Source organism: Anser anser, assembly GCF_964211835.1.
Source record: "Anser anser genome assembly, chromosome: Z".
In the NCBI taxonomy this organism is placed as follows: Eukaryota; Metazoa; Chordata; class Aves; order Anseriformes; family Anatidae; genus Anser; species Anser anser.
This window is the reverse complement of record NC_139723.1, coordinates 82,996,704-83,285,061: the sequence shown is the minus strand read 5'-3', so window position 1 is coordinate 83,285,061 and position 288,358 is coordinate 82,996,704. Positions and strand designations below refer to the sequence as shown.

General features: G+C 37.7%; 2 protein-coding genes and 3 long non-coding RNA genes across 9 annotated transcripts; 4 read left to right on the top strand and 1 right to left on the bottom strand.

Annotated features, from left to right (window-relative positions):
• The first annotated feature begins 7,684 nt into the window (after positions 1-7,684).
• SYT4 (synaptotagmin 4) lies at positions 7,685-16,342 on the top strand. 2 transcript variants are annotated; one of them, XM_083817867.1, is made up of 4 exons: positions 7,685-8,186; positions 10,985-11,799; positions 13,308-13,428; positions 15,631-16,342. In XM_083817867.1, the coding sequence occupies exons 1-4, from the start codon at positions 8,153-8,155 to the stop codon at positions 15,936-15,938; spliced, it is 1,278 nt and encodes a 425-aa protein (XP_083673993.1). In that variant the 5' UTR covers positions 7,685-8,152; the 3' UTR covers positions 15,939-16,342. The 2 variants fall into 2 exon arrangements, with proteins under 2 accessions (XP_083673993.1, XP_083673992.1); XM_083817866.1 differs by having other exon boundaries at positions 7,736-8,186; positions 10,985-11,793.
• A 4,885-nt stretch (positions 16,343-21,227) lies between these two features.
• Positions 21,228-26,268, top strand: LOC310889126. Its single transcript, XR_014576390.1, has 3 exons — positions 21,228-21,377; positions 21,599-21,711; positions 24,913-26,268. It is a non-coding gene; the product is annotated as an uncharacterized lncRNA (long non-coding RNA).
• A 35,319-nt stretch (positions 26,269-61,587) lies between these two features.
• LOC310889127 lies at positions 61,588-72,707 on the top strand. 4 transcript variants are annotated; one of them, XR_014576391.1, is made up of 5 exons: positions 61,588-61,796; positions 61,903-61,997; positions 62,334-62,448; positions 69,904-70,043; positions 72,593-72,707. It is a non-coding gene; the product is annotated as an uncharacterized lncRNA (long non-coding RNA). The 4 variants fall into 4 exon arrangements; XR_014576393.1 differs by adding an exon at positions 65,214-65,320 and having other exon boundaries at positions 61,588-61,997; XR_014576392.1 differs by having other exon boundaries at positions 61,588-61,997.
• Positions 72,708-75,531: 2,824 nt separating this feature from the next.
• RIT2 (Ras like without CAAX 2) lies at positions 75,532-269,561 on the top strand. Its single transcript, XM_083816185.1, has 5 exons — positions 75,532-75,931; positions 135,731-135,787; positions 158,968-159,041; positions 178,937-179,128; positions 268,256-269,561. Exons 1-5 carry the CDS (start codon positions 75,829-75,831, stop codon positions 268,481-268,483), a joined length of 654 nt encoding a protein of 217 aa, XP_083672311.1. The 5' UTR covers positions 75,532-75,828; the 3' UTR covers positions 268,484-269,561.
• LOC310889128 lies at positions 153,720-164,829 on the bottom strand. The gene is made up of 3 exons (XR_014576395.1): positions 160,598-164,829; positions 156,041-156,153; positions 153,720-154,700 (listed from the first exon to the last, which is right to left on the bottom strand). It is a non-coding gene; the product is annotated as an uncharacterized lncRNA (long non-coding RNA).
• Positions 269,562-288,358: the final 18,797 nt, after the last annotated feature.

Genomic DNA, 288,358 nt, shown 5'->3' with positions numbered 1-288,358 from the left:
TGCCTAACAACCCTTTCAGTAAAGAAGTTCTTCCTAATATCCAACCTAAACCTCCCCTGGCACAACTTTAGCCCATTCCCCCTCGTCCTGTCACCAGGCATGTGGGAGAATAGACCAACCCCCACCTCTCTACAGCCTCCTTTAAGGTACCTGTAGAGTGCGATAAGGTCACCCCTGAGCCTCCTCTTCTCCAAGCTGAACAATCCCAGCTCCCTCAGCCGCTCCTCACTTGTTCTCCAGACCCCTCACCAGCTTTGTTGCCCTTCTCTGGACTCACTCAAGCACCTCGATGTCCTTAGACGGCATACTGAATTACTGGACATTCTTTGAAAATATAATAGTGGACAATATTTTCTGTCTGCTGCTTATGAAAGTGGAAAAAGAAACAAACAAACTTATTTTCTGCTATTTCTTACTGAATTATATAAAAGGTACTTTTTTCTAAAAGTGTCTTTTTTTTTCCTTTTCAGCCATTCTTATGTTGTCTTGACTTCAATATAAAATGTTTCAGAAAACTTCTTTCCCTTCCCTTCCCTTCCCTTCCCTTCCCTTCCCTTCCCTTCCCTTCCCTTCCCTTCCCTTCCCTTCCCTTCCCTTCCCTTCCCTTCCCTTCCCTTCCCTTCCCTTCCCTTCCCTTCCCTTCCCTTCCCTTCCCTTCCCTTCCCTTCCCTTCCCTTCCCTTCCCTTCCCTTCCCTTCCCTTCCCTTCCCTTCCCTTCCCTTCCCTTCCCTTCCCTTCCCTTCCCTTCCCTTCCCTTCCCTTCCCTTCCCTTCCCTTCCCTTCCCTTCCCTTCCCTTCCCTTCCCTTCCCTTCCCTTCCCTTCCCTTCCCTTCCCTTCCCTTCCCTTCCCTTCCCTTCCCTTCCCTTCCCTTCCCTTCCCTTCCCTTCCCTTCCCTTCCCTTCCCTTCCCTTCCCTTCCCTTCCCTTCCCCCCCCCAACTTATCTGCATGAAATTAAAACTCAGTCTAGAGTTCTTCATGTGCTTAAGAATTAGAATCTCTAACAAGACCAGAGCCTGAGAAGTGATGCATATCATATTAAGCATAAATTCAGTGGAGCAGAATTGTAGTTGTAGATTCCCCTTTTGGCTTGTCAGCCACTGCTTGCATCACTTCATTATTAATTTTTTCATCCTTGTTTTTCCTACAGTGCAGAGCAACATCTTTTCCTCCCTTCTTTCATTCTCTCTCCTTTTCCTCTGCTTCTGAATTAGGTTACAATAGACTTTTGTCCAAATTCAGGCTTTGCATTACATCCAAACTACATTTCAAAAAAATTTACCAATTTAATGAGAGTAAATCTTCATTTCCACATATTGCTGGTACATATGTGAATCATTTGGATGCATAAATATACAGGAAGTTCATTAACTGATTATAGTGGGAGGAAATAGTCATAGAAGCATTGGAGAAAAATTACTGCATTTCTGACAGCACTGAAGAATGGAACTCTTCTCTCTCCATTTGGCAGACTCATACAGAATAAAAAACCAAAGATCTCCAGACTGGTCTCTTAAAGGCATCTACTTTACTCTTAATAGTACTGATATAGAAATAATTTAGTTTAAAATTCCTGATGTTATATTTAGTTAAATGAAAACATGTCTCATAAATGCTTTTAACTGCTTGTTTTTCATCTATAGTTTCCATTTACTTCTCTGGTTGTGCTAGAAGCTCCACCCTACCTTAAAAAAATAAAATAAAAAATAAATTAGAATTTACTGACACTGTATTTCAGCTTTTTACTTCATGTGTTTCTCTTCCCCTTGTGTTGAGGATATATCACTCAGAATGGAGCACAAGATATAAGGCTACAATATCAGACTTTCAACAAATTTTGGGAGTAGTTGATTTCTGAAAACTAAGCTCCTCATGTTGTAATATTAATTTACATACTTAAAACACGTTAGCATTAAAGGTCTGACTTCCACCAGAACTTTCATATGTGATGAAGACACCCAGTAATTACAGAATATGTAGGGTCACGCAGTTACTTCCAGATCCAGACTTTTGTTTTGTTTTGTTTTGTTTTGTTCGTTTTTGTGTTTGTTTTTTTTTTTTAAAGAATAATAATAATAATAATATTAACAATAATAAAATCCTCTTCAGAATCTCTCTTCTTCCCTCTCTTTTATTTACTGTTCACTTCACTTTCCTGAGTTTTATCTATTTCTCATTGCAAATGGATTCAAATTTTAACAATAAGTGACAAGTAACAATAATGATTTTTACATTTAAACTACAAATGTTAATAGTAATATATTTTCTTAATTGAACCATGCAATCCCTGAAGTCCAGACAAAAACTAGTTTTAAGATAGAATGTGGTATACAATGTATTAGTTGTCCTTGATAAATCCCTCTGTTGTGCAGAGGCTTTAGTCAAAGCTTCAGAGAATTTCTCCAGTGTTTGGACCTCAAAATAGTGAACCTCCCCTGGAGTGAAGTGCTTGTACATGTAATGTTAAGTTGCCAGAGATACAATATGAAAACATTGCTTCGGAGGAAAATGAGAAAGAAGGCTTCCATTCTTTGTGGATTATTACAGTTATGTTGCATATTTATTTCATGACTTAGTACATCATCACATTGGACAAAAGTCAGTGGATAAAAGTCCATTTCTTCCTTTAAAGTACTGTAAATAATGTAACTTAGGATATTTCTGCAAGAGCACAGGAAATACTTGAACCTGAGTTACGAGTTTTTTTGATGGAGCTCTCCTACCTCTGTTTTTCTGGAAGGCAGTAACTCTTTCTAGATGCCCTGGTCTGGCACCTGCTCCATGAGGCACGTCTGGAGACTGGGTCCAAAGCAGGTGAGCAAGGTGAAGAAATGAATTAGGTGCTTGACTTCAGGCAAGTGTTCTTGCGTATGGTGAGAAAAGTAAACATTTTACAGGAAGTCCTTTCTATTGTTCTACGATTTCTTAAGGTGTTCTTGGTCTTAAATATAAGTTAAGCAGTGATTTCAAGGTTTGAATTTTAGATTAAAGCTCATAAAAATGAGGCTAGGTGTGGTTTAAGCAATTAAATCCCTGTTCTAGTATAGTCCTTATGTTTATTAATTAGGTAATAATAACAATAAACACACACACACACAAAACACTACAGCAACAACAACAACAAAAACAAAAACACAAAAATATAAAAGGTCTGTCTGTTAATTAAGACGGAGATTTCCAAGGAAGTCTGAATGAATTAGGTATGAAATTCAGAGTAATTCAAGCCTTTTAATACCATAACTGCTCTATATTCTCAGCCTAATTCCCTAGTGATACCTTTTTCTTTATTTCATTTATACTTTAACAACTAAAGCTAAGTAAAATGCAAAAGAGATTCCTTATATAAATAAGGTTCTGATTCTGTTTCCAATTTTCAGCACTGTTGGTATCAAATTTTATTATTTTATTTTATTTTATTTTATTTTATTTTATTTTATTTTATTTTATTTTATTTTATTTTATTTTATTTTATTTTATTTTATTTTTATTTTTATTTTTTTTTTGCAAAGGCTCCAGAATAGTTTCAATCCAAGCATACTGGCATTCATGGACATCCAAAGTGTCTGAAATCAGCTGGCTGGTGTATCAGCTAGAGGGTGATTCAGTTCCCTAAATCTTTATATCTATTACCATTTCAGGAATTCTGTGGTATCTGCTGTTTTCACATGGGACTGGCAAGTATGTTCCAGAAAACCTACAGCATTCTTCAACAGAAACTGGGGGGTCATGCTAAAGTATCTCATGTAGCACTGGACATTACTGTGAGTGCAGATGAATTTAGTCTCAGTCCAGGGAGGATCGATGAGTCTGTAAGGCCTAGTAGGCAGCAGGATGAGTCTTTGAGTTATAAATCCTGGTTTATGGGTGTACGTAGCACACAGAGATGTTCCTTTATGCAGCTAAGGAGTGTCAAAGGCTGAGAGATGAGACATGGAGGGCTGCTAACCCCTTTCTACTGTCTTATTGCAAATGGAGGTAGAGCAACTGAAGTGGAAATTAAGCAGAGTGTAACTGCCTAAATCCCTTTGTAGATTGCTCTGAAGTTGTTTCACTTTTAAAGGTGTTGGATGCTCTGCACTTCCCCCAAATCAGGGACCTTCACCTGGATTCTCACTGAGGTTTTATTCTGTAAGTGTAGCTGGAGGGCTTGATTTTCACTGGTGCCGAATAGCATTAATTAATGTCTGTAGTTTGGCACCTGGCAACTACAGAACTCAATCCTAGACACTATTTTTGAAAACGTGTAACTGTCTTTAAGCTCCAGGGAAACATTTCACAGAGATGGAAAAGAGCTGTTTCACCAGCTTCACCTCATACATATAAATCACAGAGTTTTATTTTTAATTTTGTTGGTTGACTCTTTATTGGATATAGTTTAGTATAACTTTTTTTTTTTTTTTTTTTTTTTGAGGGGAGGGTTAGGATTTCCTCACACCCAGTGCAGGGGATATGAGGAAAGATGACAGTTCATTTGCAGGTGGGGGACCCCCTTTTCCAGCCCCATATGCCTGTTTGAGGCCTGTCTGCTTCGGGAAGCGTACAGGCCGCGTCGCTTAGCAACCACCCTCCCTTCCCTCTGCATGGCAGGAGGGTGCGCTGCGCATGCATGAGCACTGGCAATCTGCTTTGCAGGCCACAGAAGGCCCTGTTGTGATACAGCTAGATTATACATAGAGATATTTTGCTGGTGATCAATCCACTGCGACTCAGTGCAGGCAAAATGTCAGGCAGCTCCTTTTAGTGTTCTGTCTCTGAGCTGGAAGCGTGCGGGATCATTGTATTTCATCTGCTGCAAAACTTAAGGGAGTATTACTAGGGCAGTGAGTCCTTAGTGCAATTTTTTACTGAAAAGCTATTTGCAAACTCTATAAAGTTTTGCTGAAGTGTCCATGATGTTTCTCAGAACAGAAAGAAATGTGAAGAATGTACAGTCACAAAAAGGGAGAGTCATTATTGTGTGGGACTGAATTGAAATATAGTCACTTAACTGGTTAAAAAAAAAACACTCAAAGGCTTCACATGATGATTTTTTATCCCTCTGGCCACTTGTCAGAAAAGTACACGATGAAGCAGTGAGGTGGTTGCATACATTTATGTTTGTGGTACCTACATGTGTGTATGCTAGTCATCTGGTGATGGGTCTAAGACGTACACTAGATGGTGCTTGCTCAACACAGGGAGCAAAAAGTGCGTCTGTCTCAGGATGTGTCAGCAACTCAGTGCTCCACCTCCTCCTCAAGTATTTTCTGGGATGTTCATTCTGTTCCATTAAGTGGAGTTGTGAATTAAATATAGAAAGTTCATGAGTGATGTAAAAAGATGGTTATTCGTTATTTCACTGACCAATGCAATGAAGAAATAATTGGCGTATTTGCATATATGTTTATATATGCTTATGTACACACACAGTCTTGGCAGCTCCAAGTTTCTAAAGACAGAAAAGTGGTACTGTGAAACCTTTTCTATAGTGCTTTGTAGAGCTACACGTGCACAGAAATGAGATGAAAGGAAGGGCTCTTTACAATATGTTTGTACAGCACCCAACACTGAAGGGGTTTTAACAAATGTCTAAAACCTAAGAAGTATATATTTTTTTTTGGGGGGGGGGGGGAGGGAGGAGACGTGGGGGAGAGGGTGGAAGGGAGAACATTTATCTTTCCCATGTCAGCAGTTTATTCACAGAGAATAAAAATAAAATAAAATAAAAATCTGAATTCTGACGGAAATGATCTTTGCATGTTTTATAAAGACATATAAATTATATAAAAGCTTTTATATACCTTTAGGACATCTAAGAAACTAAAAGGAAGAAAACCTGAACCAATAATTGTTATACTTTCATGTGGTCCATACATTTGCCTATATCATCAAACGATGTCTCAGATTTCATTCAAAATTATAATAATAACAATCATCATCATCATCTTCACAAGCTATTGACAGTAATTCAATGTCAACATATATGCTCACAATATCCTAGCTCATCTAGGATTAATAACCTAACAAGGTATACCGTATATTTATTATTGGTCTATTGTTCTTAAATTCAAGACACTGGAACAGCTTATAATAGTTTAACAACCCAGTTAAACACATTTAACTCTAAATTCATTTAAGGATCTTGTTTATTTGAGTCATGTCTGGAGGCTTGTATACCTGGAAAGTGGTTTTAAATCAAATATAATTACTTTCAATGGATGCACATTTTGAGCATGGATGAATTTTGGACAGAGAAAGAGAAGTGGATAGCAGGGCTGAAGGGAGGGAGGACTGGCAGGAAAAAGAGAGAAGTTGAGCCAGATGTACTTGGATTGGCGCCAACATCTGAACCCAAACATCCCAGATCAAATTGTGCTGCCAAAACATAACAAAAGCTGAAAAAATAGTTCATTGGACTCCAGGTGTTTGTAAAAAGATCAGTGGTGGGAAACTATTTTCTGTGTTTTATTAAATGGGATTGGATATAAAGAAGGTTGGAGAAGTGGATTTGATTGCTTGTGGAAGTCTTGTGCAGGTGCATACCAAGGCCAAGTTGCTAAAGGTGTAACAGAAGCAAATAAGCATAAACAATATTAGTCCGTGTGTTTCCAGTTCTCAGGACTAGACAGGCATATTCATTCAGCTGTGTTTGGACAATAGCTTGCAATGATTCCTTGGCCTTCCCATTTTTATGTTTCTGAACTTCAAGGAGCTTCACTGGCTTCAGTATGAAGGAAGTATTTGCTTTAAAGGGGGGCAAGACATCCAAGCAGCCCATTGTGGGGCAGGGTCATGCCAGACTATGCTTGCATCTGGATTTTGTTGTTTAGAAAAGCAACTACACCTGTTTCCCATTTATGCAGCAGTTGGTCTCCAAAGTTGTCTGCTACCGTTCTGAATCCAGGAGGAGTCAGATGCCAGGTGCTGGCTTTTGCAGCTCTGTTGCACCAGGATTTAGCTTGGTTTATTTTATGCTGTAGTGGTTCTAGTTACAGGCAGCTCTGCTTTCTCATTCTGTTTCCCTTCAGTCCTCCTGCCTGCCTGCCCCTTCCCTCCCCTCTACATGTTCTTAGTCCAGATTGGTAGACAGACATGTAAATTGGGTAAAATCCAGAAGTATCTCAGTAGAGTCAGCTCTTTCCCAGACAAGCAGGAAGGTCAAGAGGAGAAGAGAAATATATGTGCAAAGTGAGGGCTTAGGGTTTTGTATGGGGGTGGCTAGTGGGGAGAATCAGGGAGGAGGGACAGGGAGAAGGCACGTCAGGAGTTTTCGTGATTCAAATCCAGTAAGTGTATCACGTTAGTCATAGGAGAAAACTGCCTTGCAGTTGGAGCCAAGGTGTCTGGACCATCTGAGCTGGCATCTCCTTCACATTATTATAGCCTGTCCAGCTGATAGATAAATAAGCAGATAAATAGATCTTACCCCAGAAAAACAGACACACCCGTGTATTACACAAGATGCATTGAATCACAGACATTAGCATTCCCCTGTCTGTGTCCGACAGAGGGTGGGAGCTCATATCCTGCAGCAGGGCAGTTAAAATAATCGATGCGTGCATGTTCAATCCGAAGAAAGATGGAAGGGTGGGGGGGGGGGATAGGGGGAGAGAAGGGAGGAAGAGAGGGAGGGTGTGGTGGTTGGGAGGGGGGGATGGGAAGTGGGAAAGGTGCTGATTTCAGCCCTGTAGCGTCAGGATTGCGTCAATTTGGGTTTCAACCACGTCTTCAGTCTCGGAGCGGAGCTACTCAGAAGAGCCAAAACAGGAAGGGGGTTGCAAATCAGTGTGCAAAGGGGAGGACCGAAGCTTCCCCTCCCCCCGCTCCTCCAGCCCCCTCTCATCCTCCTCCTCCACCTTCCCCACCGCTCGTGTCTCCAGGTTTTGTTTTCCGTTTTTTTTTTTATTATTATTATTATTATTATTTATTTATTTTCTTTTTTTAAACCACGTTGGAAAAGCCCGCTGCCCGGGTGGTTTGAGAGACAGGGGGACAGCTTCGGAGCTCTGGGCAGGTCTCTGGACACCGGAGGGGAGGCTCGGGCTCCTCGGCAGAAAGCTCCAGCACCGCGGGCGGAGGCTCCAGCACCGTGGACAGCATCCCCAGAACCGGGGACAGCATCTCCAGCACCGCGGGCAGCATCCCCAGCACCGCGGGCAGCGCACGCCGCCAACATGGCTCCGATCGCGGCCAGCCGCCAGCACTTCGGTAAGCGCATCCCCGTCCCGGCAGAGGGGTTGGGGGTACTGGGGGCTGCTCCCTTCCCCAGGAGTAGAGCATGCAGGCAGGCTCTGCTGAGCCGCCCCAGCGCCTCACCGCACGCGGCGTGTTGGGAGGAACCTGATTTCCCCTAGTTCTGTTCGATTCCAGAAGTTGGGGGAATTTGCTTTCTTGCCCTTCTATCCCTCTCTCTTCTTTGCCCCTGCCCGTTCCCCACAGTAAATCACTGGGGGAGATGGAGAGGTTTGACTGGTTGCATTTTTGGATGATGAAGGTTTGAGGTTGTTTTCTCTGTCTCGGTTAAAGTAGCATGGCTTTGGAGTTAAATGATGTAAATGCATCTTGTGCCACAGAGAAAATCTGTCATTCTTGAAATAATTGTCATTCCTTTTTTCTTGTCATAGAGGAAGACTTGTCAACCTTTAGTTAAAGTGAAATGTAGTCCTGTAAAGAACATTGCTAGGAGGATGAAAGTACAGGATCCCAGTGTTTTTGGCTAAACAGCTCTGTCTTGATTAATCTGTGTTCACTGAGAATAGCAATAATAACAATGAACTTTTCAGTTGTGTCATTTTTACATGTTGAATAACTATGATACTGGAAGTTTCAGAAAAAGTCATAACGTGCACTTATGAAACAGGTAACTAAATAGCTTTACTCAGAAAAGCTGTGAGTAGGAATGTTTCTGAACTCTGCTTTACAAATATTGACTCTAGTCTGGATGTTATTTGCTTTAGCAGTGGTTTAATTGAAGGATCATTCTACCGACTTAAGTGAAGTGACTCCAGATTTGCATCAGATAACTGAAACAATAATTTCTCCCAGGATCAATAAGTGATATTTCCTATTAACACACTGCCTTGAATGCTAACTAACTGATTTAAATTATGAAAACAGCAAGAAATTCATGTTGTAATATAATTAGCTATAAATGTAAAAACAGTTTATTTACCATTCCATCTTCTTTCCTGCCTACCCTACCCACTTGATGTCTCTAACTATGCTTGTGACATCATCCTCATCTAATTACTTATTTAAGTGAGCTAATTAATATTTTAAATACTAAATTGATTCTACCACTGCTTTCAGTAGTTGTAGAATAAAAATATAGCATAATTTTCATTACTATAAAAATTTTAAGTGTCATCTCATGAAAAAGTATTGAAAATGTGAAAATCTTTCTTAAAAGTGATTTAAAGTATTCTAATTAATTTTCAATTACTCCTTGCTTTCTACCTTTATACCATGTACATTTAAATTTCTGCAGCCCAGGGAATTCTTGTAACTCAGAGCCACGTGTTTAACTTGGAAAAAAATAGTTCTTGATTATGTATATATTTTTCAGTTATTTCATTAAATCCTTATGATTAAGTACATAGATTGATACAGCTTGTAGGTAAAGGTGAAGTGGCATGAGCATTGTCAGAAGCAATTAATAGCCAGGCCTGATTCCTTCTGTGCTGGAACATTATGTCCTACTTTGTTGTGTTACTATTGTGTGTTTTTTTTTTTTTGTCTCATTGCACTGAAAAGCGAAGTTACGGTGGTAGCACATCTACTTGTCCAGCTTTTACCTAGATGAACCTGATTTAGTAATTCATACAGGGGGATAGTTTTGCTTTTCTCATTCAGGAGGATCTGCTAATTATTTGTTAGAGGAACCAGAACTGTTACACAATTGCATTTATGCATAAACAATGTCATTCCATTAATATTCTACCAGTTTCCATTGTTGCAGAGAATAAAGATTAAGCTCTTATTGTTATATTGTGGGAGTTTTAAACTCACTTAGTAGGGTTACTTATGGGCAAAATTGGATTTCCAATTAGTTGTGCTCATTTGCCCTTTCGATGCATGCTTGTGAAGGGCTAATGATACTCTATATGTAACTAATGTAGCCACATGACAATTGAGCTTGTAATGCTTGCTCAGTTTTCTCTTCATTCAGTATTTTAGTATAGGATTCATACTAAGCTACAGGAGAATTCTGTTTTTATGTTTTTCTTATATACTCCTTAAAAGTAGTAACCCTTCCTGTAAACTCCCCATGGCTTTGATTCATAATGTTTTAAATTCAAAGGTATCAGTGATACACTTAAGCAATTTTTCAGCTTTGGACTCACATATGAATGCCCAGTGTCACATCCATCTCGATAATACACTTGGAATATAATTATCCTAAATTTTCTTAGTAGTCTTGTTCCAGCAAAATATTGAAAATCCCATTGAAACTGTTGAATATTATAACCTCCTAATATATATATATATATTTTTTTTAAAGAGGTACCTCCAGGCAGTTATGGGATCAGACCATAAGAATGAGTTAATTGAGTGTTCTAGGAAGTGGTGTGAAAAGCAGATGCTGTATCTATAAGTAATACATATTTCAGAATCTGTATTATCTAACCAACAAAGCTACATAAATTCAAAGATGAAAGCTGAACTAGTTTTACTCACTGACATATAAACACAGAAACTACACCTACAGGGATGAGATAGTCGAGCTATTACTTATGATTATTGCTGTTAGGATGAGAACAGTATTTTCCTTCCAGACACCCAATATATGGAAAAATACTAACATAGCAATTGTCTTTGTATGGGACTGCACATTCATGCCTGCAGGTGGCGAGCGATATGTACAATGCAAAGAACTTTCAGTCCATTGACTCCTGCTATTACCATCTCGTATCAGTTTATTTTGCTAAATTCTTACTTTATTAAATATCACACAGAGGCCAAGGCATTGCTGTTTATGTGCTTGTTGTTGTTTATTTAATTTGCAGATGAAATTCCTACAGTGGTTGGGATCTTTAGTGCATTTGGCCTTGTCTTCTCTGTCTCCCTTTTTGCTTGGATCTGCTGCCAGCGCAAATCTTCCAAATCCAATAAGACCCCTCCATATAAGTTTGTCCATGTTCTGAAGGGAGTTGATATTTATCCTGAGAATCTCAACAGTAAGAAGAAGTTTGGAGCAGATGATAAAAGTGAAGCAAAGAACAAATCGGCAATGCCTAAGAATTCTCTCCATCTAGACCTGGAGAAGAGAGATCTAAATGGCAATTTCCCCAAAACAACCTCTAAAACGCAGAGCTCTCCAGACCTTGAAAATGTGTCTCCAAAACACTTTTCAGAAAGGAAGAAAGATTCAGTATCCCCTGATAGTTTAAAGTCCATCACATCCTTGTCATCTGAAGAAAAACAAGACAAGCTAGGAACAATCTTTTTCTCTTTAGAGTACAACTTTGAGAAAAAGGCATTTGTAGTGAACATCAAAGAAGCACGTGGGCTGCCAGCAATGGATGAACAGTCAATGACTTCTGATCCTTACATCAAAATGACAATCCTGCCTGAGAAAAAGCACAAGGTGAAAACCAGAGTGCTGAGAAAAACCTTAGATCCAGCTTTTGATGAGACTTTCACATTCTATGGGATCCCCTACAGCCAAATTCAAGATTTAACACTTCACTTTATGATCTTGAGCTTTGACAGGTTTTCCAGAGATGATGTCATTGGAGAAGTCCTCATCCCCCTTGCAGGAATTGAATTGTCAGAAGGAAGGATGCTAATGGACAGAGAGATCATCAAAAGAAATGTTAGGGTAACATATTTCTTATTTAAAATTTAGAAGTGTTGTACTAGTTTTAGCTATGATTCTTGTGCTGGTAGCATATTGGAAAGAGAAGGGTACAAGTTTACTATGTGAGCTCTTGAGATGTTTCCATAGTGGCAGCATAAGGAAGTAGCTATACAAAGGAAATAAAAGAACATTATAGGAAAGAATGCAAAGATTTATACATGATTATAATAATAATAATAATAATAATAATAATAATTATTATTATTATTATATTCCTCTTTTCTGTTTGAAATCATGTTTTCTCGAGGTTTTATTGAAATCAATGCAAATCTTTCACTTCATCTCTAGGGGCTGATAAGCAAGTTCTTAAAGAATACTGGTAGTCTTTATTGAGGGAACTGGAACCTCTTTGAGACTCTACTAGTGGTGCAGTAGCATGTTCTTTCACTTCAGTGCTGTTACTACCTTTTCTCTCAGAACAAACATGGCAGAGGCTGTAGCACTTCTAAGGACTATAAGATATGAGGGAGATGCCAAAGCCTCACTGAAGTCAATGCCAAAGCATATTAGCTTCGCTAGGCTAAAAATATGTAATAAAATTTTTTCTCATTTCAGAATGTAAAGACCACAATCATAGCTGAACCACAGAAATGCACATGCCTCACACACACGTCTTTTAACCTTTGCTAAGGAAGTGGACTGTATATTGACTTTCAATCTGATTGTTTTCAAAGAGCAAGCATGCTGACAAATTAAGTAAATGTCTCCCAGACAACATACCTTTAACTAATATTATTTTGCAATTCTATCACTATATTACAACTGTAACTATGCCACTGGTATTTTGTTGATAACTTACTAGGTTTTCTGGAATATAAGGTAATCTTTTTTTTGTTTCCCTTGACTTTTGGTGAACTAAATTACTCCTGCAAATTCAAATCTAATAATAATAGAGAAAGTATTTGATCTCATCTTTATTCCATTTATATTATTTTAGAAAGTGTCAGGGATTTCACTATTTGTTGTTTTCACTAATTGTTTTTGAATAGCTAATGGCTAAAAAGATCTACTGACGATTTTCTTGTGAATTACCTTTATTCATTTTTTATCAACACAGCTTTCACAGAAGTTTGTTGTTCTTAAGGTGTTTTTCTTTCACTGAGACTTCCCCTGCACGTCCCCCCCCCTCTCCCCCCATGTAGGATTCCATTTATTATCTGTGAATATAATGATGCCACGTCAACCCATATTTTCATTTAGTTATTTATTTACTTATTTACTTTGTTCAGTGTAATAGTCAATGATGAGAAGAGTTATGTAACTGTAGTACAGGGAAATTATATTTGCTAGGCAAAGCAGCATAGCTCCATAAATTATATACTTTTACACCAGTCTGAGATGCACAGTAATTTGACATTTGAGGAATCTTATTAGCTCTACTTTCAAGTGTTGTCAATATAATTGCTCCTAAATAATCTTTTTTTTTTTCTCTTTCTTTTTTTTTTTTTTTTCCCCTTTCATTTCCTCAGAAATCATCTGGGCGTGGAGAATTACTGATCTCTCTCTGTTATCAGTCTACAACAAACACGCTAACTGTTGTTGTTTTAAAAGCCAGGCATCTACCTAAGTCTGATGTGTCAGGATTATCAGGTAATGGTTTTACTAATGAATAAGCCCAAAGTATGTACAATAAACAGAAGACAGTTGAAATGTGACATTTCAAAGATTAAAAATAGCCCAGAAAAGCAGAAGTGCTGTAAGCATTATTTGTAGTCTATTAATTTCATTCATATCTAGGTGAATGCTTTATTTTGCAGAGTATATATTTTAAAATTTTGTTCTTCAAACACACTAGAAAAAAAGATGACATCTGTTAGCACTGGAAGCCATTGAGTGTTGTCATTGTCTTGAACAGAATCCTTCTGCCATAAGTATGGGATGTTGTTTGCAGATACTAAAAGCTTTTATTTATGACAAAAGATCAGTTTACTTACGATGATCAATATTGAGTGAGATCCTCATAGGGTATATTATGGTATATTTCAGCTTAGCATCCAAAAAGGCAACCAGTTACATCAGTCCTGAATTTGGCCTACTGAGCATTAACATTTATTTGACAAGGTGAAAAGGTGAACTATCCCACTGCTTGGGGTACACTAAAGCTTTTGCAGTCCCTTTTCATGGTCTTGTGCCATTTTGCACTCAGTGAAACTTTTTTTGAAGTCAATACTAGAATTGCATTTAGATGCATGTTAATGCTAGATAACAATATAATAAAATTTAAAATGCAATATACTAACCACCTGAGAATAAGACAAATACACAAGAAGAAGAGTACACAGCAGAGGACTACACAAAGTGTAGCACATCTGCTATTGATTTTCTGTAAGACTTAACTATTTCAACACACAGGATTTTCTCAAAGGAAGAAAAAAGTAGTTTTTGCAACCACTGAATCATAGTTACTACAGCCAATAATACAGTCTTTCTACTTCTCACACCAAGAAATATTGGTGCTGAGGTCTCCTAGTAGTCTTAATAAAATCAAGAGGAACATTCCAGCCTTATCTATTAGCCAGAAATAACAGCCAGAAATGGTCATTTAAAAAGAAATGAACAATGGCATGAATGCTCTGATGGATACCGATTTTGATATTTTTAGTGTTTGTGTCGCATATTCTCATTCCAAAGCTAATGAACATTTTAATTATATAAAGCCAATTTTTAAAATGTTTATTATGATGATAGACTATGAAAGTGAAGATGTATTCTATCATACCTTACTCCTGTCAAACCATTGTCAATCCAAGGAACCAAAAAATTTTTCATTATCTGACCATTTCAGTCTGATAGCTTTGGCATAAAATTTCTAAATATGAGTCATAAACTACTTCGCTTGATAGAAGGGGATTAGCATTGCATCTCTGCACCATGAGAATTTGGAAACAGGTACATATTTGCACTGAAGTACGTGTAAATATAAATGCAAAATAAATGTACTTGAAAGGGATGATTTCTAAAGTGTTCCTTAGAATTTCTCTGAAGAAGAATTATAGCCACTGTTGAAGACAACAGTGAAGGAATCTTGCAGTAGTTGAAAATTTCCAAGGAATGTGCACTCAAAGTTGTTTAACAGAGCTAAAATATGGATATTTTCTCTTCCCTTTTTCAATAGTACAGTACAGACATAAAGTCAAGTACATATCCTATCAAGAAATGTAGCCATACATTTAAAGATTAATGTTAAATTTGTTCAATAAAAGTTGGTGGAGAAATTTAATCAAGCTAATTGACTTTAAAAAAACATGCAACTGAAATGAATCGCATCCATTCTCTCAGCATGGGATTATTCTCTTGGTTTTGAGGCTTTGCTTTCCATGAGTCATATTAACACTAATGATTATCCCCTACTTGTAAAATGTGTGAAAAGCAGATTTCTGTTACATGTAAATATATAGTGACATATATTTGTCAGAATTCATTACAATTTTATGTTCTTTCAGACCAGTTTTAGATGCAGTACAGATGTAAACATGAGGGTTAACAGACTACAGGGCAGGATTTATCTCATGGAGGAGACACCAGCATTTGGTTAGATGAATCATGCCCTAAACTACTGACTGTCTTGATTACATATTTGGTGACCATAAAAGGAGTTTAAAGAGACTAATTCAGAAGCAAACACACACACACAAAAATGAATGAGACAAATCATCTTCAGTAATTTGAAACTAGCCCTTACTGGGACGTAATTCTGTTGGTATATTACAAAGTTTACCATCCATCAACTAGATCAAGGAATTTCTAAATGACAGTCCAATAACTTACCTGTGTTCTTTGTTTTCATTGCAGATCCTTATGTCAAAGTGAACCTGTACCATGCTAAGAAAAGAATTTCTAAAAAGAAAACCCATGTGAAGAAGTGTACCCCCAATGCAGTGTTCAACGAATTGTTTGTCTTTGACATTCCTTGTGAGGGCCTTGATGATATCAGCATTGAATTTTTGGTTTTAGATTCAGATAGAGGGTCAAGAAATGAGGTCATTGGCCGGTTAACCTTGGGATCTTCAGCAGAAGGTACAGGTGGAGAGCACTGGAAGGAAATTTGTGAATATCCTAGGAGACAAATTGCCAAATGGCATATGTTGTGTGATGGTTAGCAGCTCAAAGAGGGGTTGGAACTTGAAAAACTATATATATTTCCATAGGTAAGGAGCAGTTTTCTTTCTTTGCTATGTATAATTACAGGCTTGTAACTACAAGACTATTTTTTTTTTTTTTTTTTTTTTTTTTTGGTGAGGGTAGGGGAGTAAAAACTGGATTGAATTATCAAAATAGAAGGTAACTAATTTTTCACAGTAAATAAAGGAATTTCTATTTCATTAGGCTTTAACTTAATTTGATTAAATTTATATTCTTCTGTAGTTTACATAGCCTAAAACTTCTGAAGCAGTATAAACTTCAATAAGGACTATGTTTTACCAAAAAAAAAAAAAAAAGTCACTGGAAACATTATTAGTACTGTTATACAGAAGAAGATAACCTCATTAAAATATATTGCTAGTTCCAAGAACACCAAAAAGATGGTGGCTTATTGTGGGAAGGGATTGAGTCTATAAAAGCAATGGGGAATGAGGGTGAGTAGGAGGGGCATTCCTTCTGCCCCTCTATCATAAACCTTCTTTTATGAAAATTCAATCATTATTTGTAAGTTTTGGTTACTTATACTTTGATCATCCCAAAGACTGAAGAAATTTTCAGCAATTTGCTTTACATATCACATCATGTGCAACTAGTTGTTTTATGTGTGGAAATACTCTATAATTATTTACACTTGGATTTTTTAAAATGTATATATATAACCTGTTTTGTTACAGTGACCGAAACAGATACATTCTACAAATTGTTGAGTAAGTTAACGTACATTGTCTTGTCAAAAGGGCTCCTTTACGGGTGACTGTACGTGTTACAGTAAAGTTAAAATTTGGGATTAAGCACGGCTTGCATACTTTCTCCTCTAGTAAGGATTACACCTTTAGTATTTCATGCCAAGAGAAAGCACTGAAAATGAGATGTGGAAACACAGAGGACACTACCGTCACTGACCTTTCACAATTTATATTTCAAGCCGTTCCGTAATCTTAAAAAAAAAAAAAAAATCATTTTGATTGTTTCATTAAATTAAAAACAAAGAAAATTGTGAGACAGAGTACAAAACCTTTTTCAGCTGTTTAGCTTCCTGAGCTGTGAGTTATATCACTACAGTCAATAAGAATACTCACAAAATACAAAGTTCAATGCGTTTTTGAACTTTTGCAGGACAGGAAAAAAAACTGTCATTATAATTTATACAATATTATGTTAGACATACTACTTGAAAAGTGCATTTCAGTTAGCTGATATGCATTAATGTCCATTACTGATTGTACTGAAAATTGGTGGTGGTAAGAAAAGTTTTATAATTTCATGCTAGTGTGACGTGTGTATGCTTAAACTTAAGTTGTGCCAGCCTAGGGGGATATAAAGTGTCAAAACCCAAGTATATAAACAGAGCATTTAGGCCTGTGATATTTACTCTTGGTCACACTTCATGCATTTTTAGGCTGTCAGAACTATAGCACAACTATAAGATTACTTCCTAAAGTTTGTACACTGATTTCTGATACAGAAGTTTGCAAATACTACTCCTATGTCATTTTTAATTACAATAATATATAAAGAAGAATATGGTGATGTTAGTTGTTAACTGAAGAATGGTTTAAAAAGTGGAAAATGGTTTTCAGTATTTTTGCATATGTCATTTTGTCACATGTAATTCCACTAAAGTCAATGAAACTATTTGGGAATCAAGGTATTGCTCAATGTGAGTAAAGATAACAGAATGGGCATGCCAGGAAAAAAAAAAAATCTTCTAGATGTTCAGTTACTCTCATTAAACAATGGATGCAGGTCTTATTCAAAACTGTTGGGGATTTGTTGATTTTTCCCTGTTCCCATATGGCCAATTTATGTTTGCAGTAAAGGACACTGAAATATGAAATATGCAAGTAGAGAAATAGTACTGGAAGAATTCTATTGAGGCTCTTTCAGGTTTTGTGTCAGTAATTTCTCCAGTTTTTGAGAATGTGTTTGATATAACAGTGTTTATAAAGTTCTGTAAAAATTCATTTTCAAAATAACATAAACATGCTTTTTATGATAACGCTCAATGTAAAAAAATGCGTATTGTATGTATAAAGGACAGGAATCTTTTTTGCTTATTTCTTTAGAAAGCTGATTAACTGCTCAAGGGCTAGAGTTTTCCAACGCAATTATATCAAGTAGATACGATTCAAATACACTAGGTCAAGGAAAAGATGCCCACAGGCTTCGGTGGTGTTTGAAGTGGAATCACGGAGGAAAACTCTTCTTGTGAGACAACCCAGCACAATGGGACCATAGGCAGGGGAGACACTCTTTGATTTAATATTGTCTGGGAGAGTTTAATGCAGTACCATGCGGCCAGAATTGTTACTATTTCTAGTAAGGACAGAATTTCATAATGAAAGTGATTGCACCAACTAGAGTGGGATCTCCTGCAATTAAAAAAAAAAAAAAAAAAAAAGGAGGTTTTGTACATTGGCCCAGAAAGAAAACATTATCTCTAAAAATCAGATGACAGGTATCATCTGTCTCCAATGGACACAAATTCTGACATCAGGATTAAAAAAGTCCACCCTTTAATGATGGGCTATGACCATTGTTCACTTTGCATCTAACACGTTGTCATCAAAATTGTTTAAAAGCTAATATAGCAGCCTGAGGGTTAATATTTGTACCAGCTAAATGGCAGTTATTGATGGGGGTAGAGGGTAGGAATGGGAAAGGGAAGCAAATAAATTTTTATTAAATTGAAAAAAATGTAAATAGTGGTGGTTTTGTTTTGTTTTGCTTTTTTTTTTTTTTTTTCATTTAAAGCAATGTTTAGCTTGGAAAGTTGAGTAAAGAAGACTTGTAACACATCTGTAAACCAGACAAGGCAGGAGCAAATGTAGACCTGTCTCTAGATGAGAAATTCTGCTGTTTTATAAAGTATTCAATTCTCATTGTGAATATCTTGAACACTGTTAACGATACTGTATTGTATTAAACATGTAAAAAATGATGTTTGTCTAAGTAGTTTACAAAAACAATAACTCCTTGAATGGGAGGCTATCCATGTCTGAAATCTGTCGTAACTAAATACCTGATTTGTTATGGTGTTGTAACTTAATAGAAGCTGTTCGAGAGGAAGCATGGTGTATGAGATTTTGTAAGTTATTTGTGCTGGTTCTGTATGTTGTGCCATGTGTGTAAGACAAGAATAAACTACTGCTTTTGTTCATCCCATCCCAAAACAATTATCCCACGAATGTATCTTTTCCAGAGACTTCTGCTATTGTTTGTGCTCACAATCTACTCTATCATGCTTCTGTCAAAAAAAAAAAAAAAAAGACCTAAAAAATCTTCCTCTTCTCATAGAGGTGGATCAGAGTTACTTTGCCAAATATTACCCAGGCTTATCACATGTTCTTTATTCCTAGATTCTTGGTGTATGCTTACGTTTGTCTTGAATTTTACTATATACTCAGGCTAGAACTTGAGATATTGCCCATGTTGGAAAATCTGAGTCCTACAAAATGAGGATGAATTCTAGAATATCAGGTGAAAGAAGTAAAATGCAAGTCATTGACTGTTGGAGTCCTGATGACATTCCATTTTGTCTTCCAGAAGCAAAAATGATTCCTTGGACAATCATGCTGTAACACCCTTACTTCCTTTGTAGTTATGTCAGGCACTTTCTCATCAGATGAGATGGATAGAGAACACATTCCTTCAAATGTTATGTACAAATGCAAATTCGTTGCTGTCACCTCTAAGGTTATTAGGGTATTTTACCAACACAAGCCTAAATCAAAGAAAGGGAAGGGAAGGTGGTTGCACATGGGATACACGTTGCCATTTAGTGACTTCTAGTGTAAACCTACAACCGTTTGCCTGGAATGGATCCCTGATCCTTGTCACATAAATTGATGTGTGAAAAATATGACAGGATCCACTGTCAAACAAATGACACAGAACATCTTCTATGGATATAAGCTGCCAAAATCTCCCTGCCAAATCTCGTGTCCCCAAGGGAAAGGTATCAAGTCTGAAAGACTGCTCTCTTCTTTTCTGTGCAGCACTTTTTTTTTTCTTTCTTTTTTTTTTTTTTTCTTCTCTGTATTGTGCAGTTCTCCTCAAACAATGGTGATTCATGAGTCATACTTCAGACCTTTTCTTCAGGACACATGGAGAACATCTATAGCTTTCTTTGACTACAACACTGTTGAGCCTCAGGGAGAGTCTCAAGGCTACTGTCCTGATTGCTATTTGTTTCTCAACTTGTTGCAACGGACAAGTCCTATGAGGCCTCAAGAGGGACCTTACAGATGCCCTCCCCTTTGCAGTAGGTCTGATTCCTAAAGTATAACACTATTCCATAAGCCCCTTGTATTTACACAGCATCATGGATAGCAACATGCTGCACACACAGTAGCAATGCATAACAGCATGAACAATACTTCTTTTCCTCAAAAAAAGACTCATATATGTTCCGTTTAAGCTGCTACCTTTCAACCTCTGCCCTTTGCGTCGTAAGGTCTGAAGCTGCTGAACAGGCCAAGGTGCTCTTACAACTGCTATGACTAGTTTTGCTCTGTCGGTAACTCCTGAGCAACAATCTTTATTCAAGAAGTTCTTCTCAATTCTCATAGGCATTTCCTTAGTATCTTTTACCTTCTATCACTAATTAGCAGCTGCAACATGACTTCGGGCCCAGAGGCTTTGAAGCACTAATTATAGGTACAGCATTGCAGCACCTTTTAGTTCAGAAGTAAGAATGGAAGACAAGAAGTCGGAGGAGTTAGTCTCTTTGCTATACTATTGTTATGTTTATCTTACACTACTTTGGCTATTGTGTATTTAAAGTACTTCATACTTAACCAGGGAATGGCTGGTCATAGAAGCAAAAGCTGTGCTTATACCACCAGTGACACAATCAGGCGTTGCCCTATCTGAGTCCACTTCTGCTTGAGCCTTCACCGTGCAGCAGCAGGCCTGAGGAGACACCATGTAGACCGCTTACCTTACCCCTACCCCCCCACACTCTGCAGTCACCCTGATAAACTCTGGGTTACAGCAGCACATGTGGAAGAGCTGTAATAGTTCAAGACCTGGACAAGCCCTAGCACCATCCTGGAGCCCGGCCTTAAAGCAAGCACCAAACCTCCCAGGGAATAAGGGCAGGGGAGCAGATTAGGCCCCCATCCCCAGAAGAAACTCATCTTCAATAATTATCACAGTCTTCCTCGATGCAGACACAAGGTTTAAGCACAGCTGGCTCCAATAATCCAGTGGCTGTCAGTGACAAGAGCACTATATTTGCTCTGAAGTCAAAGGTGGGAGTGTGTTTGCTTCCCCCTGTTGCCAAGTTATGCAGCTTTTTCTTTCTGAGAGCTGCCCTCCTCCAACTGCCAGATGGGCAGTAGCAGTCCCAGACCCCACAGCTAGAGCTCTGTCTGGGTCTCCAACATGCCAAGGTAAGTAACACAGATCAGTGTTGCAAAGTCTTTGGCACACTGACACCACTGCTATGCGATCTCTGTCCCTGGGGTGCACTGCTGCCTGCCCTTGCTGTGCTGTGCTGCTGTGGCAGTTGCAGTAGTGGAGATCCCAGGTACTGCCAGGTGGTTTGAGTTCATAAACCACCTCTTGTAGAGAGCAGAGAGCTGCCTTGCTGAGCTGTGGGGTCTTTCTATAGGAGTCCTAGAGTGAGATGCCACTGAAGAACAGGCTGGGCCTGCCTGGAAATCCTGTTTCCTTTTGTCCTCAGGAAGGAAGCTTCATCCATAATTCAGTGCTGTTCCTCTTTAGGTAATCTCTCAAGTGAGCGCTTTTAAGTGACTGAGCAGTTAGAGGGTGTTGTCTTCTAGTGGACAATGCAGCACAGAGTTTGGTTTGAAGTGAGATGTGCAGGAATGTAAGGTCCCCCTGGGTGACCGGTAAGGACATTGATACTGCAGGCAGCTTCCAGGGGTCTGTGGCTGTGCACAGGGCTAAGGGTGCTCTCCATAGCAGCTCTGAGGCATGGCAGTCTGGATTTTCATTTAATTTGCAGGAATACGTTAGAATAGTGTTTCTCATATAAATGAATGTTGCAGAAAGATCCATTTTTTTTTTCTCCACATAAGAAATACTGCCTTATGAAAGTCTGATTCTAATGAAAACATTGAATATAGGAGAAAAAAAAAAGGCATGAAGTCCATGTTGCAGAAGGTCAAAATGCACAAGAGGCATGTAAGACCACTGTCTCTTGAATCTTTTGAAATTTCTAGAGAAGCAGCATGATATTTAAAATTTATTAATACTATGGCTGTTAGTGGTTTTTTTATTTATTTTTTCCTAACCAACCAAGGGTACTCTATGATGACAGCAAGATTTAATTTAGTCTTGAAGACAGCCACAGAGATAACTATATATTTTCTCTGACAGTTGCTGTAAATATTTTACATGGCTCTGAAAACATATCTGGTTTTAAGGAAACAAGTGTGAAGTGTTTCAGAGAATCAGCAGCAATATTGATTACGTTTCAGTAATACCCTCCAAATGAGATTGCCTTTAGGATGGTATGAATGAAAGTTTCTAGTTGGTTACTAACAGATGGATGGGGAAACCTCCCTCTGTATCTGAGGTGCGTGTTTATGTAGAATTGTAGGACAAATAAACAGTATTCTAGCCTCAATTTTCCTTTCAGTAGCATAAGATAAAGCTTAACAACATCAATAGTAGCTACTAACTTCTGTTATGAGTTATTATTTTCCCCTGTTCTCCAGGGTAGTAATGCTGCTCTGGGGACTGTATTTTCTTTAGATAAATCCCTCAAAGCTGTATGCTGCGATGGATATATATGGAGAAGAAAATGGATGTGAATCACAAATAGGCATATAACAATAGAGAATTATCCCAGGCTAAAATCAGAAGTGATATTTAGCAGCAGTAAAAGTTAGAGATAAGTAAATGAGTGTGAAGAAAGTGCACATGAGTAAAATGTTGTCAGCAGAGGTAGAAGTGTGGTATGACTTCAGATTAAGAAAAAAAATATATATATATATAAAAATATATATATATATAGCCTGCATTTGCAGATTTCTTTTGGTTGTTTTTCCCCTTGGTGCAAACAATACACCTTATTTTAGAATGCTTTGAGTCACATTGGTCAATGGACATTTATTCCAACACTAATGAAGTTTTACTTTGTGTAATGGGTTCTAAATTTGCTTTGAACAAAGGCCGTGAGGGTTAAGTGTGCTCTCTTATGTCCCTGAAGGACTGTTGAGGCTTCACTGTTAGCAAGTGACTGGGACAAGGCTGATGCTGTAAGGTCTGGCCTGATTTGAGGACCCTGGCATGCTCTGTTCATTCATCTCAAGTGCTCCCCTGCTATCCAGGGAAAGCAGCTTTTGCTCCTGGGCAGGAGGACCGGGAAAGGAAAGCTTAACCTTGGGTATGATCAGAATGACTGTTTTGTTTTTTTGCTGTGCTCCAGGCTTTGTGAGTAAGTACAGAGCTACCAGGCAACCTGTGTAATGTAACTCACATACTTTTTTTCCTGCTTGTCAGCCCTCATTTTTTGCTGCCGTGGTACCTCCTTGTCTTTGCCTTGAGCTTTGCCCAGCCAGCCAACCTACCTCTATTATTCTCCTTGCCTCCATCCTCACTTAGAGTCAGTTTTGCTATATCCATACCCAAATTTGAAATTTCTGGTGCCGTTACCTAGGTAACCTCATCCTCACATACTTTTACTGATACCTGTTCTCAGAAACTCTGGCTCTGCGAAGCTTGGCTCCCACAAAGGTCCCCAGTGCTTCCCTCCAATTGTATGTGAAATTTAGCCATTTCTGACTCCCTCTTGACCACTTGAGAGATCCCTCCCTCCCTCCCTATCTGCAGCTTTTTCTTCACTCCTTACAATGTTGGTCATGTTCAGCAATTTCTTATGTCATGTCCAGTAGCATTTCTGTTCAGTTAGCTAAACCTCAGGCTGAGGTTCAACCAACCTCTGGCTATTTTCTTTTCTAACAAAAGCAGAGGAGGCTTCACAGCCTCTCTGGGCAAAGAGTAGTAGTAGGTGCCTTATGAAGCTGAAAGGTAAATGGAGAGGCATTTACATAAAGCTATGGTATCTATTAACACCACATTTAAATGGCTATAACTTTCTCTGTTGAATCTTTCAAAGATAGCCCTTGTTGAATGCTGTTTATTATGTTATTCCTAATTTGGAGGAACTGTTACCATACAGTTAATGCATAAAATATACAATGAACAAATACAGTACTTTAACATACTCGGCAGCAAACTTGTGCTTTATCCCTGTCTCCCTAAAGCCAACATTACAAAGCCAGAGATCGATATACAAATGATCCTTCAATACTCAGTGGAAAATCCTGGTCCATGTGCAACTCTGAAATTTCACAGTAAAAGTTCATCCATCTCTGATTAAAACTATAAAAATGCAATTAAGTTAAAAGCAAGCTTATGCCAAATTTCAGGGTAAGGTAACTTGAAGTGGCCAAATGACTGTCTCTTGGATAATGATATCAAAATATTCCTTATGGAGAAGTAATATATTACCTATCAGCTTCATTGTGAGTGGAGAATTTTAATCTATATTTCTTAATATTCACCTTTATTCAGGATAGAAAAATCTTGTTACTAAGCATGTCTGATCACTGGACCTGCCTATCTGTCCCAAGGGGGTGTGTTCACAGCCCATGGAGGCAAGCTTGACATGGCATTCTAACAAAGGCAGTCTTCTGAGTGGGAAAAGGTGGCTACCAAAATTATGTGGAGCTCAGAAAATGTGTTATAGGGATGGAAACTCTACTGTGATTTTTTTTTCTTGTTTAGAAGTCTAAGATAGTTTCAAAAGGAAACAGTTTTCATAGACTTTTTAGATGGAGTTATTTAGATCTAAATTAAATAAGGGAAGTCTGTTTTTTAGTCTATATTATATTAATTGAATGGCATTTGAGATGAATCGTGCTGGCATAAGTTGTTACTCTGACTCTGTTTCAGGTAAATATCCTGTCTTTGAGATCACTGGGTACTTAGAGATGCATCACCTTTCTACTTGTGCTTTGCTTGATAACCAGCTCTGGACCTATGCAAAACTTTCCCAACAATTCCCCGAGGAGGAACACAAAAGCCCATATCTCACCTTCAAGCAGAGAGTTGGACTGAGGCCATCTCCAGCTCAGAAAAGTGCTTTTTTCTTACCCTCTTTAAACCTTATAAGAAGTAGAATAGGCATGAATTGTTGCAGAAAAGGAATAGTCTGAAGATTTGGGCTATGAAAACAGTTCAATTCACACCAAAGTGTAAGAAGTTCTTAAAGTACTTAGTTTAGAATGGAGTATAAAAAGAAGATTATATTGATGTTTGTCACTCTGTTCTTTAGCAACCAGAATAACAAAAGCATCAATATGATCTTGAGTTTCTACGGTACATAACTGAGTATGTTATCTTCTGAAGTTAATGGTGGCATAAAGAGGTTGGTATAAATGTCGAAGTGTAAATTAACAGGAGGTGTGTTTCCTGGCTCAAGAGCAATATTGATCACAAGTATCCTTTTCTGTTTACATCTGTGTGTGTGCAGAACCTCAGGGCAAAGAGCACAAACCTGCTGGTGACTGAATCCCTGTGTTCACGTGTGTGTAGTATGCATGCTTCTGATCAGTTTATTCTGACAACAACTGACTGCTTTCATAAAGGATGATGCGTCAGTCTGCTCTCAGTTGGAAGGTGTCAGTGCTATGTATTTCTGAGTGATCATAAAGCTTAACTGAAAAAAACACGAACCCATATGTACATGAGTGTTTTTAAGAATTACTATGAAAGTGATCAGGCTTGAACTCATGCTTGCCTGGTGGTTTTTGCCTTCTCATTGGTAAGATTGTGATGTAGAAAAACAAGAGTTACGGTATCCAGAGCTAAGAAATATTTGTGAAAAGATTATACTGTCAGCCATCATCAATTATTAGGATTAAAACTTGATGCAAAAAATAATGCCTGTCCTAGAATCCCCTTGCTGATATCTTTGTTATATATAAATGGTGCTGCAAAAATGTCATTCATCCACGGGCACTTAACTGAATTTGCTCTTTGTCTAAATCTACAATATATAGTATATATAAACCTTTATAAACCAGACAATGCTCAAGAGAATCCTCTCTGAAATATAGTCCATAAAATTGATATGAAACAGGAATAAAAGCAATGCAACTAAAATATTTACCGTAAGTCATTAGGCCTATAATACCATTTTTTTTTATTGTGAAATGCTGAAACTGGCTTATAGTAATGAATGAAAGAATTATGGTAAGGTATATAATGTTCATGTCACTTTTATTCAATGCAATAAATTTAAATGAAATATACACTATCTGAATTGGTGTTTGCTATCTGAGCTTAAAAGAAACATGGTTTCCTATAATCCTCATGCTATATTGCTCCATTGTGCTTCCTTCTCATCACTTTTTCTACCCTTTTGATCAAAAGTATCTTGCACAGATTCTGGAGCCCTGCTGGTCAGCCTAAATTCCTAATTCCTTTCTGGATCAGGATGCAGGAATTGCTCTAAACCCCAGAAATCTTGATGAAAGAAAGTTCCCTCAAGTAGCTGTGTAGATGTCAGACTGCACATGGAGTTATTAACCTCTGCCCATTGCTCCTGCAGTATCTGATGCAATGTCTTGCCTGGCTGTGCTGAGGTGCTGCTGTCTGGATTCATCTTCTGTGCATGCATAGGAAGTCATGCTCTATCAGATGTGTTCACCTAGTTTAGTAACTGGTGCAAAGAGCTGGGTGTTGAGGGGAGAAAGCTGTGGATTTTGAGAGCAGACCGTTCCAGCTGAATGAAAATACAGGTGCTACTGTGGAGTGGATGTATTTGCCTCTACCAGATCTTTGAGAACTTATTGTCTGATAACTAGGTTATCAGACAATTACATAACTCTGATATAAACTAAACTTAAACTGCTTAAAACAGCAAATTATGATGATTATCTTCTCAGATAAATGGGAGTGTAGTAATAGCAAGTAACAGGGAGCATGCCCAGCACACGCCCAAGGCAGTGCTATGATGCTCAGGTCATAACTTCTGCAGTGCTTTGGAGAGCTGTGTTCAGAGACTTGCTCTGCCTAATGAATGGGGCCAGCAAGGGAAAGAGGTCTCTGCTTAGCTTTGTGAGACAGTGGGAGTAGGACCCTGCTGAAAAGCTTTTTCTTGAAAAGCAGAATTCTACAAGAATCTGTATTTGAAGCTAATCAAAATACAAAGTTATCTCAGGAAAAACAGCTTTGGAGAAACATAATTCTGATCACACTTTCAGAATTTGAAATAACTATTTTTTTAAGTAATGTTGAAACTATTTGATTTGTCAAGGTGAGAAATTGAAGATGTTGTTATTTGATTCCAGCTTCATTGTTTGTGTTCTTCAAGGTTTTACATAATTTTCAATATCTTGTTTGTGCACCACAGTAAGTAGGAAATATACTTTATATCATTTTGACAATATGTAAACAAATAGTTTTCATATTTCTGAATAGAACTACATTTCTAATTATTCGTCCCAACAGTGATGCTGATGTAAAGATTTGAAACTACAATACAGTCCAAATTCTCAAATGGTAAGTTTTGGAATGATGTTCAGAATATAATTTCTGTTTTACAAGAAAAAGTAGCTTTGTTTTAGGAATTAGATTGTGCAAATTTAATGTGCTTAAAGTAACACAGATTAATCCCAGGCTATAGATGTAAATGAGCCTAGGGGAACTTAGCTTCCAGGGCTTTTCTGAGAGTGTTTTTCCATATTAATGCACTGTGATCTAGAAAGGAAGAGAACGGCAACCAAACTAAATGCCTTCTGTTCTATCATCTTGTAGGTAATAAAAACAGGATTAGAGAATTTGTGGGTAAAGTCAGGTTTTTAATAGTGATTACAGTTCATTCCTCTATAGGCTTCTCTTTTGATGGGTGTTTCCTAGGGGTGATAGAGATCCCTTGAAGAGGTCAGGGCTGGAACACTGCTGTTTGTGTCTCTGAACACAAACTTGTTTTGCTGTCAGGGTTAAGAAACATAACTATTCTTAGTTTGCCTTATGGGCAGAGGGGTCTGAGACATAAAGTTACTCTGCAAAATTCACAGGGACTCCTGAATGTAGGCTCTTGACAACTTGCAGCCCAGTGATCTAACAAGATGTCAGTTGTCCCTCTGTTCAGGCCCACAACATGGGGATGAAATAAGACTCAGAGTCCAGAGTTGACATGAAATTGTTGAGCAGCTTTCCTCCCCATAATATGGCAGTAATACACATCTACTTCATTATATATGGCTGTAAATATGTGAATAGAAGCTGCCAGAGCTATACTAGCTGAATACCTGACAACATAACCACAAACCTTTGAGGTGGTGCTCTCAGGTTGTCGTGTGTGCTCTGCATCAATTTAAAGTCCAAAATGCAGGACTAGTCTTTTGTTTCACAGGCATTGCACTTTCACTATACAGTGCATATGATCCACACATTACCAAAACCAAGCATTACTTACGGAAGACTATGCTCCTGCTTCTGATAGTACCCCCAGAGTCTCAATTTGCTGCATCAACGCTTTTGATACAATATACAAAACTTTACACAAGGAGCAAAATGCATACACTCCTGATTGCCATACCTACAGATTTCATAACGTGAGCTGAATAGAAGAAAGACCACTGCAGAGCAAAAGAGTATGGCTTGTGTTGGTCTTTGGCAAATCTAAAACTTTAACTCTCAATTATTGAAGGACAGCATTGTTGAAGTTCACTGTGGACACTGATTTCCCATAATCATTGGAATGGATCCTTAGAAAGAATAATGCATTAGGCAATTGTAAGCCTGAAAGTTGGGAATTAGAAACAAAGGGCGTAGGAAACCTTCTAGTTTAGAGCTTCAGAAGAGAAAGCATTTATGATCCTAATATTTTCTTTGCATCTTATTATCACTTAAACACAAGTACAATATTAAAATGAACTTAGAAACTCCTCAACTTCCTCTGCTGGCATTCTGCCTGAATTTATTGGAGTCTCTGTACATTTGAAGTGTTCCCAGTAATCACAGGGGACTAACCAATGCCAATTTGGAAATGAAGTTCTCTTTACAAGCTCATTCATTCTTTACCCCCTGCTCAGAGAAAAAATTCTGCAATAACCCAGCCACCAACATCAGACAGAATAGTTAGGGTAGTCTGCATAAAGCATCAAAAATAAGACGAAATCTTTTCATTGCAAGTGAAAGATGAATCTTGCTCATATGCTGGGCAGGTATCAGATGCACTGAGTGCCATTCAGTATGAGAAATAACACTTTCTATTCTAATTAGAAGACCTCATTTTTATGAATTTACAAAGTTGCTATTTGAAAAAAAAATAAAAAAAATCCAGAATGACTTATTTGAAAGGAGATTTGGAGGAATTAACAAGATGCTTAGGAAAGCAATAAAAGATGATATTGCAAGGTATCATTGTTTTTAAGAACAGTTCAATTTTTTTCAATGCCAGAAATGAATAGCCTCGTAGCTTCTTTTAGCATTGTGTTCTGACAGAAAAGGTGGCTGAAAAGATTGAAAAAAAAAAAAAAAATTGCCGCTAAGGCTACTTGAATCCTTCATAAAGACAACAAACCATGTAACAGTTTAATTAAGTGAAAAGATTGTAATCATAGCATTTTTGTTTCAAAATATATAACTACAAGATAGTAATGTTATAGAATAGTTATAGAGTTTGTATCTTAAAATGAATAGACTGGATTAACAATTTTAAATGCATTAAGTATTTTGTTGCAACAGCTATATCCAGATGGTAATATATTTTGATGAGGCCTGTTGCAGAATAATGTTAAGGACCTGATCTAGAAGTTCTTCCTTTATTGAGTGTACAATTGGGGCTGCCTTTATCTAGAGCCCCTTTATAGGCATGACATTCATGCTTAACCGTCTTCCTCAGAGTAAGTGACAACAGTGTAATAATAACCTTGAGCTTTCTCTTTCAATGGGATTGTGGAAAGAATGAATGTATAATACTAGAAAACAAATGAAACCCACGCAGGATTACCTAATAAGTTTTTTATTGGTATGGTACTTAACAATCTTATAGTGAAAAAGGCACAAATCTTCCTGCTTTCATGATTTTGAAGTAGCCAAGATGCTACTTTTGCAGGTCAGACATCTCCAACATTTATTCCAGTGCTGGGAATAAACTGGGAGACCATGGTGCCTCCTTTTGCACCCAGCCATACCTGCAGGGAAACAGAAGGCTGCAGCAGGGACAGCTGAGATGTCTGAAGCTGCCTGCCTTTGAACTAAAAAGGAAATTGTTATGAAATAGCATACACTGTCCTAAGGACGAGTAGATCCTCTTTATGTGAGTGCAATTGGGATCACAAAGGGCAAGACATTCTTCAGACCTTCCTATGATGTGTTATGTTCTCTACCGGACATGCTAGGTTTCTTTTCCTAGCCCTGTGTTGTTCCCCTCCCACACTGAAGATTTTCAAGATTTTAAGGAGAGGTATTTAGGAATGACAAAGTCTTCTAAAGTGTTCTCCCAGTGTCTGACAGGCAGTTGGGATTCAAAGTAAACTGTGTAAATTTCCTAACCTGGTATAGGACTCTTCTGCTGTGAACAGTCATTGAGCTTCTAGTTTGTAGTCAGTACTTAATTATGATCAACAAAATAAAGGCACCGGACTAAAGAAGCAGGAGAAGCTGTATCCAGTATGATTGCCTGTGATGGGGATTGGCATTCAGTGACCCTGGAAGGGCCATCCAAAGAAGATCAAAGGAGGTATAATTAAAATATGATTTGGCTGGAGAAATTAGTCTCTACAATGACACAGAAAAGTTATTGGTGCTTGAAATTTCTGTTAATTCTACCAATGTGTTGGCACTAAAAGACATGTTGGTGATAAATTCATGGCATTCGAATTTGCTGAGCTTACATAAGTTCATTAAAAATGATAGGTTCATAGTGGTTTTATGGTAGTAGCAATTTGATATGCAGGAAACTTATTAAAGGAGATGACAGCCAAGACGGATTTCTGTAACAAAATCAGAATTAAGTCTTGACTTTATTTACATGCCTATCTTAAATAGAAATGCTTCTATCATCCCTTTGCTAGCAATCATAAGACTAAAAAAAGATGCAGGAGTAATCTGGAAAAAAAAAACACCACACTGCAACAGCATTGTCTCTGGAGAGAAACAAAACTGGTACTGGAATGACCTTTGGAGGAAAATCTGTAAGGCTGTGGAATCAGATTGTCAGATTTTACCGCGAGATCAGAGGCTTGTATTTATGTGCTCGGGTAGGGGTTCATGTAATGATTTGGTTTATTAGTCTATGACAATACTGAAAATTGTTCATGAAAATGAAGTTGTACATACAGAACAAAAAATAGTTGTAAAAGTCTGTTGTTCAAAAACCCATTATAACTTGTGAAGAGAACTTGTTTATAACTATTGCTTCTAATTTTTTAATGATTAAATGTCCTAATAAGAAAAAAAAAAAACAAACCCACCAATATCCTGGCTTGCTACCCGAAACAAAATAATTTTATGTATTCTAAAGGACAGAGGTGATTATCAAAGTTGTGAAGGGTGTAAAGAGATGTTCTTTCAATGAACTATATTAAAATGACCATTTTTACCTCATGAAACCATAACATTCCTCAGCATACAAGTGAAACAAGTCATTGGAAGAGTGAAGAGCAGCTATGCTTGTCTTAAATTCAAATGGAACCAAACTAAAGTGACATAATTGTGCCTGGCATTAAACTAACACATTATGGATAATGTCTGTGGCCTAATGTCATTCTCTTTACTTAATGAGCAACCACAAAGTTTTAGCAGAAGATTTTTTTTTTAATTGTTTACATGCTTGTAAATAACTCTTCAGAAAACTACAGTCCTATATAACTGATTGGAAAAGGGACATGCATTCTCTTCTTGTTCTCAGCTAGACTGCATACTGACTCAACAGAGACCTTAGGAAAGTCAGGTAGAAGTTTAGTGTATTGGCTAAAGTAGTGTTATGTTCCTGCTTTAGTGCAGCTTCATTAAAGCTTGTGATGTGTCTAATAGTGTGTTGCATTGCACGGTATAAAGATCTTTGGAGGACACAGTGAATTGATGCTTCCAGTTTCTAGTTTCCTAGTCAGATCCTTATCTTCACTATGGAATTGATCGAAAGTCCAAGTTCATTCAGTTCAGTCATACTCAGCTAGTCATCCACTAGAAAAAAAAGTATCCGGTTGTTTGTTAGTGGCCCTCTATTTCCTTTAATTCTCCATTCCTCTTAGTGCAGTCTGACATTTTTTGGTTGAGATGCTGAAAGAAGGTTGTGCCTTCGTTGTGTAGTTCTCTTAACTGGACTCCCACTGCAGCCTTGCCTACCTCTTTGCAATACGTTGCTTGCCCTAGAGAAAACATGCCTATTTTTTCTCCTGTGCACAGGAATCATCCTCCCTGTTTTAAGTTCTCTTGTCCTTTGTTATTCCCTATCACGCTAAAAACAAATCAAATGACAACAATAAAAAACAGCTCACTGAATTCAAGTCTCTTCTTTACGGACAAGAACTTGTTGAAATTCTTTCTCTCTGAATATCTTCTGGGCTTTTTGTTTTTTGAAGTGTTTTTCTTAAATCTTAGGAAGACCATCCTAAACAGAGCCAAGGAAATGCTATGTGTACCATAAATAAATGTCTAATGATTTGGAAACCACCTAATTCATTTGATATCTAATGTTCCCTACAGAACTGTTAGTTGGAAAACAAATTGCTTCATTTGCAAAGCAATACTTCGCAGTTCGGTGGTTTTCAACATGTGACCTATAAGTGTTTTGGGGAAATGGGTAATAATAAACTATGAAAGAAAGGTAAATAAAGCAAATCAGTTTCCTAGAATATCAAATTTGATGTACCTCTCCTGGAAAGGTGCTGAAGTCTGGAATTCAAAAAAGTGGCTATTTTGATTATAGTCTTTCATTTTAAACCCTTTCAACAGAATTTTAAGCTGGTTAGACCTACTTGGATAGATTCTTTCAGTGCTGATTTTCCGTACTGAAAACATGGTCATCCCCAGAGTCCATTTCAGTCACTTTTAAATGACTAAACTCCCATGAAATCTACTCAGTGTAGTTGGTTGAGCCTGTGGAGCTAGAAGGCTTCCTGGGTGTAGTTGTGGCTTCAGAATGAGCTGGATAGCTTTGGAAGACTCTGGAACAGCAGTATGGACCCAAGCCAAGTTACATTGTTTGTACTGATATTTGAAGTACAACTCTCAATTTCATTTTCTTTGGGTTCACTCGATGTTTTTGTATCTTCATCTTTACTGTGATTGCATCTCTCAATGCAACTATCATTTAGATTTGACTTGTCTAACTTTTCTCCAGTTGAAACTACTTACCCAGTCTTCCTTTTTAAGCAATGGAGAAATGTAGCAAGTTTTCTTAGAAATGTACTTTACTATAGAAACATTTGTCATCTATTCTTTTGACTAAAGGAAGTATAAGTCTATCATACATAGTGCATTGAGGATTAGGTGAGATAAATCCCAATCACAACCAATTATTTTTTTCCTGAGAAAGGTATATGGGAAGAAAATCCTACTGAACACTATAGCATTGCTCTTGATTATCCAGTGAGGTTTTCAGCATAAACTTTGAGGTGGCAGGGAGGAAATCCCACACCCACCCTTCTAGCTCTTTTTGAGTAAGAAGTAATTCAATAGAATCCTGACATAAAATTAACTTGCTATTAACATTGTTATATAGAAATACTAATTACAAATATATCATTATTAATTATGTAACTTTTGCTATAATTCAAATCATTCTTGCATTCATCACTTAAGTTGGAAAAAACCTCTAAGACCAAGTCCAATCATTAACCTAGCACTGTCACATTTTATTTTTGAACTGTTCTTTTCTTTAGTGTATTATTAAATTTGTTCTTATCTGTGGTAGCTCTTTAAGAGGAAGAAATACAAATCATTTTTTTTTCATTTAAACATTGCAGCTGGAGAGATATCAAGATCTACAGTTACAGTCTGTGAAGGTTTGTTGCACCTCTTCTCTCCACTTCATAACTTTCTGAAACTTGAAGGCTTCAGGCTACAATTTTATAGTCTAGGCTCTGACCCTGATGTGTTTTTGTTTTACAGAATCTGAAAATAGCAGACAAGTCTTTTCTCACTTTGAGAACTTCAACATTAAGCAGAACCCCAGCACACTGTAAACACTGTCATTGCCAGAAGGAGAATTGTTAATAGATCTCATAAGTGATCTGCATCATGCCTCATCCTCCAGTGAGAGGTATCTGTTGCTGCACCTGTACATACATGCCACATAGCTACAGACAGTAACTGTGTGCAACAGGATTAAATTCTTTTGTTCTGCAAACAATGGATTTTATCAACTGAATTAAACGTTTTCTTCCATCTGACATCTTTCTTGGAGAACTTAGTGCACCTGTATGTTTTAGTAACCATTGTTCACAAGGAAATACCAATACACAGAACTTGATAGAGTGGAAATGGGGACAAAAGAAACCCCATGAGTAGAACACTTTCTCACAAACATATAACGCTTGTTGTGTACTCCTTGATGGTTTGTTTCCAAATCTGAATTTATGAATCTGAAATTAAATATTCAAATCAGGGGAAATGCTGTGCTATCAGGAACTGTCTAGGATATTATTAATATACACATTCCTGTTTTTATCTAGCTGCTCTGGGATGAGGTGAAAGTGGAAAGGCAAGTATAGAAGGAGATGTACTGTGTACTGACAGTGTACTTACACTGAGACATAAATTCTTTACTGCAGGAACTATAACCTGAAGTCTGTTTCTCAGTCTTATAGCCTGTTAAGATATAAAGATATATTAGGGTCTGCATATACAATGGTTAAAATACCTCTTTAAATTTTGTTCGTAGGTCATTAGTGGTCATGTTAAGACCAGAATGTTTACAAGGCTAATGAAATACAGGAAGGATAATCCAAGCCAAGAAAGTATAAGTACAGAATGGAAGACCTACTAAATATTGTCCAGTCATGCTAAATGGAATGAGACTGGGCTTTCACCAAAATAAGTTGATAGATCTGTCCCACTCTTTCCAAAGATTCTGATCCCCCAATGAAGTCTTCATTTCAATATCCCTACAATGATATCCCTACAAAACTTTCTGTTCACTTAAATATGGTTAAAAAAAGTTTTTTTTTTTAATTTAAGCTGAACTCCCACTCCCCTTCTGTAGAAAATTAGCTCAGCAGGCTCACAGTTACCAAAATGCCATGATCTAGAGTAAGAAATGGATCTGTGATTCCTCTCTAATGATAGAGCTTAAGGAAGTGGAATACCTAGTGACAGCTGCTATATGAAAATAATCAGCCTTCAATCAGTGGGAATGATCTCACAGCAGGCTTCTATTATTCAATAGCAAATGTTTAGAATAAAAATTTTATTGGTGCAGAAAGGAAAAAGAATTAAGCAATAAATAGCTTGTCAGAAACCCCATAGCAAGTTTGATTAGGGTTGCACTATTACATACTCTAGAGACGGAGAATAATAGTTGCGATTTTTTCATCCGAGACTGGAGCACGTTGCCATCCCTGTTGATTTCTTTTTTTCATAAATGCTCAATAATAGGAAATGAATTATTTATGAAAATACAAACTTGTTATGCTGACCTGCAACTTCAATACACCATTAAAAACTCAGCAATTTTAGCACAAAAAAATTAACAATCTCCTGTGCTTTTACTGAAAGTTGCAGATTTGCTGCTGAGAGTTGTTGATGCCTCTATATCAACCCATAGTTATTGCAATGGGTTTATCAGAGGCAATAATAAATACAACAAAACAGATGATGGTATAGAACTGGACATTTACAATGCATGTTTTTGCAATAGCATTACAGATAGTCTTTCTAAAGTAAACTCATATTAATGCACCTTAAATGCCTGAAAAAAAAAAAAAAAAAAAAAACCAAAAAAACCAATGCAAAGCAAATTAGATTCTGTGTTATTGCTCATCATCTTGCAACATCATTTTAGGTGAATTTACAACAAGAAGGGATGAATTAAGACCTGATCTAAAAGATAATTATCTTGTACAGGATATAGAGTATCCTTTATTGCCTGTTTGACCAAGTAGCTAATACAGAAAGAGTGTGTGGGAAAAAATTGATTGCATTCTTTAACTCTCTTATGTTTTGAAAAAGTAGTAAAGGTAATGGCAAATGAGTGAATGGAAAAATAAGATTTTCCCACCTTTTTTTCAATTCTTTTTCAGTAACCCTTAGACACAGCTCCCTAATCATTATGGTCCCAGATCACAGAGTCCTCCTTCGTGCATGCTGGAGAGACTTACTACTCGTAAACACTAAGATACAGTTTGGAAAAACAGGTTGTTGGTTAAAATGCCATGTCTGCTGAACCTCACTGAACTCTTTGGTAGAATGAAGACTAGATGTTATCCCAAAAATTATTATAGAACGTACATCATGACACTTATGAATGCATGTTCAGATATTACTGGGCTAAAGATATGGTGGCTTCAATTGCTTTTTTCAGAAAGCACATCCTTCACAAAGAAACATTTACTGCAGTAAAGTATACACTATTTAAGAGTTGGTTCTTTGTCTTATTAACTTTGTCTTGTTTCAGCAAAACAATTGTGCTTTAAAAAACTGCATGAAATATTTTCTTATGATTCTGTCTAATCACTTGATTCTAGACAAGAACAACTGTAGTCAGGCTGACTCCCAGTGAGTGCTTTTGAAGAAAGATTTTATTTACTGAATAGCCCTGTTGTGGCTCTGGAATTAAAAGAGGAGGGTGGAAAGGGAGAGCTGGTTCCCTTACAACCTCCATAATGCTCCTTCCATAAAACCTATCTAAACCTGACTTTTTCGTGTGAGAAGACAAATGTTCTCATTCTATAGTACTGTTCAAACTGTTTCACTGATCACAACCAAACAACAAAAATTAAACTCTGCTAATTTTTTTGGCTACAGCAATTGTATTCAAGTTGAGGGTGTTTGGATGCCACTCAGGGAAGACATGTCCCAGAGCATTTTATAACAAAATACATTATTACATTCTGTTTCTTATTTCAGATGATGAGTTGCCTGAAGGAGGATAAATGGCTCATAAAGTTCTCAATGGTCTAAAAGCAGGACCATCTGTTGAAGTCATCAGTGACTTTGTGGCTAAGCTTAGCAGCTGGGAAACCTTCAACTCGTCAGCTCTTCTTTAATCAGGTAGGCATCTCTGAAGTCAGTAGGAATTATCATAATAGATTCTCAGAGAGCTGAAACAATAAGAGTCTTCCCCATTTGAAAATGATATCCATATTTCAGCTCATTTCCATACACAGAGTTTTGTTTTTGAAAACCTGGCAGTCATGCTAAAACTGCAACACATCTGCTCGTATTGTTCAGAGATGTCAGAATACTATAAAGTGATAAAGATCCACTGTACCCTTAGTTATGATACAGCTGATAAATTTGAGTACTCAGATTTGTATATGTGCTTGTGATTATTGTTACTTTTGAATTTTATCATGCTTAGGAAGACATGAAGGTCCAGGGACAAAGGTAGGAGCTAAGGTTCTGCTGGAGCAAAAGGAGAGAGTGTTTTTCATGAGAACAACTAAGATCACAAAGTTCTGGTTTCTGTTTCTGCTTGGCATGTAGAAATACTATCATGTGTGATTAAATTTATATATTTTTAGGTTGAATTATGGCCTTGAAGTCACATGTAAGCTCTTTAGGCACTATGTGGGGAAAGTTCTGTGAATCAGAGTGGAACATACTGTAATAGATGCTGAGTGTAGGTTGTTTTAGCTATTTACTAAGGAAATGATGAGGATTGGAGTGTCTTAAATCTACCTTCCTGGAGAGGTGGATTGCATACAACTGTAATGATGTATATTTCTGACCCAGAACTCTCCTCAAAATGTAGTAACCTGATCCATTACTTTTGAAATATATTTCAGGAAATTGGGGAAAAAAGGGAAGCAGTCATTCCTGCAAAAGATCTCAGCTATTCTTTTCAGTAGCTTCAGAGAATAAATTATTCATTTAAATAGTTATTAAAAATAAATAAAATCCCCTGCTTTACCTGACTAGATTTAAACATAGAACTCTTATTTTTTAAACCTCAGTGTTGGATAAAAATGTAAGTGACAACAGTTGTTGAATAATACATTTTATCTCTTCATGCATTTGTCACTATTTTTTATGACTTGCTCAAATACATAGCAAATCAGAGTTTGTACTTTACCACTGTGTAACTTGTATATTGTGTACCTGGTAGCTATACAACACAGATCCCCATCAAAATGTTGGCAATGGAGTTTCAAAGGAGTGTCCTTAAGATGCAAAATTATAACACCTTGATGCTTTGAAAACATAAATCTCTTCATATAACTGAAAGATTTTGATGTTGGTGAACAAAAAGTGTGTGATCCGTTAAGCAACAGCAATTATGTTAGAAACTACTGTAGGCTGCAAACCCATCTTGTGGGATTTCTTGGTTTGAAAATAGCCATCCCTCCCAGAGTGAGACGAGGAAGCCACAAGACAACATACAGATAGTTAAGAGATCTCGACTGCCCAACAGATAGGAATATCCTGGGAAATAAAATGAGATACAGAGGCCCTGATAGACCAGTTCTATGCTTTTTTCACCTTTCTCAGAAGGAAAAAAAAATAAAAATCTTAGACATTATTGCTCACGTCTATTGCTGAAGTTTTAAGATTGTTTGGAAACAGGCCTTAGGGCAAAAAAACCCTTAAAGATTTGGAAGCCCATGCTCTTTTCTTGCTGCAGTCAGCTGTTTTCTCAAAAGCTTTATTCGGAGGGTTAACTGGCTACTATACGCTGTATCTGTCAGGGATGAGTGTATCACATAAAGGGGTGAGTCACTGATTATTTTAGCTTTCTTTCTCTTCTCACTCAGCAAAAGGCAGGAATGGTGAAATACTAATTCAAAACGTTGCTCAGTATCTTCTTTCCACATAGAAGTATTTTCTTTCAATGTGGAGCAGTTCCTACGAAAGACTTGATTAGCATTTACGTTAGCCTCCTGGTGCAAAGTGCAGGGCAGTTGAGGAAAGATTCTGGTTCCTTAATCATCCAGGCAGTCATGTGTTAAGGACTTGCCATGCTGGCTTATGAACAAGAAAAATGACAGAAGTGGGGAAAAAAGGTTTGGGATAGTCATAGTTCACATTGATACAGCGGTGCACACCCAGTCCTTGGAAAAGGGAAGCACTCCGCAGTATACTGCTGAAGAAGTCACCAGCTTATATTAAAATCACAGCTCACTGTACCTTTGTAAGGTACCAGCTCCTGCCTGATGCAGCTTTTTTAGATGCCTAAGTGGTGGCATGATGCAGAGATATCCCTTAGAGATAAGTCAATGTGCTACAACCAACACAGCAAAGCAGCTGATCAGTAGTGACTTATTTATCTGACATGCATCAATACCGTAACTGTTGTAGGGCCAAGTAATGGTTACTCTTGTTTTATAAGTTACATGGAAGCATGTTACAAATTGGTCAAAATAATCTAATTACCATCATCACTTTTAAAGTGTTCTTGATATCAATACTTCCGTGCCTTCTTCCTGTTTATTCAATGGTCTCCACACTATCTGTCAGACTTCCAAATCCCCCTTTCTCTTTCATTATACAGTATCCCTGCTTCCCCAAGGCACGTTTCCTCTTTTGACTGCACTAACCAAGCTTTGTCCTTTCCACTTGCAGCTATTAAATAATTCCCAGGAATTGCTCTATATAGTTTTCCTGTCACGTGTAGAGTCAAGAAGTCAGACTCCTTTCAGCGTTGTGTGGTCCTATCCCCTGCTAAATGCCAGCACAGCTGCTAGCCCTTGGAGCTGTGAGTGACCTTTGGCTGCTAAATGTTTGACAGAGATGAGGAAGTGAGGGTACAGTTGGGAGCTGCTTAGTCTGGCAGGGCATAGATGTTACTTGATGGAAGTTAGGCTGCATTGTTGAACTGGCCTGTAAAAATCATCCTCCATATGGAGGGCATTGAATCATCAGAGTGATCTCAGTGCCTAGGAGGCTAGCTAGCATATCAGGGATCAAGAGAATATTATGACCTTAGGAAAGAAAACTGATCCAGGCTCATTCTTCAAAAATCTCAGAAATGACTAGTTTATTTCTGTTGCAATTGAGAAAGACAGTTCTACAGATAAGAAAACGTTGCAAATCTTTCTGAAGCAATCTGTGTGCATGAGGCAAGGTCATGAGGCATGGCCATCTAGTTTTGGAAAATGCTTTCTCTAGGAACTGAATTTTTTTTATTAGGTCTGTGTGTAAATGCTGTGAGTGCTCCTGGGGGAACAAAAAATAATCCCGTGGAGCTTTTTTGAAGTTACATCTCTAAATATAGGAAACTTGTTCTACAGGAGGGAGGAGAAAAACAAGTAAGTATGAGGGCAGTCAGAAGCTCCTGGGTGCGAGCTGGTGCATGAAGATTTTGAGAAACTCTCTTAAAAATGAAGAAAAAGATAATGCTCCCAGTGGCACATTTGGAGTATAGCCTAGGAGCTGTACAGATTGTAACACAAATAATTTTTCAGGGATTTGTTTTGTGTGACTCTCTCTCTCTCTCTCTCTCTTTCTTTCCTCAAGTTGTTCTAGAACTGCGTGTTGGTTTAGGTGAATAAACTGGATTTGTTTCATGTGATTTGGATCTATTCCAAATGATTAAGCTCTGTAGCTGTTTGAGATGAGTGATATTCTATGTTGTTACATTTCTGAAGAGCCAACTCCCCATAAAAAAGGGAAAAATCAATATTATTACATGGAGTGAAAATGGTACTGTTTTTTTTCTTTTTTTTTTTTTATTTTGTCTTTGTTGTAGAAGAGGATGTCAGTAATTTCATGAAGTGGAATTAAGTCTTGAGTTACCAGGCTGGATGCTTGCTTGCTGGGTTATAATAGCTTCTTTCCTCTCTTCCTAGCAACCAAGGAACACAGTAGTTTCAAGCTAAGTGAAATAGTCCCTACTCAATAAGAATTAATCACCCTTTGAAATACAGAGACATGTTTTCTGGAATGTCTGTGCCTCTTAGGTCCACTTGTACCCATAGAGCCACCTACCAGTCTTGTGCACAAGCAGGCATGGATGAAGCTGTTTTGAGTATTCCACTTTAAAATCAAGCTCCTGGTTATAATTCTCATGTATATTATTGTAAAATGACAGTAAATCCAGAATAAAGCTGGTGCAAAATGGGAACATGCCCTCATCTCCTCATCACTTTTTGGAATTCTATGCTTTTTATTTAACCAAGCTCTATGCCTTTTTTCCCCATTTATTATTATTATTATTATTATTATTATTATTATTATTATTATTATTATTTGTTCCCTGATTTCCTGCCTTCAGCATTGTTTTTTTTCTTGAAGTTTAGGCACTTAAGGGAATACTAGCTTGCTGCATGGTACTCCAGAAGACTGTGACAGGAAATGCTGTCTCTACATAACACTCACTTAAATATATGCAATACTCAGTATTACTACCCATTTAAGGAACCCCTGAAAATAATAACTCATGTTCTCAGATACTGCACTAGGATTGAGCTGTCTTAGTTGCATTCTGGAACTAGGGATTTATACCAGATAAAATTCAATTTATAGGAAAGATAATGAAGCTATCAATTTAGAGATGGAAATTGTGTCCATTGTGCATTAATATCAAAGGTTCAGTTTACTCTTGAATGTGCATATACATGGTGTCATGCCAGGCACTGGTGGTTGTTCTTGATGACTTTTATATATGTTACTCTTGACAAGAAATTGTTAATCATTCCACAGAGTGCAATTCTCTTCTGGGCTGTGGTATGTTGTCAAGTTGTGTGTTGTATTCCTATCGGTCCAACAAAGAGGGATTCATAAGACAATTGTTAACTAGATGCTTTCCATTCTGAATTTTCTTTGACGGTATCAAGATTTTTTGACAGATCTTAATGCCTATTCTCATTGGACTGTAGAGTTCAGTTGTCCTTTTTGAAAATAAATAAATAAACAAATCACTTTTGATAGAGGAGCAGTTATCAGCATTCAGTTGTGTGGGAGTGTGGCTATGGGGGTCGACAGGCCCCGTGGTTGGTGATAACATCAGACTCTTAACGATGAGGCCATCAGGCGTGTAAAGAGTTTAGAGGGAACAAATAAGGGTGATTCAGGAGACGCCTTAAGGCATGGAAGTTGCTGGGGGTTTGCTGGTTGCCGGGCAAAGTTGTTGACCAATGAATAGTTAGTGGAAAAGTACTGCTGTGGGGCGAATGGTATAAGAAGGGAGCCTGTCCTCAATATGGGGATGCAACATGGATAATGAAGTTATGTCATCAATAAAGTAGCAGCAGTTACTGATCCTAGAAGAACCTTGGTGTCGGTGTGGTCTTTACGCCACAAGTTGTGCTTAAAGTTCTTTCATTCAAAAGCTAAAACATACAGCTGTCATACAAAACAGGAAAACAAAAGCCATTTTCTGTCTTCCATGTTGCCATTAATGCAGTGAATTTTTTCTTTCTACTTTCTGCTCAGTTCTTGGTAGCTTTGAAGACATTTGGGGAATTATTTTTCACTTAAGAAGGGAATTTCAGAGGGAGAAGTATTTCGAAAAATGGATTTTCCTTACAATGAAAAGGAAGAACCAGTACTTCTGAGATCAGAAAGTACCTATAGTCTTATTTTAAAGATAATATATTACTTTGGACATGTTACATTCTGTTGTGTCAAACATGTTTCTCCAAGTGAGAAGTGATGATGTGAGTAATGCTAAAAGATAGTTAATATCATAATGTGATGTGTCAAAAGAAAATTTCCCAAATACCTCCCCCCAAAATGTTTTATTTAACATAACTCTTGCCTTGCAGCACTTTACAGCACAAGCTATCTTAGTTCTTTTTTTTTTTGAGATGGGAAAATTCCAAACAATTATGTGTATATTATCAAAGGCTAATAAGCTCTTCCTGTCAAGAATATATGGCATAGTTTTCTGTCTTGATATCTGACTTTTAGTGAAACAATGCTACTGACGGTATTCATATCTGTCTTCTGCCATTAAGTAACAGATTCAGGGTAGGAAAGATAAGAGTTAGCCATATTAAGTAAAGCATTCAGAGTGATGAGAGCAAAGAAGTGGATCTTTTGTTTATCTGACCCAACAAGGTTAGAATTTCAGAAATGCTTCTGTTCAGAGAGTTTAGCATAATTACAGCCAAACAACAAACCGTACTAAAAGATTTTAAAATTGAGTTTGTGCAGATAAGTCACTGGTGCAGTTCAAACAATAGCAAAGGGCATCATAATGAAACAGATAAAAAAAATAGTCATTATGGGAACTGAAGTACCTGAATAGAATCACAGCACAGAGCAAAATTGATGATTTGTAGGGTGGAACAAACAAACAAAAAAAAAACAAACACAAAAACCATAGAACAAACCAAAAGCTTGAAGGAGATTGTGAATTTTGAAGCAGCTTGCTGAAGATTGATGATGGAAAATAACAAGAGCTAGGCTATCTAAGTTGTTGATAGTGGCAGTATATGTAAGGGAACTGTTGTCTTAGTGCTTTATAAAACTGAAGGTAACAATTTATATAAAAGTGAGTATGCACAAGAGGATTTGTAGTAATTTTAAGCTGCAGGCTAAAACTACCTGGATTACTTTTTGGATGGGTTTATGCGAGGTAGAAGTCTGAGTAGGGGTGGGGGATAGTACAGGAATTGTGTGATAACAATGAGAGCATCAACCTGTAAACATGAAGAGAAGACTGAGTACTGAAAGTAGTACTGAATACAATGTGCAAGCAATTTTAATCAAGGTGTAATTTGCGAATTCCTTGCCTTTTCTCAAGGCTACAAAAGTCCAGTGAATCATGTCATTTCTAGACTGTTCATAAGTATGTCACACATCTGAAAGAGCTTAAAGATGACCAGTAGAAAGTTTTCCTCAACCTGAGGTTCTAGTGCGTGACAGGTGGAATTCAGCTCGTTTAAATGTAGCTGTCTAAACAGTGACCATCTTGCTCCCCCAAGAACAAACCAACTTTATTTGCAGCCAAACAGGCATGACGAGAAGCCAGCTTGTCTGAACGGGGAATTCCAGACTGATGTCAAACACAAAAATGGAAGAATGCATGAAACTGGAAGCAGGGAAAGGCAACCACAGGAAGCAAAGGGGAATGAGTGCATGCTAGATGTGTCAGGATGAATTTAAGGAAAGTCAAAGCTATCGGCAGGAGTTGGCATGGGAGAAGGTTATGGAGGACAGAAATTAAAGGGCTTCTACATGTGAATGACATGGCTGCAGTACTCACTGCCATCTTTGCCTCAGTCTTTGTTAACAAGTTCTGCTACTGGGCCTACCTGGTCTCTGTATAGAGTAGCAAATTTAGAGGAGAAAGATACTACCTGCAGCAGGGAGAATGAATGACTTAGTTAAACTGGATATACACAAGTCCTTGAGACCACACAGAAAGAAGGCATTGCCCCCTGCCAGTGAGGGGTTGAAGAAACTGTCTTATGTCATTGTGAAGTTGTTTTTTGTGTCATTAGAAGAGTTAAGGTATCTCAGGGAGAACCCTGGTGACAACAAAAAGCTAAGTTTCAGCCATATCCCTAACAGGCGAAGAATGATTATGGGAACTAGAGTTTGGTCACTCATCTCTGTCCCTGGAAACAAATTTCCAGGCCCATGGACAGGAAAATGACTGGGAACATATTTGCAAGGGTTAAATTTTGGTAGACCAACCTAATTGCATTTTTATTTTGAGGTGATTAGTTCTGTGGAAAACAGGAAGGCAGTTAAAGTTAAAACCTTGCAACCTAGCAAGGCTTCTGATGCAGTCTCATACAGTATCTTTCTGGTCAAGGTGAGGAGATATGGACTGTTTAGGGGAACTCTGAGGTGGGTGAAAAACTGGCTGGACTGTCAGCCTGAAAGGGCTGTTGTCAATGATTAAAAGTCTTACTGGCTGTCACGTGTGAATTACATTCCTCAAGGCCGCTGGTCAGAGGGACTAAACAGGCAGAAGGAGTGGGCTGAGAGCAAACTTTGGAATTTCTACAGTCAAATGTGAAGTCCTGTGCCAGGGACAGAACAGCTGCATACATGGTGGCAGGCTCGATTAGAAAGTCGCCTTTTGTCTCCTTATATCTTGCTTCAGGTTTTAATAAGAGGTTCTTGATAAAAAAGGGGAGAGGGGGAGAAGAAGCAGCTAATATTTCTGTAATAAAAAGGGTGGGGAAAAAAAAAGGGGGGGGCAAAATAGAGAATCAGTATTTGTGACTTTTTCTTGGTGAAAAAGGCTGGCTTGTCTTACAGCCATTGGTGTTTGTAAGACTGCAGATATCAGATAGGCAGGGACTTCTAAAATCCATGACTCTCAGCTATTGCTATTCTAAGCAAAAACACTAGTCATTTCCAAATTATTCACAGATTCACAGATTCACAGATTTCTCTAGGTTGGAAGAGACCTCAAGATCATCGAGTCCAACCTCCGACCTAACACTAAGTACTCCACTAAACCATATCCCTAAGCTCTACATCTAAACGTCTTTTAAAGACCTCCAGGGATGGTGACTCCACCACCTCCCTGGGCAGCCCGTTCCAATGCTTAATAACCCTTTCGGTAAAGAAGTACTTCCTAACATCCAACCTAAAACTCCCCTGTCGCAACTTTAGCCCATTCCCCCTCGTCCTGTCACTAGGCACGTGGGAGAACAGACCAACCCCCACCTCTCTACAGCCTCCTTTCAGGTAACTGTAGAGAGCGATGAGGTCGCCCCTGAGCCTCCTCTTCTCCAGGCTGAACAAGCCCAGCTCCCTCAGCCGCTCCTCGTAAGACTTGTTCTCCAGACCCCTCACAAGCTTGGTCGCCCTTCTCTGGACTCGCTCGAGCACGTCCATGTCCTTCCTGTAGCGAGGGGCCCAAAACTGAACACAGTACTCGAGGTGCGGCCTCACCAGAGCCGAGTACAGGGGCACAATCACTTCCCTCGACCTGCTGGCCACACTGCTTCTTATACAGGCCAGGATGCTGTTGGCCTTCTTGGCCACCTGAGCACACTGCTGGCTCATATTCAGCCGACTATCCACCAATACTCCCAGGTCCTTCTCGGCCAGGCAGCTTTCCAGCCACTCATCTCCCAGCCTGTAGCTCTGCTTGGGGTTGTTGCAGCCCAGGTGCAGGACCCGGCACTTGGCCTTGTTGAACTTCATGCAGTTGACCTCAGCCCATCGCTCCAGCCTATCCAGATCCTCCTGCAGAGCCTTCCTGCCCTCGAGCAGATCGACACACGCACTTAGCTTGGTGTCATCTGCAAACTTACTGAGGGTGCACTGGACGCCCTCATCCAGATCATCAATAAAGATATTAAAGAGGACCGGCCCCAGTACCGAGCCCTGGGGGACTCCACTAGTGACCAGCCTCCAACCAGATTTGACTCCATTCACCACAACTCTCTGGGCCCGGCCATCCAGCCAGTTTCTAACCCAGCGAAGCGTACGCCAGTCCAAGCCAGGAGCAGCCAGTTTCTTGAGGAGAATGTTGTGGGGAACGGTGTCAAAAGCCTTACTGAGGTCAAGGTAGACCACGTCCACAGCCTTTCCCTCATCCACCAAGCGCGTCATTTGGTCATAGAAGGAGATCAGGTTCGTCAAGCAGGACCTGCCTTTCATAAACCCATGCTGACTGGGCCTGATCGCCTGCTTGCCCTGCAAGTGCCGCGTGATGACCCTCAAGATAATCTGCTCCATGAGCTTCCCCGGCACTGAGGTCAAACTGACAGGCCTATAGTTCCCCGGGTCTGCCCTCCGGCCCTTCTTATAGATGGGCGTCACATTGGCTACCCGCCAGTCAACTGGGACCTCCCCCGATAGCCAGGACTGCCGATAAATGATGGAAAGCGGCTCGGCCAGCTCCTCCGCCAGTTCTCTCAGTACCCTTGGGTGGATCCCATCCGGCCCCATCGACTTGCGCACATCCAAGCTCCGTAGCAGGTCGCCAACCATTTCCTCATGGATAGTGAAGGCCACATCCTGCTCCCCATCCCCTTCCACCAGCTCAGGGCACTGGGTGTCCGGAGAACAACCGGTATTGCCGCTAAAGACTGAGGCAAAGGCGGCATTAAGCACCTCAGCCTTTTCCTCATCCTTAGTAACTAGGTTTCCCCTCGCATCCAGTAAAGGATGGAGATTCTCCCTAGTCCTCCGTTTCGCGTTGATGTATTTGTAAAAGGATTTTTTGTTGTCTTTAACGGCAGTAGCCAGATTGAGCTCCAGATGAGCTTTGGCCTTTCTAATTTTCTCCCTGCACAGCCTCGCTACATCCTTGTAGTCCTCCTCAGTGGCCCGCCCTTTTTTCCAAAGATTATAAACCCTCTTTTTTCTGCTAAGCTCCAGCCGCAACTCTCTGTTGAGCCAGGCCGGTCTTCTTCCACGCCGGCTCATCTTTGGGCACGTGGGGACGGACCGCTCCTGTGCCATCACGATTTCCTTCTTGAGGAGCGCCCAGCCTTCCTGGACTCCTCTGCCCTTCAGAACCGCCTCCCAAGGGACTCGGCCAACCAGCGTCCTGAGCAGCTCAAAGTCAGCCCTCCGGAAGTCCAAGACAGCAGTTTTACTGGTCCCCTTCCTGGCCTCGCCAAGAATAGAGAACTCTACCATTTCGTGGTCACTCTGCCCCAGACAGCTTCCGACCACCACATCTCCCACCAGTCCTTCTCTGTTTGTGAAGAGAAGGTCTAGCGGGGCACCACCCCTGGTAGGTTCACTGACCAGCTGCGTCAGGAAGCTATCTCCCACGCTCTCCAGAAACCTGCTAGACTGCTTTCTCTGTGCCGTGTTGTGCTTCCAGGATATGTCCGGGAAGTTGAAGTCCCCCACGAGGACAAGCGCCGACGATTTTGCAACTTCTGTCAGTTGCCTATAAAACTCCTCATCCGTCTCCTCATCCTGGTTCGGCGGTCTATAACAGACCCCCACCAGGATGCTAGCCTTGCCGGCCTTCCCGCGGATCCTAACCCACAGGGATTCAACCTTATCATTCCCAGCCTGGAGTTCCACAACATCAAATTATTTGTCTTCCACAAGCATATAGGTGACAAAGTTATTCATGAAAAAGTTTGCAGATCTAGAGAGTTTGGCAAATTTGAGGTTATTTGCTGCTCCAGTGGCTGATGTCAGAAGTGCTTTAGTACTGCACTCAGAATGTTGTGATTCTTGGCTAACCCGTTATACATGCGAGCAAAGAGTAGTCCATTCATGAACTTTGGTAATAAAGCCTAGAAAATGATAGTTTCTAGGGGGTAAATTGCTGGCAAGAACCTTTGGCTGTTAGAGCTCTATTGCTAATTCAGTGTGAAGTATATTTTTCTTCAGATTATAAATAAAACAAAATAGTTCTAACCCATTTTAAGTGTGAGAAACTAAGTTGTGTTTTTGCAGTAGAGAATTACTTTTCTGTATTCCAAGGTAGTTGTGTAGTCATAATAAGGAGAAATGCTAAGTAGATAAGTGGACAGCAGAAGGCCCCACTGTTCCAAAATAAGGTAGAAGCTTGAGAAAAACAGGATGAGCAGTGTGAGAACAGTAAAACAAATATCACAAGTTCTCAAAACATAAAGGAGAAATTAAAGGGTTTAAAAAAAGAAAAATTGTACATATATGGTGTAGAGGAGCGTTGAGCAGCTTGTGAACCTGTAGTACTCAGCCAATGAGGAAACGGGAGGTGATCAGGTGTCGGGTAATAGGGAATAAAAGGTTATGATTTGTTTACTAAGATGCACTCCTAATTGACAGGATGCCCGCCATTGCAATCGCGAATAAAATGGCTTCACAGAAGATCCTGTCTGAAGAAAATTATTTGAGATTTTTCTCACATAAGAAAGAATTACAAATCTCCATAAGTAAAACACTGGTCCATTAAATCTGCTGTTGTATTAACAGTTACAGTATGGATCTTGCCTCTATCACTAAGGCAGCAAAGTTATATAAATATTTTAACAGGTATTTCTGTTGTGGTGCTTCGAGAAATTGCTCGTTGAAATGCTTAAAACGAACATGCTAGGAGCCCATCAAACTGAATGTAATACTTAGTGGTTTGAATCACAAGAAAAGGAAACAAAAGTTTGCTAGAGCTTTGCTGAGAAGTGATCATACAGCTTTAAACAGTTTTTCACTTTGGCTTGCTATAAGGCTACTCAGCAAAGAAATGCTTATCAGATTTTTATGCATAAGAGTATAATGTGAAAGGCATTATAAGGCTCTAAGGGCCTTATGGGACCTATATGGAACTCAGCATCACATAACTGAACGTGCCCTAACACGGTAAATGGACATGTAAGATTATTTTCAAGCAGAATATTTTTGTTGATTTTTCCTTTTCTAAGTAAATTTTTAGTTTTAATTTTCAGTTGTTAAATAAAAATAACACATTCTCCTCTCCTCATGGTATTTTCTCATTTGCCATTTTCAACATTTGCCAGGAAAAAAAAATATCTTTTTGGCTTCCTGTAGACAGAAGCAATCCTGAGAGCACTGATGCTTAGAATTCTTTAAAGTGTTTTTCTAACATATGGTTTTAAAATCTACAAACTATTCATTGTATGATTAATAGAAAGGTAACCATTATCGTCAGAGTGGGTAATCATTATCAGTTTTCTATCATTCCACCTCTTTACCTGCTTCTCCCTAGTTGTCTTCAACAAACCTAGTGTTTTTCTGGCCCTTTTGTCCAAATTAACTGTGCTGTAATAATAGAATTTTACATAAATGTTTTTCAGGTCCTCATTTTAATAATTCAACAACATTAAATGACTTAAATGAGCATAGTTATACTCTCATGTCAATATATAAGCATAATTCTGAGGCTTAATGCCTCAGGTAGTTATATAACAAGCACAAAATGGTTCCGGGCTTGAATAAGTCAAATATTTGAAAAAGGCCATTTTTTTTTTCTTCTTTGAATGTGATATCTAATAGTGCTAAATTTACTGTTGAAGAGAAGAAACAGTGAGATTAAAATGCTATGCAGGAAATCTATGACAGAAACGCATAGTCTGAGCGTCAAATGAGTAATTTAAATGTTCTTCATCAAGTACAATAAATGAATTTCAGTTGTGCTGATACTGAAACTTCACAAATCTCTCAACTTTGGACATACCTGGTTTTAAATAATCACAAGGACTGTTAAAGGACCAAACACTTTATTTCCTTTAAAATGTAATTTAATTGTCTAATGCTTAAATTATACAGTAGTATCGTTATCATATTGGTTGACATCCTTAAGGGATGACAGAAAATGAAACAAGTAAAATTATGAATTCCACACCATTCATTATCAGGCATGGGTTAACTCTGCAAAGGGAAGATGGTCTTTCTCAGAAATGTTTAAAGCATACAAAGGTAGAAAATAAGAGCAATGACACAAGAATTTTTTTTTTAACAAAAGGAACGGAAAAATACTTCAGTATATTGACTGACAAATTGGGGAACCAGTATAGAATGTTGATTTTTTTCCAGTAACTTTAGAATTTATCCCTCCATTTTTATTTATTTTTTGATGGATTTGTCACTTTAGACTTAAAATTGTTTTGTTCTATAGCTGCTTTCTTTAAACTACATATTAATGTTATTTGGGGGTGAGATCTTCCCTTTAAAAAGAAAATCACTTGGTTAATTAAAAAAAAAAAAGTTTTGAAGGTCTTAATTTGGACTGTGTTCCTATATATGGACTCTCAGTTGCAATAAATCTCATTGTTTTCAAATATGTATAAGGTATTAAAATAGTGCTTGTATTACTTAGATGCAAATCATGTTTAGGATGCAGACAGGTCAGTGTTGCGTCAGCTAGATACATAAAACTTCCTTAATACATAGGGAACATTCTCAGGATTAAGATTGCAAACATCATTGCTTCTATCAAAATTCAGTAAGACCATGGCTTTCTTAATATAATCTACTTAAAATAAAGAGAAAAAAAATCCAACCATGTCCTATTTGGTGATTTTTTAAATTTAATTTTATTTTTTGGTACAAAATGCAATAGAATAAAAATAGGAATAGTTATTAGTTCAGCAAAGATAGAATGAGTTTACCACAATAGAAAGAAATAGATTAATCTGTTTGCGAGAAAAAAGCTGACAAGTAAAGTAAGTAGCATTTCTAGTGTAAAGAAAGGTAGACATTCCATGATTTGCTATGAACCACTGAACAGCAGATTACTCTATGTTTATCTGTCAGGAAGACTGATGGTTCTCTGCTGCTTGTTAATACCACATCTTTTTTCGTCCAGAGTCATCTTTGTGATGTGCATATTATAGCTCTACAACTTTCCAAGGTTACTCTATTTATGATAGATAATAGTTCACCAATTCTGCCTCTGTTACTTAGAGTAATGATCATTCTACCCCAAAATTACAAATTAATAGCTATCAGTATCTACTAGATATATTTCTAACTGATAGAAACAGGTTGGGAATAGGGGTTTCTTCCAAAGGTAATCTTAACCTGCTAATTTGCTAGGATGGACTCATTCAGCTACCAAATAAGAATGTGGGAAAAATGTATAACAGATTACTTCTAATGACTAAAAAAAATAAATAGAAAAATGAAAACAAACAAAAAATCAAACCTTGCTGCTTTTGGTAATTTTATTCAACCTGTAACAATACGGTCTGTGTTCTTGTCATTGACCACCTATATATATATATATGTTGTAGCTAAACCTATTTTTGACAGCTACCTGATTATGAACCATTGAAGTTAGTAAAAGATTCCTCATTAACCTCATCTATTTTCCCAAGTAGAAAGATCAGGTCATCTGAATGAAATGTCTTAATAGTCACGTTGGTCAAAGTTTATGGTTGTCTTTGTTTCTGGAATCGATTTTTACGTAATCTGTGGAAGATCAAGGGCTTTGGAAGACAGATATTTTCACCAGTCATCAAACTCCATGTTTCTGCTCTATAGCAAGTTGAAGCTCATTTTCCCCAGAAGTCTTTTATCTGTTGATTTATTTTCCATGATGCTATGCATACCCATCACATGGTCTTATAACAGTAGTGTAAAATACTGTAATTAATTTAGCATTCAAATTATTCGTTATTCTATAGAAGTTTCAATTCTCAAAATACTATCTTTTAGCATAAGTCTTATGAACACATTGCTAATGCTAGCTGGTTTTTGAATCAGAATCTTTTTTGAAGAAGGGGAGAGGAGTTTGGTTGTATTCAATCAATATAATTTATTTTTTAATTGTTAAGTATAGCACAAAAGTACTAGGTGCTCAGATCAATGTTATACAGTTATTTATCCATGGTTCACTAAAGGAAGTAGGGCCCTTTACCCCAAAATTTATATTCGTAGTATTTTTCAAGTTTTGATATCCAGTTCATTTTTAATAGATTTTGATGCCCTTTTTTGCAGGTCTCAGCCGAATTTAATAAATAAATAAATAAATAAATAAAATAACAATATAGTAAAAGTTTGGAGTGAACGTATACATGCTAAAAGTATACTTTATTCATAGTGGTTTCATGAAAAATGAATAAATACAATGAAAATAGAATGCCAAATTCACTATTTTTTGGTATTTTAGATAACTTGCCTTTTTTTGATTTCTATATGCATTTTTAATAAATTGAAAACACTGCGTGACCTGCCACTTGTCCACACTGTTATGCTTAGACTATCATTATACATCAGTCATGTTTGTCAGTGTTATCAATGAGGTATACTTCAGCATTTTGTAAGGCTTTTATTTTCATCTCAAGCAGTCCATACTTCTACTTTGCCAAATGTGTATTTTAAGGTAAATGTTTCATTTATTTTAAAAAGACTAAGTTTCAGCCAATGTGAAGGTACTTACAGTTTTAAAGAAAATGCAACCATTTTTACGTGCTTTTTTTTGGTCAGTGTCACCTTTCATCTGATTTGCAGATTTAGCTGTGGAACTAAAAAGTCATTTATTCATGCAGACCCAAATAAATTTTTTAGTAATTTCTGGGATGTAGATGTGGTAACGTAATGAAGCACTGAAATCCTGTATAGTCTTTTCTAAATTTGTTTTTCCACTTACTGGTAGCTATATATTTAATTTGTCTGTGATTGAACACAGTATTCCCTCAGTATTACAATTTGTAGTGTAATGTTTGGGATGGATGGACTACATTCCCTAAGCATTCACTGCTAATGGAGTAAGTTGCTTTGTTATTCATGTATGTATTACTCTCCTATCAGTTTACAATGTTATTAGCATCTCTGTGGAGAAGCTACCTGTGCAATAAGGATGCTTCCCCAAAACATCAGTCTTAAATATGGCAATATTTCTTAAATCAAAATCTACCAGTTTTCAGAGGTTTTTATGAACTGAATGTTGGTGAAGTTGGACTTCTTTTTGTTGTCCTGTAAGCAGTTATCCAGAGAAACTCAAAAAAAAAAAAATAATTTCAAGTTATAATAATTCTTATACAACTGAGAGGAAATGTAATGTTTTCTGTCTGCTGTCTAGAACAAACTATAAACACTTGGGCTTTCCTAAATGCAGTTCACAGATGATTTGGGATTGACATTCAGCAAATACAGGTGCTTTGTTTATGCAAAGGCTATCTTGCCTAAGCTCATCTCTTCAGAGTAAAGGAGGTTTTTCAACATTCTAAAGAAAATCTATAGCAAGCTGAAGTCCATGAGGGAATCATCACTTTAATTTGAAGTAGCTGGATAGCCTAAAAAATCCATTTGGTTTAACAAAGGACAGAAAAATATGTTAATGTTAAGGCATAAGTCTTGACATGGGTTGGTGAAACCCTACAGCAGTTTATAAACCAAGCCTGCAAAAAATCAATGACTTAGCCCTAAATGTTCAAATCAGTGTGTATGGGTCTTAGTCATATGAATCCTAACAGTCAATAGGATTTCCATACATCCCCAAACTGTGCTTTGAAAATACACTTCTTATCCAGAGCTGTATGAAGCTGATGGAAAAAATAAATAAAATTACCTTTGATTTCACTGTACAGTGAATGAGCCCCTTATGAAGAGCATATTTTTTCCAGACAACATCCCTACAAAATCCATTACAGGATGACAGCCACATGGATATTTTAGTAGGGAAAGAATGATTAGAGGGTTTAAAAGCAAAAGTGACAATTGCTTTTTGTTTGACATACAAGGAAAGGTTTTGTTAATGAAAGGTGTTTCCTTGGCCAATAAAAAAACTAACTAACAGGTAATTAAGTGTATCAGTAATGGTACATAAGGCAACTAAATTGTATAGATTACACAGTAGGTTATAAGAAACTTTTTATTTTTTTACTTTTTTCCATTAAACAAAAAGAAACAGAACTAATGATTTGGTTCCCCTTATATTCATAAGCATATTTATAAGTATTTGGAATTCCTATATAAATTAGAGAAATTCTCTTCTGAGAATTTATATCCTGTCAGTTTTTTTTTAATTGGTGCTGTCATAGAGGGAAAAAAATAATTGTTTTGATTTTGTTTTTCTGTATCAAAATCTTGCATGTAAATGCTATGCTCTTGAAGATGTTTAATTGGTTTTGATTCTTATTATAGTATGCCATTTTTTTCCACAGTTCATGGGAGAATTCCTTGGAAGAGTTAATAGTAAGATAGTGAGAAAGACATCTGTGAGCACTGTTCAGAGCAGTTCACATGACAAAAATCTTGCCACACTTCTGTGCTTCTACTATATGTAGTGGTTGCATCCAATACCATTCCTGTAGCTTTATAAGGCAGTTAGAAAAAAAATTCTGTCCTACTACTAAACCCATAGATACTGATTTTGCACATTTGGGTGATACATTTTTCATTGATCAATTATTGCCCTGCTAAACAACATCAGGTGTGTTTGACAAATTGAATGTAACATAATATATGAATATATTTTATGTTTTTCTCCCCCAGCGTTTGTAACCCTTGTAAATTTACTCCTTCTGACTAAAACAGCTATAGGCTCAACTGCAATAGTAAAAACAAATTAAAATTTAGGGACATTCCCAGTGAGTGCCTGGGGTCAACATTGAATGAATTCTCAAATAAGATTAAGAATTAACCACTGCAGGCGTTTTGGGCTCTAACTGCAAAAGCTACTTTCAGAGTCATTGGGGAAAAAGCCATACATGACTGAGAATCTTAAAATCAGACATAGGGACATGTTTTATTTTAGTAACTATAAATATCTGCATGTGAGTTAGTCTCCTGATCTCCTTTATAATCTAAAATTAGGTAAGAGGAATCCTGCCTTGTTGCTGTTTCTAAAGTCGTGTTTGAGAACGCCACCATCCATGTGGCCACCACAATTTAGAAAACTAGACACTACCTTAAAACCAGATCTGGGGCTGGAACAGAGCATAGCCTGCTTTCTTTGATGTGTGATGTGATGTGTGTTAACCACTAGTAAACTGCTCTGTTTCTCTCCATCCATCATGTATATTGCACTTCTATATTGTGGAGGTGGCTACTTCATCCAAACTCTTTTCTACTAGCCTGCTGAAAGGAAAGACCATTAAACTGCCTCACCTACAAATGTAATTAGGCATCTAAATCTGTGCATTTATTGTTTATAATGGAACATGCTGTAAAGAAAATGAGCTTGTTTGACAGCGATTGTAAGATGTTGCCATGATGGTTTACAAGTGCAATTCAAGATTTGGCTAGGATATTAATTTGTTTGATTCAAGAATTTGCTAGGATATTAGAGATATGGTTTCACAGGAGAAAGTAAAGATTCTTTCCCACTAACTTTTAGTATCAGTTGTCTGACTTGTTTTGTACATGCTATTCAGCTTTAACATTTTTCCTGATTTCTACCTGTTGAATCCGAGTAACTCTACTACAATTCTCATAGTAAACTCTCAGCTTTCCACCTGTACAAGGAACACTATTTTATTCTTACCTTTTAAGTGGTTGTATTCTTTATACATTGAACTTTTCTTGTAGATGTACTGCAAGGAAATTAGCCGACTCTGTATTAGGAGCAATAACAGTGAGCTCCCTCTTATAGATCTTGCAAAATATTTTGCCTTCCTTTTGTTATTTGTATTTTTGGGAGGATAATCTGAAGAAACTGGAATATTTTGCAAAGTACTAACCTGAATATTTTGTAGTGTAGTTATTTCCATATGTGCATTCTTTACCATTTGCAATTCCTTAAAAATGATACAGCTAAAATAGGTTTTACACTTTGAAAGATGGGGAGAAATATATATATACCTGCAAGTTTAATAGAATTTTCTAGTCTGGTTGCATCTTAGTGTAAGACATGAGGTAATAAACATGCATGAAGGAGACATAAATGGGAATACTAAGAGTGTGCAAATGGAACTGGGAAAAGAAAGATGGAAGTTATGCCTCCTGTAAGTATTTCTGCATATTCTAGTTTAGATTGTGTAGTATGAATGCCCAGGCAAGACTCTGATATACTAATTAACTAGCAGAGTGGATTTGGATCTGAGTAGGAAATCTGACGGAGAAGTGCACATTGTGTTACTGTTTCGATTGTTTGCTCAGAGCTGTAGTAAGAATTTACTGCCTAAACGTCTGCTGAACTGCATATTGTCTTTTTGTTGTTCTTGCTTGATGCTACTAAAAATGATTCAAAGAGAGAACTGGAAGGCCCATGGGTGAGTGCTGACCCAGACACTCAATGGCAACTAATAATTTGGGATGTCATAATTTTTTGTGTCTTTAGCCTGAGCTGAGACCTGAATTTCTGAAAAGTTTTCTGTACCAACACCACAGTTAGAAGAGGAACAGTTATATGCATGTCTGTTGTTTTCCTTAATGAAGGAAGGAATACAACTTTCTGGGAACTCACTTTCTTATGAGATTCAAGAGTCAGGTGATGCCTATTTCATTTGTGATGGAAGGGAATGCTTGCTTTCCACAGGTTAAGTACAATCCATTTATTCTGCTTGAATGCCAATCGCCAAAAGATATTTGTTATAAGTGTACATCACATTTTACACAGTATATCGTGTTATTTAATGCACGTTCTCTACAGAAGGAAATAAAAATACTGGAAGAGATGTCCAGCTTATCACATCAGTATCATTCATATCTATGTCACCAGTGATAATAAAAATCCAAACTTCCTGACAGTTCTGTGCTATCTCTGGGAAGGGGAGGAGCGAGGAGGGAGATTCTGATGCTCAGGGCATTTAAGTGCAATATCATTATGATTGTCTGAAGTGGGTTTATAGCAAGTGTAAATGTGTTTTTTGATGTAATGCTGGTGGGACAAGCATGAGTCTGTAGCTAGAACTATGTAAACCCAGCAGAAGAGTGTGTCAGGAGCAATGATTATTCTTATGAAAGTTAAGTAAATGAAGTATTCAACTTCAACTGCATGAAGTTCAACAAGGCCAAGTGCCAGGCCCTGCATCTGGGGCGTAACAACCCCAAGCAGCGCTACAGGCTGGGAGAAGAGTGGTTGGATAGCTGCCTGGCGGAGAAGGACCTGGGAGTACTGGTTGATAGTCGGCTGAATATGAGCCAGCAGTGTGCTCAGGTGGCCAAGAAGGCCAACAGCACCCTGGCTTGCATAAGAAGCAGTGTGGCCAGCAGGTCTAGGGAGGTGATTGTCCCCCTGTACTCGGCTCTGGTGAGGCCGCACCTCGAGTACTGTGTTCAGTTTTGGGCCCCTCGCTACAAGAAGGACATGGAGGTGCTCGAGAGAGTCCAGAGAAGGGCAACAAAGCTGGTGAGGGGTCTGGAGAACAAGTCTTACGAAGAGCGGCTGAGGGAGCTGGGATTGTTTAGCCTCGAGAAGAGGAGGCTCAGGGGAGACCTCATCGCTCTCTATTAGGTACCTTAAAGGAGGCTGTAGCGAGGTGGGGGTTGGTCTGTTCTCCCACGTGCCTGGTGACAGGACGAGGGGGAATGGGCTAAAGTTGCGCCAGGGGAGGTTTAGGTTGAATGTTAGGAAGAACTTCTTTACTGAAAGGGTTGTTAGGCATTGGAATGGACTGCCCAGGGAGGTGGTTGAGTCGCCATCCCTGGAGGTCTTTAAAAGACGTTTAGATGTAGCCCTTAGTGATATGGCTTAGTGTAGGACTTGTTAGTGTTAGGGCTGAGGTTGGACTAGATGATCTTGGAGGTCTCTTCCAACCTAGACGATTCTGTGATTCTGTGAAGTGTAATTGCTGGGTGAAGTTTTGGAGATTGGATGAAATGAGTATGAATTCTGTGAGATTTACATGCTGCCAAGGTTAGGTGGCAGCTGGCTGAAGTATTACCCCATTCTGAAAATTGACACATTCTCTTCCTGAGTGTGTCAGTTTGTGGTAAGATAGTGCTACTTCTAACATTTCTAACAATGCATGAACTCTTCAGAAACCGTAGGCTGGAGTCCAGGGCTCATCTTTAGTTGAGTGACCCAACTAGGTTGAAGCTGTGTTTTTATAATACATCCCCATCAATCCTATTTGTGACAAAGCTGAGGTAGAGCAAAAAAAATCTGTCCTAACTCATAGCAGCCAATATTCAGTGGGTCAGGTCAGTATGTTCCTCTGCAAGATGTGAGTTGTATGATTAAGTTTCTGAACTCCTAAAGAGAGCTGTGGAGTTGGAACCACAGTTCTGTTTTTTTTTTTTCTTGTATTTTTTGATGATGCAGAGTGATGGTACATTAAGTGGAATTGCCCCATGCCTTTCTTTTCTCTGAGTTGCTTATGGACTAGAAGTAAAGGGCTTCTACTCTGATATGGGAAATGTCATTTCAGAGGTTCAGAACTGTAATGGAAAAAATGCTGTTTTTTTTTTTTTTCTGAACAAAATGAGCTGTAGCTATAATGACCTTTTTTAAATAAATCACTGTTTCTGATATGTCAAAGGACCACTTTAAGCATGCTGATTGGATGGAGAAACTAGAGAAATACTTGGAGTGAAACAAATGTGGAGTTTCCAGATTGCCTTGTTATCGAGATCAGTATTTCTGGGTATGATAAGCCCCTCAGAAAACTTCCGAACAGGTCAGAGAAGCAATTACTTTTCAGTGGCCCTGGGAATAGGTAGTGTTGGGTACTGAGCTTCTGGCATATATTCAACAATGGCATTTTAGACAATCTGTAATTTTAGCAGGGAAGGATCTAAATACCACACCTCCTTCCCATTCACTTTCTCGTGATGTATTTTTCCTGTTTTTGTCATGCTTTTCTTTGTCTGTTTCTTTGTCTTTGTCTTATTCCCTTTCTACTCTTCTCCTTTGCTCCCCCTTTCTTTTCGTTTCCTCCGTCTCCATCTTTTTTTTTTTTTTTCTTCATGAACAGAACTGGTTCTTTTGGCTGAAGTTGGAACAGTGGTGATTCTGAAATTTGGAGGGATTGTTGCCATTCATACTGCTGCAAGCTAAGAAACAGTGGTAACTGTAATATTACTTCACCATAGTGCTTCTTCTGCAGATAGCTCCCCAAATCCTTTGCAAATTCTAGTTAGTATTACTGCTACTGTTCTGTTGATTAATAGGCATAAACATAAGCTTGTATGCCCAACCACAGTGGCAGTGAAACATTATAGGAGTGTTGCTATAGGACACTCTTTTCAGCCCTCAGGGGATGTTGTTTAAAATCAGGGCTTGTCATACATTATGTTAGGCCATATGCTCTGACTGCTGTGTGGATACTGTTCATCACTGGTGCATAGCCCCCAGTGTCAGATGTAAAATGAAACTCCAGTTTGAAATCTATACTTGTCACGTTCTCATGTTTTTGGGTCCCTGAGCACTTCAGGTAATTCCAGAGACACCTGTTTGCTAGAATTTTTTAAAACAGTTTCAGACATTGAAAGCATTATATAGGCTTATGATTTATGGATGTGCCTGACTCTTGTCCTTATTAGTAATTTTGGAGTACTTGAAGTAAACATTCTGTACATTTTCTATATATTTTATTAAGGACAGCATGGTTAGGAAGTCTTAATATTTGAATGTCTTAATATTTTCATCTTGTAGTAATCAGTGGCTTATATTGGTTTGGCTGGTTTTATCCCCGAACAAGGTTAAAGAAAAATGAGGGTAAAAGTGGTTTCATGCTAGCTTAAAACTGTCCAGGTTTCTCAGAGCTTTTCTGACTGGCTTCCTGAGGTCTGAGGGTTTTGCTAAATTATATTACTTCTTAAGGACTCCTGACACACTGTCAAGAAACCATGAATCAGAGTTAAGAGAAATCCATGTGGTTCTCCCTGTCCTAGAGACTAAAATACTTCAGGAATTGCCACAGGACATGCTGCCAATTTCTTTCCATTGGTAAAAGATTTTCCACTGGGTAGGTTTGCTGGAGTTTGGGAAGCTTTTGGTGAGCTATCCAGATCTAAAAAACTCTGGAACAACTTTAGTCTCAAAGCACATCATAAATGCAGTGATGTTGCAACAAGAAGCCTGCAGTCTATCAAAAGAGATTTCAGGATAGTTATGGTAGGGCCCCTGATACCATCTCTTACAACATCCTTCTTGATAAACCATCCAAGTGCAAGTTGAGTGGGTGCATGCTGCACTGAGTGATGGACTGGCTGAATAGTAGAGCTCAAAGGGTTGTCGTGCAAGGGCGCTACATATGACTCATGGCCAGTCACTAGTGATCTTCCTTGGGGCTCAATTCTAGGGCCACTTCCGTTCAGTATTTTTATTGGTGATTTAGGTGCAGGTGTTGAATGCATCCTTAATGAGTTTGATTATACTAAACTGGGAGGTGCTGTTGACTCTCCCAAGCTTTGCAAAGGGATCTAGATTGATTGGAGCATTGGACAATCATCAGTGGTATGGAATTCAAGGGTAAATGCTGGGTTCTACACCTGGGGCTCGGTAATGCTGGACACAAATATAGGCTGGGAGATGAGCAGCTGGAGAGCAGCACATCTGAGAGGGATCTGGGGGTACTGATTGACAGCAGCCTCAACATGAGGCAGCAGTTTACTGTGGCAGCCAAGATGGCTAATCACACTTTTGGGTGCATTAAACCCATAGCCAGACAGTCAAAAGAAGTGACTCTCCTGCTATATTTAGTGGGTGCAGCCTCACCTTAAATATTGTCTACATTTTTCGGCTCAACAATATAAAAGGATGTCTGTCAGTGTTCAAGACATTTGGACAATATCCTCAGCAACATGCTTTCACTTTTGATTAGACTGAAGTGGTCAGGCAGTGGGACTTGATCTTTGTAGGTCCCTTCCAACTGAACTATTCTACTGCATATACCAGAAAATGTAAACAAAATTGTTTTTATTTTTGCATTTGATGGCATCAGATACCTTGCAGCTTTCTGCTCCTCTTATTTTTCTTAAAACTGTGTTTTAAGCTGGTGTTAAAACACAACAAAACAAAACAAAGCAAAACAAAACAAAAAACTGCAGATACTGTATTTTTCCTGTTTCTGAAGTATATTAACTTCCCCCCCACCTTTTTTTTTTTTTTTCTGGAGACGGAATTATGCCCTTAACAACACTTCACAAAACACCTGTGAAGGTGTTGTACCCAAAGCTGCCATCACTACACATAGATTCTGTTTTATCTTATCACTTTCTCCACCTTTGTTGAATATTTACATCTGCTGGTTCTTTGAAATTTATGAACTAATTGGCTGATCCATAGGTTGCGGTGAAGAGAAGTCTGTCTGCTGTGTTCTAGGATGGTAAATAGGGCAGAAAGAATTAAAATGGGTGACAAACAGAGCAAGAGTAGAAGATAAAGTAATCATAAAATAAAGAAGTAAATACAAGGGAAGCATAAAAGCACTAGATGAACACTACACAATGACAAAAAGAGGACACCAAAACAGAAATGAAATGCTTGTGGTCTGTGATAAATTCAGGTAGGTGTTATGTCCATTTTCTGACCATTAATGCGAGTGGGAAAGTTGTTAACTTCATGAGGCTCTTGCATATGCTTTTTAAAACTGGATGTCTTAATGTTTATAGGAGACTCGTTGTTGTCTTGGGTTGCTTGTTCTCCAGTCGTTAAGGCATGGAAGTTGCTGGGGGTTTGCTGTTGCTGTTTTGTTGTCGACCAATGAGTAAGTACTGCTGTGGGATGAATGTTATAAGAGGGGAGCCTGTCCTCAATATGGGGATGCAACAAGAATAATGAAGTTATGTCCTCAATACGAGAGATGAAGTTAGGCCCTCAGTAAGAGAGAGCTGAAGTTATGTCATCAATAAAGAAGTATCAGTTACTGATCCTAAAAGAGCCCTGGTGTCCGTGTGGTTGTTACACCACATTCCATGACTCAGGATGACTTATGAAATGGGTACCTATTAATACAGAATTTTGTTAGGCATTTTGCAAAAGCAGTAAGAATTTTTGTAATCCTGCAAACATCTACTTCAATAATTAACTTTAATTCTCACAGTTAATAAATATATTGTGCTAATGAAGCTATGCATACCAGCTGGAGGCCTGGCACTTCATTTCTGTAAATGTTTAAACTCAACAAGGAAAACAGCTCCTCCTGTAAAGTTCTCTTGGTAAGCAGTCTTTTTTTTTTTTTTTTTTTTTTGAATATGAGATCAGGAAATGCTTTTGCCTTGGTTTAATGAAGCCTTGAATGTTGATCTGAAATACATTATGTTTCAGGTGATTGCCAAGTCTGGGATTTTGGAAGTCCAGGGGTGTAGAGATATACTGTACCTGCAGGGAGTGGCATGAGATTTACAGGATGATGTGAATCTTAATGGGAACAAAGTTTGTGCCCCTTTTAGCAGCAAAATGAGAAAAAGAGTGGATTCTCAGGTGGAAGAAATTTCTAGGCTAACAAATTACTTTTGGTAGTTTGAGAAGAGTTTTCTGGGTTGAGCCTTTGAGCCCTTTCACCTTTCTCTCCATTTCTATAAAAGTGACAAACAGAAAAATAAGAGAAACATCCATAGCAACCTGATGCTCATAACATGGCCTCATTCTGTTCGTTGTAGCCACAGACTTCAGTTTGAATGAAAATACAAATCTGTGAAATGATAGCTGTCAGATATGTGGTGGCTTCTCAGAAAACTAGCTTCAGAGGACACATACACCTCACAATAATTCTCCTGAAGAGTACACCGAAAAAAAAATCGGTGATTATGGATCATTTTGAGGACAGCAATGTGAAGTCAGTGATTGTTCTTTAGGAATTAATTCATCAAAGATCACCATTACTGTCCATCTGCTTGAAGAAGAGGTGGTAGATGGGAGAAACCCAGATGGTTGGAACAGCTGCACAAGTCACACTCCACTTCCAGTTTCCCAGTTTATGATTCTTCTTACCTCACAAACCAAAGCCCAGGAAAAAAGATAGAAAATGTGGATTTTTATCACTGAAATCTAGTTAACTAATTCTGCCCAAAGACTGGGAAAAGTAACCAGCAACAGGCAAATTAGATATCCTTCTAATGCAGGTTTCATTGGATACTGTGCAAATAAAAAATGAGGTAGTAGATTAAATAAAGATATAACTTCAGTCATGAACTGGAAAACAGCCTATGATTAGCACACTAGAAAGGTTTGCAAAATAAATTTTATAATGATTATATATGATATCCACATAAAAGTGTATTAAACAAGAAAATGTTAATAGCTGAAGATTTGCAAATGAATGAAATCAGCAAGTCATAAGTCAAACTCATGTTGCTAGTGGTTTAAGAAAGAAAATGGAAGCCCATTTTTAAAAATACAGTGCAGGAAGAGAATGTCTATTTGACATTATTGTCTTAAGTACAACAGGATGCTAGGCAATCACTCAGTTGTAAAGTGCATTGGTAAACAAATTGTGATTAATTGGAGAGTCTTTGACAGTATCAGTCTTAATTGTCTGCCTTTAATTTGAGGTTTCCGAAGATTCAGAACTCTAGAAAATCAAATCTCCTTAAGTTTCAGTGGGCTGTCAATTAAATTTGACTGATTACACTCACCATTATCCTATAAAGATAATCCACAATTAATTGCTATACTGTGCAAATAGCTGCAAGACAAGAATAGTTTACAGACTTAGGGAAACGTATGGTAATGTGCACCCATGCTCTCCACACACCTGAATCTCAATTTTAATATTCCCAATGTCCTTCCAATGTCAGAATTAGTGATTTTTTATGAGACTCATTATAGTGCATTTCTGCTGCAATTGGAAGATTCTTTAACATGGTTCATGGCCCATACCTGCCAGATGAATTACTATTGCATATACATGAGAAGAAAAAGAAATGCAGGCTGGCAAATTCAGTATTCCAGATTTGCATTGGGATTTGAATCTTTAGGATTTTGAGGACCCAGGGAAAGATCTTTCTCCAGAGGGCTTTCTGTACTCTTTATTTATGCAAGTTTGGCAGTTAAAGCTTCCTTTATTTAAAATACAGTTGTGTAGCCCCTGATTGTATGGATGAGATTTGTAGGAACTTTTAAATTAGATAATCCTGTTATTTGTTCACTGAAACACTAACATTGAGCATAAATAGAAAGAATTAAAAAAAAGGTAATAAAAAAAAACACAAAAGAAAACTCAGAATTTGAACATTAAGCTTTATGTAAGTTTAAGTGATGTGATGCAGTTGTATTTATGGAAGGATCACTGGAGCTAGCTACGGATTCTAGAGAACAGAATCATAGAGTTCTTAAGTTTTATTTTTTTGGGTAGTAGTGGGGTAGAAATCATAGTGAAACATGAAAAAGGTGGGAGAGAGAAGGGGAAGATCGCTACAATATAAGACATTGCAGTGATTCTGTTGCAAAAATACAACAAATTTAGTGAGAAAATGTTAGTGAATTTTCTGCAGTACTGAGTGGAGATGGATACAATAAAAAATCCTAATCAAACTTATTTTGACTCATTAGTGGGTTTATGTAATACATTTGTTGCCAGTGACACTTTCTGTTTGATCAAGGAAATTTACATTACTAATGGCCAAATGAAGAAATGAAGATGTCAAAGAAAGAAAAAAAAAAAAGGAAATAAAAAAGAAAAAGTTAAGCCATTCATTTTAAAGTTGCAGCACAATTTTACAGATTCTCCCATTGAAGACAATGTGTAGTCGTAGCTCATAATCTTCCTGGAGAATGAAGGGTTTAAATACTCTAGAGAAAATTAATGGTAGGCAGGCAACAGTTATATCAAAGGCACTGTCTGCTTCTTATCCAGTGGTTAAGATGCTGAAAGAAATTTCTTGGCAATACTGTTTTAAGACTAGGTCAGCATGAATTATTGTACTGTTATTGAGAAGTATATGCTTTACTAAAACCTTAAGCAATGTGTTTATAAAAATAGTTGCTGCTCAAGAAGAAAGAAAATATCAGTATTCTTTTGAGGAATTTACTGAAAAATGGAAGGAACATTAGAACACAGAAAAAGGGAAGGGAGCAGAGAAAATGCAGGTAATTCTACTACCATTTTAATGTATGAGTCATTAAGTGTGGATGAAAGTACAAAGTTGAGCTGAAAGATTTGCATGGGGGGGAAAAAAATGTTTGGATTGATGTGAGATAAACTTAAATGCTACTTAAAATCATGTGGAAGTAAAAGACACCTGGAAAAATAACCTAAGAATTAGTGTTTGACTTTTTAAATTAAATTTTATCAGCTGTTGGCCCAAAGATTGGAGGATATGCATAGGAAATAAAACAGCAACACAGATTAGTAAACAGATATTTGCAAAATGAAAATATTATAGGAACTGTTCTGCGACGGTACTCAGCTAATAAAGAATACCTGAAATCCACTCAAGGTCTTTCATCTGAAGTGTATCAAGGACTTGTCTGGGTTCCAGTATTCAAGAATACTTTATTGTCTCTAGTTAATAGAAAGAATATAAATTCCTCTGATCTTTGTTGGCCACTGTCTCACATGGTATTTGTGTATTCCAACCCATTAAAGATCCACTGTTGGTTCAGCCTTTTCCTTTTGTTATATTGTCAAGGAACGTCCACAACAAACAGCTGCAGCAAAACTAAAGAGAATATATATATATGTATATATATATTTTTTAGTCTAGCCCTTTTCATTAATAACTGTGGATGTGTCTTCTAGGCACATTAATAGCAAAAAAAAAAAAAAAAAAAAAAAGAAAAGGCAAAAAAAATAAAAAAAATGCCGCAGTCTGTCTCATGGGTACACGCAAAAGTCTCTCTTTCTTTCCAAACTTGAGTCTAGCACAGGTGGTGTGATCCTCAGGGCTTTTGTGTCTGAACTCTGGATTTGATCTTATGAAATGAAGAAGTATTTGGGACTTGAGAACTAATCAAATACAGTTTAGTTTTACTGCTACGTTCTCAGAAGCAACAAGTAAATGGCTTTTCAATAATACCATTTTTACCTCTTTGAGTCCTGGGCCAATGTAACCAGTAAAAAAAATATTCAAATTTTATATCATTAAATAAATACTTATAAATATTATTTTAAGATAGATCTTGTTAAAAATATTTGGTTATATCATGTATGTTTGTTATTTGTGTTTGTACATATTTGTATGTATACATTTGATCCTAAACTTTAAAAACTTAAGGAAAATATCCTTGTAGAGATTTGTGGACATAATGCTCTGGAATTTGAGAAGTAGATGTTATGGTTAGCTTTTGAATACTACTTGTCATCCAGGTAAATTTAATGGATGTTTATTTTATATGGTGATATATGATTCTTCATCTCAGTCTCTGAGCTCAGTTATTTAAAGGAATTTAGACGTGGGCCTAGCCACGAGACACTTCTCCATCAAAGAATAAGGGTGAATCAGGAAAAGCAGAACTGCCAGGATGATGATGATGATGATTATTTCTAAAAGGGATTGTATTTCCAGATAGCTATAGCTGAAAGTACAAACAGCTTCTCTGAAATACTAAACTGTTTAGAGTCAGACGGTACTTCTGGAAAAGGAACCTAACCTAACATTGGTAAGCACAGAGAAGCAGTGGGCCTGAATTTTAATGTAGAAGTAGCTTGTGTCAGCAGTGTGCCTACCTGAAGACTTCTTGATTATACGCTTTCAGCAACAATCTTAGGTAATCTGTTGAACTTTGCAGGGCTTGGCCTGTTTATGAGCTCTCAAAGGTAGCCAGACTTTTAAGTAATTCTGCTTTCTTTAAGCTATCTACATTTGGTCTACAGGCTTTACTAACTGTGGCCGTTTGAGAACACCCATCCTAAGTATGGAATTTGGAAAAATATATTTTCTTTGTGAAGAGAAATCTGTCCTCCCCCTCCCACCCCCCCCCAAAAAAAAAAAAAAAAAGATTTGATTATGTTGTCTTTGTTAAAAAAAAAAAAAAAAAAACACTTATGGAAATATGAAAGACTTTTCATCTTTTTTTTTTTGTTTCCAAAGCTCTAGTAAATGACATTGATGATGTGTCACAGAAGCAGTGCTAATTTGGGCTTTCTTTTCCTCCCTTCAGGCAATATATTTTTGCTAGTTTTACAGTAATATCACTTAATTTAAATATTGTCTTTGCTGAGCAGAAAGAATGCTCTTACTTGGTATATGAAGAGTACTTTTGGTGTTATCAATATGCTGCTGATAGCTCCAGGAAAGTCATCACTTGGTGAATTTAACCCTACAATTAGTTCAGTATTCTGAATTTGCAGACCTGTCTTAAGTTTTTATCCTTCTCCTTGCAGATTGTAAAGAGTTTTCTTTTCTTTATAGAGCAATGAAAATCACATCTGACAGGAAAACTGACATTAAAGCTTGGAAAAACAAGTTCAATAGATCACCTAGTACACAATCTTGTCTCGGACAATTCTTTACTAATTTGAGACCAGTAAGGAATGTTAAGCAAGTGGGAAGAACTAGAGTTCTGTGTCAGTCTTCTGAATGATTTTTTTTTTTTGCTAAAGTTGAGCTTTTTAAAGTTAAGCAGGTAGTGATATAACAAAGTTTACAGTATTTTTTTTTTCCACTCATGGTTAATTAATAACATTATAAAATTACTTAACTGCTTTGCTTTTCATGACATATACAGGTTAGATTAGGTCTTCTCCAAACATGGAAACCTATTGATTTTACCGTATTTTATAACAATACCATCTTTAAACTGATTAATGGACTAACTAGTGACAGACTGTCTAGTGTCTTTGGTAGAAGCATGTCTTGAACTGCAGTGGAAGTCAGAAGTGGAATATTTGTCATCTTTTACAATACAGGTCTGTAAGAATTTTCCAAATAAATTAGTGTTTATCTATCTCATAATTCACTTGGTAGAGCTTAATGTCAGAGCTGATCTCAGATTTAGAAAACGTAGTAATATCCTTCATACAGGATTCCTCCTGTTTTCAATGCTGTTTTTGCATAAGCACCCGGGAAGCTATCAAAATAGGTATGATCATCAGAACACAAGCACAGATATGGAAAAAAAAAAAGTCAGTAGAAACTTGCAGTCAAAGAGACTGCACTACTGCTACTGAAAACAACAGTGTGTATATATATATATATATATATACATTTTTCTATCATTTTTGGTAGCCCATAATTCACCCCCCATTAGACAGCTGAATCCAAGCCTCAGTTATGCTGTACTCACTAAACATTCTGCTCTGCTCTTCAACATAAGAAAGAATATGCTCAGGGAGAGATTTAGCTATACAAAAGTCTGAATTAACTTGAAGGATCCTTTCACTGATGATTTTAAAGGAACTGTGGCTCTTTTGTTGTCAATACAGTTATTCAGCTTTATTATGTACTCAAAAGATAATTTGAGATAAAAGATAATAATTGCAACTGATATAAGAACTACAAAAGTACTTGACCAACAGAATGATGATAAACAATTTGATATTTAGATTACAACTATTACAGTATGTAAACCAGTAAGTGATACCTACAGAAAGGTAGGTCAGAAAAAATCAGATTCATCCTGTTTGGTGTTTCTGTGATGAAACTGAAACTCGTCTCTTACGGACAGCAAAGTGAATAAAATAAAATAAAAAATCTGGATGAGTAGTAGCAGATCAAATTCAAGAATCTGTCTGTTGCTGTCATTTGTTTTTGGTTTGTTTTACTGTTACATTTTGGCAAGGCTCTGTGGTGAAATCACACACTTGGTTATACCTGTTCCTAAATAAAAAGATTAATAAAATAATTTTTCTTTTTTATAAAGGGCCAAATGCCTTTATATCTGATGTCCGGGAAGACTCCTAAACTCAATTCTTCAGTTCTAAACAGGGAAAATATGGCAGCATCATATGAAAACAGCTGCCTATGCATCTGGCAGTTGAACAGCATTGTCAGTAGCTGCAGTAGAGTATCAGTACTATCTTACCAGATACTATAACATAAGAATGGCATAACTTCAGAATTCCAATTATTTTTAAAAGTGTATGCTCAATGAAAAACACCCTTATCCAAACTAAACAAATAAAAATGGCCTTTAAAGATGCTGTTCTGCTAGTATCAACTGTGCGTACATAATGTGTATCTCAAAATACTATTTTGTGTCTTTTGAATTAGTTATTGGTCCAGTGTCCAAATGAAAATTGCCATAGAGTCTTAAGAGGGTATGCTTTTTGACAGTGTCGTGATACAACTTGTATATGGAAACATGAACAAATTTGTTGGCAATATTACATTCAGATGGATAGAGAGCACACTTGAGAACTGTTCTAAACAGTGAACAAGTCTAGAGAAGGAACACAGGGAAGGTTGTGAAGATGTGTGATTAAATCTGAAAATACATCAGACAATAAAAAGCAGTATGGAATGCGTCAGGGCTGAGAAAGGCAATTGTGAGCTACCTGTAATCTGCAGAGGTGATGCATATGTAGGAAGAAAAAAGTCCAACATCTCTGTGACTGTTCTTGCCTGCATGTACATATAAGTTCTATCTATCTCTGTATCTATTCTAACTACAGAAGTTTTAAGGTTTAACAGTGTGTCTCTGGTATGAAGAAACAGCGATGGCCAACTAAAAGTCTGCGTGGAGTATAAAGCATGTGACCTAGATTAAAGAAACTTCTTTTTTCTTTTCAGGTGCATGGAATTGAGGGATGCAGTCATTACCATTATCTAGAAACCCTTTCAAGGTGACAATCATAATGGAAGAATCTTCTTTTTCCAGAAACCAATGTAACAAGGATGATTTGAAAAAGAATAGCAGCAAAAAATTAAAGGTAGGAAACTGGCACATTCTCAGTAGATTGTGGTACGTCACTGAGAGCATTCAGGAACAGGTCAGAAAGTATCAAAAATTTGATATCTGTTTATGTTGGTTGCCTATGTTTATTCTAACTATTCTAATCTTGAAATGCACCAGTAATAGGTGTAAATCCATGTTGTATGAAGGCTTGAAACAATGTCTTTAGATTTGGGAAACACATCTGAAAACAAGTAGGGGAGAGACTTTAGAAACACAAATAGCATAGAAGGTTAGAAGGTTAATAAATGACCTGTGAAGGAGGATTGATAGAGTTGCCTTTCTGGTGAAAAGGAAGAGGCATGAATGAAGAGAAGAGGCAGGAAGGCTTGGGAGAACAACATTCTCTGTATTTATCACGTTCATATACATTCATTAGCTTGCTATTTAAATACGTGTTCAGTACATTCACTATGTCTTTTCATATTAGCTGTAGCAGGTAGAATGAGAAGTATAGACTTACTCTGTAATAAAGGACATTTGAGTTTTAAAGAAGCTTCTCATAGGATAGTGAGGCAATTTATTTCAGTGCTTAAAAAAATAATAAAATGATTTATTTCTCTGGAAGACAATAAAGTTAAACAAGTATTGTTTGAATTAAATGGATTTGTGTATCTTCACAGGGATGAAAAAGATGACCTTTGCAGAGCTCATCTAACCCTGTTTTTGTAGTATTTCATATTGTAGTCATGCTTATTGTTTTCCTTCCTAGCAAAAGCACTGGAAGATGAATGGATTTAGAATAATCATATATTTGTGCTCATGGGGAGCATGTTTACATGTAGTTAAGGTTTTGAGGTCTTTAAAATTCACACATTCTGATTATCAGTGTTCCATTTGAAAGTATAAAAGTGCTGTCTATGAATGTAATTAAAACTCAACATATATCTACAAATGACCTGCAGTTATTAGTACTTCTTCACAGTAAGATCATAAATCAGTTGTGAAACCTTATTGGAAACCCAGAGGAAATAGCTTTTTCCCTTTGACATGCTCTAGGACATGACCTTCAGTGTTTTTGTTCTAGAAGTTAGAGCCATCACTTGCAAGATCTTCTAAAAATTATATTCTTGAATGTTCTCAAGAATGTGATAAAATGTTCCTATTTCTTAAAACTCTGTACAACAGCTACACAGTGTTGGTTGCATTGTATGACCTGGGATAAAGAGCAAGATATTGCTCTGAACTCATGCCAAACCTCCCTTCTGTTATGACAAGGCCAGAAACACAATTCTCCATTACTCTGTGGGCTTTTAAGTTGTTTCACATTTTCTGTTAATAGTTGGTCTCACAACTTTTCTCCTGTTATTTGCTGTTACCGCTCGACATACTAATAAGGCTTAGATTAAAATGCATTGCAGCGGAGACATGGGACAATATGTTGTCTGACACTTGGGACAGAAATAAGAACTTCAGAACAAAAGGCATATGTCTTAACAGCTTGAGCTAAAGAGCTGGCTTCAAGGTGGGAGGTTGTCAAGTGTCCCATCAAGTATGGTGAGGGATGTTTGACACAATGAGTCATCATACAGATGAGTAATTTGGAGAACAGAAAAAAAAGGATGGGGATTGCCTGAGCAAGTCAGGGTGTCTGTGGCAGATGGGTGATTGAACCACTGGGTATTTCTAGTAGGAATATGAATTACAAAAATGCAGAGTTAAGCTAGTGTGCCAAATGTAGCTTTTCTCAGGAGTAGGTTTGATCAGTGCTCCAGAGTTGTGCAGTGATTTCTGCATTAGTGCTTTCTTGTCACAGCAACGTTTCAGCAAGGTGGGCTTATAAGCCTTTTCTGAAGGATACTTTTTACGTATCCCCTCTCTGCTGTGCCTAGCATGTAAGAACAAGGGAAAAAAAAAGTGGTCATTTTTTCCATAATGGAATGGCCCCCACTGGGCTCATGCATAGTTGCTTATAGTTAAATGGTTAACATGTCTTTAAACCCACCACTTACTGGAGCACAAATCAGTCAAGATTTGCATTTTGCTTGCTAATCAAGTTTTTAAACTCATGAACTCCCTGCCTAATGACAAGAATATTTATCCAGGTTAATTGACAAAATCTCTTCAACATAAAGTGCTCTAGGAAACAATTTCAGAACATTTAAATGTTGTATTAACATCTCATTATTTTATTCAATACCCCCAGAGCAAGTGCAGATGTAGGATGAATAGAATGTATTTTATAATGGCATTTTCTCCAGAAAAAGCTCATCTTATACTTCTCTTGTCTTTTGCTTAAGACTAAAGCATGCTTAGAGATCTAAGCATATAGCTGTTTCAACGTTAACAGTCAAAACAGATATTCAAACAATGCAATTGCTATATTTTGAATACTGAATGCTCTTAGAAAATAGCTGTTTCTTAAAAAGTGATTTTGAATAACAAATTAAAAGAAATAGGAAAAAAAAACACAGCAGATTGACTGTATGGTCATAAGTAATATGTAAACAGCAATAGTGTCTGAATTTATTAAAGAAATGATTTATTACAGGTTAGTACCCCAAGCTTTTTTTCTCACCTTTGCAGCTGCTCTTGTTTGCCTGAGGACAGTTTTCTATGAATTTGCATCATGGTAAATGTATCCTTAAAGCAGAGAAACAATGAAATCAAACAGAGGATTAGAATTTGTTGTGGAATGAGCCATTCATTAAAATAAAATAAAATAACTCTAATATCTTAGGTTTAATTGTTGTATTTTGTACTGTGTCTTCCTGTTGTCCATGAAGCATTTCCACCAGTGATTTTTTTTTTTGTAACTGTAGTTTTAGGTGTTTTGAGATGAGTCATTTCAAATCTTTTTTTTTTTTTTAGTAGCAGACTGAAGGCAGAACCTTGTACTTTTCTGCTCAAATGGGAGATGGAAGACTAATTTATATTCTCATAACAGAGAATGAAGCTAAAATATTTGTCTTCCACTACAGAAATGAATAAAACTGGGGCAGATGAGGCTGTCAATAGGAAGTTAAGACAACAAACAATTAGAACAAATACTGCATTGTAAATAGGAATACAGTATTACCTTTTTAGGATCTGGACAAGGGCCTATGGAAGTGAAATAGTTAGGTGGATATGTTTGTCCAACTGTTTATATAATGTAATAATGCTTATTAAGCTCTTGTTGGTTTAATAAACATGAATCTTGGTCCTTAAAACAGGGACTTAAAATGGTTCATCTTAAAAAAAAAAAAAAAGCACTCTTCTAGACCTAAAAATTCTGCCTTAATTTTTCTAGATTATGTTCAAAAATGAGCAAATGGCTTTCCGTTTACTTCAGTCTTATTTTGCTCCTCGCTCTAACATAACTCTCTGTATTTCCTATAAACCTTCCTACTTTCCAGTGTAAACAAAGGAAAAAAAAGAAAGCCTTGCTACTTACTTTTCTCTGGCAAACATTAACAGGAGGAAAAAAAAAAATTCTTATCTATTACATATATATCATTTTCATTAATATTTTTTGAAATATTTTGCTTAGCTTGTCTTTCGAGTCACCCCCACAGCCACCCACTTCTCAGATGTTTTTAATGTCAGCCAAAGTTACTGCCAGCTATGGGGATACAAACTCCTGAGAAGGAGGTGGCTGTGTTGATGGGAGATTACCAGGAAAACCCAGCTGTTCTAATGAGTGGTTTTGGTGTCATTACTAGTTTTGTCTAGAATGTCAATACTGAGCATTTGAGGATGATTTTAATGAAAATTGAGTTCTAATCACAACAGGGATATACTGATCTTCCAGTCTCATACTGCTGAAGTTCGATATGTAGACATCACGTTATTACATTCAAAATTTCCTGTTTAAGTCATATTTTATGCTCTGAAGAACAAACCCTTCTGAATTCTGAGGTTTGTATCCAGGCCTGACAATACAGAACTGCTCAGAGCATGGTTATTACAGAAATCCTGTAGGACAACAGTTGAAGATCCTGATTCCAGAGGAGTACTCAGAGAATAGGGGCTCTCTCTCTCCTCTCTTTTTCTGTGTAGCTGTGAACAGACCACGATACTTTTTTTCCAGTGTTTTCCTTGGTCTGTTGGTGTGAGTCTTTAGTACTTCTTGAGCAAGAGATAATATTTAGTAGTCCTCAATGGATTTTTATTATTATTATTATTATTTTTCCATTATAAGTTCATTTTTACTGCCAAAAACTTTAAATAGAGTTCCTTAAGTCAGCCATGACTCCTATAAGTGCTTTGGTTTTGAATCCAGACACTGCTGTTTCATCTGATGTTTCCTAATCTTTGTATTAGGAGATAAAATGTTCTGCTCACCTTCTCTATTCCAATTATAATTTTATTAACATTACTGCGTATCTCTCCTCTTCAATCGTATATTTTCATAGTCTGTTAAACTATCTCTCGTGTGCCCTTTATACTTTTTCCCTCCTTCTTCATTTTCTTTAAAACATATCCTTAATCAGGCTATGACTTTTTTATTCTGTTGCAACTTCTAATTCTGTATTCCTGACTAATGCTGTGTTTACTCTCTGAAATACTTGGAGGAGTGGATAGATGGAGGTGTCTGACTTCCAAGACTGATTATTTTACCAGGTACCTCTCCTGCTTCCATTTCCTTATCTCCTTCACAGTTGCACATATGGAAACCCATCGCAAAGGAGAGCAAGTTTTTGCTTTCCACCTATTTTGCAGTAGTTTCTCTTTGGTCCTTGAAAATACTGTGTAACAGTTAAAACTGAGAAAGGATCTTATTACTTATCACATTCTTTGAATGTTCTACATCTGTTAAGGACATCTTCAGAAATCAATGAAGAGTTGCTGTCCTTAGTTGTAAGTTTGCACTGGATAATTCTAATTGGAGAATGTGTTACACTGTGCTATTCACGAACTTTTACTTTTTTTTTTCTTCTTTATTTATTTGTTAGGGCTGACCAGGTTGGTTAGATACGCCACTTTACATTAGTATGAAATATTTATAACAGTTTGTACTTCTATTTTATTTGCATGGATATTTTATAGATGAATAGGTCCTTCCCTCTAGTCCCAAGCCCCTTCTAAAGTTCTGTGTGGGGAAAAAAAAACAAACAACAGCAACAACAAAAGCAAAAACCACTTCACAGCCATTTTCCAAAATGTGTGGCTTATTTCTGCAAATAAAGGATGCAAACTGAAATAAAAGAAAATGATTTGGGGACAAGCTGAACCTTAGAAAACTTTGCAGGTAGCTTCATGAAGAACAAAGACTTTTAAAAGTTGTTGCTCATTTTGCTTCTGATTTTGTTAAATGTAAGTCTAGCAAACTTGCTGAACATAGGATGAATATTTAACTCCGAGGTGGCAAGGAGGTTGTCTGGTAGTCTTTTATTGTTTAAAATTCAAGCAAGTGATATGTGCAATAATAAGCATCATAATTAGGAAATGTGATCCATTTCTTTGTTCCAGAGGCTCTGCTGAATTTGATTCCAATGACACAGCAACACCCAGAGGTATCAGAGCTCTTGAGCCTCACAAAACTGCTTCTGTCCAGGAAGAGAAACACAGAGAATGATACAGAGCTGGGAGGGGGCAGAGGGAGATTTTTATTGGAAGCTGTTAAAGTGGTTGCTATGAGACCTTCTCCAGCTAACATAGGCACAGAGCGAGTGCAAGGCTGATAAATCGTATCTCTTGTATTATACCTTTCCTTTCTGCCTTTTTTTTTCTTTTTTCTTTTTTTTTTAAACGGACCTTTTGTAGTTCTTTAAGACCAGAGAAAGCACCTGCCAGTTGCTTTTTCTTCCCTTTTGCTCCCTTCTTCTGCCTCGTGCAAGATGGAGTTAGAAAATGAAATGATCAGCTCCTCCAGCAATTCTTCATCAGGCTCCAGAGAGTACAAGGTGGTGATGCTAGGAGCAGGGGGAGTTGGCAAAAGCGGTAAGTTTCAGCAGCAGCATTTTGGGGGAAAAGGGGTAAACTGGGAGTGTAAAGTTCACAAAACAAGAATGATTTATTAAGGGGTTTATTTCCTCTTTTTGTTGCACATGGTTTGGATAAAAGTCTATAATTGATGACTGAGGCAGTGAGTCAGCTTAATTTGTTACAGAGTGAAATATTATAAGCCTTTTTTATTAGATATTTTTGCAAAAGCAGCCTTGGCTCTATTGCATAAAGGAGAGAGCAGTCAGCTTGCTGCTGTTAGTGTTACAGCAGGTGCTCGTGGCACTGCAACACTTGGTGAGGGGTGATGGATAGTGCGGATGTAACTTGTTGGCCTCCTTGAGCCTAGGCAGAAATGTTACTAACTACAAGTCAGTTGTATGTGCAAAGTGTGGAGGATGCCTACAGTGACAGTGTTTTCTTCCCCACATCTTCCTTTGACTTTTTTGCTGAGTATCACTATGGCTCAGCCGGTGTTACTCTCCTCTCCCGTCCCATCAGTTACAGAATGCATGTCTGAGTCTCATGCCAGGCGATAAGGTAGATTTGCAGCATATTTTAATATCACTGTCCAGTGCTGGCAAGATATGCTACTGTCTGACAATGGTATCTCTTAAGAGGAGTCATTATTTTCTCCAGACAATGTTTTCTTTTTCCTAGATATTATCATCTCTTATTTATTCTCACTGACACTAGCATTCCCTGTTCTTAAAAAGACTTTGCTGAACATGCAGTGTTTGTCTCAGAAGCCAGTATACTGAGCTGGCCACGCAACAAGCATTTATTACATCTCCAGGAAATTCAAAAATAAAGAAGAGGAAAATAACCAACCAAACAAAAGGTAATATAATATATAAAGGCTAGATTCCAAACAAATTTCAGGATAAACAGTCTGAAGCACTAAACTGTAACAGTAGTGTTGATTAAAAAAGTTTTATTTCCTATCCAAACAACAAGACTAGGTATAGATATATATAAAAAACATATATAATAAAATTAAATACTGGGAATTGATATAATTTCCTGTGTATATCCATAATCTCTGTTTTCTTGTTATATTTGGCTTCAACTTCAGTGCCATATCTTTCAATGAGAGCTAATTCCCACCAGTATTGCTTAACCAGGCAAACAATTCTTGCACGGATGTTACGCTGTGATCACTATGCAAAATGGGAAAGAAGAAAATATTGGTTATCTCAGAGTAACTTTCTGCAGTTTCAAATTATCTTATCCATGTTAAAGCAGATGTACAGGTTGTGTCAGCTGGAACTTTCAGCAAAATGTCACTTTTTTTTTTTCTGAGTGCACCCAAAAGATGGCAGCAATTTTTTCCAAACATTCCTGTAAGACTCATGTAATTTTGAAAACTCATTCACCAAAACAAAAAAAAAAAATATTGCAAGCTGTACCATATTTATATTGTGATTGAGTCATAACAGCCAAATACTATATACATATTGAGGAAACTTTAGAGTTTCCACTTACTGTTAGATAAGAGTTTTAGAACACAAATTTTAAAATAAACAAACAAAAATTTATTCAAATCTCACAGTCATTGTTCAGAAAAACTTAGCTGATGATTTCGTGACACTAAAGCCTTCAAAGCTGTGGATTACAGAAGGTAATGACATCTCTATGAAGAAAGACCAGATAATTATTTAAGAAGAATTGTGTGTCTGTGTGGTCTAGAGAAATAAAAATGGGATGAAATGTCTAGTTATGACATTCAGTGGAATTATTGAAAACCTTCTGAGATAAACTGGGGAACAAAACAGCAACCGAGAGACTTAAGACTAGAAGAAAGGAGGCAGACTCCTTTCTCATCATTTATTTGCTATGAGCTTCCCCTATGGAATGGGCATGAAATATTTCAGTGAAATACTGAGCTGGCCCAACTGATGGCATGCTGATAGAGATAAGGAAGAACTGGTGTTACTCCATAAGCCATGTATTCATTCTGACTGATGCTTAGGCAGGATTAATTTACACTGGATTAAAAGCAGAAAAAGGCCTGAAGGACTCCTTCCATTCTACAATATGAGCTCTTCTTTCTCTTAGTGACCTAGATTCACTCTGTCCAGGAAATTACAAGTCTAACTACAAAAACAGGGTCAGGGTAGCATAGGGATGAGAGAGAGAGAGAGAAAGTCTCTTTTCATCCTAGACTTTGATAGGTAAGTGATATATAGGATGATATATAGGTAATATCTTGATTTCTTTCTTCCACTCCCTCCTCCTTCCCTTCTTAAGCCGTGTTAAATGAAGTAATAGCTGGGGTTAAGTTGCTGAGTTGGAAACAAACATCTTTTATATCTCTTTTATACTTTCAGTTCTTCATTTTGTTCAGTTTTAAATAAATCAGTTTTGGAAAGAGTTTTCTTTAAGAGACAAATTGCAGAAATGTTAGAAGATATCATTTTACTCTGAACACAGTTCACTTCTATGGATCCTCTGGGTATTTTGATCTTCTGTTTCCCACCCTCTTCTGCTCTTCTGTGCCACTTCATACTATGTGTGTGGAGGTCTTTCCATTGACAATTGCACACTCATTTTAAGGGGCTGTGGGTGGCCATTTCATGTGGGCAGGAAGGAGTAAGGAATGGGACAACAACAATGGATGTGCTTTTGGTGTTGGTAGTTACAGAGTGTTTGCTATCAGTTGTCAGTGTTGACCCTTCAGTTCTGTTTTCCAAGATAGCAGATAATCCATGAGGACAGCCAATTTCTTGTTATATGGGCTATTCACTCTAGTAAAAATTTCACAAGAATTGGTTATAAAAGGTAAACTCAGCACATTCAAGTCTGATACTAACTACATAAGGGTAATAACATATAAACTGCAAGTGGTTTAAGAACTGTCACTTCCCATTTGTAAATTAGTTTTAGAAAAAAAAATAAATCTCAGTCACTATTTTATAAAAGGGAAAAACAAAAACAAACCAAAAAATGACTACTGATAATAGCTAGTAGATAATACTGGCATTTAGTTAAAATGTACTAAGCTATTCACCTGGGAAGAGATTTCTGTATCGTAATTACAGATTATACATTCCCTACAATGAGTTGTCTCTTCAAAGTGTTCTGAAAACGGTACTGTTTAGGTTTTCAGAGCAATATGCTTATTTGTTACTTTGTGTGGGTTGTGTCTGATATCAAGCACAGCTATACACTTTGCCATAGCTCTGTTGCATGTTCAGACCAAAATAAGGCTAGAACAAGGAATAAAAATGAAAAAAAAAAAAAAAGGCAAAAAAAAAAGTAATGTTGAAGAACACTTGAAAAAAGGTAAATTTTCTACTTACTTTCACTTGACTATAATCCATACTGAAATTACACATTTCTAATGCCTAATGTATATGCTTTTCCAGTTTAAAAAAGGTTTTGACGCTCAGTCTTCTCTGGTTTGATGACAAATCTCAGGTCAGCTCAGAACCATTCAAAACTACTTCAAGTTGACTTACAAGTTTTAAACCCTAATAATCTTAATGGATTTGAAACAGGTTTTGATTACAAATACCTTCGTAGACCCACATCTGCTTGGTGAGCCCAGTACTCTCATGGTCCCTAGCATGATGCAGCTCAAACCTCTGGTTTAAATCTGTTTTGGAGTGTTACAAAGCATACATAAAAGAGCTTCTAAATCCTGAGGCCAAGCATTACTTGCTTATATTTAGCAAACTAATTACACTAATAACAATAATTAATTGCAGCACACTCTGCAAAACATTAACAATAATTAACTGAGGGGATGTACAGTGACTTCCAAAGAGAACAAACAAATTGGGGTACCTGGGCAAGCAAATAAAATAGAAAATTTCTGTTTCCTAAAACAACAACAACAAAAAAAAACTGTTATTACTTAGGCAGCCTTTAAATGCTGATGATTTCTCCATGATCTACCTGTACATGCATCTTCTGGGCTGAATGAAATGTTATTCTTTTTTCTTTTTTTTTCTTTTTTTTTTTTCTTAATAGAAGTTAAAGTTCATTTATTAAGAAGATAAATGATGAAGATAATCATCATGAAGATAATCATCATAATCATCATAATTATCAGAAGATAAATGGTGAAGATAATCTATTGTTTTTTTTCTGGTAATTAGTAACTGGAATTATACTTTTATCCAGAGAATAGGTGTATGCAAAGGGAGTTTCGTTATTCCTGTCCTGAGAAAGTGGCATTTAAGATAAGAAGATTTTTAAATAATAATAATAATAAAAAATAAAAAACGTATATCATGATTTTTTTTGCTAATAAGCTGTTTTTTACATTACAGAAAACATTTTTTTTCCAGATTTTATTTCTCAGACTGGTTTCCAGTTAATTTGCTGCCACCTTTAAAAATAAATAAATAAATAAAAATTGTCAATTACCCAAAGAGTTTTGTTAAACTAAAATATTTTTAGTTTTAATATATAAGTTTGGAAAATATTTGGATATATTTCTCCATGCTTGAATCTTAAAATAAGCAAAAACAAAATTCAGAACAAGCCAGCTGTCCAGAGGGAAAGAGAAGGAATTAAAGAAGAGGTTTTCTGTTTGTTTGTTTCTTTGAGCAAAAATGTGAAAAAATGTATTTCTTGGCCTGAACTGATTAGAGTAGGTTTGCCTTCTCTGTTGATTTCCTCTTTGCCAAACACCTTATATCTACAAATACAGGTGACTTGTCTGATTAGTTTCAGGATCTTGTGTACAAAATAAGTTCCATACGGTGGGAAAACAGTAATTTTTTTTATGATGTGGGAACTTATGTCATAGAAATTTAAGTGCCTAGTTTTCTTCTTTTATTGAGGTTCAGACTGCCTACTTTTTAGATTAGCTTGCCTGTTACTCAGTCTCAATAAAGCAAATTCAGTGTCTATTCATTTTAAGAAAGTCCTAATTGCAAGACTCCCCAGTAAACAGAAGTAGCTCTCACACCATGGAATGCATCCTGGAGAACTGGTTCACTTCAGCTATTTGTTAACCCCTTGGAAATAAATCAGTGCATGATCCAGGCTGCACTGGAAAAGGCTGAAGAGCAGAGCTAGAAGTTTTGCAGTTTTGTTGGCATCAGTAGATCCAAGGTTGGAAAGTAACATTTGGGTTTGCTGATACTGGTCTTACACCATCGCAAGGCTCACTATCCCAGAACATACTCTTCCTTAAGTTGCAGGGAGGACTGTGCTAGAATTTCACTACCTCAGTGAAATGTTCCCTTGTCCAATTTCTATCCCATATGTCTATAGATAATATATTGTGCTTCAATGAGCTTTATCCTTTCACATAAGCATGCGTTATTCTGAAGATCTGGTTGCATGATTCATAACTCGTGGAATATAGCACAGTAGCTTCCTTTTAAAATTAATTATCTGTTTTTCAAGTGTGCTGTATAAAAATGATCTTTGGTGTAAGTCGGGAACCTTTAAACTGATGCCATTCAGAGTATATATGATATACAGTGTATTCAAAATAATATTACAGTTGTGATAAATTCTTCACTGGGAAAAATATGAGACAGCTCTGTCCTCTGCAGGCAACATGCAAGGTCACTTATGCTTTTTAGCAGGTTTTACATTAGAGTATATCACCTTTGGCAGGGAATGACTTCTCAGTGGAAGGCAACTAGCTGCCTGTGAGTGTTTCTGTTGAAAACACACAAGTTCTTGCTGACCACAAAATTCCTCTATTTTTTTCCTATAAGGTGTAACATTCTGTTATACCTTAACTGCTGGGAGAACTGGCATTGGCATCGTGAAATGTCAAATCAGTTAAGCTTAGGCTGCAACTGAACTGCAGCTCTGCCAGCTTTGGATTTAATCCATTCCTTCAAGCTTTATAATAAAGTTGGAGAAGTCTATTTATCATGATCACAAATGGAGAGGTTTTGCTAATGGTCAGGTCTCTCAATTGTCAGTGGCATCCTCCGTGAGCTATCTCAGCTCACCATCCCGTGAGAAAATTCCTTCCTCTCCCCTAAGAAACAAGACAGAAGAAAGTTTTCTTCTGAGTTCTGCCCAGAGGGCATGAAACATATCAGAACCAGAGTATGCTAGGGGATGACTGGCAACAAAATGAGAAGGAAGTTCAAGGAAGACTTCCATCATTTGTTAGCCAAGACATTTCGGGGCTTGCTCACCTGTTTCTGTCTGTTATGACTGTGCAGTTGTCCTAGTGAGGAACTGGGGACAGACAATTTGTTAGAGGCTATTTTTCAGCTTTCTGTATAAATATTTCACATCTGGGCAAGGTCTTAACATTGATCCCCAGTGTTGGAGAGACTTTGGGGGACCGTCAGATATATGGCTCACAAAGGTTTTGCCAGGGAGCTAGAAAAATACTACCATATTATGGTAGTATTATGGCCCCAGTATGCTCTCTGTTAGCTACAGCTCTGCTTCCCCAGATGCCTGGTAAATGAATCAAGGGTAAGAGACTGGCCTTATGTTGTCGCCTGCGCCAAACCAACATCCATAAGGAGGATTAAGTTACTACTCAGTATGAGTCAAGCTGAAAAAAAGTAGCCTTTGAGTGTCTAGGCTTGCTGTGGATTGTATTTAAGGCAAACCAATTTTTATTTTTATTTTATTTTTTCCCTCCAAAGTCAATATAAGTATAGCTTTTGGTGTCTAATTTTGTTCTGCTTCTCCTGTGACTGCAAAAAATCCCATCTTTTCTAACTGGAGTAGAAGTTGAGACACCCAAGTAATGAAGACACACATCTATATCCTCTGAAAAGAAATGTGCTTTTCCTGTCTTCATCTTCTGTCCCAAAAAAAAAAAAAAAAGTAATGGGGATTTTTAAGGCTTTATATTAGAGTGTTGGAATTTCAGAAAAACAAATGTAATTAAGCAAAATATACTCACTCAAATGAAGAAATAAATAAATAAATTGAAAGAAAAAATGTAAAGAAAGGGAATAACTACTTTTTGGCCAGAGAAAATCTCACTTATTTGGTAACTGTCCTGAAAGCATAAGTGTATCTATCAAAATGACATATAAATTCCCTTGGGCAGTTCATAGCACTGAGTGTAACCTGTGATCAGTTGTGACCTGATGTGGAAGTGTCAGTGCAAGGCTGGGAAAAGAAGGAAGGAGAGAGCAGAATACTAGCAGGGGTAGAGCAGAAAAGGCACAGTATTCTTAACAGTTACGTATCCATTGGGAAAAAATAAATAAATTCCTAACTGGCCACTGTAAGCCACCAGCTAAGTTCACTATGGCTCAGGTGATGTAAACTGAATTGCAGTCATTCTAATGAAGAATTGTATATGCAGTTTATATGCAGATCAGTGTTGTAGGTTGTATTGTCTGTGAAAAACAAAAAGGTTGTACATAAAGTACAACAATGCTAGGCAACCACATCCCTGGGTATGAGCAGCTTTCAGTTCTTCTTATAAACTAGATTAAGCATTGAAGACTTTATACATGCAGAATTCTGATATATTCTTTATTTTTTTTAATAACAAACTGTTCTGATGTTTCAATTCTCTTTGCAAATAGGATATTGAATTCATTTCAAGCTCAATTTTGTGTAATTTCAACTTCTAGCCATTTTATCTTATTTCTTTTTTAACAACTTTGAAAAGCTCCTTATTCTCTTACTTTCCTTTTTGATAATGCTTATAGACAGTAATCAGTTCACACCTTGATCATCTTTTCAATTTTTTTAGCATCTGAAACTTCAGTTGCAGAGGCCTTTTTACCTGCTCAGAGCATTTTGTATCCTTAAAATGAGTGCCTTACTGTTTCCACATGATTTTCTGAATGTGAATTTGAAAAATTGACAAGCTATTCTATTAGTGATCTTACTGGAAATAAGATTGCTTTCTGGTTTCTTCTTGACAGTTCTTTTCGTTCCTCTGAGTATAACATGTTCTTTTTGTTCAGGTGTACTTCACAGAGATCACATACAGGGAAGCATCTCTGCAGTAAGCCTGAAGTCACTTACTCTTCTCAATGCAGTTACCTGTGCTGTACATGTCTAGTGATAACCTGAATTCTGCATTTCCATATGCATTATCCTGTTTTGGAAGTATTTTGCTGGACTGTTACAATTGAAGTAGGTGATTCTAGTGGTTCTGGCCTGGTTTCTGTTGTTCTTCATTTGTACCCAGTGTGTTTATCTACTTGAAAGTATGAAATATGTTGCTTTTTTTTTTTTTTTTTTATGGGCAGACCTTGTGGTCAAAATTATTTACCTTGGAGAAATAAGTTAAAGAAGTTTCCCTAATTTTGTCAGTTCACATAATTCAGTACCTGGAGGAGGGGTTCAGTTATGGCTCCTCCTTTTAACAGGATGGTTTCCACATGTAATATACCAATTGGTTACTGAGAAGGCTGTCTGCAGTTCTGGCTTCTTCATTATCAGAAACCATCTGATAAACAGGAGAGAGTTCACAGAAGACCAAATGAGATGATGAAAGGGTTGATGCTACCTGATTTATGACAAGTGACTATGACTACATTCAAATAGCTCTGTCAAATAGTAGTCCTTGATTCTTCACTGTGTAACTTGCATATGTATACAGTGATTTAATGTAAATGGGACTGGATTCAGCTGTAATGTGAATGTATTGGTCTGTGCATCTTTTCTCATCAAACCATCCAGATGATGAATACCTACTTGGATAAAGTAGCAAAGTGGGCTAGTCACTGGCTGGCTGCTTTAGCACAGGCGACAGGGAAATTAGGATATATAAAGGTTATGAATATCAAGAAAATTGGACATGTTTTCTGAAAGTAAGAAGGAAAGAGACTAGTATTTCTTAATGGGGAGGTAAGCAGTTAAGTAAAAAAAAATAAAAAAAATTGGAATTAAAACATGTAATTAAAGATGTATGAGATCTTCAGGCAGTCACTTTCTTTGGACAGTAAGAGCATGTTGCATGTCCTTAGCTGTTTGTTAAAAGTAAGATGGAACAGACTGTGGAATAGTCTTTGAAGAAAACAGGTTGGTGAAAGTTGTATTAGTCTAATTGTCTTATGCTAATTTAACATAGAGAATGAACATTAATAGGCAAATACACCTGAACAGCAGCATTTACAGTCTTCAAACTCTTTTATAGAGGAGAAGGAATACTATGATCCACCAAACTATGAAATTAATTGAAAATCTTCAGAACTTGTGGCTGGTGTATACTAATGTATACAACCAACATCTTTCTTTATGTTCAGACAGCTTAAGAGACTGGTCTCAAGACTAGACTTATGTACAAAACCAGCAGTTAGTGTTTCCTCACACACAGCTGAAGTGCATCCTTTTAGGGTGTGAGGGCTCCTGTCTAATTGGAAACATGCAGAGGTGACACCCTAACAGCAGTGGTCACATGAAGCATCTGTTGGGTAGTAGTACAGATAGAAGGTTGGTAGCTCTGTTAGCTAATGACTTGCAAAAACCTACTATCTGTTCTGTTAATGAAAATGGAATTCACTGATTGAGGACTTCCATCTAAACCTCTTCCATATGAACTATGATGTGAAGTGATTATAAGTCATGGAAGGTTATATTAATGAATCTGCTTTTCATGGTGTGATTTTTTGAAGGAAGCCTTCATTATACTTTGAATATTTAACTGAGATAATCCTGCTCTGCTTTTTCCACTCAACACTGCTTGCTGTTAAGAGACAGGAAACCTTTGGGGCTGTTCCTCAGCAGCAGAAATTGAACTATCAAGGCCCCCCCTGATTTCAATCACACACAAATCAGCCATTTGAAGTGCCCAGACTGAAGCCTCAAATAAGGGAACAAGCACTGTTTCATGACAATGACTGGGCACTGTCGTTATCTTTGTTGTAAACAATCTGTTGAGGCAGCCACAGGAACTGTTTCCCTTCCAAGCCATCCTTGCTGCTGAGCTGAGCCATCTGCAGCATTTTCGGCACATGCTATCTGCTAGAATTTGGATGACATGAAATCCATTAGGGACAGTCTTGAAAGCACAATTAGGAAATACGTTTTTTTCTTTTTTTTTCCTTCTCTTACTTCTTTCATCTTTCTCTTTCCATACTTTTCATTATATTTCTTTCCATTCCTCTGCTAATCCTTTTCCACTTTTACTTTGTTTATCGACTTTAATTAATCTCCCCTTCTGCTTTTAAGACTTTCTGATTTTTTTTTTTCCCCTTTCCAGTCTGAGGAGAAACTACAGAAGAACTATACCTATAGAAGTAGAAGTATCTCACACAGCTCCTCTGACAGGTACTGAATAGAATTAAAGCACAGTGCAGCATCTCATCCTTACAGATCTTGGGAATTCACTTTGCTGGAAGCTATGGCTGTTTGCTAATGCATTACCCACCCACTAAACAGAGCCCAGTGGAGACACTGGCTGAAACCACTTTGCCTCTAGTTGTGTGGAGAAAATAAAATAAAATAAAATAAAAATACTAAAATAAAAAAATGGAGAAAAAAATGCAAAGTTGTATAAAAGATTATCTCAGGAACTGCTAGGTAGGGCTATTGTGATTCTGCCCTCCAAAATAAGTATCTGTTCAACTCTGTTACCTGCCATAAAAGCAGTACTTTATCTTTTCAGGTAAAAATAAATAAACAAATAAATAAACAAACAAACTATTTATGGAAGGGGAACCAGAAAGTGAACTCAGAAATGTTTTTAATTTTTTAAAAATGAGTTTCATAATGTTTTGCAAAATAAGAGCTGTAAGCAGTCAGCTGAGAGACTGTTACACATAGTTCTTTAGCTGACACTGAGTGCAGTTCCTTTGTGCCTTGCAACCTTGTGGAAGTTTATGCAGTTTTGTAATTTTGTAATTCTTGTCCATTCCACATGTGCAAAATAAAGGAATCCTGGCTGTAATTCATATTCTCTGCCAGATCATGTGATTGCTTTACTGACTGTTTTTTTTACTAACCTGCCACCAGCATAGTAGCTTGCATTATACTGAAATGTTGCTTGTTGAACAAGATACACAGTGTTTATAGAGATACTTCTCTTTAGCAGCCTGCAAGATACCTTCCAGTGTTTTTCTCAGAATGTTCAGAACCAAGCATTGTCAGATCATTGATGGTTTCAGATCCACAGAACTTTTTCTTCTTCAATCACAGAATGTGAGACAGAATCTAAAGTTTCCCCTTCCCTTAAGTTTTGTCTGGAACTTAAATAAAAATGATGTTCCTTTCTCTCTCAGTTGAAACAAAAAGTAACCAGTAGGCATTTTCTACACATTGAATAATCTGATTTGGGTCGCCTGGTGACATGCTCATCTGTTCACTCATCACACACAGTCAGTCTACCAGGGTTCTGCTTCGTATGAAATCTGATGGCATAGACTGCCACCACGATGCAGGAATGCATTTACTGGGCCTTATGGTGCCTACTTATGTTTGCAAATATGCTCTAGAGACACTTTACTTCCCTGCTGGGAATAGAGGAGAAGAAAGAACTGTGTATCACAGTAATCAAGGAGTCCCCTGTGAGCTGCAGAAGTCTGCTTTTCTATACCTTTCTTTCACTTACAGCAGTTACAGTGGATTTTCTAGTGCAAATAATAGCTGCAAATTTGCATCATAATCTCTCTTTCTCACTAGGTACTTTGTTTACAAATCTGTTTTTATAAAAGTTAAAGTCAAAAGACCATTTTTGAAATTTCTCCTCTATGAAATTTGACCAAGATTCTCAAAAGTTATTAAATGTCTGATGTAACAACAAACAGTAAATCATACAAGCTTCTCCTTTTTTAGAGAATGCTCTCAAAATGTCAATTGGCTGTGATATTTGAGGGTGAGGAACTGATTAGAAATAATGCAGAACAGCAGATAGAAAATAACAACGGGAAGGAGGAACACAGCACAGGTCATCAACTAAGAATAAAGAATAAGAAATCAGGGAAAAATAAAAAAATCCACCAAATGTGTTGAAAGAAGATGGAGGAAACAGAACAATGGACAAAGTTGTGTAAAAGTAATGGTAAGGGAATAATAGGATAGAAAGAAAGGGCAGTAACTCATATGCCAGACTATTTGTTTCAGACTTTGTCTTTTCCTTGTGCTTCTCCTACTAGATGCTGCTGGCCCGTGATTATACCCCAACATCGTCTGGGGGTAATGGAGTCCAGAGAGTACACATGGTCACGTTAGTGCATTCTTCTCCTGCCTCTGTGACTTCTTGTCTTGTGTTTCTCATGCACTGGCTTTCCAACTTAGGAAATCTGCCATAGCTTTCCAGAATAGAAAATGCACAAATCTTCCAGGCACAGCCTTGTTTTCCTTTTTTTTTTTTTTAATTTATTTTTATTTTATTTTATTTATTTATTTATTTATTTTCTCTGTGTTGTAGAACCTTGCCTCAGACACTGACAAGGCTTTATAAATCTAAGATTGAATTCAATTTATGGGGTGTTAAGCAAAGCAATACTTCCGCTATGTGTTGTTCTTATGATGGTCCAGAACTGAGAAGAGTTTGTGGCCCCCCAGCCCTAGAAATACCCAAATCCTAGTGAAATCAGTGGGAAGCCCAGCATTTGTAAGACTCTTCCCTGTTCTTGAAGGAATTGTGACCATCCACACTCCAAACCAGCAGTGGTGTACAGACATATTTCACTCAATATTGGGAAATAAAATTAAATTCTGTTTCCTCCAATCTGGGAAAAATGTCAAGATGCAAAGCAAAAATGCATGTATTCCTGTGTGTTTTCTCTAGTTCTTGGTGACCCAGCTGTTACATTCACTCTCATTCTATAACATTTATTTCTTTTCACACTTAGCTATAAACAAACAGCTACCTCCCTCTATTCAAATGTGGACAAATGGTAGTAGGAGAAAGAATCAAAACAAAATGCCAATGACTATAAACAGTTTTAAATACACATATCCTTGAAACATATTCAAATAGCGTTTATTTAAGTGTAAAGTAACACACACTCTTTAATGGAAAATAGTCATTAGCTCCAACATCTTCTTTAAATAATTATAGAAGGCTGTGCAAATCTAGTGAGATAAATACTTTCTACTGATTGACAGTTATGGTATATTTCAAGAATAGAATTATTTGGTGGCTGAAAACCTTTCATTCTTCAGTGTTATCTACTTAAAAAGAATGATGCATCAACCTAGTTTGTGAAGCTGCATCATTTGTTTCCAAAGTATCACTACCTGCTGAATGAGTATTAATATCACATATTAATTTCAAATATTAGTTTCAAATATGAAGACAGGGAGTTTAGGTTGTTCAGCCTGGAGAAGAGAAGGCTCCAGGGAGACCTTGTAGCAGCCTTCCAGTACCTAAAGGTGGGTACTGGAAAGCTGGGGAGGGACTCTGTCAGGGGGTGTAGGGGTAGGACAAGCAGTAATGGTTTTAAACTAAAAAAGAAAAAAATCTGTTTAGATTAGATATTTGGAAGAAACTCTTTACTGTGAGCATGGTGAGGCACTGGAACAGGTTGTCCAGAGAAGCTGCGTGTGCTCCATCCCCAGCAGTTGGGCGAGGCCCTAGACAACGTGGTCTAGTGGGTGGCATCCCTGCCTATGGCAGGGGATTGGAACTGGGTGATCTTTCAGGTCCCTCCCAACACGAGCCATTCTATGGTTCTATATTAATTAAACCAGTTTCAGGTGTTTGCATGCTTTAGGGTGTCATAATTAAAAGAAGTTAGTAAGTTCATGAACAAAGTGTATTTCTCCTTGACATATAAGCAGGAAAAATGCAGAAATTAAAGTTTCTGTTCTGAGAAACTTTTAACAGTTCCCTTCTTCATTCCAAGTTTCACAAATGATGTTGATAAAATGAGTACTTTACAGGGTAGGAACTCATGGGAAAGAAAATCTTCACCACTGATGTTAATTTAATCAAAGCAAATAGCAGGCTGTGGACAGGGAACAAATTAGACGGGCTATAGCATACATTGTTGCTCAGAAAATGATCTAGGTAAACAGAATACTAGCTTGCACTGTGAAAATTCCTGAGGGAATCAAAGTTTCCCTGGCTCACAGTTCAAGTTTAGAGCTGTAGACAAGTAGCATGAATGTTTCTTTTCCGGTATAGTGCATAACCTGTTGCTAAAAATAAGAAAAATGAATAAATAAAGTAAATAATAATAATAATAAAATGATTAAGTGGTTTGTGGTAAAATTACTTGCTTCTGAGTTCCTATTTCCTTCCTCCTCCTCCTTTTATTTTTTTTTTTATTTTTATTTTTTTTCCCCTTTTTTACTTGCAGGCTCTCCTTCAAGCGTATGGAAGAATTTATGAGGGATGTGGGAAATGTAAAATACCACCTGTTTATGTTAGTACAGTGTGTGGAGCCCATGTTATCTTTGAAAATTATTTATATCATTCTCATAAACTTACTTTAAGTGTATTCCTTGTTAATAAAATATTTTACCAGGAGTATGTCATAGATAAACTATTGAAAAATCATTTTTTTTGAAATTCCCAGTTTAATTTTTATATTTTTTTTATTTCTATATTTGTTTTAATTACAGGATGTTTAACATATGATGAGTTTCTCGCAATGGCACAGTGTTAAAAATTTACCTGTCAGCTGAGCCTTCTGTCTTTCAGAACCATCTCTAGTCAAACTGATAATCAAATACATATTTGTTTATGTTAGCACTGGAAAACCAAGAAAGGATGGGCCTTATTTGTTCCATCGGTGTCTTCTGTGTCATATCTGTTCAGCTCAGTGATTACTGTCAGTACTGTGGCATTTAAAAGAAGAGCTGAACTGAAGAGTGAGTAGAAATGCAATTTGTGTTTTGTGCCGCCTCATGTATCACAAAGAAAACTGGCAGCTTAACACAGTTTCTTTGCTTGACCTTAGCAGCGGAGCAGAAAGAATACAGCTCTTTTTTCTTACACTGAGACTTCCATCCAAATGAATGCATCTTAATGGAGGAGCCACTCGTACAGGAGTATGTGGGGAGGGGAGAGAAACTGGCAAAAATCACATGCAGTTGAAGAAAGAAAATTGCATTTGTTCCTGACTGTCTCTTTGAAATGACCACAGACTGCCTTGAACCCCCCTTTTTTTTTTTTTTTTCCTACTATACCCACTCAAGCATCTGTGTTAAAAGAGTTAAAGAAGTGAATAGTTAAATGGGATGGAGCAGAGTGAGGGGAAGGCATAAATATTACTCTAGTATTTTCTGTAGATTTTAGAAATGTCAAATAGTCTTCTGTCCCATAGATTTTATAACAGGATTTGTAACAGAATTTGAAAGACAAAGAATCTCAAGAATGTTTGGAGTTTGATACGTTATGGAAAGGAATACTTAACAGAGTAAATGTTCCTGGGTTACAAAAAGGTTTCCAAAGTTTATGGCATAAGTCTCTGGGGTAACAAGTTATGGTGGATTGACTCCAGCTAACAGCCAGATGCTCAGCCACTCACTCTCTTCCTCTCCTGCAGGGCAGGGAGAAAATGAAAGGTGGGAAGACTAGTGGATCAAGATAGAACAGTTCAATAGATGAAGCAAAAGTTGTGCAAAAGCAAAGAAAAAAATAAGGAATTTATTCACTACTTCCTATTGTCAGTTAGATGTTTAGCCATTTCCTGGAAGGTGGAGCCTCAGCATGGATAATGGTTACTTCGGAAGACAAATGTCATTTCTTCCTTCTCCTTTCCTTGAGCAGTTATTTCTGAGCACAGTGTTGGGTGATGCGGAGTATTCCTTTAGACAATTTGTATCAGCTGTCTCAGCTGTGTCATCTAGTTTCTTGCCTTCCTCTAGCTTATTTGCTGGGGTGGTAGGTAGGGTGGACAAAAGAAGAAGCACTGACACTGTGCAAGTGCTGTTCAGCAATAACCAAAACATTGGTGTTATCAACACTGTTCTAGTCACAGATCCAAAACAGATGTCAGTCTCACATCAGTGCCTCGTGAAATTATGGTACAGATTAAGCTCAATGACAATGCAGTCATTGGTCCCAACCAACATGCGTTCACGAGGGGTAGGTCCTGTTTGACTAACTTGGTTTCTTTTTATGATAAGATCACACATCTAGTTGATCAAGGGAAACCAGCTGTTCTTTTTGGATTTCAGTAAAGCTTTTGACACAGTTTCCCATAGGATCCTACTGGACAAAATGTCCAGCATACAGCTAAATAAAAACATCACACAATGGGTGAGCAATTGGCTGAGGGGCAGGGCTCAAAGGGTTGTGGTAAATGGCGCTGCATCAGGCTGGCGAACAGTCACTAATGGGGTCCCCCAAGGCTCCATTTTAGGGCCAGCCCTCTTCAATGTTTTTATAAATGTTTTGGATGTAGGACTAGAAGGTGTTTTGAGCAAATTTGCTGATGACACTAAACTTGGAGGAGTTGTTGACTCTATTGAGGGTGGAAAGGCCTTGCAGAGAGATCTGGACAGACTGGAGAGCTGGGCAGTCACCAACTGCATGAAGTTTAACAAGAGCAAGTGCCGGGTCCTGCACCTGGGACGGGGCAACCCTGGCTACACGTACAGACTGGGCGACGAGACGCTGGAGAGCACCCTGCAGAGAGGGATCTGGAGGTTGTGGTTGATAGCAAGCTGAACATGAGCCAACAGTGTGCCCTGGCAACCAGGAGGGCCAACCATACCTTGGACTGCATCAAACACAGCATCGCTACTCAGTTGAGGGAAGTGATCGTCCCGCTCTACTGTGTGCTGGTGCGGCCTTACCTCAAATACTGTTCTGGGCACCACAGTACAAAAAGGGTGTAAAACTGTTGGACAGTGTCCAGAGGAGGGCTACGAAGATGGTGAAGGGCCTAGAGGGGAAGACATATGAGGAGCGGCTGAGGTCACTTGGCCTGTTCAGCCTGGAGAAGAGGAGTCTGAGGGGAGACCTCATTGCAACCTACAGCTTCCTCGTGAGGGGGAGTGGAGGGACAGGTGCCGATCTATTCTCTTTAGTGACCAGAGACAGGACCTGAGGGAATGGTATCAAGCTGTGACAGGGGACTTTCAGGCTAGTCATCAGGAAGAGGTTCTTCACTGAGAGGGTTGTCACACACTGGAACAGGCTCCCCAGGGACATAGTCATAGCACCAAGCCTGTCAGAGTTTAAGAAGCATTTGGACTGTGCTCTTAGTCATATGGTCTGAATTTTTGGGTAGACCTGCGTGGTTCCAGGAGTGGGACACCATGATCCTTATGGGTCCCTTCCAACTCGGGATATTCTGTGATTCTATGATTCTACCATACAGGCTGCTAGGAGGAAAATCAGCTCCATTCCAGCCAGACCCAGTGCATCAATTTATAGTCTGAAAAAGAGTGAAACAAGATTTAATTGCTCTTTGTGTTTTGAGTCTGTGTCTTCATATTTCCGTCATATTAACCACATGCTGGTACTGCTTTGTTCTAGTGTTTTGTTGGCTTGGTATTGGAGGCTACAGAGCCAGCACTGGCCATTGTTATTTTCCTTCTCTTTTCTTCTTGTTTAAATTTGGCTGTTCAAAAACTAGCCACTGCTTCTTTGTTTCCTCCCTTTTCTTAGAAATATCTTAGTTGGCTGGGTGGCTTTTCTAGAGCCCAGTAGCTTCTAGGCCTTGTCAGGATTCTTGGCAAATCTCTGGAGCTGTTGTGGGACAGATAATGGCAGTGGGACAGATAATGTTGTGGGACAGATAATAGTGACTTCCGAAGACTGTTCATAAGTTCTTACCAATCTCAGTAGTCAGCATCGAAGTATGCAGTGGACAAAACTGACTGAAATGTCAGGTATTTCAGGCAGATGAGGTTTTGTTTCTCTTTCTTTCAGTTAAATTAATGATCTAGACATACAAATTTTGTTTATCCACTGTTTCATCTGATCTGTTGTGCTTTTGGCTGTAGCTTGAGGCTCCATATTTCTGTGGTGTTCCCCTGTAAACATCTCAGTTTACACATATTTTTGAAAGCAAAGTATTTATTTGTTAGTTTTTGGGGTTGAAAGGGCACCAATAGTTTGAGTGAATTAGTGGTTCCCAGCAAACCATAAGGCTGAGGCTGTATTTTAATTTTCAGTTTTCAAATGTACATATCTGTATGATTAATGATCTCGTTATCTACTTCCACATAATAATAAAAATAATAAAGAAAACATCAGACTGAATGATGTGTAGCAGTCGGATCACTGGTATTATGGCAGTTGATGCATATGCTGGCAGAAATCAAAAAGACATTGGAAATGTATTACATGAATAAAAGTAAATATCTGTAAAGGCCTTTCTGGCCTAACCATCCTAATCCCTGACAATGGAACATAGGGCCATGTTTTTTCTCATTATCTATTGGCAAAGACTTGCATCAGAACAGAGTCTTGGCCTTTTATCTGATTTCCTTATATTATAATATGTTTTGTGGTCTAGTGTAGAAGGGAAATGAGAATCCAGAATCAGACTGTTGATCCTTTCTCACATATCTGTGAGGAAATTACCCTTTCTCTCTGTTTTCACTTCCCATCCTACAAAGAGAACAGATATTTGCATTCCTTTGTATGTAATGAGCTTTCTGACCTTCAAGTGCAGAATATTCTTTTAAATCTATTAAATGATACATTTTTCTAGATAGCTAAGGCACAAGGGGCCATCATGTACAGCACAGTTCTTTGAACTTTATCCAGCAATTTCTTCTGCATCCATGTTATCTCAGAAAGAAAATAAATGTAATAAATAGGAAGGTAACTTTAACAATGTCACAACTAGACATAATGATTCAAAAATAGTCCATAATATATACTGCTAAACTAAGCAATCAGTGAAGTTAGTGTACTTCTCCTCAAACAGAAGAGGGACTATTACGTGCTACAACTACTGAATTATTAAACAGATGGGGGGGGTGGGGCACTGTCAGCTTTTTCATGGCCATGTTTTGGGCAGGGTCCAGATTCTTCCTTTTATCTGAGAAATCCTCCCAAGTTGAAACTCTGAAAGACAAATCACAGTTTATTTTATACCTTGATAAACTTCAATGTGGAAGACTTAATTAGGTGTTCAAGATTTAGGCAGCTCTGATATTTCCCAGAAAGATGCATACAGGAAACTCTGTGGGGAGAAATGTAGGTGCCAGTGCTAAGAATTATATTGCCTAATTTCAGTTTTTGAAAATATTCTTGGAGTCTATATATTTAGTCTCACTTTATAGTCAAAGGAGCAAGGTGCACAATCCTAGAGATCCTTATGGCTTTCCATTATTTGAGAGAAGCCTGCATGTCTACATTACATGTTAGATCCTTGAAGTTAATTGTCAAATGGTAGATGGGAATAGCCAAAGTTTAGATGTTGAGAAGGTAGGCTGTAATTGAAGTGGACAGTTCTAGAATATAATAAAATGTGGCCTTCAACATCAGTTCCTATTATTGCAGGATTTATCAATGTTTGCACTTTTTATATAAGATGTACATGATTACTTAAATTTGTTTTGAAGATATTTTACTTCTGTTAAAACCATATATAATTTCACTGATAATAAAACAGGTAACATTTCACATTTACTTTGGAAGAAGGTAAGATAAAATTGTATTTTGCACTTTTTATCTTCAGGAAAACCGAATACAGACTATGTAATCCAGCTTCTTATCTAAGAAGACAGGGAAGCATAAAAATTATGCAGTGTTTCATTCCCCTTGCTTGGGAGTCTGTTATCACTGGGAGTATGGACCTAAATGAATCTTACATGCCCCTGCTGAGAAGTAGCAGCAGTTTCATTTCAGAGTCCATCACCCATAATAAGTCACATGCTTAAATGTTTAATGTTCCTTTTTTAATTTAAAAAGTATAGGCTGGTAATGAGCATCTTCCTCAGTCCTTAGTCCACTGGGTGGCAGAGACTATTTCAGTCCACAGTCTAAAGGGCTTCTTTCTTTTAGTTCATGCAGACCGATGCATGTAGATTGGGAGTTCCTTGATCCTTGGTCTTCCTTGATGGGTGCTGGCCAATACAATAGCCTTCAACATGCCCAAGAGCTGAAGCTGCCTCTTACACTCCTTTTATGTTTCATTTTCATTACTGAAAGTTAGATTTATGACCTTTTTCTTCACATTGAGGAAAACACTAAGCAATTGATGTCCTTCTGCAATCTTCTTTACATCCATTTTCCAACTGGGTCAATTTAGCTTTTACACATGACAATACTCTGAATCAATTATTATTTAAAGTGTTAACATAGTCTGCAGTAAGTACCTTAGATTTTCGTAGAATACTTTACGAAGTGAATGCTACTGCAGATTTCTTTAAGGATCTCATAAGGGAGAAGCATCATCATCATAGACTGCATCTTTGGAAGTAATATTTTTTTGTCACGCAGTAGATAAGTTTTCCAGAAATGTAGAGTTGAAGATAACTGACAGGATGCAGGGCTTTGCTTTGTTTTGCTTTGTTTGCATTCAGGCAGAATTCTTACCAGAATATTCTTACCAGATAGGTAACTTGATATTCAGAGTTTCTCTGAAACAAGTCAACAGTTTCAAAATGGCTTCACCATATTTAGAGAGTTTGGTGAAAGATGAGTCAGTGCTTCATGGAGCAGACATATCTTCTGACATCAACATCACTCTGTCTGCTGTGCTTCTCACTTTTGCTGGCACTTGCTCTTGATTGATCTCATCTTCTGTGGCACTTGATTCATCACGGTCAGTGATCCAGGGGCATGAAAAATTCATCCCATGACAACAAATTCTTTGTAGTTTATGATAGTTCTTTCCCTTTGGATTCAAGCAAATTAATTCCTCCAGAGAGCAGAAAACTCACAAAGTATAACAATTTTGGCATTTCTGCAGATAAAGCAAGTACGATTCTGTGTCTCCATTCTCCCATGCGAGAGAATAGATACTGTGTTACAGAGCTGAATTATCTAAATAATGACAAAAAGTAATTTGTCTAGGGGAATGGGTTGTGCAAAGGAATTTAATTCTGCCCTGACAGTAACTACCACTTAATACCATGTACTAAATTTCCAGAAAAATGTATTGACCTATATCAACAACAGTTTTCTTTTTAAGGAAAAGTCCTGTTTTAAACTACTTATCTTACTTAGACAAATAAATTCCTGCCTTTCTTGGTGGTGCTGCACCTTTATTTATTATGAAGCTTATTCATCTATATTAAAGTGTGATTTTCTGCAAGCAGATTGGTTCTGTAAAGAGCAATTCTCCTTAAACTTGTGGTTGAGACCTTTTTTTTTTTTTTCCTACCAGAATTTTCAACTAAAAGAACTAGAATGGCTGCAGATACTTTGGAGAATCTCAAATGAGAACTATACAAACAGCCATTATTAGGTCAGATAAATGAATATATAGCTGCCAAGTCTCAGGACAGTGTCTTACCCCCAAGATCACCTTTCTTCTCTCAGAATGGGAGTCCAATTTGCACATCATCAGGCCTAGAAATTGTGATATTTGATAAATGCTGTCTGATGCCTTTAATGTTATCTTGTATAAGACAAAGTGAAACAATCAAAGAGACAAATGAAGTGAGAACTTTGCATAAGAGACAGATGATAAGTAATTTAAACTATCTAGTGACTGACTACAGTAATTGAGTTGAACAAATTACTTTCCTGAAAACAAGTGGCGGAGTCATCTGGTGCAATATGAATAAATACCTAGTGCACACATGTCAAAGCTGAACATGTGGTACATAAGGTAAGGGAGCCCAAATCATGCACCTGTTTGTGCCTAGACTTTCATTAATTCACGTTTTTGTCCAGGTTTCTCTCTGCCTCAATATATGCAGGTAAAACAGATAAATCTTGTCAGATTTTCTTTTTTTTTAAATTATTTTTTTCAATTGTCAATGGAGCATTTTTTTTGCATTTAAAAAGCTGTGTCATATTACAGTGCTTTGTCACTATGGAATATAGGACAGTTCTTGTCATCTTCTTTTGTCTTATACTTCTTTCCCTCATACTGAATCTGTTTGTGCAGAACTGCTCATGTTTTTCATTCACAAACACAAAGTTTCTGCAAGCCGTACAAGAGTAATTCATTTGAAAATAATTAATCTTTGCGTATGCTTTACATGTTTTCAGGGAGGAGTGAGCAATGTTCTTAATGTGAGAGCTCAGAACTGGCATGATTTTATGCAGTACCACTAGTGGCACTACATATCAAGTCCAGACCCCCTGACCAATGCTGTGATTAGCACAAGCAGTATCTCACTATAATTTCAGACTTAACCAGACTTTGTAGGAAGCTATATGTGATTAATCTAGAATTAAATAGGTACTTCACCAGGTGGCTAGATTTTTAAAAACAGAATGATTTATTTCACTTGTCACTTTCTTATACATGATAACCTCTAAAAAGAAATATCCTTAACTATGCCAGCAAAATGGGTCATATAGGAAGAAACCATCATATTCCTATAAAATGCCCTTTGTTTGAAGGTGTGCCCAAACAGATATGTTTCCTCTGTTTGAGTTCTCAAAGAAGAATCAGTATTGTCGCTATTTTAAGGAGCCCCTCAGAAACAATTACTTTAAAATTGACATTCCAAACAATTCAAGGTCTTCTTGTAGCGTTAAGAATTCAGTCTCTATTCCCGTTGTAAACTTAAAAACAAATAATTAAAAATAATTGGTTATAAGTAGTATTTTGCTCAATTTCTTGGTCTACAGCAGTTATTGGACAAATCATAAGTATTACCCAGGCTTACTTTCTACATCTTTATTTGTCCAAACATATCAGACCCCTGACATTCAATGTGTAGCTAGAGCTCAGCAAGAAACATGAAAAAAATGAGGCCCTTTGAATTGAGGGTCATATTAAGGAAGGGTATCTGCATTTCTTCTTGACCCTTGCCACCAGATAAAGCTACTTAGCAAAAAGGTGGCTTAAATGAGTTCAGGTGTGTGCTGTTAAGCAGCGAGACTACATGGGCTTCCAGAAGGCTCCAGAGAAGAGAAATGCAAGTTGTCTAACCTTTGCAAGTCTCTGGAATTAAAGTAGATGAACCCTGTTCTAAATCATACATGAAAGCATATTTCTACAGCTACAAAATATGTACAGTATATTAGGGTCAAGAAGGTCCCTTTATAGGATAGAGATTACTACTGTCAAGTCTCTTGAAATGTATAAAAATAAACAAAAGCCCATTCTCTGATATATATTGTGTATTTCAAAACTGATGCACAGTTGCTCCAAAATCAGCTCTTTACAAAAATCAATTCAATAATTGCAAAATGCATAAAAATATGTTGTGTACCTGTCTTATTGTCCATTTGAGAATATTGGTCTTTCAAAGGCAAGAAGAAGGAAAAAAAATCTGAAGGTAATTGTTGTAAAGAAATACTCTAGAGAATCAATAATATGACACTGTATTAAAAAATAAAATAAAATATAAAATAAAATAAAATAAAATTAAAATTAAATGGAAACTGTACTAGTCTAAATATTCTGTGAATAGCTCAGTCTGTCTGAGTGTTTGAGAAGTTGTTTGGTTGATTTTCCTTTCTATTAAATAAAGCTGTGGTTAACATATTGGTCTTCCCAAGCCAGTTGAAGTTAGTGATAAGGTTTATGTTGACTTCCCTGGGCTTTGAACAAAGTCATAATGCTCACCTTCTCCACATTTAATTGCACCAGAAGTTTTACTAATCTGTATGTGTGCATAATGATCCTTAATCAGTTTTCAATTCTCATGTGCTTTTCCTATGTAGTGATAAATGTACAGCAGAAATATTACTGGATTATTATTATTATTATTATTTTTTACTGTCCTTTGTACAATGATGCCAGTTAGGAAATGAGTTTCAGGCTTTTGTGAAACTCAATGATCTTCAAAAGGCTCATTTCACTTTCCTGTCTTTATAAATTGTACAGAAGTGTAGAGGAATATCAGCATGGTGTATCTGGAAATGTGAAGTTAAAAGAATAAAATTTCTGCAGCTTGAGAATACAATACAGCAAAAGTCAATTCAGTCACTGAGATTTTTCTTGAAGAAAAGTGTAAGAAACTGTAAAGTGCACTTAATACTTTTTAAATGTCTTAGGCTCAGATTCAGAAGTCTTTTCCTATTTAGGAAAGGACTGACATATGAACTCAACTTAGACATATTTTATGGTGGCTAGATTTGAGGTTTGGGGATTTCTTTAAGTGGGATGGTGTGTCCTTGCTCAAAATCTCTCGATTCAGTGGAAAAATCCCAACAGATTTAAACAGGCTTTGGATAAAGTCTTACCATGAAATATTATCTTTCACTCCCATAATGGACATCACATAGGAATGCTTACCTTTCAATCATGAAATGCAAATCTTTTAATTCAACTGTCTACACTTTGATATGTAATTTCTACATCCCTAAGAATCTACAATCCATTTTTCTGCAGTTTGGACAGGTGGTCAAACTGTGGTTTTTGGCTTTCTGAGAAGTTGAAGCACTTTCTTTTCCTTTTCCAAAGCTTGGCATGGACATATCATGGTGAGAGGAAAGGGAGTGGTAAATAGAGGTATCAGGATGGGATTGTGGTTTGAAGAAATGAAGAGTAGCCCAAAGTTATACATAATATTAGATTAAAAATATGAGAGCTAATATTAGCATTTACACAGCAAACAAATCTCTCCACTAAATACTCACAGGTAAGGATCTATTCCTGCTATTTGTCCATTAGGAACAGAAGATACTGTTTTCAGATTTAGGCACAACGATGTACAGTCCACTTGAATTAAGCACTTAAGAGACTTCTGTGCAGGCAGTGTCTTGAGAGAAAGAGATGACCCATTTCCGATACTTAAATCAGTGGCTATCCTCATATCTGGATGAAGCCCTGGGGAGTCAGTTCTACTATTAACATAAAGAAAAGCCAGTAATTACATGGAGGAAAATAAAATTAAAATAAAATAAAATAAAATAAAATAAAATAAAATAAAATAAATAAAATAAAATAAAATAAAATAAAATAAAATAAAATAAAATAAAATAAAATAAACAAGGACTTGAATAAGATTTCAGTGGACAAATTGAATTAAATTCTAATATTTGTTCTTTTTAATGATTTTTTAAAGACTAGCTAGCCCCATGTGTTCATAACACCATTTAAACTGTTCAGCTACAGAATAGTTTGATGAGTTATTACATTGCCCCTAAAAGATTATTTACTACTCAGTATTTTTATTTTCTTTAATCATTTGTCTTTATATACAGATTTATTTAATGAAGAATATAGATACCTACCAAAGTTTAGGTAAAATATGCCATAGTACAGAATGTAAATATAACACATCACATGTGATATCATCAATGTTAATTCTGATTTTAGCATTCTGGTAATTATGATAAAGTATAATAATGAAAAGTAAAATCGGTAAATATTAAAAAGAAAAAACAAACAAACAAACAAACAAAACAACAACAACAACAACAAATGAATTGCATAAATTCCTTAAAAGAAACAAATAAAACAGTCCATTTTCATGAAAGCTCTGCTATTCTTTCATATGAACATACAATTTTAATTACTTGCGTTAAAAAAAGAAAGAAGAACAGGCAGAGGAGAGACTGACAACAAAACTGGCAGTGATATGGAATATTTCAAAGAGAATGCCTTCATTCCCTTTTCTATTTAAGATAGATTTATTCTCATTTATTTATTACCTTTAATAATTGATCCCTCTCTTCACAGAATTATAGAATCATAGAATATTCCAAGTTGGAAGGGACCCGCAAGGATTATCGAGTCCAACTCCAATTTTTCATATGTAGGAAAGAATTCTCTTCCTTTGATTATTCTCTAAGGATTGTGCTGGAAGGAACTCAAGAACTTAATATAGATCTCCTAAGGGGTGATCCTTTCACTCTATTCATCATTGATGAGGCTGTATCTGGAGTACAATGTCCAGTCCTGGGCTTCCCAGTACTAGAGAGACATGGACATACTGGAAAGAGTGCCATGTAGGGCCACAAATATGATCAAGGGTCTGGAGCACCTCTCCAATAAGGAAAGGCTGAGAGAGCTGGGACGTTTTAGCCTGGAGAAGAGGAGGGTTGTGAGAATCTCATAAACATCTACAAATATCTGGAGGAAAATGCGAAGAGGGTGAAGCCAGGTTCTTTTCAGTGGTGCCCAGTGCAAGGACAAGAGGTAATGGGCACAAACAGGAGGTTCTGTCAAAACGTCAGGAAACACTTAGCCAGAGAGGTTGTGGGTCTCCCTCCTTGGAGATCTTCACAAGATCTTTTCTGAGATCTTCAAATGCTGTCTGGACCTGGTCCTGGGCAACCAGCTCTGGGTGTCCCTGCTTGAGCAGAGGGGGGGTGACCAGAAGACCCCCAGAAGTCCCTTCCAACCTCAACCTTTTTTTCTTCTGTCATTCTGTAAATCCAATCTTCCCTCTCTACTTGAACCTTCTTCTTTAGGAGATAGTTTCAGATAATTAAGTTCTAACATATAAAATGTATGAAACCAAAATGCAAATACTTGAAAAATTTGTTTGCTGATGTACAGCGATTATCAGGGGAATATCAAGGCAGTCCCAGCAGAACAAAACCAGGTTGACCAGATTTTAAACATTTCAGTCCCCCTCTCAAACATTGCTTGAATGGTTCTTGAGTAGTCTTGAGTTTATGAAACACCAAAGATTTCAGATGTGAACACATTTTAGATTCATTTACCTCTAAGAAGTTCCAGAAACAGATATGGTTGAATTGGTATGTTGAAAGGGAAAATTAATGAAAAAAATAATAATAATAATCAGATACCTGGAATGCATTTTTCTCCAGATCTCCAGACAATTGAGATAGGGTTTTGAAAACTGAAATTTTGGACACAGCTACTTAAAGCGGCATTCGGATGTAAATCTCAAAAATCAAGGTGGTAGCTCCTACCTATGTTTATGGTAAAGTTCAATGAAAGCTTTACGGGAATAAACATCTGAGCCTTCGTGATCTTCTAGATGCATGTTGCCTGCTCTGCATGTGAATACCTGTTCATACACAGCTTGTACATCCAACCAAACATTGGACTCAAGAACCGATAAAAATCAAAAACTAAATCAAGAAATAAATTATAGTAGTTTTGATCCCCTACCAATTAAATAAATAGAGTTTTCATAGACTTCATTTAATTTACAGAAGATCCTAAATTAGGAAAGGGCTTGAGTGAAGGGATCAGGCAGTGAGTTGAAATAATGAGATGGTTGAAATCTTCACTGTAAAATCATCTCAGTATCTAAGCCGAGTAATAATTCAGTTTGGTTTTTAAAGACAGTGACAGTTGTCCAGTTACATTGGCAGAAGGCAAAAAGGTACTTACAGGAAGGTACTCAAAACAAAAAAAAATAAGATAAACTTTTGTTTTGCTAGCTGATTATCTCTGTTTATCAGAATATTTTATGAAGAAGCATTTGACAGCTGATTTTAGCATGAGTGCTTTATCCTGTGTGTTGCAGTAATGTACGCACTAGTTAGCAGGCAAACATTTAAGAAGTAATCATTAAAAAAATATAATCATGTTACATATAAATAAAATGGTCACTGATAGCAATTACTTTGCTCTCAGTACCAGCTCATCCTTGTTAAAAATAAATCTGCTCTGTGTGAGCCAGGAGCAATCATTATTTTCAGCTGATTTCAACCCTCTGTTGGAGCAAAAGTGTCTCCACCACTCCATAGGGAGTTAGCAGAAAAGAGAGCTTCTATTACAAGCAAACTTAGAGCTAAACTGAAACTGCATTAATTGACAGTGACCAACCCTTGAAACCAAAGAAAAACAATAATTTCCTTTCTTAGGACTTACACATGCCTTTATTTAGTTATTTATTTTTTTTGCTAGTGTCGCATTCTCTTCCTTTGATTCAAGTTTATCACAGATCAAAATGACTTCTGTAAAAATCAAGGATTTGCTAATTGCTTTTGCACAAAGCATTTATCTTTTTGACAAACAGTTTAGTATTGTGGCAGGAGCTTTAGACCATTTTTTGATCCGACTCCCTTTAAAACTTACATTTTTCATTAGGGAAGCAAAAACTTTTTTTCTGATTTTTTTTTTTTTTCCTTAGGAGGCGAGAGGGTGATACTGCACTTTCCACTTGTTATTTTATCTTCTCATTGACAATTTAGTTTGCTGACAGATATGTATTAGCTTCTGGCATGGATAACTGGCACAAAGCTCCTTAACCCTGTGACTAGTATTTTGGACCTTTTGGCCCAGAGCGTAACCATGGACAGCTGTAAGCTACTTGTGTGTGAAAGAAGCTTTATAGGCTGTATAGTTTGGTGCTCAAGGCTTCAGGGATGTGTTTTTTCATGTATGGATCTATTGAAATGGTGTCTGTGCAGCTTCTGGTGTCTTCAGGCACCAAAATTATTCATATGTCTTTTTAATTTTTCTCTTCTTCTGAAACATCCTAATTTTGAATTTTTGGGGTGAAGGTATACAGCAGGGACTATCTCTAACTGGCAAAACTAAGTGGTGATTTTTTCTTTTCCAGAGTCATTACTTCTCTAAAGTTGTTTTCAAGTAAGCTCTGTGTAACAACAAATTAATTATCAGAGGAATTATCATAATAATTGTTTAAGGGACACATCTATAAGATTCAAGAAAAGCATTTGAGAATTAAATTAAATGATTTGTAATCAGCCATCTATAACATGAGTATAATTATATAGCACTGTTGTTTTGAGCAGGATGTTGGACCAGATTTCTTCCTATGGTATCTTCCAAACAGAATGATTTTATTATTTATTTATTTATTTATTTATTTATTTTTTAAATTCTAAATAGAGCTTGAGTAGGGAAAGCAGGACCATATATGTAATATATCCTGTCTGAAGAGTGATCATGAAACTTCAGGAATCTAGTTATTCCTAGCTAGCACATTTTGTTACTAGATGACTATCTACCTTTTCACTTTGGATATACAATACAGATTCTTTATATAAATTTATATAAATTGATATATATATACATAATTTATATAATAATAAATATATAATAATAAACACATAATATATAATATATAAGTATATATTATGTATAATAAATATATTTATATTTATATAAATTTATATAAATTTTTATATATAAATCTTTATATAAATTATATATATATATATATATATATATAATTTAGTTACCTTGTGAGAGAGAAAGTAAAATAGATGTGTGAAAATATGCCTATGGATTTTACAGCTCTGGACAGAAATGTTCTGCATATCTGCATAGCAGACTTTTAGGAAGGAACTAGGGAATATCTTACAATTGTCTTTAAATGGTCCTTAAAACTCAAAGATGCACTAAACATTAATTATGTTAATTTTTTAAAGATAAAATGTAGTTTTCAAAAATTGACTTTGCTGACTCATTTCTGGAAGAAGTTAATATTTCCTAATATTGCAGATGTTTCAAAATATCTGTTTTCAATCTTTTAACCTGTCACCCTCATAATCAATGATTTCTTTTTCTTCCAAAACCTGGTCTTGGGTATCTTATGATGATTTTTAGGTACCTTATGATGTGTACCCTAAAATGGAGGTATCCATTTCTCTAACATTTTAAAGTCCTTGCTATCCAAAACTATGTAATTATGTTCAGCTTTTATAGGTCAGTAGACTCGAATATCTTTGATGTTGCATGGCTCGTCTTGTAAAGAAAAGGGTCACAGAGTTATAAATATCTAGATCAAATCCAAGAAGGATCAGACAGGAAAAATAACTTTGCAAAATTATTGTTGTTTTATAGGTCCATGAATCTTTCACATTGTTTTGTTCTTTGTAGAATCATAGAATCATTATGGTTGGAAAAGACCTTCAATATCATGTGGTCCAACCATTGCTCTACTGCCAATGTCACCCACTAAACAGTGTCCCTAAGCACTAGGTCCAATCTTTCCTTAAACTTCACCAGGGATGGTGACCCCCATTTCCCTGGGCAACCCATTCCAATGCCTGAGACATTCTGAGGGAGCATTGCCAAACCAGACTAGTAATGTGCTAAAACAGGGACAAGCTATAATTACACAATGAGGCATACTTGAGCAGAAAATATAAAATAGTTCAATTTACAGATAGTATGGTCCCACATGTCATTCCGGTCTTCAAACTGGAGAGATACGGATTTGATGGGTGGACCATTCAGTGGATAAGGAGTTGGCCTGAAGTTCGCATACAGAGAATGGTGGTCAAAAGCTCTAAGTCCAAGAGGAGTCTGGTGATGAGTAGTGTCCCTTAGAGGTCTGTCCTGGGACTGGTACTGTTTAATAGACAGTGGGATCAAGTGCACCCTCAGCAAGTTTGCAGATGACACCAAGTTGAGTGGTGCAGTTGATACAATAGAAGGAAGGGATGCCATCCAAAATGACTTGTAAAAAGCTTGAGAATTGGGTCCACGCGAACATACTGAGGTTCAACAAGTCCAGGTGCAAGGTGCTGCACCTGGGCTGGGGCAATCCTGGACATGAACATGAAGAGAGAGAAGAACTCACTGAGAGCAGCCCTGTGGGGAGATACTTGGGGGTTCTGGGGGATGAAAGGCTTGATGTGAGCCAGCAGTGCGCGCTTGCAGCCCTGAAGGCCAACTGTGTCCTGGGCTGTATCAGCAGAGGAGTGGCGAGCAGGGGAGGGAGGTGACTGTCCCCCTCTGCTCTGCCCTTGTGAGGCCCCACTTGGAGTACTGCATCTAGGTCTGGGGTCCCCAGCACAAGAAGGATTTTGATCTGTCAGAGCAGGTCCAGAGGATGGCCACAAAGATAATCAGAGGCTGGAGCTCCTCTCCTATGAAGAAAGGCTGAGAGAGCTGGGGATGTTAAGCCTAAAGAAGAGAAGTCTCCAGGGTGACCTCATTGCAACATTTCAGTACTTAAATGGGACTTATTAAAATGAGGGAGAGAGACTCTTTGCTCAATCAGATAATCACAGGACAAGGGGGAGTGGTTTTAAACTAAAAGAGGGCAGATTTAGATTAAAAGTTAGGAGGTAATTCTTCACCCAGAGGGTGGTGATGCACTGGAACAAGTTGCCCAGAGAGGTTGTGGATGCCTCATCCCTGGAGGTGTTCAAGACCAGGTTGGATGAGGCCCTGAGCAACCTGATCTGGTCAGTGGCATCCCTGCCTATGGCAGGGGTGTTGGAGTTAGCTATCTTTAAGGTCCCTTCCAACCCAAGCCATTCTATGACTGTATGATGATTCTCCAAGCAGAGAAGGAATGTGTTTGTTTTCTTCACTCAGCATGGGGAAATTCATCCATTCTTTGGGGAGAGGAAAGGCAGAAATTGCAGCTATGTGATTTCAGCTCAACTATTCATAAGCACAGTGCAGATACTGTAGGTGACGTGTTCTAACTTGGACACTCATCTAAGACACTTGCCATCTATCTTTGCATATGCTAAGCTGTTACTAGGAATACGCTGGGAAAAACTTTTATTATTTTGTCTTTTCATTACTTTGTTTTCAATTTTGTCTGCTCTTCAAAGTAGAGCACACTGTGTTCACTATAATTCAGAAAGCCCTGTGATTCAATCACATCGACTGCATCCACAGTAAAACTGACAGTCAGACAAATGCTCACCCATCAGACTTAACTTGGTCAAAGATTCTGTATATGCCAATCAATTGGATCAATCTGATCACCTGTAAAATGTTCGTATATATCTTTTTTTCCATTGACTGATGTACTGCATCATGACAGAGTAATGATGGAGGGTCAAATGAATCAGCATAGGCATATGTCATCTTGTATCGCTATTTTAAATATTGAGGATATTCATCAAAAGACTTGCCATGTTGTCATATATTTTGTCACTTATTTATCATTGGTGTTCTTAAAGACAAGGTTGAGATTGGAATGTAATTACCACAATGAGTTTTATGGTCACAAGATATCGTATGAACTCTGATATATAAAACTGAGGTATACCCAGTTTCTGATATATTATATAATGTTGTTGACATTAAAAATTATTTCCCTCTTATTTCCACTTGAAAACCACTTTACTTCTTGCTATGAATGTCTTCTGTGTCATCCTATTCTCAGGTTGTAGGCTTCTTGAAGAAGAAGAAAGGATTTTTTTTCTTTGTCTTTGAAACTAATGAAAAAGAGTCATCTTTCATGTTAGGAGTCACCTTATTTATTTCCTAGAAAGAAAATGTTATTAATAAATGTAGAAAAAGATTGTATGAAGAGCACTTATGCATTACCCTATACACACGCGCTTGTGAAAGTAACAGGCAGACAAAACCATGTCTCACTTCAGTGTTCATGGAGTCCATTGGAAAGCTGTCACTGGTAGTATATGAGCACAACCACATGTATGTCTGCTCTGCATGTGCCCTGACCTGTCTGCCTTACAACATTAGAGGATCCTCATACGTTGATTGAATTGTCAGCAAGCATCAGTGCAGCTTTGTCGATTGTGCTAAGCTGCTGGATGATATTGAATAGCTAAGCCATCAGATTTGCAGAAATCTGTGTACTCTAGAAGGTATTTCCTACTAATCTTGGGCTAAACATCCAGGTTCACTGTCTGCTCAAGTGGTCAATAAGCCAAAGACATGTCTGGACTTACTTTACCTTTGAGTTTGTAAATGTCTGTACTATTTCTGGGGATGTTTTAGTATGAAAAATTACTATATACAGTAAAACATTAATCTTAAAAACACCTATGGTATGATTATGCTAAAGATAAAAACACCTTAAAATAACATGGAGAAATATAATTCTCTGAACTCAGTGGCTTCTTTACTTAGAACTGTGCTTCAGCATTGAAGTGAGGGTAAATGAACTGAAGTAGGAAAAGCAATCACACTGAGGATTATGTATCTATCTTCTGTGAATGCTTCAAGAGGAATAGTGCTATCTCATCTGATGATGCCAAGTATTCTGTCAGAAATTGTATCTTGTTATTTAATTCATATGTTACGCTGAGTAAAATGGCATCATTTAGTAATGGGAGGTAAGAAAAGATTTGTTATCTACAAAATAAGTTCACATTAGCTTGAAATGATGCAGTGATGGAAAAAAAGAATAATGTTTACCAGAAAGAGAAGATCTTTTTGAATATCCAATTCTCCTTGAAAAGGCTGGATTCAAGTTTTCTGTATATAAATCCTCAAGTGTGGTATTTAATGCTTCAAAACAATGACCTTGGAATGAATAATCTGGACTGATTCTATTTGCAGTGGTTCAAAACTGTCTTACAGACTTTATAGGATGAAATTCTCCATACTAGAGAACAGAATCTCTAAAACACTTAAACGTACAGCGGTTTGTAAGTGTGTGTCTAAATCCTAGTGAAGACAGTTTCTTAAATATGTGCTTTAATACTTCCATAATTAAATTGTTTAGAAGTTTTGCTGAATAATCTCTATACCAAAGACTCTTTGCAGTATTGGGCCTTGCTGAGATCCAGGTCTGTAATTTAGCTAAGTTTAAATATGTACCACAGGTTTCTGCCACTGTTTCTTAGGGCTGACAACTTGAGGACAAACAATTGAATTCTTTGAATGAGAATGTGATAGAACATCACCTAAAATGTGTATTTTTTAAAGATTTGGCAGCTTGTTACTCATTTGCTCCACCACTGTTCTTTGCAGTTTTAATTGGCTTTGTCCTTCCCAGCTTAAACAACTCCACCAATACTGGTAATAGTTGTAAATGGTTTGCAGCAAATAATGTGACAAAAATAGAAATAGCTATCTGTCTCCTTACTTAAACTCCTATTAACACTCCAGACTCTGTCATAGTAGGAACTTGAAAACTCTTCTAAATCCATATCAGTGGTTGCTTATATGTATGGATTTTGTTTCTCCTTTTCCAATTTCCTCTGACAAAAAAAAAAAAAATCTCTAAAGCTAAATATCTAGATTTCGTTTATAAGAAATTATAACCAAGACAGGGCTTCTGTAATCACCCTACGGTGTGGAAATCAGTCCTTTTAGTTCTTACAGGTTCATCTGAACTTTTAGTCCCAGGCAATTCATCTGCATTTTCCTCCACTTATTGTCACTGCTTTTATTATGGCTGTTGCTGATAAATTTTGCTTTGGAGTACTTCCTAGGAAGGATTAGGGCTGTGTTGTGTAAGGAACTCTGCCTGCAAAAAGATATGTCAAAAAAGTAATTTCTAAAGAGCAGGCAAGGCAAAACAAGCAGATGGAGAGAAAAAAAGTAAACGAGACTTTAATGCTAATCATAATAAGCAGTGGTGATACTCCAGAAGCTGCTGAGTTGTTGTTCTCAGGTAGTTTCTCAGCCTGATGTTATGGGGACATTTAAAATGCTGAGAATTCGAAGAAACAGGATATGGCTCTTTGCACAGTATTTTATCCATGTGGAAATCACATATCTTTAAACGTGTAAAATGTAGCTGTTTACAATTAATCTAATAGCCTTTACATTCAATGGAAAGAATAGGAATTCCAGGATATAATCCAGCAGATCTATTTTGTCACCTGTTCAGTGAAAATGAATGGTATTACACATCTGAACTGCTTGTTTCTCTTGACTGTCTGTGGAGTCCATGTGGCAAGCCTTGGGTGCTGCCAAGGATTAGTCAAATGAACCTTCCTCACGGGGCTGGAGAAGCCCAGAAAGCAGTGGTCATGAATGCAACATCTCCTTATGCAGCACAACTTTTACTGTCAGATACATTGCCTCAATAACCACGTTTGACTTAAGTGTCCTCAGAACTCAGCCCAAGGAGTTGGTACTGAATTCAAACAGAAGTCTCTCGTGAAACTAAAACTTGAAGGTAAAGGAAAGGTACTAAATCTTCACCAGCTTTGCAGTAGAACCCAACAACTACAAGAAAAATGTCTAATTAAAACATAACTGATGATACATTTTTCAAAATGTATTAAAGGGACAATTACAGCTCCTGTGCAGTAAATTCCCATACATTCTTTATTAATAAGTTCCCTTTACAATGCTGTTACTTTTTTCTTAAGATGGGAAAGCTGTCTGATGTCTATAACCTGCTGCTCCTTTAAAAAGGAAGGTGGCACTTTTAGTTTGTTCTGTTTTGTTTTAGATTGGCAGCCTCCTATTATTGAAGTATGACTTCAGGTTTGCTTTAACTATAATGTCTTTAATTTTGCAATGTATACAAACGGTATCATTAGCTATTTTTTTCTATATATGTCACTGCAGCAGTATTTCATAGTTATTCACATTCATTCTGGATTCATTAAAAGCAGAAAATAAGTATACCTAGTAATGATCAGTTCATAGCTTTCAACTTTGGATTAATATTGGCTTGCCAATTGAGCAGTGTGAGAAAATGGTCAGGAAGAAAACTGAATATTATATCCTGAAAAACACACAACAAAGGTTTGCAGTTTGCATATCCTCTTCCAGGTAATGTTCTGTTAAGCTGCTGTATATGGCAAATCAGAGAGTTTTCATCTCTTAAGTTTGAGAAAATATTTTCTTCCCATCAGTCTTGTGTTATAACCTCACCAGACATTGCCAGAATGCTTCCTACAAAATAAAGTTGTTGATGAATAAACTTAATGGTACACAAACTATGAAATCACTGCACATCTGTCATTGTTTATAGCAGTTATTACCTTGACACAGCACTCCAAGAAAATAAATCATGTCGAATTGGAAGACCTTTATTATAAGCAAGTAACAATCTACTGTGGCAAGTAGTGTAATTTCAAACTGCAGAAATGGTCCTTGTTCTTTAGTTGCTGATGTATATAGCTATGTTGATATGACTGTGGTGACCGTTAAAACCAGACACAATTACAGACAACCTACTTGCACCCTGGCTTGAACTGAATTGTAAGTGGTACACCATTATTTCAATGCTAGCAAAATGCTAAAATACGTTTATCTGTAATACAAAATGTATGTTTTTTGTTGTTGTTGTTGTTTGTTTTTGTTTTTAATTTATGAAACACTCATGAAATAGGACTTCAAAGTACTTGATAAATGAACTAATGGCAGCCTGCGGACTGTTCAGAGGGTGCTTCATGTCAGTAGATGTTATTTTTTTTTCCAGATTTGCTTTCTTGTATATTCACTGAATCTCAGAATCACAGAATTGTAGAGATTGGAAGGGACATCAAGAGATCATCGAGTCCAAACCTCCTGCCAAAGTAGGTTCCTTACAGCAGGTTGCCCAAGTAGGCGTCCAGACAGGCCTTGAATATCTTCAGAGAAGGAGACTCAACAACCTCCCTGGGTAGCCTGTTCAAGTGGTCCTTCACCCTCACCATGAAGAAGTTCTTTCGCATGTTGGTGCGGAACTTCCTGTGATCCATTTTGTGGCCATTGACCCTTGTCCTGTCTCCACAAACCACTGAAAAGGGTGTGGCCAAATCCCTCTGTCTCCCACACTTAAGGTATTTGTAAACATTGATAAGATCCCCTCTCAGTCTTCTCTTCTCAAGGCTGAACAGAGCCAGGTCTCTCAGTCTTTCCTCATAGGGAAGATGCTCCATGCCCTGTATCATCTTTGTGGCCCTCCACTGGACTCTTTCCAGGAGATCCCTGTCTTTTTTGTATCAGGGAGCCCAGAACTGGACACAGTACTCCAGGTGAGGCCTGACCAGGGCAGAGTAGAGGGGGAGGATCACCTTCTTTGACCTGCTGGCCACGCTCCTTTTAATGCACGCCAGGATCCCATTGGCCTTCTTGGCCATGAGGGCACACTGCTGGCTCATGGTCAACCTGTCGTCCACCAGGACCCCCAGGTCCTTCTCTGCAGAGCTTCTCTCCAGCAGGTTGTCCCTCAGCCTGTACTGATACATGCAGTTGTTCCTTCCCAGGTGCAGGACTCTACACCTGCACTTGTTAAACTTCATTTGGTTTCTTCCTGCCCAGCTCTCCAGCCTGACTAGGTCTTGCTGAATGTTAGCACATCCTTCTGGTGTGTCGGCCACTCCTCCCAGCTTTGTATCATCAGCATACTTTCTGAGGTTGGACATTATTCCCTCATCAAGGTCGTCGATGAAGATGTTGAACAAGATCAGCCCCAGCACTGACCCCTGGGGAACACCGCTAGTCACAGGTCTCCAGCCAGACTCTGAGCCACCAATCACCACCCTCTAAGTTCAGACAGTCAGCCAGTTCTCAACCCACCTTACTGTCCACTTGTCTGTCCCACACTTTCTCAGCTTTGCTATCAGGATGTCATGGGAGACAGTATCGAAAGCCTTGCTAAAGTCAAGGTAGATGACATCCAGTGCTCTGCCCCCATCTACCTAGCTGGTGATGCCATCATAGAAGGCAATGAGGTTCGCTGAGAATGATTTTCCCTTCATGAATCCATGCTGACTACTCCTCATAACCTTCTTCTCTTCCAATTGCTTGGAGACGGCATCCAGAACAAGCTCTTCCAACACCTTTCCAGGGACAGAGGTCAGACTGACTGGCCTGTAGTTTCCCAGATCCTCCTTCTTGCCCTTCTTGAGGACTGGAGTGACATTGGCTATCCTCCAATCTTCAGGTACCTCTCCTGTTCTCCAAGACCTTTCAAAGATGATAGAGAGTGGTTCAGCTATCACCTCCATTAACTCCCTCAGCACACGTGGATATATCCCATCAGGGCCCATGGATTTGTGTGTGTTGATCCCACTCAGACGCTCCTGAACCACTCTCTTGTCAACCAGGGGGGAGCTCTCCATTTCCCAGACTCTTTCTCCTCCCTCCAGGGTCCAGGAGTCCTGGGGGGGGAGTCTTTGAAACAAAGATGGAAGCAAAGAAGGCATTCAGTATCTCTGCCTTCTCAGCATCCCCCGTTACCAGGACACCCCCCTCATTCAGCAGGGGACCCACATTATCTCTAGTCTTCCTTTTACCGTTTACATACTTAAAAAACCCTTCTTATTATCCTTTATCTCTTTTGCAAGCTTCATCTCCAGGTGGGCTTTCGCCTTCCTCGTCAAGTCCCTACAGGCCCTGACAACACTTCTGTACTCCTCCCAAGATGACAGGCCCTTTTTCCACATTTCATAGACTTCCTTTTGATCTTGTCGATGAGCTCCTTGCTCATCCAGGCAGGTCTCCTGCCTCCCTTTCCCGATTTCCTACTCTTAGGGATGCACCGATCCTGAGCTTGGAAGAAGTGCTGTTTAAATGTTGACCAGCTCTTCCATATCTTCTCCATATTGCATGAAATTCTGTTTTTATTCCATGCATTCTACCAAGAATTACAGACTTCTCTGAAAGATGTGCAAATATTGTGAGTACAGGAAGCTTGATGTTGATCTAGTTCACCTAAGATTCTAGTTATTTTCATTATCCTGCAAAATATATATTCTACTTCACAGCAATCAACATATTCCCATATAAATTCTGCCATAAGCTAAAATGTAAATTTTATACTTTCACAGATAATCAGGTGAAGTAAAATATTTCGATTTCATTTATAATAAAGTGCAACTTCATAATTTTTCCTTTTTCCTAATATTTTTCATAAAATCATGTCTTCTCTTACCAGGAAATAGAATAAGTAGATTAAACTGATTGCATATGAGATGGATTTTGCATTTTTAAGGAAAGGAATGATGGTTCCTATAGACTGAGTTTTGTTATACAAATTATGGTGGACTTACTGTGGTTGCTTTGAGTGTATAATTTGTGTACGTTCTACATAATCCTAAAGGAAGACATGTCTGTATGTGGTGCTTCATAAAGCCTATTTTAATTTAATTCATCTTCATTCCCTTTGGGCAGATAATATGGATTTCTGTAAGAGCAGTGGATTTGAAGAAAGACAAGTTTTTCTTTTCTTAGTTGCATGCTAATGGACTCTAATTCTATCCTCCCTTGCTACCCTGAGTATCACAGTTTACACCTCTTTGTAAAAGCTAGTGGGGCATTATGGCAATACAGAAATAAACTGGCTGTTCTTCTGGAATATATATGTACACTACATCTGTGTGTGTGTGTATGTGTGTCTATATGTATATGTGTCCATAAGTATGTCTGTGTGCAGGCATATACATAAAAATGCAAACAAATGAAAGGTTGAAAATAAAAAGAATTAAAAGATAATACAAGAGATAACACTAAATATGATAAATCCACCGTGCAGTTCGTATGCCAAGGTTGATGTGCCTGAGTGATGTCAACTTCAGAGCAAAAAGAAATATGTGTGTGTATATGTATATGTACCTGTATTTTTGTGTACAAGTAGAACTGTATACGTGCACACATAAATAAATATACATTTATGTGTATATATGACCATTTGGACCATATGCACTCTTCAGAGCAACTTTTACAGAGTGGTCAGAACATAGAATTAAATTGTCATTTATGATAAGAATCGTTTTTTTACTCTGTGGCTAACATTTCTTTATGCAGTGCAAAATTGGGCAGGTAGAAAAAGTATGATTTATTGTTGCATGATGCTACTAGCTAATTACTCAGTATTCATCATTTTAGATTTTTATAGCATCCATTACAAATTCAACCAAATGATTAATGCTAAAGAAGAACTTCAGATAACAAACAGAATGCTTATTTTTGTCTACATTTCTGGAATATGTAAAAAGGCTAGACCCAAGATAAATGGTATTTCTGCTCTTTGAGTTACTAGTATGCAATGTCCCATGAACTGTTATTTTAACCATAGTAAAAATAAGTGACAGTTCCATTTTGGTGCCATAAGGCTGAAACTCAGCCTCTTGTCGCCATAAAGTTCTGTGACAACTTTAACAAGTTTGGTATCATGGGAAGAGGTAAGAAATCGGAGCAGTCTTCTGCTAGCAGTTGTCCCTTTGTGTCCGGACATTTATTTCATGTTTCTTCAGCATTGCGGTGGTAAAGGTAAAATAAAAAGTACTCTCTTGAAGAACTGGGAGATAGTGTTTATTCCTAAGTCAGTGGTTGAAATTTAGCTCCGTGCAGGTGGCCAGGACAAAGTTCATTCTCAACTTTTTTGAAGCATTAAAGAATACTTAAGTAATGCTTACAGAAGGGAATGTTGTTGAACTGAAAGGAAATTTTGCTGAGATGATTCAGTAAAAGGAGTAACAAAGTGTTGAAGTAATTTAGTTCAGTTAGAGGAAACTTCAACAGAATTTTGGTTGATTAGTTTGGGTTAAGGTAAGTATTAGTGTAGGATACACAAAAGGCATTTCTTCATTGTTTTTAAAACCTGTGAGTCAATGTGTTTTACAAGGCTCCTTATAGTGCATCTTCAGCATAGGTCTCTCACAATGAGAGACATGAAGGTTATTGGTTGATTTTGGTCTGTAAATTGGACCAAATTGTGGTTCTCAGTTATTGGCAGTGCTCTGAGCATCAGGAGGTTGCTGTAATGTTTGGTCTGGTCATAAGGATCATGCAACTAAATTTTCAATACTGCAATAGGTTGCATCTAATTTGAGTGTGATCTCAAAAAAAAAAAAATCTTTTTTAAGTTCTCCAGTCAAAACCTGGTAGTCGCAGACAGCTGTGACCTTTAGGACACTCTTTCAGTTTAAATAAGAAATGAATGTGTGCCTTCTCAAGCACATGCACCCAAGGTTCAATGTTCACATTAGGGCTTTGGATATAACCCAATGATCACTTCAAAGTGTGATATGTTGATTTCAGTGAACCGCAGATAGAGACCACAAGATAGAAACCTAGGTAGAAAGTGTTTCATATCCAAGGTTGAACGTAGAAGGTTGAACGTAGATGTCTATCTAAAAGTAAAGGATAGTATAGCAGAGTCACTCCTTAATATAAACATGAATTTCAAAATGACCATAACTTAAAATAAATAAATAAATAAATAAAATAAAAAAGAAGAAAAAAGAGAAAGAACCCTGAAGATGTCATGGTGCTGAACCAACTCATCCACTGAAATAAGGCCTGAATGTTTGTATTTGGATGTAATTTTTTTATGCCACATTTCATCATGTTGTCTGTGAACTTTTGATCATTTTATGCAAACAGATTTCAAAGATCATCTGGGATTTCCTGGTTACTAAATCAAATGTCAGCTTCAAACTGCTGGGCTGTGCATGCTAGACTGTACTGCGTACATGGCTTGGTTAATTTTGCTATTGTTTAATAGCTGGTAAATTTGACTCAAGTGGTAATGTAAAAAGCAGGTACAGTGTCATCAGAAAGACACCCGTCCAGATAAATCCCCTGTTTTAGCTTTGAATACAATTGGTTCTGTGTCACAGTGACCCAAGAGTACTTAGTGAACGTGTTAGTCAGATCATCTCCAGCTGAATTCATGAGTTTTGCCATTACTGCCAAAGAGTGCAGAATCAGACTCTCTGGCAGAAATAACTCCAAAATTCCCAACTGCTATTGTCTACCCTGCTGTTCATTAAGGAAACATGCCTTTGCTTGCTGTCCCTAAATGATTTTGTATCTAACTAATAGCAGCTTCAGTGTTTAAAAAGAATAAAAATTACTGTGGATGATAACAAGAAAGTGTGTAGGTCTATTAGGAAGGAAAATCCAGGAGGTAAAGGTGACAGCTTTACGGCACTAGCCCTTGCCTTATTTGCAGTAACTCATTTTGTATATATTGGTGAAGCCAAGGGCTAGAGCTGTTTGTGATTTACGTTGACTCACAAGGGGGGTGGTAGTATCCAAGAGGGCAGAAAATAGGTCTGTTGATTAGAACAGTAAATTAGGGAAAGGCAGAGAAGAATAACTGCATTTCACAGACATGCATAAACATTTCATGTTGTTTGCTACTTGTTACTTGGCTTCACTATAAACTGTGCTCCAGAAGTCTTTAAACTAATAATAAAGCTTTCTTCCTCATCCCACTCACCGGGTTATTTATCTCTCTTTGGTTAGTTAGACCTGTTTTTGTGACCTCTGTTACAGAAACAAAAGAAAAGTTATTCAGTGCTCAAAATGCCAAGAAGGCAAAACCATGCTCCATTCAGCTGTACAGGAGTTTTGACATAGGTGAAGAGGAACACTGTATATGGGAAATATACTTGGCTTATCCTTATAGCATAGTGGATCTGGCTCCTCAAAGAAATGCCCTGAAGGACTGTTGGACTCCATACACCAATTCAGAGACAATCATATATCGGTCTTCCTGAGGTTTAACTTCTAGTTTTGATTGGGGGTTTTAAGAAATTGTGTTCTGATATATTTTATCCAGTTTGTTCTGATATATTTTATCCTGTCTGTTCAAGCAAAAAGCCGACAGCTTTACTTGTGCTACCATACTAACCATTTATCAAGATATATAGGGCTGGTAGTATATTTCAATATTTAGTTTCTGTGAATGTTTACTTTCTCTATACAAAAATACTTCAAAGATTTTACTCTAGTGTTTAAATATATAGTTTTTTGTTTGTTTGTTTTTTCCCCTCACAGTTTCTTTAAGTATGTTACTTTATGAAGAACAGTTTCTGGTTTAATTTGATTTGATTTTCAACAGTGTACATTTTTGCTAATTCAAAAAGATGATAATAGAACTCACTGAGGATTGCTGAATTTTGCAAATTAGCAGACTATGTCCATATTTGACAATTCACATGAGCATAATTTTATCTTTAAACACACAAGTAGCCTAAATGTCGTAAAGTAACGAAAGTGCTCCAGTTTTGACTTCAAAAGCAAAAGTGATCAGAGGTAGCCATGAATAAGTATTCTAAAATATATACATTTTGATATGCATATATGACTGCTAACTAGAATTTTGTTTAATTCACTTATACTACATACTATTTTTACCTCATGACTTTCTTGAACACCTGTCTACTTACCAGACATCAACTGTAAATGTATTAAGATTTTGAATTACTATATTGTTCAAATGCTGCATCAGAATGAGAATAATGTTACCAAATGCTTCTGAAATATTGTCACTTACAAAATGCAATAAATTCACATCCACATCGACTGGCCTTATTGCAGTCAGGATTTCACTCATAATTTTCTCTGAGAAGTAAAAAAATGTACACCAACACAAGTGTAGACTTCATATAGGTATATGAAGTAAAAAATGTAATATATATATTTTTTTGTAACACTTAGTTTTCATGTAATTCTTTGCATAGTACAACACAAAACTTGGGTTACAAAAAAGACCAGTATCATTGCAACCATTTTACACTTGACAAAAATGCAGCCCACAGAGAAGTGATAAGCCACTGGTTAGTCATAAGACCAGTATCCTCCTCAGCTCTTACTGATGAACCCTCTAGTGGATCAGATCATTCTGATGACAAATTGCGAGGTAAAGTCATTTTGTATGTATCTTTTCTTTTTTATTGTCTTAATAAATATTCACCTTTATATCAACATATTATCATGCTATGATTATGCTTTCTCTTATTTTGTCATTAGAGTCAAATCAGAGTATTTCCAGTTGCCAGAAAATAATTTATCATGGCATATGTACCCTATATTTGTTTGAGTTTAACCTATGCATATATTTGAGGATCCTCTATAATTCTCACTCTTTATTTATTTATTTATTTATTTATTTATTTATTTATATAGTCTTAGCTGAATGCAGCTGTGGTTGCATAATTCAGAATTATCCTCCTGGAAGATAGACTGTTGGGAGAAAGGAACTTCCAGATGCAACTCCATAGCTCAAATATAAAATCTGGGTGGAGCACATTGGTTTATATGTGCTAGCTAGTTTTAAGTGCTTAATCCACTGAATTCTAGCAGTAGAAAAGCATGTATTGAGAAAGATCATTGTATACCTGCTGGGTTTCATATAGTCTCCTGACTACCTACTACTGGAGATAAAGTGCTGAACTAGACAGACCTTTGAACTGAACTCACAGAGAAGCTTTGTGAACTTATCAGAGGTGTAGGTGGATGGCAAAGTTCAAAAAGATAAAAACTATAATAAAAGATGTTATTATATTTAGACTTTGCACTTTCTTCAGCCAAGAAAGTATATGTATTTTTGTATAATGTTATGTATATGTATTTTTCAATAAAAGATAGCCGTGTTCTACACTTGGGTGTTTATAACCTTTCTTTATTTGAAAGAAAAGACATTTCTCAGTTTAAAATAATAACAAAGAACACTAGTCAGTTCATTTTAGTACTAAAAACTACAAAAAGTAAAGTTATGTTTCGTGTATAGATATTTCTTCTATTTTTTTTTTTCCTGTTCAGAAAATCATTGGAATTCTGAGGTGTGAAAGTATATTTACACCAAACCAAAATTATAGGCAGTGAATGTATTCATTTATACACTGTTAAGGCAAATAACCATGAAGTCTTTCCAACCCCACTGAAGTCAAGGTTTACCACTCACTTCTGTCACACTTTCAGCCATTATAATTTCTTTTGAAAGATATTTAATTATTTCTACTGAATAAAATTGTGAAAAGAACATTGTGACAATAAGAATCAAATGAAACACCCTTTAATGTCTATGGGAAAGCCCCCACTGATTTAAGTGAATCTCGGTCCATTTCCTGTAAGGTCTTTATGGAAGGATCTGTCAAAGGAAAAGGTCCCAAGCACCTTCATGCATGCCATTTAAAACAAAAGTTAAAACAGAAGTTAAAGTTATACTGAAGGATATGCACATGTGGGAAAAAAAAAAAAAAAAATAAAAATAAAAAAGCTTTCACGTGGAAATGGGCAGAGATTTTTAATCACTGTGTGCTTAGGTAAGTGCCTTGGCAAATTTGTACCCTCTCTGAGTCAGGAATAGCAGAAATCAATAAAGCACATTGTACAGTAGGTTGGATTTGGATGGACACTAGCATTAAAATGGTGTTTAGCATTGCAGAAGTGATGACCTCATGCGTAGGTCGTATATAGCTGGCTTAACATCCTTTTTTATTTTATTTTTTTTTTATATATATATTTTTCTGCTTACTTCATTTTGATTGCCTTCTTTTATTTTCTAGTTATAAATATTTGCCATTGAGCCAAAGACTTTGCTGACTAAAACACTGGTGACAGATGAGTCATTCTGTCACATCTATATCACTGAAAGTACCTTCAAAAAAGACCCAGTTTTCCTCTTTTATGGTAACACTGTTGACTCATTTCTGAATTAGCATAGCACAGTGTCATCACAGTTGGGATATGCAACACTTCAATGCCCTCTCCTTCACTGAGCACCTAAAAGTCTCCCAAATCCTCATTGACATGCGTAAGGATACAATTTGAGTTGTTATAATCAAAAGCTGCATGTTGCTTTGTGTCTTCAGTAGTCATAAATATATCAAGGTTTTGAATAGGTTCCTTTGCTGTTTCCCAGCCAGCTCCAAATCCCTGTCTTCAGGGAATGAGTTGTGATGGCACTGTACCATGAAGAAAAAATTTCAGTGCAATTACTGCAGGGGCTGGGACAGCATAAATCCCAGTCTCATGTTGGAGCAAATGAACAGTGCCTTACCCTCAGGCAAAATTATTATTGCTAAGGAAATCTGAATATGGAAAAACCTTCTAGAATAATCAGGAAAATCCAGAAATGACTAAATATATCCATGTCTTTTATGGCCTGAATACAAGATCTTCTTGGTTTTAAGGATTTTTTTTCATAGTTCAAGCAAATGTTTTTACTCAACAATACTATCCTAATATACCCTGTTATTAATTAACCTTCTGAAAATCTTAGCAGAATTGTGCCTCCTTTAAGTCCAATCTGTGCTGATTGCTTGCTTGGTTTTGATTTTTGTTATTTTAACTGCTGCTGTTTTTGCATGGAAAGAGCTAGAGCCACCAAATATGGCTTCTGTGTACCCATCCAGCTAAGGTGATGCATAACCCCCTAAGACAGCTAGGTTCACACTTGAATAAATGACAGGAGTATCAAGGAAGAAAGTGAATTGCAAAATACATGAAAGCAAGTTTAGCCCAAAAGAATTAAAGTGTAAGACTCAGACTTTTCTAGGGGCCCTAAATATTCTCAAACTTATCTCTTTTCCTGTTTCTTTGTGAAAATACAAGTCAGGCCTCCAGACCTTGTGTCTGTTTTGCAGCTTTCTGACCTTTTCAGTGTCACACTAATGCTATAATAAATGACCTCTTTTAATGCCTGAAGTGCTACCTTTCACCCCCACACGTCCTGCATCAGTCCCTGTTGTCAATATATCATCATAATGCCATATATACATGTGTCAGCCAATACGAGTGCATTTTTGGCAGATGTTATCTTCTTGTCAGGTTTAGAGGTAAGAGAGAGAGAGGATATGTAACTATTTATTTCATCATCCTTATATATTTTAGTTTCTTCATCTCTACAGTACTAGTAACTCATAATTGTTTTGTAAGTTGTTTGAGCTTATGTCTCTGCTTTCTTGTGGATAACTCCATGTTGAAGGAATTGGTTTTTTGTTCTTAAAAATGTGATGGCTTTACTAACCTGATTTTAGATGAGCAGTTAAAGAATGCATTCATAGCCAAACCTCATGCAGCGGTCCTGTAAATCTCAGTGATCGCCTTCCACATTGTTGTTGCTTGCTGTTTTTATTTGTCTTGTTTTTGCAGGTGTGGAAAGTGAGGCAAAAGAGATGTTTATGACAGTCAAAGGATAAAGAGCTGTTACCAGAGCCAAAAACTAGAAACACCTCTCTCCAGATTCACATGACCACATAAGCCTTCTTCAGTAGTTTTACAGTGGTTATTAACCCTTCTTTAATGTAAAAGTAACAGAAAGCCTAGGGCCAGTACTGTCCTCAGAGATAACTCATAGTTTTTTTTTCATTTTATTTCCACTGTTTTGTTTTCCATTGTTTTGTTGATACTGCAGCTGAATTGTATATTTTAACGTTGCAAGAGTATTGAAAAAGAGTCATAAATCTAGGAGTTGACTTACAATGGAAAATGATTGCCCCAGAATTTGAGTCTTGTTCTTTCAACAATTTCTTTTCAATATTGTTACCTTTGTGATTTTCACATTCTCTGCATGACCATGTTCTAAGTGGTGCCGGTAGCAAACCAGAGCTACTTGTTGCCCATCCACAGGAGCTTATATCCCCAGTTTCAGACTTTCTCAACTGTTTGATTTGCTTTTTGGGTAACTTCACAATTATAGGGCTTTTTAATTTGTGTGTAGGCACGTGCGTGTGTGTGTGTGGAGGGTAGTAAACAGCTGAAGAGCCTATTCCTTCCTTAATCTTATGGGAATTCTTCTAATACAATAGAAAAGACATTCGGATCTCATGTTGGTGTAAGTGATAATGTGTCAGATTTGACTTCATTGTGATGTGTTGCCTAATTAGCTGAGAGAAAAACATTGCTGATATCTGACAAGGAAAATATGTTCAGTTCAAAGTCGTGTCTGTAGTGAAGAACATTGTTCAACTCATATAATTTGTATTGTGTGATATTTATCTCCACTGAGATAAATATAAATTTAAAAATATGAGTAGGGAAGGAAATTGCTGGGGACGGAATCCTGGGAATAATCAAAAATTTGTGATGAATTCAAATTTTTACTGAGATTCTAGGATTGTCATGGGGTTAGTTTTCTGCCTTTCGATATGTCTTTGGAAATACATCCTGTCTTAGCATATTTTCTTTAAATATGATTTAAACAACATTGTTGTCACTGGAAAAATGTGTCTGAATTTAAAAGAATAGATGAAACAATTTCTGAGCAAAACAACAGTATCTTGAAATTTGTCTACATTTTGCACTGAAAGAGAAGGCCAGCATTTCAAGCTACACTAGTAAATTTTTTTTTAAAGATCAGAAGGATGAGAAATTATCTATAAATCATATAATTTATAGTAGATGACTAAATGCAGATGTTTCTCATACCTTTTTTTTTTTTTAACAACAAAAATGATAAATTGTTTTGGTATTTTCAATAATTTTGATCCTATCAAACAAAAGCAGTAAATTTACTATTACTTTATTTAATTTCCTCTCCTGAATTTCATCCAAATTGGTTTTCTTTCCAGGAGGTATTTTCATTTCACTTAATATTCATTCAGAAGCAGGAAACAAGTTTATCATTTTAATGATAAACCAGTGCCTTTAAAAAACAAATCTGAATTTTTGAGACAGATACAAATGGTCATTGTGCAGATCAGCAAGGACAGCAAGGACGCCTCAACCCTGTTATATTGAAGGGAATTGAATATTGACAGTGTCTGAGAATCTGGATGTTATCCTCTACAAGATATAACAGTAGCTGATGCTTTCAGAAACCCTAGGGTTGGTAAGAAAATAAAAATAAATAAATAAAAATTTAAAAAAAAAAAAAAGTGAACTGCATTTTAACCCAGAATATGACTTCTGTGAGGAGTTAAATGAAAGAGTTGTGTCTTTCCCTTTGACGTGTCATCAATTTTCCAGACCATGGGTTTGAAGTACACAAGAGTTGGTACAGTGTTACAGAACAGAAACTGTTCTCCCACTCACAAGAAAATACAGATGCTGTCACTGCCAATTCATCACTACTTGATGTATGGGGTATAATCTCCTATAGAAGGTATCACAGGAGCTAACCACTGGTTTATGTTAGGAAACCTGCATACAATGCCAATTTACCACTCCCTGAAACAGCAGTAAACCAAGCCAGAGCATCTCAACTTATCATTACGTGGCACATATCAGCAGTTAAAAAAAGGGAGAGAAATATGTGTGGTTGCTGAGAGGTTTCTTTCCGTGGAATGAAATGGCTTTATCTTTTCTTGAAAGTCTTTTTCACAGCGAGCTAATAATGCTTGAGATTGGTACCTGCAAGCCAGGGCACGTTTGTATAAAGAACTAGCCTTTCTATTTCTCTTGTTTGCTGTACTTCCTTTATAAAATCAGGAGATTTATCCATTGACTTTAATCAAAATATGTCCATTTGTAAGAATTCAGGATTTTCTTTATTGTTCTCTGAAATAACATCAGAAAATTGAGTCTATCTAGCTTTATTCAATGTATTCTGTTTTAAAAATCACATTATAGTAGAGTCTGCTTTAAAACCTTTTTTATGTCATTACATTTTGGATTGCTCACTAATGGCAGGCTTAAGGTACTATAGAATTTTCCAGCCAAAGTACAGTAGAAGACACATTAAGTTTTCTTGCTGTTTTAACTTGATGGAAGAAACAGGGTGGGAAAATGCTCTAAGAGCATTTGCCAGAAGTAATTTCTGTTTATTAATGCATCTTGTTAAATCTTGTAGCCTAAACTAGGTAGGGAATGCTTGATGTATTTGTGGGAGACCTTTCTGGTGGGGGTCAGGCAGATACTATGGATGAAATGGTGTGTAAGTGGCAGCAACCTACCTTGTCATTATTGTTAATTTGTACTGCATTATGGTGATGTCTCTTACATGGGGAATAAATACAAGTCTCTGCTCCCCTGTTCCCTTAAACACTGAAAAGTATTTTTACCACGATTTTTAGAATGCAGTGCATTCTGCCTTCCTAGATTGCACCAGGAACTGGGTCTTGATATAGATATTAATGTAAGTCAGAAGTTTTTAGTACAACCGGTTTTCACTAGAATTTGCTGATTCAGAGGACAGCGAACTTTTCTGCAGTGAGAGCACTTCTGCTGAAGGTTTTCTGAAAGTTTCTCAAGTCCAGAATGAATTTTTGCTCAATTTCTCTTTTTGTCCTTCCGTCCCTGCTAGACAGCTGTAACCAGTAAGTGAAGCATACATCTTTTTTTCAGTGGTCACACTCTGAATACAAGTAGTAAAAACTCATGTCTTTACGCCTAATGCATGTGAGAAAGATCAATTTGAGACACGCTCTAAAATTAATTATTTTATTCATTTGAAGTGGGTACCAGAACAGCATAAAGATTTTTTTTTCCTGTCTTTTTTTGTCTGTCTTTCTCAGGCAGAAAGAGATGCCTAATTCTTTGCTTTTACCCTGGTGGTAGATATTGCCACAACATAGAAAATTCTGAATCAAGTCCTTTGTTTCCTTCTGATACAAAAGAGAAAAAAATACAAAACTGTGTACATTCTCCAAAGGAAGCCATTTGCCGCTTCACTTTGTCACCACCAACTCCATTTCCATATATTTTGCACTTACTTCCATATAGTCTGCTCTTACTTTACAGTGGTAAAGGGTACAAAACAAGAGAAAGTCTTTTTCTTGTTCTGCAGCTCAAACAAAATTTAGGTCTCCCAATTCCATTGTTATAAATGCTCTTTTTTTTTTTTCTTTTTTTTTTTAAATTTTATTTTATTTTTATTTTTGATCTCTTGAGGCTTAATTTTAAGGTGTTTCCCTAGTAGTTTTGTTTGTTTGTTATACTTTCTTTCTTACAGTAAGGGAGCGAGGGATCAGCTGGAGCTGGACTCTCTGAAGAAAGATCACAACATTCCTGGCAAGAAAGTGTGGATTCCCAGAGGGCAAAAAGGATAAAAGACAGTGAAAGTCAGAACTGACAGCCACAGTTTAAGGAGAGGTTACTGTGAGAAGCAGACAGGAGATAAGACAGGCTTTGGAGGTGATGGAAATAATTTTCCAGGGGACAACAGAAGCCTTTCCAGTGCTTTCTGTGACTTGGTCTTTAACCAAGACCAAGTCAAACATAAAAGTCTTCATCTTTAGTAATTCAATGGACATGGGAGAGTTCTCTGTTTCTGTTCTGGCTGTCCTAGAAGCTTGAATTATCTCTATTTAAAATGTAAGTGTCTGGGTATTTGTTTGTTTGTTTATTCTAATAATACCAGGCAGATTTAATTTAAAAGACTTTTGTCTTTAAGAGTCTGCCCTTTGGCTACTTATTATTTGCTGTGGACGTCAGGTTCAGTAATTGAACCTATCACTTTAGCAACAGTGTAAAAAGCCATGCTACGTCAACAGCCATGTATATTTTTTTCCAGTACTCGAGAATGAATTTAGCACAGAGAAATAAAATTTAGCTTGCTGTCATTTCACAGCTAACACATAATAAATAATACATTGTAATTCCTAAAAAATTAATAATTGCAGCTCACAGACTTTGCAGCATTCCTTCCTGAAAGTGTGTAGCATAGCTCTCATTCTATTTCTTGCAGAGCATAACAATGTAAAAATTGTTTTACCAAGTCAGAACAGCAGTGCCTCTAGGCCTGTATCCTATCAGTGAATCTAGCCTGTACTGGTTGTTTTGGGAAGAATATATGAACAAAATAAACTATAGTAAATTTCTTGAATATCTTCACATCCTCCAGCAGTTTGAAGGCAAGAGTATTTTAACCTCGGGGCTAAGATCTTTGAGTTTATTTGAACCTTTTCTTTTTTTAAATCTTTTTTTTTTTTTTTTTATTCAGCAATACACCTTGCCTTTTACCTATGTCATGGGACAATCATGCAATTAGCCATACTCAGTGTGAAAAAATATTTTATTAATAGATATTTAATTGATACTTTAATGCTTTCTATTCCTTATATGGTGAGAGGATAAATAATCATTCTCTATTTACCTTCCCAGTACAGGTAAAATTTCATAAACTTCTGTAATACACATTTCTTCTCATTCGTCTTTTAAACACAAATAGATATGCCTTAAATGCTACTCATATTTGTTCTGGTAAACATAACATTCAACCACATTCAGTGTCCATCTAACACAACACATTCCACAGCAGTGGGAAATGGGTATTTCCATTGATTTCAGTGGGAGGCAGGTAATACACATACTCCCATATAATAAGGGTTTTGGTATCCGTATAACCTACATTAGCTACATGGCATCGTGGAATGCTGGTGGTTTGCACGATCTGTCTACCAGTGTCAAATAACCTCTCTAACTTTTAACTTTTTTTTTTTTTTTGGCAATTTTATTTCACAGAGGTGTGAAATACTTGATGGTAACAACATTATTTCATCATTCTGACTCCTGTTGGTTCAGGTGACTTCTGCTGTCAGTTTATTCTAAAATGTTCTGTGATTTAAATGCAGCAACCACAGATGAAAAATAAATAAATGAAAATAATAATAATAATAATAAAATAATCTGGGGAAGTATACTCTTTACTTAAATCATATATTTCATCAGACTTCTTAGTAAAGGGTAGAAAAAAGTACTATGCAATACCTGAGTGCAATGCATTTTGGACAAAGCACCAAAGAGTGCAGATAAGTTGTCTTTGACTGCATGAATTGTGTATGAAGCTCTCTCAAATTCTTTTTATTTTGTTTTCCTTTTTTTTTTTTTTTCCCCTGCACAAGTATATTGTAAACGTATGGTCATTTAAATTGTCTTGATTACAAAGCAATATTTTCCAAATGGAAACTTCCCCCCGAGAAGCAAGAGGCTTTGGCTTTTTATAAAATGTTTGAGATGAAAACCAGGTAGTATCTTAGGAAAGCAACCATCCATTTCCATTACTGACATTAGTTAAAGACCTGGTAACAGGTGTTATCAATATTAAAATATCTTGTGTTAAATTAATGTCTTCACTACTTAATTTGAGACTATAGGACAAAATTCTCCAAAAGAACCAATATCACTAATTCCAGGCCGTCCTTTAGCTTACAAAACACCTTAAAATGAAACAGGTTTCTTCCCTCTTCCATCCATGTTTGAAGTCAGTTTCAGTAAATCCCTCATCTGGTGGCTAGAAATATTTTCAAATTTGCAACAGAAGTTTTTTCATAACTAGTATCATACCTTTACATTCAGAGAAATGTATCCCTTTAACAAATAATTTTTCTTTGCTTCGTTTTCTTTTAACTTGATTTATTAAACTTGCAGAAACTGAATATGAAGTATGTGAAACCTTCCTGAGACTTATTTAGAGTATTTAGATTTTTTTTTCTAACTTCTTCTATTCTATTACTTCTATTTTTTCTTCCTGTATATTTTCTAGCATTATTGGTGTCTCCAGCCATTCAAGGATCCTCTAAGTGTTAATGTAATTCAGAGATCAGATAAGATTCTGGAAAAAAACTGCTGTCTTTCCTCTTTGCCTCTACTGTTCATCATGTGTATGTTTGGGCATTGTTATTACAAAGTCTATTCAATAAAATTCAATGGGCAAAAGAATGGTTGCAAATGACTCAACACCTGACAAGTCAATCTAAAAAATCAGGAATGAGCTCTGAAGAGTTACTTACAAGGATGTTTATCATTTTTCCAAACCAGTGAAAGAGAAGGTTCCAGTTTTCAACCAAGAACATTTTAGAAGAGCATACATTTTAAAATACCTGGGATCTTGTGGGTTGAATCCATCAGAAAGATTGTTCAAACTATCCAGTACTTCAGGGATAAAATAGTGCTAATAAAACTCTTCTCTCGTTTGCTGAAGTAATGTAACTTTTATATAGTAACATTTTTACATCTTTAGTTATACACAAACATCTTACCACAAGAGTAAAGTAGGTATGTTAAACATGTCCTGGCCATGTTTCTACAGAGTTATTTAATATTACAGATAGGTAGAGACAAGAATGTCTCTTAATTTTTTAGCATATGTATCACTTTTTCATTTCTATGATCGACTGGTGCATACTTTGTTACTATATTCTGCTTTTCTGTTTTTAGACCCTGAGGCTTTTTTACCACCTTCTCTATGCTAATAATATCTACATGCTTTCTTCTTTTCTCATGATCTTCGTGAACTAATCTAGAAGTCCACTTACTTTACCATATTATATTATTTTTCAGCCCCTTATCTTTTCTGGTATCTATGTCACCTTACTGGTTTATGAAAATCAAACTAAAGATGTACTGGAACAGTGTATCTGCATAAGAAACTAAAGTGAATTAACCATGTGGTATCACAGATATCTCAGTTGCAATTGCTGTGGTTATTTTATTAATCCAGATTGAAGGATTTTGTAAAGAAGGTAAAGATTATTTAGAAAATGTATTAATATATGATCATACACAGCACCCAGAGTGTGAATATGTGGAAGTTCTTGGGTGAACAGAGAGGGCTAGGAAGCTCAGGATGAGCTATTGACATCATGGATACTATTGTCATAAAGAATATTTTGTAAGCTCACAATCTGCTATCCTGTCTGGAAAAACAGGTATAGGACTACATTCAAAGCTGTTGGTACAAGTCAAATTTAGACCAATGCCGTGTGTTCTCATGGCAGTGGGTATTGTTCTTCTCTATTAGCCTATGTACCCATAAAAACACATACATTTTTAAAAGCTGACACCTTTCTTTACATGAACTTTGATATAGCTGCACTCATCAAAAGGATGCTTTAGAATAAATAATAAAACTTTAGCATAGTATTTCCTACTGGGAGGTAAATAAAATATTAGGAAAAGCACAGGAATTTTATAGAAAGTAGCAGAGAGGAATAAGTTTATTATTCATTAAAACCATATATTTCAGTGTTAACATAGGTATAGTGTACCTTTATAGATAGTTAATGAATGTTGGATAAACATAATTAGAAACAACTAAAAATGAAATTCAGGATCTTAACCCCTCTTTTTATTTTGAAAACACAAGAGAACTTTGAAGTTATATAGTTACCAATGCATATCGGGCATATTTATTCATCTGAGGCAATCTGCATTTGCTTAGCCACAGATGGATATAAAGAAGATACTACTAATCTGAAACAATGATCCTTTTACTTATCATAGCTGCCAGGTGATGTACATGCCCCATTTAAATGGAATGATCTTCACAGTGTTATAAAATATTCATTATTATTATTATTATTATTTTTTTCAGGAAATTTGCAATTCTAAACATTTCACAATATCTGCTATGGATTTAAAGGCTCCTTTTTCTTTTTTCTTTTTTTTTCTTTTTTCTTTACCATATACATTTTTTTTTTAACTGACTCCAGTTGTACATGCATATGTATTTATTCAAATATCAGTCTTATCCATTTATTCTGTTTTAATATCCTGCTTTAAAGCCACATTTTGATACAGTGTTTTGTGTGTGGATTAAATTAGAGTTAAAGTTATCTAAATTATAGATCTGTAAAATCATGCAGCAGTATTATTTGGATTTCGAAAGGAAAATAGTCACAACAATATCTCATGATGGTTTGGATTCATTAAGTGTGAGCGTTAATTTGAAAGAAAAAAGGATCATGGGTAAGGAAAAAAAGGAAGTTCAAGAATATTATTTTTATAAAACACCATGGAGTGCCTATATCATTTTCCTGTTAATTTTCAGAATTAATTCTCTCTGAAAAAATGACTTTGGCTCTGCTGTTGGTAACAGTGAAGAAGCCAGCATATCCCAGCTGAGGCAGCTGACCTGCTGGGAAGCCCAGACAGATTTGGCTATAAGCCAGTTTAATTCCCTGGGCTCCATCTGGATTTGCATGGTTTCATGCCAGTGATGACTGAGCTCCCTTTTTGGTTTGGGAAGCATTTTTACAACTTCTGACAGTCATTTAGAACTAACTTCTATGGCCAGTAGCCAAGATTGTGGAATATCTGGTAAATCTGAACACAGCTGTACATCAGACCTGATACTCTGAGACTTGTTTGTGCACCATCCTCACAGAGTGAGGGCTTTGCAATTAGCAGCCAAAAGCTAGGCATTCCCTTTCCTCAGAGGGTACACTTGGTACACCTGCTCTTAAAAAAATGCTTGCTGCACCAAGGTTCAGTAGGGTTTAACAGAAAGTGCTGTTTCTTATATCAGAGAACATACAGGGGAAGATGTGTTCCAACTCCCACATTTTATACCCCGATTTCCTTATTTTGCATTGTAATCCAGTGCTGAAAAAAAAGTCAAAGAATATCTCAATTCCTTCTGTCTGAGAAAAAAAAAAAAAAAGTAACCTGCTTCTTGCAGAGGGTACTAATCCCCTTGCAGTAGGTGACAAGCAGTAAAGGCATCATAGGTTCCTTACCCTGGTGATCAGGAGGGGGCCTGGGCGCCAAACCCTTGACAAAGAGCTGTCATTGAAGTATTTTTAGGCCAAGATTCACATGTAAGTGAGTTTTACTCACTCTTTCCCCCACCAGCTGACATAATACATTTCATTGAATGGAGTGATTCAGTGAACATCTTTCTAAAATTTTGTACCTCTCCAGGTTCATTTTATATGTAACGAAATCAGCTTATGTACAGCTCTGTGCTGAGAAAAGGATCAGGCACATAAAAGTCAGTATTGTTGCACATGGCATTAAACAACTGAAATTCCTTTCCAGATTTGCCTGCAGAGCACTGTGTGCAACCTGTTCCTCTCCAAGGCTTGATAATGTATGTGCATGCCCAGTGTTCTCAGAGGCAGAAATTGTCTAAGTCCCAGTGGCTGACATTTTACATGTTATGGTAGAAAGTCAGCATAATGCTTCCAAATGGTTTCATTCTTTTTAGATCCTGTGGATTTAATGAGGATGTAGCTGATGTATTGATTTAGGGTTGTCCCAGGAGAGAGGCAAAATATTTACCATGAGTTCTGGGTATCCTCCGAGAATTCCAGTTTCGGTTTTAACAACAGATTTTGTGAAAAAGGTATGGCTCAAAAAGGAAGCAGACCAAGATCAGATAAAAAGTGGTTTGCTTAAAAAAAAAAAAAAAAAAAAAGTCTTGGAAAGGAAAAGCAGCAGGTAGTGAAACAAATTGAATTCATTTGTGGTTCAGGCCCTCAGAAGGCTCAAAATGTGTAGGCATAAACCATATGAACAGCATCTCTGCTAGCTGCTTCTCTCTGAGCAAACTAGGCAGATCACATTAGGCATGAATTTATTCTGTATAAAGCACTATCAGTTATCAGATGGAGGTGCCTAAAAATCTGTCACAATTAAAAAAAAAAAAAAAACGGGTGTCCTGGAAATCAAAGTGTCCAAACACACAGAGTACTTAGAAATAATACATCTGACAACAGATAATATAGAAAATATCAATGTCACCGCACACAGATTTGTTTCCCTATAATATGTATAGGCTGAACAAGCTTTTTTTTTACACAGTTACCCTCTCTGAATTACTATGAATTTATAATGATGCTTCTTAACATTTATATTTGTCTATACTAAATATACAATAATTTATTAATATGGTAATAAATGTTTAATACACCTTGTCTGTAACATTTTGTAAAACTATCTCCTTAACCCCACGATTTTTTTTTAAATTTTATTATTATTATTTTTTTTAATATAAGGACAAACATTAAACTAAACCAATGCTGTTTTAAAAATGGGTGTATTTATACACAGAATTTTCAAAATGTGGATTTTTTTGTACATAACCTCTGCTATTCAAGGTATCTGAGATGTACAGGACAGAATCACAGAACTTCATCTTTGCTTTAATATGTTGTGACTGACAGTTATAATTCAGATGGGGTACTTTTTTTTTTTTTTTTTGTAATAAATGGCCCCATAGATGCTATACTCAAATTTTAATGCATTAATTAAAAAAAAAAAAAATAAAATAAAAATAAAAATTGTGAAGTTGACTTAAAAACCAAGGAACATTTTTGTATGTTTCCTTCTATACTCCCCACCCACCCCCAGTTTCTGAGCAACGGGAATTCATGTATTCCACTGCTGAAGGTCTTTTCCTCACAGCTCTCACTGTTAGGCACATTCATTTACTTTTCAGCTGATGCTGTTCTGATAAATGAGGGTATTACCATGACCATTGAATACTCACGACAACTTTTGTGCTTATTCAGTACCTGAACTTTAGATAGCAAGTTGGAAACTTAGGGCTGGACAGGATATGAGTGTTTCTGGCTTGCTACATAAACTGGAATTTTGCTTCCAGAGAGCCACCTGTTCCAAATGATGCAAAGCAATTTTCCTGAAGGCTCATATAATTTTCCTAAAATATCTGAATGTAGGTGATACTCAACCATAAAGAAATCTGTTCAGAAGAAACCAAGCTGTATGTGGTTAACAGGATCATTTGTCTGCTGCATCAATTTTAATGAGTTAGGTATTCCTTAAATGCATCAGAAAGCAAATCAGGTATGGCAATTGGTGACAATTTGTAAAATACTATGAAAACTTTTAAGATTCAGACTTCTAAATTATATTTTGAAGTTCTGGAACAAATGACAGCTGGTTGTTTTTCTGTCAGTTGTCTCTCAGTGGTTGGCTGTAGGGTTTGAAACATATTTTTTTCCTTATTCCAAATGGAAAGTAGCAATAGATTTCATTAAACTGGTCCTTCAAATAGAACAATGGCAGGTTTTAGTTATTAAAAAAAATTGTTAGATGTGAAGGTAGACATTTTCTATCTCTTTAAAAATTTGTTGAAATTGCAGTCCATGTTGTTTCAGAAACCATTATATAATTCAGCTGGAGTTAACTGGACTGTTGGATCTGTTCCACTTTATATAACATAATTGAAGATTTACTTGAGAAAGGAAGGATTTGTTATAAGATGGTTGGAGTCCTTAGCTAAGTTGTGAGATACTCAAGTTCACTCATTTCTCTCAAATTACTGTCATTTCTCAATCATTTAAATGTTGTATAGCAATTAAAACAGCTTTAATTAGGTATCCTATGATCATTCACCTCTACCTAATCCCCGTGTATTTTTTTTTTTTTTTTTAGAACATGTTTGTAACATTTTCATGGATTCCAGTCAACTCAAATTTGCTGGGTGAATAAAGCTACATTTCTTCCATCCTGGGTCTATGACTACATGCTACTTAGTAAATTTTGATATGGCTAAGCAAATATATATATATATATATATATTATTCTAACACTTAATTTCCAGTAGTATATTTATTACAATTTATGGGAATTTTAGGATTTTCTGTTTATTAGGAATTTCTATTTGTTAGGAAAATAAAACCTTTTATTTTTAATTCAGATCAGAATTGTGATTTGTTCCTTTATTATGTTTTTATACATTGGTTTGACAGCCATGGTGAAAACTTTAGTAGTTATTTAGTAGTTACTTTTGGTAGTTATCCTCCAAGAAGTCTCTTCCATAGTCACCATGAAGACAGTTGACTAACGCTATAAAATTTTTAAAAACTAAAAGATCAAAACCTTGATAGTTTTTTTTTTTTTTTAAATAATAGTGTGTTACTCATTAAAGATGATCCACAATTACAATTGATTTGTGTAAGTACTATCCAGAATATCTAGTTAAGTTGGACTATGATGCAACTGGGGAAGTATTACAAAAATTATTACCAAGGTGATTTTCCTCTAGAGACAATATTGGGGTTAATAGCATTTACCAAGTGTTAAAAAGATGTAACTTTGTAATGGGTCAGGCTGGGATGGAGCTAACTTTCCCCACAGTTTTCCCCACAGTGCCACAGACAGTGCTGTGCCCTGCACTAGTAGCTAGAACAGCACTGGTATCACACCATGTTTTGTCTCTTGTTGAGCAGTACTGGTACATCATCAAGACTCCCTCTAAACCCAGCACGAGGCAGTACACTGAGAGCAGGCAAGGTAGAAGAGGGTGGATGGGGGGAAGCTGCTTTTAGTTTTTCTTTGTTTCTCACTTCTCTAGTTTGTTAGTAATAGGTAGGCAATAAATTTTGTTAATCTCCCTATGCTGAGTCTGTTCTGCCCATGACGATAATTGTTGAGTGATCTCCCTGTCCTTATCTCAAACCCTGAGCCATTTGCATCGTATTTTCTACCCCTTTGCCTTTGAGGAGATTTATTATTTTTTTCCCAGAAGTTGTGGTGGGGCTCAGCTGCCCACCTGAGTAAAACCACCACAGTGGCTTTGATGCTCATTGATGGGAAGCAGAGAATAATTGTTTTCTCTCTTTCTGTGTTTCTGTGTTTCCGCATGGCGCTTGCTTGTTTTTTTTCCTCTTTCTTTCCTTTTAATTAAGTTACCTTATCAACATGTGAGCTTTTTTCTTTCTCTCTTTTCTCTTTTTTCTTTCTTCCCCTCATCTTCCTTTGAGAGGGGGGTGTGAGAGAGTGATTTTGGCGGAGTTTGGCTGTCCATCAGGGTGAAACCACCACATACATCTACATAGACCAACTGATAAATGAAATTTAAAAAGGAAGAAGTTAAGACATATTATATACATATTGGCTGTTTATTAGTGCTTAGTTATCACTATAATACAAATGCATTCTTGTCTCTGTAGACATGAGGCAGATTTTTGATTCACTTTCTAAGCTGATACTTGAATGAGTGAATTCTCTGTTGTTTTCCCTGTTGTCATTTGAAGATAGTAATATCACTCCTTTTCCTTCCCTTTGTCTTTCTGCTCTCCAGCAATGACAATGCAGTTTATAAGCCATCGGTTCCCTGATTATCATGATCCAACAATAGGTAAGTAAAGATTATTGTCTTCTTCATTCCTTTCAATCTCTCCACCTACTTGAGATTTCCATACCACAAAAAGCTGTTCCTAAGTAACACTTATATAGAATCAAGATTTATAAATTTTATGTTAGATTTATTTTTGTGATGACAATGAAATTGTGTTGTGGTCATACTATAATCATTTCTTCCTGAAATATTTTATACAAGATCTCTTCAACAATATCTTTGTGGCTATATAATTATTGTATGTGGCTATATAATTATTCCTGTCTGTATAATTGCAGAATACAAAACAAAAATAGAAAAAAAAAAAAACAACAGTAAACAATCTTTCAACATACTATAACAAAATAAGGTATAAACTCCAGTCTGAAGTGTGGTTCTTTTTATTATTTTTTTATCTTTTTATTATTATTATATATTTTTGTACTGTTCTCCACTTTTAAACTCTTAGTTGACATTCTCTATAAAAATAGAGCACCTGTTGAATTTATTAAACTTGAGTTGTTGTATGGGATCCCCACTCTGCTAACTCCATTTGTTTTACTTGCATAACAACCAGAAATAATAATAAACATGTATTTGCAATACCCCAAAATCATCATTTTTAGATGCTAACCAGTACTTAATGGTTGAAGTACAAGGGGATAGTCGGAGCTGGAAACAAGATCTGGGATGAAGATCAACCATTCTGTGACTCTGTGATGTCAAGGGTGGTTGTCAAGACTAATTTTCATTCATGCTGTTGATCATCTTTTGGTCACTACTATAATTATTAGTATAAATAAATGTAGCAAAAAGTGTGTGTGCAATCAAGACAGAAATCAGCAGAACAGGATGTTTTTTTCACTTAAGGGTGGCTTCATTATTTAGCTTTATTGATATTAAAAAAGCCTTTGAATTTGAAGGGCTACCCATCTTATAAGTGGGAGGCATTAAAAACATTAATACTTATAAAGGTTGTTTTGAAAAAAAAAAAAACAAAAAAAACAGCTTAGACCAAAACATCTTTTTCTGTTAGCTTTGAAATTTTCAGATGTTTCAAGCAGAGGTCTGACCTCTATAATGATACTGTGTGACTAAGTAGAGCAGCTAATGATAGGATTTATCTTAATTTCTCACTACCATAGTATTCCACATTCCCTGAATATTAACTCCTGATAAGTGGTGATATTTCAATTAAAAAAAAAAAAATGTATAAACTCTTCACACCACTAGTATTTTTATAGGCATTAATATATATATATATATATATATAACAAACAGGAGGAACTGGAAGCCATCGTGCAGCAGGCAGGCTACGACTTGGTTGCCATCACGGAGACGTGGTGGGACCGCTCCCACGACTGGAGTGCTGCAGTGCCTGGCTATCGGCTCTTCAGGAGGGACAGGCAGCACAGAGGGGGTGGTGGCGTGGCTCTCTACATTAGAGAATCTTTTGATGTTGTGGAACTCCAGGCTGGGAATGATAAGGTTGAATCCCTGTGGGTTAGGATCCGCGGGAAGGCCGGCAAGGCTAGCTTCCTGGTCAGGGTCTGTTATAGACCGCCGAACCAGGATGAGGAGACGGATGAGGAGTTTTATAGGCAACTGACAGAAGTTGCAAAATCGTCGGCGCTTGTCCTCGTGGGGGACTTCAACTTCCCGGACATATCCTGGAAACACAACACGGCACAGAGAAAGCAGTCTAGGAGGTTTCTGGAGAGCGTGGGAGATAGCTTCCTGACGCAGCTGGTCAGCGAACCTACCAGGGGTGGTGCCCCGTTAGACCTTCTCTTCACAAACAGAGAAGGACTGGTGGGAGATGTGGTGGTCGGAAACTGTCTTGGGCAGAGTGACCACGAAATGGTAGAGTTCTCTATTCTTGGCGAGGCCAGGAAGGGGACCAGTAAAACTGCTGTATTGGACTTCCGGAGGGCTGACTTTGAGCTGCTCAGGACGCTGGTTGGCAGAGTCCCTTGGGAGGCGGTTCTGAAGGGCAGAGGAGTCCAGGAAGGCTGGGCGCTCCTCAAGAAGGAAATCGTGATGGCACAGGAGTGGTCCGTCCCCACGTGTCCAAAGACGAGCCGGCGTGGAAGAAGACCGGCCTGGCTCAACAGAGAGGTGCGGCTTGTGCTTAGCAGAAAAAAGAGGGTTTATAATCTTTGGAAAAAAGGGCAGGCCACTGAGGAGGACTACAAGGATGTAGCAAGGCTGTGCAGGGAGAAAATTAGAAAGGCCAAAGCTCATCTGGAGCTCAACCTGGCTACTGCCGTTAAAGACAACAAAAAATCCTTTTACAAATATATCAACGCGAAACGGAGGACTAAGGAGAATCTCCATCCTTTACTGGATGCGAGGGGAAACCTAGTTACTAAGGATGAGGAAAAGGCTGAGGTGCTTAATGCCGCCTTTGCCTCAGTCTTTAGCGGCAATACCGGTTGTTCTCTGGATACCCAGTGCCTTGAGCTGGTGGAAGGGGATGGGGAGCAGGATGTGGCCTTCGCTATCCATGAGGAAATGGTTGGCGACCTGCTACGGAGCTTGGATGTGCGCAAGTCGATGGGGCCGGATGGAATGCACCCGAGGGTACTGAAAGAACTGGCGGAGGAGCTGGCCGAGCCGCTTTCCATCATTTATCGGCAGTCCTGGCTATCGGGGGAGGTCCCAGTTGACTGGCGGCTAGCCAATGTGACGCCCATCTATAAGAAGGGCCGCAGGGCAGACCCGGGGAACTATAGGCCTGTCAGTTTGACCTCAGTGCCGGGAAAGCTCATGGAGCAGATTATCTTGAGGGTCATCACGCGGCACTTGCAGGGCAAGCAGGCGATCAGGCCCAGTCAGCATGGGTTTATGAAAGGCAGGTCCTGCTTGACGAACCTGATCTCCTTCTATGACCAAGTGACGCGCTTGGTGGATGAGGGAAAGGCTGTGGATGTGGTTTACCTTGACCTCAGTAAGGCTTTTGACACCGTTCCCCACAACATTCTCCTCAAGAAACTGGCTGCTCCTGGCTTGGACTGGCGTACGCTTCGCTGGGTTAAAAACTGGCTGGATAGCCGGGCCCAGAGAGTTGTGGTGAATGGATTCAAATCTGGTTGGAGGCCGGTCACTAGTGGTGTCCCCCAGGGCTCGGTACTGGGGCCGGTCCTCTTTAATATCTTTATTGATGATCTGGATGAGGGCGTCCAGTGCACCCTCAGTAAGTTTGCAGATGACACCAAGCTAAGTGCGTGTGTCGATCTGCTCGAGGGCAGGAAGGCTCTGCAGGAGGATCTGGATAGGCTGGAGCGATGGGCTGAGGTCAACTGTATGAAGTTCAACAAGGCCAAGTGCCGGGTCCTGCACCTGGGGCGCAACAACCCCAAGCAGAGCTACAGGCTGGGAGAAGAGTGGCTGGAAAGCTGCCTGGCCGAGAGGGACCTGGGAGTATTGGTTGATAGTCAGCTGAATATGAGCCAGCAGTGTGCCCAGGTGGCCAAGAAGGCCAACAGCATCCTGGCCTGTATAAGAAGCAGTGTGGCCAGCAGGTCTAGGGAAGTGATTGTGCCCCTGTACTCGGCTCTGGTGAGGCCGCACCTCGAGTACTGTGTTCAGTTTTGGGCCCCTCGCTACAGGAAGGACATGGACGTGCTCGAGCGAGTCCAGAGAAGGGCGACCAAGCTGGTGAGGGTTCTGGAGCACAAGTCTTACGAGGAGCGGCTGAGGGAGCTGGGATTGTTCAGCCTGGAGAAGAGGAGGCTCAGGGGCGACCTTATTGCTCTCTACAGTTACCTTAAAGGAGGCTGTAGCGAGGTGGGGGTTGGTCTGTTCTCCCACGTGCCTGGTGACAGGACGAGGGGGAATGGGCGAAAGTTGCGAGTTAGGGGAGTTTTAGGTTGGATGTTAGGAAGTACTTCTTTACCGAAAGGGTTATTAAGCATTGGAATGGGCTGCCCAGGGAGGTGGTGGAGTCGCCATCCCTGGAGGTCTTTAAAAGACGTTTAGATGTAGAGCTTAGCGATATGGTTTAGTGGAGTACTTAGTGTTAGGTCGGAGGTTGGACTCGATGATCTTGAGGTCTCTTCCAACCTAGAAATCTGTGATACTGTGATACTGTGATATATAGTTGTATCAACTCTAAAGAAGGCAAAACTAATAGGGAATAGCTACAAAATCAGTTGTTGCAATCAGGAAAAAAAAAACACATCGGATTTAATTGGAAAGAGGAAAATTATTAGTTATGGACACCATTAAGTTATATGCATACACCCATTTTTATTACTATCTACCTGCCATCTATATTTATCTATATATTGCATCTTGTCATAATCTTATTTTTCTCTAGACACTACCACAGTATGAATAATAAATAATCATAAAAAGAAGGAAATCTCATGACGCATTGTAAGTACATTCTGCAGGAATGCCTAGAGGACCTAATCAGGATGAAGGTCTCCTTGAATAAAAGACAGCTCCTATTGAATAAAACCAACACTTCAAATAGAAGAAGCGAGAGGGAGATAGAAAACAGAGAAAGTAGTGAGAAGTATGACTCAAGTTTTATCTGTTCAGCATTTCTGTCTCAGAACATGCTAAGGACATCCTGAGAAAGGCTCGTTTTCTATTCATGCTCTAAAATGTGCTAAACAGCGGAGAATAATCTTGGGCTAAGTATATCTTTTCTGCTGGATACATTTATGGCATTGTGCTGGTTTTACCATGCTAGGCAGCTGAACACCACAACTGCCCTCTCACCCCCCTCCTTAGAAGAGGAGGGGAAGAAGTAAAGGAAAGAAACAACTCATGGGTTGAGATAAGGATAATTTAATTAAAGGAAAAAAAATAATTATTAAGGAAAGATTATTATTAATTAAACAATTTAACTAAAGGGGAAAAAAAGGAAGGGAAAAGGGAGGGGGAAAGGGAAAAACAAAACAAAACAAAATAAAACAAGTAAAGGCTATGTGTAGGTGCAGAGGAAAGAAATTACTCTCTACTTCCCACAAATGAGCGATGCTCGATCACTTCCTTGAAGCAGGGCCTCAACGCACGTAGTCAGTGTTCGGGAGGACAGATGTTTTCACAACGAGAGCCCACCCCTCCCCTCTTCTTCCTTTTTCCACCTTTTATGGCTGAGTGTGACATCATATGGTATGGAATATCCCTTCGGTTGGTTTAGGTCAGCTGCCCTGGTGATGTTCCTTTCTCACTTTTTTTGCCCACCCCCTAGGAGGGTTAGAGAGAGTCGTGATGCTGTGCCAGCACTGTTCAGCAGCAGACACAACACTGGTGTGATACCACTGCTGTTCTAGCTACAAGTGCAGAGCACAGCACTGTATGGGCTGCTGCAGGGAAAGTTAACATCCCAGCCAGACCCAGTAGAGGCATGATCCCTCAAAATTTGACATTAACAAATAAACAACCAAACAAAAACACAAATAGACAGAATCATTTGTTAACTTACCTGTAATAACAAATAAATGCATTTAAAAATCTCTGTACACCAAAAATGTTTGTATCGTTGAGAATTTTATTATAACTTTTGAGGTCCAGGTCTCAAGTCACAGAATTCATCTCCAGTGTTTTTTGTACATGTGCTGGTAGGCATAGTTGAACTGTTTTCCACCAGTCTACTAACATTTTATAATTCCAGAGAATTTTCTGGGATGTCAGAAAGAAAGGTGATCCAAAATAAGCATATCCAGGGCCAAGGCTGTGCTGATAACAGGAGTTGCCTGAGTGGAAGTGATTCCCTGAAGGTTTCAAGGAGATGCTTACCATAAACCAAAATCTCATGTACCTTCAGGGAAGGTAGCATGTTGAGGCAGAACAGTGGTCTCTCCAGTCAGAGTTCTGCTTCTCATAGCAACCAGAAGTCCAAGAAAGTAAAAACAGGCCAGGTATGAAATATACCTTCAGTCCAGCAGAACAGCAAAACAGAAAACTGAACATAGCTTTCAGCTCTGTCTGCAATTAAGGATGTCTCTGGAAATCAAAATATTGCCTTTCTTTTCTGTCATACATTTTAGGCCATTTTTATTCCTCAGAATTTTGTATCCTATTTAGGGAACTCCTGAGCTCTCCCGAACAACTTCTAAATGTACTGACCTTAGATTTTAGTGTGTTTCTTTGAAAATAACATATTTTGCCTACTTGTGGTTTTATTTGTCTTTGGGCATTTAAAGGAATAACAGTTTCTGTGAGTGCCACTGAGAGGGTGATAATCTATGGAAATAACAACAACAACAAAATAAAAATAAAATTAAAAGGATCTATAATGTGTTTAAATGGTAATCTAGATGAAAAACAAAACCACACCAGGTTCAGTCCATTCTAAGAGCCACAAAAATAATCTCATATGATCAATTTGCAGTTATTAGGAACGCATTAAAAACCTGAAATGGAGAAACTACAATAGTTTTTGCTTTGACTTAAATGTCTGTCATCTGATCTTCATGTTTTATGCCATAAAAGTTCATATTTTTCCATCATAAGAAATATGTTGAAGTTAAATTCTTTGGGTATAGAGAATAAATTTTATGTCTTGACCTGCTGCTTGGCTCCACTCAAGCACACCTGTGGGCAATCGACTTGTATCGGAAGGTTTTTGGAAGATTTTCTTTTTGTCCTTTTTATTTTATATCCCATCTGTAAATTGATAAGACAGTGAGCTTTAAGGAGACTCTAGAGATGAGAATGTATTTCTGCTTTGTTTAGTTCTACATGAGGCTATTGTGAGAATTGCTTACTGTTACTGACTAGAGAGAGAATATGGACTCCTTTCATTTTAATATAGTGCTAAACATTCTTCTTTTTCCCACTTCTACTTCCATCCAAACACACACTGAGTAACTTGTCCTAAACATTCTGCAGTACTAATCAAATAGCTTTAAAAAAAACAGAAGCATAATTTTTCCCCTTTGTTGTGACAGTCCCTGGAAACACGGATTTTCCATATCATTTCTTTTCATTGTGGTTCAAGATTATGTTAGTAATGCATTAGAGTTCTCTTTTTCTACAGTGACTCATACCCCTTGTAGAAATACACAATTGGAATATAATGGTGCTTTGTGCTTACAACTTTTCTTCTGTTATCCACTGACATTTTTGAAATATTATTGGGGATCAACAGGAATTGATCACAGAATGTTGCTGCTACTGTAAGGTGATGCAGAATTTTTGATAAAATGATATTTTAGTTGCTGCATTATACACCATTATACGTATGTGTTCATAGATGTGTGTCAAATACATACATATATTTCAAATATGTTATTTTTGATCCTGAAAGAGCTACGCAAATAGAAGTAGAATCATTCCATGTTTTTCTTTCACCTGTGTTTATCATTTATAGATGTAGTTGTACTTTTGAAGAATTTACTGGATGGTGTGATGGACAGTCCAATCTTTTTTTAAAGACTAGTATGGTTTTAGTTGAGAGACAAAGCTACATTTTATTCTTTTTTTTCTTTCTTTCTTTTTCTTTTTTTTTTTTTTTTCTTATATGAGCGGTTCATTTTTGTTCCAATACGAATTTATTCAGAGAAGTCCCCTGGTCAATGTCTGTCAAAGATGTGGTGTCAGAAGAAATGATCATAATAAATAGTCCCTTCTAATATATAAAACTGTCTTTTGTTTTATAAGCTGGTAGTCTTAGTTTGGAAAAGCTGATGAGATGGTAAGAAACTATAAATGTAGACATATACAGGCATAAATAATTTTGCATACACATAAATATCCAAAATGGCGCATCAATATTTGTTTAAAATACAGAATGAACATTGATTAAAAAGTTAAATGATATCTGAAGTGCTAGTTTTAATGCCGTAACTTTGAGTTTATTTCCACTACAAGATAAAGCAGGAATAATAATTATATTTTAGGCTTGGCACAAACATTCCAGTTCTGAATTATGAGACAGAAACATTGTTTTTGTAAGTAAAAGGAGACAAAAAGGAGGAAATTCTGTCAGTATTAGGCAACCGTATGTGGGCAAAATTTCAGACGTTAGCACTTCATGGAAATGAAATGATTTCAGTGCACATTTAATATTTAATTGTAGACAACAATGAGAACAATTTCCAAATGGCAGTGGATGTGATCATTTTCTGGAACAAATGGATAAGAGCAATTTACACTCTGTACGGTCTTTGGCAATAACACAGAGAGTTAATGCAAGTAGAGTGACAGGAAAGGAAGCATGACATTGTGTGGCAAACTGGACAGCCTCCAAGATGCACATTAGCCATGTGACTAATCTTAAAATGAATACATAATGCAAAAGAGTTGCGAAAGCAGCTTCCTGTTTTGGTGAGATATCACCACATGAGATTGTGTCAAATGAGCAGATGAGGGCATTAAGGCTGTATCAATGTCACACTTTAATTGAAATGGGTGTGGGATGGGAGGCACTTTAGTATTAAGCACATGAATTTCCATGAGGTTTCCTGATGAAGTAATGCATTCACCAAAGCATTAAATAAAACACATTTAAACTCATCTTTAATAAGATGATGGAAATGTGTGGTAAATGTGTGGGTGAATTTGGGAAAAAAGATACGATGTGATTGAAAAGCATTATATATAATGCATAGCAAAAAATGTGTAATGAAGAACATATCTGTTTTCAAGGTATAGTAATGTAAAAGTACAAAGCGAGGGAAATACAACCTCATTAGTAATGACAGAGTAAAAGAAGACAAAGATGGGGCACTGTCATTGTACTAGGGGAGTACATCTTGCTACAAAAGTACTATTCAAATTCACTTTTAGGGTACATACACAGTGCTAAAAACACATTTCTAAAACAAGTATTTGTTTATACTCCATCCCTAATTTCTTTCTCATTCTCATTTTTGAATGAAAGGAGAAATGTCTAGATTGGACAGAGCAAGCTGCAATTGGATTTGAGCTCTGAAATTATTATTTCTTTTGGAAAATTCATATGATTTATAGCTAAATAGTCATCATAGTCTTTCATCATTTTCCGTAGATTTATTAGCCATATCGGAGACTGGATAAACAACTCATTTAAAATGATCTGGAATTAGTACAATTGGTCTCCAAAGATGTCTCCAAGGGTATTCGGACTGAATGTGTAGACCCATCTAAATTACCTATATTTGCGTTCCATATTCATCATCATCATATAAAATGACAAATGGAGAATATATAAGAATACTGCTGCATGCATTTGAACCATATTCCTAAACTTGTGTTTTATTACTAGTTTTTAGTTTTCTTTCTGTTGGTATTATCTGCATAATATGTCACAGTAAGGTTTTAACACTCCGTATAAAGCATTTTTAGTTACATGCATGAAGATGGGCAAACAGAAATTATACCTACTATGCTGGGACTGAGCTCCAGATTCAGGAACCTAAAGTGTCTACATGTGATCTATGTATCTTGGTTCTGGATATGTGGGATTAAGGATGATTTAGGTCTTTGCTTAATTCCCTTTTTACAGGATTCTGGAACCATTTGGCATGTCTTGCAATATCCTGCTTCGTTTCAAATTCCTGATCCAGAAGGCTGTGGGTTTCCTACAGATTTTGTGTCATTGTCATCTGTCCCCCTGGATGTAACACGGGACCTGTGGGGGACTATGAAACCTTCTAGTCCAGGAGTTAAGTGCCAGGCAAGATACCTCAAAGCACATCAAATAACAAGGGTCATCTACATGTGGACAACTGTATAGCTTCTATAGTACTATTAAGTGTAAGGGGACTTTAGGTACCTTGAATGTTGATGCATATTTTGAAGCTAAAAGTAGGTGCCTGAGTCTGAATCACAGTACCTTCCATGACAGCCTGTAAGAGCAGGGGTCTTCAGAGATCCTTATGATATCTCTGGGTGGATGGATAGCTGTCCTGCAGTGAAGGGAGGGAAATTCACAGTGGGATTTGTTAAGCAGAATCCTTGTTATAATGGGAAAGAAAGGAGAAGGTACATGCCAGGCAGCACAGGTGTTCCCACTGGAATACTGAAAAAGAGTCATGAATAGAAACGAAAGGAGTAGTTTTAAAGAAATGAAGAATGAAAGAAATGTTCATTTAGTTTAGATTTCAATAAAGCAATGAAATACCTTCTGCTTGCTGCTGTTATTATATCCTGCCATGAAGGGAAATAGAAATTCTTTGAAGCCACAGAGGATAGAGACTGGAAAATCATAGCAGATCTTTCTCACTGTGATGGAAATAATTTGATTCAAAAAAAAAATAAAAAATCCCCGCCCCCCCCCCCCCCCCCCAAAGCCCACCCAATACTTCCATTTCTCTCAGAAAGTAATATTTGAAAAGATGCATGCTACCCCTTTAAAGAACAGATTAATAACAGTTTGATCACCTCTCAACGTTTCAGTCTCAGCTCTGTCCTCTATCTGGGATCCATTTTAAGCTCAAGTTTTGATTCTCTTCTTTGACCCTTCCTCTGTGGGGAACTGCAGTATTTTCTTCACTGATGAAACAGGCTAACCCCATCTAAATATGCTCTCTTGCTCAGATACATGATCTCTAGGTCTGCTGATAAATTTTCTTTCTTGGGACGTTGCTTTGATAAGCCAATTATTCAGTACTAAACAGTTTGCACATAAGAAAGAACCAAAACAACCAGTTAAATTCTCTGTATATATTTGAGATGAATTGCATCTAAAAATCTTGGACACACACTTAATGTCTACTGCCTCTTTGTCACATCTGTATTTTCTTAGAAATACAACTCATCATGCAATTATTTGAGGTGTGTACACCAGGTGACAACTCACTGTCACTTAGCTTTTTCAGAGACTTGTGAAATAGTACTTAATCTTGTAATTTTCTTTGGCTAATATCTCTGATATAAACACTAGCAGACAGGCAAATTCAGTCTGTCTTTCTAGGGAGTCAGTGGCCCAGAGAGCTGTTCCTGCTGCATGTGTCATTTCCCCCCTATCATTTCACCAAACACCTGCTTGGAGGTTGAAGGTTAATCAGAATACCTTCAATAGCATTTAGGTCTGCAGTGCAGTCTTGGAAGTGCAGTTATCTGTCTGCGTCCATCACTCATGCTCTGCCCTGCTCCCAGTCTTACTGGCTCTTTGGCATTCATCGGACAGCTTTGCAAGCTGATACAAGAGTAGTCCAGGACAAAACCAAGCTACACCAGTACCGGATAGTTGTTTGCCAGGTTAGTGAGTTGAATCATTTTAGTAAACAATTCAACAAGCTCCAGAAGTGGCACAAAGGATGGTGTAGAACCATGTGTGGGGAAATGGCAAAGCTAAGTGGGGATGAAAGAGGAGAAAATAAATCTTTTCCTTCTGGGATAAGAATGCTGCAACAACTGAGTCAGCCCTCTCATGCAGAGTTACTCGGACAGCAGCCTGTGAGCCTATATTCCTTCTCAAGTTGATCTCTGTTTGCAAGGACAATAGGGGTAATTACTTATGCCAAAAGGGTGGGTGGATTCAAAAACCATTTATAAGGAAAACTATTGGAGGGAAAAAATCTGTCAAAGGCTATTAAAAACAAAGAATTGCTTCCAGTTTAAAAAGACTCTTGACATGCAAATAACTGTAAGCTAAGAGAGGATACCAAACAAAAATAAAAAAAATCACTGTGTGAGATTCCTTGGGCTATCTGTCAATCTCCAAAAGATGCAAATGGACTGTTGATCTTCTATGGTTCTACTGTTTGTATTCTCATTTAGAGTTTTTACCTGATGTTAATGACCTTAATTGATGGTCTGGCCCATGATCTGGCTTCCCTTTCTCCTGTCTCATAAAGCAAGCAAATGGATGAACAACTCTATTTATTTCCCAGACATCTCTGCCTGACATCTGCCTACCATGGCTGGAACGGGAGAGAGAAGTGTTTCTCCTGTGTGGTGCCATGCTGCTTGGTCACATGCAAAAAAATAACATCACTACCCCTTAACAGTTAATTGTTCATACTCATCGTCTATCCTCCATTAACTCTCTTTGTGTTAGAATTAAGATATATTCCTGCCTTGACCATCTGTTCTCCTCCACTGAGAAAAGTGTCAATGGAGGATCAAAGCACAGTTTATAACCCTTCTATTCCTCCTAGACATCTGCTAGTGTAATTGTGTACCTGCTAAACACAGAAGAAAAGTAATCAAAAACTGTATATAGATGGGCCCTTGTAATTGCTATTTGTGAGCACTGGTTAGCTAGATTTAAATTTAGGAAGGGGGAGGGAGGAAGCCTTTTCTTATAACTGTGACAATATCAAAACATTTCTGAGGTATAATGTATAATAATAAGTAGTAATAATAATGACATGATTTGATTAGAATTCTTTGATAATATCTACCTTATCTAGAGTCTAGAAAGGGTCAGCCAAGGACAGAAATGATTATAAAATATTTTTGTCTGTTCTACACAAAATTGGCTTTTTTGTTTGTTTGTTTGTTTTGCATAGCTTCATATAGGCTAAAGACCTGTATCTCAGCAGCTGGTGTGTTTGATTTGACTCAGTTGAACAAACCTTACATTACCCTGCTTTGATTCACTGAGTTTCTCATTGATTCATTTAAGAAACTGAGGTGGCAAAAGGAGTTGAAGAGTCCTTTCTTCTTATCATAGAAGAGCATTTTCTCAGAGGTGAGGTCTTTGGGCCTTAAGGCTTACAGTGATACTCCAAACACTGGCCTATCATAGAAAATTGGGACAACAGTTCCTCTTTGGGTTCTAAGCAAATGTAGGGCTCTCAGTAGAGTTTCATATTCACACTTTCATTGGATTAAGCCACTCACGTAATCAGGAGAATTCAGCTCCTAGCCTGTAGATCCAGCCTGGCCTTAAGTGTGAGTAAAGTGTCCATCTGGTTGGTGACATGAAGGTGGGTGAGTTTGTATCCAGAGCTATAATCCACAGTGAAGTCACAGGCAGGTTTTGGTTTCTAATTTACAACATAAATGTACAGGAGTACGTGAGAACATGATTCATCTCACCCTAACATCTACATTTCATGTTAGTCAGATGAATAGTATTCTCAAATGTCAAATACTATAATGAGAGACTAGGTTCTTAGGGCTAAAGCAGGGCAGAATGCCTCCCATCCTAGTCAACATTAGGTGGCAATTGAGGAGAAGATTCAACAGTCCTGGAAGTGACATGACTAAAGCTGTGAACACCTGAGTCATTCTGAGGCTTTATGCCAGTGGTTCTGTGATAGGTATCACACCTCATATGATAACTGTGATTAGGACCACGAAGAGGCTGAACTGAAACTTGCTTTGCCTCAGATAGGATCATCATGTACAAAACTTGCTTTCCTGTTTTCTGTATATCATGATTTGTAAAAAATAATCTTTAAATAACTTTTTGAAATTGGAAAAGACTCTTATGCTATGGTTTGCTAAAGGTGGATGATTCATCTCACTCAATTCAAAATTCTTCAACGCAGGACAAATGTCTCCATTAACCTTTGTTTCATGGAAGCCAGCAGCCATCTACACCTTACTAAATCCAAGGCACCATCCATGCTAATAACCATGCAGATGTAGTCAACTTGTTAATTACTCCCCCTGAAATGACAAGAAGTGAATTCGTAGCTGTCAGATCCTCCCACTCAGTAACACAATCACGGACTTGAAAGAGTAGTGAAATTGCTACCTGCTATTCTTGTTCCCCAAGATAAGGGTACTTGGACTCCTGTTAATTATCATGTTTTGATTAAACGGGAGTACTTTGTTCACTTTGTTCATGTACATCTTTGAAATAAATGACATTTTTTCTGGAAGCAGAGAAAGTAATGATATTCTTTTATTAAATATTAGTAGCATTATCTGTATTGCAAGTGGTTTCTAACAGTAAAGCAAGTGCTACAGCAAAGCTTTGCCTGAGGTATCTTTAACCCTGATTTGCAAAAATACCAACATTTGCAAGAAATCATATTTTCTCTTCTAGAGCTGGTTCTGAGAGAAATATTTGTCACTCAGGAGAATAAAATTATTTACACAGATGAGAAAACACATAAGCAAAATATCCTTTATAATTATTTATACAAATCTAGTCAATTCTGTGCATGTTTGTTTGCATATTAAAATCATAAATGGTGGCCTTATTGATAACAGCATTTGCATCTTGACTGATAGTTACTGCACTGAGACAAATTGTTCAGTTGGACTTCAGTCTTTTATCCAGTTCTCTGCTGTATCCTAGCCTCTCTGCAGAAAAGCATTATCATTTATAGAGGGTGACATATTCTATATCCAGGAGAATCCTCCATTTAACAGGATGTTGTCATGAAAGAATGCAATCAGCTTCTCTATCAATATGTCTATGAGAAAGGACACATTGTTTTCTAGTCTTCATCTTGGTTATATGCAGTGTAATTAGAAGTTGATCATACTTATGATTCTATTTTTCATGGGCTCTTGTGAACATGTATTTTGCTTTTATTAATAATTTCATTTTAAGGGGAGAAATGCATACCTGCAACTAGAAAATAAAATAAAAATAGCCTATGCTTCTGTAGCAGAAGACACTTGTATAGGACTCTTAAAAAGAAAATCAGTTTGCTCCTGGTTCTGAATTTGTTCAGGATTAGATCATTAACTTTACCCATTACAGATAGTCAACAGAGGGATTAATTGATGATACTCTCTTCTTGCACATCTGGGTACTCTGTCTTACATGTCTCTCCATGTTTGTATATGTAGGTACCTGTGTACTATGCACACGCCTGTGAAAAGACATGGATATTTTGTTTATGTGTGTATGTCTAATCTTCCTATAATGGCACAACATGGAAAAAGATAAATATCAGTAGTTAGTGTAGAAGGATCTGTTGACTTCAGAATCCATTGTATCAGAATATTGAGTCAGAACTGATGTAAAAGACCTGTAATATATCCAACTCAGCAACGTGAAGATGTTCACCGTATGGAGGCCGAGTAGTAGTGGAGAACTTACAGATCTATTCCTTGTTGTTCTATTTGTATCTTTACTCCGTGAAATCATGAAATAGTAGTGGAGGCCAAGGGGGTTCTTTTATTGTATTATTGCATTATTGTATTATTATTGCATTATTGTAAATGTTAGGTGACTCTAGCTGATTTCTATGGTGCATCTACTACCACAAAAGCAGACTGAAGCTGCTATCAACATTTAAGCTGTTAACAACAACATTTATGTTGTTGTTATATAATGTATGTGCACTGCATAAAATCTTTGAGCCCTCATTGAAGAGAGATCTGATGTTGTCTAAGGTATTGTATGAGCAGAGATTGTAGCAATCAGTTTGCCTTGCTGGCTATTTAGGTCTCACATTCTTGACCTTCTTTGCTGGAAAGTGAATATCTTGCCTTGAACTTGCTGTGTTTTATCTCCTTCTTGCTGAGTACGTGCAGATGAAAGCCTCTATCATGCCCCATTTTGTGCAATAAAATCATTCTTGATTTTCATGCTTCTTGAAAGTGACCCAGGTCATTGTTTCTTGTTCCAACTGGTTTGTTAGGAAACAGCATGATAATGAGGACCCGATGGGAGAAAACAAAACAAATGTAACTGACTCAGAGTTCAATTCACTCAGATTTCTGTTCACACAAAATCTTTTAGAGTACAGATAATGCATCTTTTTGTGCCTACCACAGACTAAGTGAGATTAAGCTGCTTCTGCTTCCCCTGCTTTTCAGCAGAGAAGGAAAGGGTATTACAGTAATGAAACTGCAAGCTGACGTTGAAGAAGAGGTACTTGTACGTATCTATAGGCACAACTGGGGGAAAAAAAAATAGTGGAAAAGAGAAGAAGAAGACAGAAAGTGTAATTAGATAAGCCACTTCACAATTTGGAAGGCACTGAGTGCATTTCAGGTCACTGAGAAAGCTGTAGTGTAAGTACACAATGCTGGAAATCAATCAAGCTCCTTCAGCAGCTGTGTGTTATCATTCTTGCCCTGCAGAACACAGATCTGAAACATTAGGCAGCCCAGCAAGAGGGGAAAACTTAATTTGAGAGCAGCTGTTTTAAGACTGATACATAATGGCATTAAAATAAGAGCACTGCAGTGAGGTGAGTACCAAACACAATGCCTATTAGACTGAGGATGTTTTTAGTTTTGTTATAGCAACCAGACACAGAGTACCATCAATGGCAGCCATGGCAGCAGAGCCTAGGTTAGGAAAGAATTGACACCACGTATGAGAATGAAGAGAGTTCAGTTAAAAACTACTCATAATGAATAGTCAAACTGCATGGGACTGACTGGAGCTAAACTTAGGTCTTTATTGTGATGCAGTGATTCTGAGTGCTTAACAGGTAAGTTAGGCCTGTCCCTGAAGCTATTTAAGCACCACTTTTCACTGATGGTACCAGGATTAAGTGCAGAGGTTTATTTGAGGAAGTGGGCATAGTCTAACTATGCTTCTGCTTTCCATTGAAGATAATAGCACAACTTATTTCAGGAGGACAAAATGAACTAAAAGTTAAGAGGGGTTCTATTCTTTTGTTTTTCAACATATGGAATCTATTCCCTGTTGTTCTATTTGAATTCTTACTCTTTGAAATCACGAAACATGTTATGAGCATTCACAATTTTATTTTTTTACACGCCACTGGAAATACAGGAACCTCTAAAACAACATGGTAGTTAAGAACATGTCATAATGCTGAACAAAAGCTAAATAAAGGAAACAGAGAATTGCATCTTCAAATTAAATTAATAAGGAGAGTTGTAGTGTATAACAGTAATATGCATTTGAATTTAGAAAGGCCATTTGAAAGCAATGTTACAGAATATTTTCTGAAAACGTATGTAGCCAAGACCTTGGTTTAATATCTTATTTGAAAATATATGTATGGTAATTTGAATGCTAAAATGAAAACTGAAAGATAGAAAATGCTGTGTTTCTCATCATGCAACTGAATATAATGAATAAATATATGAATTTCTTTTATAATAAGCACTTGACTAATGTTTTGCTTCTTCTCAGATTATTTTAATTTTCTCAAAGCCTACACTACAGTCTTTTTATAAGAATAAGGCTATCACAAAGGTACTAACTATATTAAATGTTGCATTACTTACTTGCTTCTCTTTCACAGAAATGTAGACAACAGAGATGCTTCAAGTGTGTAGTTACTGAAGAAAGAGTTTCCATCTGTGGGTTTGGAAAAGCAGTAGCCATCCTTTTTGTGTGCTACAAACTTTCAGCAAGATTTTACTGCCTGAAATGATGATGCTTGTTGCAATCACTTGCATAGGAGGAAGCGGGCAACTAGTGTGGTTACTACAAACCTAAGCAAAATCTAAAAGTTCTGACAAAGCTAAAACAAATAACAGCGTAGTGTCACATGCAGGTCAATGCTAAGAAATAAAAAAGCAGCAATACTGGAAAGGATCATCTGAGGTATTTTTAATTGCTGTTATAACAGAATTGTGTACCACCAGGTGAAACTGATAATAGGATATTTAAATGTCGTAGCTACTAGTCTGATGTTGTATGTACATGACCAATTTTCCTACTTGCCTCATTTTAAAGGATACTGCTATCTACATGAGTATTTTCAGAATACAAGGCAATCAAATCTGTCAGTTCTACTCTTCTAAACCATTCATTGCTTATCAGTCATGTGTTGCTCATAGGAAGACAACCTATGTGACTTGGTGTCCTTGTCTGCAAAATGCTGATAACAATGCTCACCCAAGTTATAGAACACTCATACTCCAGAAAAATAATTATATGCTAACAGAAACCATAAGACCAATGTATTTTGATGGACAATTCCTATGAGATGTGTGTGTTTGTCTCAGACAGGGAGATACATGACTGATACAGTGGTTTAGATCCCTGTTCATCCACTCTCTCCTCTTATTTAAAAATTCCTTATTCTTAACAAAAACAACAGTCAAACAGCCTGTTATAAATTAGTTTTGGTAGAAATCATTCTCGACACATCGTGGGTAAGGTAGATCGAATTTCTATTTATTTGAGCAATTCAGCAAGCAGTGATAAGTAAAACAGCGCTGGGTGGCTGGGGAGTCTCCTGCTTCGCCAACGGCGCACACCTAAGTCCGCCAGAGTCTTGATTTATAGCCTAGTAGTTCCGGGTTTAGTAGCACCTCCTGGTGTCTTCTACGACTGCGCGGCCTGTTGCTAGGGGGTCTCCATCAGTCCTCTGGTGGTCGTGGGGATGAAGATTGTCGTCTTCCTCTGCATTGGTGTCGTGACTTTGCTGCGGTATCTGTGTTCCCATGCAAGGAGGAATGCCATTTTGCCCTTATTTGGAGCTGGTTTCTATTGCAATTTTTAACTTAACAGGAAGTTCCCATACTTGTTTTTTTCCTTCAACAGGATATTGGGGGTATAAGCAGTCAACCGTTGAAACCCCCCTATTAGCAACATTTAATGAACAAACAAGGCTTTACCCATTACAAGCCAAAGACTCATAATCATTCTATATTCAGGAGCATCTCTGAATTAAAATGCATATGTAGCAGATAATCTAAGCACACCAAGAGCTGCATATCCTGCTGTCTCTTTGGCACACACGGAGAACAACAAGAGGCAGAACTCCAGGTGTGACTGACTGAGCTTGGACTCCCTTCTGCTGGTTTGGCACCTCCTTAGCCAAAGCAAATACACTTTGGCTCATATATATATGAGAGAATCTGCAGTTGATAGTGTAGAAGACAGAGAATAGGAGAGAATATTTATTTGGAAGTAACATAAGCAGAATTAACAAATGGAAGAAAGGGGCAACTGACCTATATTTCAGTGACTGGAACACGTCTGTGATGCAGATGAAAATTCCATTCCAACACCACTTTAAATTGTACAGCATCCAGATCTATTTGTCACAAAGCAGTTACCTGCTCATAGCTGAAAAAGGGCTTTGATATATTTTTTATGAATGTAGCTTCTCCAGTTCTAAGATAACTGATAGCAACACAAGCCTGCATTAATTATTGTTCTTCTGTCTCCAAAATGATGTCCTTTAAGAAATAAAAGCTGAAAAAAGAGAATGTATTAATTTTACAAAATAATAATATTAATAACAAAAGACTTAAGGAAGCTTTTATTTTTCCTTAATAATACTGCAAAGGACAATCAATTATGAAAACAGGTTAAACATGTCATATGAGAAAACATTTTTTCTTGATTTAAATGAGATTTTTTCCTCCTTTAATAAATATTAATAATAAAATAATAGGTGTCAGTCAGATAACAGGTGGAGCTCTGTTTGTTTCCTGATCCTTCTCTTCCCCCCACAAAATAGTAAAGTCAATAACAGATCAAGCCACACAGTATAATGTTTAAGCCATTTTTCTTTTCTTTTTTTTTTTTTTAAATCTATTTTCATTTTTAGTTTTAATGTTTCCAGGGAATATTATTCTTAAAGAAGCCTGCATTATATATGAGAGAAAAAAAAAAAAAAACCACAGCATAATTTTCTTTAAAAATTATTATCTTTATTTTTTTGCCAGATATTTAATTATCCAGTTCATAAATCAGCTACCTATTACACAGATTACCCATTGATGGAGAAGTTTTGTTTTCATTTTTTCTTTGATACCTATAAAATATTAATTCTTACAGTCTGTATTTGGATCATTGTTAAATCTCACAGCAAGAGCAATAAGTTCCATCCTCAATTGTTTCTTATAATATCCTATCTTTCTGCTGCATTTTACCTAAACCAAAAGACAAGACCTTACAGCTGGCTTCACAGAAAGAGACGCATTGAACTTAATATAAGAAATACAATTATTGTCTGATTGTGTGAATTGTCTGATATCTGATTATTATTCTCCTCTATTTTTTTTTGTACCTCATACTAGTGTTACTTTGGAACTCCAGCCACAGTTTGACCTTTTAATAAATTTTAGAAAGATCACTCCTTAAAGCTGTAGGATGTAAAATCCAGATACTTGTGGCTTAACAGCTCCCAACTAACTTTAAAGAGAGTATTATATAAATTAATTAGGTGAAAGAAAATGTAATGTACTCAAACATTATAAATAGTGTAAATATGCCAGACAACATTTTTAATAATATGAGTAATTTCTGAAGTGATAAGATTAGACAGCAAGTTTACTAGTGCACCTGGCGAACAGTTTTCTGCTTTGTTTTCTGTACACGTTGTTTCCTATGTTTGTGAAACATCTTCCCTTCTGTTATTCTTTGTCCACATTTAAACACCATGTTAAGTCTGTTTAACATGCTTAACTCTGAATCTGCTTCTGCCCTATAGTTCAACTGAGTAAAATAAGGGTGTTTATCTGCCTAATCCCTTGCTCAGCTCTATTTCCATTACTACCTCAGATTAAATCCCAGTTAAAAAGAATTACCTTAGTAGACCAGAACTAAGTGGTACAGCTCTTCCACTACCTCTTCTTCTAGGTCTGTACAACATGAGATGGGAAGCATGATTTTTGAGGTATGCATCTTCCTTTTACCTCCTCTGCTGGGAAAAAAAATAAAAATAACAATAATGTTGTCCTAAAAGCCCAGAAGGTCAGCAAATACACAGGGTAAATGGAAAGGCAGTGTCTCTCAAAAGGCTGGCTCTGTTTGAGCCTTACAAAGCTGATACGTCATGAGTGAGTGCTATGATCTGATATCTGATGTGAGGGTGTGGGTTCAAGATAACATTTGCCTTTAGGAAGTCCTTTAGGACTTCCTCTCAAGTGAGTGCCATAAGAAAAGTAGGTGCTAAATCTCCCTTCTCGTTCTCATTCAAATACAGGTTGAGAATACCCCTTCTTAGCAGACCCCAGCTGAGAATATTTTTAAATTTTTAAAAATTATCTGTATCCTTCTTATACAGAGAAAGAATATTACAAATGAAAGTCATATGTCTTTCCTGTTTCATCTCAGCATTTCTTGGGGCAAAGGCAAATTCTACAAGTAAGGTACATGTTCCAAACAGAATTGCCTAGAAAACTAGATTTGTGTGCTTGGTCAGTGTTCAGTAGGATATGTTTCACCAACACCAGCAGAAGTTAGCATATATTAAAAATGAAAATGGGACAGTGATCTGGCATATCTTTGTAAGGTTATTTTTAAGGTCAGTAGTTTGAGAAAACAGAATAAATGAAAATAGGACACTGGGTTTGTATGCTCAGTGTTCTCTTTGCAAAGTAAAAGGGTTATAAACACATTCTTACCTTTCTTCCAAGGCCTTGCTCTAGCTTTTCACAGTTATAACATTATGGATTACAGTGGCATGATATTCAGAGTACACCTGGAGTAGCTCAACAGGGTATTAGACATGTAGATACCTGTCCATTTACTTACTGAAAACTCTGATATAATGAGAGGTTAGTCATTTAGTTATAACTAGCTCTGAACCCCCTATTCCTTTCCTTAGCAAATAAGACATGGGTTCTCTAGATTCCAGATTCTAGATTTTTGTCCAGGCTGCATTTAAGTAGGCAAATTTCTATCTGCAGCATCTACTTTGAAGCTACTGCATCAAACTCGTGTTGGTCTAAGTGAAGAGAGAAATAGGACCACAACATTTTGACTTTAACTATCCAGCTGAGGAGCAAAAAGTGCAAGCAAAATTTATGCGAGTCATATGTTAATTACATATACAAGAATGTAATGCAAATGGACACCCACCTGCATAGCAATATATTAATTATACTTTATATTATTCATATTATTTTTATGAAGGAAATATTATTTCTGATACTACATATTTTCATTTATTTTTATTTTCATTTTTGGTTAAAAGATACAAATAATACTGTGTGCATCATTGTTGGGCCATAATAGATTACAGATCATATAAACAGCTTACTTCAATCTATAAAGTTTGGCATGCAGATTCTTATTCAGCAATACCTAGAAAGAGATCTATTGACTGAAGCATATGCTGGTTGGAGTGCTTTGGCTTTCTCAGCTAGGCAATGTATCATATATTTAATTAAGCCTCTGGGTCATCCTAATATCAGTGGGATGATCAGTGGTATTTGTTTAAAGCAAGGCACATTCCTAAGCAATTTGCTGAACTGAGACCTAAAAGAAGCAGGATTCATGGAAATTACTGTATGTGATTATGTCGTTAAAGATAGCCTGCCACTGACTATGCAGGGGTGAACCAAGTTAATACCATCCTGAATACTTCATATTTTAAAGCTTTATTATTATTATTATTATTTTTCCTTTGTGAAAGTAAGGCAGAAACCAGGTTTTTAGATGCTTCTATAGTGTCATATAATGCAAGATATATAGGGCACAAATCTGAATGTCTTGAGAAGTCCTGCTACCTACAAGATAATCCCATTGAGAGCTTAAGTCCTCCAGGGGTCTCTTGCAGCCAGGGCTCACAGGACTGAGCCATGGGACACGGTCAGCCATATGTTCATGCTGATTAATGGCACTTCTCAGATGCATTAAATGCACTTGTCTTGTCTTCATGCCTCAGTGCACAGGCAAAGCATAAAATCAGTCACCAAAGCCACTCAGATTCCTATGCATTATTGTTTAATTAAACAACACAGATAATTTCTAGGACTAGTTCAAGTACAAACATGGCCTGATATCTGAGATCTGTTTAACCTTAGGAAGGAAATACAAATATTGAGAGGGGAATGTAATTGAAATGTGAGGAAAATAGGTTCTGAAAATAGAAGTTCACCTTTTTTAGTTTTCTCTTTCCAAATTTAGCATGAAAAAGCATGAGCTAAGGAAACAGTCCACCAAGAACCGTTTTTCCCTCCTCTACCCAAGCCATGATGAGTATGAGGGCACTGATTACAGAATTTATTTTTAAAAATTTCATTGGCATCCTGTCCAGAGATACAGAGAAGTAGAGGCCTAATTAATTGCTCTGACAAATCTGATCTAGAAGGCCTCTTCAGCCACAGGGAGACTCTCAGTAATTTATACAATGTTTACCTTGAATTTTTTTAATGGAAAAGCTTTGTGGAAGTGTGGTTGTGGTAAGTAAAAAACAGCCTGGTGCCTAGCACCAGCACAAAGCCTCTGAAGCTTTGTGACTTAAGCGACACCTATGGCCTATCCTTTTCAACACAGGCAAATTTACTGGTACAGTATCTTGAGGTAGTGCAGTAGAAAAGACTAGATTGCTCCCTAATACTTTTCAGTAATGGTAGGATTTCAGAAGGGCTCTTTGTGACTCAAAAGAAAGCAAAGTTAGGTCAGACTGGAGAGCTTTGGGAAATCCTACTCCAAGCTAGCAATGCTATTATGTTTTCCTTTCACTGAGCCACTCCTATGCTTAGTTGTACTGCACTGTGTTTTTCAGAGGATGCCTACAAAACTCAAGTCCGAATTGATGATGAACCAGCCTATTTGGATATTCTAGACACTGCTGGACAGGTAAGTAGTTTCCCAATGTAAACCATTCTATCAGAGATAAAACCAAAGATTTTAACCTCAGATATGTGGGTCATGGAGCTAGAAACAAGCCTCCCTATTCAAACATAAAGGGATCAGTGGTAGAATAACACTGAGGAATTAACAAAGGAGATTAAACAAGTGCTTCAGTGGTACAGTATAACTTCAAAAGCTGACCATAAGAGACAGACAAATTTAATAAAATAAAAGCTAAAAAGCTGTTTGTTTCTTTTTCTCTTGGATGCAGACACATCTATCACAATCATGGAATGAATATATATATATGTATATTTTTTTTTCTGTGCTTTTAATCCCTGCTTTTCTACATACTATAAGAAACTTCTGATGTACTTGTAGATCAAGTGTTTTGTTACCATTCTTCTCCTCCCCATATTATGTTTAAATGTCAAATACTTACCCGCGACAAAAAATTTCCCATTAGAGTAAGTCACAGTGTACGTAAAACTTGTATGTATGTGTATGAGTATCAGCAAAGGAATTACATTTTTCACATACACTAAGGCCAAAGGAGGGGTTAAATGAAAGATATTTTTCAACCTGACTCACTTCATCTCCTTTCCATCTCAAAACTTTTTTATTGTTTAATCAAAATGTTGCAGCAGTTTGATCTTTTACTGAGGTATGTGACAGGTTTTGTCTGAAGGCTTTGATAGTTTCATGAGTTTTCGTAGTATATGTGCACCTTGTACAGGAATGAGTCAGTCAACAAGGACAATAAATCCTTAAAAAATGATTTAGGAAGTACAAGACTTGAAACCTTGATCTCCGTGTCCCAAAATTCTGAGTGCACCTTAGCTCTGCACTGCAAACAGTGGGAAATGCAGTCTGCTGTCAGGAATTAGAATTAGAGTTATATAAAGCTGAAAGTAGTTCAGAGGGATTGTGGTCAGAGTTTTACATGTGAATGAAATATAGGCCAATTTCAAAGTGAACTCAACCCAGTTTCAGGAATCAAAAGATGCCCTGAATTATTCTTCCTTGGCCCAAAATTTTACAGTCCCAGCAGTTAACCAGTGACTGGCTTGCTGCTGATTCTCCTGTGAAAGTGTTTGATTTCTGAGAAAAGTTAAGCTAGATTTCAAGGCAAGTCTCCAAAGCTACGAATTTAATTGACCTACAATCCATTATTAAAACAAGGTCAAGAAGTTTCCCATGCATAATAACCCTAGCATAGTTTCAGCAATGATTTGGCTGGGGGTAGGGTGGGAACATCATAGTTGTTACTCAATAATACGTGTGAAAATATCTGTTGTTTTGATGGATAAGTGGAAGCAACATTTTCTTTACTCACTCAGAAGGTGTGAGCTTAGTAACTTCAGCCCTATATTGCCATTAGTATGCCATTACTAGAGGAATTACACCTCCAGCTGCTTAATCTTGTAAAACTTCATGTGTTAGGGATGTCCTGTGCTAGCCTTTTAAATAGTTCACTGTTTACATCTACTACATTCTACTCTTAAATTCATCTTAGTCCTATTTTGTATAGTTAAAATGATAAAAATAAAATACTTTCTTACCCACAGGTGAAGAGGATTGATGAATAAGAGTTTATGCACACAGCCTTTTTTCTAATGGAAGGAGGATCAAAACACCATACAGAATTTCCTCTTTATAGTGTGTTCCCAATTTGCTCTTTTTCTGTTTGTTTGTTTGCTTTGTTTTTGCCTGTGGACACTCAGAGAAAGTGCAGTATTTAAGCTCTACAAACCACAGAAGAGGGTGCAGTAGGCACAGAACTCATTGCATTGCGCTCCCAAACATAGACCTGTGCAGGGGTGAGCTACCTAATCCCAAATTTGCATCTGTCATGCAAATATCATTTATATATAGGAAACCACCTTACATTCAAAGCAAAATATGGATAATGAATGAACAAAAAATGGATAATGTTCTTTTATTGGGAGTATATTTTAAATGTAGTAAAAATACATTGTAAAAAACAAAACAACTAATTACTTTGACTTTTTTTTTCAGTTTGTTTTTGTTATAAGAACCATAAAAGTTGCACTCTACATGAAAAAATACAATCAGATATTCAAAATTTTGTTCTCTTTCTGTATTACTGAAACCAAGGTCACTGTTTTTTGTTTGTTTGTTTGTCTGTTTTTCATTAGAACAAGTATTTTTAATCATTATTTTATTTTTTGTTTTCTGTCTCTTCTAAAATGAAAAAAAAAATATAAAATTGGAGCAACATTTTCAAACCTTCTGAAAGATTGTTTTAGATTCAAGCAAAAGGAAAAATGTCCCTATACACTTTACCTTTAAGTAGCTGAAAATGCTGTTTTCCAGCTTAAACCAAGTTCAACTTTTGTTAGTCACATTCATTTTTTTTAGGAAAAATTCTCCAGAATATTACACAATTTTTGTTTCTAACTTTAGATCATATAAAAAGCCTGCACCAAGGCCTCATTTATAATTAGGTTAAGGGGGAGATTTATTGCAAATATTATGAAGATTATCAGAAATGACAGTTGTAAGGTAAAAAAAAAATAAAAAAAAAAGTCAGAATAACATACGTAGCCAGTGAAAGCTGATGAAAACAACAGTAGAGAAAGACTGTAGAGTTTTATTTAACGTTTGTTTCAAAAAGAGACCCAAATATCCATATTAGAGTCCTAGAGCATGTAATGACCACCTAATGAAGAAAGCAGAGATTTTGGAGCAAGCAGAGACCTGTGGTGGTAGCAGCAGGCTCTGCAGATATACCAGCCCAGGACACCACGCACAGCCTGACATAGCTTTCTATTTCAAGATCTATGTTGAAATGATAACAGAAAATCTCTGCTTTAAATTTCCCTGTTCTTCCAGTTCAGACTGTCAGCACTGAAGCATGTCTCGTATCCATGCTAGGAAGCTCTCACTTTCCTAGGCCCCTATTTTTCAGAAGCTGTCTGCTCTATGTGTCCTGGATTTAGCTGCTTGTCATTGCAGGTGTCTTTGAATTTGTTGCCTCTCTATCTTCACGGCACAACTCCAGAATAAATCAAGGCTTAATCCAAATCTCATTGAAGTCAACAGCTAAAATATCCTCTCTCCTCACAGGGGGCTTAATGTCACTCTCGCTGAAGTTCAGACTGAAATGCACCTGTGATTTCACTGACTCGGGGTAGAGTCAAAGCACCCAGCTATGCTGCTGGTGGTGTGCTCTGGTAGTGCCATGAGGTGCTTCATGGGGGTCCTCACAGTCATAGATACCTCATTATCAACTTTGAACCATGGTTTTAATCACTTCAGAAGATCAAGGAGCTAAAATTGTAATTCTTCTCGGTTTGGGAAACACAAGAAATCAAGATGGAAACAGACCAAAATCAATGTATGTTGTTGTTCTAGAGAATGTATGTATGCACTAACTGAACACTTCATCACTGACCAAATAGTGCAATTAGTTAGCAATTAATCTTTTATTGCCAAGTCCACAGTTAAAAACACATATCTGATTTTATATCTGAAACCAGACAGAAATTTTAATTGAAAGATACAGGTCAGGACACTGAAAACATATGTGATGCTTCAGAAATATATTTCTGGTTCTCAGCTTTCTGAATTTAAAAAAGATTCAAAAAATGTTAAAAACGCAAACTATTAATGTTGCTTATCTAGTTACTGATCTTCCTCTTTTCATAAATGCAGGTGGACACTGTTAAATATGACAGATTTATCCTCACAGGAAGCAGACTGATGTTCCATGAATTCTGGATATGTCATCACTGATTGTCCTCTAATGCTTTTCTGAAATCTCTTTTCCACAGAAGATATAGTAAAAGGCACGTTCTGAATGTATGTAGGGCTAGTGTAAGTAGATATGCTTCACTGAACTCCCTACCCCTGCTTTTCACCACCAACCATTACGCCTGCCAGCAGGATTGCTTGTCTTTGCTTGCAGCAATCAAGTTCAGACAGAATAAGGTTAAGTTTACCCCAGAGAGTTCCAAGATCAGGTATTGCTAATGTACCTGCATGTAGCCAAATTGTCATAAACAGCAATTACTTATAAAGTTCCCACCATCAGGTTTGAAAAAGTGATGTGTAGCAAGAAGGAAAGTAACAAAAAAATTATGTTGGTTTTCTTTTTCAGTGGCACAATTAACTCTAAAAGAGTTGTATCCTTAACCTCATCTTTAATGTTCAAAGAAGCCACCAGTGATGCATTTGGCTCCTCTTTAACTAGAAGTTCTCTTCTCAAACTAAATGTTTTATTTTCGCATCTACGTTTCAATTAAAGCAAAACCAGAAAACAAATAAACAAAAAACAAGGAGTGTAAATTTAAGATTGAGCTGTAGAATTATAGAATCATATAGGTTGGAAAAGACCTCTTTAAGAGGACTTATTTAGTTACCTTTTAACCCTCTGGGCTAGCTACAATTTGACAAGTGGAGTAAATACTAAGACTATTGAAAATCTGCAAATGAAAGCTATTATCTACAAAGACATCGTGAACTATCTTGTCCAGCCTTGTTCATGGGTCAGTTCTTGAGGTTTCCCTTTCTTATCCAATGTATCATAAACCTCATCTACTTTTACACAGATTTAAACTGGTGGGAACGCTTTGACTTCAAGGAAACCTGTAGGTATGAAGGGAAGGACATTCAGACATCAAGTACTTTGTTCATTTTCCTTCATAGTTCCTATTAGACACTGACAACCCCTGACAGCTCCGATCCTCCACAAAAAGCCTCCACATGGTTAGGGAAACCCTCTCTTCAAAATATGTTGCTACTTGTGGAGCCCAGTTTGAATTCCTCCTCTTGGAATATAAACAGCAGTTATCTCTTCTGCTGTATTAATACACTGGTGACTGACACAGGAGCCTTCTTTCTTGCCACAGCTTTCCTTATGGTGGCACATTACCCAGACTCCATGTTCAGAACTCCCGCCGAACTTTAAAAGAGACCAAATTCCCTTCACTGAAAAATAATCTGAGATGATCCTGTGTAATAAACGCAAACTCGTTTTCAAACACAAAGCAGACACATATTCAGAAAAATGGATTTCTGTACCTGTCAGTGAGACAGTATATTTGAAGATTATTGCACCATTTTTTTCTTGTTAAAATGTGAGCTTTTTATGATAAACTTGGTGCACCAGTATATTTCCCAAGTGTGAGTCAGAGACTTGAAAAATTGTCCTCAAAATGTGATGGCATGCCATTTCAGGCAGATTTTCCTTTGTCTGGAGCTGTGTGCACATGAATTCATTTTCAGGCAGACACTTTTCAACCTGACAACAGCAGCATGCTCTGTAGTGAAATCCATCTCTTGAATTGCTAGCAAATCACAGGACATGTTTATCCTGCCAACCTCCAGGACTATGATTTTTGCCCCCTGCTTCAAGCTTTGAAGAGGAACCGTATTAGTCCCAAGAGCCCTTCAGATAAACACACTTTCTCAGACTAAACACTATAGTCCGATGACTCACTCAAGCTGTTATCTGAGATCCTTCTGCTTATTATCTAAACATGTTGCTCTGTAATCCTGAATCAATGGAAGTCGAATTTCAAGCTACACTACTGCAGCTTATCTCAAGGAAATGCAAAATGCCTTTTTGGCAGTAATTATATTTTAATGGTCCTTTACAGCATGTTCTTTTAAGGGGAAAATAATTTTAGTGCACTTTCTACTAGGAATGGAGTAAGTAAATGAAATCTATTTTATTTTTAAAGCACAGTTGTAGTGAACTAAGTAGCAACCATTAACACAGTGTATTAGGTGAAGAACATTAATTTTATTTTCTTCATTTGTTTTTGTTTCACAGGCTGATGATGACATACTCGGAAAGTCAAACCATAGCAACTGAAAAATTGGTGAATTCCTTCTAAGACAAGCTGTTCTGTATTTTCTAGGGAGAACTAAATTCTCTCCCATGACCAAGTCATTTGACATGGGAATGGACAGATTTTGGAGGAATATTATTTTGGCACAGATAGTGAGTGAAAAATAAAGGTTCCAGTAAATCATAGATGAAATTGTAGATCTGACTCCAATTTCCTTCAAATTCTTTGAATTCAGTCAGAAAAGATCTAGTCATCTGCTATAAAAAAAAAAAAAAGGTATATAAGTTTAGCAAGAGCAGACAATTAGAAACTAAGATTCCCAATTTTCTTTCCCGTTCCTAAATGAATCATGGTGTAATAAAGGATGAATCAGTTTGTATTTACAGGTCTGTATTTATCTTTCTTGTAAACAGGTGTAACAACATTTTGTAGCATTTAAGGTGAGCATCAGGGTTAAATGAGTCTAGTAAGATTTCTGATCCTCACTACCATTCCATTTTCTGTGAAGTTAATGCACCTGGTTCCATATTACAGGTGGAGGAGTACTTTCTATGCCTGTCTTTCATTTTTCAATAAACGCTTCTCTCCCTCCCTCTTCTTTTTCTTCCTTTAAATACTAACTTATTTCCAAGATACATAAATAGCAATACTGCCTCATGTTTGATTTGTAGCTTTTCATACATATATATATAAAGAAGAAAACGTGCTGTTACGTATTCTGATAAAGGTAGCATGATCATTTTTTTTCTTCTTTCCAGATCTTTCCTTGTAGTATTTTTATTTTTATTTTTTTTTTTTTTTTTGTATTCTGGTGTATACTACATGGAAAACACCAGCATAAGCACATCCTGTGTGACTGAACTTCATCCAGGTCCTCCACAAGACTGATTATGTAAATTTGCCTTTCTTCTAGCACTGCATACTGTTTTTCATACCTTTTATTTCCACTGTTTAATGGCATTGGAGCTCCTGGAAGTTACTTCTGGCAGACATTGGACATGCATGTCCTGATTTCTTTATATATATGCAGCTGTCCTAGATAATCTCATTAGGAATTCCATTTTTCAGAGGTTTGCCTATCAAAATCCATTTGTTCCAAAGTAGCTTTACACAGACCCAATGATTAGAGCGGACAGAAAACTCTTTTCTGTCTGTACCAGTTTTCACAAAATTCACATTAAAAAGGTATTCCCATGACTAAAAACTTGGCTTGCACACTAAGAAAACAAGCCTGTGTAACATCATGACGTGGTGCCATTTGACCCGAAAATAATAAATGATCAAGACAGGGGTCTCTTGCAGAGCAGGGTGTCCAGGCTTCTCAGGAAAAGTGGATTGTTCCAAAGAACCATAACTTGACGAGATTTGTTTATTATGCTCTTCTGTAGCTGCTGGATATGCCACCAGTACACTGAATGGTGGCATCTCCAGAAAAGAAATAAAAATAAAAAAAATGAGAGAGCAAAATTTACACAGTTCTTATATGAATCATCCAAACCTTTGAATTGCAAACTGCATGAGATATCTGACAAAAAGAGGCTTTCTGAACAAATGATTTTCATTTCAATCTATCAGGAGGGGGCTGGACAAGCCTAAAAATGAAAGCAACCACCTACAGCTCTAGTACCAGTAGCTTTGCCATAGAACCTGGAAGGGGTATCTCCCCTCCACCAATAATAATAATAATAACAACAACAACAACAACAACAACAACAACAACAACAACAATAATAATAATAAACAGTGATAATAATAATAATAAAGGAAAAAAAAAGAGGAAGAGAAAAAGTAAACCTTAGTAAATTTTCAGTTCTAATTCAATTGTATATCACTTCTCCTTTACATTCTAAGGAATGCTGTTCAGTTTCTTAAAATAAGATGTTAAGAACAACATAGAAATTCAAGAAAATAATTGCTGAAAATATGGAACATTTTATGTTTTCTTTTTTAAACTGGATATACATTTCTGTTTATCTTTTCTTGCTTGTGGAGCAAGCTTGATTGATTGATTGATTGATTGATTGATTTGTGCTTGCTTTTATTTTGTGCCTAATGGCTGAGGATGGTTCTGTAGATGCCACTGGAGTTCCATGTCACTATCAGAGCAGCAGAGCAAGCTTTCCTTTTAAGAAGACAAAAACCAAAGCTTATCAGTAGCTATATCAGCTGTGCCTGCATAAGGAATCAGATCTTCTCTCTTAGCTACAGTGAGGTAGCTAAACACTGAAGCAAACCAAAGTAGTCAGACTCCACTAACTTTCAGAACTGTAGATGTGTTGTGTCCTTTTGTTGGGCAGTTGGGGCATCTCTCAGGAGCTACTCAGCATCTTTCAGGACCTATTGGTCTAACCAGGATGCCTGGTGGCTACAGCTTTGGAGTTCTGCCTTTATCCTTACAGCTTTTTTTCTAAAGAAATGAAAAATACTGTCCCATTTTATAATCAGACCCAGATATTGCAGATCCGAAAATGGAACTTGGTATCATTTACCCCACTAGAAGTGACTTAGTCTCAGTTAAACTATTCCCTACTTACTTTGAAACCTAGATATCGTAGTAATGGATCTGGATGAAATCTTGAATGTATGAAGTACAAAGTCCATAAAATGTTAGACATTAGCCTGAATTGTTATAAAATAATTGGAAGAATTGGTCCTCCTGAATGTTCTTACACATTCATTAAAAATGTCTATGTTGTGAAAAGAAGCTTCCCTCCAAAGTCTTTTTTTTTCCTATCAAATGTACAAGAGGTAGAGTTCTTAGGCATCCAAGGATCTAGCTATTCTCCTCTTGTGTCCTTTCTGAAAATAGTGTTTTGCACATCACACAGCTAACCTTTTCTATATTCTCTTGGAGAATATTGAAGAGTATTACCCTATGGCATTGCGCCTGGTGGAAAGTACTTGTATACATCTTTGCAGTATCTGTTGGGAACACTGTCAGTGCCTTCCATGCATCATCCAAAGAGCTTTTTATATTAGGAAGGAGAGTATAAGAAGCATGATTCTAAGTTTCCATTCATTACAACTACACTGGAGGGTTGTTTGAAGACAGGCTTGCATGCAATACACAGCAATTTCACTTTACTGAAGCCAAGGTACATTGCATTCTGCCCAGTGGTTTATGCTGGTCTAATGTCTTCCCAGATAGGATGCTGCCTAACATACAGTACAACCCGTACCTGCTCTATGGTCATGTGCTGTTACCTTGCATTCTCTTCCTTCATTAGCATCCTTGCATACATCTTTTTTACCCCTCCCATTTTCTCTCTAGTGGGAGCTTAAGCCCTGTCCCAGGGATGGAACAGCATCTGTGGGCATAGAAGCCTACAGGCCAGCCTCCTTCTTAGAGCTCTGCCTCTTCAGGGACAGGATTATAGGGGGAAACTGGGCTTACTATAAGTTATATCCCTGCAGAAAATATCTCAAAACATGTAATTTCTACTATTTCTCTCTGCTAGCATTTGGTTATTGTTATTTCACCTTTAACTGGCTTAGTTTCCATATTCCACTCACTTTTCTGCAGGACTGTCCCATAATGTATTTCAAGGATTTATGTCTTCAAGATGACACTTCTCTTCAGGCCGTATTTCTGTAGCAGGTGCTAACCATTGCAACTGAGAGGCTGTGTGAGGTGCAGCTGCCATGGCATTTTCAAAGTGCCATGCAGGAAAGGTGATGGTGTGGGTACCTCATAGCTGTTGCAGTATGTTCTTCTAGTCCCAAAGATGGACTATTCTTATCTAACTTAAATTATTCACAATATGGACTTGTATGTCTGAACTAACCATCTAGATTGTTCTTACAGTTGCTGAGAAGAAATAATTGTTTGATAGCATAGTTCCCTCTTAACCTCAAATGTTTAAAATAATTCAAGCACCTTTCTGAGTTTACTTTTTTCGTTGACTATGAACAGAGTCGAGGCAACTGAGCAAGGTACAGACATCTATATAGTAAACGTGGAGTATGATGAAATGTTTCTTGTATCCTGTTATTAAGGTTGGAGCATCTCTGTGTGGGATAGCTAGCCTGCATGTGAAGGTACCTTAGAGGCACTTTGTGAGCTGCTCACAGTCGAGGTGACACACATTCCTCCTGTTCCAGATAAGTCTATGTTCCCACAAGTCCCCAGAAGGTCACTGAATGCGGTTCTTCAGGACTGTGTGGACGCCTGTCCAGTGACTGTCCCTGTGTACTTAATGTTACCTGGTCATTTTACCTGCATCAGAAACAGTAGTGCAAATGCAAAGAAAAAAGAATGATGGGATCTCCTTCTTGCTGGAAGAAATCTGTAAGTTCCAGGAACATGACAATTTAGACCTTTTGTAATAGAATCATACTAAATTTAACGCTGTAAGCAATATAAAATCAATACATCTTTAACATAACTATCTTACATTCATATTGGCGATGATTTATGTAGTCTCTGGGGAGCACATTCCTCAGATAAACACTGAGCTAGATTTCAGTGGCACAGCTGATTAAATATGAAAGTCTTTAAAAAAGCTACCTGGCAGCTTGTTTGCTTCTTTTCTTCTCCCCCTCTTCAGAGTCTTAGTTCAGGTTGTATCTCTGGTGATGAGTAGGGCACAAGGGAAGAGAGAGAAATATCTATGTCGTGGAATTTTTAAGGTAAGCAAACTTGTTATGGAAGTCATTGTGAGAGAATATATATGCAAGCCAGAATATCATTTACAGTCATTTATCAGAGCAATGGGGTGTCTGATTCTGTAGCCTCCTGCTTCACTTCTGCAAGGCTGCACAAGCCTCACTGGGGAAGAAGACAACTCTGCAATCCATGTGTAAGGTTACAAGAGCTTGTTTGAATCCCTGGCGAGTCCTTGCTTGCAGCTGCAGTCATTACCTCTTTGCTAGTGGGTTGCTGTCTTTTTTTTTTTCTTTTTTCCTGTTGTTTACTAAAATGTAATTACCGGGCAATTAATTCTTTCCCTTTACCATTTATGATGCATTTGTGTTAAAAGGTGAAAATAGGTTTTATTCTTTCTTGCATATCAATGAGGAAGGGGGGAGAAGTGTTATATGGTGCATGATAAACCAAATGTAGTTGGAGGTTTTCAAGATAGTTAACAATGGAAATTGCTTCAATGTATGCATATAACAGAAAATTACTAAGGTGTTTATCCCTAAGAGAGAAACTATTAGCATTAATGTGAATGTAAAAGACAGTTCTCTGAGTTAGGGACTGTAGCACCGAGGCATTTTTACTGGCATTGTGGAGAATTGATACAGTGATTTTCTCCATATTTTGGGGTAAATGAAAAGTAGATATTATCTCCCAGGTGATGGATTGCATATTTTCATTACTGGATATGACAAACCATCTTTGGAATAGCAGGATTAATAAAGTTAACAAAAGAGCTGTTGCAGAAACCTGGCAAATATATCATCACCTGAGGGCAGGAGGGCAATTAGAGTGTGAACATTGGGAACATCAGTGCAGAGAAGCTACTTCTGGAAGGAGGACCTGACTGCCAGCACAGGTTATTTAGTAGTTCCTTAGTAAGAAAGAAATTCACAGTGTGGTGGTATTTTTTATTTTTATCTTTTTTTTTTTTTTTTAAGTCATGAGTTATTTTATCAGAATATTGTTCTCAGTTATGTTTTATTTATTTATTTATTTATTTATTTATCTTTACTTATTTTTTCTACCTGTCTGATATGGTTCAATCTTACTTTATAAGCCAGCCATGATACAGAGCAGTATTTGAACACAGAACAGTAAGTGAATACAAAATGTTCTCCCACTAGACAATGAGGCAGTGCAGTAGTGGTCCATCAGTGTGAAAGATGTGAAGGAACATCTCTACCTGCCTTTCATCCTGCAGTCCTGTCTGCGACTATGAGCAATGCCAGATACTATGGGAAGTATCATAACTGGAAAGAGAACGGAAACCTAAATGTTTAAGCCCATGTGTTGTAAAGGACATGAATTCAGAAGTGATGAAATCAGATTGTGTTCCACAATGATTTAAAGAAGTCAGTAATCAAACGAACCAGTCAAACCGGCTATTCTTAAAAAGGGTGAAAATTTAGACATACCAACATGAATTCTCAGACTCATTTGGATGAAGATGAGACTATTGTCTGCATAATCAAACCTGGTATAGCAACTCATATTAAGAAATTAAAATTTAGATTTTTTTTTTTTTTAGAAAAAAATCTGCAGAGATTGGGGATGCAAGATTCTGTGTTGCATGTTCAGTGTGCCTAGTTGTGTTCCTTAACTTGCCAACCATCCACTCAGCTGACTCACTCAGTTCAGACTGTCTTCTTGCCCATAGACAAAGTCTTGAGGTGTTCCCTGCCATTCAGTCTACCTGGATGAGTACACAGAGTGCACATTGACCCCTGGAAAATAGCAAATAATGTATTTGTTACAAAATCTGAAAATCATGCCTATATCTTCCAGCAAAGATTAATATTATTCTTCCTGTTTCCCTCTCCAGGTAAATTAATTAGCTTAAACAGAGGGAAGAGTGGCCAGATAAATAAGCACCAATTTCAGTAGGGTTGCTGTTGGTTTTCTTCCTTATTACGGATTGATTTCAGTATCTATCTTAAGATTTTACTTGGCCATTCTCCAAGTTAAGAAAAGGTTACTGATTTTGTACAATGTGGAGTTCATGATATTGCCTTGGAAGGCTGTCAGCTTAAGTTCAGAAAGACATTAGTCTGCTAGGAACATGGGCTGCATCTTTTATGTTATCTTTATACTGTTCCCATCATCTCTGATGTGCATTTTGTCCCTAGTACAAATTCACAGAAGGAAAGGGATATCGCTGTTTTATAAGAGAAGCAAGGATTCCTTCCTGTAATTATAAGAAGTGAGACTCTGACTGATCATTAATCAGGGGACTGATTATAATAATAATCCACTTCCACTACAGGCTTATGGGCTAATTCTCATTTATACTAATCCCATTTTGAACTGCTCCTGGATCATTACTATAGCAGGGGAAAAAGGTCATGAGAGAGGGTTTGGTACACAACCAGTACAGTGTAGAGAGTTGATGCAGAGAAGAATCAGTTCCTGTCCTCCAGTCCAGCCAGAGCCCCTCCATTTTCTTTGGTCTGGGTCTGAGCTGTTATTCAACTCCCTTCCTTCCTCCCAGTGATGTGGCAGATAGTTTGGGCTGGCACAGGTGGCCGAGTACCACCTGCTGCAGACTTCTTTCTGTTTTTTGTTTGTTTGTTTGTTTGTTTGTTTTTCTGTGCAACTCCTTTTGTTGTTGCTGTTTGCAAAGGATGACTGGAAAAAAGAGGGAAGAGAGGAAGTGATGGGATGTGATATCAATCAGTGCTTTCTTGTTTTCTGGTGTGTCATCACTGGTAACCTATAGCCACTGCATGCTGGAATCCTGCAAGCAAAGGCAGCAGGTTTGAAACTTTGACTTCTCTGATAATAAAGTATATCTGCTTGTTGTCTCCTAATGCATCTTAAGTATATCTTATCCCATCCTGAGGGTCAGTATTTCTTACTGCTGAGTGTCACAAGGGGAAAAACCATCCACTGGAGAAAGGTGCCAGATGTTACTCCTTGCCAGCCTCTCAAACTGCACTGGAAATACCACAGTCTTGCAGAAACTAGATAAAAACTATAAAAGGAACTAGAAGACAAACCTTATCATCCAAATGCACAAAGGGTAGTGACTGGGTGAGGACTGTGGCTGTTATTGTGGATATCTCAGAGTTTGGCATAGGTATTTAGTCTCTGTTAACAATCTACAGCTGAGGTAGTTAGGGAGGTCAGAGGGAAAGTCATCCCTGATCTCTTGAATACTTCTCTGAAGGTGGAGTGAATTACTCACTGGAGTTGATCATCTCTCTCCTGACTGTAGAGAGAAAGTTGAAGATCGCTGTGGAATAGGTGCTTACATTTTCAGTAGCAGAAATCAGATGAAACAAGTCCCATCTCTTGTATCTAGTTCAGTAACAATATTATGGTGGTTATAAGATATAATATTTGACCCCAGCTTCCTATTTGGAAGCTTTGTCAATGAAAGTATAATGGTTGCAGGTTTCTTACAGTTTGCTTTTACAAACAAGATTTCACATGAAAGAAAAAAAAAAGACTAAAAATAGCTAAAAAAATAAAATAAAATCATTACAACACTTCTCACCAGTGTGTTTTCCTTAGATGTATCTGTTTCAGGAGGTAAAAGAAAAGAAATTCATACTATATTAGAAGCAGTGCCAGATGAAGGATATGTAATCCCAGGGAAGTCAGCTGTGATGTTTATGTGTTCGAGAGAATTTGTTAACAGAGAGATATGGGCGGGTTGCACTTTGGCAATGAGAAATCATTTGCTGCTAAAATTTAATCTTTGACCATATTCAAAAAGAACTTTTCTGAGATAGAAGAAACTCTCAACTCAAACTCTCAAAAAAAGAAAAAACAGAAAGAAAGAGAGAACAATATATTTTCACATAGTTCTTTTATGGTTTATGGTCTTTATGTTTGATTCTTTCACTCACAATTTGAAGGATTTATTTTCCCTACTGAGTTTCCTGTGTCCTTTCTGTTCATTTTATCCTTGTTTTTTCATTGTTGTAGATGAACAGTATTCTGTCTGTTTCGAAGAATACCCCCCACCCCCCAGCGCTCACTAGAAATGTAAAAAAAAACACTTCATAACAAGAATGACCCCTGTGGTAATCAGGGAGACAGCTTTGATTAAGAACATCTGTTAGCAGATTCCTGGTTCTAAAGTCAAGCAGAACACGAGACAAGAAGATAGAGAAAGTGGCATTTCTCAAACTGTGAGGATGGCCTCCCTGGGGAGACTCTGACCTCTTCCAGAGATACAAGCCAAGATCATAAAAACAGAACAGGCATCAAAATGTGTGGAGCGTGTGTGTAGTTTGAAAAACAAGACACCCTTGTTTCTGAGGTTCTGAATCTTTAAATTTCTAAGTGCCGTACTTCTGAGGAGTGTGGAGGAGGACTGCGCTTTCAAGCACTGCACTGTCCTCCTCAAACACATGCCACACAATGAAATGGGACACCTTAAGTGACCTCCTGCTCACAGCCTCTGTCTTTTTTTTTTTTTTTTTGTTATTTCTTTCCCTCACCCTTTTTTTCCTATTTCCTTGGTGCTGGCAAGGCTTGCTTGTAGCAATGCGTAACACTGGAGTCCCAGAGACTTCAGTTTTGAGTTCTGCTGATGTAAAACAGTGATGTGGTTCTTCGTAATGATTCTGAGTTGGGTGAAAGCTTTTCTGACCCACCACTCTTTCTCCAGTGCTGTTCAGGGGGAAATGCTTAGGAGACAGTGAAGAAGCAGACATACCTACAGTGAACTTTTGTGACATCCTTTCCTAGATTACTTAAATCAAAAAGGTGAGGTTGTCCTGAGCTGAGCATTGGTTAGGTTTGGTAGCCAACAATAAGCTAGTCCCTCAGAAGGACATATGTATCTAAGAGTAGTCTACTTTGCTACCCAATGCTGTTGTTTTCTCTTCTGAAGACAATACAAAATTGATCTCACTTGGAAAGGATTTCAAACTAATAAATAAATAAATAAATACATAAATGAAAATTAAATAAAAAATAAATAATCATATGTGTCCTATTTATATTAAAAAGGATGAAATTAAAAACTAATTAAAAATATTGCTCTTTATGAAAAAGCCTTCTTCCTTGTTACGAAAAGCAGAGTAAAAGAAGATAAATCAGGATAACAGAGAGAAACCACAGGATAAGTATTTTCTTCTACACTAAGTTGTTCTCCTAAAGGCTAATATAAAAAGAAAGTGTTTGCTCACTCAGCTTGACTGAAAAGTATAAAAAATGTGGAAACAGGGACAGCCACCCAAAGATGGATATGGAAGTATTTCTTGGGCATGTTAGGAAGGAGAAAGTGTTGCTGGAGTTGAAACTTTTGAGAGATGTGAAAGACAAAGAGCTGGGCTTCTACAGGTACACTGCCAATTTAAGGAAATCCGAGATAAATGTGTGGCTGCTGCTGAAAAGAGCTAGTAGCCTACTGATGAAGAGCACAGCAAACTAAAATATATAGGACTTTCTCTATCCCAGCCTTTGCTGACTCATCTGGCTCATAGGAAAGTTTGATGAAGATATATATAAACATATACCCTTAGCAAAGAGGATCATTAAAGGCCAAATTAATTCACCTGGGTGTATGTCATTTAACACAACAGAATGGGATGCGACTGGGCATGTGGAGGGAACTGCTCTATGTCATTGTGAGTCCAATCTATCAACGTTGCAAAATCGCGTGAGATGCCCTATAACTGATAGGGGCAACTGGAACAGACATTAGGGACATTTAGGAGTGACATGCTCAAATTTTCTTGCTAACTTTCTTCTACAGATAGGCTTCATATGAGGCTTAGTACCTTTTTTTTTTTTCTTTTTTTTTTCCCTTACTTCAATTTTCATGGAAAAATGGAAAAGTTATACTGCTTTCTTTCAACTTTAAGAAAGTTTTTATTTTGTTTCTATCCAAACTTGATTCTTGTTCTCAAGTACAGCATCTCTCCAAAGGAGGAAGGTGATTTGGTTTCAAAAGATTTCTTATCACACTTTTCAGTTAAGCCTTAGTCATAATACACATGAGAATACTATAGACTGATGTCAAGCTGCAAAGTGCTATAAGCATGACAAATCTTCACTTTAATTCTTAGAATTGATTTCCTTTTGAAGAGGTGTGATTTCCTTCTTTCTCTTCCCCTTGATATTTACTGACTTGGGAATGTTTCATATTTTTCCCCTATTCAGTAAAAAAAATGTATCAAGTACTATTCCTGAATATTTTTTTTGAAAAAGCCACTTTTATAGCAGAAAACAAAGAAGACATTTGTGTGCCAAGTGCACAGATATAATGCCACTTATTTTATAAGAGAACCAAACAAAAAATAAAAACACTGAAAAATATGTAAAACCTTTGGGTCCATCTTCATCTATCGTTAAACATACATAAAACTCAGGTGAACTTGGATTTTAATAAGTGTAAACTGTGAAATCTGTCTTGAACTAAAAATTGAACAGCTTTAATTGCTTCTTATTCCTTTGTCTTGTATGTATAATGGGCACAGTTGTTGAAAGGGCTACAGCAGGTTTATTGAAAATTGTATTTATTGTGTTTCCTAATATATATTACTATGTTGGGGTTTTCAGAATGTAAAATAAATAAATAAATAAATAAATAAATAATGCTTATTTATGTTTGACCTTGGAGTCCTTGAGTCTGTAATGAGCAGTCCTGCCAAGGGGAACAGCTAAGAGGTGAAAATCAACATCAAAACTAAGAAAAGAAATTGCTAATTGAGTTAACAGGAAACTAAGTGGATGTCCCAAATCCAGTTTGTATAGAATAATCAATGCATCTGAAAATGAATCACTGCAAGCATGACACTAAGGTATTCTGGCTGTTTAGTCTAACACATCAACTGCAATAACATGTCACAATGAAAAAATGGAAAAGCAAATTCATTCATATATTTAAAGTCATAATTATGCCCAGGCATGAAGCAGAATGTGTAGGTAAATGTCTCCAGCTCGAGAATGGTGTTGTCTATAAGCTGAGCATTTTGTCCTTTTGGAATGATTCACTGTGTGTGAATCCAGATTCTCCTTGTACTTAAAGAAAGCCACTGAGCATTCCTGGTGAGTGATCCAGGCAGTCTTCATGTTGCAGCAGGTCACTTGCAGTGTTTAACTTAAACAGGGATATGTGTCCTTATGCGTTCTTTGTTCACTGCAAGCAGCTATAAATGAGTGTAAAAAGTTCAGAGCACTTCCTGGAGGTGGATCACCTCACTGAGCAGGGCTCATTCCTTGTAAAAGGCTGTGCAGAATAATCATCTAGTGTTATAATAGTAGATTTATGAATGTTCTAACCCAGGAATATGGAACATCTGGGCTGTGTTATAGAACAAAACATCTACTTCATGTGTCCACATGGGACCTAGAGGTTCTGTTTAGTTATCTAAATATTCAGCTCCCTCTAAACCCAAAAAGAGATAAAACAGAAAAACAGACAGCTTTTTTTTTTTTTTTTTTGTCAGTGGAAGCAATCTGTAGTCCATTAACTATATTGACCAGTTTTCCATTATCTGTATGGGAGCTTAGGTTGTGGCCTACAACTGCAGTAGATGGCTAAATTCAAGAGCCTTAATCCACACGTTCAACTCCACATAAGGTTTTCACTGTATGTTCAGTCTGAAGGAAGGCATCATGGCCTTGTTTAGCTCCTACTGCAAAGGAGACAATCCCACTAATCATGGAATGGAATAGGTCTAGGTGATGATGTAAAGAGAAGAAGCTCAGGAGGGTTGGTGGAGAGACCCTGTCTTGGCAGGAAAGTCATTGGGTGAGTAAGCGAGCGGGGGTGTGTTTCTGTGCTTAGTAATTAACACTACCCATCTGTAACTTGGAGACTTGGAGTGTGGTCTCCAGTTTGTTATTGTTTTGGTTATTGATCCAGGGGCTATCTAATGTGGTTGAGAGGCAACAACCTGGAAAGAGAGACCAGATCTCCATTCATTGTCTTGCCCAAACCAACAAAGCGTAGATCCCCTTTGCCTAGATGTCTTCTGTGTTTCTACCCACCACTGCCCCACATCCAATTTCAAGAGGATGGAACAGAACATGGCCTAATCCACTCTAAGCTATAGCTTGGCAGATTATAAACTCTCCTGGGATGACAGTGGTGAGAGTTCAGACATTTTGAAATTCAAAGTAAGCTCAAAGCAGAATCTTACCCTTAAATTGCCTATTAGCTTGATATTTTGGAGCTTAGTCTATAAACTTCTTCCTGTAGCAGGTGAAATATTTTGAATGATATATAAGAAAGCCCCTGGGTAAAAGATACATCATGAATAAATGATAATGGTCAACACAAATGTCTATTCACAGGAAGTATTATCAATCAACATGAGTGACTATTGAGAAAGATTTAAGGCTGGGACTTTTAAAAGAGCATAAGCAATCCATTTCCCTTCAATTTTCAGCAAGAATTGAGGAGATATATATAACCTAAACTCTTTTTAAAATCCCCGCCTAAATTCTCAACAGAGTAAAAAATACAGGACTTGATATTGCATCCTGCTGCTCATAGAAATGGTCCAGCATTGATATGTGTATGCCTTCCTTTATCAGACCTTCCTGCATCTTAATATCTCTGGAGAGCTGATTCTGTCAGGAGGATTCTGATCCCGACTGACTGTTGCCATGGCATTGGGTTATTCTGGGTTGTGATCAAGAAGAACAAACAAACTTTAAAAAGAAACTGTCTTTAAAACATATTCTCGAGCTATAGTGTTTGAGACTAGTTTTTGAAAAGTAAACCTTGATTTTTCTAGAATGTAGTATTTGTTAAATAAATCTGAAAACTATACTCCTAACTCAAAATGTAGCTGTGACAACAAATACATACAAAAATGTGGGAAAATGAAGGAGGAGAAAATTGGGCCAATTATCCCTCCATTCAAAATTGTTCATTTTGATTTAATGGTATTATCCCGCACTGAACTAAATACCCCGGCTCCTTTGTGAGCATTTGAAAAAACAGAACTTTTTGTAGATTATATTCCTGTTTTACTAGGTGTTTTTCCAAAGCTGTTGGGAGTCAATGAAAATGGTTTTGATATTACTGAGCTTCTGAACTAAGTGCATAATAAACAGCTTGTAACTATCTCCCATCCCTAGATAATAATATAGCTCTTCTTTCACACCTATTAGCATCCATTGAGTTGTTAGTCATCTGTGTGTACCAGAAGGGCTACAGAAGGTTCTAGAACTACATAAAACAGTGTTTTCTATATGCAGGCACTGGCATAAGTTGATCTTCTTAGAAGACAGAGTTCTCCTGATAGGAAAAGATTAAAAAAAAAAAAAAGTCCTAAGAGAAATCCTGCTGGTGTATTATCTAGGATAATGACCCAGAAGGATGCACGAGTTTCAGCAAGAACTATTTAAAACAGTAAAACAAGCAGTGTGAAATTATTTGGGAGATGGAGGAAGTTTTCAGCAAGTCTGTTATTTACAGATGGATAATTTTTTTCTGCCAAATTACTGACCACATTCTTCTTATTTCACAGGCAGAATTCACAGCCATGAGGGACCAATACATGCGAGGCGGAGAAGGCTTCATTATCTGCTATTCCATCACAGACCGTCAATCCTTTCAAGAAGCTGCTGAGTTTAAGGAACTCATTTATCGTGTCCGGCACACCTATGACATCCCCTTGGTGCTGGTGGGAAACAAAATAGATCTTGAAGAGTTCAGACAGGTAAGACACTTCTCTGCTGGTTTTGGCTTGGTTTTTCTTGGCTACCTCAGGGACTTCTGTAGCATACGTTGTACAGCACTACTGAGAATTATTAGCACAAAATGAGGTTTATTCAAAGAGCTACACACTGGGATAGGTAATAAATTAAGGATTTAGCATTACATTTCATTTATATGTTATAGATCTGAAAGTAGTCTTGGCCAATCATATTGAAATGTTTCTTTTACTTGGAAAGGAATCCCATGATTTTCTTCTGAAGCTATATATATGTCCAATACGGAAATAGATTCTGTCAGGATTCAGACAAAAAAATATGTTTCCTTTGGAAGTTACCAACCATTAAATCCAGATCATTTTCATAAATATACTAAGTTTAATTAAAGGTTTCTCAAACAGACTGGAAAAAAAAATCTAGTTAAATAGATGAATAGTTATGAGATTGTATTTGCTTGAGAATCAGTGGCTATGTTATCAGAGTTCTTGGATAAGATTGGGACACACAAGACTTGAATTCACTTTTATTTGTATTCAGCCACAACCACCATAAAGCATTTGATTTCTGTGTCTATTAGGGCATTGACTGTGGTGCTCTCAGAGTCTAGAATAACCTTGGCTCACTCTTTTCCCTTTGCTTCCTCTCTCCTTCCTCCTGTTTGTAATGACGTGTGTATGTGCAAGATGGAGTTGGAGGGAGACCATTTTAGAAATGGCTTTGGTGTAACCAGGTACAGAATAATAAATAACCTTAATCTTAAGCAGAAACTTTGAAAGGGGAAAGAAAAGACTTCCTGTATGGGAATCTTAAGAGGCTCTTTATATATGCTATGGTTGGTTTCAAATGATTGACTTCTGTGCAGACACACGTTACAGTTTAATAAAATGGTGTTTTTCAGTTCATTAGCATCTGTGCTCACATGATCCTGTCTTCTCTTTTCCACTTATCCTGTCACTCTTCTCCCCATTTCATCGTCTTCTCTCTTCTACCAGAAGAAAATCCAAAGCAGTATTAAGCCTGAAATTAGTTCTGAAGATCTGATGATATATGTTTAAAGCTTCACATCTGTTTCCAGATCATTGACTTTCTTCCTAAATCAGACTGTGACAAAAATTTAATGATGACGATCCAGTTTCAGCTTATCACTCAGCTTGAGACCTTAAACAACAATGCCATGTACAACATGCAGCACAATACGTGCAGCTCCTGGGGTACTTTATATACCAGGTAGGGAAGGGACATGGATTCAGTTTTTCAACTGAGAGAACACGTGATCCCAAGAAAAATGGTATGCGATTGATTTTCTTAGGGTTATCTGTAGATAAGGTTTACAGGAATGCTGAATTCCCTAAGTGATACAAAGACTCTCTTCCAGTTTGTTTGGCACTTCCTCTTTCTGATCTCATATTTTAATGAGTGTTTATATTTAATCATTGTCAATGCATATAGAAATATATGCCATATTTAAATGTTTTACATGCTTCTTGTTGATCTTGTCTGATCTTTCAAATGTGAAAATTAATGTGTATGAATGTCTGAATTGGATATCACAAATGGCCCTCAAAATGAAGGGGCCTGGGGAGGCTGTTGGGAATGATACCAGACACGATGTCTTTGAGATGTGACAGATGCACAAAAAGTTGTTATATAGGACTGGCACTGGAAATCCTGCCTGAATGTGTATCAAGGCAATTCAGAATCATGTTTCTGATTGTTTTAATAGCTCTCTGTGAGCTAGGATTTAGGTCTCAGACTCTTTCCCTCCCTATCTTTTTTCTTCTGCCACTGTTAACAAATGTGAAAAAATCAGAATGATTTTCTCAAATATTCTGCAATCTGTACTTTGAGTTGTGGAAAACCCATGCTTTAAAGACTAGTAAAATAATACAGTTCAGATCTTCCAATTTGAATAAAGCATCTGAATATTACTATGTCTACGTAAGCAAGTACTATGAACCAGCTGAAGCAGAGCTATAGTACAAGTCAGTTTATTCTGAAGTCCACATTTCAGGAATTTAACTCTGGACTAGCTGTATTCCAGGGCCATTGTTTGAATGCTTTGCAGGTGCTGAAGTGTATGAGGTGTGCTCCTGGAGCATATCTTCACTTAACTCTCATCCAAAGTTTGGTTCATGTTCTTAGACCACTGCACAATTGAAAGCAAAGCAGAGTAAGTGGAGATGCTTAGGAAATACTGTTCAAAGTGCCTCTCTGGTTGAAACTCAAACAATCATCTCTGTGCTCAGCTTTAAACATGTGTTAATGGACTTCAGCAGCTCATTATTTCAGAAGCGGGACTTGAGGTTGTGCTGTACATTTAACAAACACTGAAATAAATTGATCTATGCTTACCTGCTAGGTTAAACACTACCTAAGAAACTTGATGAAATGTGGGAAGGTAGAGTGAAAGGAATCTTTTCAAGGTCATGTACTGTAGTCAGGACTTTATTAATAGAGCTTGAATGTTCAAGCACGGTAGCCAGCAAATTCTGGGGTGGCATACAGCAATGAGCTGACAATGTACAGCATTAACATATCAATGATCAAACACCGAGGAACACAAACGTACCCAGTTCGAACTACTGAGAAATGGTAGGTATCAGAATGCAATTAGCCAGACTGGAATTCAGCCAGGGCACCAGGGCTAATATTGTTGCTTTGCTTAATGACATTTTTCTCCTATGGAAATCATTAAAGGCACTGTAATATTATTCATGGTATTTGGAAACATAACATTAAGTTCAACATTTGCTGGCATCATTTCCATTTAATGACAATTCTGCAACAATCAGACAGGCTGTAGGAGCTCGGTCAGACAAAGCTCTTGTTTGAAATGCAATCCAATACACAATACGATTAATGATGTATGTCGCTCGCATCAAATCTATCAACAGGACTAAGAGAATAAAACTAGTCTGCAATTAAAATTTTGTGTTAGGAGTAACACTACTGAAAACAAAACAGCAAAAGCTTATTTTTAAATAATGTTTTTATTTTCTGATGTCTTCAGTGAAATTACTGCTGTCTTTAAGTATACCTGTCATTTCTAATGTCTTAAGAAATGGGTTTGTCTGTATACCTTCCTAAAACAAGTTTTAATTATATCAGCCTAAAGAATAAACATTTTTTTTTCTGAAAAAATGTGGGGGAAGAACTGTGAAACAGTTGTGGGAAAAATAAATAATAAAGAAATCTTAATGCATGTTCACAGAATCACCAAATGGCAGAATGGTTAATGTTGGCAGGGACCTCTGAAGGTCATTTGGTCCGACCCTGATGCTCAAGCAGGGCCAACCAGAGCAGGGTGCCCAGGACCACATCCAGGTGACTTTTGAAGATCTCCAAGAAGGAGACTCCACAGCCTCTCTGGGCAGCCTGTGCCAGTGCTCCATCACCTGCACAGCACAGACGGGCTTCCTGATGTTTAAACAGAACTTCTTGTGCTCCAGTTTGTGCCCATTGCCTCTTGTCCTGGCACAGGGCACCATTGAGCAGAGGTCAGTTCCAACCTCTTTGCACCCTCCCTTCAGGTATTTACAGACATTGATAAGATCCCCCAAAGCCTCCTCTTCTCCAGGCTGAACAGTCCCAGCTCAGTCAGGGTCTCCTCATAGGAGAGCTGCCTCAGTCCGAGCATATTGTCATAAATCATAACCAGTCTGGTAGTGAGTCTTCCTCCATCCTCCATTCCCTTTCACCTATTCATCCTGTAGCTGCATCTAGCCCTTTCAGACCTTGTTCTGTCCTGAATTTAGAGATTCACTAGGAAAGTAAATGGGCATGAGTGGTTACGGTGTTCATCTGTGTTCATCTTTTGATTTTTAGCCATTGCTCCAAGAAGTATTTAAGTATTGTATGTATTTTATCCCATAGCTCTTTGATGTAAAATAGACCACTAAGTGCCTGATTAGATGCCGTTTGAATTTCAGTGCCTTCTGACATAAAATATTTAGATTGATAAATATAGGCTGTATATCTGTTTTAATGTCTTTAGAGTTTTAGAAACATTTAGGACCAGCTGATGTAAAGTACAATAGATACTTTCACTTCAGCTCTGTTTTGTAACTTTACCCCAGATAGCACTTACTGAGGTTTAAAAGCTGTATAATGGTTAAATATTTTCTAATTAAAACATGTTAATCTTTAAAAATACAATAATAATCTGATCATATTTGAACTCGCACCATGCTAAATCTAAATTTCAGTTTTTAATTAAAATATTTTATAACAAAGACATGTAGCACTGCTGAGAGACTGTTTGAAAAAATTATCTAGAAGGCTCTGCCTACTGACCATTGCAATATATTACGTTCAGTAATTCAATGGGGAACTAAATAAATGAGCTCCTTTGAACAACGTGCTGTAGCTCTGAGCTGAAAAGAACAGATACTTTCTAGCTGCTTTTTCAAACTATATGTGGATGTGAGAACCCCTGTGGAAATTCTACCTACATAAAAATTGCATAGCCTTCATTGAACACTTTTTCCTATACGCTATATGTGATCCCAGAGAGATAAACTATGGGCTCATTCAAATCCATGGATAGCATGTTGATGACCATTGAGGCTAAGGTTACGAGGACAGCTGACGTTTCATTCAGCTCTTGGCCTCTCTGGGAAGCCTGTCATCACAGTTGTTAGTTTTGCCAGTACGGTCTTGGTCCTGAAAAGAATTATGCACTTGTTTACTCTTCCACAGATTGTCTTATTGGCTTCAAGCACAAATCCAAGCAGGAACAGGGCTTTTGAAAGCATTTCCTTCTTTCTCCCTCCCCCTACAGCTTCTCTTCTTCAGTATGAAATATAAAATCAATATGAAATTTGTCTTTAACATGGAACAGTATCTATTTGGAGCACTTATTAATCACAGGTGCTTACTGCATACTTACAATTTATTATATTTTCTTTCAAAGTTTTTACTAAGCCATAAGGTAATTCTTGAATCAGGATTACAATCAGGATTACATTCTCATGACCTGAAGCAACTGCCTGCAGAATATTCTCACTTAGATGAGGTTTTACTCTGGAATTCGTTTGAGATGAGATGACCAGTTATCAGATACTGTGCGCATCAATTTCTAGATTTCTCATTTTGACAGTGGCTCTAGTGTCATGTTGGCTACTACTAGTTCTAGTTTTGTACTGGCTAAAACCTTGAAATGTCTGCATCTGAGACTGCTGACGTGCTAATGTTTTTTTGTTTATTTGTTTGTTTTGTTTTGTCTTTTTTGTATGAATAACTCTTCAGTATATTTCAGACATTGCCAGTCTATACCTTCTGTTGCCTGGCTGAGACACTGAAAATAGTTACAGAATATGACATTATATTTTGTCTTCATTTTCCAGTGCATAACAATGAAACACTATTTACTAGATGTTCTGTTATTCATATTAGTCATGTAACGGCAGTATACTGAACTTCTTACCCTAGTACCAGGATGAATTCCTTTGTTTTGGGGATTAAAACTGCTCTGAAATTTATAAATATCCTTTAGTGCAATCAGTTCCATTTTTACTTAAGGACATTGGGGTGGAAGAATCTGTATGCTGAAGCCTCGCTTCCCACTTATTAGGCCAGTGCAGTACACAGAAAAGTTCTGTTGTTTCTTCTCAACTTGCAAACTGTAAGTCAAAAGACATACATTTTCTGTTATTTACTGACAAAAAAATAATATTAATCTGAGTTAACTTTAGACATGTTAAAGTGATTAGACTAAATGAGTCCTCTGTAAATCTGTGGAGAGCTACAGGAAATATCCTGAGTCTTAGACATATTATAAAATGAGATTAATCTTCCCCTGAAGATGTCTGTCTTTATGTCGACTCTAGAAGGAGGCATGGGCAAAAATCTTCCTTGCCTTTATAAAGCAACATTTGGGTGAGCAGAAGAAAATTGCTTTTAATTGTCCTTTCAAATGAGATTCTAACCTGATTCTTTCTGTTGTGATTGTTGCTGCAAAGTACAGACTAGAATCTTAAAGCAAACTCAACTTGCCTTTGGTTTCTAATGAATAAAATCTAATAAATAGTCATTCTGACATTTCTTGCCGAGGTGACCGGCTCCGGGGCAGACGCGTGCTGCAGCGGAGCGCGGGATCGGGACAGGCAGGGCTATTTTTCGGGCATCGAGCCTACGTGAGGGAGCCGCCAGGCACCGGCAGCCCTCGTGAGGGAGGCTGACGAGGCGTAGGCGGAGCCAGCAGCGTCAGCGACAGCTCCTCCCCCCGGCCGTTCAAAGGCAGCCCTTAGGGAGCGCGAGCGACCAGGAGCGCAGCGAACAGGGCCGGCAAAGAGGGAGTGACACGGAGGGAGTGACACGGCAGTTAGCGAGGCAGTGAGCGCGGGCAGGAAGGGCGGAGCGCTCGCACCCGCCCATAGGGACAACTCCTCCAACAGCACTCTCCCGTCAGCTAGGCGGCAATGGTCTCCACCAGGCACAGTGCTTTCTCTAGGAAGGCAGTACACACCCAGACCGACTGCCCGCCCAAACATGCGGCAGTTCAGGTCTCCGGATGCGGGGAGTGTCTGAGCCTCTTGCTGCCATCGGCAGGAGGCAGAGGGACTGCTTGCATGAGGTGCGAGCAGGTGGACGACCTGGTCCGCATGGTGGCGGAACTCAAGGAGGAGGTGCAGAGGTTGAGGGATATCAGGGAGTGTGAGTGGGAGATAGACTGGTGGAGCAACTCCCTGCAGGACCGGAGGGAGAGGGACCAGGGTGAGACGCTCCAAAGGGGGGTGGACCCCCTGCCCTGTCGCCATCGGGCAGAGGGAGGGGACCTGCGAGTTGAGGAGGAATGGAGACAGGTCCCTGCTCGACCTCGCAGGAAATGCCCTCCCCTTCCGGCGCCGCCTTCCCAGGTGCCCTTGAACAATAGGTTTGAGGCCCTGGAGCTGGAGAGACCGGTGGGTGAGGATGAGGTAGGAAGCCTACCCAGGAGGATGCCTGAGGTGAGGAAGTTGACTCCACGCCTCAGGACTGCCTCCACCAAGAAAGAAAGAAGGGTGATTGTTGTGGGCGACTCCCTCCTCAGGGGAACGGAGGGCCCTATTTGTCGGCCTGACCCCACACATAGGGAAGTCTGCTGCCTCCCTGGGGCCAGGGTCAGAGACGTTACCAGGAAGCTTCCAAACCTGGTTCGCCCCTCTGACTACTACCCTCTTTTGATAGTCCAGGCTGGCAGTGACGATGTTGAAAAGAGAAGCCTCAAGGCTATCAAACAGGACTATAGGGGGCTGGGACGATTGGTGGAGGGAGCGGGAGTGCAGGTGGTGTTTTCGTCTATCCCTACGGGGGAAGGGAGAGGCATGGAGAGAACAAGGAAAGCTCGCGTGGTTAATAGGTGGCTCAGAGGCTGGTGCCAGCACAGAAATTTTGTTTTTTTTCACCATGGGGAGCTTTACTCGGCACCTGGCCTGATGGCCCCAGGCGGGTCCCTATCTCCAAGGGGAAAATGGATACTAGGCTAGGAGCTGGCGGGGCTCATAGAGAGCGCTTTAAACTAGGTAAGAAGGGGGATGGGGCTCAAACAAGGCTTGTTGGAGCTGTGCCGGGGGAAACAATGGCTAGGCCGGGGAAGAAGGCGATGGCCCAGCTGAAGTGCATCTACACTAATGCACGCAGCATGGGTAACAAACAGGAGGAGCTGGAAGCCATCGTGCAGCAGGCAGGCTACGACTTGGTTGCCATCACGGAGACGTGGTGGGACCGCTCCCACGACTGGAGTGCTGCAGTGCCTGGCTATCGGCTCTTCAGGAGGGACAGGCAGCACAGAGGGGGTGGTGGCGTGGCTCTCTACATTAGAGAATCTTTTGATGTTGATGTTGTGCAACTCCAGGCTGGGAATGATAAGGTTGAATCCCTGTGGGTTAGGATCCGCGGGAAGGCCGGCAAGGCTAGCTTCCTGGTCGGGGTCTGTTATAGACCGCCGAACCAGGATGAGGAGACGGATGAGGAGTTTTATAGGCAACTGACAGAAGTTGCAAAATCGTCGGCGCTTGACCTCGTGGGGGACTTCAACTTCCCGGACATATCCTGGAAGCACAACACGGCACAGAGAAAGCAGTCTAGGAGGTTTCTGGAGAGCGTGGGAGATAGCTTCCTGACGCAGCTGGTCAGCGAACCTACCAGGGGTGGTGCCCCGCTAGACCTTCTCTTCACAAACAGAGAAGGACTGGTGGGAGATGTGGTGGTCGGAAACTGTCTTGGGCAGAGTGACCACGAAATGGTAGAGTTCTCTATTCTTGGCGAGGCCAGGAAGGGGACCAGTAAAACTGCTGTATTGGACTTCCGGAGGGCTGACTTTGAGCTGCTCAGGACGCTGGTTGGCAGAGTCCCTTGGGAGGTGGTTCTGAAGGGCAGAGGAGTCCAGGAAGGCTGGGCGCTCCTCAAGAAGGAAATCGTGATGGCACAGGAGCGGTCCGTCCCCACGTGTCCAAAGACGAGCCGGCGTGGAAGAAGACCGGCCTGGCTCAACAGAGAGTTGCGGCTTGTGCTTAGCAGAAAAAAGAGGGTTTATAATCTTTGGAAAAAAGGGCAGGCCACTGAGGAGGACTACAAGGATGTAGCGAGGCTGTGCAGGGAGAAAATTAGAAAGGCCAAAGCTCATCTGGAGCTCAACCTGGCTACTGCCGTTAAAGACAACAAAAAATCCTTTTACAAATATATCAACGCGAAACGGAGGACTAAGGAGAATCTCCATCCTTTACTGGATGCGAGGGGAAACCTAGTTACTAAGGATGAGGAAAAGGCTGAGGTGCTTAATGCCGCCTTTGCCTCAGTCTTTAGCGGCAATACCGATTGTTCTCTGGATACCCAGTGCCTTGAGCTGGTGGAAGGGGATGGGGAGCAGGACGTGGCCTTCGCTATCCATGAGGAAATGGTTGGCGACCTGCTACGGAGCTTGGATGTGCGCAAGTCGATGGGGCCGGATGGGATGCACCCGAGGGTACTGAAAGAACTGGCGGAGGAGCTGGCCGAGCCGCTTTCCATCCTTTATCGGCAATCCTGGCTATCGGGGGAGGTCCCAGTTGACTGGCGGCTAGCCAATGTGAAGCCCATCTACAAGAAGGGCCGCAGGGCAGACCCAGGGAACTATAGGCCTGTCAGTTTGACGTCAGTGCCAGGAAAGCTCATGGAGCAGATTATCTTGAGGGTCATCACGCGGCACTTGCAGGGCAAGCAGGCGATCAGGCCCAGTCAGCATGGGTTTATGAAAGGCAGGTCCTGCTTGACGAACCTGATCTCCTTCTATGACCAAGTGACGCGCTTGGTGGATGAGGGAAAGGCTGTGGATGTGGTCTACCTTGACCTCAGTAAGGCTTTTGACACCGTTCCCCACAACATTCTCCTCAAGAAACTGGCTGCTCGGGGCTTGGACTGGCGTACGCTTCGCTGGGTTAGAAACTGGCTGGATAGCCGGGCCCAAAGAGTTGTGGTGAATGGAGTCAAATCTGGTTGGAGGCTGGTCACTAGTGGTGTCCCCCAGGGCTCGGTACTGGGGCCGGTCCTCTTTAATATCTTTATTGATGGTCTGGGTGAGGGGATCGAGTGCACCCTCAGTAAGTTTGCAGATGACACCAAGCTAAGTGCGTGTGTCGATCTGCTCGAGGGCAGGAAGGCTCTGCAGGAGGATCTCGATAGGCTGGAGCGATGGGCTGAGGTCAACTGCATGAAGTTCAACAAGGCCAAGTGCCGGGTCCTGCACCTGGGGCACAACAACCCCAAGCAGAGCTACAGGCTGGGAGATGAGTGGCTGGAAAGCTGCCTGGCCGAGAAGGACCCGGGAGTATTGGTTGATAGTCGGCTGAATATGAGCCAGCAGTGTGCTCAGGTGGCCAAGAAGGCCAACAGCATCCTGGCCTGTATAAGAAGCAGTGTGGCCAGCAGGTCTAGGGAAGTGATTGTGCCCCTGTACTCGGCTCTGGTGAGGCCGCACCTCGAGTACTGTGTTCAGTTTTGGGCCCCTCGCTACAGGAAGGACATGGACGTGCTCGAGCGAGTCCAGAGAAGGGCGACCAAGCTGGTGAGGGGTCTGGAGAACAAGTTTTACGAGGAGCGGCTGAGGGAGTTGGAATTGTTCAGCCTGGAGAAGAGGAGGCTCAGGGGCGACCTTATCGCTCTCTACAGTTACCTTAAAGGAGGCTGTAAAGAGGTGGGGGTTGGTCTGTTCTCCCACGTGCCTGGTGACAGGACGAGGGGGAATGGGTGAAAGTTGTGCCAGGGCAGGTTTAGGTTGGATATTAGGAAGAACTTCTTTACCAAAAGGGTTGTTAGGCATTGGAAGGGGCTGCCCAGGGAGGTGGTTGAGTCACCATCCCTGGAGGTCTTTAAAAGACGTTTAGATGTAGAGCTTAGAGATATGGTTTAGTGGAGTACTTAGTGTTAGGGCAGAGGTTGGACTCGATGATCTTGAGGTCTCTTCCAACCTAGAAATCTGTGATACTGTGATACTGTGATACTGTGAAGGTAGTCTTCCCTTCTAAAGGCTGGAGTGAGCTGTGAGCTATATCTCAAATGTATTCTGGCAGACTTACGCTAAATAAAGACAACAAAAAACATAGTGGTATCTCTAATGGAAACAAGCCAAAGAAGAATATGACAGAGAAGAGAAAATTCTTCAAAACGATTTGAATGTTGCATTGAATTTTTAGATGAATTCATTCATCCATCTTGACGTCATTATGGCTGTTCATTTTCCCTGGCATTCATGCAATTACATTTTGCTGACATGAATGCATGATGAAACTGAACTATGCTTTTAAAGAGTTGCCATTGTCACTCACATTCTCTTCTCTACATACTGCCTTACCCACATGATATAATATCGTATTTTTCATTTGCTCTTCAAGTTCTGAATAAAGTAAGACGTTGTTTTGATGGATCTCTGACAGTTGTCAGAATATTTGGAACTATAACCACTGAAGTTGTCATGATGTTTTATTATCTTAGAAAACTGTCAAACATTTGATAATCACTTTCTACATTACCAAAATATGTATCTGGATTCTGATATGTTCCTCTACACTTTTAATTTCTACCTATTTTTAATTGATTTTTATTTTTTTGACATTTATTTCATAGTGTTTGCTATCCCAAGAAATCTTCTGCATATCACTTAGATATCATCTTTCAGTATTAACCCCCAAACCCCACCCCAAAAAGTGTGTGCGCTTTTCTGTGCCAATGCAATTTTAAGAGTCAATCTGGCAGTTGTTGTCTCTTGGAATGAAATTTCTTCTAAGTATCTAATCTAAATCTCCCCTCTTTCAGTTTAAAGCCACTCGCCCTTGTCCTATCATTACAGTCCCTGACAGAGTTCCTCCTCAGCTTTCTTGTAGGTCCACTTTAGATACTGGAAGGCTGCTCCTGGCTGAACAATCCCAGCTCCCTCAGTCTGTTTTCACAGGAGAGGTGCTTCAGACCTCTGATCATCCTTTTGGTCCTCCTCTGGTCTCACTCTAATAGCTCCTTGTACTTCTCGGTCTGGTGATCCCAGCACAGAACTCACAAGAGCAGAGCAGAGGGGGAGAATCCCCTACCTTGCCCTGCTGGCCACACTGCTCTTGGTGCAGGCCAGGATACGGTTTGCTTTCCGGGCTGCAAGCACACGTTGCTGGCTCATGTTGAGCCATTAACCAACACCCCCCCAAAAAAAATATCTGACTTTATGTGGCCATGTTTTTTACTCCAGCGGAAGAACTCCTTGGAGGAGAGGTGCAAAGCTGCAGAGATATTCTCTCACCTCTAGAATTTATCTAGGTTGCCTCTCAAGGTGAATTTAGACTCTGAGATTTGTCTGCTTGGTCTAGAAATTTAGAGGTTAGTTGCAAAGACTTTAACACACTTTTCATTTGACAGCCACACTAGTGGGATCTTTCTTTCTAACTAAAGCAAGTAAACGCTGCTGGAAAACTACCCTCACAAGCATACTGCCTAGGGTAAAGCTTGTTTGTAAGTTCAGAAATGCTGTTGGGTGACTCAGAGCATTATTCTCAGAGGAAAACCCATTGGTTACACAGTGACCACACAAAACTGTACAGCTTGCAAGGAAGCCCACAGTGGTATCATTTATTAGGTGACTAGAGCTTAGGTAGAAACCTGTACAGATTCTGGTGCTGGAAAGCAAGATTTGTGAGGAAGCTAATTATCCCTTGAGGACTTTCATAGTTCAGTTTTCAGCAGCAGGGAAAGCGGTAAGGAAGGAGCTGTGTGTGACTCACTCTGGTTCCTGTCCTGCTCCAGGGGCAGTGCTCCAAGAGCCTGATTGCAAAATCCCTTTTTATTTCTCAGTTTATTTGCTGCAATTTTCATTGTCCTGTCTGTGAATATTCCTCTTGCACACCATGCACAAGCCAGTCATAATCCTGTTTTTAATGCAAACAGGGGAGAGGCATGAATGTAACACATGAGGCAGTACTAATCACAGTTTTGCCTCTCCGCCATCTATGCCTGAAACAATGTGACCTCCCATCTCCCAAGAGTTATCCTCCCATTTTCTCCACAGGGACACATATACACATAAAAGAATGGCATGCAATTGGAAGGTATCTTTTTTATACACATGCTGCTATTTTTACATGAGCAAAATCAAGGTTTCATCCTAATTTTTATATATTATTTACTACAGTTCCAGTTCAGGAAGCTATTTAAGCATAGGCATAATTAGAGTGGAACTAATGTATGTTCTTCAAGTTAATTTGTGCTTGAACAAAGATACTGCCCTGAAATTGAGACAGTAATGAGCAACTTTGTAAAAATGAAAGTCCCTTGGCAAAGTAGCAGATTAGTATAGGAGGTAACCTTTACTGAGTGCATCGTTTACATAAAAATGTGAATTTCTCATAGCAAGCATAGTTTATATATGTTTTTGAAGTAATAGCTCAAATTACTTGAAAGAAGTTTTTTCAGAATTTATTTACTTCTCATCATGGTGTCACAAATAAAAGCATGACCTAGCATTTATAGAAAAGAAGATAAATCAGTTTTAATCAGTTTAATTATCTTCTTTTTTTTTAAGACTTTCTTGTATTTTTGTCTTACTGACATCCTTTTTTTTTTTTTTTTCTTTTTTTTTTTTCACATGAATTAGGAAGTTAGAAAGATCTGTTTTTATCCAAATCAAACAACTTGGCTAAGAATAGCAGCATGTTAATTTCACACACAATGATGTTGTTTAAGCTGTGAAGTCATAACAAGCAAAAAAAGAATAAATAAATAAAATAAAGCCCAAAAACCTTTACCCAGACAAATCAACCTGAAAAAATGAAAGGAAAATATCTCTGTTTTATATGAATTCTGGAATCTTCAAACCTCTCATACATAATGCCCAGATTTTATAGTATAAGAGCTAATAGCAGCTTTTAAATCTCTGAGTAAATTGGTTAATATAACATTGTTAATGCAAGAAGGAATAAGAAGTTACCTATGATAAACTGACATCAAAACACATTACTACAGTTGCAACTCAGAATGTTAAATATCGGAATTCAGGTTTCTTTGTTACAGTCATTAGTAGAATTAATCACAAAATTTTGCAGATCAGAACTCTTGACATAGGCTGGAGGTAGAGGATGATATGTTGTTGTTTTTTTTCAGTTAATCAGTATTGGGGTTGATTCAGGTTAACATCTTCATCCACTTTTTCCTGATAGGTGTTTCAAAGTGGAAAAAGGATGAGGATCACTTTTGTCATTACTGCACTTATTTCCTCTATCGCTCAAGAAATGTTCTTTCTCTCTGTTTCCATGTCTATCTCAATTTTACCACCTACTACAGTCCAAGAGATTAATAAAGAGAAAAACCTCTTGCCTTTTTTTTTTTTTTCTGGTACAAAACTGACACAAATGTTCTGTTTTCATTGTTGTTGTTGTTGATTATGTTTGTTTGTTTTGGGGGAGGTGTTTGTATGTTTTAACAATGTAATACTCATCAGAGTATTCATCAGCAGCATGGGCCACTGTCTGAGTAGTTCCTTTGAGTAGTCCTGTCATATACAGTTAGTGACTGAAATTTTGAAATTGCTTTACATCTCCTCTGAGGTAGTGGGGGAGACAGTGTCTTTACATTCAGTGATGTTTGTCATTAACAAAACCATGAGACAATTTTCCTATTCTTTTCCTTACTGTGACTTAATCAGTCTCCTCTTACATTATTGCTAAAAATTTGCCTTAGTTTCTAAGACTTCATTAATTTCTGCAGTCCACAATTTCTTCCATTCTTAAAACTGAGGACTGCGTGAGATATGTTTTTTGGTGGTGGTGGTGGTGAATATCCCAAGTTGGAAGGGATCCACAAGGATCATCAAGTCCAACTCTTGGCTCTGCACAGGAGCACCCAAAAATCAGACCGTATGTCTGATAGTGTTGTCCAAATGCTTCTTGAACTCCAGCATGTTCAGTGCCATGACTCTACCCTCAGGTTCCCTGGAGAACCTGTTAAAGTGCCTGACCACCCCCCCAGTGAAGAACGTTTTCCTAATAACGCTGTCCCAGCTCCATGCTGTTCCCTCAGGTCCTGTCACTCTCCCCAGAAAGCAGAGTTCAGCGCCATTGTGAGGAAGCTGCAGGTACCCATAGGATGGGCAGAGAGCCTGAAAATAGTGTGAGTGTGATGATTTGTCAGGAAAAAAAAAAAAAAAAAAAAGATAGAGTTATATAGATGGGTATATTGATGAGTCAGAAGCACTTTGTGATCAGTGACGCCTGAAAGCGCTTTGGGAAACCTCGGGCAGGATTTCAGACGTGGTTGTGGCTGCAAAAAAAAATCTTTCTTCAGCCCCTGGATAATTGCTGTATAAGACTTCAGAAGTATTTACTGTTACTGTACTTCTGAATTTTGGCACAAAGTATTTCACTGCTACATCTGATGTCTCTCCTCTTGCTAGGCTTTTGCACATCGTTTGATAAACATTTGAACCTGTGAAGAGGAAGAAGTGAAAGTTGTGGAGGGCTCATAGTTCTCAATTCATTAATTACCGTTTTTCTGTTCCTAGCTGAAAACCATATGGTTTGGTCCTTTACATTTAATTGGAAGGGAACCAGTTCCAGAAGATTGCATGTAAGCCTTATTCCTTGATGAACTGTATCTGTATAACTGAAGTCCAGGGAAATCAGTTGTATTTTGTTCTTCACGCTCTGTGGAATCTGGAGTATGAAGCCATGGTTAGATAGGACAGGGGTAAAAATGTCATTGTACTCATTTCTGAAAATCTTCACTGGCTATCTCAGTAACAAGGGTGAAAATAGAAGTAATAAAAAGTAAATTTCCATCTGTTCCAATGCTCTGTCTGAGGTGTTGGTAGTTTTTCAGAACATAATAAGTAAACTTCAGCTCTCTGTATCTCTGCACTAAGTTGGAAAGAGTGCTTCCGTCTCCAGGGCTGTCAACACCATTTATGTCTTACAGATGTATTGCACGCACACACAAATACGGCTTTTACTAATTTTGGAACAACAGCACATAAAAATAAGAATTTTATATTTGCTCTGATTGCCTGACATTTTCAATATGCAACGTCCATAAAAGAAAATCTGCTTTTTATGGAGCACAGGTGAAATGGACATAAGGGAAAGAGAAGGTAATTAATAATAAAAATAAAATAAAATAAAATAAAATAAAATAAAATAAAATAAAATAAAATAATAAAATAAAATAAAATAAAGTAAAAGCTATAGAATAGTTCTGATTGGATTTTTTTAATTCCCTCTTCACACTTAAATTAAAGGGTCAATGTTATGCCAAACCTACACAGTAGTACAGAAATCATTTTTGTAATTAGTGAGTTCCTTAACCTTGAGAATAGAATGTCTAATTTTCTCCTCAAGTGTGTTTCAGTAAACCAAAACAAGGTTGAAATGGCTATTTTCCTTCAAATACTGAAAAGAGAAAGAAACAGCAGAAAGCTTAATAGTATTGAAATCTCTGGCAGAAAATAGTTGTATGGAAACACTGATATTTAGAGAGAAACTTAACACATAGTGTTAATAAAAAATCCCATGGCATATGAAATTAACTAGTAAACTAATACTAATTAACTAGTAAGCTATTTCTAAGAAAGTTCTTAATGCCATTATCCATTAAAATGTTTTAGGCCTTCTGCTTCTTCAATATATGATTTTGTTTATCTAGGTAGTGATTGAAAATAGACTGATAATTTAGGACATCTTCATTTTTTTCTATATTGATGAGAGTATCATCAGCACACATACCATCTTTCTTTCCTGTCTGTTCTGATTCTCTTCAAAATTCTACCTGAGGTCTGTACAGTCAGTAATGTTCTGCCTTTACCTGCATCTATATCTATGGTTTTATTTTGATGACCAAAGTACCAAAATGAAAGGATTTTGTGATATTTGTATTCAGAACAGTCACTGAAAATACAGAATTCTAAGGTGAATTGGAATGATATAAATGTGGGGACCTAAAACTGAAAAATGGGATTACGACATTAAAGTTAGTTCATTATTTATATCAGAATAAGAGTGATGGTCATAGAAGATCTGCAGTTTGAACATAAGCTTCCCCAAATTTATAATTAGGACTTCAGATTTTAGGGTTTCTCTAGTAGGCTATCTAAATTCAGTATTCAGGCAGCTTATGAAAATCCTAGAAATGAGAGGTTTTAGAACTAACTGATAATACGAGTGCTAACATCAGGAACAGATGGTATTCACCCAAGAGTTCTGAAAGAATTCAAGTATAAAATTGCTGAACTATTAACTATGCTTAAAATGGAATCGGCACTGGAGAAATGGAAAATGGTAACTTCAGAATGGTCCAGGGAGCTACTGACCAGTAAATCTGACTATTGATGAGCAAATTGATAGCTACTAAAAGAAAGAACAGAAATAACAAGTACATGAATAAATATATTTTACAGGCAAAAGTCCACATGGCTTTCACAGAGGTTACTCATGCCTCACAAGAGTTTTAGAGTTCTTTGATGAAGTTAACAAACATACAGAGAAAACTGGTATATTGGCCAATCCAGTTGGTATATTTTCTTTGAATTTTCAAAGGCTTTTATGTGAATAACTAAAATAAAATGAAGAGAAGACATGGCATATAATACGTTAGGAAGTGTCAAAGGGAAAAGAAACAAAGGAAGGAATAAATGATCAGCAATGAACTGTTAAAATTATCACTTTAATTTCATATAGACATAGATATTCCTGAGTTAAACATACCCATTAGCAACTGGACAATAGGATGAAACATTTTCAATGATATTTAACTATTTTGTGTCATAATAAAGGACAATTAACTGTGATGAGAAGATATAGTAGGATTTGAATACATAAAAAAGAAGCTAGGCAAAGACTATCAGGGGTACTCAACAGCTTGCATATGTAGCTGCATGGAGTAAATAGTGATGTTTCAGTTTGGAAACTGGGAAAATTTTGACACAAGGAGAAAACCACATGAAAATTATAAATAAAGATATTATATTCACTGTTCTGTACAATACAAGAATTTAGAAGAATTCAACTGAAATCTGATTAAGCAACTTTAAAGTAAACAACTGAAAACACTTATGCAGTGCATTACTATATGGAATTCACTGCTGCAGGAATTAAAAATGTTAACTTTATGTATATATATGCATACATATATATAGTAATCCCATCAGCCATCTGACAGTATTGAAGAAAAACATGAACTTTATCTCAGAGAGTGCCCAAGCCTTCCCCAAAGATTCCCAGAAGCTGCAAGGATATAGCAGAAATATTCTCTATGCTTGGTCTATTCTCATGTCCTGTCCCTAAGCAAGTTGCTGCTGCTGCTGATAGCACAGGGGACAAGACATAGCTATGGGCTGATTTAGCATGGCTGCTTTTCTGCTGTAATATTTGTATAAAAAACTACCATAACAACTAATTTTTATAGGGCAAACACACAGAGGTCTCATGATAACATTTATTTACACTAATATTTATATTTACGTACACTCATACATTGCACATTAAGGCATACGGCAGTATTCACATAGTGTTGTGACTACTCACATAGTCATAGAATAATAACTGTACTTATGATCATATATGATTGTTATTTAATCATTGCTATTATATGAGAATTACTGCTAATGATGTTTGGCACTTGATTTCCACTGGAACTCTTTTTGTTTGTTTGTTTGTTTGTTTTGTTTCTTTTTCTGAGATACTCTATTTTCCAAGCAAATGTTATCTTAACAAAAACACTAGATAAAGATATTCAGCCCGTGCTATATAGCAGTCCAGAACAATGGCCACAAGAGTCCTTTCTTTTCAAAAGTTTATGGATCTTTTTGTATTCATTGCCTCTATAAGTTCAGTTTGACTCTTAGTAGCAGTCACATTTGTTACAATAGTTTCTGGAAAGGAAAGTCAAAGAATATTCACATGCTGATAAGTAATTTGACTCAAACTAAGTGATTCCAGAAGCTTTTCTTACATGTGTGGTTGTGTTCTCTAATTTAATATGCACATTAAATATGCACATAAGACAGGAGTCACAAGAGAATCAGGAATGGTGTAAGAGCGAGCCCAGGAATGCTGACTTCTAATCATCAGATCAAAACAGCAGATAATGTTGTCTCCCTTGTGCGTGATTACATACTTTGTGTCATTTCACAGCAGAAAATAACAAGTAGTAAGGGGTGGAGAGATGCACCAATGCATCTGAGGAGGCAAGCTCCAAAGCCTAAGGCTGACATTGCCTTTCAAAACAGTTTTGGCTATGAGAGTTTTTAAACAGATGTCAAGCTGGGGAAAAAAACTGATCATCAGTGCCACTAATTTGATGTCTTCAATGCTCCACTAGCTGGATGATTTCCCATCCTGGACTACTGGCCCATTAAACCTGTCTTTTATTGCATAGTTATAAACCTGAATGACAGAAAATAAATAATTAAGACTATTCAAATAGAAGGCAAAGGATCTATGTGACCCCATTTGTCTAAGATAGTGTGGAACAAATTGCAATCCGAGGGCTAATATAGGGAAACATAAAACGTGTTTGTTTTCTGTAGCACAGAACTGAGATATTTATTACAAAGTGGGGAAAACACTAGGTGCATAGGTAAAGCTGTTATCCAAATTATCTGACATGCTGGGAAGGCAAAATCAAGCATACTTCTTGTGCTCTCGGATTTACATTCACCTTTCTCCCTGCAAGAGGAACCTGGATGAGATAGCCTTTGAAGCTGGAGATCTAGTGATGGGGGAATCTTAAAAGATTAAGCTTAAAGGTGGAGCCTCAGCAAGTGATTTAAATTACTTGCTACAATAGTACAGCTGCTTCAGTCACATGTTGAGGAAAAAACAAATAAAGTCTGCAGAACTGAATCTTCAGTCTCATATTGTATAGTGGGTTTGCACATAGCTGCAAAATTAAAAGCTAATTTAAAATCTTTTATTACCTTTGAGCTGCACCTTTGACTACAGAGACATATTAAAGACCTTTGTCAATTGCCGTTTCATTATACCCAAACGCTGCAAACAACGCCACTGCATTTGTTAGTTCAGCAGGAGCCTATATGGTTTCAGCCATTGCTCTGGTGAGAAACGCTGTGTTTTTAAAGGCAGACTACTTCTGACGAATACATGTTGAATAAAATGTGTTTTAGGCAAAGCGGAGGTGCTCATTCTATTCTGACTACCTATTTCTGTATGCATTTTCTTTTGCTAATGTTTATCATCCTGTATTTTTTTGTCAGATAAACTCCATATGTATATTGCAGCATCTATTTGCTTATTCAAATCCAATATGAATTTTGAAGTTGCAAGTCATACTAAATAGTTAGAGGTATTCATGTACTATAATCTCACCATTGTATCTCACCATATATCTCACCATTTTTTTGCTTTAGCTTCTCTTGAACTAAAGGCTAGAAATCTGGATTAAGATTCATGATTTGGGCCTTAAAATAAATCTAATCTAGTAGCCTTGAATTTTAATGACCTGTGAATTTAATACTGTTTCTAAGACTGTGTAGTCTTAGATCAGAGTCTCTGTCATGAATTCTTTCTGTACACTTCATGTTAAAAAGATTGGTGTTCTGGCCAGTATAAATGAGTTCATATAAAGCTATGAACTGGCAGGAGTCATATAACTGTTTTGTAATGTTGCCTCCTCCTCCAGACATCTCAAGGAGTGATTCTACTTGCTTTGAATGCACAAATGGTTTGGATCCTGTGTGAGAATTGCACCTAGTAATCCCAGCTTCCAAGTTCCATACATTCTGAAAGAACTCAGAAAGCTATATAACTCAGTTCAACAAAAATCCCTAGACGTGCCATTCATGCAAGTCCAGAAAGCCTCTTTCTTAAGAAAGTGCCTTCCCCAGGTATTAGGTCTCACTCCAGCTTAGGCAAGGCTTTCCTGAAAAGTGTTCTTGATGTCAGTCTCTTCATGCATAAATGGTGAGCTGAAAAACATCAGAAGATGACAGCAGTAACTAAAGTGTGCTCGTTTAGATTTCTTGCTTGGGAGTTTGTTACACAGCTTCTTCCCAAGTACAGCTTTACTCAGCCATGTGGGCAGTGTGGCTTTTTGCATGACTGACCCACAGATTTTCTTTCATGGCCTACATTCTAATAAATTTTATTAAGAACAAATAAATAATTGTGGGTATTTCACTGAAAAGGTACACTTAAAAAAAGCCTTCTGCAACAATAGTTCATTAAAGTGTAAACTGATAAACCTTGTCTGTAATTTTTATTAATAAGTTGCTAGTTCTTTTTTTTTGTTGTTGTTTCATTTTTCCATTTAATTCTTTTTCTTTGAGCTATCTCTTGTGTTTGCTTCACAGAAGCATCATTAACGGGCAAAATTCCAGGGCAAAACCCTGGAAAAAAAAATCACATGATTTCTTTTTAATAGAAAAGAAGATTAATTTGTTGTGCTGGAGACAAAATAACATTTTAATGATAATTAGGGATATATAAATAGTTTTTAATAAGAAAGATTAATGCACTTTTGATAACCATTATAGCAAAGTATTGAGGACAAACTACTAATACGTCGGCATCACTGATTTTATGAACTCATTTTATTTCAATTCCTGCTGTTGTACAATAAAGTATATTTGAATGCTGCAGAAGCATATATAAATATATTTTTCTACACAGAACTGGTTAGGGATATGCAGTGAAAAATATCTGAACAATTATGTAAATTGTTGTTATTCTTGGAAAGCAGTGGCTAACTAAGCATTTAAGTTTTACTGTGATATTTTTATTATTATTATTTCACCTTTAATGGAGGCTATTTTGTGTGTGGGTGAACCAGAAGATTATGTTGTAGCTAGAAAGAATGTTAACATAATTTTGGTAGACTGTGTTAATAAAACAAGTGTAATGAGCCATAGTGGTGTACAATATCAGGTCAATGTGAGAATTAAGCTGAAAGTAATTATAATACTAAGATTGGTTGTATTCTAATTATCCTATGGTTAATATTACAGAGACGATTGGTTGAAACAAAAATTATTTGGGCTGGGCTCATTTTTGTATAAATGAAGATCGGTTGTTACATTGCCATTGTGCTTCCATGGGACAGGATGGACGTATACTTTTCATTAAAAAAATGCAAATACTCCTCAAAGAAGCAGTTCTTTCTTCAAAATTGAAATGAAATATGTTGCTAGGTTGTAAGAAGCAATGCTACAAAGTCCCCGCTTTTATCCTAGATTTTTATCATCTAAGTAGTGTTAAGCAATCTTGTATTTCAGGTATGTCATAATGCAAGAACATGACTGAAAAAAATATCCTCATGAAACCAGTGATTACCAGAGAGAAACAGAGGATGGATATAGCTGTATTCTGAGCACAAATTGGATACCAGTCTTGAGTGCAAACTTATTTCATGCACTAGCTGTTTGAATGCAAGCTGGGAACTTTAGAGAAATTCCCACCACTGAAGAACGATGAGGGAAGAGTTGAAACTTGTTGCATTAGCACATCACTACCGATGTTAAAAACATTAAGTAGGATTCACCTCATCTGATTAACCTAAGATGCCTTCAGTTTAATTGTCTAAATCTGATCCGGTCACCTGTTCCTTTAGTGTTCGAGAACAGAAACAGATATTTTGTACAATCAGATAACCATCTGTCCTATTTAAGAATCTTTTCGTGGAGTTTGGTAAATACCTGTTTGACACTGACTGTTTCTTCCTGATGATTTTAAAATGCACATGATTGGTTCAGTATTACAGGCCTTTAGACACTTTATAAAGTCCATCTACCTGAAAGGAATGTCACATATTTCAGAGGAGGCAGAAGGGTCAGCCACTTGGTTCATCACTGACGCATGCTAAAATCATATGTTGGAAGATTCAAAGGAGTTAGTAGAAAGCCTCCTTCATACTGCTTCATACTCCTTTATCTGGATTACACCTAGCTGTTAGTGTCCTATACTTGGCATCCAGATGTAGAACCTGGGCTTCAAATTGTACTGGACTTTGGTTCTCTTTCCAGCTTATAATTTTGGAAATAGAAACAAAAAAAAAGTTGATGAAATGACGTAAGGAATGAAATAAAATTAAAAACATTTTATGGTTTACAAGTAAATCCCGAGGGATATCTACTGTGGAGGAGTCTGATATTTGAAAGCAATTTATATTCTAAGAATCACATATGTTTAGTAACCAAACCAGTTAGGCTAGATGGACATTTTGCCCAAAGAAAATGGTCCCTGAAGAGACCGTTCTGCAGAGATCCTTGCCTCATCCCCTGTAGCAGCTGATAGAGCCCGTCTTTGTAGTTTAATTGTTGCTTTGACTGAGTATGTAAATTTGTTTCCTATATGACTTTCACAATAAGTAATGTCCTCAGTTTTTATCAACAGTGGAATTTCCAGCAAATGTATCCCTCTTTTCTCATTGTAATTTATCAGCAAACAAGCTTTTCCTTTCATGAATCTCTGTATTATTCAAAATCTCCATAAAGATAAGAATGCAGTTTATTTTAGAGATTGTTCATCAGTTTTGCTCCAAGACTATTACAAAGAATGCTGGCTCATCATAATTTGCAATTCATGCTGCTCAATGGTTTGCATCTCTCACAAGTTTCTGGTACTGCTCCTTGTTTATTTCCCCATTAAGAGGCTGATAAGCAGGAGTTGAAGCAGAAGCAGACATGCATGTCCCTACTGCTGGGACTGAGGGAAATACTGCCCTACCAGGCTCCCGTCTCATTTTGGGAAGCCTCACAATGGAGATTACCAGCCAATTTCCCCTATTTTCCAAGCTGATGAGGATTCAGATAATAAGTTTTCTAAAAACAAGGAAAGTATTCACCCATGAACAAATTATTGTTATTGAAGTAAATGAGAGATCATTATGTACATCAGTGCCTTCAGTGTACAAACGAGCACTGGGCTGGTTGCTGGTGGAACAACCAGGGAGCACGGCAGGCTGGCTGCTCAGAATAGAATCACAGAGCCATGGAATCATCAAGGTTGGAAAAGACCTGTAAGATCATCTGGTCCAACCATCCCCCTACTGCCAATATCACACACTAAACCATGTCCTTAAGTACCATGTACCCTAAAAGGGTACCCTAAATACCCTTTCCTTAAACACCTTGACGGATGGTGACTCCACCACTTCCCTGGGCAACCTGTTCCAACACCTAACCACTCTTTCTCAGAATATTTTTTTCCTAATTTCCAACCTTGCTCTGTAAGGGCAGGGGTGCCAGGAGCCGAGCATCATAACGACGCTGGAGAAGAGCGGCTTTGCTAGCATGAAGTAGTCCCACAGCAACTGAGGGAGGTGAGCAGAGCAGAGCCAGTGACTGGAACCAGGGCTGGACGAGTCCATGTTGAAGAGGTGAGTCTGAGGTGCAGCCAGGAAGACGAGCCAGTAATACAGAATCAGGTCTGGTGGCAGCAACCAGCACCAACCACAGTCCAGTGGAAAAGCAAGGTTGTAGAGATGAGGCAGGTCTGGGGTTAAGATCACAGTATGCAACATGCTGGGCATGGTCAGAGCTGCCACACCACTGGAGCGCAGCTCAGGCAGGTACCCAGGGTGAGAGCCCCAGCCTAAAAGACATTTCTGAGCTCTGGTCAAGGGAGAACCTAAGCGAAGCTTCATGGAAGAGCACTCTTCAACGCTGGGTGTCTGTGCCATTTTCTAACCTAGCTCTGTACCCAGACAACCCCAGCAATGATGATGGATGTACTTAGGGACCTGACAGTGACAAAGCAGAACTCAGTGACAGTAATTCAGATGCTCTCTCAAGTAGTAATTGAGAGCAACAATCAATGTGTTAACACTGCTGAGTTTATTGGAGATAAAGTCACTATATAGCCCACTTGTTCACACATGAAAAGAAGAAAGATCAGGCCTGTTCTGTTAGTATCTTATAGTTTCATAAACATTTAAAGTGCATCTTCTATTTGATGTGCGAAACAATCTAATATGAAGACTCATATCAACAAATTATGGATTAAGGTAAAACCAGATTCCAAGGGGGAATAATGTACCAATCCCAACTTGCTGATCAGTTTTTGAAGTTCTGTAGTTCTTCAATGAATGCAAAATTAGAAGCAGATTGTTTTATCATTTTAGCATATCCACTTTCAATTCATGAAGATTTTTAATGTGCAAGTACTGTAGATGAGGAGACTTCTTGGAGCACTGTATAACCATCTGTATCTCAGTTGGATTTCAGCTGGTAAAAGAATCCTAACCATTCAAAGGCAGATCATCTTTCTCCTCTCTGTTTTTAAACTTATTTAATACAGTATGAATGTTCCAAGTTGTACATTCCAGCTGCAGTAAGCACTCATGCAGAATGTGAGTACTGGGGAAACTGAGCTGAATACCAAGCAGGTCTGTTGAAAGCAAACATTATGTTTATGCTTTTAGCATTTGTAACGTTTTGGACAGTTTCCATTTTATTGCCCATTAATACATATGTCTGAATCAAAATCTTTGCTAATAAGCTGTAACTTCTGTTTCATATAGCGGTGATTTTATTTTCATTCTGTGTCAAATACCGTGAGAGTGATAGGTGGAATTTTGCTGGAAATACGGAAAAGCATTCTGAAGTTTTTTTGTTTGTTTGTTTTCTTTTTTCTTTTTTGCTTTTCAAGTTACCTTCACAAATCACATTTCTGTGAACATCTGTATTTGGCTTCCAGGTGAATCTTTGTTTTTTTCTCTCCCTACATGCATCTGAAAGCTCAGGTCTGCCCAAGTAAACACATCCCCTACAGTGTGCTCACAGGGTCAGATCTTAATTTCTTCTCCATTAAGTTTGGAACTAATCTCACCTTGTTTTGGAAATCTAAAATGTAAAATTCCACTGCATGATGAACGGACTCCTAAAGGGGATCTCTGAATGAACCATATATGAGTATGCTGATTTCTTTTCGTTGGTAAAGAGAAAATGGAATCAAGATGACTAGCTCAGATCATTATGGTTTACAGCAGCTGAAAATCTCATCTATCTTAACTATTCTCTAAAGCTAGGATATGTCCATATAAAACCCCAGTGAAGATGAAATTCACAGCAGCCCATCTGTCAGAGTCTACAGGTAGAAAGTGCTATATTCGTCCTCATGGGTTTTTGTGTTTGTATTTTTGGATGGTGTGCGTGGCGTGTTTAAACAAAACAGTTGTAAAAACACAGCACAATGGGTGTTTAATCAAGAGCATCCATAACAGAAAGAGATAAATTAGGGAGACAGTGAATGGTATACGAAAAATAAATAAATAAATCTTTTAAATAGGTTCAGAAATAATAACATGGTAAAGTGGAATCCTTTGTGGCTAATTTCCTACCAGGTGCATCTCTGGTTTAAGAAGGACAGTGATGAAAATGCTATTCATTAATTGTTTCCTACAAGACTTTCTCAAGGAGTCAATCACCATCTGGAGACATAGCTAGTTCTTAAGAAAAGCTCTACAGATGTGAATAGCAATAACAGCAGTGTATACTTATGTTGAGTCTAGTATTTGGGAATCAAAAAAAAAAAAAACCATGAAAAATACAGTGGAATCTTTCAGAACTAGAGAAAGGAAGTTGAATAGTAGAACTAGGAAAACTTATGGATCAAGCAGAAAAATATTAGATTTATCTGATAATATTTAAAGTGACCCTTGAACAGTCTGAGGTTTGCTTGGTCTTTTAATTAGATTTTAGCCAACAAAAATCTCCCTTCCAAGGAACAGAGTTTGCTCTTTTCTGAACTGTTTATGATAAAATTGTCACAGTAACAATTATGTTTCTTTTTTTTTTTTTTTCAGTGTCCAAATTGAAGGCAAAAAAGTTCATTAGAGTGATCTGAAATTAATGCATTTGTTAAATGATTTTTTTCCAACCAAAAGTGTACATCAAATAAGACATTCTAAACAAAATAAAAATTCACTTTTATAGAATTTGGAAAAAAAAAAAAAGGAGAGAGAGAGAAAGAAAAGCTATGGAGATGTCAATGTTCTTTCCACCTTCCTCTTGACCCCTTTATTGCTGGTAATTCTGGAATATCAGTGATCTGTATTCAGATTCTTTTGTTGTCACTTAATTCCAAAGAAAACCTCAAAATCTCACACTTTTCACAGGGGCAAAATGGTCACAGGGTTTGCTCTATTACCAGGATACACTCTGAAACTCGAATGAGCCTCAGAATAACTATTTTAGGAATCAGAAGCTACATACGCTCTTTAATAATCATAAGAAATAGGTTGTTCTATAACAAGTATTAGATGTGAGGATTACTCATGTTTGACACATTTCTACTCCAGTAGAAATATGTACTGGCTGAAGTTTATATTTCTAAGTAATATTATTTAATTTCACTCCTTTCCTAGTACATATTTATATGACTGTCACTGGTGTATTGTCTGAGTGTTTTCCTATAATACAACAGGCAAAATGTTCACCATCTGTCACATGTGGCTCATCCTAACCATAGGAGGAATGATGTATGATCATCTAAATGTTTTTTTTTATTATTATTATTTTGGCAATATTTTGTTTTATTTGAATTTTTATATACATTCTGCTGTATACTCATCTTAGAAAAATTGGTTTAAAGAAAAAGAATCTTGATCTTGGACTGAAGTTTGACATTTCAGTCTTAAGTCCTTTAAGAGGTTATTCCTAGAGATGATTTTAAGAAAGCTTTAGGTAACATTTTGTTGTTATTGGAAAAGTACTTAACCGTGGTTTAAAAATCACTTTTGCATCTGAGAGGTTATCAGTCAGAGTCCTCATCTGGGCACTTCAGGTGTGTTTCATGTTTCAGATATCACAAATATGGGTCATTAAACACCTTGGATATAAATCAGAGATTGTGACATCTCTGACAAGGTGATATCATGTGCTAGGGACCAGGTCTAATGTAATCGTTAAACAAGAAAGGTGCACAACACATTCCATACCGATCAGAGCACGATGGTTGATGACTTCATGCCAAAGTTTACTGCATCAGAAGCGTGAAATGGGAGCATGAGTTGCAGCTATAAAAACCTGTCTCTGATTTCTCCAGTAAATGCTGGGCATGGCTTATCAGAAATTGCACAGGTTTGTTTAACAGGTAGCCTGATCTGTAAAATTTAATATATGAGATGGGCCATGAGGCCTTTGAAAGGCAACTGTTACAGAGAGTTTTACACTCAGTAGGTCGTCACCTAAGTCATGGATATACAAAAACCTTAGGATTTAGCTATAGCTACAGTTGCTCCTGAAAAACTACTTAGGCGGGTGTTAAGAAATGAGGTGAATGCTTTCATCTGTTAGAGCTTAATAAGCATCTGCTTCACTGTCTTCAGTGTCTCTGCAATGCTTTGCCCTCTGACATGCCGATTTATCAGGTTTCTGTGAACTACCTCAATACTGTGTGCTGAGAGAGCTAAATAACAAACCTGGATGGCTAAAAGATGCAAGGAAAGCCTGGCATTTCTTCAGCAAGGAGTGACAGGGGTGTGGGGATGGGAAGCAAGGAGAGACTTCCCTGGATAAAAACTAATTCAGAACTGAGAATCTATTCTGGAATCAGCAAGAAGAGGACAAAAAGCAAATAGATAGAAGGAGAACAACCAAAAGCCATGTTTTGTACCATCTTAAAGAAATAAAAATAAAGCAAAGCAAACAGTGAAAAATAGTAATCGGAGATAAATGACAAGACAATGCAAAAGGGAGAAGTGGCATCAGTCCATCAGAGAGGCTGTGATTGACACAACACACTGCTGAATTGTTGCCCTTACAGACAGAGTCAGAATAAAATCTTAACAGTGAAATATCCTTAAATCAGAAGCATTGGACAGTGTACCCCCTTGAACATTGAATGAAATGGAAAATGGAATTGCAAGTCTGGTTCAAAGGGTTTTTAGTAAATATATTAACATGTAGGTATACTGGAAGACCAGAGAATAACAGACATGGTGTCTGTGGAATGAGATGAGAGAGAAAGTTTGCTGTGCTTACAAGAATAATAGTCTGACTTCAAGTACATACTCTATGCTAAAATAAATAAATAAATAAATAAATAAAAATCTAATAATTCTAAGAAAGCAGAACATTTTGAAATAGAGATTCTCAAAATCTCTTGACAAAAGCTACAGTATTTGAAGATGTAGAAAACATGGTTATCTTCAATTTTATTTATTTATTTTTATTGAAACAAAATGTAGTAATTACATATTAAGAAGGAAGGTGTTTTTCTTCTGTTTTTCTTTTTTTTTTCTTTTTTTTTTTCTTTTTTTTGCATAAGCCTCAATTAAATTACATTATTAAACTGGTTGCACCAGGAGTCCATTAAAGATTTAGTTACCTTCTGTGGTGAACATTAAGAAGCTATTACTCAAATTCTATTTAAACAGTTAAAAGCAATTAAAATGTATAGGCAAGATCATTACATATCATGAGATAATTTTCTAATGAAAGCTTAACAAGTGATAGATTGTTTAAGCCTCTCAAAGGTTTTAGTTTTGTGCTCAATAATTCAGAGATGAGAGTGAGGTTATGTTGATTTATAATTTGTTACCATCAGTTTTTCTCAGACAGAGGATGCTCTAGTACACTATCTGGCCTCATTCTTTCTTTCAAGTTCTGTTCTTCACACTTGCACTTGAAAGGAAAATTACTGGTCTCCTGAACTGACCTTACTCCAAGCACAGCTGAGTTTTCTGTTTTCTGTTCAAATCACCTGAGAAAAGGAAAAGAGTGTTTTTTGTTTGTTTGTTTGTTTGTTTTCCCTCCTTTCTCTTTCCTGAACCTTGTTTCAGGTTCTTCTTTTCACAGAAATCTGTGACTGGTTTTATTCCAAAATGAGCAATTATTTTATCATTCTCATTTTGGTTTTAATTTGAATCTTAAACAAATAGGTTGGTATTCATATTTTGTATGAAGCACTATTGGGTGGACAGAGATGTGGGAAGTAGAAAACCTGTATTTCAGGTTCACCTTAGTCTCATGAGTTTTTACTAATTGTTCAAAAGTTTTGTGAGATTTTAGTGAAGTCTGATAAACCTGAATCAACTGTGGTCAAAAACACGAAATTCGTGAATTCAGAAAAAACTCTAGAGAAACAGACTGTGGAGAATCATAGATAAATCTTCACCTAAAGGGACTGTGCTACTACCTAAGCCATGTTATTCCATTCTCCTTATTACTTCCATGCCACATTTGATGATATAAAATCCCATTTTTGGTGTGTGTGTTTGTGTGTACCCATAATTTGCACAAGGGCTTTCCTCCAAGACTACTCAGAAATCGAGGTCATTTCATATAGTTCTGCAAAAGTGATATCCTTACTCTTGCATGAAGGTTTTAATTTTCATGGATGAATAGAATATCACAATTCTTTAAGTGTTTCTAATATATTCATCCCTCGGATGGATTCTCTCTCTGTTTTTGTCAAGTATAATTTAATTTCGTATCAATCAAAAATATAGATAGGGTTTCATTTTAAAACTTTTTTTTTTTCTTTCCTCAGCTCATTAAGTTAATATTTCTCATGGAAGAATTAATTTTAAAAACGTATATACTAATGTTCAGTTAGCTACTCTTAATAAGATTATTTGCTTTGAGTGGTTACTGTCAATATTGTTTGTTCCAATTATAATCTGCTATGTCCTGAACAAACTGGACATGTGGAAGGCAGAGACCAAAACATAGCAGAGACCTCTAAGACTGCATGAGTTCAGGCTGCCAGAACCATGGACTTGGTGTAACAGCATGCTGACGGGACACCGGGTTTTTGTTAAAGAGGTAACTGCATTCTGTTCCATTAACAATCAGTGTTGCTAGTATTACTGTGCAACAGTAATTAAATTAGCATATTATAATTTCTCTCTGTTCTATACCCTTTTTCATGTCTTGCTTACTTTACAATTAATTTTCACTTCATAGATCACTATGTTACAGGACACAAGCATTAATGGAAGATGACTATGCATAAATAAAAATAACTCATTAAGATGCCAATTCAGGAAGCTCGCTGGTGTTGTGTGCATCCAGTGTTTTATAGAACAACCCATTACACAATGCAAACCTGCTGTTGGAGCCCCTTTTTGTCTGTGGTTGTTTACACGTTCCAGACCTATACAGTGCCTCCTGTGGAGACAGGTGTAAGGGGAAATGCATCTTTGGGTAGATGTGAAAGTACCCCTTGCTAACAAGTGTCAGCATTTATTGACAATCTGTCTGTTGATACAGAGGATACTATCTGGCTCATTCTCACTCTTTGCAACAAGTGGATAACCTTTGGCAAGTAAAGAAGATATATGGGGGGGGTGGGGGGGGAAGGGGGGAGGGGTAAGAAAACCCAAACTGTGACCCTGCATTCCCTGATCAAAAAATCAAGAAAGATCAGAAAGCAAGCAGCAACAGCATTTCTGCTGCCATATTTCTGAATAGCTGTTCTTCAGATGAACGAGCTGGAGATTTAGCCTTCTGGATAATGATATGGGTTAGCTGTTCTGAAAACTTCAGGAAGATTCTAATTGTTCTTCCAATTGAAAAGAAGAATAGTAGAAAAGAACAGGAAAAAAATGTGAAATAAAGAGATTTTCCTTCTCTTAGGAATACAATCAGCATACACAATGAAAAAGAAATTCCAATTACTGCATCAATGATAACAGTAGAAAGACTTGAATAATTAAATGATTATTGTGTACAGGGGTTTCGATGGGATTTGTAATTCACAAAACTTTTTCAATTATTTAGATTCATAAGGTGGAAAATGGGAAAATTGAAAAGCAAATTGAAAATCCCACTAACCACTCCTGCAGGCCATGTACCTACACAGGCTCATGGCTGTATCCCTTTGCAGCTGCAGACATTTTAAGACAAAGAACATCTGTAGAGAGTGACTGCCAGAAAAACACTGTTGGGTTGGGAAAAAATTCATGTGATATAGGCCAGGGAATTAGTGAAAAGCTCAGAGATCATTTTAAAAGCTATCTAACACAATAACAAATGTTCCCTTGGCTGTTAATAGTTCATCAGGGACCAAGTCTTGCCAATAGGTTTATTTGATAGTTTGGCACATATTGCAATGAGCAGGTATAGTTGGATATTACTGGATTATTTTTTTACATTAACTGAGGTTTCAACTAACTAATTTTAAACAACTAATTTTAAAATGGATATTTCCTTTCACAATATTGAGATTTGTAAAATTGTATATCCAAAATTGAAAAGAATTAAATTTACAGTACTTTGATAAGTTGGATTTTTCATGAACAGCTTTTACCAAAAAACATTGCTTTTGAAATTTATTTGGAAACCAAGCCATATATTCTGACCAGCTATAGTTATGACTGAATCTTGTAATTTCAAGCATTGTAAATAATATGAACTAGACAGAAAGCTCATCAAAGTAAATGGAAGGACTTCCACTGACTTTCGTTATACTCTGTGTCTGGTAGTAAACAGCTTCACAGTTGAGTTCAAGTGTATTACAACGATTGGTTAATTATAGTATGTTTGTATTTGCTGTTTCTTTGTCTGGTCGATCTATGAAAACTATTTTGATTAGATGCTTGTTCCACCATCTAAGGCTTAGCATGAAACGTATATGGTACTTTCAAAGGGTTTTAATATATGTAGGCTTTTTTAATCAACGTTTGCTTCTGAACAGCTGCAGTAACTAGAAACATTTCCTCTACATACAGTTGACATCAGATGAGATCTCATACATTTTGGTATGCTCATAGCTGTATATACCTTAGCAGGTGTAATGTCTGTGTGGAACTGTGGGAAAAGAAACAGAAGGGTTACAAAAAGTTCATCAAAAAGAATTAAAAAAAAAAAAAGAATAGGATGTGTAGAGATCACTGAAATCTGTAATCCCATGGAAAAGAGTATGACAGTACTTCATTAACCAATATAAAATGAGATGATGGTACTGTTAAAATTCTAAGGGATAGTCCTTGGCCATATATAAATCATCCTTGAAAGGATGAAAAGAAAGTCCACTTTTCCTCTGAGAATCTAAAAAAGCCAGAGGCTTATATACAAAGAGGTTGTTAAATAACAAAGCTGTAGCAGCCATTCACTGCTTTTGTATAGACCTGGAACTCAGTGAACTAAGGCAGTAGAAGGAAGTTTCACTGGATATGCTATACCGGTACAAAAAATTAAGGACCTGACACTTCTTTTAGAAAGTCTTGGGAGTACTTCCACTGACTTCTAAGGGATGACTACTGTTGGAGGACAATTACAGAAAGAGGAAAATCATGTTCCAGGCTTGTCCACCTTACAGATTTCACTGTCACTTAATTTTTAAAAAGTATAAACACAAAGGACTCTTTTAAAAAGAATAAAATGAGCCACTGAAAGTGCCTAAAGTCTCTTACCAGTTTCATCTGAAGCCTTCATATAGAAGAATAATAGAACCATCTATTTTGTAGATTTATAAAAATGATTTAGCTTGGATGATTGAGTTTTATGATGACTTGAGTTTGCTTCCTTCAGTTATAACATTAATTGCAATTTGGAGAGGGACATTGATTAGATAATGTCACCCAAGCACCAGTTCTTAATGATGCAAAACGGGAGCCTCAGAACTAAACTGTGTTTTCAAAAATTGCTTTGCTCGCTTGAGCTATACATCCATACACTTTCAGTCCTGTCTTTAGCAGCTTGATGCCAGCAATGGTTTTGCTTCATTATTGTTATATGGAAGAAACAAGGGACAGAAAAACAAAGGGAACAGTTCCATATTTAGTGGAAGAGACTGTAGAGGGAGTTGGTTAAAAAAAAAAAAAAAAGTATTAATGCAAAAAAATGTTCAGAGAATTTGTGATATTTTGGCTAAATGTTTAGGGGAGTTATATTTTAATTTCTACAACCCCACCTGCTCAGTAGCCATAGGTAATTTGTTCTTTCCTCTTCCTTCTCTCACAGATTGTGAAGCATGTATAATTATTCTTTTTTTCACCGCATGTAGTAAGCTTAATAAGGATTGAAATAACATACACAGCTTACCATATTACATATATGTTAAAGGCCTAGGTTAACAAAAACTGTGGGCTTGGATTGGGGCCAGCAGAGCTATTGCAGAGCTGTTTCATCACTAGAAGTTGGATTGATTGGCTCTTCTCCAATTCTTTCATTCAACATGGGTTTGTTTCCTTCTAGCTGCTTTTAACTCAGCTACCTTTTTTTTTTTTTTTTTTTTTTTTTTCTTTTGAAAACTGCAGCTGCAAGGAAAGTCTGACTTCTTATGGAAAGGAGAAGCAGAGATTTAGCAAAAAACTCAGGATACCTTTCAAAAACAATGGAGGCAGAGGAGTAGAACTCACATAGAATAAACACGTTCTTTTCTCTTCTCCTGTTGGGAACTATTTCTTCTCAAAGTGAAAAGTTGTAGTAGCCAACATCATCTTGCTTTGAAATGCAAAATAAGGGAGCCTTGCTCTAAGCAAAAGCAACAGCAAAAGTGTGTTCTACTTTTCAATGGTACATGCTTTTCAGTGACTGATATTTATACTTTTTCATCTCCCCTTCTAGTTTGTCTGCAGAAGATTGATTCACAAAAGAATAATAAAACTATAAAACTACAGTTATAGATTGTCAAATGACAGTGCCACAGTTATTATGATATAATATGTCTTTTTTTTCCTCTATTAAGAATTAAAATATAGGTGAATAAATCCCAATGAATTCCTTAATTAAAGGGGGGATGACTTTTAGTTCATGCCTGATTAGTTCATGTTAATTATTTAATAAATACTAATTAATTAATAAAAAGAAATCTTTCAACAAAGGAGAAGGAAAAATATCACATGAATAAATCTATCACTTAAAACTGAACCTTAATAGAAAACAATTTACAAGGAATCCATTGCCGGAAATGATTACCTTGGCTTCTTAGTCTGTTAAAAAAGAAATGAGTGTCAATTTTGTTGACATCAGAAGGACCCATTCCTGATTTGATAAATAGTATGTCTTATGCTGCAAGCTGGAAAGAACATATGAAAAATGTTTTATGCTTAAGTATATATATATATATATATGTATTTAGTTAATGCAGCTTGGAAAATTGCCTGAAGAAGAATATATACAAGATAATATTAAGTATATATATAATTTAAAATATAGAGATATGCAATTTTAAATGAGTTTCCTCTTCATTTAAAGTCTTTTTTAAGCACTGGAAAAAAAAAAAAAAAAAAAAAGTCATACCAAGGATATTGTATGTATTGCTGCATTGTATTTTTTAGGGATCCCATAGCTAACATAAAATAAACAAAATTGGGCATATGAGAAATACAGAGATAATTTGTAGGCCAGGAGCAGTTTAATCTCTTCTGGAAGACACTGTTCCAAACACTAATTAGTCTTGCTTAATTAGACTCTGCTCAGAACCATGTTGATACAACCATACCATTTCCAGTTCCGGAGCTAACTCCGAGGACCCAGGATGGGTGTTTCTACTCTGCCTGTATTTTAAGCAGTGTCAGCCTCTCCTCCCTGAAACAGGGTCCAGGTGCTGCGGCCTCAAGACAAAGCCTCCTCCAGCCTTTATTCTCCAGCAGTGCCCAGAAGGCAGGTCAGGAAGACAGATAATGATGACCTTTTTCTTCCAGACACACTCCAAGCTCCAGTTTCTGACCTAAAGCCAGAGGTGGAATGTCTGTACTTACTAGTCCCCAGTGATTTTTTTTTTTTTTCTCCTAGGAATTTATTTAATCTCTTTGTAGTCTAACATAAACTTTTTAACATTGGAGGTTCAATTCTGGTACATAATAAGTATCTTGTTTTATTTTGTTGTGTTCTGTTTGCTTATTTTTTTGAAAGGAAAAAGTTGCTCTCCATTCACCGTGTTCCTACCATTCATATTTATATAAATATCTGTCACTAACAGTGTTAAAGCAGAATAGGACAGGACAGGACAGGACAGGACAGAGTAGAGAGTGGAGTGGAGTGGAGTGGAGTGGAGTGGAGTGGAGTGGAGTGGAGTGGAGTGGAGTGGAGTGGAGTGGAGTGGAGTGGAATGGAATGGAATGGAATGGAATGGAATGGAATGGAATGGAATGGAATGGAATGGAATGGAATGGAATGGAATGGAATGGAATAGAATAGAATAGAATAGAATAGAATAGAATAGAATAGAATAGAATAGAATAGAATAGAATAGAATAGAATAGAATAGAATAGAATAGGATAGAATAGAATAGAATAGAATAGAATAGAATAGAATAGAATAGAAAATAATTCAGTTGGAAGAGACCTACAAATATCATGAAGTCCCACTGCCTGACCATCTCAGGGCTAACCAAAAATGAAAGCATATTATTGAGGGAATTGTCCAAATGCTTCTTGCACACTGACAGACATGGGTCATCAATCACCTTGCTAGGAAGCCTATGCCAGTGTTTGACCACCCTCACAGTAAGGAAATGTTTCCTAAAGCCTGGTCTGAGCCTGCCCCGACACAGGTTTGTGCTGTTCCCATTCGTCCCATAATTGGTTCCCAGGAAAAGCACTAACAACACTAGTATGAAATAAACTTGAATGTGCAAACTAGAAATGCAAAGAGAGTTTGGATCCTAAAAGCTGTGTCAGGCTCTTCAGAAATGTCTTTTTAGGGCTTATTAAGAAGTATGAAAAAAAAAAAAAAGTATATTCCAAGTCTCTCAGAAATGAACAACATGACAAAAATATAATATAGCTGGTGTTCTAAACAATAACTTATGTAGTGTAAGGTTAGAAACAAAAACAAAAACAAACAAATAAAAAAAGCAGTTTCTGGTAAGCTTGTCAAGAAAACAGAAAAAAAAAATTAATAAATGTAATATTTCTTGACAGAATGCTCTGTCCCAGTGTTCAGTTTCATAGACAAGAAATGCAGAAATTAAAACTAATGTATTACTCATCTCAGAGATGAGATGAAGTGTAAGTAATGACTGAAATATTAACAGAGGGCCTCTCTCTGGGCTGCATGCCACTGGCATCCTGCTTTTTTTTTTTTTTTCCTTCTGAATATTCCAGTCTTTCTAATTCCTTTTCTTTTTCCGGCTTTCTTTTTAACATCAATGCTTTTGTTTCAGATATGTGTACATCTCCTTTCCTCTGAATTATTTCTGAGCAAATATTTCCATATTTTCCCACTCCCTTTAGATGTTCCTTCAATATTCTTTACCATTCTCATTAATGAATCTTCATCTCTTTCCTTATTCCTTATTCCTGCTTTGCCATCAGTCTTTTCCTGATTTTTCTCATGTATTAGTTCTTCCACCACCTTTTCCCCATTTTCTTAAGTCCATACTCCTTTCCAGATAATGACACTCCTGTTAAACTCCATGATGAAAGGCAGGGGGGTTTGCACTGCTTCTTGGAGAAATACAACTCTCTTGAGAGAGGAAGGTCTTTTTACTCTGGTTTTCCTTCAGAAGTTTCTTTTACACAATAGATACCAAAACACTTCATTCCCTTATGAAAAGGGACTTACAGGGGAATAGATCCTGCCACTAACACCCTACAAAAGAACAAAATGACATATATTGTGACAGAAAATCATCCTCAGTGTAAGAGGATCTCTCTTTCATTCAGAATAACAGGATACTGGTCCGTTTACCCAAAAGATCATTTTGACCCAAATCTGTGAACATGTTCCCATATAACAATGGGGAGCATTCATTCTAATCCTCGGAGGAGATCGAAATGTTATCGGTTACTTGTATTATTGGTGCTTTAATGCAATATGTGTCACAAAAGGTTACCTTTTCATTTCAGATTGTCCTCCATATTATGTCATGCTTCATCACATAATGTGCTGTCAACAGACATAGTAACAAAGGACAAGCTGATGTGGTGTGACAAGATGGGCAGAGGTCACTTTGATACTACGTATGATGTAGTTTTTTCAGAACGTGTCAGCAATGTTGCAGTCTAAATATTTTAAGCTTCCTGCTTTCATACGATTTTATATAGTTGAGCCATCTCTTTGCCCCCATATTTTGGTGATATGCTGTGTACCATTTCACTCAATTCTCCCGGGAGAGCTATTTTATGTAGTCTTCTCATTGGTAAGGATCGAGGTGCAGAAGTCCCTTTAGTCATTTATGACTCCTCATAGGAGTGTTCGAATACTGGGTACCACAGTTTTCAGAATTAGCTTTGCTTTTACAGTACATTAAGTGACTTCTTGCAAATATATGGAGAATTTTCTTTGCTTGTGTCTGCTGATTTTCTACCTTTTTAGCCTCACCATCTGCCCAAGGAGTAAAATTTAATTATTATTAACTTTAGGATCTGGCTCTTGGATCATGGCACCACCACCCTTCTGAAGACTGGGCAAATTAATTCATTCAGTTTTCTTTTTACCCTACAGTTCACCATTAAGAATATCATATGTTCTTTACCTATACTGTTTCCATAAAAGGGGGAGAAATTATCTGTTTCTGGCAGTTGAGCATATTTGAGTTCAGTAAGTTAAAAATCTAAACGCTAAAAAAAGAAGACGGATTTCTTTAAAGGAGGATATAGCTATTAGGCAGCAGTGGTTCAATTATGCAGCTAAATTCAATGTACATCTGGATTGCTCTTCTGTTCCATGGAAATAGTCATGAAATAGCTAGACACTTTCAAATGGTTCTTTGATTTCATTCCTCTGCAGTTACTGCTCTGTAGTCATGCTACTAGAGAGGTACTTGGGAGAAAAGAAGGTAAATATAATTGAGCACCACCACTCAGGAATACACCCAAGGAGTAGCATCGTTTTTGAGCTGTGTGATCATTGCAAGAATGGGTTAATTTGTAGCTAGTTTTTCTCCTTCTAGTTACAATCTATGTCAAGTGAATAAATGAATTTGTCCCATTTTCACTTCTCATTACAAGGTTTGTCATGAAAAGTGAGTTATCACAGGATTTTATTGCGTGATGTATTTGGTGAATTATGACAGTGTGCAGAGGACATTTAACCTCTTTCTGTATTGTGTGCCTTGACTGACTGACAGTTGCTGAGCATGGGAGGTGGTACACAGGAATTCAGTGCATTATTTCTTTGCATACAAAGTCAAAGATGACTCTTCCACACAGCAAGGAAAAAAGTTGCATCACGTTAAAGTGCATATCATGTCAAAGTTACATGATTGCGTAATGCTATCCCTATGAAAGAGTCTTGAAAATTTAAAGTGAAAACAAACAAAACCCTACCTAATATTGCAAGTTGTGGTTGTATGTAGAAGTGCTTAGCATAGTTAAAACATTTGCTTTGTAAAAGCAATTGCTTTTACCTTGCCTGAGTTCTGACCTCCAGGATGTTGTTTCTCTGTGATGCATTTGGTTCTTTGCCTCTGTGTTGAAAACATTAGCAAGTACAGCAGGTATTACTCCTCAGGAGAAACATTGCTATTTGTTGATTTTCTGATAAGGTCATAAGTCAATAGGACCATCACCTTCTACTTAGCTGCTGCTACCAAATACCTCCCAGAACATCGTCCAATTACAATACCCAGGAAAGAGGGACAGCAGAAAGCAGATGGAACATTTTAACTATCTGTGTTTTGGTTTTCACCCTATCACTCATCAACAACTAGGACTATTATTTTGAATATTTAGGGATTGAGGAAAAGAGGATTGGTTTTCCCTTATAAATGTTCAAGAAACATTCCTCCTTATCACACGTTACAGGTATTATCATAATGTTCTTTCTCCAGTACTTCTAGGAATGATAATAATGGCCATTACATTAAGGTTATCAACATAATATATAAATAAATCATTGCTAATAATTAACTTTCAGGATAGAAAGAAAGAATGCAGCCCCAGTGTAAATGAAGACACTGTAGACTGCAATCACAGAAATGTAATGGAATCACACTATACCAGCTAGTGCTAACAGAGGAGTTCAAAGCAATGTTGTCTCATCAATAAACCCACATCTTGAAATTTACTGTTTATAATTTCCCTCCTTTGACTTGGCGAGAGGTTTCAGCTGCTACTAAAATATAGTAGACACACATGAAGTACCTCTGGACCTAGGTACGTGAAGTACCTAGGACCTCTGTGCTGGAAGCAGAAACTTCCTCAGTGAGGGATAAAGAACACAACTACATCAGGAAAAATCAGACACCATGGTCTCTGGCTTTGAGGCCAACTGCCATGGCTCATGCAAATCTGCTGCTCTCCATTAGCAGAACTGAGCTAATGCACTGGAGAAATCTTGCAGACACTAGAAGGACTGCTTGCCTTTAGGATAAGTAGAAAACAAAGAGGAATATTTCCTTAAAGAGCTGCAGATCCGTTCGTGAGCTATATAAGGGATATCAAATGTATATGTTGCTCTCACACGAACCTTTGCCAGGTTTTAACTGGAAAGAGTACACTGAATGGATAAGCTTTCTGAAGCTGTTCATGGAACCAGTCCCATTGCCTTTGCAGAAGTAAGCACTATTTTACAAGTTAAAAGTCACAGAGCTGGGGTCAGTCAGTAATGTAGACAATCGGTATCATAAATAAGTTTTTTTCCAAGGACAACCATCTGTAATTATCCATGCAGCCCTACACAGGAGAGCAGATCATCTTCATTTCTTTAATCAGTCCCAAGCAATCGAAAAGAACATGCAGAAAGTTTAACAGGTTTTAATCAAAAGCCACAATCATCTTAATCTGATGTTATAAAGATACTATCAGTCCCCCATGATACCATCTTCCAATTGTGCCCTGCATGGAAATATAAACAAATCATTTGTAAAGACTATTAACACATTTATCATAGAATGAGAAGGTCTAAAACAGATTTATGGGTAGTCAAAACATTATTCCTTACAATACAATACATTAGCTGTGCATAAACATGTTGAAGCAATTTAGATAATGTGGGTAATGGTGGAACAGACAATATCACTACCCGAAGGTAAAATCATTCAGAGACTGGTGTCATTCAGAGCCTCATGTCCAGATGTAAACTGACTGCTTGTAATAACCACTTAATTATAGGCAGGCAAAAGGGTGGGGAGAGAGCAACCAAAGGCGTTGCCATGTTCAGAAATCCAAATCCATCCATTCTGACCAAAAAACCTTAAACAATCACAGAATCACAGAATCATCTAGGTTGGAAGAGACCTCCAAGATCACCGAGTCCAACCTCTGACCTAACACTAACAAGTCCTACACTAAACCATATCACTAAGCTCAACATCTAAACGTCTCTTAAAGACCTCCAGGGATGGTGACTCAACCACCTCCCTGGGCAGCCCATTCCAATGCCTAACAACCCTTTCAGTAAAGAAGTTCTTCCTAATATCCAACCTAAACCTGCCCTGGCACAACTTTAGCCCATTCCCCCTCATCCTGTCACCAGGCATGTGGGAGAATAGACCAACCCCCACCTCGCTACAGCCTCCTTTAGGGTACATATAGAGAGGGATAAGGTCGCCCCTGAGCCTCCTCTTCTCCAGGGTGAACAATCCCAGCTCCCTCAGCCACTCCTTGTAAGACTTGTTCTCCAGACCCCTCACCAGCTTCATTGCCCTTCTCTGGACTCGCTCAAGCACCTTGATGTCCTTCTTGTAGTGAGGGGCCCAAAACTGAACACAGTACTCGAGGTGCGGCCTCACCAGAGCCGAGTACAGGGGGACAATTACTTCCCTAGCCCAGCTGGCCACACTGTTTCTTATGCAAGCCAGGATGTTGCATCTTTCTGTATAGTGAAAAATGTGTAGAAAAAAATGGAAGGAGGAAAGTAACATTATTTTGCTTGGTGTGATGCTGGAACATTGTAAATCTTATCCCAGAGCAGCTACGGAAAGCAACTAATCCTGATGAAGTTCTTGGAACGATAGAGGGTCAGCATTCACCAACTTCAGCAAGGAATGTCTTACTGGCCCTAGAAAGGTGTCACTAAAGAATCAGAGGAATATGTTCTGTGTATCCAAAGGGATGAGGTCTAAAAGCATTAGTAAGCAATAGAATGAGCATTTGATTGCTATGGCTATTTGTGGTTAATACTGGAATCCATAAAATTCTTCTAAAACTGTATTTTTGAGGAAAATGAGAACTTGCAAATTCTCTTGATTTAAAACATTGTGTCTACTTTTAGATCACCTAAACTCCCTTCAAGGCAGTGAACATGAACTGGTTTTAGAATCATAGAGTGGCTTGGACTGGAAGGGACCTTAAAGATCATCTAGTTCCAAAACTAGAACTTTTTAGGAAGCTATATCATATAGATTGCTATATTTTCTCTTCACAGGGTGGGACTTCCTAAACCAATTTTAAATTAACAAAATCACAGTCCTTTTACATGAATCCCTTTGAAATCTATTTTTGATTCTGACCAACCACACACTTAGGAGTGGATCCTCTCTAGACTCACAAAGAACAGTTATACATATCTCCAGAGGTCCCTTCCATCATAAAACATTCTGTGATTATATGATTTACTGTGTAAAGATTCACAGAACCGTAGAATCACAGAATCACAGAATTGTAGGGGTTGGAATGGACCTCAAGAGATTATCGGGTCCAAGCCCCCTGCCAAAGCAGGTTCCTTACAGCAGGTTGCCCAGGTAGGCATCCAGACAGACCCTGAATGTCTCCAGAGGAGACTCAACAACCTCCCTAGGCAGCCTGTTCAAGTGCTCCATCACCCTCACCATGAAGAAGTTCTTTCGCATGTTGGTGCAGAACTTCCTGTGGTCCATTTTGTGGGCATTGCCCCTTGTCCTGTCCCCACAAACCACTGAAAAGAGGTTGGCCAAATCCCACACTTAAGATATTTGTAAACATTGATAAAATCCCCTCTCAGTCTTCTCTTCTCAAGGCTGAACAGAGCCAGGTCTCTCAGTCTTTCCTCAAAGGGAAGTTGCTCCAAGCCCTGTATCATCTTTGTGGCCCTCTGCTGGACTCTTTCCAAGAGATCCCCGTCTTTTTTGTACCAGAGAGCCCAGAACTGGACACAGTACTCCAGGTGAGGCCTGACCAGGGCAGAGTAGAGGGGGAGGATCCCCTCCCTTGACCCACTGGCCACACTCCTTTTAATGCATGCCAGGATCCCGTTGGCCTTCTTGGCCACCAGGGCACACTGCTGGCTCATGGTCAACCTGTTGTCCACCAGGACACCCAGGTCCTTCTCCGCAGAGCTTTTCTGCAGCAGGCCATCCCCCAGCCTGTACTGATACATGCGGTTGTTCCTTCCTAGGTGTAGGACTCTATGTTTGCTCTTATTAAACCTCATCTGGTTTCTTCATTCCCAGCTCTCCAGCCTGTCCAGGTCTCGCTGAATGGCAGCACAGCCTTCTGGCTTGTCAGCTACTCATCCCATCTTTGTATCATGGTACTTTCTGAGGCTGGTCCTTATTCCCTCATCAAGGTCGTCGATGAAGATGCTGAACAAAAAATTCTTGTTCTGTCTGTTGAAACCATGTCTCAGGGATAATTTTTATCATTTTTCTCTGACTGCAGGAGGAGGAGTGTATGTGTGTGAAGCTGTGGTAAACGTGATTTGTATTATATAGCTGACTGACTGCTGTCTCTTAGTGAAGAATGTAAATTTGACTGCAAAAGTTACAATTTACTTTCTGAAATATAAAGTGCAGGTCTTGAGGACTGTTTATGACTGATTTTCTAGCAATGATCAGGGAATAATACTAACTTATTTTTTAACAGTTGCGTCTTTATCATGAGCCAGATTCAAGATTGCTTGAGCTCAATAAGAGTTTCTTCCTGCCCTTCTTCAGATATTTCAGTGTGCTTTGGTTTAGGTCCCTGAAATTTCATGTCCACCATCAACAGAAGGAGGTTCAGTATCTCAGCGAGGGTCTAGACTTTCTCTTTTCTGTCTTTGTGGCAAAGAAACAATCTTTTGATATTATTTTGATCTTGAACAGCTAAGTGAAAAATGTTCATTTTCACAGGTAAATGGTTTGTAGGGATTATTCAGAAATGTGCCTACCCATATCACATAAAAATGGGATCACACTGAAGTTGATAATTAAACAGGCATGTTGTAACCAGGTCATTTAACTCAGTTGTATAGAAAGGATTTTAAAAGGAATAGTGATCTAATATATCATGGAAATTGTTCAAATACCAAATTTTGGTGAATCCTGCTTCTTATATTGGTTTTCCAAAGTCAAAAAGTAATGTATTTTCATCCACTTCTTGGACAATTATATGCCAAACAGTAGTGTTTATTGATTACCATTCTTTTATCACTTCCCATTGACCATTTGTGTCCGTAGTTATGCATAAGGACTATTGACTGTGTAGTAATTATCCTCTAATGGAAGTCAGCTAAGGTCACTGGTACAAACTTGCCCTTCTTGATTTTTGTTAATTTAGTTTATTGGGATTTTGTTTTTCTCATTTTCAGTTTTAGAATAGATTTCCTTTTTGGTGCCTTTTTACGTGCCATGCAATATTTAAGTTGTTTACAAGCTGTGAAGAACCTTCAAATTTATCACTTGTCTAAAGAATATTTATTTCCACTGTTGCTATGTGCTAGTCTGCAAGAATATGATACACATTTTTCTGGGTAAAATCTAAAGTGCAAATAATTAGTATAAAAAATGCAACATACTCAGAGAGACTGTATGTATTTGTTTCCCTTTGGGACACTGGTAGACTGTAACTCAGATTGCAAATCCTCTTTAGAATTCATAATGAATTTACCTTTCTGTAGAAGCTACTGGAGAGTGAGCAGGGTGAAAGTGTTTGAAGACATTGGTCAGAACTTTGATTCTGGTCTTATAGTCATAGTAGCTGAGCCAGCACAGTGAGTGGGGGTATTAATTTACTACTGAAGTGTGGGTTCACAATGAATTACTGCACTCCACAAACAAATAATTAGAGACGAAACTAGGAGATGGGTCTATTGTTTGTTACACTTGTCTGCTATCTCTGAAATTGAATCCCGAGTTGTTCCAGGGAGAGGTCGTATCTTCCAATTCACTTTCACAGCACCTAGCACTCCGGGGCCTGATCCTTCCTGAGTATGTCTTTGGCAATCACAGAATTTATGATAAGCTGTAATACAGTTAGTTCACTCAGGCATCGTATTGCAACAAATGTGGGTTACATTCAAGAATACAATTCTGGAGGGAGCAAAAGTAATTAGCTAATATCTTGTTGTTGTTGTTGATTTTTAATTGAATTTTGTGTTTAGGTCAATTTTCATGCCCACATGTGCAAAAGAATCTTACATTTTATGGTCACACATATCTGAAACATCACCCAAAGCTGCTTAAATTACCAGACTTCCCTTTTGTTTTGTGGGTTTGTTTGTTTGTTTATAAAGTGTATGTTTTTTCATCTCTGGATTGCCTTTTTTCTAACCCTATGCTATGAATATGTTCACATAGCTTCTGAAACAAATGAAATTTCAAGTGCCTTCTTTTCCAGGCAGTTCACAGTAATAGTGTTGGTGGTTTAATGAGTGACTGAGCAGTTAGGACGTATTTGTGAGTACATTGAAACCACGTCTATAAATTAGGAAGCATACTTTTAAAATTATTGACTGCAAAAGATACAAAAGATTAGCTGGCATGTAGAGGAAAATGAAGCAAATAATTTTGTTATTAATTATTCTTTGACCTACAATTCCATTAGAGATACAAAGTCGAGAGGATTGCAGAAAATATGTTGAAATAAGTTAGACACTTGAATTTTTGCTAAACGTAGAATGAGTTTCAGAAAGTATTTCATTCATTTCAGGCAATACAGACCTCAGAACTACTGGCCTTACTGCTTCAGCTTTGGAAATCTGAAATTCCCTATGGCTGTTGTTCACAGTGACCTTTACATTGGCTCATTGTCCATACTTGACATGGGTCAGGCAGACAAAAGCTGCTTTCCTCTTGTCAGTCAAACTGAGTTCTTTATAATTTGTCCTTTAAGGCCATGTCATGCCTTTTGTGAATCTTTTGGACATGACAAATCATATGAGAATGCGTTACTTGAGGAAGGCCAAAATACAGTATTCTGTTGAAAGAACTCAGAAAATCACTTCAGGTATTTACTGACGATGTGCAAAACAAAGCAAAACCAATCATGATTCATTAGAGGGTCACATGGTTCAGTTATTCTAGCCCTAAGATAAAGCTGTACTGTTTGATTTGCCCTATGAATGTATCTTAAGATAGTGTTACCATGAAACATCTATGGATGAGAAACTACTTTCCTGATCCCCTGAGAGGGAAGCAATAGAACCCTCATCTGCCTGCATAGCTATATATATGATTTTAGCTGGTAAAGTACAATCAAATGCCTCTTCAAAGAAGATGAACTTCAAATATTGCCCACAGCTACATGTTTTTTTCCAGACCAGAGATGATGTGCGCCTTGCTCCCATCAAAGAAGCAGAACTAGCATATGACTTTTCATTAGCCATCTGAATGCACGTTGTCTGCTGTTACGTAACACTCTCCTGTGAAAACAAACCAAGCATGCCTAAAGGGTGTTTAGCTGAGAATGAACGATTTTTGGTGTTAAATACATGGGCCAGAGGTAACATTGTTCAGTGTGGGGTGGTAGAATCAGGCTTTTCCTGATTTTTGCTCAACAGTCAGGTGTTGCTAACTACCGGGTTCAATTTCAGGGTCAATGAACTCTAATGAAAGTGATAACATTAATTCTGAAAAGGAAAAAAAAAAAAAAGGCAGAAACTTCAGCAAGTAAAAATGGTAGAAAAGGGAATAGATTAATAAGTTCGTGGTAACAGAGCTACTCAAGAGAAGAAAATGTCGTCTGTATAGTAAACCAGATTTTATTATACTGAAAATGTCTTCTAGTTACTGTGCTTATATATGATGTCAGCTGACATCCTGGCTGTAACAGTTTTTGAAAGGAGCTAAGAATCAGCCAATGTGGCTGAGATCAGCAGTTAGTAACTTCTCTTAGGATTAAGACTGAGCTGCAAAGTAGATTATGTCTCAGCTCTCTAAGTGGTTTTGAAAAAAATATATATATATAAAAAAAAAAATAATCAGGCTACAAGGATGGCCAGCTCTTTGTACATTTGCAAAGTGCAGTTTCACTGCCTTCTCCTTCATTACTTAAATTGTTTTACACTTCTGTCATACCAAGAAAGCAATTTAAAAATGCTTAAGGTCAGATTCATTCCCATATTCTTCTGAAGTTTAAAAACAAGTTGCAAAAAAATTTCTTTCTTGCAGGCACTTTCTGTAAAGAGTAAGATTACAGAGGTCAGAGGTAAACATGTTCAGACAGCAAGTAAACCAATCCAAAAGTAGATGTTCAATATAGCATGTTCATATGACCTCCCAAAGCCCTAGGTTTTGCTTAATAAACATATCTGTTCTGCCTTAACCAGGAGTTTCACATAGTTAAGTGCTAGAGAGTCTGATAACTCCTACTTGGTCAAAACAACCATTGATTTCAAGGACTTTCAAAAATGAAGAATCAGACCCTATGCTGGGTCCACTAAGTTCTGCTCAGCTGACAAGCATATTGCATTTTGCCTTATGTCTCACTATAATTCTTGTTCTGATGGAACAAGACTGATGGAATAAGGACAGCTAGAGGACTCTTACCTGACCAGCTCATTCAGCAATATTAAGTGAACTTTGTTTTATGTTCAGACAGTTTAGCAATGATGCCTTTTATATGACTAATTTACGTCAAACATGTCAAGAGTGTTTTTTCAGATGTGCTGCATCCAGTATGGCATCAGCTAGCTGCCATTCAATACACAGGCGCATACCTAAGTGGACAAAGTATTGAACGTATATGTCAGGCCAGAGGCATTCCTACAAAGGAAATCCAGTGGAAGCAAAAAACTGGCAGCACCCCAATATACAAAGTGGATTTTCCTGAGAATTTCTTGTAATTTTCTGTTTTTCAGCATCCCTTATTATAACTTAATTTTATGGTACTATAACATTTGACTCATATTTTATTCCATTCACACAGGGAGACAATGAAAATTGGTGAAAATTTGTAATGAATCATGAAAAGAATGTGTGGTCATTTTTAAGATAACCGACATATGGCATTTTAAATGATGTAGTCATTGTCATGAAATCCAAGGCTGTATCCCAATAAGGTGTTACAACTCAGCTGTGAATTATTTTACTTGAAATGTGGCTTTTTTTTTTTTTTTTTTTTTTTTTAAATCCACGGTTAATAGCTGCAAGAAAACTGAACTGGCCTAAACACACCATTTGTAAAAATTGTCATACAACAAGATTCAGAGCCCCAGCATGGTGGTTTTTCAAAGGGTGTTGGGTTTATAAAAGTATCTAAAACTGCATATGCATGTTTACAGCTATTTTTAAAAGTACATTATGCTGGGTGTGTAGTTCACACTAAGACGGCCATCACCTGCCCCTCATGCACAAGGAACATATCATTTCCTCAATACCCAGGGAACAAAGAGACACAGAGGAAGAAGAGAAAAGAGTTTATTCCTTTTTAGCTATACTGATGCTTCATAAAACACTGGAGAACTTTGTTGTCAGTGTAGTCTGAGGCACCAGAACATGTAATAAATCTATGGCATTGAAAACAGCCTGAGGAATATTAGGTCAGTTTGTAGTGCAATGCCTCTGAGACTTCCTTAATGTCTGAAGAATCACAGCATTCTCCAAAATCATCTGCTCTTCTAACTAGTTCTTTATTGAACACAACTTGGATGACTTCAAATTATGTCTTTGCTAATTTTCTCATTAAGTCCCTACATTCAATAAAAATAACATTAAAATAGCTACCTTTCTTCAAAATTGAAGAATAGTCTTCAGTATGGGTAAGGCTGCTACAATATTTAACAGAATACACGAGCATAGATTATGTGTTAGGTACTGTCACTGTCTGTAGGACTCCTCAAGGCTGGAAAGGTTTCAGATGCAAAAGAATTAAAATGAGACAGACATTAGCATGTGTTTGTGAGCCATGATAGGTATTATTGATCCTAATGACTTACCTTAGATACTAAATTAGAAACCTGATATTGTGAGGCTGGTAATTTTGCAGCTCAGACAATATATCAGGGGAAAAAATAAAATAATAATAATAAAAAAAATCCTTCTTGGGATGTGGAGAGAAACAACTCTGTTTCGAAGCAGCTTCCATATCATAGTAAGCAATTTCATTAATTTGCTGTAAAAGCAAGAGTTTCTGTAATAAAAAAAAATAAATAATAAAATGTTTGCTTTCTTTTAGGAAATGGTATCAAAGTTACACATCATTTTCTTACATTCTGGAACTTTTTGACAGTAAGATAAAGGAAAATTTTTGCTTGAATATTTTAAACCAGTTCTGCATTTGGCTTTGAAGAATTTGCATTCTTTCTACCTATATTCTTACCAAATTCTACATGACTGATACTTAGGCAAATAGGTATTTAAAACCAATATCTATAGACCATAGAACATTTGGTGAATAAGCTCACAAGAGAGAAAATACAGCAAAGCTTGAAAACTAGTCAGAGTATTTTACTAGTTATGTAGCTTCAGTTCTAGGACTGTCAGTCTGGACGCTTTCCACAACAAGTTTTAAAGAAATTTAACTAAAAAAGAAATTTAGCATAATCCCATAAAACCAGACTTTGATTAGAAATATTGTTAGAAATATTGATTAGAAGTACCTCCTGTCCTTTCTTCTTCCCATAGATTGTATCTGGAGAAAAGAAAAAAGGGGTAAAACAAGAGACTGGGAAAAACTGATGAGCGTTGGCAAAAATCAATCAATCAATCAATCAATCAATCATTTTTAAGGCAAACGTAATACTTGTTTCATGGTAAAAGACACTTCTTGCTTCCAGACTTGTTGGAGGAGACTGATCAGGCTGCATCATGACAATCAGTGAATAAGAGCAAGAATTTCTTTTATGTCTTTATAACATAAAACAATAGAGCTCCTTTTTTTCTAGCAAAAAGACGCATATAAGGAGTAGGCTGGAAATAAGTTTCAGACTAGTTTGTAACTCCCCTATTCAATGTAGAGAACTTGAGCTTTTAAGTGCATATGTAGGAAGGGTAAAGCAATTTAATGTTGTTGTAGATGAGCAGCAAATTACAACCCCCGAAAGCAAAGAAATAAGGAAGACGTTATGATTTAGATGTGTTATGGTACTTCCTAGGGCTATTCCTGGCTAAATGCTACTCATACATCATCTCTTGCTTTTGGCTGTATATGAAGTCAAAACTAGATCCTGAAAGTGAAATTCATGTGGAGAAATCCTAGCCCCACTCAAGTCAGTGAAAAGAGTCCCACTGGTTTAAATTGAACCTATATTTCACACCTGGCATTTGAACAGTGTGATTGGAAGTATCTGTTCCAAATATTTCATGGGCTTAAAATAGCACAGACAGCCTGGCAAAACAAGGGTGTACCTTATTCATAAAAAATGGCAAGATTGTAGTCAAGTGATGTTCATAAGGATTTAAAAAAATAAAATAAACTAAAACTAAAATAAAATAAAATAAAAATAAAATAAAATTAAAATTAAATTAAATTAAATTTCCTGTGTAGCTTTCTCACATTAAAAAAATAATTAAAAAAAAAAAATTAAGTAGTGTTAGTGAGAGGTTAGCCTCAGAAAGTAATTTAATGTGAATATCATTATTAAAATCCCACTGCTTCAAATGATTTTTTTTTCAGATTAATAAATCGGCTGAGATATAAAATCGTCTGATTTATAACTATATATTAGTAGATCTGAAATGTCAGTTATTATCTCCCTGCTTAATGCTTAGATTGTTATATAATTTTATGCAGCTTCTAGAGTAGGTTCAGAAGGAAGAGAAATAAGAATGTTCTGGCTACCATTACAATTACATTTCCAGCACAGAGAATAACACGCAAGGTTACATTTTCTCTGATTAACATAATCTGAAATAAGATATCATAGTGCTAGTAATTGGCATGGTAAATAGTTTCATTTACAAGAGTCATTTCTTGTTTAATGGAAATGCAGAAACTAGATACATTGGAAAGAATTTAGAATGCAAAGATTTTGCTTCAGCAGAAGGCTTAGTCATTGTGGTGTAAATTTCATTAATAAATAAACTGAAAGCAGCCTATTGTCTATAAGACAGCACAAAGATACTAATCCTAGAGGTTGTACATTAAGTAAAAATGCTTCATAGATAGCAACATCTTGGGGTGATGTTGGGCAGTGTGAACAAATCACTGGCAGTGCATTTTTTTTGTTAGTGATCATGGGGTTAGTAATTACTGGAGATGTAGCCTTCTTCATGCTGCCTGGGAATTAGGAGCCTGCCTGTTATTGCTAGGAACGCTTTGACTCTGAGAATGACCAGAAAATCCCCTACTGTGCTGGTTAATTCATAATTTACCAAATTTGGTAATTGACTTCATTGGAGCCCTACATTTACCCTGCTCTTGACATAACCCTGTCCTTTAGACCTCATTTTCTTGAGGTACAATATTCTCATTTCAGTACCTGTCCTGCTTTGCTCTTAAATATGTTGCACTACCTTGTGTAGAAAATACATTAATTCCTGATGAGATTTCTGTGCGCAAAAATATTAGATAAGCAGAATCCAGGACAGTATTATTTGAGAAGAACTATTTTCTTGCACACCAACACCACTGGGGTTTCTGCATCCATTTCAAAATGAGTAGCATGGAGGGAATGTGGCTTCTCTATCCCATTCTCCATGAAGACTCAGGGCATCTCCTGATGACAAAAAAAAATAATAATTTTTTTTGATACCTAGACACACATACACACAAAGAAGATGTAAAGTTACCTTTCAGTTAGGATTTTGACTTTGAAGAAAAAGCAAAACACAAACAACACAAGAAATACCAAACTGAGCCTTAAGACCTAACTCTGTAAGGAAAGAGCATCTCTCTTCTGCTATTGCAGTTAGCAAAATCAGCTGTGGAGCTAGCAGGAGGTCACATTTAGCTGAGACGCCAGCAGCTGGCAATGACTGATATAAAAAGCCTAGCTCTCACTTTACCTTGTGTCAGTTACTTTTTTTTTTTTTTGGACCGGCATGATATTAGCACAGTTAGAATATAAATCTCAGTGTTGAATGTTATAAACCTACCTTATGCCCGAAATGTCTCTAGAGTCAAAAAACTTAGGAACTTTTTCTGTAGCTGTTAAGGCCAACAACAATAGCTAGCTTTGCTCCTAAATCAGGCTCCATTTTAGAAAATCACTGAGCCATCAGGCAGAGAATCCACTGATTTGGGATTCAGGCTCAACATCAGGTATTTAGTTGGAAGCATTCTGCCCAAGCACAGTTAATTTTATATCTTCAGCAATAAAACAAGTGAAAAACTCTCTAATCACTTCTCCCACTCATTTCACAGATGTGGCTGGAACTATTGTTCTATTTATATCACAACCTCCTTATATTAATGTTCTGCTGGGCTCCAGGATTTTTGGAGGGTGTTTTCTGTTCCCCCCCAGAATATTGTTCCCTGTCAGGAGCAGGCACAGTGTGCTACACCTCAACCCTCAATTCTCAAAGCTGTGTCATTTTCTCATACAGTACAAAGCAGGAGTTACTGAAAGTGGTTTGGGTTTTAGCTCTTACTTCACCACAGATTATCAAAGAATCTTTAATTCTTCTTTTGGATGTTTTAATGTAATGAGTCTTATATATGTCCATATATATAGGGCCAAAAAAATAATAATAATAAAAAAAAACCAAAACCTTCCACTCCTTCATTTGACCTGCAAATGGAGGCAAGACTTCTCCCCGAAGAAGGCTGCTGCTTACCAGAGAAAGAACAACATTTAGAACTGCAAAAGAAAATCTAAAAAAATGGTTCTTCGTATCACAGGACTAGATCATTAGTAGCACATCTGGAAAATGCATGGGCAAACTGATTATGACTGTGATTTCACCTAGTTTTACAAAGCAGCAAAACTTGTGTCATTTGGATAAAGCATTTACACTTTTCAACAGAGACCTAAAATCACTCCTAGCAAAATCGGAAGCAATATTAAATGGGTACTAATATTGCAATTGGACAACAGGCTCCTGTTAATCTTCCCTAAAAAGCAGACGAAACATAATTCCTCACATAAAGCTAATTCTGTGGTTTCCTGGTTCCTGTGGGCTCTGCTAGCAGATGGTATCAGCAGCATCCCTTCAGCTTTGGCTAAGAGTCAGCTTTTCATTTCAATTTGTCTCTTCTTAATTTCAACCATGGGCACTATATACAGTAACTGCTCGAGTTAGTCAAATAATTGTTGCAAAACACCATTTGTGGTAAAATTTAATGTCTACCTACTGAACAACAATTTGCAGATAACTTTTCTTTTTTTTTTTTTTTTTGGCTGCAGCCAGATACAGAGACAATTCAGCTGAACTTCCTTCATAAGTTGCCCAAGGCAGATCCATGCATTGTCATGGAGCGTTCCTCCTTCCTAACAATTTGGGTCTCTTTTTCAATGATACCTTTCAAATGCCCTTCCATATTAGTCATGAGCCCAACTGGTCCTTAAGTCCTTGTATGAGCTTAGGACAGAGGAAAAGAAGTTTGCTGCTGGTGTTGCACCTCCTCATCAATAGAGACGATTCTGCAGGAGGTATATGTCTCCCTCCAGTAGCCTAACTTCCCAAAGCCTGGACCATGTTTTCCTCACTATTTGATACCACCTTGCCTCTCCTCAAGAGTTAAGACTACTCTTCTGACAGTAATGTTGGTGAATCTGTGAGGTACATTCCCTTCCCTAGGTTACTTCCTGCTGAAGGAGGGTAAGCAGAGGAGTCAAAATGAATGGAGTGAAATTTTCCTGAGCAGGTTACTTTCTTCATACAAAATAAGAGTTCTGGTCAATGGCCACTCTCTCTGCTTTTTACGGACAAAGGTGGGGAGGATGAAATGAGAAAAGATAACAGAGGAGATTATCTTTCTTCACTGTTAGCTGGAGAACCCAGTTCTGTGCATCCCCATGAGTTATAGAGATGCAGTACTGTAGGAAGACTGTGCACCAGAAAAGGCAGTATTAACATGAAGTCAAGTATGGTTCATAAAACTTTAGAAGATCTAGCTAAGAAAGTATTTCTCATTTCTATGAAAGAATTCCACACACAGGTGGGCAGGTTTCATATTGCAGGGAAAATATGATATGATGTATATAATTAGGTACAAAAGTGAAGATATGAGAAACAAGCGTGTTAGTATTGGGCATTTTTTATGTAAGAATGTTCTTTGTAAAATTCTTGGTATAATATACACAAAATAAAATATTTTGATGGCTAGAGACTGTGGGAATGGGGACTGTAAACCTAGTGGGATACATGAATATGAACCATAACTTACGGATAACAATTTTTATGTTTTAATTTATTTTATTGATCTCATGTTTATATTCTTAACCTTATTCTGTGCTAACTGCACCCTGTCTCATTTTTATTCTTATTTTTACTGATGGGATTATTATCTGTTGTATGTATATTTAAGATTATTTTTATTTACAGATAATGACTGTTTGTGGCAAGTGAAAATGTCTGATACTTAAATATCTGAACCATACTTTGTTTGTTGTAGAGGAAAAAGGTTCATTTAAAATTATAAAGAAAATTCTAAACTGTTGGCTTCTACTATTTTTCATCAGGACAGTAACGGTGTATTAGTAAAATTGTGCTTCTAGGCTTGTGATAGACATAATGCCATACAAACCTTTTATTCTGAAATTATGAAAACTACATATTATCTCAGTGGTTTTGAATTGCATTAAAGCATCTAGTGACGTTAAAATCACCACTTTTTCCATCTTAAAGTAACAGCATGAGTTGAGTTCTTTGTCGTTGTATTTGTATACATTTCGTAGAGTATTCCTTAGGACTTTTTAGGAAATACAAGATTGCTTCTCAGAAATAAACAAATAAATGAATAAATCCTACAACTATCTTTTATTAATTTTGAAGTTCTTGGAAATGTAATTCTGCCCTTGTCTTGATGACATTCATCAAATATTTACCAAATGTGTCCTTCCATATTATTTTAGTGTGTGACTGATGAAACATTAAAATGTTGTCAACAGTGGTATATTTATAAGTTTGATTGCAAAATCATTATATTGCCTATAAATGTCTCCATCATGCACTAAACCACTGCTATGTAGGAGGGGAAAAAAATAAAGGAGAGAAGGTCCCTCCAGTATTTTCTGGACAGGTGTTCTGGTTGCTGAATCATAACTTTCATTTCACAAGTGCAAGATCAGGGTGGTGCTGAGCTTTACTGGATGGGGAGTTTGGTTGCATGATCTGATTACTGACACTTGCTTTAGTACTTAAATAATAAGGGGCAGACAAAAGTATCTCCTTAATAGTAAGTCAAATATCACAATACTTACCATCTGTTTAATATTAAAGAATATGAAGATTTTCTCATTATTAAGCAGTGTTTTGCTGAGTCGGAACTATAGTTGTTATTTGTGTATCTATTAAGAGGATAAGGTAGGAGAACGTGTTAGGGCAGCAGGACAGGCGGTAGGCAATGGCCAGCTGTGGTGATGATCAGATTGAGGCAGGCAGCTGGGTAAGGATAAAAGGACCTAATAAGGATGAAAAGATACATAAAAGATACATTCAACAGCAAGAATAAAGTTCCTAGTACTGAAGTCTATTAGTATATGAAGTTATCTCCTCTGGGAAATGATGGATGTTCTATTTTTTGACTCACTGCACGCCAGGAAGGATAGGTATTCATAATCAGACAATAGTAGGAAAAATATCCTGTTCTTACAAGCAGAAAGACAAAATAACTCTAATAAGGCTTTCCAATTTTATAATTTCCTTGGTACTGTTTACGTGACTTAGTGGCAGATACTGCAGAGCAGTCTGTCTGTCTGAGGTTTTTAATAGGTTGTTTTAATAAGCCTTTCTTGTGATTTGTGTTTCTGATACGAACAGCAATTACCCAGCCAAGTAATGAGACTCTAATGAACACGTCTTTCCTAGATTACTTTACAAGTTCATCAGAGAAGCCTGGTAGTATAGTAAAACTAAAATTTTTATTTTATTTTTATTTTTTTTTCCCTGACAAGACACATCTGATTGTTCTACTAAATACTTTCTACTAGAGTAATTGAGAGCTATAAAATGTGTATATATATATATAGGTTTTCTGTGTAAACGTGAAAATATATTATTTTTATTTACCTCTGGTTTTATTCTAGCATGGTACAGATCGAAAAAATAAATTTTCTTCTGCTTAGTCTGATCCAAATCTATATGTCAATATATATTTTTAACCACGTTTCGTGTGGAAGTGTATCTTACACGTGTACAGGAGGGAGTTTTGTTTAGTGGAAATAAAGCTGCAAGTGAAGGGAGGGGTATTCTTTTTGAAATCAAGGAACTCCTCCTTATTATGTAATTTAGCAGCCATGAGCCATAGATCCATTTTTTTTGTGTGTGTCTGTGTTTATTTCTGTCTTTTTTGTCTCATCTAATACAGTCTTCGGGACTGTGTGAAAAATCAACAACTTCTCTTTGAGTCTGGAAAATCCAGATGTAACTTTATATTTATAACCCATCTGTGGCTGGCCTGGTTGCACTGCTGAGGAGAGTTCAGATGGCAGCCCAGGACAGTTGTCTTTTGAGCCTGCTCTTTGGTGGACGGATTGGGGATCACAGGAGATGTACGTTTAAAGCCCTGAAGTTGAGAAATTTGAACTTGCATCCTAAACCTAAATATTGGAACTTAAATTTGAAAATGACATAAAGTTTGGTGGAAAAGTAAATCATGCTGAGAAGATGGCATGGATATTTTAGTCTAGTTTTTTTGGCAAGCAGTCTTATTCACATGGGGAATTTGGCACCTAAAGCAAAGCTGCGGAAGATTTACCTGCAAAGAGGACTTGGGGGAGGGGGGGTAATTCTGGAAAAACATTTCTGAAAAAAATAGGGGACTTAAACAAAGCTATGAACTTGAGTACAGTGCAGGGCTGTAAAGGAGAGGGACTATGCAACAATGAAAGGAGAGGTTTAAGCAATGAGAAAATAATTTCTTTTATAAAGCTTTGGATAGGTCATGCAACAAAAGCAATACTGTGAATTTCTTTACTGGGATGAAATTTAAAAGTAATTTTAATCATTTTGATAAGATTATATTTTTTGCTAGATGATTTATCAATTTACTGATTTAGTATGTGTTTTTCTCTTACAATATATCCTGTAATAAGGGAGAGAAATCAGAAGAGAGAAAGTTGATGCTATTAATTGGAAACATATTTTTGTTCTTTATTATATCTACATATTTCCCAAATGGATTTTCTTTACGGTAAATTACTTAATAACAATGTAATCAGAATTTAACATTGTTTCAGTCTCACAATCTGCTTACATTAATGGTGGTCTAAGCTCCAGGTTGATGCATTCCTGTTTTTGGAACTGAATTGCCAGTTTAAGGTTTTAATATTTTTTTAAGATCTAATTTTCTAATTGTTAATAGTGGCTGTGCTTGTAATGCCAAATAAAGGGGGGGGGGGGGGCGGGGAACGAAGGGCTTTAGAAGCAGGAATTTTTAGTTTTGTTTTCCTACAGCTGCTAGTCAATACAAACATATAAAAACAGGTACTGCTAATTCTCCTGTCATTGATCAAATAAAAATGACCTTTACCTTGTCTCAAATAAGATTCGATGTTAAAAATGATAGTTCAGTTAAGCAGCTTTTGCTAAGGAAAAACAGAGAAACACCAAAAACAACAGCAAAAACTCCCTGCACCCCACAGAGAGACCTTGGAACCAGGTTCCTAGCCCAAGGGCCTCAATAATTTTCCTTCTGGAACTCAGATTCTTTCCTGTGAGTTAGAAATTACACTCCCTGAATTCAAAGTATGTAATTGCTGAGACAAACAATTCAGGAGCAAGCCTTACATTGAAAATTGATGGTTGCAGATTGCTGGTGTACAAAGACAAATGATGACTCTGCTCGGGATGTGTTTGCAAACAGAAATGTAGAAGAAGGGCTACATGCATCAAACACTTAAATTGCATTGAATAATGTGACAGGTTGTAGTTAGTAGTAAGTAGAAAACATTAGGAAAAAGGATTAGTGGTCCTGCAGAGAATAGGATGATATAAGAAAAAGAAGAGCTGTAAGGCTTGGGAGTGTGTGTGCAGAGGGAAATTGGAATTGTCTGCAGAAGAACAAAAAGAACAGCAGGAAAGATAAAACATGGGTGATGGAAGGATGGTAACAGCTATTAATTACAATGAGAAGTCATTTGGGCTGTATCTTCACTGCACGAAAATGGTGATCATTGAAATAGTGTAGGCCAAGCATCTGAGTCCAATAAATGGGGCTTATTCACAGATGTGATGCCAGCAAATGAAAGCTTGCAAGAAGAAGTTCAAGTGCACCTTTGGGCTTGAAATTAACTCTTGGAACCAGATCATTTATGTTTGTAGCCTCCGTCTTCAAGCATCTCTTCCCACAAGTATGCAACCTCAAATGCCAAACTGACCAGTGCTATTAAAGGCGCAAAACTCTTAAGAAAATAGAGAATATAGAAGGAGAGAAAACATAAGCAATATATATATGTGTGTATATATATAAACTAAGTATTAATAACTAAATATTTACCTCTTTGGTGCAAGTTTTATTGACCAAAATATTTTGTGACTTTTTTTTTTTTTTTTTTTTCTAAAAGGGGAAAATACTGTTCTCTTTTGATTTATTCTACCTGACAATTAAGTATACTTTTCAAAGACTTCTAAAAATAGTTGTCATAGTGTTAGTTACTTTTTTAATTATTATTATTTTTTGTCTGTATCTAGTTCATAGAGTACCTGCTTCTTTATAAGTACTTAAAAACATTAAACAATGATAATTTTACAAAGTGAGATTTGAAACAGTTCTTATAATATTCTGACAGTTTTGCTTTGCTTCATGGAAAACAAGTGATGAGAAAAGTGGTGCTACAAGCAAGCAGTGCTGCAGAGTGCTAAGCTAATGTAAATCTCCCATTTATGTAAAATAAAGGGTGAAGAGAGATTTAGTGAGTAAACTCAAAAGTCATACATAAGAGAAAGCAGGTTTCAAAATAGACCTGAGCAGGATAAATTGTGGCATTACTCATATAATGCACACAGGGAAATTGATTATCTAAGACAAAAGCAATAACAAAAATATTTTTATTTAATAAATATTCTGTGTTCAGCTCAGTATTTTTCCAATCAATGATAACAATAAAAAGACCAGGAAAGCTTATGCAGTAGATCTAGGAAAATATCAGAGGCTTGAGCGTGAGCGACTAGGAGCATGGCGACCAGGGCGGGCAAACAGGGTGAGGCGCGGTAATAGGGCGAGGCGCAGCAGTTTGCGCGGCAGTTCACGCAGGCAGGGCGCACTCAGGCAGGGCAGAGCGTTCCGCCCTCCTCACGAGAACAACTCATCTACCGGCTGTCTACCTATAGGTAAACCGCCATGGTCATCACGAGGCGGAGAGCTCTTTTTAGACAGTCTGCGGCCACCCAGACTGAGTGCCCACTTAAAAATGAGGCAGTTCAGGTCTCTGGATGCATGGAGTGCCTGGGCCTGTTGCTGCCCTCTGAGGGCGGCAGAGACACCGTGTGTGTGAGGTGTGAACAGGTAGATGACCTGCTCAGCCTGGTGGTGGAGCTCAAGGAAGAGGTGGAGAGGTTGAGGGCCATCAGGGAGTGCGAGCGGGAGGTAGACCTGTAGGGCAACTCCCTGCAAGGCTTGAAGGAAAGGAACCGGGGTGAGACACCCCAAACAGTGGTGGAACCCCTGCCCTGCCGAGCAGAGGGAGGGGACCTAGGAGATGAGGAGGAATGGAGACAGGTCCCTGCCCGATGTCGCAGGCAACCCTCCTCCCCACTGGCCCTGCCTCCCCAGGTGCCCTTACACAACAGGTTTGAGGCCCTGGAGCTTGAGAGACCAGTGGGTGAGGATGAGGTGAACAGTCTACCCAGGAGGCTGCCTAGGGCAAGGAAGTCGACTCCACGCCTCAGGACTGCCTCCACTAAGAAAGAAGGGTGATCGTTGTAGGCGACTCCCTTCTCAGGGGAACGGAGGGCCCTATCGTTCGACCTGACCCTACCCATAGGGAAGTCTGCTGCCTCCCTGGGGCCAGGGTCAGGGACATTGCCAGAAAGCTTCCTAACCTGGTTCGCCCCTCCGACTACTATCCTTTTTTGATAGTCCATGCTGGCAGAGATGGTATTGAAGAGAGAAGCCTAAAAGCTATCAAAGAGAACTTTAGGGGACTGGGACGATTAGTAGATGGAGCAGGAGCACAGGTCATGCTTTCCTCCATCCCTACAGTGGCAGGGAAGGGTACAGAGAGGACCTGGAAAACCCACCTGATAAACAGGTGGCTCAGAGGCTGGTGCCAACACAGAAATTTGGGGTTTTTTGACCACAGGGCAATTTACTCAGCACCCAGCCTGCTAACTGCAGATGGGTCTCACCTGTCTCTAAGGGGAAAAAAGACACTAGCGCAGGAGCTGGCAGGGCTCATGGAGAGGGCTTTAAACTAGGTAGGAAGGGGGATGGGGACGGGGAGGGAGTAAGGCTCATTAGAGGTGTGCCAGGGAGAACAATGTCAGGGCTGGGGGAGCAGACAATGACCCAGCTGAAGTACATCTACACTAATGCATGCAGCAAACAGGAGGAACTGGAAGCCACCCTGCAGCAGGCAGGCTATGACTTGGTTGTCATCACTGAAACATGGTGGGACCACTCCCATGACAGGAGTGCTGCAATGACTGGCTATAGGCACTTCAGAAGGGACAGGCAGCACAGAAGGAGTGGTGGTGTGGCTCTCTATATTAGAGAGTGTTTTGATGTTGTGGAACTCGAGGCTGAGACTGGGAATGATATGGTTGAGTCTCTATGAGTTAGGATCGTCGGGAAGGCAAACAAGGCAGTCATCCTGGTGGGGGTCTGTTACAGCCCACCAAACCAGGATGAGGAGATGGATGAGAAATTTTACAGGCAGCTGGCAGAAGTTGCGGAATCATCATCTCTTGTCCTTGTGGGGCACTTCAACTTCCCAGACATATCCTGGACATGCAATACAGCTCAGAGGAAGCAGTCTAGGAGGTTTCTGGCCAACATGGAAGATAATTTCCTGACGCAGCTGGTTAGTGAGCCTACCAGGGGAGGTGCCCCGCTCACAAACAGAGAAGGACTGGTGGGAGATGTGGTGATCGGGAGCTGTCTTGGGTAGAGTGACCATGAAATTGTTCTCTATTCTTGGAGAAGTCAGGAGAGGGACCAGTAAAACTGCTGTCTTGGACTTTCGGAGGGCAGACTTTGAGCTGTTCAGGACACTGGTTGGCAGAGTCCCTTGGGAGGAGGTTCTGAAGGGCAGAGGAGTCCAGGAAGGCTGGGCACTCCTCAAGAAGGAAATCTTAATGGCTCAGGAGTGGTCTGTCCCCAAGTGCCCAAAGACGAGCCGGCGTGGAAGAAGACCGGCCTGGCTGAACAGAGAGTTGTGGCTAGAGATTAGGAAGAAAAAGAGGATTTATGGTCTTTGGAAAAGAGGGCAGGCCACTCAGAAGGATTATAAGGATGTAGTAAGGATATGTAGGGACAAAATCAGAAAGGCCAAAGCTCATCTGGAGCTCAATCTTGTTACTGCCGTTAAAGATAACAAAAAATGTTTTTACAAATACATCAACACAAAAAGAAGGACTAAGGAGAATCTCCATCCTTTACTGGATGCGGGGGGAAACTTAGTTACAAAAGATGAGGAAAAGGCTGAGGAAAAGGTGCTTAATGCCTTCTTTGCCTCAGTCTTTAGTGGCAAAACCAGTTTTTCTCTAGATACCCATTACCCTGAGCTGGTAGAAGGGGATGGGAGCAGGATGTGGCCCTCACAATCCATGAGGAAACGGTTGGCGACCTGCTACAGCACTTGGATGTATGCAAGTCGATGGGGCTGGATGGGATCCACCCGAGGGTACTGAGAGAACTGGTGGAAGAGCTGGCCAAGCCGCTTTCCATCCTTTATCAGCAGCCCTGGCTATCGGGGGACGTCCCAGTTGACTGGCGGCTAGCAAATGTGACGCCCATCTACAAGAAGGGCCGGAAGGTAGACCCAGGGAACTATAGGCCTGTTAGTTTGACGTCAGTGCCAGGGAAGCTCATGGAGCAGATTATCTTGAGTGTCATCATGAGGCACTTGCAGGACAACCAGGTGATCAGGCCCAGTCAACATGGGTTTATGAAAGGCAGGTCCTGCTTGACGAACCTGATCTCTTTCTATGACAAAGTGACACGCTGGGTGGACGAGGGAAAGGCTGTGGATGTGGTCTACCTTGACTTCAGTAAGGCTTTTGACACCGTTTCCCACAACATTCTCCTCAAGAAACTGGCTGCTCGTGGCTTGGACTGGCGTACGCTTCGTTGGGTTAGAAACTGGCTGGATAGCCGGGCCCAAAGAGTTGTGGTGAATGGAGTTAAATCCAGTTGGAGGCTGGTCACTAGTGGAGTCCCCCACGGCTCAGTACTGGGGCCAGTCCTCTTTAATATCTTTATTGATGATCTGGGTGAGGGGATCGAGTACATCCTCAGTAAGTTTGCTGACAACACCAAGTTAGGTGCATGTGTTGATCTTCTCAAGGGTAGGAAGGTTCTGCAGGAGGATCTGGATAGGCTGGACCGATGGGCTGAGGCCAACTGTATGAAGTTCAACAAGGCCAAGTGCCGGGTCCTGCACCTGGGGCACAACAACCCCAAGCAGAGCTACAGGCTGGGAGATGAGTGGTTGGAAAGCTGCCTGGCAGAGAAGGACCTGGGAGTATTGGTTGGTAGTCAGCTGAATACGAGCCAGCAGTGTGCTTAGGTGGCCAAGAAGGCCAACAGCATCCTGGCTTGCATAAGAAGCAGTGTGGCCAGCAGGTCTAGGGAAATGATTGTCCCCATTTACTCGGCTCTGGTGAGGTCGCACCTTGAGTACTGTGTTCAGTTTTGGGCCCCTCGCTACATCGAGGTGCTTGAGCGAGTCCAGAGAAGGGCAACGAAGCTGGTGAGGGGTCTGGAGAACAAGTCTTACGAGGAGCGGCTGAGGGAGCTGGGATTGTTCAGCCTGGAGAAGACGAGGCTCAGGGTCGACCTTATCACTCTCTACAGGTACCTTAAAGGAGGCTGTAGCGAGGTGGGGGTTGGTCTATTCTCCCACGTGCCTGGTGACAGGACGAGGGGCAATGGGCTAAAGTTGTGCCAGGGGAGGTTTAGGTTGGATATTAGGAGGAACTTCTTTACTGAAGGGGTTGTTAGGCATTGGAATGGACTGCCCAGGGAGGTGGTTGAGTCACCATCCCTGGAGGCCTTTAAAAAACGTTTATATTTAGAGCTTAGAGATATGGTTTAGTGGAGGACTTGTTAGTGTTAGGTCAGAGGTTGGAGTAGGTGATCTTGGACGTCTCTTCCAACCTAGATGATTTTCTGATTCTGTGATTTTCTGAATTTCATTTCTTTGTTTTCTCTTTCATTCCTTGTGGTACCACTTTGTCCAGGTTCTCAGGAGCAGGGGCTGTTCCTTTACTTTGTGTGTATAGTAGCCTGCATAAGATAGAAAACTGGCAAATTGTGCAACTGGACATCACTCTTAACTGCTGTGTTATACATCAGCAATTATCATAGCCACATGAGAGCTTTGAAGCAGAAAGTTTTTGATTTCTGAGGCAGCGTTTTCTGAGATATTCTTTTACTGCTGTTTGGATTGAGGGCACTAGGATTTTCTCTGAAATGTCATATGTGTTTTGCTGAAAACCAGGATATAGATCCTCATCCTTTGTTACTTTATGTAATTTGTGTTTTTGTACCACTGCCGTGTTAAACTCAAGACTTACATCTGAACCATGGCTTTGTTTTATACAGGCAAATTAAAACGGATATGTCAAAGCCATACATGTCAATAATCTGTAGAAATGAACTGAGATGCATGGTAGTACTGCAATAAATTAACAAGATTAATGGGAGATTTCTTCTTACCTTCTTCTTACCAAAACATCCATCTTTTCTTTCATACTAATTTTCCTCTTTGCAAATGGCCTACTCCTATTTCTACATTCTAGAAAGATTATGAATAATACCAAAGACCGTAAATTTCTGTTGTGGCACTTTAACAGGATGTTCTTTCACAGAACCACAGAATTGTAGGGGTTGGAAGGGACCTCAAGAGATCATTGGGTCCAACCCCCCTGCCAAAGCAGGTTCCTTACAGCAGGTTGCCCAGGTAGGCATCCAGACAGACCCTGAATGTCTCCAGAGAAGGAGACTCAACAGCCTCCCTAGGCAGCCTGTTCAAGTGCTCCATCACCCTCACCATGAAGAATTTCTTTCGCATGTTGGTGCGGAACTTCCTGTGATCCATTTTGTGGGCATTGCCCCTTGTCCTGTCCCCACAAACCACTGAAAAGAGGTTGGCCAAATCCCTCTGTCTCCCACACTTAAGATATTTGTAAACATTGATAAAATCCCCTCTCAGTCTTCTCTTCTCAAGGCTGAACAGAGCCAGGTCTCTCAGTCTTTCCTCAAAGGGAAGTTGCTCCAAGCCCTGTATCATCTTTGTGGCCCTCCACTGGACTCTTTCCAGGAGATCCCCGTCTTTTTTGTACCAGAGAGCCCAGAACTGGACACAGTACTCCAGGTGAGGCCTGACCAGGGCAGAGTAGAGGGAGAGGATCCCCTCCCTTGACCCACTGGCCACGCTCCTTTTAATGCACGCCAGGATCCCATTGGCCTTCTTGGCCACCAGGGCACACTGCTGGCTCATGGTCAACCTGTTGTCCACCAAGACCCCCAGGTCCTTCTCCGCAGAGCTTTTCTGCAGCAGGCCATCCCCCAGCCTGTACTGATACATGCGGTTGTTCCTTCCCAGGTGCAGGACTCTATACTTGCTCTTGTTAAACCTCATCTGGTTTCTTCCTGCCCAGCTCTCCAACCGGTCCAGGTCTCGCTGAATGGCAGCACAGCCTTCTGGCATAATGGCCACTCCTCCCAGCTTTGTGTCATCGACGTACTTGCTGAGGGTGGACAGTATTCCCTCATCAAGGTCATCGATGAAGATGTTCAACAAAATGTTCTTTATGATTCTGGGATCAGTCTGGGATCTTCATGATCCCTCTGGGATTTTGTTTTTAAGTCTGCCTTGAGACTTGGAGACCTATCTTCAGTCCAGATAGGACTTAAGTAAGCTGCTGTCAGCTGGAGTCACAGATAGAGAGTTGCTGAGGCTGGGACCTGTGGAGACCATCAAGTCCAACACCCCTGCTTAAAGCAGTCAGCAAGAGCAGTTTGCTCATGGTTGCGTCCAGTTCAGTTATGAATATCTCTGAGGACAGAGACTCCACAATTTGTGTAGGCAACTTGTTAAATTATCTCACCACCCTCACTATAAGGAAGTTTCATCCTATGCTTAAGTGGAGTTCATCCAGATTCAAATGCAGATAAAAGTAAAAAAAAAAAAAAAAAAAAAAAAAAGTTAACTTTGATAACCTTGATAGCTTTCTTTCATTACTCCAGATTTTCTTCTAATCTCAATTTCAGAATGATATTTCGTTAATTAAAAATATATTACTTCTGGATGCAAAACCCATGCCAAATCCTTATTGTAACAACTAAGTGTTAATCTAAATCAAGCTTACATTTTATATTTGGTTTTGCTCTCCTCTCCTCTCTTTCTTTGACCCTTCCCCTTCCAATAGTCTAATTAGATGTGTTCCCAAAATCAGGTGGAAACCCGAGAATTCCCCTTTTCACCTAAATTTCATCTAAATGTATAGATGCTTACTTATGATCTAGAAGAAGTCATTAGATTTCAGCTATTCATTTTTTGCTGGTGACTCAAGCCTACTATTCCTCAGTGCTGAATATATCATTTGTAAATGAAATACAAATACCTACTTACAAAGTTTGTAGCAATTTTATAACAAAATTAGGTTTAAAAGAGTGATGTCTCAGTACAAATGAAGATAAACAAACTAATCTGAAACTTCTATAAGTACATCATCACTCATTCTCCAAGGTTCATAGAAAAGCATCAGTAGATTTCATCTGATATTTAGGATTTATGGTAACAATTGAAAGGATGAATAAGATGTGGGTCTAAATTTTGTACTATAATCTCATGACAGTGGCTATTCTCATGAGTATTCATGAAAGTATAAATAAAGATGAGAAGTCCTCTGTCTTCAGCCTCGATTAGATCACTTTTTAGATAATTGAAATATTATATGTAGTTAAGGATGAAGTCATTGTGGCTTCCTTACTGCTAGAGGGGAAGTTTAGATCCTCCAAAGAGAAACTCAGATGTTAGGTGAACTGATCATTTCTTCTCATGAATTGTACAGTGAACAAGAGGTGTTTATGCCACTGAGTTAGTTAAGTGCTTAAAGTTCATGGGATGAAATCAGAACTTTGTATTCAGTATATATTTTGAATCAAAGGTTTTCTCAACTTCTGGACCCAAGCTCAGATTTAATCTGAACATTCCATATCTCAAAAGATACAGATCTGAGGTTCAATTTGCGACCAACTCAAGATAGATTTATTTCTGTCATATAAGACAGAAATATGCAAGTTCAAACAAAAAATGACAAGGAGATCTTCAGAAAGACAGAGGAAAACAAAGTAATGACACCAATTAAAATTAAAACACTTAATGAATAGATTGAGGATTCAGAAAGTGGAAGAAGGTGTTTTTTTGTTGTTGTATTTTTTCATTTACCTTCTAACTATTTTTTACTCAATTCGTTAAATTACAGGTAATCAAAACAACACTAAATCTTACTTTCTAAAAAAAGCTATAGGCATATTTTTGCTGATTTTTTCTTCCTTCTTCTATACTGCAGTCTTGAAGACAGTGGATAATATTTTTGTAGTTCGCAGTTATATGGCAGAGAAGAGAATTGGTATGATAGCATTATACCCCAGTCTATAATAAGGCTCTAATTTCATTGCTGTGCTTTCAGGTCAAAGAGTTTTCTTGTAAGGATAAATTGCCAGGATCAACTTGTGCTTTGGGGAACTCGAGTTACCTTCAGCCAGGTTCGAAAATTAGCACTAAACAGGTTAGAAGAAAAGCTATTTTTTCATATTCTACTTAGATACTAGGATGCCAATCAACAGATATATACTAGAACCTCCAACATCTTAGCAAGCCCCAAATTGCTTTCAGTTTGGTTACTTTTTTACAACTTCACTTTTTCATTACCTTGCTTTTCACTTCTTTTTCTCCTTTTTCCTCTCCCCTCCCCCCAAAATAAATAATTGAATAAACTGTTTAGGACTTCCAATACCTGAATCATAATTCATATAATCAAAAACAGGCTTTTTTTTTTGTCTTTTTTGATATTCATCTTATGTTTCTTTTATGTATTTTTTTATACTTATTTCTATTATTTAGCTAAAAAAAAAAAAAAGAAAGGATAAGTTGGATGGGTGTTCAAAATAAAGTTGTCACTCTGTTTGACTATACATCTTAGATAGAACTTAAAAGTACGCATGGACAAATTAAAATGCATGTAATCTGGGGAGAGGCAAGTCCCATTTTTTTCATGTTGAGGACAGGATTTAATATTGGCACCTGTGCTGTAATGTTCTTCACGTCCCTGTTCGGGCACCATTTGTGGTGTAATGACCACACAGAGGCCAGGGTTTTTAAGGATCCACAACTTCTACTTCTTTATTGATGACAATAACTTCAACTCACTTATTGATGACATAACTTCCTGTCTTATTGAGGACAGGCTCCCTTCTTATACCATTCGGCCCACAGCAGTACTTTTCCACTAATTATTCATTGGTAAACAACTTTGCCCGACAACAGCAAACACCCAGAAACTTCCATGTCTTAACGACTGGAGAACAAGCAGTATGAGACAGCAAGGCGTCTCCTGAATAACCCTTCTTTGTTCCTTCTACATTCTTTACATCCCTCGTGGCCTCAGCATTAAGAATCCGATGTTATCACAAACCATGGGGCTTGTCAACCCCAGTGGCCACACTCCCACAGGCACCCAAACTGCAAAGCGTCACTTATCCAGTGAAAGTGTGCTGATACGGGAGGCAGTTTGGTGCCACACAAAGCAGTCTGGGGTTGCTTCCACATATTAAAGCATTCAGAGGTCTTTACGTTACATAAATGATAGCTTTATCCAACCCAACACTAACAGCCATCTCCTGACTCATCCCTGTCTAACTCTTCTTGGCAACCTAGCATAAGATTCTAATGCAGGGTTTGACATCAGACTCATTCAACTTGAACTTAAGCTTTAAGCTGATATTTGTCCCACCACATTCCTTTTATCTGTGATTGGAAAAGCACCTTCTGAATCACAGTATTACTGAAGCATATGTCTTCCTAGAAGAAACCATCAAGGTGCCATATTTTTACAAAAAATCATTTGTAAATTGCTTGACAGTTATTTTTCCCATTATTATTTATCATGTTTTACTCCTCATAAAGTGGAAAAAAGGTTTATTTTCTGGTTAACAAGGTCTAATAAGAAGATGTCTCTTGATAAATGACAGGATATGAATCAGAGTATATCGCACATTGTGAAACATTTTCCCATAGTAAAAGTGCAACAAATAATAATTCTATCAGCTTTATTGGATATTGGTTGTTACTAGAATTGCTCAGACTCGTATGTTAAATGGATCTCTTAGAGCAGCCATCAAACCCAGTACAGCTGTAAAATATACGTCCCTAAGACTTCAGCACCTGTTTTTGGTGAGTACAAGACTGAAATGCATTTTACAAAGGCTATATCAAGAGGAGAAAACAGCTGATATAGTGTACTGGAGGAGAGAGGAAAACTGTGGTAGGCGTAAAGCAAGGATATATTTTGCAATCATAAATACCATGAACAAAACTGCTTTGGCAGAAACAAAGTCTACAGTAGTGTCTACTGTTAAGTCCAGAAAAGTGAACTGCTTCCTGGCTTTTAACTATAGTAAATGAGTAATAATAATAACAATGGTAGTAATAATAATAAGAGCTATAACAATAATGTGAGGTCTATTGGGTGGGAGAAACTCAAGAACTTCTGTAAGGCTTCTGCCTGAACTATTGAAAAATTTTTCACGTAACCATATTCCGTCTCAGTGTCTGCATCTCTCCTTTGTCCTTTCTACCCTCACAGCCTTGTTGCGACAAACACAGTAACAAATGGAAGGAAAAAACATCCAAATATCTGTCACAGCAAGTCAAAGCATTCCACAACACACGTCTCAGGTGGGCAGTAATTTATTTGGTTAGTAATAACATGATGGAGGCTGGGAGACAGCCGCTACCCAGCCTCACTCACACTCATGGAAGACACCTCCAGACGGTGGGTTAACACCATGTCTACTAATTCTGGCTAGATCTCAAAGTCAGCAGATCTATACCTATGATATGGATCCATTTGGATCAATTTGGAGCTAAGTTTTTGTGGCCCCACTTCGTAAATGACTGCTTATCTCAGTTAAGCATAATAACACAGAGGCCAAGGTATCTTCTGGTGTGGTTTGGGCCAAGGAATCAGCTCAAGCACATATCCAGAGTTTCTGCTGTTTAATCATTAGCATGCTCCCTCAGAAGTATTGGAGCATGGAAAGTAGCAGCTTCCAATGTGATATCCACAGGTAACTTGGAAAGAAGTGAGGCCACAGGCTATTTCTGCTATCCAATATTGGCAAAGCACATTTCTTTCAGGGATGAAGTTTAGCTATATAAACTAAGGATTAGAAATTGGTCTCTGGTCCATTTTATTTATTTGGATAGATCTAGACAGAAGTTATTTCTTAAACAAACAAAACAACAAATAAAACTACTACAAGATGTTCTACAGAAGCCAAAAAGTGGTCAATTGGTTCCCTTTCTCAGGGGCTTTCCTGTCATAGCTTTTATCTTCATTTAGCTTCTTTGATTTTCATTAGCAATAAAAGTTTGTCATTCTTGTAATTTGATATTTTTTGGTAATGGGGATACTCTCCTGTGCAAGCCATTTCATGAAGTCCTCTCTACCTGCTCACTAGCCTTGAAGAGACTAGTTGGCAAAACCAAGAATGGTTTTTCTCTATTTCTATTTCTTCACCTTTGAACAGAGGCACCCATAAATAAAAAGGTGCAATTTGAGGCTTAATAAGTCTAAAACTGTGAGAGACACATTAGTGGAAAGAGCTAGTTATTGGTGTTATTTTTGCTATTGCTGCAAGCACAGTGCTAGAGGTCAAAATTCACCACATTTGCCTTTGCAGGAGAGAGATGCTTTTTCTTTGAGGGAGATGTCTCCAAGTCTGACAGACTGTGAAGAAACGTACCCTGACTAGTTATCTAAAATGGATGGTTGTGAATTTATTTTAATGACAAAGCAGCAGCTTGCTTTATATAAGCACAATGGTTCATAAAACACCTTTTGATGACTGCTTTGTCTGATAACCATAATTACTTACAAATAGAAATAGAGGACCACATACTTCTACGTTAGCAGGCCGGCTCCAGAGATAATCTACATTACCTCTAAGATGCTCTACTTTTCTTTCTTTTCTTGTGCTCCATTCCTCTAAATATCTGGGAGTAAAAGAAATAGGCAAATGAAAACTCTTTGGCAGAATGTTTCACACAGAGTGCACAAAATGAAAAGAATATGTGGTAAAGATAAAATCTTTTCTGATAAAAGACATAATGTTGCTACCTAATTGCTTCTATTTTTTTTTTTTTTTAAACAATGTGCATGACACCACGTGGAACTGGCCAGTTATGAGTGAGTGTCTTTTTGACCTTTGTTTGGTTGATTAGGTTTTCTTTGCGTGACTGATGACTGTCATTGATTTTAAAGTGACTCTGATGATGATATATGTGTGATATGAGGCTTGATTTTCAAAAGCACTTCTTACTGGCTTGGCTCTAAGTATTACAGGTCACTAATAGAATTGTAGAGCTAAGTCACTGATGAGTAAATGTAAGACAAAAAAAAAAAATCCATGTAGGGAAGATTTTGGGAGATTCTTGGGCAATATTTAGAAAGTATCTTTTGTTCAAAAACAGAAAACAACAGCAAAAAAATGCAGTATCTGACCTGGGAGAATTAGTCCCTGTCAGTAATCCTCTGAAATTTTTCCCGTGGTAGTCAGTTTTGGAAGTATCCATACATGGAGAGGAGAGAAAAATGCAGTTAACCTCCTCAAAATGTATGTTAAATTTTATTTCAGTAATGAGTGGGCATTGCAGTGATATGCTCACAGAGCTGAATTCACCTTGCATAAATTAGTGTGAAACTACATTATTCAGAGGCCATGGTATTCTGAAGGATGGCTAGACTTGATAATTATTTTAACAACCTGCTCGTTCCTAGAACAAAATGAAAGAAATTATATTACTGAGACCATAGTAGGCAGACTGGTCAGCCAGGACATTTATGAATCTCTGAACACTGTGGAAGAGCACCATATAGCAAGGACTTCCAAAGAGATTGTACTGCCTGGGTAATGACTTTATCCTTTTTAAACTTATCTTTCAAAAGATGTGAGTGCGTTTAGGCCTCATGGAAGTACTGAAACACTGAAATGTCTGTACTCAAGAGCAGTTTAGAGAAATCCTGTGAAAACTTCCCAGCTACAGCCTTGCCAGTACAATTCAGTCCTGACCATATCATAATTCCTAGCTTCTTTCCAGCAAAAACTGCCCATGTCTGCCAAATTCTGTCAGTACAGAGGGGTTTCATGGTACAGACTCAGACAAGATGCCAAGCTTATTCCAGCATGTGACCCATGCAAATTGAGGTTTGAATTATGAAAAGAAAATACTCCAACAACTCACTGGAAGTGTTCAGGGCAAGGCTGGACAGGACTTTGGGCAACCTGATCTGGTGGGAGGTGTCTCTGCCTGTGGCAGGGGGTTGGAATTAGATGATCTTTAAGGTCCCTTCCAACCCAAATCATTCTGTGATTCTTTGATTCTATGAAATATATATGTGTGTATATATATATATATATTTCCTGCTACCTGTTCATCATTATCCAAATTTATTTTCTATACTTACCACTGGATTTGACAGGTATTATAAAATTACCATACAACAGGCTGATATAAAACTTAATTGTATACCTGCAGAGTGCTTTGAGCTTAAAAGGAGATGTGGTATATAGCATATTGTATGTGTATGTAGAATTATTATAGCACAAAAAAAAAAAAATAAAAAAATGGAAAATAGACAATTTCTTGTCTTTCCATGACTTTTGATGTATCCTTTAAATATATTTTTTTTTAACTTCAGTACTTAGTTTAAAGAAAAATAAATAATCCCACACCATTTATCTGTATAATCTCTTAGCAAGATAAATAAACAAATAAATAAAATATTGCCAAGTATTCGTTCAATTAGGGCTGATACTCTGTGAAAACAGACAAATAATATCTTTAGATTACTTAAATAGTCACTATTGGTTTTATCTATTGTTTTGTTCAACCATTTTTTATTTCGTGTGTTGTATAATGGAATTCAGCACACTCTCTTGAGAATGACATTACAACTGTGTTGCCACAGGCAAACAAACAAAGTACAGATGCTTAAGGGAGATAAAAAATAAGTGCTAATATTTTAGTGATTTAAAAAAAAAAAAAAAAAAAAAGGACATCAGGGCAGGAGCTGTGTTCAGTGTTTTTTTTTTTTTTCTGTGTGAAAAGAGTAGTACTGCTATATATGGGGCAGTTACAGTTTTAAACACACAGATTTTATTTCCACAGGTTTTAGTGTTGGGGAATGTGACAAAGTAGTTTCTGACAGATCGCCCTGAGCGTATATCTGATCTTTCCAACTGCTGCCTATACGGTTCACTGAGAGGAGATCAGAAGGCCGGTGGCGATGTGAAGCACGCAAAAGAAAGGGTTGTCTTTCACAGCTTTTTTTTTTTTTTTTTTCCCATTAGTTTTTCCTCCTTATCTCAGGCTTCCAACAATTTGGTCTGTACAAATCCCCATCTGCTCTATCTCCGTCTCCAAAAAATGGCACTTAGAAGCAAGCCTGTGTGGTTAATTCATATAGAAACCTCAAGGCATTGGATTACTGGAATTATAACCCTGCCACCAACCGATGCAGGCCAGGAACTAGGCCCCCCCACGTGCTGGAAGCTGCATGAAAGGCAATTCACAGAGTGGGGTGTCTGGAGAAGCATGGCTTCGTGGCTCCTTTCCATTGAGCATTTAGTGTCTGTCAACTCAGTATTTTCAAATGGAAAGCGATGTCATTAGAATGTTTTCAACCCGATGTAGTTGGGAAGTCATAACTGCACATTAATAAAAATAGGGACAATCCAGCATTTTATAAATCAGCATTTTCTCCACTATATTCTGTATAACTGTAACAGATGGGTAAGTTGGTAAGTTGTGATGGACCAACAGAGATGTGTGATTTACTGGCAAAAAAGAAAAAAAAAGAAAAAAAAAAAAGCTGGATTGCACACACATCCACACACACAGTTTTAAATTTAAATAACATTTTTGAAAGGAGGGGCTTGGTTCTGACCCCACCAGTTGGAACTGGATCTACCACCTAAGAATATTAGGTGTTACCTTTTGGTTTGCTGATCTTTAACATTTTCATTAATGACCTAGGCATAAAAATGCAGGAGTATACTAACAAAATTTGCTGATAACACAAAGTGGGAGCATTTTCTGTTTCGAAGAGACAGGATTATTGTAGAGGAAAAGCTGTGTGACCCAGAGGAGTGATAGAAGTGGAATTAAATGTAATTGTAAAAAGTGCAAAGCCATGCCCTTAAGGACTAATAGCAAGACTGTTTGCCATAACACATCAGCTGGAAGGCAGAAGGGGAAGTCTTGGATATATCAGCCACTTACAGGGTTATATCACCCACTTACAGGGTGATTATAAACCACAAACCTCATGCAGTTGTGCATAAAATAAATCTCACTTCAGGAGGTATCTGGAGTGATATGTACAACAGAGGCATGGAACTATCAACGGTATTATAGAAGATACAAGTGAAATATCAGCTAAGATTAGCTTTAGTTACTCATAGATGATGATGGCAAATTCAGATTGGAACAGGTGCAGACAGAACATATCAGGCTAGTCCTATCTGAGGAAATTAAAGAGAGCTTAATTTCTTTAGCCTAGGTAAATAAAAGTAGATGATAAAAATACTGTGCATATACATATATACACTGCATAAGCAGTGACATAAATAATTGTGAGGAAAAATCATTTAAAAGTTAAGAACAATGATGGATAACATCAAATAGGTATTAAGTGGCAAGGAACACGTTTTGCTTATAAGTGATGGTTTCTGATCATCTTGCCACAGCAGAATTTATCCAGAACAGCATTTCAGTGGGAATGAGGTGGGGCAAAAGGTTCGTTTTCCTTCTGTTTTTGAAGGGGATGATGTACTGTCATTGCCAGAAGCACTGAAGGACTGAAATAATGACAAGGATCTCTTAAGAATCTACGTCATTCTTCTGAACATCCTCCCCAGGTGCTGAGATACCTATTTCTCTACAGTGTGTGAATAATTAATTTCATTAAGTTAAAATTAGAGCAATTGCTCCTAATCATTTTTAACTTGAAATTTGCAGCTTCTGATTTAGACCTGAAAAAAAGAGATTGTTTAGCCTAAAGCTTGTCTTTTTTTCTTTTTCTTTCTCCATTTATATCATCTGGTTTGACAGGTACACTGCTGCATCTCCTTTTGTACCAGTGAGCATTAAAATAGAGTTCTAAACATAGCTTTTCATGTACTCATGACCACCAGTCCTACTAGGTCAAACGAACAAACAAAAAATCTATAATAGGATACTTTCAAAATGTATTTTTCTTTCAATATCTTATTATTCTTCATTCATCTTGTTCTTTGTTTTGTCTTCTGATTTTTTAGACATTCAGAAAAACTTAAAACATCTGAAAATGTTGCTCTAGAACTATAAAGATGCAAATTTTTAATTAGTGAAGGGGAAGAGAAGGGTAGGAATAGATGCTTTATGGGACATATTTCACTTGATTCCTTGCACTGGGAATCAAAAATAGCTGTACATTCTGAAGTATTAATTTTTCAGCTGTGGCTATGTGCCACTCCAGCTATAACCTTTCCAGCCCATCCATTTGCTCATGCCAGGTACAATCTGCAAGTAGAATGCCACTGCTATACATCTCATGTCCTTCTGTAAACCATGCACTCAGCCTGCTGACCACCAGCTCAGCAAAGTTTTGTTTTGGTTGTACCTAAGAAAGGTGAAAGGATAGAGATCCTTACCCAAGACAAGGAAATTATTACAACTGATGAGCGGAGTTAAACATTTGTATTTTGTGTGTGTGACGCTGTTGATTTCACAGGGCTACATGACTTACAAAGGCACAGAACAGTAGTAAAAGGAAAGAAAATGAGGCAACATCAGACACTTAATCCCTAGGAGACCAAAGAAATTGAAAACTGTTAAATCCTATTGCAGATGAGCTGTAGTGTAATTTTTGTTTTAAGGTATTTACTCATCCCATAGGTGCAGCTTTTCTGCAGTACACAGTGTGCTCTGCCATCAGATTATGGAGTGCAAAGTTCAGCACATGTTCCAGAATAAAAGCAATATTGAATAGTGGGTATAGATCAAAAGAGTTTATCTTTCACAGGAGATGTTGGAGAAATTAAACCATTGCTGTAAATGTCAAATCTGCATAGGAAAGCAGAAGCAAGCCACCTTATACATGGGTGGGTCTCAGTGTCCAAAGCTGTATGTATATGCAAAGGTGCAGTCATTCTGGATTAAAAACAAATACACTTTTAGATCCCTTTAAGACATCCCTGTTCCCTTCCTTCACTATCTACCACCTCCCTCCCCACCCCTTTTTTTATTTTATTATTATTATTTTTTTATTTCTTGTACTCTGATACACCACCTGTTCAGTGATGGATGACTACTTGCTACCAAACTGTTTCTTTAGATCCTGAACTGAGGTGTAATAGGAATGTTTCCATTTGCTTCAGTAATTTTGCTTTATTTGTTCAACGTTTTTTCCCATATGGTGTGAGAATTGAATACTTCTACTCTCTCTTTCATTGTCTGAGGTCCTGAGGCCATATTCTGCCCTCCTTGATAACATATGGTCTACTTTGCTACTGGAATTTTTATTAATAAAATATCAGTAAGAAAAAAAGAAGATCAGATCAAGAAGATCAAGCTATTAATACATAAATGTTGTCTTAAGGAAAAAAATAAAAAAATAAATAGCAGAACACCACCAGTAAATTCAAGTCGTGACCCAAATCCATGGGGCAGAGTTTTTCTATTTATCTCAGTTCAGCAACTTCATCTACATGTATATTCCTTGGAAGAAGATTCAGTGAGGTTGAAGTGCTGAAGTGCAGGGGACACAACTGTTGAGTGCACACTCAGGTTCTTAGATAGTATTGCACAGGCTGTGCTGATGTTTCTATTTTTAAATACTAATACCCAAGCTAGGTAGTTTAAAGCTAAATCAATTATGTCCAAATATTTTTAAAATATTAGTTGTATTGGGGAGAAAAAAAAAAAAAAGAAGGATGATACATTTCTGAAGCAAATCCAAATCCTCCCAAAAGTCACATGTCAGCACATGAAGGACAAAAAGATGCCTGGGAACAGCTAGCATGGATTTACCAAGGACAAATCATGCTTGACGAGCTGATTGTGATCACCTTCAGATGACTGACTCTGTGGATGTGAGATGTGGATTATGCTTACCTTAATTCTAACAAGACATTTAATGCAGTCTGTCAGAGTGTTCTTGTAGCCAAACAGGAAAAGTATGGTTTAGATAGGTGAACTACAAGCTGAATGGAGACTTGGTTGGACTACCAGGCTTAAAGGGTTGGGATGAGCAGTACAAAGTCCATCAGACAGCAAATTTCTAGTAACATTCCTCAGATGTTGATGCTGAGGCAATAGTTATTTGTATCTTTGTTAACAATTAAATGCTGGGACAAAAGTTCATCAAGTCTGTCAATGATACTGAAATGTTGGCAGGTCAGGTGTACATGGAAGGGACATGGCCAGGCTGGAGAAATAGTCTGACAAGAACCTCATGAAATCCAACAAAAGCAAACATTGTGCTGCACCTGGAATGGACAACATCATGCAGCAGTACCATTTGGGCACTACTGGGGAGAAAGCTTTGCAGGAGCAGACATAGAAGTCCTGGTGAAGAATGAGCTGACCATGACCCAAAATTGTGCCCTTGCAGTGAAGAGGGCAAGATGCATCTCGGGTTGTATGAATAAAGGTGTAGACAGTAGGTCCAAGGAAGTGGTCCTTCCTCTTTGTTCAGCACTTCTAGGAATGCATCTGGAGTACCCCAAAGAAGAAATATCTTGATGTTCTGGAGTGAGTTCAGCAGAGATCTCCCAAGAGAGACTTGAGGATGGAGCAGAAAAAGTAACAGCACAGCCTAAGAGATCTGATTTGGTGGATGTGCTCAGCATGATGAACCAAAGGGGAACTATCTTGCTGTCTTCACCCACCTAATAGGTAGATTGAAGACAAAGCCAGATTTTTCTCAGAGGTGCACAGTGAAAGGATGAGAATAAATGATGCAAGTTGCAGGACAAAAAAAAAAAAAAAAAAGATAAAAAATCTCATTACATATGAGGAGGTTTGTTTCACCATGCAAATGGTTAAATACTGCAACAAGAGCCAAAGGGACTGTCAGATTTCCTTCCTTGAGGGTACTAAAAACATGACTCAACACAATTGCTCAGTGCCCTGAGTAATCTGCTCTGTGTGGACCCACAATGAGCAGGAGCTTAGACCAGATGATTTACAGAGATCTCTTCTAACTTAAATTATGCTATGATTTTCTGATTTCAATATAACTTTAAGCAGACTGTATTTGCTTCCAGTTTGAATTGGTGTCAGCCACAGAAATGGTCTTTTCTCTCCGAAGGACCTGAAGGTGGTCATGGAGCTGTGACAAGGAGAGGGTCAGTCTGGGTGTTAGGGAAAGGCTCTTCCCCAAGAGAGTGCTCAGGCACTGGAACAGGCTCCCCAGGGAGGTGGTCATGGCACCGAGCCTGCGGGAGTTCAAGAAGTGTTTGGACAATGCTTTCAGATATATGGTGTATTTTTTATGTACACCTATGTGGAGCCAGGAGTTGCGCTTGATGATCCTTGCAGGTCCCTTCCGACTCAGGATATTCTATGGTTCTAAATGAGATCCACGTTCTTTTTCTGCCCAACTTGGCTCAAAGATATCGTAACTATCCTCTTATTAATATTCCTTCCATTGAGCGTAACAAAACTTTATCACAGGCAGTTATCGTTTTCTAAACCGTTTAATAACACCCGTTTTATTTCTAAGGGTAAAAAAATAACGGGGTGATAACATGTCCCGAATTGCTAGTGACAGCAACTGTTAAGGCTTGAAGCACTTGCTGTTTTTCACCAGCTGTTGTTTTTAGTATCAGCAATTTTATTCCCCCAAACCTAGGCCTATTTATGTATACAAGGAAAAAAAAAATAGTAAATTATAAGCAAGCTTCCTGAGAGAAATCAAATGAAATATTGTATGTATTTGTCACTGCTATACCTGTATGGCTGGGGAAAGATGTCACATGTCCTTTCTGTGGCCTGAACCATGGTTTTGCTTGGTGATCTACACCAGTTCCAGATTTACTTACCAGCCACCACGATTATCAGTGATAAAACACTGTTAACATTTCATCAAAAACTCTTTCCCCCCATAGAATTATTTATGTATTTATCTTAAATTATATGTTATATGTTTCCTGTCCTTCATTTTCAATCTTTTCTGCCTGGGAGAACACAGAAGCAGCAGTTCACCTGGCTTATTGTACTCCAGGTTATGACCTACCACTTTATCTCTCATAGTTTCTGGAAAAAATCTTTAGAAGAGGCAGGAGGGAAGCTTGGCTTGTGGCATCCACACTACACACATTGTCTCTTCAGCTTTTCAGTGCCTTTTCCAGAGTCTGGCAAGATTGCAGGTTTGAACTAGCTAGCTGCCTGAAACACAGGAAATAAATCTCAGAAAATAGCTATCATCTACAGAGGAGCTAATGCTGAATGCCTCTTGGTACCAAAGGGACTCTTCAGAGAAGTGTTTTGTCAGCATCCACATCCAGGTTTTGCTGTAAGGCCAACCTTGTCTGCCAGCTATATCAGAGAGGCTTGGTCTGACCCCAGCCACATTTGTAAACGAATGCATGTGTACATGTTTATGCCTATAGACACATGTTCACACATGCCTCTAGGTAAACTGTGCTACAGATTTTTCAATGGAGGACTAAAAAGTCTATTATATTTGATAAGAATATGAGTTTTTCAGCCATAATCACAATTTGGGCTCCCAGGGCATATTAATACAGCTCCTTTTATACATCAAAAAAGTATCTGCATAATTGTATGGAAACATCATGGATAGAGGAGGTTAAATAGATGCTTCTAGCAAGGAGTTTCAGCCATTCTGTTTGTTAAGAGTCTGTTTTCTTATTTTACCCCTGCAGCTAGCATAATAAAGATGTAATTTGTCTTCCTTCCCTCTACCTTCCTTCTACCTTGACTCCTCTGTTTCTCTCTTCTTGTCCCTTCACTATTTCTTTTCCTCTGTGGCAATAAACATGAACTACTTGGGCTATCATCCCAAATGAACAAATTGTCTTCTCAGTCAAAAATTAAGATTCTAGGAGAAAAATAAACAAACAAAAAAAGCTATTGATTGATTGTAGAATATCATCATTCCTTAGGTTTCTGTCAGGAAAGACTCCAAGATGTCTTGAGAATGTATTCAAGGAAGTTGGAGGCTCTATTCAACAAAATTAAGATTCTGCTAGCTGTTAGCTGTTACTCTGTTTTAAGGTGCTTGGTCTTCTCAGTAAAATTCAAAACCCAGAGGCAGCAAACACAGAAGAGTTATCCAAAGAAACTGCCTGATGAATGGGGAGGTTGCCAACAGCACAAGATGCACGAACAAGTTACCACGGAAACTATCCAAGTGCATGTTCTTAGCCTGAAGCAAAAGTGAGGTAATTTGAGTTAGGTTAGCAGGCAGTAAGAAAGTTTGTTATGTCTAATTAGCTAAATGCATTCTTGCAGCTCTTCCTACCCACTGGCCTTTCAAGATTTTTAATTTTCCACCCTCAGCACATTCATTTCTCATTGTTGCCCCTTTGCAGTTCTTCAGACTGAGTATTCTATTCTGCCTTGTCCACGCTGGCAGACCACAAGATGGAGGAAAGTGGATGCTCCTTATACAGTTGTCATTCCCACTTTAAGGCTCCTATGTCATGGGACTCTCTCTTTCAATACTCCTGTGACCAAGAAAAGACCCTTTGCTCACACATGAGCTCCTTTCAGCACATAAGAAAGGAGCTGAAAAGGATCACTCCAGTGAAACTTCAATGAATTCTTTTTCAGTCTATTCATATTCTGCAAAAGTGTAATATTTTGGCTGAACTAATATTGACATGGGGAAGATCAATGTCATTAGTTTAACAAAGATACTGTGCAAGTATTCTCCTTAATGAGATGGTCTGACAAACCTTCCCAATAAACTTCAAAATTTCTAAATCCTCAAAATTAATTACATGTTCCAGGAAAATTAAACAACAAACCACGACTCCTATTTGCTGATATAACATCCCCCTCTTATTGTATTGAGCATCTTTTCTTTGAAAATCAACCCAGGTAATAGGTCAAAAAAGAGAACATTGTTCTGTAGGTTGTCCATAAGGCACTTGGATACCCAACACATTCGTGATGCTTGCTTACTTCAGCAAATGGCCTCAGAAACAAATAAACAAATAAATTATGTTGCAGTCCAAATACATTAAAAAGTCCCTCTTCCTCCTCTCAGTGGCATACCCACTTCAGTAGCCTGGACAGAATCGTCAAATCACAAGAGATGACAATTGCATGGAGGTGGAGAGAGATTTTCTTCTCACTGCTGGGAACAGCATGGTGTTCACTGTCTGCCTGCAAGCATTTTCAAATTATAATGACAGAGAGGTTTTCATAGGTTACTAGGTTTTATGGAGATTTAGTCAGTACTCAGTCTGCTCAATACCCAAGTCCTAATGTAGAATTGAATTCAAATGACTACTGAAATTTGAATTTCTAACACATAAATGACAATGGCTTACGCCAGCATATAGACACATACATATGTGGGCTGTCTGTACTGAGCTCATAGTTAACCTGTGCTCTCAAAACAGTAGAAATCACTTTCATTGTTGAAATAAGAATTCAACACTACTAACTTTTTTTTTTTTTTTAAGGTCTAAAAAGTACAATTAAGCAACATTTGCAGCCTCTTTTAGCTTTTTTTATTATTATTATTATTTTTGGGGGGAGTAACCATCTGTTGTTAGCAGATGACAATTGAAAATGTTTCGGAATGTTTTGTTGTTGCTTAAAATATATGAAAATTTTCCTTTCTTGTGAATTTAAAAATGCAATTAGTCCCTTGATTTTTTTCCCTGAAAAAAAAATAATAATAAAAAAAAAAAGAATGTCCTGAGCTGAACTGATGTGGAAACATCCTCTTTTTGCAACCATCTTTTGACCATCTGCCTTCAACTGAGCATTGCAATCAGAGTACCTTTAAAGATGATGGACAATTTAGAAAATTGTCAGATCTCTGAAAAATGCTTTGAGCAATTGACCCGTACTTGTTCATCCTGAAGACCGATGCTAAGAATTTAACACTTCCAGATTCTCTTCAAATTAGACCCAGAGCTATTGCTGACTGATGCAAGATCATGTGGCTTTGAGTATACAATTCAGTCAGCTCCCGAGGCCATCTTTCCAGAAACATTTCCTGGTATAAAGATGTCTTAACTCACTCATCAGTCTCGCTTTTGACAAGATAAAGGCAAAAGATTACAGTCTGTCGTTGAGAAGAAAAACTTCAGAGTCTAACCTGCAGACAGCACCCTAGTTCTGTAGTGATTTTTACATGAAATGAGAGCATGGTTTAATTATTTGGCATTAAATCTGTGAAATAGTGAGGTAAAATTAGCAGAAGGTGTGAACCACAGACCTAGGAGCCTCATGTGTTTTGCTTGCTTCATGACTAGGCAACTTCATGAAGAATATTTCTCTTTACTCAAAGCAACATTTGACCAAAACAGGATGGCAAATTACTTGGAGGCATAACTCCCACTTTACGTCCAATGAATCCAATAATAATAATAATAATAATAATAATAATAAATTAATCTCTTCAAAAAGGGAGAAAGAATGGACAGAAATCAGTGCTGGGTAATAATCTCCTTCACAAAGCTTGTGATAAAAACCTTAATAAATTGTGCAAGTTTGAATTAGAATTTGACCTGGAAATTTTTCGTATGAAAAAGTCTAAGAGTGATGCATTTAATGAAATAGCTAGTAATAGCATAAGAGATTTCATGTAAGGTCATAGCAGTGATCTTAGATAGTCAGAAAATGTCTGTCTAATCTAAGAGTGGTAAATAGCCCTCAACAATTTGTGTTTCATTTGGATCAAATAAGTGTATCTTCCTGGTTCAGAACGATGAAGTGAGGGTTGTGTTTCATATCTCACTTTTGTAACTAACTAGGTGGAAAGTTGGTAATTTGGGACAGATGAGTGTGCCCTGTTTTGTCTATAAATTTGTTTTTCTTTCAGACTATTATAAAGTTTTCTCTAAAAACATGCAAACTTAGTTTTACAATCCCACATTCTCCATCTTCCATCCCCTACAAATAAGCCCCAAAGCTTACCACAGAAGCCACAATCTATTATTTTCTTCACTGCTAAAGCCATGTTTTCCTTCCTCTCCAAATGCAAAGACCAGGCTAAAAGGAGAAGGGAAAGAATATGTGAACATCTATAATGGAAGTTTTTTTTCAGAGGTGGGAACAGATGAGGTTATGAGATGTCTTAGTACTGTGCCACAAGGTATTTCCATGTCGTACTGTGCCACAAGGTATTTCCATGTCATCCAGTCCATCAGGGCATAAATTCAGACAGAAAGACAACATCTTTTCCTTGGCCACAGGCTGCTAATGAGATCTACCCTCTTGGCCATTTGAACAGCAGTAATTCTGAAAACAGTAAAAAGTATCAGAGTGGTGAGGTAGAAAGAAAAACATGGAAAACTTATGAGACATATGAGACCAAACTGAACACATTTCAATACCCTCACAATAATGATGAATTGTATGGTTGCTTTATCTCATCTAGCCTTGTAATCTAGAAAGCCAGCAAAACTGAGCCTGCAGAATTGCCTGCCATGAAGTCAGAGTGAGATTTGTTCAACTAATTACTTCTGAAGATTTCCAAATAGTTTTAAGAGTAATGGTGTTGACATCAAATTCTCCTCTCAGGTTTCTGCAGTGTGTTGTTATTTACTGCTCAGGTTGCTGAAAAGAGGTGTCTGTTCCGTAGGGACTGAGGAAAAAACTCAGGTGCACATATCTGCTGAGTGAAAAATGCTGGTTTATGTCAGCTGAAACTAGTTGTGGAGTCTTGTGCAAATCAAATCGGTAACTGCAGTGTATATATTTGCAAATGTGATCATACATAAAGGTTAGAAAGTTTAATTTTTATCTTAGCAGTTGGAAAAGTTTCAATGTTACATTTTTAAGCAATAATTCACACTTAAGTTCAGTTTAAAATCCTGAAACAATACAGAATGTTTGGATTGAGGAAGATGGAAACTGGAATATTTAACACCACGTATTTTATTGTTTTACTTTTGCATTTACTGCACATTTGTTTAGACCTGACATATGGTCATATTGAATATCTGGTCACAAACTGGAAATAACTGGTTACTCACAAAGCCTAGTCTCCAAAATTTTTTTCATCTTGAATTGATTTCCACTTGATCTTGTTGTTTTCTCCTCCTTTCAGGGATGTCACTGTTCAGTGGCAAGACTCTGATAGGCAGTTTATAAATGTAAATATCTGAAGAAAGAGGAGAAGGGTAAAAGTGCTTGAATCATTTTTTATTTTCTTATTTTTTAAAAAATATTATGTGAACAAATAACAGTAATGTTTGTCTTAAAAAGACAGAAAGATTGATTTTTCTGTTCCTGCTGGCACTGTTCAGGTTTTCAAACCAAAGCCACTGTTGTAATATCTAAGTATTTGAGCTTTGACCTGAACAATAGCATTTCGCACATGGAAAGATCCGTAAACCATCCTGTGGAAAGTCACTGCCACCATGGCTGTTGATACAACACTTGTCAGTGGAAAAAAATAAATGGCAAAGGTATAATAGACCTGCTTTGGGGCTAATGCATTGGACTGCTTGCTTTTTAAAACAGGAAGGAAATGCTTACAGTGAAAGCACTTGTTCTTTAGGAAAGGGTGGTGGCAACATAGGAACACTCACTTCAACCTGTGTTGGATCCAGTCCTATCAAGCAAAACCCAGAGCTTGTCCCTGTCCAGAATACTGGGTAAGTCCCTGATGTTCATCTGTGCCGGGTAGCCAGGGACCACCTATTTTTTCCTGGTACCTTAGCCACATTGATGAACTGAGAAAGGTGAAAATTAAGCAGTCCTGGTTGTTGCTGATCATTAAGAAGAAATCTCACAGCTGCTTCGTGGGAGTGCCTTCAGCACAAGCTCAGTGGTCAGAGCTGGGATCAATAAAATTATCATTCATGTCAGATAGGCAGAACCCATCTTTCACTTTTTGTTGTCTGGAGTAGCATTTCTTACTTTCTAGATCCATGAGATTATTTTTCTTTTGGCAGATCTGTATATTGCAGACCCAGGATATTGGCAAGACCTTTGATTTCTTCAGCTCCTTTTTCCATGGCATGTTATAGGTTTATACCCATACCAAAAGTTTATTTAGTTTGTTCTAATATGCTGAGGGAATAGATAATATTGGGAAGGAATGTGAATATTTCTATGGATTCTTGTAGATTGTCTTCCTCTCTCCAAATGGATATCCAGGTACTGATACACAACCTGGCATGTGGGTGCTTGGTGTTTGGAACAGGGTGTGTTGGGAAATAGAAAAATTTCCATATGGCTGAGACACCCAGAGATGACATTGATCTTTCCTAGACATCATTCAGAGCACTCCTGGCTTCTTACCTCCCTCTTAACTTGCTATGGTACAAACAGGTTTGCTCAGGATGCTGCTTCCCTACCTGTGTTTCTAACCTGTTACATTTTGTTTATCGCTCACATAAGTAATTGCCTGTCAAAAATACTGTCCATGCACAGCTTGATCAAAAACCACTGGAGTTCTTTCTATTAGCCTCAGTGGGACTTACATGAGCACCGTATTCACCAACGTGTGTCCTATTCTGTCTCTGATTAGTGATCAAGACTGCATGTCTCCAGGAAAAAGCACTCTCAGAACAAAGTTTTTTGGTCTATAATTACCACTCTGTTTCCCATGGCAAAGTTAATGAGGGCTGCCAGGGTGGAGGCCTAATGAAAACTTAGGAGAATCCTTCCAGCCCGTGGCATTCCACCTGCAGAGCTCTCCATGGCAATCAGGAGCTGCCAGTCACAGGGGGAATCTCCAAAAGCCAACTCAAGCAGAAGATGCTGTTGCAGGGATGAGATGTTCAAGTGGAAACACACTGCTTACCTGCATGAAGACAACCACTGGCTTACCCAAGCTGATACTGTTGATTCTGCTAATAATACAATCTTGGTCAAAGAATCTACTTTGAGATGCTTCTTTTCTGCCTTGACCAAAGGAGAGGCAGAGCTAAACACAAAACAAGCTGATTCAGAGGGAGATTTTCCAGCTAATGACAGTCCAAGAGCAGAGGTAGACTATTGATCTGTTCAGTTTTTGCTCTTTCCTCTTCAGATCCAGATATCTTTACGTTCTGCGTATGGGGGCCCGTGTTGCCAGTGCCTCCCCACCCACCTTCCAGCCCCTGTGGCTTTGTGCTCTCCTTTTGGTTGTGCAGGAGTTGACCTTAGTGGGAAACGGTCTGTCTTAAAGATGGCAACTCATCCATCATGGCTTTCACAGGCTGTCAGCACTGCATTTAATCTCACTTGTAATTTTCCAGGGGAGGTTTACAAAAGCCACAAACAGAATCTTAATGTTATAAAATGCTGTTTGTAGCCAGTGAATACTTCTTATCTGGATGAAGCTGTGCTGCGTTCCAGCTGCCCTGAGCCATCCAGAGATGAAAAACTCCCCAGTTCAGCCTACAGTCCTCTGTGCTATCCACGGTTCAAATGCTGCTACAACAGCTTTATCTTCCCTCTCAAATCACATGCACCCAACTGGATGCTTAGAACCATGCACTTTTCAGGGAAAACATGAAAAGTGTGTTTTCCCAGGGCTCATGTGCATCTGTGAGGCCCCACTGCCCATTTCATAGACTTGTCCTGGGGGATCTTGCTCTTTAGTTACACAACAAGCTTCACGCCCTGCTTCTCTAAGTCCTGATTCACATACCACCCCAGATTCACAGTTTTTAAATGAAATTTGGATTCAGGAAGCTTTTGCCAGCTCTGAAATCTTCATCTTTCATTATCTTCACTACACCAGCCTTCTCCCTTCATTCCCTTCTTCAGTTCACCAGCAAAGGAACACGCTAAAATGGAATCAATATAACCAGAATTGTACTCCAAGAAACAATGCCAGATTCAATCACAGAGGGTTACTCTAAAAATGAGATATAAAGCTCTGCTTCCCAGATATATGTTCAATAGAATGACCTCACTCCCTGACCCATCTGTCCGTGTCACACTGACAGATCATGTCATCTGGTGATACAGACCTGCACAAGCTGCAATTTGTCAACAAGTCCCTGAGCTGTGCAGATCTGGGCTGGATTTCTATGATATAGTTTCTCTTCTGGCAATAAGATGGGAACAAGGTAAATCCCTGGAATTAGGTGACCTCATCAAGAGCTTTATCCCTTGTTTTTCATTCCATAGGTGGCTAGCCTCTGGACCAAATTACAAACAGAAAGATGAATGTGTATTTTTCCTCTAGACACCTGTCTGTGCTTGCACGTTTTTTTTTTTTTTTTTTTTCAGAAAACAGATTAATTAAATTAGTATGGCTATATTTTCACTGGTGCTGGAAGCGGTAGTGGTAATTATGACAGCATTAGATTTCTGAGAAGCCTGTTTTCAGCCTTGAAGCTGAAAAACTTTGACTAAATGTCCTGAAACTATTTGTGCCAGGTGTCTTCCTTGTGCTGAATTACTTCATAAAATTTCAGCAAAGTAGTTAATCAGTTCCTGAGGGCAACATTTAGGACAAATACTATGCTTTGAAATTAACTATTTCCATTAATATCTTTAATGTTGTCTCCATAATTTGGCAGGAAACTGTGAGTCCAAAACCAAAGTTTTGTTGCTTTTTAGAGAAATCCAGTAAAATTCGGCCAAGTTACAAGCCTCCAGCCACAGAGAGGATGGGAAGAAGTTTTTCTGCTCATTTTATTTCTCCTGAGTATTCTCCAGTTCTCACAGCTTATAGTAGACTTTTTTCATTACAGAACATAGCATGTCTTCCCTGCAATTTTTCTTCCTTGCAGGTGGGAGAAAACACATATTTTGATCCTAGGAAAGACAAACATGGAAAGAAAGACGAATTAGATGGGCAAAGACTGGAAAATCATGGAGCAAAAGAAAAGGCAATTTCTGATATTTGAGTAGTGCTGTGTTTGTACCATAATTATATGTACAACCTTACCATTCTTTTATCATATGGATGTTTCTATTTATAAGCTTTTTTTTATTATTATCTTTTTTTCCTTTTCAGTAATGAATGTATAAAATCTTCACTGAAACTACAGCTCTGTGTAATGGTTTGCTTAGAACTGCAGTGTCTCTAAATAAATATATAAAAAATAAATAAAATAAAACCTCCTTCAGCTCAAACAAGGCATAGCAAGAGAAAAAAAAAACAAAAAAGATTAAAAAGTCCAAAATAGACCAGGATAGTCTCCTATCCAGACAGTCAATTTCTCAATGGTGCCCAATAAACATATTGAATCACACATTTTGCTTACACAGCTGCCCAGAGAAAAACAAGGACCATATTGCTACCCATCTCCTTTTGCTAAAGGTTGGCAATTATAGCAGTTGGAAAGCGATAACAATCTTTCATTGTGTCAGTGAGTATTATTCAGGTTGGCATACAACCTCCCTGCTTAGCTTTACAATATTCTTAATTAAATTAAGATTAAATCTATAACATGGAGGTATGACCTACTGATATTACAAAGTCTGTGACTTGATGCAAAGGTGATGGGCAGAAATTCTGTGGTCTGTGTTATATAGGTACATGCTAGGTGCAGATTTCTTCCAGACTGGAATGAACTGGTGTTTTGTTTCATGCAAAATCCTGTTTCTCACTGTGTCCAGCTTTACAGATAAATATACAAAATGCAATAAGGTAGTGTCATAAGCTGATCATAAAAGGACATTCTCCTCATGGTAGGTATGAGAGAGTTTGTTTATATCTTGAAACATAAGGGTTTATTTCCCTAATAAATATAAATGACATTTTGGGAGCATAAAGGTAGAAATAAGAAATAAAACTAGATTAGTTCTGTGGCAGACAGTAGCAATTGATTTTTTTTGTAACCTAAGATGATGTAGATTCTCACAAGGCTGTCTCAAACTACTTAATCTACCTTTTTTTTTTTTTTTTTTAAATCCAGATGGTTGGAAAGTTACTTGAATAAATCATGTTATATAAACACAAATAAAAACAAAGGCTAGATTTTCTCACCTAAAACTTGAATATGTTCTGTACATTTCATCCATATAGTTTTACGTCTGAATACTGAAAATAAAGGATATTCTATTGGCTGGTAAGCTAGCCTAAAATTTAGCTAGCTAATAGGGTTTATTCCTTATTTTGCTGAAGACTTGCTAATGTTACTGTATAAGTCTCCAAAAGTGCAAAATATAGGTAGGTAGTAGGCATTCATTACTCCTTGTGGTAAGCATTTAAACTCTATCTAGACCACACAGTCAGACTATACAATTAGACCAGTAATCAGCATGCTGTGCACCTTTTCTATGGAATTAGCAGGCTGGTGGGCAAGAGGTCGCTAGTATGGAAATTTTAGGAGTTAGATCCCTGTTTGAAAATTCAGGCAAATGAAAAAGAGCTGCCTTGATTCCTTCTAAATTCCTGGAGATTCTTCCCCTTATAGTTCCTCAAAGAAACAAAGATATATTTCCTCAATGTTCTCTGAGAATAGTAAGTACATGAGACCACTTAAGGAAGATGACCTGAAAAGTAAATAGATTTTGGGTCTTCATATGGCTCAGACATGAGCTAAGTGATAGGATTATGGGTCTGTCAAGACCAGAGCACTTAAAAACATGCTCAGAAATTCTTGCGACTGAAAAATCTGAAGGTGTGAAAACTGATGTGCTTTCAGCTTCAAGTCAAATTCCCTTCAGGATTAGATGAGTGCTGAACAGGCATTTTCTGGGACCATATTTCTACTGAAGTCTTTTTGACCATCAGTTTTAGTCTGTAGAATAAAGGAACCAATGCTCCCAAGCCTTAGAGGATTAGTGCACTAAAGAGAGGAAATACTTGGAAAAAATGGCACATCAGAATTAGGGAAATAATATATCCAAGTATATGAATATTGTCAGTATGCTCTGTTCAAACATGGATTCCATCCGATCATTTCACACTTGAATCTTATCTATGTAATAATAATAGAATATTTTCCTGTTAAACTAAAGGTTGGTGGTTTGCCTTAGGAGTGCCAATCTAGTGGTACCCAAAAAGTCGGACTAGATATACTTTTATGGCCTCCTGTTGGTTCGTGCTCTGTGAATTAGGTGATATTTACAGATTCTTTTTTTTTTTCCTTGTAGGTGTCGACTGAAGAAGGAATGAGCTTAGCCAGAGAATACTCCTGCTCCTTTTTTGAGACTTCTGCTGCTCTTCGCTTTTACATTGATGATGTCTTTCATGGACTAGTGAGGGAAATCCGAAGGAAAGAGTCCTCACTGCCCATGGCAGAGAAGAAGATGAAGAGGAAGGATAGTCTGTGGCGGAAGCTGAAAGGATCCCTGAAGAAAAAAAAGGAAAGTACAACCTGATGGCAGTTCCTCATGAGCCACCCCTCAGGAGCTGACCACAGTAACCTGTAACAGTTTGAAAAGGCAGCATTGACACAGCATCTTCCAGACCAGGTCCTGGAGTTTCTTCCCTTCAGCCCTCATGCAGAAGTAGCTCCTTGAAGGCCCAATTCATGGTTGCCCTGTGGCTCCTCTGTATTATATATCAAGTCACTTAGCACACCCTCTCATCTTCTCTCTCCACATCTGAGTGGAGAAAATACTGTGCTTTTTCCCTGTGGTCCCTGGCTGGTCTTCAAAGGCTAGGAATTGAGCCAGCATCCAGGACAGAACAGCTTCTACCATTTCTAGAGTAAGGGATGCACGTATTGCCTCCTCTCTGTCCATGCATGGGTCATTTCTTCATCCCGGGAATGATTAACATTCATTTCAATGGACATTTTGACTGTTTAAGAACTTTAGTATTTGACCTTCAGCTTTGCATTCACATGTAGGTTTAGGGTTAGACTGTGCTCAGTCTGTGTCTGTGTGTGTGAGCTGGGACCAGGGGAAACACTGGGGGCTCACAATTTTAACCCTGTAGAGACCTATCCTGACCATGTTCTTTCCATTTAGCAGGAAGGGTTGGCAAGCATAGCACAAGTCCCACACTAGCCATCCAGAAGGCTGCAGGGTTATAGCTCCATCTCCTCTACTTACTCATCAGAACTGGCTAGCAGAGGTACATTGTCCTACAGACACACAGTGGATTGGCCACATTCATGCAGCCCACCAAGAAGTGCACAAAAAACACTTCCCAAAGTGGTGCAACTCTGTCCCACCATAGCGTCTGCAATGTAGCATTTAGCCCTCAACTTACTACAGAATTGCATCATGACAGTCACTGTCTTTCACTGTCCATGACCATCCAAGTGAATCATTTGATTGATTAGTTGGACAGGTCTTTTAAATATTCCTTTTTAAAGCTGGCATGAAGTAGAATACAGTCTCATTTACTTTTTTTCCAGACTTCTTTTAATATTGACTTTATTTATAAATTTTACAAGTAAATCATGCATACATTTTGTCAAAAAATAAAGATCGTGAATTCCATGAAGCTATCCTTGTAGTCAGTGTCATTTGTGTCTGTTCTATTTAATATATTCTTAGAAAAAAAAAAAATGCATTCCTTAGTAAATGTTCATTATTTTTCTCTTTTATTTTTTGACTATATATTTTAGAGGAACCTGTGGGAAGGGGGGGGGGGGGGGGGGAGTTGATTTGTTTTGGTCAGTTAAGTATGAAAGGGTTACAGTTTCATGAAAAAAATCAGTTCATTAAAATCTGGTGTTTTATTCTTTACTTTCTCTTCCATTCAAGAAAAAACAGTGATTTATTTTGACTTGTCAGAAATTTTCCATCAAAGGTATCACTTCAATGTGTATAGTTAGATAACATGTAGCTATATAGATGATCTTTGGAAAAATTATTTTAGAGAAATATAAGCAGATATAAGCATTTAGGTGTATATCCTGACCCCTGCCTCCAACAACTGAAGACTGCATTTACTCTACTATAATTACTATTATTATTTTACCTGTATTGACACAGACATTTTAGGTAAAGCTCCTAAAGACAGAGATGTGCTTGCCCAAAGAGTTTATGAGCTAAGTATTGGTGGAGAGACAACAGGAGGCTACACTGAACAGATGGTGGCTTTGAGACTATAAATAACAAGAGGAACATCTGTGACTGTTCCAATACTGCACACTGCACAGAGGGGAATGAAGCAGTCGTTCCACATGTAAGAGACCATAGAAATTACTATCCTGAGAAACCTTGAGGGATGTTCATTGGTCCTTTTCAGGCAGATGCCTAAGCTTTGAGTCAATTGGAAAACATTTAGTATTGGTTATTATTTCACCCACACTGCTGAGGGACTTACTATATCAATACTGGCTTTGAGTTGTAGTTTTAGGGGTAGCCTGTTTCTAGTCAGCTTGAAATATCAAAAAAGTTGCAAAAGGGCATAGATACAGTCTAAGATTAAGCCTCAAATGAATTTGTAAATTAAACATACCCATTATCAGGCATTAAGGTCATCTGGCATGGAATGATATCTTTCCATACTATTAAACTGTCAGCCTTTATGGCAGGGTTACCATACACACATTGCTGTTGGAAATGGTCCCTGGAGTGTGCTGGGTTCTGCATCATGCTCAGCAACTGGTTAGGCAAGTGCTAGCTGATGTGATCTGAAGCCGTAGTAAGAATCATTTTAAGAATGTAACAGTACAGCTTACATAGTCGTATTTATGTGTACCAAGCCCATGAACTCTCCACATTCTCAGTATCCCCATAGCTAACCTACACATGTCAGATTTTAAAAGATGTCTGGTAATAAGTTAGTAATTTCAAAAAGAATGAGATCCTCTGAGGACCTTCTGTTACATTTTCTGCATGCAACTTCAGGCGTCTGAGTATCTATTGGGCAGAAAGGTCTGGTTTTATCTCACTCCAGTTTAGTCATATAGAAGCTGAGTATGACACCCAGTTATTGAGCCCCTTAGTTAATAAGCAGAGAGGTTCCTAGGGTGATTTGTTCTGTCTAACTTGGATAGTTAGCGTTTGACAAATCACTGCCTAAAATGGCTGCCTCTTTCCAGCTCTTTTATGTTGCTCCTTAAAGTGCAACTTGTGTCTAGGGCTAACTTTTTGATAGCTAAGAGCACATAGGATGAACCCCATTGTTAATGATCAGTCTACCGCCTAACTATGGCAGAATGGTGTTGTAAATGCTTGGTGTTGAATCTTGTCTCTGAAACACCTGACCATCCTTTATTTTTAAAATAGGAATGTCATTCTGATTTACCATCACCCAATTCCTCAATAATCTATAATACTTAACCTCAGTTAATTGAGCAGAGCTGATGGAGGTTATAGTCAGTGAGGCTAACATAAGTCATAACTGCGCAAGAGGCTCGGTGCAGCTGCTTTACCTAATTAATCATTATGATTCCGTCACAGAAGGCTGTATTTAGCTGTCAAGCCTAGCTGACAGAGTTAAAAAACAGCAGGTCTGTGTCTAAGACTTTTCTGTCTCTGACTAGCCTCTCATCTAACCATGTCTGGAAAGTCTGAAGAAGGAAACTGATCATTTTATTTTTCTATGTTGCCTACAGCCCCATGAAGGTGGCAGCTATAACTTACTCCACTGACAGACTGTGTTGCAGTTGGACCATAGCTCAGTTTACTTCCGTTATAATTAAAGCCAGCTAATAATAAATAAAATAAAATAAAATAAAATAAAATAAAATAAATAATAAAATAAAAACTTTGCAAATGTATCTATAGCATCTATCACAAATATATAATATATGGCATTTAATTACCATTCTTCCCAATTTTGGCAGATCACAAGTTGAATCTAGTTGTGAAGTAATTACCTCTGGAGAAGGCTATAAGTCAAGGTAGAATAATTCAGTGCTTAAATTTTCCTTTTTCACATGTTATGCATATAGGCCTTAGGACTTAAACACAGGAACATTCTGTGTTCCCTCACATTGTCAGTTCATGTACAGTATTAACAGGCTGATGCATTTACAAATTATTGATTTTTGTTTGTTTGTTTACAGCAAGAAAACAAACAAACGAACAAAAAAAAAAACACAAACAAGGAACAAGAATATTTTAAAGCTGAATTGTATGAACATATGGCTAGAATGAAAAGAGGGAATTCTCCTCCTTTTTGTCCACTATATAATTCACGTTTCTGTCTGTCTTTCAGCCTGATCCTTTCTTAAACATTTGATCCCTCCCTGTATTGTGTCAGATGACAGGAAAACAAGAAAACGATGGCCCTCAGCAGAGTTTAGTTTCTCGTAGTCATGATTTACATTCTACAGCAGTATCAATGTCTTCTCCCAGAGTGAATGTTACGCTCTCTGTGGGCCAGACTGTGATATCTGTGATAAGCAAAATAGCTGTCATTGGGCCTTCTTGTCTCTGTAGTGACAGCAAAGGCACCTGCTGCAGCCATCTCAAATGGAGATACTGAGATGATGACATCAACTGTTAAAAATTACACTGAAAACCAGCAATCCAGTTCCTGTAAATCAGACAAAGTTTACAGTTAGCTATAGGAGTACACAAATACTTGCCTGATTTTGTACTAGCAACTAAAACTAGCAACATAATTGTCTAGCATAGACAACTATATTGATATAATTCATTTAAATATACTTACGATAGCAGATATATTTAGACACCCCCTTAGCATGTCTTATTTATATGAGTGTGTATCATGCACACTGCTTCTTGTCTATGTCTCTAAGAAATCCCTAAAAATTAGTAAAGGAAATGTGAAATTACAGAATGTGTCTTTCAAACAGTATTAAAATCTCTGTTCTCAGACAATTGAATGGCATTTGGACAGAGTAATGTCTCAGACCACTTCTGATCAGCCTCTCTTTTAGCGCACTTTCTAACTTGACCTGTCCCTTCAAATATGTGCTCCTCCTTAGGATGTCTGCCTCGCAAAATGATTTGTAATGGGGATGGCATTGTCTCACAGATGCTGTGAAAGTCACCCCAAGCGGCATTGCCCTGCACCTCTAGCCTGATTTATTACTCCTTGGTGTTCCTGATCCTAAGCCTCCTCAATCTGAGCTCTCCAATTTTGTTACATCGTGCTGAATTATGAGGTTGTTTTGTGATGAGGACAAATGTCCAATCAAGATCACCAAACTCATCTCATGATCTGAACTTTTCCCCCAAGAGGTAATAAAGACAAGAACATCCAAAGCCATTGCATCACCTACTGTATATCTTCTGTCAATAGATAATTAATGTGACAATGAGATTTTCCCATTCTTGCACTTGGTCATGCATCATATTTTTTTTACAGTGCTTATAGTCTTACAACTGTTTCAACTAGTACAAGACAAAGCTCAAAAAGAACTTTATTTTTCATGGCTGCAGCTGGAACAGAATTCCATGTAAAGAACAATATTAGGAAGGTAAAGCAAAGTGAGCCCTTTATATGAAAATCTCATTGCCTTTAATTGTATAAAAGAGAACAGCATCATTTTACCATTATATTTTAAGTACAATTAATAGAAGAGGAAGGCAGTCAATTTCACATCTATGAAATTTGTTGGACAAAAGTTTAGTATTTCTCTGCTTTTTGCTGCATTCTGCAAGCAAGATAATTTGGAATTCCTTGCCCTGAAATGAATAAATCAGAATAGTTAGTAGATTCAAAATTTCTTCTGGTTGTGTCCCCTCCAACAGCCTGCCCCGATAAAGACTCCTACACAGTTTCTTCCATTGGTTTTCCAGCAGTCCTAAACCACCAGAGCTGACCTCTCCATCTGCAGCACCATTCAGATAAACTCAGTATTTTTCAGTTTTATTTCTCTTGTTCTATTCCATCACTCACAGCAGTGTAAAAGGCAGTCTCTGGTGCTTTTAACAAACTAAAGACATTGCATCTTTTGCCTCCTTCATAAATTTTCCACACTTTCAGTGTTCATACTAAGCAGAATAAGTAATATTTTTCATGATAAACTTTTTGCAAAGTCACACAGCTTTCTGAATAGGAAGTTGACAATTCCTGCAGACTGACTTTGCCTCTGCTACTAGACACTGCTAACTAATCACAGGTGTCTTTTCATGTATGACACTGAATGAATAAGCTTGAACACTTAAGGTATTCAGACAGTCTAAGTGGATAGCTCTTGTGAAGGCAATGGAAAAACTTACAGTTGATTCATATCCATCTCTAGCGTAGAATTACATATGCTCTCATGATGATGAATATACTTCAGTCACACAGAGGAAGAAGAGGTTTCTGTCCCTGCAAACTTATAAAAGCCATAACCCAAAATATTAGACAATTTAAGGAAGATGGAATAAAGAGATTATTAGTGATGGGAAGGATAAGCAGAGGTGGTAGAGGAGAATACAGTATGAGCAAACATATGAAAATCAAGTGAACTGGGAAGGACTTACAGCATTCTCCGCACTGGATGTGTCTTTATGCCTTCTAGAAAGGGAACAGCAGATACAATGGCAAAAAAAGAGATATAATAAAATCTCAAGATGTTTGATTCAAGTGCACACACCATAGGAGTTTGATCAGGATATTAAGAGATGGGTCATATTAAGAGCAATAGGAATTGCTGATGATTTGCCTCCTCCTCAGGATGATGTAATGTCATTGGCCTAGAAAGTGGAAGGAAGAGGTCAGAGAAATTATTACTGTTGTGAAAATGCAAGACAGATTGGGAACACATTTTAATAACAAAATGATGGAGAACAGGGCACAGAATGGGAAATTAAGCAGGCAGAAGCAATATTCAGTCAAGTCCATGGGAAGCATGGATTTCCTTCACTGGAATATGCATCAGGTTTCTAATGAGAATCTGACAAAAGATGAGAATCTGCCTGTGCAATAAGTTGTCCCTTCACTGAAGCTTCTACTTATGAGAACAAATCTCTTTGTGGTGTCTGCTGGTTCCCTGAACTATGTATGCTTGAGAAACTGAAAACAGCTTGTTTCAAGTGAACAGTTGGAGAAAAAGTAGGATGCTCAGCTCTGTCCTTTAGAAGGATAGCAGCAAACCCCTCATTTATATGCCTCATAACTAATACAAATGATGGAATGATAGCTCCCTGCTGAAGATTTTAAATAGTACTTCAAATATGTGGTTTCATCAGGGAGAGCAGCTACCAGTTTGCTAACAGTGCATGCAGATCATTCGCTGATGGCTTTTTCCCTCCCACTGTTCTCAGACCAGATGTTAATGAAAAATGTAGGAATCTGTTTCTGCTCTCCTCTTTAGTTAATAAGGTGTTCACCAAATACACCTAAGACTTTATCTAGCAAAACTGGATGAGATCCAAGTTATCAGAGAATACAGCAGGGATGTCTTTAAGGAGGCAGATGTTCAAAGGAGTACTTTGAAGAGTTCTTCGACCTGTGCGGAGTTGATTATCATGGTGTACATGAAAGATGAGAAGAAAAACACATGAAACCACAAAGCCTGTGAGAACACACTATACCTGCCAACAATAAAGTTCAGAAAGACTTAAGTTATAGAAGCTGTAAAATATTGCTGTGATAACATTTCTGAACAAGGATGGACCTCCAGGGACTGCCAAGAAATTTGAGAACAGTCAGTACCGTATCAGTTCTTTCACATGGGAGAGACTTTTCAATCCACTTGCCACTGAGTGATGAAAATCCTTATCAGGAATCACAGTGATTCAAACAGATAGGACAGGAAAAGACATACCTCGACAAAAAAAAAGGCCTTCACTTAATGGAGAAGGAGGTCTGTCAGGTTTGTAGACTGCTCACCTTGTGGCAGATTTTGTAAATCGAGAACAGGTCTGAAGACTACTGTTAAATACCCTCAATATTTAACATGGAAGTATATTATTGTCAATAATTTGTCTGATACAGAAGAGTCTGTTACGATCTTCACCCTGATATTGAAGCACACTGGCCTCCTTGGACAACACCTTCCAAACCCCTTATACAAACCACAGCCTCAGACACCCCTTTGTTGCCATGTGGTTCACCAGTAGGGTTGTCCTGATACTTAGCACTAAAGCCTCAGGCTCTGCCTTACAAACCTGTTGCTAGGCCCACAGCCCCCTGGCGGGCAGAGGCCAACAGAGCTGGAGCCTGCCAGAGGAATTGCTCTTGCTCCATCCATAGCAGGATGCAGGCTAACACCTGACACTTGCCATTCCCTCAGGGCCATGGCCGGTCCTTTCCCTCTGTGTGGCTGTGAGAAGGAGCAGGAGTATCATCACTGCTCAGAAGGCATCTGAAGGCAGATGTGCTTCCCCAGATGTCTCTCAGCTGTGCTGATCAAACAGCAAGGGAATGACAGCTCTCCTTGACACATTTTTCCTGCATAAAAAATGTCAAAATGCTGGAGTTTCTTTTTTCTTTCTTTTTATTTTATTTTATTTATTTATTTTATTTTATTTTATTTTATTTTATTTTATTTTATTTTATTTTATTTTATTTTATTTTATTTTATTTTATTTTAATTTTATTTTATTTTATTATTTTTGCCTTTTTGGAGGTATACATATTTTCATCTTGTAAAGCAGTGCAGGCACTATCTGACTGCACTTTCAGTGAAAAATATGTTCTCTCTATACATCCTAAATAACGTCAGAGACACACATGTATAATCACACACACAGTGTTTTCAAACCCCAGAATTTCAACTGTCCCCATTTATCACGCAGCCTGCATCTGAAGTAAAACAAAGGTGGGAAAAAAAAAAAAAAAAAAGAAAAAAAAGAAAAGAAAAGACTTTTTTTCTTTGTATTACTGTGCCACTGGACAAAAAAGTCCATGTTCTTGGTAGGACTACTACTAATACCCACAGCATATGTTTTATATGTGTCTCACTTGGTATCTTTCAGTTACTGTTTTCCTAAGAATACAAACCAGACTACTCTTACCTTCACTATACAGAAAACCAGGAAAAATAGCTTAAATTAAATGTATAACATTTTTGTGTCTATATTTACCTAAAAGAGGTACTGAATATATGCAAGTGCATCAGCTTGGACTTGTAATAATTTACAGCAAGGATGAGTGGAATACTGGCACTTGGTAGAATATTCACTTGTAACTTATATTAATCAGAGATTTCCAGTCTATGTAATAAAGGTGGGCCAAAGAGAGAGAGAGAGAGAGAGAGAGAGAGAGAGAGAGAGAGAGAGCGGAGAGAGAGAGAGAGAGAGAGAGAGAGAGAGAGAGAGAGAGAGAGAGAGAGAGAGAGAGAGAGAGAGAGAGAGAGAGAGAGAGAGAGAGAGAGAGAGAGAAAGAGTCTGCTTGGAAGGCTTGGGGTATATACATTCATCAGGAGCAATAAAAAGAAATCAGAAATAAATAGCGGCTCAATATTTGGCTAACTTCCAACCAATGAGACATGGTTGATGGTAGACAAGGTTTCCAAAGGAACTAGTAAAGGCCTTTACATCTAGGTCACCTATATTTAGACAAGATAAAGCACTATGTCATGCCCTACTAAGAACTATCCCAGCTTAATAGATCATTTCTCTCTCCAGCTTTCACATTTCTACACAGGCTTGCAGTGCTGCTGACTACAAAACAACCAGATTTGAAGGGAGTATGAATATTATTTATGTAGAAATAAAGCACATTTATCTTTAGAAATTTATATTCTGAAAAAGATGGGAATCTACTTCATTTTGATTAATTGATCATATTTTTGTGGGATATTATTCAGTTAGATTTCTGAGTTCAAGCCCTTGTAATGACTTAGGTAACTAAACTAATGTATCTTTGATTTCCTTGTTCTTGTAGGAGAAAACACTCTCAGTAGATTCTTGTTTTGGTATACTTCATATTGTTTTATCTTAATTAAAGATTTAAAATACAGAAAAATGTATGCTTTGCATGCTTCATGCTGCAGCCAACCAAAAACCTGTTTCCTGCTGAGGTCAAAGCAGAATCCCAGGAAAGAAGATTAAAACATATTAAGATGTATTATGTATGCTCTCTCAGAAACCTGTCATCAGAAACTTCCTGAGTCAAAGATATTTCTCCTGGAGCTAAAGCAGTCTTGTGGTGTTGATAGCTGGGTCTGAGCACCTTAGGCAGAGCTGGGACTGCAAACTCCCATCATTGCCTGTCAGGGCAAGTGCTGTACCAATGAAGACACCACAAAGTCAATTATTAAAGGGTAATAGCCATGGGGACATTGCTTGTCCTTGAGGAGAAATACCACAGCATGATCACCAGCCATAAAACTTTCCTCTTTCATCCACCTCACCATAGAAAGAAACAACCATTCTAATTTACCTGCCAGGGGTAACGAATGACTTGTGCCAATGTCCAGATGGACTTAGAACCTTGCCTTTGGGGAGCTGGGTTTAAACTAAAGGAATGTGAAGCCAGGTAGCACCCTCAGAACTCTGAGGTATGGTAGAAATACATGTTACAGATAGGGCCACAGATATCCATCTCGCTCTGACTGTGTGCAACAGGTTTTCTACAATGCAAAATGACAAGACTAGCCTCTATAGTAACTGTTAATGACAACCCACAATTCCCCTCTGCAAGGGACATCCTCAGCTAGTTCATGTTTCTCTCAGCAGCTGCTTGAACCACTTCTGATCTGTGGGTGACATGGCAATGGAGCGTAGGATCAATGCAGCCAACAAAATTATTACTGGTGTATTCGCAAGACACTGGATAATGTCAGAAATGTTTATATGCATTTTTGTTGGCTTGCAAATACGAAAACAAGCTCAAGAGAATTGTAGCAGCTGTTCTGATATGTGATAGAATTTCAGCTTCTATGGGCCATCAGGAAGCGTGCTGGTTTTACTTGGGTGGGCAGCCGAGTTCCACCACAACCACTCTCTCACTCCCCCTCCTCAAAGGGGAAGAGGGATATCCTGGTTTCAGTTAGGATAGAGTTAATTTTCCTCCTAGTAGCTGGTAGGGTGCCATGATTAGGATGAGAAGAGCGCTGATAACATGCTGATGTTTTAATTGTTGCAGAGCAGTGCTTACACTAAGCCAAGGACTTTTCAGCTTCTCGCTCTGTCCTGCCAGAGGGCAGGCTAGGGGTGCAGCAGGAGCTGGGAGGGGACAGACACAGGACAGCTGACCCAAACTGGCCAAAGGGGTATTCCATACTGTCTGACGTCATGCTAAACAATATATAGGGGTGGCTAGCCAGGGTGGGGGGACCAGATGCTTGGGGATAGGCTGGGCATTGGTCAGCGGGTGGTGAGCAATTGCAATTGTGCATCACTTGTTTCATACACGTTATTATTATTAGTACTATTATTATTATTATTACTATTATTATTATTTTCCTGTCTTAATAAACTGTCTTTATGTCAACTCACAGGCTTCACTTTCCCGTTTCTCTCCCCCATCCCAGAGAGAGAGGGGGGAGGGTGAGTGAACAGCTGTGTGGTGTTTAGCTGCCGACTGCGTTAAACCACAACAGCGGAGAAAAATATGATGCAAAGGGCTCAAGGAATGAGATTAGGATGGGGAAATTGCTCAACAATTATTGCGATGGGCAAAACAGACTCAGAAAAGGGAAATATGAAGATTTATTGCCTATTGCTAACAAGCTAGAGAAGTGAGAAACAAAGAAAAGGAACCAAAAATACCTTCCCCTTATCCGCCCTCTTCCACCTTCTCCCCCCTGAGCGGCTCAGGAGAATGGGGGAATGGGGGTTGTGGTCAGTCTACAGTGCTTCTTCTCTGCCACTCCTTTTCAGTCACTCTCTACCCCTGCTCCACGTGGGGTCCCTCCCACGGGATGCAGTCCTTGCCAAACTGATCCTGCATGGGCTTCCCACAGGCAGCAGCTCTTCAAGAACTGCTCCAGATATGGATCCGTACCATGGAGTCCATCCGTCAGGAGCAAACTGCTCCAACCTGGGTCCCCCACGGGCAGCAGCTCCTGCCAGGTCACCTGCTCCTGTGTGGTCTCCTCTCCACAGGTTCGGACCGGGGCCTGCTCCTGTGGGGGTCCTCCACAGGCTGCAGCCTCCATCAGTGCAGGTCCACCTGCTCCACCAGGGGCTCCTCCACGGGCTGCAGCATGGAACACTGCTCCACCATGATACTCCATGGGGTGCTGGGGGACAGCCTGCTTCACCATGGTCCTCACCACAGGCCACAGGGGAATTCTGCTCCAGTGCCTGGAGCACCTCTCCCCCTCCTTCTTCACTGACCTTGGCGCCTGCAAGGCTGTTCCTCACTTTCCTCTTACTCTCCCAGCTGCTGTGTAGCAGTGTTGTTTTTTTTTTTTTTTTTTTTTTTCCTATCTTAAATATGCTCTCACAGAGGTGCAAACAACATCACTTATTGGTTTAGCTCTGGTCAGCATTGGACCACTTACCTAACATGGGGCAGCTTCTAGATTTTTCTCACAGAAGCCACCCCTATGGCCCAGTGCTACCAAAACCTTGCCCTGCAAACCCACTACAGGAAGAAATACAAGAAACCTTTGAGTTTTGAGTGAAAGTGATTGCTGCCAAGTCTAAACGAGACAATCCACTGAGCAAGCTCATAAAATAATAATAAAATAAATAAATAAATAAAAACAAATAGAATAAATAAATAAATAAATAAACAAAACTTATTTATTTGAATGAAGTCTGGACTTCTAAGATGGATGTCCTGTTCCACATTGTCTCTAGGTAACTCTACATGCTTTTCTTCAGTTATGTTTATTTTACCTTAGTCTTACCTTGCTCATCTGATCATAGAAATGGAAAATGAAGCCCTGTCTAGACTATATAATCTAAGCCTCAGGATTATTTCTGAAATCTTCCCTAAGTGATATTTTCTAGGGCTTTTTCATAGTCATAAATTTTCAGGGAATTCATTGAAATGACAACTTTTCTTAGAGGGCTAGCCAATAGTCTAATAAGGCCACCTCCCATGTAATTTTGATAAGGATGCTCTATGCTATTCCCCTCACCCATTGCACCCTGCCCCCAGAAAATCCCAGAAGCATGTGCACAACACAAAGGTATAAAGGTATAATAATGCAGCAACAACACTTTTTTTTAATCCTAGAATTCTTTGACAAAATAAGAACTAATCTGGAATATTCAGATTTAGACAACTCTTTATGAGGTAAGAACTATTTCAGTTAGAGTATTTTTTGTGGAAAATGAGAGGATTTTAAAATTATTATTAAGTGCAGTAAATTGGTTTCTTTGAGATCTCCCCTGGCTATACCATGTTCAGTGAGGCTTTTTCTCTGTTTAAATATAGCCCCAGAGTGAATTATATTCAGACAAAGGAAGTAACTTTCAAAATATTTTTTGCAGATCATGTATAAAGGTTACACACAACTGGTAACTTATACATAAAATTAAGACAGCAACCAGAAATCTGTAACTTCTTGACAAAAAATATAAATTTTGATTATTAAAAGCATGTTTTTCATGTTTTACTTGATCCAGTTCAAGTTTCATGGAGTAAGCACTAAAGATTTATCTTCTCATTTCCTCAAAGGGAGCTTCTATGGAAAATATTTAAAAACAATAATTTACAAGTTTTATATATATATAATATATATATATGTATAATTTTAATCTGTTTGACAATTGCTTGGAAATAAGAGGATGATCTCTCTTCATATTTATAAAGGTTTTATCCAGGCCGTCTTTCTTTATGGGAGTGACATTCCCCACATTCCCACATGACCAGGTAGTTCTTAAAGCAACGGCTTCACCTATTGCTTTGTGCCGGACCTAATTCTTAGTGACCCCCTCCATGAACTGGTCCATGTCAGCTAAACCTGTGGAGCAGAAATGTCACACAGGAAAACAACAGCAGCAAAATGATGAATTTTCTGCCAGGTTAGCATTTGAAATCTGGTAGCACGCGGAGGACATGGCTGCAGCAGTTTTAACTTGATTGCATTCCAACTGTCTTAGAAACGCAGCCTCAGGCCCTAAGGAATTCTGTACTTGGCAAATGTGTTCAAACATCAAAGAAAATGATGAAATAATATATTTTTTTTTTTCAAATATTTATCTCTTCAAATTAGGCTTGTTATAAATTTGGCTTAAAATATGATGGCATTGACAACTGGAAATGCAAATGAGTGGCGGAAGCTTATTATGAAGCTCATTTTCCATCTTTTGTCTTTTAGGCTCTATACCATTGTCCAGGAGGACAGCATTGCTATTATTACTTATCATCTTTTAACTATGAAATCTGGAGTGTAATTGATTGAGTTTATAATGGATCTTCCATTGCAATAGGTGCATTTGCAGCATCACACACTGAAGGCAAAAAGAAATGATAAAGCTGAAGCTGTCCAGAATATATTTATCATTACAGAGCATTTGTTCAAAACAGTCTTCTCTTGTGTATGAGGCATTAAAATAGCTTAAGCTGTAATGAAATCTTTTCTTAGATATTTGGAAAAACCTTTGATGGGATGGTTGGAGGCAGCTATATTGAGAAGGACAACACAAAATTAATGGGAACTCCTGCTGTTTGCAGAAAGACAAACACACTTCTGCAGCAGATCAGACAAGGGCTCACCTATCCCACATTATTGCTTGTAGGAGCACAAGATATGTTGTTAAATGCTGTGAGGAAGAGTGTATGCATAGAAATGTTATTTGTTGCTGCTTAGAAATATCTGTAGGAACCTCCTACTTTCAACAGATAATATTTTTGTGGCTTTTATTTATTTATTTATGTTTTTCCAAAAGAACATTATTATAGTTCTGTTTTACTTGATGGCATCTCTAGTATTGCTTAAGAACATAAGCTTAACTGTAATGTAAGTTTGGGATTTAAATTCTAAAACTAGTTTAAAAAAAATAGTTGGTTTTTTTTTTTTTTTTTACTTTAGGAAACATTTAGTTTTATCACTCACATACACACACACAAAAAAAAAAAAGTTACAGAAAATGTGATTCAGTTCTTTATTTCTGGTTACTTTCCACAATACCTCATACCTCCTAGTGGAAAAATAATGCTATATATGTATGCACACAATTTCTACACAATTTATACAAGTCCTGACAGGTGATGGAGGTGCATAGCTTAGAGAAAAGCACATGCGCACCCGAGCTCATGCACACTGTCTGCCAGATCTGTCCTCAGCACATATAACCAACAGCTGAAGAACAAACCAGACCTCGTGTGTGAAGGTTTTTCTCACAGTCTCCTAAATCAGATACCCAAAGTGGATTTCTAAATTCTTTAATCTAACTGTACATGGTGTTAGGAGATGAACAATGGGATTTAAAGGCCAGCACTGATAAATAATTGAGCTAGTCAGCAGAAACCAATGTTCCAGGGGAGTGTATGAGATCCTGCTTATTTCTTGATTTAGTGGCCTACTTAAAGCTCTGAGTTAAGTACCTGTCCTCGGTTGATGTCTTCCTCTGTTGTTAGGCACCTAGAAGTGTTTATTCTTTCTTCTAAAGCACTGAGGAAAGCTGGCTAGAATAGTAAGTGAAGATCATTCTTAATTAATACTCTAATAATTAATGCATTCCATAATTAAGCCTAATGGTGATTAGGCCCAACCAAACAAGCCAGAAATGTGGTGTTCTCCACCCCTCTGGAAATGGTAATATGCTGCAGAGAGGATTTCAGGGTTCGGGGGCTGACAGGTAGAGAGGTCATCCACCAGTGGGAGCCCCAATTCATGCATCTGAAATGGCCTCAGGCATTTGGTACCTTAGACGTCTGGGCATACGGTGCATTGAGACAACAAAGTTATTTACATGTAGCTGTTTTCAGATTCTCATGACATGAAGGGGTTGGGCAAGGAGTTTGGAGCATGAATTGAGATGCATGTATATCCCCTAAATTTCATGTTGGACATGGAATATTGCTACCCTCCATTTCTATGTCTTACTTTGGAGCATTTTAATTCTATTGCACGATTTCTGTCAAAGATTCAAAATGGATTATCTGGATGAGCATCCTCCTAACAAAACAGTATAAACAATAAGATCTGCAGATGAAGATTAGGAGTTCCTCTTAAGTATGCTTTGTGCTTACTATAAAATGTGCTTGCTATAAAAATGTGCTTCATTTTTATCAGGTCTTTGCTGCAATTAAGGGACTGACCAGTACTAGCAGTTACATAAAACCACTATCTCACTGGAACAGTAGAAATCATGTTGCCAAGGTGATTCTGTTTTTTGTGATATTCTAAACATATGGTGAGACAAAAACACCGTGATACAAAGGCTTCAGTCTTGCTGGGCACAGAAGCTACACTTCAACTCTCAACTGAGAAACTGGGACTTTCATTACTATGATAATTTCGGGTAAAAGGGTCAAAACTGGTTGCTTTTTCTACAGACTTTAGAACAAAAATTCGTGCACAGCCTGGAGTATCTTAGCACAGCAGCAGGTTTTTATGAAGATAGTGTTAGTTAACATATTTGCATTACTCTATATTTCAGGTTTAAAAAAAAAAAAAATCCAAGTTATGTTGGATTCAGATCAAATCATCCAGGCAAGCTTCCAGAGAGTGGGCTGTTTCCCAAATGACAATAATTTCATTAGTGTACTTCTTGCATCTCAGCCAACATGCTAAACCAAGCACTTGCTAGTAGATTATGTTGACTAAATATTTTGTGCTCCCATAAAAAGGGTTTGTTAAGTGGTTTAACTCTGTTTTCACTAAGCTAAATAGATGATTTGCCATTGATATTGTTATGAAGATAATCAAGGCACATGCTTTATGCAAATGTCCTTTATAACTCTCTCCTTTGACTTGCTGTATTTTGGGGTTATTGTCTACCACCTGTCATTGAAGTAGCAGAGATTGGACACAAATGGACACTGGATGAGAAGTAGCATAGCTTTGAGGGAGTTGAAAAATTGCTTTCTCTTTCCTTCCTGGGAGCAGAGAAAATAGGGAAGATGCTAAGGAAGTACAGTAATGGAGGAAGATTCATGGGGATCTTGTCATGTTTTCATATCCCTCTGAAATGTGGGGCAACCCTGTTTAGGTGTGTCTCACCTTTGTGCCTATAAAAGTCAAAAATTTTGCAGTGACTGCTATGTAGAAAAAAAAAAATCAATGTTTTCTGTACTTCAGCCTAAAATCTTTATCCAAAGTTCACCCTTTCTTTCTAAATCTACATATTCTGAAGGTAAAACCACCTGGACCCGTTCTGTCCATGTGTTTTTCTTGTTAATTTTCCTCTTCTGAGGGAAACTTGAGTGAATACTGAGCAAGATCATCAGGATTTCACTGTTACCACTGGCATCATTTTCATTATTTCCTTAACTTCTTTTTGCGGTCATTATAATGATTCTATAATTATTTGCATTTGTCTTGGCAGGGAGAGGTTCATGTTAGTGGCTTGTGGTGTTAAAAAAAAACATTTTTTAGGAATCCTGTCTCCAGCTACATCAGGCGCCTTTGTAACTTAACTGTTCCATTTTTTTTTTTTTATTTTTTTTTTTTTTAATGGGGTTCAGCTCTGCTTCTGTACATGTCTGTCTGTTTGTGCACCAGTTGTGGTAAGCACTCGTATGAGAACATGCAAGGGAGGTTTGGGAGAAAAAGAGATGGTTTTCAGCTTTTTTTTTTTTTTTTTTTTATGGAAAACAGCCTTTCACAATGATCTATGTGGTTTATAATCCTTAGTTATTTAATATCCACTGTTAAATCTGCCCTCATGTATTGTCAGATCTGTGAACGGGAAGGCAAACTGCTAATGATCTTAAGTCATAGATGCTACACCATGAGCAGTGCAATAAATCTTTTCTAAATAATTTTATCTTTTTGCTCTGTGCAGCAGTTCTGCACATTTTCTGATAAATTATTATACAAAATTGGCATCCATTTGAAAATTCTGAGTGTGAATACAATTTATTAGAGCAAAACATCATAGTAATTAACAATAAATCGAAAAATGTAGAGAAAATTCAGCTTTCTCATCACCTTATCCAAGCAGACTATGATGTTATAATCTAAAAACACTCTAATACCTATTTTATTCTCTTCAATGGTGATACAAATAATTACAGAGAATCAGATCTCTTAGGACTCCCAAATTTCAGCTTCATTTTGTTGGGTCCAAAGTGTTCAATAACCTTGATTAAATGGCAGCAAGGGATCTGTGTCTAAGACATCTCATAATAAAGTTGAGTCAAATATTAGTTCTGCACAATCCTGGCTCACTTTACACCACCTTTGGGAATTCTTTCATCTATTACTACCCAGTGATTTTGCAATTCTAAGCATTTCTAAGCATTTCTAATACCACTCTCATAGCATATTCCCAACACTGTGTTCATTGGACTGTGGAGGGTGTGCCAAGATCACTGATTCACGTGTTTTTTACAGGTAGGCTGTCTAGTTCTGTTCACACCAACCTGATATTCTGAGTGTGTCTGGTCATAATCCATGTTAGTTATTTTTTTCCAGTCATCAAAGGCAAGCTTCAAAGAGAGGAAGGAAATACAATCACGATTCCCATGAAGGATTGTCATGGTGGTGGCAGGAATATCAAAATCTTTCTTGAGTTCCTAACACCTGCTGTTGGTGTTTTGTTTCTACCCTCTCATTTTGCTCTTTTTTTCATTAAAGCTTATAAGCACAGTCAAATGGAAGCAAATTGCCATCAAGATAAATAAATATTAGATTAAGATATTTTAATATACATCATCTTTGTCTGTAACAATAAATTGAGATGATCTGAGACACTCGAACATGGTTTTTTATGTTGCTAATCTGATAGAACATTTCCCAGCATAAATTTAGCTTGTTACAGACAGCACTTGCCCTAAATATTTCTTGGACATCATATGGTGATAAGAATAGTTAAAAAAAAACACTTTACCCTGTGAATAACTGATATGCAGCACCCTTGTTTTTAGAGCTTGAAGCATTTCCTGGCATCGACATGGGATATTTGGTTCCTGTTGACCACCATGTGCTCGACCATTGCCATGCACGTTCAGTTTATTAGTACAGAACTCAGCTCAAATTTCTTTATTCTGGATCCTTCCTTACTTTTTTTTTCTTTCTTTTTTTTTTTTTTTCTCTGCCAGTGTCTACATTTTCTCACACAGAAAACAGATGTCTTGATCCTCTAGGAAAATAAAATCACTTCAATTTACAAAGACAAAGAAAACTGCTATCTATGATGAAGGACCAGAGAGCTAAGGAGTCTTTCTATAATGTAACTTTACTATATGGCATTATTTGATGTTGGCAATTCTTATATGTGAGAACTTAAATGTTTTCACATATAGATAATTTTTTTAGGTCCGTTCCTTGTCTGGAGTTTCTGGAGCCTATGAACAGCAAAGCTCACACTGTAGCCTGGACCTAAGCTAGAGCATTAGCAGGTTCTCTTTTCCCTGCCCACCTCTTCTGATGAATCTTCTTAGAGGTCTGTGTATCTAAGGTGTTAACTTTTTTGTCAAATATGGTTAAAATTTGACAAATTGATTTATAAGTTATGAGAGCAGCAGGTAGACCAACATTGTGCACTTCTGCAGAGCTGTATCACACAGAACTTATTTTTTGTTGGAAATCCAGACAATGACAAAAACTCTTACTATTTTTATTACCTAACTTATTTAGAGTCTCTTCTTCCAAGAAAGATGATAACATTAAGGATCTCATTAACTCTTAAAAAGAATGATAATAACTCATTGGTGGTGAATTATGAGCTCCTCTTTTAGGCTATGGTGCATAAAGCAGAAAACAAACAAGCACAGAGAAAAACAACAATTAGAAAACAAACAAACAAACAAACAAAAAACCAGCAATGAATACACCTCACTCTGTCATGTATTTTTCTGTTGATATCCATGTCTTTGACTTCTGAAGTTTAATGATGTAGAATACAGTGGAGTGAACAAATTACTTCACTATGCTGTCATACTGTTAGCATCCTATCATGGGTCTGTATAAAGATTTGTCATGCTTTGGGACTGCAGTGTTAACATGAGTCATTTCAGCTTTGGGGAGTTACATCTATTTTTCTGGTGTCCTCCTAAGAGTGATGAAATCATATGTAAAGATGCCAAAATCAGATGATGCACTAACATTTCAGTTTGAGATTAAAATTTCAGAAGTTTCTTGAGATCATACGCAAAGGGCAGTAGTAGTAAATTAATAGGAGTAATCTCCGTCATCACTGGGATTTATATATAGCATAGCTCTGGCAACCCAAGGATTGTAAAGTGTTTTATAAACATTAATTAATCACATCTTGCTGCAAAAATTCTGTGGAGCAAGCATGAATTATTAGTCTTAGGTTTACACATGGGTGATCAGGCACTTTACTTTAATTTCTCCCCTCCATAGCAATATATACTTGTGTTCCAGTATATTCTGAATTATCTGATAGGCTTCAAACTATTAAATG

What these genes read in the sequence shown, in the direction of transcription:
- SYT4 (XM_083817867.1), top strand. Translation starts at nt 8,153, where the DNA reads ATGGCTCCGATCGCGGCCAGCCGCCAGCACTTCG. An exon ending in GGCCAGCCGCCAGCACTTCG is followed by an intron (nt 8,187 to 10,984) that starts GTAAGCGCATCC and finishes TTTAATTTGCAG; the next exon opens with ATGAAATTCCTACAGTGGTT. An exon ending in TGATGTGTCAGGATTATCAG is followed by an intron (nt 13,429 to 15,630) that starts GTAATGGTTTTA and finishes TTTTCATTGCAG; the next exon opens with ATCCTTATGTCAAAGTGAAC.
- RIT2 (XM_083816185.1), top strand. Translation starts at nt 75,829, where the DNA reads ATGGAGTTAGAAAATGAAATGATCAGCTCCTCCAGCAATTCTTCATCA. An exon ending in AGGGGGAGTTGGCAAAAGCG is followed by an intron (nt 75,932 to 135,730) that starts GTAAGTTTCAGC and finishes TCTGCTCTCCAG; the next exon opens with CAATGACAATGCAGTTTATA. An exon ending in TTATCATGATCCAACAATAG is followed by an intron (nt 135,788 to 158,967) that starts GTAAGTAAAGAT and finishes TGTGTTTTTCAG; the next exon opens with AGGATGCCTACAAAACTCAA.